This window comes from Pangasianodon hypophthalmus, chromosome 3 (genome assembly GCF_027358585.1).
Source record: "Pangasianodon hypophthalmus isolate fPanHyp1 chromosome 3, fPanHyp1.pri, whole genome shotgun sequence".
Classification (NCBI taxonomy): domain Eukaryota; kingdom Metazoa; phylum Chordata; class Actinopteri; order Siluriformes; family Pangasiidae; genus Pangasianodon; species Pangasianodon hypophthalmus.
Genome location: NC_069712.1, coordinates 14,458,384 through 14,702,249, shown reverse-complemented (window position 1 = coordinate 14,702,249; position 243,866 = coordinate 14,458,384). Strand labels below are relative to the sequence as shown.

The following is a 243,866-nucleotide window of genomic DNA, read 5'->3' as shown; positions in this document are numbered from 1 at the left end:
GCCTCTGACATGGCGGAATGAAACAGAGCTGAGTGCAGCAGGAAAACTGTATTCTCATTACATTTAAAAGCTGACAAAATATGGGTAGCTACTGAATTGTTTGTAGATGCATTCGCACATATTTTTCGTTATCATACACGTGTCTTCATGCCTTCCATTTAAGTAGCAGTTTAAAAAGATAACTATATGACGAGGCTGAAGCTGGATTCTTATTCAGCAGCCTCTTATCTGATTCTGTTTCCACTTTCTGCCAAATTCCTACACCATTATCTCTTCATTATGAAAATGTCTCAAAAATGTGACAATTCCGCATGAAACTAAATATTTGGAAAGTAATATACTTTCCAAATACTCTATATAAAGAAATTTACTGTAGCATTTTTTTTTTAAATAATGGCCCTGTGAACATGACATTTGAGACCATTTCATATGAAAATAAGTGTAATGTGTTATTATAATACTGAGATAAGAATTAGGCAGAAAGTGCATCCCATAGTCTCAAATGCCATGTTCACAGGCCCATTATTTAAAAATCCTACAGTTAATTTTCTTCATACTGAGCATTTCTAGAGTACATTACACTTACTTTCAAATGAAACTGTCAGAGTTTTGAGATGTTTTGAGAATGAGGAGATAATTGTATGATATTAGTGCACTTCATGGCGTCATCGACAGGCACGAGCTCGTAAGACCTGGACTTTTAAGGTGGACAGAAAATACTGGCATTTGCAAAATAGTGGCATTTGCAAAAAACAATTTTTTTTTCACATTTGATCATTCATATTTTGTTTGTGGATTTTATTATTTTACTTGGAACCTTTTGTTTTTTATTTCAAAGAAAAGAGACTCAGAAATATATGATTGCAGAACCTTTAATATGGCCTGATTGAGTTGAATAGTCTGAACAGTAAGGTGCAGAAGCTAAAACCAATTAAAGTTAATAATAAGTGCCTGTGCAAAACCAGCTTTAGGCCAAGTGCTTTAAGTGCTTGGAAAAGTGCCCACTATGGTCTGATTTGGAAAGGTTGATTATTTTCCAATTTCTTTAAAGCTTAAATAGTCAGAAAGACTAAGAAGTAACATAATTTAAGTTACTAAGAGCAGCAAAACCTAAAAACACACTAATGTGCAAACAAACACTAAAAGCAAGACAACAGTATAAGAACCAGAATAAAACTGCACTCCAGAGTAGGAGAGGTCATGATAACATTTCCTCTCAAGATTAGTAATTTCGCATAATAGTGTGAACGGTCTTAACCCAAATAAATAGACACTCCAAATAGTAACAAGCTAATATTACAAATAATTCTCATGGTACAGATTTAAGTCAATTTTTTTTCCTTCTGATACTTTTACGATGCATTGGAACGATTAACCAGTCTATGACTATGGAGTTTAAGCAGCCAATTGGATATAGTTGGGTGACCTCTGTTCTGTTGTATGCGACACTGGAGTTGGCAGTCAAACACAAAATTCATTTGGCCTTCTGGGCTTTCTGAGCAGACTTGGTGACCTTTCCACCAGTCAGAGCCTTCTTCTCGACTCCCTTGATCACTCCAACTGCCACAGTCTGACGCATGTCACGAACAGCAAAGCGTCCTGTAAAGTAAACACAGCACAGCCGAGAATTTTCTCTTATTAAACTGATCAGAATTCTTACCAGTTCAACAGCATCAATATGGCACAACAAACTCCAATCTTGTACACAAGATTCAGATGAAAAGGTCTGGAATTTTTCAAAGAGTATCATCTTGCTTTTGATTAGAATATATCACAACAGTGCAAATGGCCAGGCACTCACCAAGAGGTGGATACTCTGAGAAGCTCTCCACACACATGGGTTTCCCAGGGATCATGTCCACAATGGCAGCATCCCCAGACTTGAGGTTCTTGGGATTATCCTCAAGTTTCTTTCCAGAGCGGCGGTCAATCTTCTCCTTGAGCTCAGCAAACTTGCAGGCGATATGTGCAGTGTGGCAGTCAAGCACTGGAGCATAACCTGCACTGATCTGCCCTGGGTGGTTCAGGATGATCACCTGATGCAAAGAGTGACATCAGTCACTGTGACCAGCTGCAACTCAGTAATGGTGAACAGTACACCATTCTCAAAAACTGTATTAAATCTGCAAAAATGTTCACATTGTAGCAACCTTCTTATAGCTTTAAAGAAGATTATCAGCAGAAATTGAACGTACTTGAGCAGTGAAGCTGGCTGCCTCCTGGGGCGGATCATTCTTGCTGTCCCCAGCAACATTCCCACGGCGGATATCCTTCACTGAGACATTTTTGACATTGAAGCCCACGTTGTCCCCTGGCAGGGCTTCAGACAGAGCCTCGTGGTGCATCTCCACAGACTTTACCTCAGTAGTTACATTAACAGGTGCAAAGGTCACCACCATCCCTGGCTTCAGAATGCCAGTCTCCACACGACCAACAGGGACAGTTCCAATACCTAATCAAATTTTAAATATAACTCCATCACTTGTTTTTACTGAAAGATGATATGCAGAATTACACTGTAACACTGTAAATATTTTTTGCCTGGCAATATATGCTGTCTTGTACAAAGCATCACCTCCAATCTTGTAGACATCCTGCAGTGGCAGACGGAGTGGTTTATCAGTGGGACGAGTTGGGGGCTGGATGGCATCCAAAGCCTCCAGGAGAGTAGTTCCTGATACACTGCCATCCTTACGAGTGATCTTCCAGCCCTTAAACCAAGTCATCTACAGAAATAACAGACACCTAGCAATATTATTCTCATAATTACCATAAATATTAATGCATCATCAGAGAATTTGTCAAAATAATAGGGCAGTTTTCTTGTCCCACATACATTGGGGCTGGCCTCCAACATGTTATCACCGTTCCAACCAGAAATAGGTACAAATGCCACGGTTTCAGGGTTGTAGCCAATCTTCTTAATGTAAGTGCTGACTTCCTTGACAATTTCTTCATAGCGCTTCTGGCTGTAGTTGGGCTCAGTGGAGTCCATCTTATTAACACCTACAATGAGCTGTTTTACACCCAGCGTATAGGCCAGGAGAGCATGCTCTCTGGTTTGACCGTTCTTTGAGATACCAGCTTCAAACTCACCAACGCCAGCTGCCACTATCAGAACAGCACAGTCTGCCTGGAATACACAAACAGAAAACACATGAAGCGCTGTACAAATCCAAGAACATTTTAAGCTGCAACTTTTAAAGTCACCTAAATTCACTTTGATGGTCATATTTTTCTTAATTCCAGAGCAATGTTGGACTCTCAAACCTGAAACTGTGTGTACATATAACAGTGTGTGTTTTTCTATAACAGCTCTGACGGTAGTGCCAGCTATAATTCAAGGATAGCTCTATGGTATATTTAATAGTAATATCTAATAGATTATTTTTTCTATGGTAACAGCTCATTCACAGGTACTTGTATGATGGACACTCCAAATGATCTAAGACTTCGAATATGCAAATTTGAAAACCTGCTCTACACAAACACATGTCCTTCCTATTTATCTATAATCATCACATTTTGTAAAGCTACTTGTTGGTACAAAGCAAGTAACCCAGAAAGGAATGATTAATAATGTATTGCTCTGAAGGACTGACCTGGGAGGTGCCAGTAATCATGTTTTTGATGAAGTCCCTATGCCCAGGCGCATCAATAATTGTGACATAGTACTTGCTGGTCTCAAATTTCCACAGGGAAATGTCAATGGTGATACCACGCTCCCGCTCTGCCTTCAGCTTATCCAACACCCAGGCATACTTAAAGGATCCTTTACCCATCTAAAACAGTTTAGACCGTAATGTAAGAACATGTTAGGGGAAACAGTGCCGTCTTTGCATTTGAAACGGTTTTGTTTCAAGGTTTAAATGTCAAGGTTGCCATCTTACTTCTGTAACAGCCCTACCTCGGCAGCCTCTTTCTCAAACTTCTCGATGGTTCTCTTGTCGATGCCACCACACTTGTAGATGAGGTGGCCAGTCGTAGTGGACTTGCCAGAGTCAACATGGCCAATGACCACAATGTTGATGTGGAGCTTCTCCTTTCCCATGGCTGGTTATACTGAACCGTGAAAAAACACAAAACTAATAAACAGTTAGATGTTACAGTGAAAGGTTTCGAGCTCAGTAATTGTATTTGAGGATGCATACCATAAAATAGTTGTAACATGTTGGACAGTGAACAAAGCAATACTTGTGCTTTTTAGTTCTAGCCGAGCTCAAAGCACCCTCAACACTTTCACCTACAGCATAGTGTACAGCACCATGGACAAGGGCAGAAGCAGAACACACACCAGCTGCTTTTTCTGCAATCCATTTCAGCAACTTTATGAAACTGAATTCTGGACTGAGGTCAAAGAGTAGATGGCAAGCTAAAAACCTGAAGTTTCTGTTTTGTTCCCTTGTTTTTGCCCTAAAATGTCATGTTAGTTTTACATTTCATTAGCATAAGCACAAGCATGATATCTGACACCAAACCGACATGCAGCAAGGTGCACAAAGGCCCTTCCACTTCTAGTCTCTGCTCATTATGCTCTCACACACCCTGTTCTGCTCTGGCTATTTGCAAATTTTTTGGTGTTGTATAGCTCAGCTCAGCTCAGGAGCACCAGGCTGATGCAACAGCATGAGCTTTCTTTCTTCAGTACTTCCCATACCAACCATACAAGCAGACCTCCATTTTGTAAGCAGTACTCTGAGCAGCCATTTGAGATTAAAAAAAAGGAATTTACCAAAATGTAAAATCAGTTTATTCCAGCTCCCATCCTGTCTATCAAGACTGAATAAACTGTAATATTTCCCACTCACATCCCATTAGGTATTATATCATATTTAGTCACTGGGAACTGGTTATGCTATAGGGTTTGATGCAGAATATTATATTCAGGTAGCATTCACAATAAATAGTTCATGCTATATTCAATCCTAAACTTTAACAGAAGGGTTAATCTTATTCAGATTACCTAACATTGGTTTAACATGGTTACCCAATAACCTTGAGAGTTTATTCTAACAGGATGCACTTCAAACGTCAAATTCACATGACAAATAACTATAAATGACTAGAGAGCTGGAATGTTCTGGCACACACAGAGAGACAGAGAGAGAGAGAGAGAGAGAGAGAGAGGTCAGAGGCATGTCTGGGAGATTTAATAGCACAAGCTCCTCACTGCAGCCGCCGCCATGTTCCCTCATCCCACACACTGGCTCTAACGCGCCGTCTAATCCCCAGCATCACTCCCAGCGCTACATACGTACACAACATGGTCATTTGAATGATATAATGATACAGAGTTGAGTTTGAGTCTAGTGTCTATGTAATGGCCACGGCTGTGGTGTAATGGAGGAGATACAGTACCTGTGCTGCAGTGACACGGCGCTGAGGCTCACACACTGACACACTGACGCGCTCAGAGCTGCTTTATATTGCACCACAGTGCGACTGCGCACTTCCGCGCGACACTACTCACTGCTCACTGGCTTTTTAGGGGGGTTTGGTCGATTTAACTTTAGTTTTATTGGATATACAGGATAAATTATTACTCAATAAACAGTTCGCGTCGATATGAATAAATACAGATGTACCGCATGTGTGTCAGTTGGGTCAGAAGTATGGCATTTGCCTGTTCATGGTATAAAAGCGAACTTAAAAATAGTTCGTGGATTTCTCACGTGCACTCCAACTGTAATACTATATATATATATATATATATATATATATATATATATATATATATATACATACACACCTAATTTCAAAATTTCTTTATGCAAACACAAAGAAACTACACTCTGAAATAAAGGTCATTTTTCTTGTCGCTGGGGTGGATGTATGTTGGATGCATGTTTCCTACCTTTAGCGTGTTTTCCTAAGAAAGAGCATGTGGTGTACACTATATGGCCAAAAGTCTGAGGACACCTGACCATCACACCTATATGTGGTTCTTCCCCAAACTGCTGCCACAAAGTTGAAAGGACACAGCTGTGTAGAATGTCTTCTATGCTGTAGCATTACAATTTCGCTTCACTGGAACTAAAAGGCTCAAACATGTTCCAGCATGACAATGTCCCTGTGTACAAAGGGAAGTCCATGAAGACATGATTTGCCAAGGTTAGAGTGGAAGCGCTTGCATGGCCTGCACAGAGCCCTGATCTCAACCCACTGAACTCCTTTGGGATGAACTGGAACGCAGACTGTGTGCCTGACCTCACTAATGCTCTTGTGGCTGAATGAGCACAAATCCCCACAGCCATGCTCCAAAATCTAGTGAAAAACCTTCCCAAAAGAGTGGAGTTTGTTATAACAGCAAACAGGGACTAAATCTGGAATGGGATGTTCAACAAGGACATATGGGTGTGATATATATGTGGCCATATAGTGCACCTTTAATTAACTTTTAGAGTAGTATTTCTTAAGGCCCAATTATGTTGTTGTTGTTGTTCTTCCTCTTTCGGCTGCTCCCGTTAGAGGTCACCACAGCAGATCATCGGTCTACGTATTTTGATTTTGCACAGTTTTTACACCAAATGCCCTTCCTAAAGCAACCCTTCCCAATTTTATCTGGTCTTGGGACCAGCACTTGAGAGCACACTGTTGCACACAACTCCAGTGGCTGGCGTTGGTTACCTGGCCGGGAATCGAACCTTGGCTGCAGCAGTGCAAGTGCTGTGGCCTAACCACTAGTCCTGCAGGGACCCTGCTTAAAGCCCAATTATGTACCCTAAATTATTATTTTACTGTTAAATTATTATACACTAATGGTACAAAAGATGCCCCTTCTATGGTATCATCCCAGTCATAAAGAAAAGCACAGTTTAGTACCTTTATTTCTGATTGTAACTCATTGGAAACTGATTGTTTGATGACAGCTTGTTTTAAAGGCACAGTGGGTGTAACCCCCTTCATCAAACTAGTATCTATTAACCTACAATTTTAAACCATTTAAACAACATATGTACATACTCACCAGCCACTTTATTATGAACATCTGTACATATTTTCTTTCACGCAATTATCCAATCAGCTAATCATGCGGCAGCAGCGCAATGCATAAAATCATGCCAACAGCTTCAGTTAATGTTCACATCAAACAGAATGAGGAAAATGTGAGCTCAGTGACTTTGACCGTGGCATGGTTGCTGGTGCTAGACAGGCTGGTTTGAGTATTTCAGAAACTGCTGATCTCCTGGGATTTTCACATACGACAGTCTCTAGAGTTTACACAGAATGGTGTGGGGGGAAAAAAAACATCCACTGAGCAGCAGTTCAGTATGGAAATGCCTTGCTGATGAGAGAGGTAAGAGGAGATGGCTGGACTGGTTTGAGCTGAGAGGAAGTCTATAGCAAGTCAGAAAAGCATCTCAGAATCTCACAATATGTCGGAAATTGAAGCGGATGGGCTACAATAGCAGAAGACCACACTGGGTTCAACTCCTGTCAGGCAAGAACAGGAATCTAAGGCTAAAGTGGGCTTTTACGGATGCCACAGATAATGCATCCTACACTAATACAAAGTAATTAATTAATTTTAAAAAAGCTTGCTAGAAAGCTTCAGAATAGGTGTGTGCACTGGGATCCTGCAGCGTGAAAACAAAAAATTTGTGTAAGAACTTGTGGGGCGGGGTGCAGAGTTTCAGCAAAATTCCCACCTCAAGTATAAACACAGTGAGCTCCAAAATAAATCTATACTTCTACCATATTTCTGTACAAACAAAAAAAATACTGTATACTTTAATTTATAGAGCCATTGCTCCATATAGCTCAGGCAGACCATGCGCTGTGCACAGAGCTGCATATTTCTGCAGGGCTCTCCACAAAAATTATTTCATTCATTTAAAAGAAACTGTAAAACTTGTATGTTCCTTGCGAGTTTTTGTCATTCTTAAATGACCATTCTCTATCATTATTAAAGAAAATCTTCTCTGAAAATCATAAGGTTGTTTCCACTTAGCGAATCCCATTTTGACTTGCAGAAGCACTGCAAGTGTGTCCCAGCTTTATATTAGATTACGATAACGTGTTCAGCAAACTTTTCTGATCTTTCTGGAATGTAATATACCTAAAAACTTAAGTAAATCCGTTAAAATTATTAGACAGCTATTGTCAACCATAGCCTAAATAACAATTTCTCCATTTTAGGAAAGGCATCTGGTTGAGGAGATAAGGGTTAGGGTTAACTTGTATAGACCACACCCTTCAGTTTAAATCTGAATACAAAGACAGATTTTGAGTGCTACACAGATACAGATCTCTCTCTCTCTCTCTCTCTCTCTCTCTCTCTCTCTATATATATATATATATATATACATATATATATATATATATATATATATATACTATATGTGTGTGTGTGGATGGAAAGATTATTTATGTAAAAATAAATTAAGTTGTAGATATAAATGGTGCAAAATGTTCTCAGGCAAATTGCACTAGGTGTCTTTATAAAAGATATTGCCATTGGCTGGGAAGATTTCACACAAGAAGTAGCAATCATGGTGATGGAGAAATCAAGCTGATGGGGCTTCCTAAAGTTCTCAGGGACAACATTATTGAACAACACTCAAATGGGAAAGATACACAGCCATAGCAAAGCCCTTAAACATTGCTGTCAGTACAACTGGTTTGATAATATGCATGTGGAAAGTTTATGGAACCGCAACTAATCATCCCTAAACAGGTGTGCCTAATGATAAAAAGTTAAGAGAGAAGCCAGCAGTCACTGCAAGATGACCTGAAAGCAGTAGGAGCAACAGTTACACATAAGAAGCAGAGAGATGTGCAGGAGCCTGTAGAAAAAAAAATATAACTCTGGCAATAATTAAGCTCAGGGAAGAAGGGGTGCACTTATGATGCCAAGAACACCATACTCACAGTGAAGTATGAAGGTGGGAGCATCATGGTATGGAGCTGTTCTCTGCAAACGGTGCTGGGGCATTACACGTGTTCGAAGGAAACATTAATGGAGCGATGTACCGTGACATATTAGAAGAGTTTTGGCCTAAAAACTGAACCTGGGGACAAGATGGACATTTAAACAAGAAAACAACCTCAAACATACAGCCAAAAATAACTCAAGACTTGTTTCTAAAAAAAAAAAAAGGTCAAGGTCTTTGCATAGCCTAGACAATCTCCTAACTTTATTTATGGAGGATTTTGAAACTGTGAGTTCATCAATGGGACACTCATAACCTTGGGAAATTGAAGACAATATGCAAAGAGGAACTGGCCAAAATTGAACCACAATGCTGCGAAAAGCTAATTACTTCTTAGCGTAGACGCTGCAAAGTTGTAATTGCTATTAGAACTAATTAGTACTTATGTTAATTTGTGGTGTTTGAATACTTTTTTTCCCTATCAATTTCATTTTTCAAATATATCTTTGTTTATGCTTATGAATACATATTGTTTTTGTTGATAAGTACAAAGTCAAAAGACATTATGTGTTTTTATGTGTTTAAATTTGAAGTGGATCTATGCACTGGAAGTAGAATAAATAGCAATTACAAGAGTACCTGAATACTTATTTTCCCTCACCGTTAAATTCATGTACATGTTTTTATAATTTAATAATTTTTAAGATGCCCCAAATTACTAATTACATGGTCTGGCAATTTGGGAGAGCATGGTTCAGTTTTACTGGGACAATATTAAAATGCAAGAAGTAGAGAGGGAAGAAGGGAAGGGATATAATGAATGTGTGGATGGTTGCATGAAACACACCACAGCAATTATTAAATGATGCATTGCATTTTTTGTGCTCTCTTATGAAGCAGGCGTACAAGGTAGACTGATAAGCCCAGAATGTTACTTAAGCCTACTACTGAGTATGCAGAGATTTATTTAGTGTACTATGTTCATATAATTTTGGAGCTTGATATTGATGTTTACATTTTTTAAAATCCTATGTAATACTGCTACTGCGTGAAATAATATATAAATAATAATATAACAATTACAATAACATAACAGAACTTAATATATTACCTTATTATCTCACTTTTTACCTTTGGTGTTTTTATTGTGATTTTTCCTAAATCTGTTCATACTGAAAACAGTAGTACTATCTAAACCTTTTATTTTTATTGCTGTACAAAACGCACTTACTTAGGACAACATTTTAATATGTAGTAAATCTGAATTAGTCTACTGTGGTCATACAATATTGGAATATGTTGATAATGAATTTGGAGAGTTTTTAAAAGCCTGTTATTGAATTTTGATTTTCTGATGTCATGAATATGCCACAATTAAACAACTGAGGATGAAACTAAAGGCCTAACTCAATAAAAATATGTGTCCCAAATTAGCAAACATGTAATTAAAAATGGCCTTCAGTCAGTCTGGACAAAAGGGTAAGCCATGCTTCTTCTGATCTAAACATTTACCCTTCACATATAGAGAGTAAACACCTTCAGAATTTCAGAAATGTATTATGTGTTGTTATTGATTTTGTTGTATTAATGGCAAGAAAGCCTAGACAGTTTGGAAATTCAAAACCTACCAATATATCTGAATTCACATGTGCAAAATTAACACAGACATTAGGTTTAGGCATAGCATGATCCTCTAATCTAGGATGTGAGTGATCCACGACCGCCATATATTTTTATGAAAAATTTTAAGACAGTATGTTTAAAATAACATCATTGGATTGTTAAGTAATTTAACAAACATAGCATATAATCAAAACAAGCCTTTCAAGAAGAGTTAATGCTAATGCAATGTTAATTTAATGTTCTTGATATTAGACCAGTTGGAACCAATTCATTTTTATTTATTTAGGTTTTTTAAACTCTACACCATTAGCAAAATGAAAAATAACCAAACCATACAAGACTGATTTATGCATTTTAATTACTTTGAATGAACATGATTTTTTTTATGGTCAAGGGAGATTAAGCGAATGCAAGACTTTTCACTGGGGAATGTTGAATAGACATAGCTTACACAATACTTCAGCTATGTAGCAAACTGCATGGGGACAAATGTTCTTTTCACTTAAGGTGTCATTCTTACAATTCATTCATTCTTATTCATTTCTTTCCACTGTTTCCATTCCTGAGATCTGACTTCATGTCTTAAGTAAACAATAGATTACAACGAGCTAAAAAAACAAAACAAAACAATGTGACGTGTATAAAAAAAAAAGAACACAAAAACAAGCAACTATATACACCTCCTACATTTTATAGCTTCATATTACCCATATGTAAACAGACAGAAATAAAATCAAGTAAAATCTCAGAGATTGTAGGTCAAGTGTTTTATAATGAAACCGTTTTATGGGCTTAAAATAAAAGTAAGGCACAATACCAAGAAAAATAAAAATGAGATTTTTTTCAACAAAGAGAAAATGTGATTCAATTTGATTCAAATGATTTTCAGACAATTCCTTACTATTAACATAAAAGATTAAAAGCAACAAATTTCTCACTCTATCATATTTGTACTGTCTTCAAAATTATTATAACCAACAGTAATTCTAAACAGAACATAAAAGTATAAAAATCTAAACTAGCATGTAGAGTGCAATGAGCCAATTATCAGTCACTGCTGATATAAGACCTGTGTGGCTAGAGAGGAATTTCTGCAGACACTGAACATTACCACTCTTTACATTTACAGATGTGCCAACATTGATAACAAGTAAATCTTAGCAAGCAGAGAGACAAAACAGAATTTTACCCCCAAAGACCCTAGCTTATGTCTGTGGACAAGGCAGCTTTTTTTTTTTTTTTCCCCAGATGTGTGCAAAGAAACAGTAAGAAGTCATCTGGTGAGACCACTACTTAAAAAGTTTCCCCCCAGAGACTATAGTCCCACTCAATTGGTTTCTACTGGTTCAAAAGACCAGACTTGTAAATTTATAGGTCAAAATTCACCTAGATAAAGTCAGCAGAAAGTGTAAGTAACCGCTACCCGAAGCAAATGAGAGACTGTGATGTCCCACGTCCTTTCTCCCTCAGTAAAATAACTATTCTGACGGGTGGATTTTACTTGTGTATTATTATTTTAACTGAAAATGCAGAACAAGTGTAGTTTCAGGTGTCTCCTATATCACCACAGGGTCATAAATTGTAAATATTGCAGATAAAACGTAGATGTTGGCACCTCTGCATTTTAAACAAGTTTATTTAAGCTACAACTTAAATCTAGCTCAGTTCACTTCATGTTCCTAGATGGAAGAGTGAATAGGTATTTTAATGTACACTCTAAAAATGTAGACAAACTCATTACCATAGATTTTGGTGGGGCAGGACAACATGATTAACAATATAGTTTCAAACAAAATGAAGTTAAGGGGCTATCACACTTTACCAGTGCTATAGGCTACAATCTAGTGAATCCCTGTACTAGGCAGCTGAGAGTCGACAACATACTGTCATTCAGAATGCCATCTCACAGCATCTTTCCCCATAGTCTTTGCATGGGAAACAAGGTCACTTGTGTATGCACACATTTCTCATGTACAGATATTATCCAATCCATACTCCCCTTTTACTATTCCAATATTTGCAGTATATTTTACAGTAGAAATAGTTCAGTATATCATAGATGCCGTCTGTACTTTATTAGATTTAATTCTGATTATGTACTATAAAACAAGATCTTAGGGTTGCCAGATTGGGCTAGTCTCCTGGCCGTTCCTCCTCCTACATTGGAAATGTTCATAGAGCTAGCATGGCAGCATCATTCTTTCCCCAGTGCGGCTCTATTAGCACTTTTTCCCATTTTTGACCACTAGATGGAATCATAACTCTATGGAAGTTAAGTTGGGCAATGAGCGAGCTGCCCCCTGATTGTGCAACATCTAGAAAGGCGAGCAATCAATGGAACATGACTTCTGACAAATAGCAATATATATTTTTTAAATCGTTAGTAACACAAAAGAGGTAATTAGTAATGGAGTTGTGAACAAGGACTTTATGAAGATTAATATTTGTTGAACGGCTGACACATCAGCTCTGCCCCACCTGCCGTTATGGACACCCACCTCTGGTTTAAGACAATCCAAGCTTTGCTGAGCAGTTAAAATGAACTGAAAGCAAACTTTAGGCACTGAACTTAAATGTCTGCTATTTTAGATGTACACTGGCTGAAGACATGTGTCCTGTGAAAATACTGACTTCCTAAATTATACAAAATGCTTAAAAACAACAAGGAAGTGAAAACACTGAGAGAGCAACAAACACCAGAACATCCTTTTAAAACTTAAAATGTTATTAGAGAACATTCAGACATTTGTTTACCAAAAACAGCATCGAGCTGTGCTCGAATCTTCAAACAGAATCATCTGAATCCTTCCCCTGAATTCTTAATGCCATAGTGTCCTTTGAGTTCCTTAAAATACTTTTTATTCTGTGTTTACTCTCTGCACTGCCCAGGGCTGTACTGTACCTTTTCCAAACAATGTGTAGAAGGCAGCACCGAACAGATTTATCCCAGCTGAGATAAAGAAGACTGTTCGCCAGTCCGCAATAGTGTTCTGAAACCAGAACAACAGATTAATACATTAGCCAGTGTAAACATACTGGGTGTCTGAAAAGTCAGGGACCAATGGAAATATATTGAGCAAATATGTCAATTGAATACGTTAAGCAAAATCCACAAAAACATGACACAATAGCTGAGAAAATATGTAGAGTGTAAGGGTGAACATGTAGAGCATATGTTATAAATAATAACTACTAAATTAATTATATGTTGTTTTACTCTCATTGGTTCCTGACTTTCTGGACACCCTGCAGATACGAGTGTCACTGCTGCAAGCAGTTTGTTGCATGACAGAAAATGAGATTATTATTGAGTTCTTAAGAACATACAAAACAAGTTCTTGGCAGGACTCATTTCATATCTGCTGACAGGTAAAATCAACATGAGTCAACTCAAATTTAAATGATCATGTTTAATTACTTAATGTCACACCACTAGGACTTGACACCACCTGTACCTATCCCGAAATCACTTGTTCCTCAGAATCGCCTGACTACAATGGATTTTCTAGATGATAGGAATTTTAAAAAGAATTTTGATGGGCTAGGGCAGGGGTGTACAATTTTATAAAGAAACAGCCAGAGTGGCTGGAGGATGTGATTCCAACTAAATAGGAACGAACATGATATGATTAAACAAGTGGCATGTTCCATTTAAAACTAGATACCCTTGAACTCTCAAGAGAATTTCTATTTAGAGAGGGCTCTTGTCTCAAATCAAAAGACAATTGTGTTCTATAATGTATAATGACTTAGGCCGTTTGTTCTCAACTAGTCCTCAGTCCCCTCCAAAAAGGTCCACATGTTTTGTTATGTTCCTGTGTTCCGAGGTGGGATAGAGAAAAAATGTGGACATCTGGAGGGCCCTGAGGACTGGTTTGTGAACCACTCACTTATGTGTTTTAGTTCACAAAACTAGTGTTGGGTTATCTTTACAAGGCTATAAATATTTGGAATATACAATAATAAACAAACTTACAGATTTGGTCAGTGATCTCGCTATCACAGGACCCACCATGCCAGGTATAGTTGCAAATGTGTTTGTGATTCCTAGCAATATTCCAGCATACCTGAGAACAGAACATATGGAGTGCTGCAAATTTATCATATAAATTACTTTTTAATAGTTTGGAAACAAAGGTTTTAATAAAATAAAATCCAATTTGTTACAAATACATATACAGGCATTCACTGAGAATGCCAGCATGCGTTGTCCTTTGCTTTTCTCTGTGCCTCTGTAAGCTGTGATCAAATCATGAAGCAGACAGACACTTTTACTATAAACAGATCACTTCATTCAATATCATTTAATGACTTTTTTTTCTATAAAAACTAAAAAATATCTTTTGTTTTCAGATTTATATTATGTACACTTACTATATAAGTGTTAGGGAATAAAATAATGGCTGAATAAAACCTGATAACTGATTCCAAACCTTTGAATGGTACTCTATGTTCAGTAAATAATGATCTATTACCAATTCTTGTTTTAAAAAAAAGACCTAAAAACTATGGTGGTCTTACGATGGTGCGATGTCAAGATGATTGATATTAAAGCCAGATGCAGAAAAGCCTCCCAGAGTCGAGGAGACAGTGAGGAAAACAACAGCCAGAATGTAGTTGCAGTCAGTGTATCCTGCTGCTACCAGGAACACAGCTGGTCCCACCATACCTAAACAATCACACACACCCATGCACACACACACACACACACACACAAACACATATACCTGTGATCTGACAAGAACAACTAAAGGAATCACACACTGGCTTTAAACTCTCGTCAGCACTCCTGCAGTGCAAGTTAAATTAGACATTCCACGACACAGCAGTTTCCATGCCGATGATCAGTTACTCACCTGCTATAGTGAAGGCCTTGCGCACAGTCACAGTGCGGAAAAGGCAGGTCTCCCTCAGGTAGTCTGCTAACTGGCCTCCTCCCATGGCTAGCAGCCAGCAACCCAAGTATGGCAGGGCAGAGAGCATCCCATTCTAACGTCACACACAGCAAAAGCACAGCACTCTTCTTAATGAGAAGTACCCACCGTTCACGCTGAACAACATACAATACTTATCATGCTTGTGTGCAATTTTTTGAGAACATCCCAAACATAAATACAGATGTGAAGTCTTCCCCTTAGAAATGAACAAGTCAGTGCCTTACATATGAAGATGCACTAACCTCCTTAATGCTGAAGCCCAGAATGTCATTCATGTAGGTGGGTAAGAGAGTCAGCAGTGTGTAAAATGTCCAGTTGTAGGAGAAGTGTGCAACAACTATGGCCCATAGTGGAACAGATGTGAGAATGGAAGGCCAGGGGATGTAGGCTGAAGTGGGAGACAGCTATACCGGAAAGACAAATACATATAATGTGTGTTCACTATAAATCAACTGCTCCATTAATTTTAAAGCAATTGATTCATACTTATTCGACTTATAATAGAACACCACATAAAGTACTTTAATAATATGTTATATATGTTTACCTCTTTTTTTAATGAAGCTTTTATGTAGCTCTTCTCAATCTCTGATATCCTTCTGTGTGTGTCAGGACTGTTACTGACCAGAAAAGCCCACAGGAAAAACCAAAGTAGCCCAATAGCCCCTGCAACAACAAAGAAATGGTACAAATGATGATTTCTAGAACTAAAGGAAAAATCTTTTCACACACACACACACACAATATATATATATATATATATATATATATATATATATATATATATATATATATATATATATATATATATATATACACACATACACACATACATATATATACATTCTTGAAGAATAAGAATAAGACATTAACCTCACCAAATATATAGAAGACGTATGTCCAATCCAGGTAAAAACATATCTGACCAGACAGAGGAAGGGCTACTACAGTACCGAGCTGGGCACCTAAAAAAAAAACAGATTTTTTTTTTTTTTACACTTCTATCCTAGAAAACACTACTACATGCACGTGTATACATGTCCAGTTCTACCTGCATAAGAGATAGTAAGCAGTCGACTCCTCTCCAAGGGTGGAGCCCAGGATGCCCACATAGCATGCATAGCAGGAAATGTCACTCCCTGAAAGCCCATAAAATGTACAGCATTAGCATCAAACTTTACACAGCTAAGCTGCACATACACATGTCTGAACAAGGACGCTTACCTCCCCTATGCCCTCTAGCACCCTGACTGTGATGAGATAACCAGCTCCCAGGTCTGCAGCCACAGGCGTTAGCAGGGTGAAGATCACAGTTCCCAGGATGCCAAAGCCCAGCAGCCACTTGGCACCATACTTGCGTGCCATGTAGCCACCCGGTATCTGAGTGACGATGTAACCGTAAAAGAAAGAGCCCAGGATCCAGCCCTGAGTCTCTGAGTCCCAGTCATACACACTGGCCTGGAGAAAGCAAATATCATCTATGTGCCATATTTACACATTTGCTATTCCTGAGTGTTTATGAAACATGTCAATGATTTATCCCCTGAAAAGGTCTAATATTTTAATAAACTGCTGTAGAGTTACTTTCTCAGTTTTCACCTAGAAACTCCCACTATCCATGAATGATTATAAACATATAAGCCTGACTCATAAGCATTAAGCTTATCTGAAATGAAATATGGGTAACACCACAAAATTTTTTTATAACTGCAAAGGCTGCAAGGACTTTCAGCAATGTGACTTGATTGTAGGAGTCAGCCTGGTAACATTAGCTTAGCTCATAATATCATGTTCAACAAAGGAAAAAGCATTTAACACACAACCCAAACCAATGACATCTTTGAAATCTGTGTGTTGTTCTAAATTTCAGAAGGAATATATAATCCAGCTCAAAAACAGCTACTTGCATTCATTCTCACCTGGATTCTCAATGTATTCCTATGTACTGTGCACGGGATAACTAGTCGGAAAAACTGTTGCTTTAAGTACTGATTATGTAGAGTTTTATCTTTGGTGAACAAATGAAGTGAATTATGGTGAATTAGTGTTGAGTTTGCTATCTAGAATTAGGTCATTTCAAAGCTCTGTCTAACTTCACTTAAGTTGTATTCACTTGCACTGTATATTAAGTGCAACCAGGGGCAAATCAAAGTGATTACAGAAATGCATCTCTCATTTGACATAATTAAGTCTGTGTATATATATATATATATATATATATAAAAATACTTAAAATACATAAACATAATACATTAAATAAATACACACACACACATTATATATATGTATATATATATATATATATATATATATATATATATATATATATATATATATATATATATATATATATACACACACACACACACACACACACGTGTATTTATTTAATGTATTATGTTTATGTATTTTAAGTATTTATACATACACATGTACGTGTATGTATTTTAAGTATTTACACATGTGTTTATTTTATTTTCTGTAATTACTCAAATGCTATTTTCATGAATTGGGCCACTCCTTTTTAAAGCACTAAAACCATGTACTGCTAATGAGCTTCACAGAAAATTTACAATACAGGTGTTTTGGTAAACAGAACTGTTCTTACTGTGTGGTTGTGTCTGGGCCGTGTCGGACTGGTATGCCTCGGGCACACAGAGCCACTGGCATTGGTACTGCTGCTACTGTTTCGCAGCATATCCACCATGGCCACACTGAGATTCACCCGGAGCGCGTATGCCACAAAAAAGCCATAGCATGACAGTAAGGCAAGGCCATAGCGTGAAGAGCATAGCACAGGAGCTGTGAGAACAAAAAAAAGTCTTTCATGTACAAATATACACAAGGATACCCTTAAGAAACAATAATTACTACCTGTGGACAATGTGCATAAGTCAGTACTTGTGGGTTATATATGAACCAACAAAAAGTCTACAGCCAAGGCCACAGACACACCCTAGCTCATTTCCTAGTTATTCTTGTAAAATATTTCAACTGCAGTTTAGATGTTGGTATGCAAACATATGTCAGTGATGAGGTGTTTTCTCATGACAGCTGCTTCCCTGAGAGTTAATGGGAAAAAGGTTAACTTACAATAAGTAAGGTCTGAAACAAATATTACAGAAAATACATTTGTATTAAATCAGAAATGAGTTACAATTTGCATTTGTAGGTCAGCATAATTTATAAATAAATGTTTGGAATGAGATTTGTGTTAGCTATTCTGGTTTCATCACTGGATATTACTAATGCACATTACTGTCTAACAAACAAGACAGTGCAGATGTTTGTACATTTTGTACATTGTACATTTTCTGATGTGAATTTCAAGTCTCCAGGACTTTCATAGCAGATTATCAGACTTTCTCCAGCATAATGTAGCCAAATCTTTGTAGAACCACAATGTGCCCAAATCTTTAAGTTATAAATGGGAAAGCTATAAAGAAAAGGTGCTAACTACATTTCTAATGGGAAGGAGTTGAATAATGTGAGGTCCTGAACTCAATGAAATGATCTTTCGGTGTACTTATGGAAGGTGTATTTGGCTCTTACTCTAATCACCAGAGCCTACAACAATATTTATACCCAACTTAAGTTAAATTTAAGTGCTGTTTATTCAAATGTTTATTCAAAATTAAGCAGAATTGAAATCTTGAAAACAGAACATGAGAAATTTTGCATTTTTTAAGATTTTCAAGCATCTCTATGTGCCCTGTTTCTTCTAGACATGCACTGCTTTTTGATATTTGCTTAAAAAAATACAGCTATGAATATATATATATATACCATTCAGGATATATGCATTAATAACATAATATTACACAGACAGGAATTTAGATGAAGCTAAAATGATTCATGTCTGCTTCTTGTCTGAACCTACACTGTCAATATTACACCACATACAACTACTTGAGTCATCACCACACCCCTCATGTTTCATCTGCTACAGTAAATGTAACAGTAAGTGTACAGTTATTTTTAGCTGAGTTCAACCTAATAAATAAGACATCAGAAATCAGACATCATTAGTCATCATTATTAGTAGACATAATAAATATTATATTATTTTCTCTATGCATATATATAATAAATATTATATTCTCTATGCATCTGCAGTGCAGTCACGGGTTTCTAGTGCCTAAATACAGCATGAGGGCAAAATAAAGTGCAGCACTACAGCTTCCTGTCCCGTGATGTGCAGAGCAGTGGTGGATGCAGCTGGAGTTTCAACATCATTTCGATCTTAATTTGTTTACAAACCAGTTATCATGCGCTATTAAATGACGTCATTACGAGGTCAGCTGACTTCTCCGGGCTCGAGAGCAATGAAAACAGGCTAACTTTGCATTATATAAAAATCCTTCAGACTGACCAGGTATAGATGTTTTACAAATTAAACAGGGATTAAAATATTATAGCAAACACCAAGCACCTAATGATTTAGCCAATGACAGAATGTAGGCTATGTAACGTGAATGAAATGGCTAGCTTGTTTAATCATAAAGTGGTGCACAAGGGACTATGCGACTAATACAGCTAAAGCTAGCTAGCTAGCATTCCCGCAGTCCAATTAAAACTTGACGGCAGTCTCTAGAAACGTATTGGCAAATATTCACAACATTGGCATATATGAATGAGAATGCGACCACTCAGGTTCTTTAGCTTGCTAACGCCACATCACCGGGTATCTCTTGTTTTGATTTTGCTCCGGAAATCAATTAAGAAAAAATACACATGCACATATAGCAGTCGTTCACCTCTTTTTATGCCGTCGTCCCTTTTCCGATGAAGCAAAGGCTGCTCATAATCATCAGTTTCTGTGTCTGATGCTATGCGGTCCATGGCTCACACAGTCTATGTGAACTGTTTACTTCCCGGACATCGACGCATCCCAATTACGTGTAAACGCAACGGCACAATGTGGGCGTGGCTTCACTCACAGAATAGCTATCATTGGTTCGTACAGTGCCACGCACCGCCTCTTTACGATGCGTCAGATACGGATCCGCCACTAAACACAGGTGATGACTAAAGCGAAATATGATACTTTCAGGGCTGGGGTATGTATCTTAGTGTTTCTGCTTATATAAACAGAGGTGTCGTGAATAGGCTATATGGCCAAAAGTATGTGGGCACCTGACCATTACAATTATACGAGCTTTTTGGACATCTGAGTCCAAAACAATGGGCATTAATATGGAATTGCCCCCTTCCTTTGCTGCTATAACAGCCTCCACTCTTCTGGGAAGGATTTTGGATTGTGTTTGTGGGAATTTGTGCCCATTCAGTCAAAAGAACAATTGTGGGGTCAGGCACTGATGTTAGACAAGAAGGCCTGACTCGCAGTCAACCCTCCAATTCATGCCAAAGGTGTTCAGTGGGGTTGAAGTCAGGCCGCTGGAGTTTCTCCACACCAAACTCAACAAAGCATGTCTTTATGGACCTCACCTTGTGCACAGGGGCACAATCATGCTGGAACATGAAAGTGCCTTTCGAAAACTGTTGTTACAAAGTTGGAAGCATACAATTGTCTAAAATGTCATTGTATGCTGTAGCATTAACCTTATCCTTCACTGGAACTAAGGGGCCAAGCCCAAACCCTGAAAAACAGCCCAGTCTGTGTTTGCCGCGTAAAATTTTGTCTTGGTTGGAAATGGTTACTACAGTAGTGTTAGCAACATCATCAGCGGACATGGCAAACAATACTTTTCAGGAATATAACTTTTCACTTAAAATATGAAAGCTCATCAATTGAAGATGAAAAGGAAGAAGGGATGCCAATTTCACCAGAAGCACCTTTAACTGTAAAGTATTAATTAATATGAGCTAGCAAGTCTATAGGCTAGATACAACGTTATGTATATGTTGTACATATAGTATTTCATTATTCATGCACCATCATTAATTGCTTTCTCCTGGTCAGGATCATGGTGGATCTGAAATACTGGGCGTGAGGCATGAGTACACCCCAGACTGGACCTAGCAGGGCACTATGCACATACACATTCACATATGGCAACATGGGGGGCAACATATTGTAGCCAATACCTCTTCTAGCATGTTTTGGCATGTCCGTTGGAAGGAAACTACAGATAGAAGGAAACCACACACAGAAGCTCTACACAGACAGTAAATTGAGCTCAGGATTGAACTGGGGACCCTGGGATTGTATAGTATTGAAATGAAGTGGGCAAATGGGTGAGAAAATTGTGAGTAAATAGACACAGTGTGACTGTGACTGCTGTTGAGATAGTGACACATGAGAGAAATAACATAAAGGACAGCACAGAGTAAACACCTTCAGAGCAGGTTCTCAGTTGAAAATGAAAAAAAAAAAAAAAGTCCTGGAGATTTTTGATGGGTTAAAATGACAACGTAAACTGAAAACTTTTGACACGTGGGGTGTCAATTAATAAACCTCCTAAAATAACCTTCCAAACATACAATTGTTTCGGGCAGTGTTTCAACACGAGTGTGTCAGGTGTGTGTGTCAGGTGTGTGTGTCAGGTGTTTGTGCGCGTGTGTCAGGTGAACACTAATGCTGCGTTTGAGGCGAAATTGCAACTTGTAATTCTCTGCCTCCAACCAGTAAAACACCCCCTCAACTTCAAATTTCAACTCGTCAACTTAGGGTAGTCTTCTCAACTACCAGTTCCTTCCCCATTTCCAGAGTGTCGTCATATTGACACGGCCACACACACTGTGAACAGGATAAAGTAGCCCTTTTCTACTTTTAAATTAGTTTATAGCAGTATTGGCTTTAGATTAATTAATATACACACACAGTTCTTGGTAAATCTATAACATTGACCATACCGATTGCTGTTTTGAGAAGGTATTCACAGATAGCAAAGGTAAATTTCACGTGGTTCCTTGCTTCATTGCACAGGGTAGCAGTTTGCGCACCTACAAACATGTTGAGGGGAAAACTCAAATATGTCAAATCCTTCCCCATCTCTTATCATTTTTTTTGCATTGCAAAGTAAGCCATAAAAATAAACAATGCACAGGGACCTAAAGGCCACTGGATGGTGCTAAAAAAACGTTTCAAGAAAATCTGCAAAGCAGACAATCTTTTCTCAAGAACTTACTGATAAGACATTTGGACGTGGAGGTATGTTTGAGGCATCTGGCAGAAGTAAGTATAAACATGTTTATGTGGAATAAATGTGTGTGATTTAATCACTATTTCCCAGAATCTGACTTTTCCAGTCATTTATGTTCACATGTATGTGAAAGCATAACATCTTTGCTCTCTCTTATTCTACACATGTTGGAGAATTTACCCTTTTCCCCAAATAGAACCAGCAAACAGTTTTATAGATCAAAAGGAGAGAAGTTTATTATTCCTCTACAGAGGGAGGTCTGAGCTGTGTTTAGTAGCACTCCTTCTTCAGTATATTTAACTTATAAATTACTAACATTTAAATCAGTCACATGTTACAAGTTAAAGAGGTCCTTCAACATGATGGGGACTGTAGGACAGATTATGGCAAACAAACTTTGGGAAGTTGAAAAAACAACAACAACATGCAAGTCAGTGGATTGGCTGCACTAAATTGCCCATAGGTATGAAAAAAAGTTAGGTATGTCCAGATATGTGTGTTTTTGTTACCCTGATGAACTAGCAACCGATCCAAGGTGCATTCCTTCCTTTCAGCCAGTGTTCCTGGGATAGGCTTCAGATTCACCACGACCCTGACCAGGATAAAACGCTTACTGAGGATGAGTTAATGAATGAAAAAAAAAAAAGACATGAGTGTATATATTCTTATTTTATTGTGTGCAAAATAGTATTGTTCATGAATAAATGCCACATAAAAAACTTACACTTATGGGAGTGCTAGTAGTGAAACATTTGCAATATAATACATTTTAACACATTTGAATTCAGAGGTTTTCTTTTTTTTCCAAAAAAAAAAAAATCTGTGATAATCCCTGCACAGATCACGTATAAATATATACTTATCAACCTTAAAATATCTAGTTAAAAATCACATTTACATTATATATTTAGACTTAAAAGACAATTTAACATCACGTCTTATGTTTTTCCTGACTGCCATGACTTGTTTCTGTCAATGCTACAGGGGTTAGCGTATTGCATTGATCTGGTCTCATTTTACCAGACAGCCTACTTATCAATCTTTAACATTTCTACCATTGATGTCCAGACATAAAAATGCACAGCACTTTAACAGGAAATCACACACTTGGTAAATCTCATTCTTTGTAGTTAGGCATACACTTATGATAAACAAAAACAAACAAACAAACAAAAAAAAAAACACAATTTAGTCAACTGTTACCTGATCAGAATTTACAGTAAAACGTGTATAAAATCCACTGCTTGAGATGTTCTTCCATTAAATATAATTCCATTCTTTTATGACCTTTCAGCTAATCCTTCCTGCTTTCTCTGCTGAACATTACATTCTACTCCTGTAACCTGCTCACTTTCAAACCACCTTCCTGTTCCACTGCACACTTTCAGAAACTTGCCAGCAAGGACCATAAACCACTGAGATGCAGCTCAGAATTATTCACACACAAGCCTTTAGCTTGTCAGTAGTACAGTATTCTCTACAACTTGGATTCAAGATTTTACTTAGATATATCTTCATTCCAAAAATGTTTTATAAATTAACAGGGATGGGAGCATAAACAACATGTTTGTGGACTACGGATTGACTACCAGCGCTGACTCATACGATTTCATTCACACAAATACGCATATGGTAAAACATCACTGGCAACAATGCCTGGTTCATAGTTGATATTCTTAACCAACAAATGCATGCATTATTATACTAATGATTTTTCATACATAAAAAGAAAGCAGTTTACCAGCAACTGCATAAAAACTGTTTTAAAAAATGTTAAAAAATTAGGTTTTCAGTATATAAAAATGCAAAGTGTAAAGTCTGATATAGATATCAATTCCTCCATGTCCTTGGCAGTGGAGTTGCTCATATTACATGACATGTCAGACTATGGGCTAAGCAGCTTCCTGAAGCCAGCCACCATATGAGCATTAGCAGGCTATTTAAAACATATCCAGTACATTTTGCCCTTTAAAAAAAAGAGCAGTCATACAGAGCACTGCATTGTTTATACTGAAGCACTATGGAATATCCTCAGCATAGAAAAACTTGAAACAGCTATTAAACAGGCCTCGCTCCATTATGAACATGCACATTCATACTAAACCTTCCCATCAGCTCTCTTGCATAACTCTTTTTTTATTGTATACAACATAAAAGTAGCTTCCTCAAATGTGATGCTCACGTTCCAGTTCCCAAAAGATTAAAAAAAGACAAAGAAGAGCTGAAAATGCAGCATCTGTCAGACACATCCTTCCTTCCTTCTTTCCTCAGGGCCCAGCATCATTTTCCGTTTCCTTCAGATGCAAACATTTCCAAAACAGCATAGTTGGCTTTGTGGTGCTGTGAAAAAAACTTGCAGTAATTAGGTAAGAGAGGAAATGCATGATAAACAGGCTTCACAGGCTTCAGGCTCAGACAGGCACTGAGTTGCCATTGAATTCATCTGCTGGAGCAGTGAGGCTGAGGTTCTGTATCCGGCGATAGACGAAGTAAAACGGCTGAACCTGTGGGCGACTGTGCAGCTCTGCTTTGATCTTTTGTGGGTGTGTGTCTGGGGCGAGCTGCTGCGTGCTGTCCTCTGTCAGCAGGAACAGGGCATGGTTGTCAGGGTCATGCACCTTGAACTTTTCAGCACATAACTGACACACCTCCTCTGTGGTAGCGTATGGTCGCACCTGCAGAGTTTTAGCTGTACAACCACTGTCTGGTTCCTGGAGTGCCACTCTTAGGTAGTTCTACACACAAAGAGAAAGCTACATTAGGTTTCCAAACAGCAACAGAAAACAAGTGATTACTAATCTTATAAACCTAATCATAATAAATTATAATACATAAAAATACCTTTTTAAACTATATTGTTAATATTATTATATCTTTATTTTTTCTTGGAGGTGGGCAAATTGTCAAAAATACCATATCATGATACTTGAAGACAACTTTATGTTACATGATACATATCACAATATCAAGCCCTTGGAAGCATATATTCAGATTTTCTTGGCAAAAAAAAAATTTATAGACATGATTAGATTAGGGTTGGGCGATAAAAGGGTTGGGTGACAAATATATCACAATACCTAAAGACAAAACAACAAAACTACTGGCAAAACTGCAGTGTTACATAAAAAACTGAGCCAATTCTTTAATTTAATGTCTACGAAAATAAATTAACACTGAGGAAAAGTTAAAAGAAATCTGTAAAAAAAAAAAAAAAAAAAAAAAAAGATTCAAAACTTTACAAAAACCTTTTTAGAAGATTCAAACTCCAAATAGTACAAAACTTTACCATCTAATAATCTGCTTTCAGAGTTTTTAACTAAAACATTTAAAATCTTATAAAGAAATATTGTGATACCTGTGATATATCAGAAAAGTGTATTGTGGTATATAAATTTATCACAAAGTCATCATTATATCATCATGTTGCCCAGTCCTACTGTAAGTCATTTGTCTCACATAGACTTCAGACAGACTTCTATTTTGACTATTTCAATCTTCACCAGTTCAGTGAGACTGTGAAGTAAAAACACAACCCAGATCATCTTATATGCTGTTTAGTTACTAAACCTTTTTATAATCTAATCTTATTAATGTTTAAGGTCACTGTAATTGTAGTTATATAACTTTAGCTGTCCCCACCCATGTCTTGAATGCAAGGTCACTTATGTTTGCAGGCGTGTTTCGCTTAGATGTTGTTTCTGGTGCGCATTCTAGGGTAAATCATTGATCAAGGATAGTGACATGACATACTGACCACCCTTACTTTGTCAAACATCTCATACTTTCAATGCTTTTTCTGCATCCAAAGGTACTTTTTACAGGGAAGTGAGTCAGTGAGTGCTCTTCATAAAAACTAATCTCTCCCAAACACAAACGATAAAATTTGACCCTGACCTACAATAAGGACATGAGTCATGTGTAGTATGTGGTGAATGTGTCACCTGAAAGTCGTCCACGGATGGTGTGCTGCGCTGAGCTGTGCGTCTGCGGTGCCACTGGTGGAGTGTGTTACGGGTTTCTGAGCTCAGCACCCGTGCAGCCTGCTCTTCCTGGAAGTTTTTAATGAGAGACATGGCTCCATATGCACTAGTCAAGTAGTATCCACCTACAAAGAAGGGAAAATTCTATTTTTAACTTTTTTTTTAATGTTCAGCTTAGCTACAATGTCTAAATAGTGCTTTTTGGATGTGGCGTCTTGCTTATGGATCAATAGTGAATGAGTGAGGTACCTTCTCCATGCAACAGAGAGGGATCCAGTAGCTCCATCATGTACTGAATCTCTGTGTCCAGCTCAGGCATGTCACATTGAGCCAACACATATGTCAGCATGGGTAAGAAGTCATCCGCCCCATACATTCTCCCTAAAACCACATACCCTATTAAAACCATATTAAAACTCTAAATAAAAACACGGTTGTAGTTTATTTACACTATTTCTTACCTGAATTGTCTTCCATGATAGTATAAATGAGCTTGCAGACACGGAGCAGTAGTGACACTTTTTTCTCAGGTGAATACATCTTGCTCATATTGTGGAACTTATGACGAATCTTCTCTATGGCCACAGGGTCCGGTGGCATGGCTCCGTCTACACCCATCTCTTGCGGCTGCTTGGTTTTGGCCAGAGCCAGGTTCTCCTTCAGCTGCTGCCAGACTCCACTGCTCACCTGGAAATTGTGCAGAGCTGCCTCCACCACAGGTTTCAGAGGCTTCAGGATGCACTTGTGCATGGCCTTCTCCAGTACCTGATCTGAAAGGGGGATAGAGGAACTGGTCAGAAATGGTCAGCACACACACGTGCCAATTGAAAGAGAAAATAACCTGCTGCAGCTGTGCAAAGTTAAGTAAGAGGATGATTCAGACAACACACACATGAAAAGGGTTCTCCCACACACATGAAAAGGGTAGAATTAGTCAGTGGAATGATCACATATTATAAATGCTAAATATGTGTGCTAAATAATGAAACCACTTTAAAACCAAAAAGGTTTTTTTCCCCACTATATCGATATGACTCTAGGAGCTATATTTAGAAGTGTTACAAACAGAAATTGCTGTAGCTGATAATATTTCCTTTTCAGAAAAAGGGGGGATTCATTCACTCAATATTTCCATAGTTTATTCTCCAAAACATTTCACAGAACAGTTAAGCCATGCATTAAAATGACGCCAGTAGACATGTTTTACCTCTCTTTGATTGTGCAAAGCTGGTTCAAAGCTCATGACAATATTGCAAAAGGGACTAATCATGCACTGGAAGTTAAACCACAAGGCTCTAGTAGCAGAATTTAATGTGTAACTGCCTACTCAGGTGACCAAGACTGCTGACTGTGAAGCAAAATGTGCTCAAGTCAGCTTAAGTATTTACTTATTCACTAGGGAAGTAAATGTCTCTTGGTCAGTTTTCAGTCATGTGATGTTTCTTTTCTCCCTTTCTCCTTCCCCACTCTGCAGAGAACCAGGTGATGTCATGTCTGTGATGCCAATAACTATATGCTAGGATATAATAAAAATGCAACATTAAAAATATGACATTCCTCAAATTATTTCATGCATGTTTACAGTATGCATTGTTGGGCCATTAAAGCTTTCAAGAGCTCTACTTAAAGGTGCAGTAGTTATTTTTTTATTCCTTAGTTGTACAAATAACCTGGAAGATATGTAGAACATGAAAAAAAAACAAAAAAAACAGTGGATTAAGTTGTGGCCTGTATCTGTATGGAAAATCTGTATGGAAAATGGCTTCTGGTCTGGAATGCTTGTTTGTGTTTGGATGTGCCTACTGTTAGTCATTTCATAGACACTTTACAAGCCACTGCCATGTAAAGACCCCGCATAATAAGCATAATTTAAAATTCATTAGAAATGCCGCAGGCTGGGAAAAATGTATGCATTCAACAGCCATTCTAGTTGCAATGATAATCAGATAAATATGCTAATTAACAGAACAATCTTCCATGAGGCCACTTGAATTTTAATTCATTTAAATCATTAATCTCTGACATTTCTAACATTTACTCATTATTCATACCATGTTAAACAACTTTTGTTGATATTCTTGCACCATGCCTTGACCTTAACTCCAACACAGTGAAAATATTATAATAAATTTCCTAAATGTAACCTGCCATTTTATAGAGCTATGAAAGTGGTTGTGCAACTCCCTGTTGTCTGTGCCTGAGGCATGCACAGTAAATGCACTGTCTGTTAGTTATGAGGCGGAGAGAAACATACAGCTCCATATTCTCAGCCTGCTGCCTTGCTCATGCTTTTCACATGCAAAAAATGGTGGGTACTCATGAAGCCCAAAGCTTGGAGCAGCAAGCATTGTGGGAGCCACTCCATATGTATTCAATTTGCACCATACATCTCACAGAGCAGGAATTAAGTAAGCTCTTCACCCCACTAAAAACTGGACTTGTGTGTCTATGCAAAATGTCATCCAGTTCATTTTTAATGTTTACTAGTAATAATCAAAGTGACCATACTTGTATTATCATCCTGATAATACAAGGAACTGATAAACCCTGTAACACCACAAGAACAGTTGCTACAAATAGAAATAATGTGTCTGCTTACACAAATCCTCATACATACAAGAGGCATGCAGTCCATTTAATTAAATGATTTTTCTGTCTTTTCTGGGGATAATGGAAATTTATAAATTTCCATTGCAATTATTCATACATGAATAAAAATGTAATTTAGTTCCTAATTTTGGTGAATGAGAGCAGCCTTGTTGTGCAAGGACAGTGACAGGACTAGGACAAAGATGAGACAGAGCTCACAGGAAAAGAACACTAGGAGATTAGTGTTAAACTAGGAGAAGCAATCAGTCAAGGCCAGCCTGAAGAGGCTGTCTTCTACTGCGTGCAAACTTTCGCCACAACAACAACCCCCCCACCCCCTAACCTAGCTCCACAGTCCAAAGCAGGAAAACAAGACACAGGCTTAGAGAGAAGTGAATCCACTGACGCCTCCCACACAAAAAAACACAACAGTTCATCGTAGTGAAATATGGCCACAAGTTGCGTCATTCTTCAACACACTGAGACGCACAAACAGAGTAAAAAAATCCCCCATTGTTTGCGTGAATCTTCACTTCCCTGAGATACACCTTTAATTTTTTTTCCCGAAAGGAACCCCACATAATTCAATTTCTATTCTTGGTTCTACATTTTGGGAAGTTTTAAAAACATTGTCAGCATACAGGAAACAGGGTTTCCTGAGGCATCTCAAGAGCAAGATATATCTTCTCCTGCTATCAACAAGAAGTGGGTTAAATAAACAGATAAGAACACTATATCTCTCCCAACTTAAAATAGACCTTGAGGGGAGACAGCTTAATCTGTACAGTCAACTACCTGATATGAGTTCATCTTTTATCTGTGGAGCCTAGGTGAAGTGACTGCACTTGCGTACATGAAAACCACTCAGTGCACACACATGCATTTCTATGCTGTGTCCTAGGGAAAAAAACTCTAATGAGTACAAAGTCCCGAAACAGAAAACAACAGTCCTTTTGTCCCCTCTTACTACATTCTCGACTTACATCCACCTACCCATTTACTAATAGGTCACAGTCAACAAGTGAGAGGGGCTGCCTCAAAAGCGCTAGCAGGGATTGGTGGAGAGCACACTGCAGGGGCAGGAGACACTGGCCCACTTGGCTGGAGAGATGTGCACAAAACATCTGGAGTGAAACATTTACTGGAGCACAGAGCCGACTGTTTATGCGCTAAGAGAAACGGAACTGGATTACATAGTGTCCTGTGGAACTCAAAACAAGTTAGAACTCAAAGCAAAATAAGAAAAAATGGATTGTACCCCTACCCCTAGCCCATCTCTGCTGCAAAAATGATAATGACCAGCTTCCATAACTGGACCACATTTCAACAGATAAAGGCTTTTATATACAAAAGAAAAACTAATAGCTCATAGAAAAGAAAAATCTGCTTTCACATGAATATACCTGCCAGCCTCTTGCAACCGTCACCTACACAGCTCATATACTAAAGCCTACTATCCCAATAAAACACATGCAGTTCTGTTAGGACCTGCATTAGGAGCACACACGTTTACTGGAAAATGAGTAATATGAAACCAGTTAGCACAGACATTCCAAACAGATGAACACTTCACAGCAGGTGCATTTAATAGCACAATATGATTGGTACATGATTTGTTAGCACTATGTGATAGGTGCAATCCTAAGTCGATTTAAATGTATATAAATCATTTTCTTTTCTCCATAATAAACAAGTCAGTGTTAGAGCTGCTTCTGCTTTTTTTTTTTTTTTTTAAATCTTGATGTCAGTCAGAAGTTGCCACTCAATGAACAAAACCAGTCTGTAGATATAATGCAGGCAGTAATTTTTAAAGTTAAAAAGAGGGAAATAAATTTTATGAAATAAAAATGTATTCAGTATATCACTAACCAAAAACTCTTCACACTGGTCAAATTTTTACATTTTCTATTAGGTATAGTCCTGAAAACTACAGGCTTTCCTTTTAATCACTTTGAGTATTCGTGAAAGTGAAAATGAGAAAACTGCATTTAAAGACACCATTCCACTGAAAGACGCCTCGCCTACCTCTACACTTACAACTTGGAGAAACAACGTTACTGCCAAATTTTAAAGAATTATATGTTTTCATCATCCACATCAGCCTTTGTTCCAGTGGCTGATGTACAACCTTGTGGCAATTAAAATAAAAGCCTCATCGTCATCTCTTCTGTAACTGATCATTGTCTGTTAACATTGGTGGGAAATAATCACTGATTAATTCAGTGAGTTCTGTTCTGTTGACTAAAGTTGTTGTTATTTTAATATCTTTTTATTAGGACATTTAAACATTTTAAAACTTTGTCTATGGCCATCTTTATCCAACAACTAGATCAATTTTGCCCAAACAACTTGATCAAATCAAGATCCTTCTATTGTGTGAGAAAAGCACACTTGGCTAGCAAGGTTTTAGACATCTTTAGTGAGACTGACTGCATTTACCAACGCTGTTGTTAAACAGGCTCCTTACCCGATATCTTTGCAGGCAGAAAGCCAAGTCAAGGTTAAAAAGTAAACAAAATAATAAAAAAAAGTCAACAAGATTTTGTTAAATGAATTTATGTTTTCTTAACATACAGATATGTTAAGAAAAACAAAATTTTGGCCAAAATCCAACTTTGCATTTTTTTTGGCTGTTTCCCAGAATTCATCCACAGTGACATCCAACAGTTTTTCTCAGACCACCACACATACACCAGATGTTTATAATATCTACTAACTAATTAGTTGTTGACAACAAACCCTTACATTGGCCATTATTTACAAATGCCTGATTTAACATACCCTATTTAGTTAAACAAGTCTGGGAGCAGAAAAAGGAGACAGAGGAGACAGGAAGCTAACAGACTGTGACTGGCAGTAAGAGAGTGATATGACTGATGGGGAAAAACATTTATGTGTAGTTGGGTGAGGAAAATATTTTTCTTGTATTTTCAATTATCAGAATAATTCTATTTGCTTTGCACTGAATCATTATCTAGATCGCGCTGTTATGAGTATATAAAGTGTCCTTACCGATCTGGTCCTCTGGAATGAGGGACTCAATGGGAGGGTTGAGCTCGGAGCTCTGCAGCAGGTAGGATTTCATTTGAGTCATGAACTGCCGGACGGTCTGCAGCAGCTCAAGGCCTGATTCATGGCAGCTGCAATTCTCCTGCATGAAACTCATGTAGTCCTGCACCAGGCAGCCAAAGTAGGTGCCTTTATTCTGGGACTGCTCTACAATCCTTTTGACTGCTCTTTTTTCAGGTGTCATGAGCGAGTTAAAGACGTCGCTGACCTTACGCAGATGTCCTTTGAGTGCCCGCGGCAGCACAAACGTGCCAGCGCTGTGCCGCTTCTTGGGCTTGAAGGGTGGCTCCATGCTCAGGTCCTGATCACTCTCCACACCAACGCCATCATCTTCCTCCTCTTCTTCCTCCTCCTCCAGGCTGCTGTCAGCTCTGGCGGGGCTGGCTGCTGCTGGCAGTGTGAAGCTATGAGTGTAGTCCAGAGAGTCAGAGGAGGAGGTGGAGATGCTAATGTCACTGAGTCTCTCTCGCCCCATGGGGCTGCCCTCCTCTGCAGGGCTTCTGCTTTCCACGGCTGCGTTCCTCAGCGCCTGCTTGGCCAGGCTCTGAGACACTGCCTGCTCAATGAACTGGTCCTCCAGTGCCAGGTGGCAGAGCTGAGCCCCTGCATCAGGCATACTGGGAGCTCTTTTTCCGCGGCAAGACGGCATGGGAATGGGTGAGCTGATCTTCTTGGGTGGCGAGGACGAGGGTGAGAGGGAGCTGAACGAGGAACTCAGGCGCCCCAGCAGGCCAGTTTTCTCCTGGGGCATTTTGATCCAGCTGACGCCAGTCTCAGGCATGCTCTTCTGCTTGACTGGGACGGCTGGTCTATGCGGAATGGTGCGGGGTGGGGGTGGTCGGGGTGGAGGGGAGCGGGACAAACTTTTTTCTCTATTTACGCCCTTGTTTCTGGTGTGTTCTGCACTGATCGCTCGGCGAAGGATGCTCTGAGGCCTTGTATGGCTTTTGCCCTGAGTAGAGGAGCTGCTGCTCTGTGAAAGTGCACAGTTTTCTCCAGATGCTGCTGAGGTGTCAGTCTCTGTGGAAGCAGGTTCAGAGCAATGTGTCTGTAGGAAGAGAGGGTTAATGAAGCACAGAGCCCCGTTTGACTGACTGCATTCCAGCTGGGATGGCGTTCGAGTGCGAGGGACGGGTGTCAAATTGTCTCCAAGGGATGTCCTCTGCACCGCCTGCTTCACTCTCTGCTGGACAGCCGATCCATCAGTCACGGAGCTCTTCTTCTTTTGAAACAGTTTAGAGTCCCAGAACCCTAAAGGAAATGAAGAGAGCCAACAGCCAACAAATCCACAATGTCATATCATGTAAAAAAGTTTTAAAAAAGTATAAAAGATAACAGAATAAAAGATAAAAAGGTGCTCTTCTTATCTACTCATAAAGGCAATAAAAAGTTGGCCAAGTCATATTTAATTCCTTGATGAAAAAATGTTATTCAAGCTCAATTAATAATAATCATAATATCTGAGAAAAACTATTAAGTCAAAATTGAGTAAAAAAAAACCAAACAAAGTCATACAGTAAATCAACACACGCGCTCTTGTCACAAACTAACACAACTATCCCACAGTGTAAACATGAAAAGCCGAACCGGAGGATTGACCAAAGAAAAAGCATTAATTAAAAGAGAAGAAAGCATGTTAGTCATAGCAGAATCAAGGACTAAAACCCACACTTACAGGAATTAAGTAAAAATCTTCCTCTCTGTGTGTCTTTCGGAGGGCACGATTAAAAACATCTATAGCTCATAGCTCCAACTTAGCGTGTGGAAACAGGAGTGCGGTTCACACACATACTGAATGGTATGAGTCATGCATGCTGGAGAGTTGGTGGGAGGAGCGCAGACACTGCTCTCTCTTCCCACTTTTTCCTCACTCACACGTTCATTCTAAAGGCCGCCCCTTCAAATGCATTCCACACACCCTATATGCAAAACAGATTTTTTTTTCACCTTTGTCCAAATGGAGATATACTTCTACCAATATAATCATGTAGTATGGACACTACTTCCATCTTTACTGTTAATCTCATTTCCACTCATTGTTTATATAGCTATAGGTCAAACAGGTTGGAACTTATCAGTTCCTCACATGTGAAACACCTGGGTGGTATGTGTGGTTGTATCACACACGCAATCAGTCTGTATTTCTCCCAGTCTTTATTCCTCTCATTGTTTATGTCAATTAATTAATCTCTTTTCCTGTTTTTCTCACTTACTCTGCTCTATTTCTCCTCTTGGCTTTACCACCCAGTGTCCTCAGTTTCCCCTGAAATTTCCTACTTAGAATAGAAAGCCAGGCTGAAACCTGACCGGCACCACCTAAAGCCTGAATTTCATCACAGCCTCTAGGTGGGGCCCATTTTGGCAGTGATCCCAGTATGAAAATTTCCACATTGCTGCCTGCAGCAATCTGTGCTGTACTGGTCTGTATCCTACAGTACTCCATTACACGACACAGGCACACAATGTGTCTTAAGACTGAAAACCCTTTAACTCTGTATTCTGATTTCACAGATTCTATTTTCTGTATCAAGTGGCAACAGTCTTCCTCAAGTTTCACGTCTCTACAGCACAATATGCCTTGTCTTTCCTAACACTTGCCTTGTTTTTTTCTGTAATTTGAGCTCTTTCTTTTATGAACCACATTATGAAACCATCCGAGTTACAGAAACATTCATACCACAGAGTCTCTCAAGAAACACCACAGTTCAAACTGTAGTTTATTCAGGTAAGTAAATGTCATTTATTATCCTCTCCTGTATTGCCGTCAGTCAGGTGTAAGGTAATACGTCAAGTGAAGTGTACTATTACGCTTACTTTTACATTACACAATCTTTTTCTAGTGAACCATATACTTTATAACAGCCCAGAGCCACAAGAAACGAACTTCTCTTAGACGAGTTCCAGCAAGTGACGTCATCAAAATGTGTCACCCACATGAGAAGCATGTTCAGAAGTCTGTACATGGAAAGTTGAGCCATCTGCTGCTGTTTTCAGGATAAATTACCTGGCTTACGAACTTGAACAGAATATGAAATTAGAATAAATACAGCCATATAAAAGCTTTCTCTAAAAAAAAATCAGTAAAAAAAATTCATACTCTATCAAATCTATTATCACGAACAACCAGTGAGCTGATGAGCAATTATCAGATGATACTTTGTCAAATTAAAAGGAAAGGAAAACAGACTGGAAAAAGACCTACTAAGCTTAAAGTAAAACAAATAGAGCATAGGTCAGCAGGGGAAAAAAAGCAGAATTAAAAGAGTGTATTGAAACACTGGCAATAAGAACACACTCAAGAGCACAGTTCATAAGTTAACTGAACTGCCTCAAAGCAACAGAGCTCTAAAACAGCACCCATCCTCAACCAGTCACAGATGGCTCACTGTATTTATGACCTCAAACCTGATTCATCCCCCTCAGACAAACACTCCTGAGGTTTATCAGCTGAGTTTACATGTAACTGATGTCTTTTCTGGTTTATTTACACGCGTAATTGTTATGCAATCATCACAATCATAATAGTCACAGAACTATAACTTCTGAATGGGTCACAAGGCTTCATAAGAAGGCACACTCATTGATGCTTGAATAATAATAAAAAAAAAAAATAAGCAAAAGGTTGAAGATAAATGCTACTTACCTATTCCTAACTTGGCTACTTCTTCTAGATCAGTAGTAGTCTTTGCAGCAGAGATCGCCTCAGGAAGCTTCAGCGTAAATGGGAGAACATCCCTACAGAGAAAAAGCACAAGCAAAAGGCACTAAGGGCATAAAGTGTACTAACAGGGTCTAGAGGGTTCTTAAAACCTTATAGAAACTCTGCTTTTAAGGGGAAAATAAAGAGAGACAGAGGTTTGGTGCTCCGGCTGTGAATCTTAGTATGTGAAAAGGCTGATATACAGAGGCTTGTGTTTGGCTACTGTGTGGCACTGACAAAGAGACAGGCTCGGCAAGGCAGGGAGACCATGCAGAAATGCACCACAGGGTATAATAAGGGTTGCATGGTACAATAAACTTGCAAAGCAGGATAACACAAACAATTCAGCATTAAACAAGGACACATATTCAATGATTTATGTTTTTCGGGGCAGTTGAACCACCGACACAGTGTCATTCAATTACATTCTTTTGGTCTTGTAGTTTCATATGGCTGGCACAGACTGGGTGGGATAAAACAAATGGTTTTACTCTAACAATCCTTTTGTTCGTAACTGGGCAATCAAAGAGAAAGAAACTGACAAAAGCAGCAGCAGCTCACCAGGTTAAAGAGTTCGCAGTAGAAACCAGATTGGCACAAAGGCTTCAATCAAGTGAGAGGCAATGCTGTGTCAAATTTAGACCAGAGGGCTGGGAATCTGACATAATTTTGTAACACAATACCTATTTCAAACTAAGACACCCAGGGATGATGAGTTATTACAACATAAGCTTAGATAACTGAGTTCAAAACAAACCTGTTAGCTTACTATCCACATGATTTTAAGAGATAAAGGTAAATAATTATTCACTAGAACCTAAAAGACTCCACCTCAGGTACTGGTACTGTGAATGAATGTAATCATTAAATGTAACATAAAGCAAAACAACAAGAAATGAGCATGATAAACACATTAGTGCCAACATATGCATTAGTTGCCTGAAAATGTTTTTCCATAAAACACCATGTTATACTGTTCACTCGCTCTCAAAGAATTTGTAGCAAGGCTTTTTTGTGTCTATTGTTTAGTGATGTAGATCCTCTTACCTGCTTATACAGCAAAAAGCCACCAGTCGAAAGAGATCGGCGAAGCTGATCCCTGACCCCTCCAAGGAGAAGGCTGAAACACACACATAAAGACATACACACAAGAATTTAACACCACTAGCTGTAGTAATGCACAGCGAAGCTAGAAAAGTTTGTGTTTGCTCCACTGTGAAAGTCCACGTATGCGTAAGTACCTCCCTCTGTTAGAGAAATATGGGACAAATAGAGGGAGAGAACCAAATTTGGGTTAATGCAAAACAGATGTGCTAACTGGCAGCAAGTTATTGTGGAAATGTCATTATCCCTGTTGTTCAGCTTTAATAAAAAGTACCAATTGTCAAACAACAGTCTGAAATTTTCACACAAAAAGGGACATGATCATTTTTAGGAGTGACAAAGGCAAGCGTTAATCTTGCTTTAAATATCTTGTGAGAAGTGTAATTATGAATGCCTTAACAGCTGCTATGCAAAATTCTTTGGGTATTGCAGGAAAGAATATGTTACATTTAAGATTTTAAGCTCCTTTTAAAAAATATTTTACCTCTTTAAAACACACACACACACACACACACACACACACACAAAACAAAACAAACAGAAAAAAAACAACTAGGAATCTATAAAGCACTGACACCACACAGTCTGAGAACACTAAGCAACACAGCTAAATCTGGCTCACACACAGATTCATTGTAACGTCCAGTCAAACACAGTGGATCAATAAAAGGCAAAAATAGACAGGTAAAACCAGTCTGGGTGTTTTTTTTTGTAAGTGGTGGCAGAAGGAAGTGAAAAGAAGAAAAGAGATGTTCATAGTTCTCTGGCATGATGTGGAACTCACTGTACTGGCTCTCTATGACTGGGAAGTCCCTCACAGTCACTGGAACACTGTCTGCATCCATACGTAGGGAAATCACCTTCTTCTGGTGTTTAGACGACCTTCTCACCAGAAATGTCTACAGCACATATGCACAGAAATAGGACAAGAGTGAGAAGACAAACATACACTAATGTTCATCATTGTGCTGTGGTACTGTATGTGTGATTAAGATTTCAAACGTCATTCAGGTCAAGTTGAACAATGCAACGTCATGTGTTTAGATCTGGCTAGAAAGCATAATCAACAGTTAATTATGTTTTTTAAAACTCAAATGTGACATTAAAACTGACATGATATTTACTACATTTCAGATTACATTAGTCATTTTAAACCCTTGACCAGGAGCTGAAACGTCAGTAATTTCATTAGCCCAAGTGTAATATGCCAGTAGGGATGCTACTCCAACAATGTTCCGACAGTTTAGCGCAGATACATGACATGAAATCACAAGCTTCAAAAATTATCTCGCTCATAAACCATTGGAATAGCAAGGAGAAATCTCCAAAACCTAAATTTGGATGGCTAATAGACATGCAATTACAAGTTTTACCAACAATGCTAACTAAAGAGCAATCTTTTTTTGTAACGATTCACTAACAAATACAGAATATGTTACATTAATATCTCTACTTCTGACCCTCTATGCCTGTATAATAAACCAGTATTAACATATGTATAAAAACCAGTAGGGGAGTATACACTCTCATAATCTTGGAGCTAACACAACAATAACAATCCTAAATCAGTGCAAGAAGAAGTTAGCATTATAATAATGAGAATGATAACACAACCTCTTGTAAAGTGAATTAAATATTGCTGTACATGTTCAGTTTCAGATCATAAACAATATAGAGCAATACTAACGAGACTGAGCAGAACTAAACTGAACTGAAACATTATATCTCATAAACATTCTCCGTACATTAATGTAACTTGCAACCAAACAATGTGTATGTGTATATAGTGTGTGTGTGTGTGTGTGTGTGTGTATATATATATATATATATATATATATATATATATATATATATATATATATATATATATATATATATATATATATATTACACACACACACACACACACACACACACTATGTACTATTGTGTGTACAGCACGCTCACCCCTGGTGGCTGAGGCTGCAGGATGCGTTTTGCTTCTTCATCGTTGAGTTGCAGTAAAAGCCAGACCGAGTGTGTGTGTGTCAGTCTGTCCAGCACACTCATGCGCCGGCGTAGAGAGTCATAGCCAGAGTCTCGGACCCCTGCTGCACCAGTGCAGACTGACGACTGCAGGAACAGGCCACTCACCTCCCCCTCCAGCCTACAGAGAGAAAAATGTAAATGGCTTGCAATGTCTGTCAATGGAAATATCCAATTTTATTCAGAGCTAAACACTTTCCACGGTAAAATAATTTGGCCTGTCATATTTGATGTTCATAGAAGCATCTGGAACAGTACTTCCCAATCCTGGTCATGAAAACTACTGCATATTTTAACGTTTTCTCTACTCAGTTTGATAATTTATTAAAAATAGATGAGCTACAAAAGAGAAACACTAACATGTGTAGTGCAGATGTGCTGGAGTAGCACGACTGAAAACTGCTAGTTCAGACTAGCCTCCTGAATCAGACAGTCTTCCCGCTTGTGCATATGAAAACTTTGTTGTTGTTCTGCCATGAGACATGGTCTTTCACATATCATGAAATGAGCAGGCTATCAAATAAACATACAAACCAGGCCAAATACATTTTGAATACATTAGCATATTAGTGTAGTTTTTCTGACAAAATCCATGTTAGAATGTATATTATGAAACTCTCTTCTTTTTTCTCCAAAGTAAAAATCTAAAGATTCACTGCATATGGTAGAAAAATGTAAACATTTTTTGTTTTTTCACCAAGTATGCTGAGGAGCTAAAGAGAAAAATGCAACCCCTAGTGGACAACAAACAGCATTACCATAAAAACACAAAGGAAATAGCTTTGGTGATATTAACCATTACATTTAAACAAAATAATAACTCTCATATTAATAGAAGACATTTGCAACACACACACACACACACACACACACACACACACACGTTTATTTTATTATCTTTGTGAGGACTTACCACTGACATATTTATTAATACAGATAATTCATGCTACTAACCTTAACATCAATAACCAAAAGCAAACATTTTGGCTCTTTTATGTTTTTTCTTTCCCAATAAAATGACTTTTTTGTTTTAAAAAAAAAGTAGCTTTCCTCATGGGGATCAGACATGTCCCCACAAGGTCAAAACTGTCAGCTATTTATAAAAAATAAAAACACCCCCCACATACACTCCTCAGAGTTACAGCTAATTTAATAGGTATTCTTGTAATCCTTGGCCAAACATGCCACTGTTAATTAACTGGGCTCTGGTCTTGGATTAAACATTTAAGAATCATCCCCACTATCGCACAGATCACCAAAGGTGTTAACTACAATTTCTTTAAAAAAAAAAAAGCGAGTCTAAGTTAACCTAAAAATACAGCTAAGGACCTATAAATATATATGAGAAGTAAGGGAGTGAGTGTGAGAGAGTAAGACAGAGTGAACGATAAGGAGAGAGTGAGAGAAGGAGACTGAGAAAGAGATAGAATGAGAGAGTGAGAGTGAGACTTACCCTTGTAGGAGCTTTGTGTCTGGTTCTCTAACTGTTTGAACCATCTCCTGTTTCAGCTCTGAGATCTCAGTGGAAAATGTGTCTATCAGCTACAGACAGACACAAACACAGCAGTGTTAAAGACCTGTAACATGCTCTTGAGCACTTGTGCGTGCATGCAACAGAATTATTTTTGCAGATTCAGACATGAGTCACTGCTCCTCCAAACCCAGGCCGGAGCTGCTTCCCTTTTATGCACACTGACCCCAGATTAAGAGAAAACAGAACCTATGGGTGAATAGCAAAACTCACAGTATGCTAAATTATCGTAAATCCGGAAAATTTACATCATATATACAAGCATTTAGTACTATTGACGGAAGTCTGATTCAGTAAATCAAATATCACATATCGAAAGTCAGAGACGTAGTTTAATAGTCATGCCTTTGTGCTTTCTGATCACCCAAACAAGAAATGAAAGTTAGATTTACTCAAGACAACGTAAGTGTAGTGTAAACTAAGAAGATGAGTGGTTCAATTCAAAAGAATCAGTTGGTGTGATGTATGTTTTTACTGAACTGTGTGAGGGAAGTAAGGCTGCGGTTAACTTGCAAGTGGGAAGTCTAAACTCAGAATTAAATAATTTTCCAGCTAAGTGTATTCAAAGTACAAAGCGGGAAAAACATGGGAAGCGTGCGTTTTGTTAGCAACAAGGTAGCCATCCAACATCAGTAATCATGGGTATCGGATGTTTTCTACATTCTTAAAACAGAAGACTGTCTGTCAGCAGAGATATGAAACAATTAATTTTTCATTTTCGCTCATTCTGAACATAAATTATATATTTGCATTCCTGCTCTAGTGTTCCACGCCCCTGGTTAGAATTAACTAAAAAAAAAGTTAATTTACTTTACATATGATAGCATATTCTGCTTATAGGAAGACTAGGGTGTAAATAAAACCAAACACTGCATTTAACCAGAAGCTTGTTTATTTATTTTTAACATTTTCAGAGCATCCTTCCACTTTGCAGTGTGATTTGTTGCTTGCAAAATCATAGGAAAAAAACTTTCTGTATAGATTTTACTACCATTGCCCCATCATTGAAAACCCAGCTATAGTTTAGGTTAGTTGATTAATTGATCTTTCAGTAGCTAGACATGGTAAATTCTAGACAGGAATTTAGGCCTATTGGAAAATTGTTTAAGTTTAGGCTGTGCTTTCTTGTACTCTCAATGGAATGGGAAAATAAAGTTTTTAATCGGTTAAGAACTTTTTAAAATCACATTTTCATGTTGGAACAATTTAGAGTGACTTTGTAGGCATTTTCAATTGCATTAGAAGGGCACTTCTGTTCGATAACAACAGGGGGCAGTGTTTCATCACTCTCTCTACGTCCAGGTCTGGCAGTTCCAGAGTCCAGTCTCTGAGAACACAGGCTTAAGTAAAAACAGGCATTACTTTCATACTCCTAAATATTTTAGAACTGAATATTTAAATAATTTGTTAAACCTATGGAAAACTAACCACACTTTGCCTTGCGTTTCGGTTTTTCTGAGCCAGCAAATTTCGATTATGCTCTGTAGATATTTGTCTAACCCCACAGCCCTAGTCAGCAAACCACAATTACACCCCAGTCTCGTGTGCACTGAATGCAGCTCACAGCCAAAAAAACACAGCCTCTACACAGTCTTGTATAAAGACCTTAACTACAAAAAAAGAGATTGCTGTCAAAAGTATTTAAAAAATTCCCTTTTAAGAGAAGTTAAATATCTCATTTAATTTTTTAGACATGAATTAAAAACAATCTAATACTAAAATCAATGTTATTAAGCATGTCTTTTTATTAAACAAAAAAAAAGCTACTGAGCTGGCAGAAACATGTAATGTTAGGTAATCTATATATGTGGAATGGAAGCTAAGAATTAAAGAATTAAGAGGAAACTGAGAAAACTTTTATGACAGATTTAACATTGAATGCAGCACATTCCTCAGGACTAACATCAGTGAAAGAGAATAGTATCATTTACAAGTAATATAATAAACAGACTTTAGATAATGAAAAAGACAGGACATGGGATGAGAAGAAAACTACAAAAACATTAAATGAATAAAACATCCATATGAAAGCTGCTAGGCAGGGTCCATGGGTCCAGGATTTTGCACTTAACAAAGATTAACTAGGAAAAAAAAACCTCAGTATACATTTTTGCTTGCTCTAAGGAGATTTAGAAGGAAAGTATGATGCCTGTGAAGCTGGCAACCTGGTGACTGGCACTTCTGCCTTTTCAAAAGGTCAAAACACTCTTCTAAATGGCACTCAGTAACTCTCTCTCTAATGAGCTCCATGATTTAGTCATACACTGTGTGGGCATCCAAAATAGCAGCCCAGACCCTAGGAAACTACATATTCCTGGAGACATTGTAAACTTTGAGCAGACGCATGAGAAAATCTAAACAGAGCAAACTAATAACTGATGGTGGAAATCCTCCACAAAAAAAATGAAAGGAAAAAAATGTATAAAAACACCTGCTACTCGACACAGCTAAAAGCAACTCTCCGTCTTTTGGTAAATAGCATTCGTAAAAAGAGGTAATAAAAGCTGTTGTTCATTCATGTCCATAATCCTAAAAAATCCACTATAATCAGAGAAAATCTTCATAAATGCACACGGCTGATTTATTCAAGACTTTGGCTGCAGCAAAACTCTTCACTGAAACAAAGCCAGAGACTTAAGTCAGTGAGTAAAACTTCCTTCATAAAACAGAGATTACGTCACTGGTTTGGTACAAAATAAAAGAAGCATGAACTGAAGGCTTCAGTAAATCTGGCCTTGGAATATCCAGTGATGAAGGCACAGTCCTTACAGAGCATACACATTTTACTTCTAACCATTTGCTAAAAGAATTATTGAAAAGTGCTGTACATTTGTGGCTCAAGTACTCAAGCTGGGTAAAATAACATTCCAGAGGTTTACACCAAAATCTAAGTGAGCTGTGAGTAGTGTGTATTTCTGTCCAGCTCTAAAATCAGACAGCTTCAAAAACTATAGACCGTGTGGAATGGAGAGCAATAGAGCTATTAAACAAAGATACATGGGAATAATGGCATAAGCTGTCAGGGTTTAAATCCACCCTGCTGTAGACAAGCACTCACAAATATTATATTATTACATTTTTTCAACACAATTTATTAATGATCAGCTCTGATATGTGTAAATATATTAATGAAGTAAAAACTGACAGAGCATGTGGTTCTCAGAGTTTGAATATTCTCATTGGCTTTAGCTCCAGCATGGAGGCAGAGCACCAAAAGCAGACTAAACAGACTGCTTTAAACCAGGAGCGTTGTTCTTTGTAGATTCTGTTTATGTAATTACCAAAAGAAGATGACCAATTTAACTCCTAAAACATCCAAAAGCATTTTGCAGGTTGCAAGAAAACTGATGTCAATTACACTAGATACCGGTACCTTAAAGAAGCTGCCACTGCGGTCCATCTGGCAGGGCTTCACCGACGCGTCTGCGGCCATGCTGGCGTTCTGCCTGCTCCGCTGTGTGCTGCTGCCAGGGCTCTGTGGAGCATAAACACACCGTTTATCTGAGGAAATTCCAGCTCATTCCAAGAGGGCAGGTCAGAGATCTGAAGATCAGATGGAGCTCCAACAAAAGTCTGTGCTCTCTCTGCTCTCATATTCCTGAGCAAAAATGACTTCTGTAGAGTCCTCTCCACTGTCATCTTTATTTTTTTGCTGCATGGAATGTATGCCGAACTCTATCCTTCTCCAAACACAAACATACAAAACTCTTCTCCACACCTACGATCCACCCCTTCCTGTAAATAGTGCCTCAAGAGTTGGTGTTTGTTGTGATGCATTGTGAGTCATTTCTCCACAGGCAGTTTGTGTTCCGTCACTGTGGACCAAAAAATTCAGCAAAGCAAAACCAACATGCTATCAACTTTGTTCTCTTGTGCAGTTGTACTTGTGTAGTGCTTTTTAAAAAGCCTAAGATGGAAAAAAAGTCAAGAATGTTAGCCTGGGGGATGACTGCAGTCAATAGGTTAGTGGTCATACCATGTGAACAAACCGAGGGGGTGAAGATGGACAAATGGAGAAGTGCGTAAAACCAGTTTATTCTGAGACTAGTGAAATGAGACAGTGAGCAACCTATGAATGTACAACTTCATTACACCAGTTGGGAGCCTGGCATAGAGCAGTACAGACATGACATCATGAAGCACAAATGTCTAGATACCCAAATTAAGTTTTATGCCACTGCCTGTTCTTGTTGCACTGAAATGACTGTTTTTCTGATCTCCTGTCATTTGATAAACAAAAGAACATGTATTAGCAAGAATTCCTGTTGATATTTCCGGTCCAACATCATTACAAATGACCCAGAAATAGGAGTCCAAGAGTCTACAACTCATCTGCACATCCTAAATTCCAAATGCTGATTTTGTGGGCTTTGTTAATGATGAATGTGCCTCACTCACCCCCTGAATATGATTCTCACTATTTAGAAATAAAGCCACTTCTGACCAACTTCCATATGCCTAAAATCCTGACACTCAGAAGACTTTGATCCAGCACAGCTGTGCACAACCAACATATGCACAACAACCTTCTGCCTTCCTTCAGCATAAGTCACACCACCTCTATAACTATTACAGCATCGATTTTCAATGTTATTGTCAACAAAAGAAAGAGAACAATCTTGTTTGTCTGTACTCCTTTAACCGGCATGTGTCTTTTTATTGGGGTAGTACACTGTTATTGGAGTGGGGTGTCTGGGGATGTTGTTTTGGTCCTCACACTGGATAAAAAGTCATGTTCAATTTGTAAGACTCAGTTCACATTTGATGTAACTGTAAGCTCAAAACAACCCCAGGGTCTTCTCGACAAATCATTTCTACCATCTTCCAGGCGTTCTCCCTTGTTTTCTTTCCTCAAATTATCACATCTTTTGCTCCAAAATCCCCTGCATGTTTTCTCTTCCAGACTACAGATAATTATCCAGCATGACGCTGCAGTGAATCAAAGACACACCGTGCTGCCTGTTGTCTTATTTTATACAAAAGCCAGCAAAAACAGAGGCTTGCTTTTCAATATTGTGGCGCATGTCTCAGGAAATGACTGGGGCATGTAGGGGGGAAAGCAGAGGTCTGCCTGTCCTAGCGACATTTCCTGAAAAGCATTGACCCTCTGCTGATGGATACACTCTGAGCATAATACGTTAAATCTCTTTCTTATTACGCAGGTCTGCACCTCATGTGCACACACATGCGTATTTAAGTGAACAAAATCGAACCAGTAGAGGAAAGCCTTTGTTTATTCTGGGTTGAACCCACTTGTTCTCTGACACACACACGGACGCACACACACACACACACACACACACACACACACACGCGCACACACACACGCGCACACAAACCCGCACACAAACCCGCACACAAACCCGCACACAAACCCGCGCACACGCGAACACACACGCGAACACGCGCACACACACGCACACACACGCGCACACACGCACAAAACCCCTCCCTCAGTGTTAGGTAAATAGGAAAGCCGCTTAAGTGCCAGGCAGAATAAACATGGGGAAAGTCATTACTTGGGTCAAAACATATCCTTCATCTGAACAGACACACAGAAATACAGAGAAAAATCTCTAAAAGATATTAATCCTTACTAATAATGCCTAGGGAAAAAACAGGTAATACACAAGGAAAATAGGGAAATATTCAATGGCAGGGTGGTGTGATGTGGCCTATCACAAAGAGAAGTTTATTATTATTTTCCAGTAACAGCATATTCTGAAGTGTTCTAATTCCTCTTACACCACAGCAATATGTCAACAATTACAATTTTTTATTTATTAATGAATGACACATCCTATTTGTAACTGTTTATAGTTACATTTAATGTTGTGGACTGTCCATGAGAAGAGTTAGTTCCTATTATCAATTACTATATGGTAGCTATAAACAGTCACCCCCTCTGCAGCCTCTCTTTCCCCTCTTTCTTAAAGTTAATAAGACAAAAAAACACAACTTTTTTATGTTACTGAGAAGCTACATACTGCAACCTATATTGGAAAACCTGCTGTTATAAAGCACAGACACCCGAGCCTCCTTCCATAAACGTTAAATAAATATCTTCATACAGAAAGCTTCACTATATCAATGATTGTAAGTCTTTGTTAAATGATGTTTATATTCATTTATTATCAGGATTAAATTGTATGAAGCGTTTGTCCCTGTAAAACAGCTCTTACTATAGAAACAAGAATGTATTAGAATGATTTCAGCTAGTGCTGTACTGTTTACCCAACACCTTCTGGCCAATCGGATTCAAGAATTCAACAGCACTGTGGTATAAGTAACATTATTCTCAGCAAAGAAGACTGTCAGTCGCCCCTGTGCTGCCTTGGCCCATGGTACACTATGTGAACAATAGAGATAAAGACTGCATGCCATCCGTAAGTGTAAGAGTGTCTGAGGTTGTGTGCACGCCAAAGGAAGGCTCTGTTCAGAAACACAAAGACACATCTGAGCTGCAAATCACAGAGTAGCTCTGTCTTCAGAAACACTCTTCCAACACACACACATGGCAGGTGCAGAGGAATCACTGAGGGCCATGGCAGTTTCCCTGGCAGCACTAACAAGGTTTTGAGTGGAAATTGGGAGCGCAGACAATTAAAGGACGTGTTTTAAATCAACACACCAACTACATATAGAGATATGAGACCTTCTTTTTCACTCTTATACATAACGAAAATCACATTTTTGAGGGTGTGCCCTTGTGTGCATGTTTTTGCAGCTGCAGTTTTTCTGAAGAATGACACATCTGGGCCAAAAACACACTCAGTTTAGAAAAGATCCCTGTTTGTCATTATTGTTATTACTCGTCTAAAAGGGTAGCTGAGGGCTGGAAGGCAATTCAAAGCTGATTGGACTGGTATGCAATAAGCCAGAGAAAATATTCCCCACTGCTGGCACGCATGTTTGTGAGAGCACGCAAAATAAATAGGTGCGTTCTGCACCCTAGGCTAATAGATGAGTAGCTACATGAAAGGCACATGCCAAGCAAAATAAAAAATGTCCCCATCAGTAAATCTGTTGCAAAGTTGCCTTTAACAGGAATGTGACACAAGAGTCACATTTCCTGGTTTGATTAATGGGAAAACACCCTCCTGGTGACGCCCTTTAAAGGCGGAAATCAATTCTGAAGGAATATCTACCTTCCATCTGTCTGGTTCTACCTCATTAGACACAGAAATCAACAGGAAAGTATCCAGTAATAAGAATTTTTTGTTTTTGCAAAATTAAACTGTACTTGCCATTCAATTTGGATCTGAGATGTATCAAGGATGTACACTCAAGAAAACCCTGGGCAATTCAAGGAATTCAAGGCAGCTCCTTCCTTTTCTCATTCTTGCTCAAAGAATGCTTCAGGGAAATACGTGCATGTGTGGTGGCCGGGGAAAACAATACATATAGCAGAATTTTGACTACATTACTTCTTGGAACCTACAGGTTTTCCTGGACAGAAATATGTTTCTCTTTTGCACACGTCTCAGTCACAATAAAATTATAGCATTTTAAAATCTGGCTACCACCAAAAGAGAAAAGGGAGAAAATTGCATTTAAAATGGCTGTTCACAAACTCCACTGAAAGGCAGAACCACAGTGATTACTAAAAGCAACTGCTACTGACCAAATATTTCGTATTTAATATGTATGAATTAAAATATCTAAATAATAAATAATGTCCATGAAAACAATATTTATTTTTATAGCTGCCTTTACTCATAGCCTACAGACTTTTTGTAGATACACGTTTGTTAAACTGGCTCTTTGTCTACTTAATGTGAGCTTTGCAGAAAATTTAAAAAGTTAATAAAAATATGTTTACTTTGTTTTGGGGAAATATTTTTAAGTGTTCTTTGAGTAGATATGTCAAGTATGTTATAGACAGAAAATGTTTACTGAATTCCGCCTCAGTGACATCTGACACGTCTTCTTCCGCATGTATTAGATAGATTCAGACGTATTTGGTGCCAGACACTGAGCTCAAGTCTTTTATTTATTTATTTATTTTTTTTTTTTTTGCAAGGTGCATAGAGAAAATATATGAAAGGAAAACTATTCTATTCTATTCTATTCTTATTATGCCTCTACTTAACTGAAGGACAGGATAAAATTCAGTTCTACAGATGCTGCCTCTCTCTAAAGATACACCACTCAGAATCATATATATAAGTACTACTACAAATATACCTATACCTAACCTGAATCTTAATCTCAGTATCAGAAATGTGTGTGTGTGTGTGTGTGTGTGTGCCAAAAATCACCATCTTTCACAGGAAGTGCCAGGAAGACTAGCACTGTGTACAATGAGTAAAAGGTAAACGTATCTCAGATTATGTAAATCCAAATCTGAACCCTTGTCCTTACAGAACAGTCATATCCAGACGCAATACAGTCAGATTAAACTGCTCAACTAATCTCAGTCCATTTGATGAGGGAACTTTCTGTTTGTGCTCCAACTGGTTAAGAGAAAAATAGAAATTAAACTCATCGTCTATAGCTTTAGGAAGGAGTGGGCAGCGTGTGCTGAACAGACACACACGGAAGCAGAACTAAATACCTGAAGTGACGTAAGGGGTTTAATAATGGGTATACACCTGGTGTCGAGTTCTTCCAGTTCTGACACACTAACCTGAAAATCTCCATTAAATTATGGAGTTATTATATTTCACAATTCAACTAAATGATAACTATACAAGAGGACATTCACAGTGGCTGTGGTCAGTTCCTCAGTGCTCACTAAACAAAACCATCAGTATAGAAATCACCTGGTGATAGAAGTCATTAACCTAGTGTTAAATGCCTATTACTACAAACAAAGTCACTTTTCTTAAGCTTGGGTGTTCTTGCTTTTTATCTTCGAGGTTTAAGAAACATCCTCCCATCAAAGCTAATAACATCAGGGAGTTAATACTCATAGGAACCCACTGCAGGCCTGGGCAAGCACACATGTATAGTCTGAGAGATACACACAAAGCAGTACAAACACCCACATACATTCACAAACAATGAGAGAAATAGAGTCCACAGCGAGGAGGTACATCCTTCTGTAAATACACTGTTCTTATTCTGGTCAGGCCTTCAGGCGAATAATGTAGGTGCGGCATAGTGGAAAAGAAAAGTGGTTATAAGGCACAGATTTTGGCTAATGAAGTCTGACGCTGTGTGCGTTTTCTCATTAGGATCCTGCTGTTATACAGCCTTCTGTCCAATAGTAGCACCATAAAGTGAACTTGAGATGTGGTCTGCAGAGACAGAAGGGGGTTGGCTTCCTGGAGCAGCTAAAAATGGGGTTCCATCAGGAAGTGGCAGACATTGTCTTGTACAATCATGCTGCTGGCCCACAGAGAATAAATGTGAAACCTGGAAGTTCTTATATAATGTAAAATACTGTGGGTTTCACTTCATTTCCGATCCCTGTCTGTAAAAAGAGGAAAAAGGAATAGGAGGACTTTATGAATTACATTGACAGACAAACAAAAAGAATAAAAATCTTAAAATAGCCACAACCACATCTCGGAGCACAAAATCTTCTAAACGCTTATGGTTAGAGAGTTTCACATAAGCTTGCATTTAAGTATACTTTAAAAATTAGTCACAAATTTCCACCTACACAAAAACACCTCACGCAAAACACATACCTCATTCACCACATGAGTTGTCTATGGCTTATAATGGGAGCACCAAGCATTTCACATGTACTGGTAGAGTAAGAATGAAAGTGAGCGAGTGTGTATATAGTTCAGGCCAACACTCCACAGGATGTGGCCAGTTAAACCCTCCACCATTTCCCAGGCACAGCTCCAGCAATTCACAACCAAGTCAGGAAATAATTCTCATGTAGTGGCATAATCATACAGTAACCTATAACAGTTTAGTAGCAGTAATGTACCATGTATATTTCAATAATTCATCAAAGTTGGTTTACTCCCACTCTAAATCTCTTTCTCCCTGAGCTTTCGCTTCTTCAGACACCTGTTAACTGGTCAGCGATGGTTTTATTGTGATCCCTTTCCAGTGACGAATGGAAGTGGCGCAACAGAAAACCGTTTGCTCTATTGTCTGGAGATCACTAGTTGAAATTCCAATGAGTCAACAGCCATCTTTGGCTGGGAAAGTACAAAAATGGTCATGTCCTTTGTCAATCACAGCAACACTAGCCAATTACGGGTGTCTGCAAGCTCGTGTACAGTGCATGAGCAAAAGTTTGAAAGCATGTAACTGGCCTGCTTCACATGTCTCAGAGTAAGCATGTGTTTGCCTTCACCCACCCCAATCTGTAGCTGTCGTATGATAGCGGAGAGCTGGCTGGTGGGTGGGAATCGGTCAAGATAAAAAAAAAAAAAAAAAAGCAGAACATTTATTCAACAGGGTTCCTAGATTTCTAAGTGTGCTGTTCAGTTCTTTCTCCTTCTGCTAATCTGCTAATTTTGAATATTTTGAATACATGCACTTTGCTTGAACAGCTGACTTGACTTTTGTCTGAAATATCCCCTGTCTGTGTACGCCACTGTAAATTTTTACTACTGATTTGTTCATCATTGAAGTACATGGCGGTCACTCACTGGATTCTTTGTGTGCACGGATCAAATAGAATTGCTCTTCTTGGATCAATGATCTGGCAGGGGAACTGATCCCGCCTGCGTCAGGACAGATCTGTGTCAAGTCACTACAAACAATGGAACATGGATTGAAAAACCTTCACTCCAATTTAAAGCCATCTTCAAAGTGCTGCACACAGCACACATCCGTTGTTCTAAGCCCTGGTATCATGCATGTTCAACTCCAGGTGTTGGCTGTTGAGAAAATGGATTTGCTGCACTGTGCTGCCTTCTGCACCCAGAACCATTAACATGTTCACACAAGCTGAGAGCTACTGCAAGTAATGCAAAACCCTTTGTGGCAACAGGAAGTTTTCTTCCTGAACTGTTGACATTGCTACCGTAAATGCTGAACACATACAAGTGGTAAAACCACGGCGCTGTTAAGCAATCTAGGATATTTTAGATCAGAGATGGCATGTTTCCCCCCCCTCTCTATATTTTGAGATACACTGTAAGAATGTCATTAGGGTATATACATTCTGGAGTCCAATAATAATAATTTTTACACCCACAAATAACCCAAAGCTGTTACTTTTCTAGAAGTTGATACAGGGTTGGTATTTCTGTTGTGTTTGGTAAAAGATTTATATGAAATTAAAACAAAGAAAAATAAAGAATAATGTGTGGTTTCATCATAATTTCATGTCATACGCAGTCTGGCTTAAAGGAAAAGATACCAATTATGAATTTCACTGTCCCTCCCCTGCAACTAACCTTACTGAAGCCTGCAGTTTTATTAAGGTGTTACACTCTACTTTCCTTACAAATATAAGTACATATAAAGTATAATAAATAAACATAAACTGAGGCAAAAGCTTGTGGCTCATTAAAAATGACTGAATGTGTTATCCTTGCTTCCACTGTTCACTGTTCCACTGTTCACTCTTCACATATCTGTTGCAGTCACTAAAAATAATCATTCTTATTACATAGGAGGCATCTAATTTGGGCTGTTTCCTCTGGGTAGTGTCTTTCTCTGGATATCTGTGATATCTGGATATCTTTCTCCAGCTTTGCACTATGAGACAGAAGCAGATGACCCAAAATCTTTGTACTATGTGAAATATGCATTCACGCCAAAGTTAAGATAAGCACAGTGCAGATTGTAATCTAAAAAGTATTTTATTTTTATACAGTGTAATCTGTCAGTTGTGATCATGTACTTACACTAGAAGCAACCCCACTCAGGTAATTATTGTTCTCTAAGATACTTACAGCTGACGCTGAATCTGAGTCAGCAATGAGGAACTCAACATTAAAGACAATTATTTTAAAGGAATTAAAAGAAAGGCAGCAGCCTGAGTTTAGATTGGTTTATTGATACCAAGTGCATTCATACCAAACAGTATCAAACATATTAACACCACACCTTATATGACAACAGCCTTGGTGTCTTTTCTATTGACTGAAGTACTGTATTACAGTACTACACAACTGCAGCAGAAAATGAAATTCTTCTATAACTAGCCAAAGAATTTAAAAATGAAGTGGTGTATAACACACAACAACAACTAAGCAAGCAATTCCCAGTATGTAAATGTGTGGCTTATTACCAAATGCCGTGGTTCAGATTTTATTAGACGCTATGATGAGACACCCTGCATGGCAACTTCCCAGTTCTCTTACTAAGACAACCCTGGGAATCGTTTCTCAAGAAATCACCGCTCTGGGTTTCCTTACTAAAAAAAACAACTAGGAAAAGGAATGCAGGATTAACATAACACAACCAACTCAATTGACATAGAACAGAACATAAACACTGGTATGCTTCAGTGCAATATACTTAGCAATAGGCCAGTTTTAAACACCTGGCACAAACACCCTCACATGCCGTAACGTGGAATCACTACAAGCCAACTTGTCATACTTGTTTCAGCAGTCTCTAAATTTAAGTCTGACTAATGTCCATAATCCCTTAGGAATTTAAAAAATTATGACATTTCCAGTTCCTCATAACAGAAAACTTACACTATGTTGTCAACCAGCTGCATTAAATGCTGAGGGAAAAACAGTGATTTATCAACTGTAATTACTGTTACTGAGACACTAACAGTGAATAACAAACTTTTTATTATGTGCTTAGGGCATCCTGACCATCCTGATGTCAAATGCTGTATGAGTATTTATGTGTTTTGGTAATCACTATACAAAACATACAAATAATTTTAGTCAAAAGAACACAGGCCAATCTTTAACCACATCACATCAGGATTACAGCATTATGTTTTAATGTAGCCTAATACATAGTATTGTGCCCTAAGTTATACATGTGTCCATGTATAACTTAATCAGTGAAACCAAGGAACCATCACTTTTTTTTACTATAGTGATCTCGCTGGTCACTTTACACCACTGGAATGCTTACAGCTTGATGGTGGTTCTGCACAAAATTTCAGTTCTGCCTGCTCTCCACTGAGACCAAGTGTATTAACAGATTTTACAGGCATAGATGAGCCACAGACACACAGTTATAGCAGCATGTCTCTTTACTTAGGTACTCTACAGAAATAAAGCATCTGAGTTAGGCCTGGATGAAAACAAGCGCTGGTTTCCAGATTAGATTTTTGGTAATAGCAAGTAAGGGTTCAGGGTTCCGACTTAACTGTGATACAATATGATTTCAATTCTTAAGGCAATGATTTGATGTTTGACAATACCCCTCAATCTGCTATGATATGATATAATACGATTTTGATTCATAAGGTAACAATTCAATAAATTTGTTCAGAATCTGTGCATTAATTTGTGAATGATGATAATGGAAAAAAAAAACTATTTCTAGCCTAATAATTTTTTTACACATCACTTTAAAAATGTGAATTATTTTTCACACCAGAGAAAGTTTTTGATAATAAACAAAATGACATATAATCAATTATAACCAATAATAATGAAGTTATAATTGTTGCCTCGATTCATTTTAATCAGTCAATCGATACAAATATCTAATCCTTACACACTTAATAGTTAGGCTATGAAACAACCAATAAGGCTGACGCAATAAAGGGTATTAACTGTACCAGGCTTTGGTGCTGGAATGGTAACCTCAGGCGTACATCTTATGCACCTTTAGGATGTATCTTTTACCCAGAAAGGTGCACACTTGTGTAACTTTAAAACTTTTAGGTTTAGAAGGAAATTATGGTCCACTGCAGTGACAAGGAATGAAACACTTCAGTGTACTTTTTTAAAAGAGTGAGCTGTCCAGTGAATAGAGAATAATCTGAAAACCAAACCCTGAATGTGATTCTTCATAACCTGTGTTTTTTTTTTTAACTCCACCCAGACACTGTTTTTCATCAGACAGGCTGTATAAAAGCAGGGTTTTCTAAATGCTCAGCTGCAAAATGAAAAGTTTTTATTATTTTAATCATGATACAGGTCAGTGACCAAGACAGGTTTTCCTCTCATTCATGAAGTATTTGTACCGAGATAAGACAACTCAGCAAAGATTAAACAAACACCAAACTCATGCCAGATGCTCAACTAGGCAATCAACCTGTTTACAAATAACAGCATGGGTTTAGTAAGTGAAACAGGAAAGATTTAATCACAGGAATGTGTACAGTTAGTTACACAACGTTTCAGCTCTTTTCACACTGCTTCTTTGTGTCACTTTACCAATTGGCCAAATGAGCAGGGACTGGGAGGGTTTTTGGAAAGCTTAGTGCAACAACAGGTGCTGGTTCAGCATTTAAATCGCCTAAATATACAAGAAGCCAGCTGGGAAATTTGTGTAATAAACAGGTGTAAACTAATATTTTCCAGTAAATGTTAGAGTACAGGGTTTTAGTGATGGCTTGTCGAGCACACTCCACAACCACAACAACCTCCTGCAGCCATCCTTTCCCCAGGCTTGTGTTAGTCTACAGCGTGGGGCAAACTACCAAACAAACACAAGCAGCATCTAACTTTTTTTTTTTTTTTTTTTTAAAGCTTTCGGAAACACTGTACAGAAACGCATTTCTGCATTTCTCCCAAGACATGTATTAAAGGCTGAACGCTCACCTCAGCGATGGTCGGACACAAAACACCAGAACTCCGGAAAACAACTACACGCCGCTCACAGCACAGCTTTCCAACCCCAACACATACTTCTCTGTCACGCTGGGAGTTCGCTCCAGAACCAAGCTAGGAGGAGTTCCTCTTCTAGTCTACAGGAAAGAGCTCTTCCATAACCAGAGTGTTTTCACTTGGACAGCGCATGCGACCTCTCCCGGCAACAACAATCTCAGGAGAACAAAAGTAAACCGGCGTCGGGTTTCATGGTCACGTGATTTCTCGCCGGAATGTCCTGGACGGGAATGTGGTCTTTGTTTGAGTAACAACCAAAATCAGTTAAAAAACACAGTGTGGTCATGACTGACAACCTGCTGACCCTCCCACTCAAAGCTGAAGCAAATGGTTTACCACCAGAGCTCTAGCTTCAAAAACAAACAAACAAACAAACAAACAAAAAACTTCTACACATAGGCTAAGATTGTCAAACTTTACTTTTTCCACCCTGGGACCCCTTTAACCCGTTTAAATAAATAAATAAATAAACACACACACACACACACACACACACACACACACACACACACACACACACACACATATGTGTGTATATATATAAAAAACAAAGTCTGAAAACCTTAGCTTATGTGTAGAGGTTTATATATATATATATATATATATATATATATATATATATATATACATATATATATATCCATCCACAGGCCCCTCAGTAGCCCTACAGATTTAATCATTCTTGAACAGTAATCAATCCATTTAAATCAAATAACCATAAATCAAAATGACTATAAATGAATGTAAAAGTTAATAAAGATAATAACTGTGACAATGGTAAGTTGTAATTGCTATCACTGTAACATCCATCCATTCTCTGTACCGCTTATCCTACACAGGGTCACAGGGAGCCTGGGGTCTATCTCAGGGGACAAGGCGGGAGACACCACGGACAGGGTGCCAAGCCATCACAGGGCACAATCTCACACTACAGACAACTTGGAAATGCTTGGGGAAGCTTTGGAGTGGGGGAGGAAACTGGAGTACAGAGAGGAAACCCCCGAAGCATGGGGAGAGCATACAATCTCCCTGCACACACAATGAGGAGGCAGGATTTGACCCCCCGACCCCGGGGGTGTGAGGCAACAGTGCTAACCACTAAGCCACTATGCCCTCCACCACTGTAACAATCAATAAATAAATAGATTTTAATAAATTATTAAATTAATAAATTAATAAATCATATACCCCCTGCCTATGCTTCACGGACCCCATTTTGAGAAGCAGTGTCTTATGTGACAAGTAATTTAATGGCTATTTGTTCACACCCCCACTTGCTAGGCTATATGAGACATATGGCATGAAATAATGTTTTCTGCATTGTACAGTCCACCATATGTCACACTGAAAGCCGTTTGGGATGCAGCCACCAGAAATATGGGGTATATTCCCCATAACTTTCCCATAACACCCAGAGCAAATGGCCTCATGGGGGCGGTAGTTGCTCGAGTTTAAAGCATTTCATAATCCTAAATTCAATCATTTATACCACAGATAAATAAAGACAATATGAAGAGAACTGCAGCTGTATTTAAGACTAAGAAAAGTGATATGTCTAGTCAATGATACTTGAGACTAGGGAAATGATATGTCTATTAATCTCATATCAAATGAGTAATACAAGTATTTCAACATAAATGCGAGTTTCGGTTCTGTGGATGAAAAGTTTAGGAATCAAACTCTCCATGACTCCAATAAAGTGCTTAATAATTAACTTATAAAAGATTATAAAAATGAAGAACCCCTGATATAAAGTAGCGGATTATATTATATTAATGCCAGTAGTTTAGTTACTGTTTATACAGTAACAATGTCTTGCTTAATTCATTCATTTATTCGTTCAGGCTTAGACCTGTTTAAATCTCACCGCGGCTTGTTGACATTCTGCACTGCACATCATCATGAGATTTTAGGGAAATATCACCGTGCACACTTGAGCAATAAATCCCCGCGTGCTGCACAACACACGCGCAGGTTCGTGTCCTATATGCGTTGCTAGGATGCGAAATCTAACCACGTAACATGTTTCACTGGTTGTGTCCCAAATAACAGGCTGTTAAATAATGACCTCTATACGTATATGTCCAGTATGGAGCCATGTGGGATTCTGCCACAGTGAATCTTGTAGTAGGCCTACAAGAAACACTTCTAATTCTTCAAAGCAGCCAACCTGGCAACCGTTACAGTCCATGTAGTAGCTATAGGCTAAAGCTAGCCTTTACTGTCAAGTAGATTATGTCTACTTACTTACTAGTTTACTTCTTCTACAAGAGCACTTGTGGTTTTGTTAGTTTCCTTTTATTACTTCTACGAAACACTGGTATGAACGTAACATTGGTACAAGCAGTAGTGGTTTTCCTTCGAAGCTGTTTTTTTTTTTTTTTAAGGAAACATTAGAAGTTTGTAATTGAGGACACAGCAGCCCTCCTGTGGCTGAGCCCGTCATCGGCGTTCACGGACACGGGAGCGCGCACGCAGCACAGGACTACACCGAGCGCGTGTCACAGTAATAACAATGCTGACAAATCAACCATTTGCCTGATGTTACAGGTCTATAGTAGGTCATACAGTATATGTGTGCTCAGTATATGAGTAAATAAGAACATACTGCTCACACATATACTGTATGTGTGTGTGAGCAGTATATGAGTAAATAAGAATATTCCAGATTATTTTACACTACCATTCATTAGTTCATCTTCAGTAACCAGAGAGTAATCTGAGCTCAGGCTCCAACTGAGGAACCTGGAGCTATGAGGTGACAACACTCACTGCACCACCTATTTCACTAATATGAATAATAAAAAAAAAAATACTGTGTGGTCTATTTTTAGGTGATGGTGGGCTATGTAATTTACTTACCTTCATCTTAATTAGGTTTAAGGCTTAGTAGCCTACATTAGGTCTTCTATGGTAGGCCTATGGCTATAAGATGTGCAAATAAATAAATGTATAGGGCATAAATATTTCAAAAACTTCCCTTTGGGAATCGATAAAGTAGACCTATCTAAAACAAAATTAGCTATATTATTAATATTTAAAAAAAATAGGTTGTGTAACATGCAAGTCTATTTTAATACATCGTCACATGACAGCCTCAAATTCTTTGCTGATTTTTTTTAATCAAGTAAAATGCATAACCAAATGCGCAACCATCAAGTGCTTGCTTTAAAATAAAGTAGAAGAAAAGTATAAGTAACCATATAATACTTCTTTCCATACAGTGATGAAGTGTTCCATAAGTATCCTTAATCTAAAAATGATCAGATTATCATTCATACTGAATAACTTCTCAGCACATTTTAGGTTTATAATTTCCATTCTAGATATTGCTAGAAACATTCATTCAAGAGATCAGCCACTGCCTCAAATCTTCCTGAATGTGCATATATAATTGACTCAGATAGTTTTTAAGAAAATTCCAACGTGTCTTAAAAAACACATTTTGTACATGTTTTAAAAAGCCTACTTCTAAAGTAGAGTACAGAGCCAGATGACCTTCTGTATGGGTTTGCACAAATCAAATCAAGTCAGCGACTCAATCTCTGTTCCTTCTGATGTTTGAATTAGATAAATAACAGAATGTTTTACACTGTCTGGACTATTTTACTCTTCTGCACTCATTTCAGTATCATGTGGAATGATGAACTGGACAGACTCGGCTTTCTATTTTCAGAAAGGCACTTATAATCTGTAGACATCTGGACGAGCATATCATGATTTTACATCCCAACCTCATGAGTGACTCCTAAAAAACATTACATTACATTGTGTTACCTGTAGGAACACCTGCAACTAAATCTAGTAAAGCCAGAATACTAGTCTCAAACTAATATTTAAATAATGATACTTTTCATTTTCAGTGAACAGATTAAAATACTTCATAAATCATGATTCAGATAACCCAAACATGTACTGCTTTAGAACTGTTTTTTATGCTTTAAGACAATATTGAGGGAGGTCATTTTCCTGCTGTATCATACTTTAGAAGTCTCATTAAAATAATTCACAGAGAAACATAAAAATGTGTTTTTTAATTGGAATTTTACTTTGAACTGTGTTGAAACAGGATGGTGAACAATAAGACACTGTTGTCACCCTTCTGTATCAGTATGATACTTAGGGCACATGAATTCTACAGGAGGTTTGTAATGCTGTCTCCGACCGCTGCCTCCTTGTCTGAATGGAGCAAATCGCAGCCACTTCTTCACTACATCTGCAAATTGATGGTGTGTGGCCTCCTTTCCTACAGGGGTCTTCTTTAATGCACCTGTAAAACATAAAGCAGTCATTTTTCTACTTTATATGAGGAACCTTAGTAATACATCACGTATGATCAACTCCAATCCAACATCATAAACCTATATATACATTTTTTTTTACCTAGCCCTTCACATTTATGCATCTTCTCATGCATGAACAACATTTTCCAAGACCACCTACGGAATAAAACTCCTTGCAGTCTGGTATTTCTGAAGCTCCTTTTTTGTCCTCGACCAACCCAGTTCAGCTCAGAACCGACGCTGAAAGATAAAACTGCCTGCATCAGGCGTCTAACTGCATCATCCACTGTTGCACCACCCATCCGGGAGAGGTGAGACACCTGTAATTATAGACAATGCATGAATTTTTAAGGAAATGTGATACATAAATTTTGTAGCACCCAACAGTTACAAAGCTTTTTTTTTTTGTTACAGGAAAGATGTGAGAGGTTGATAAAGGATTGGTGTACAATTTATAACATAAAAAATCATACCAAACATTTTTAAATTATACAACTGCTATGGGTTCAAAATGCAATGCCACACAAAAGAACCAAATTCTCTGATTATATTTTTTTTATAGAGATTTACCATTCTCTTCTGCGCTCCATCATTCTCCAAGTATCTCTCTGTTTCATCAAGCTGTTCCATTGTCTGTAGTGGTAGATCTATATCCAGAGTTTCAACATCCTCCTCACACATGTGTCCTTGAATCATGGCTTGCAGGTCTTTTAGCACAGCCCACTGCCTCTGTTGTTCTTCTTTTATCTCCAGCAGGAGTGATATGATTTTTCTTTGAGCTGCAGTTTCTGGTGTTTTAAAAGATATGATTAGTATCAGTGGTTTACCAGTAGAATTTATATAACACCAACATGCTTTTTAGCCTCCTGTTGCCACGTGAATCTTTGTTTGGGAACACTGTAAGTGTACGCTGATGAGTGGCAGCTTGTCCCTCTGAGAGGGAGATGTTCTGACCCACTACATACCAACTTGGCTAACATGCCAAGCTTTCTTTAAACTGCATTTTCTCCTTAACATGTAAGGATAAAGTGGTGCGCCCAAATTAATTTTCAGTCATCCATTTAGATCTATATTTTACTGCCCTCATTCAACTGTTCAGGAAATTGCATGATTTATCAGATATGACAGCACACAGTTTCACACAGCCAGAGTTTTTAAAACATACCTAATATAATAAATAACAATTTTTTTATTTATATATTATTTTATTTATATAATATTTATTATTTTTGGCAATAAATACAACGTTGTTGAATTCTGGAATCTGATTGGTCAGAAGGTGTTGATTAATATTCTATAACAGCACAGCTCTGACAGTAGTGCCGGCTGTAATTCAAATCACAGGTTTATATTAATGCACTTGTTCTGATATGTTATAATTTCTATAGTTATACAGCAACTCATCTATAACAACTCATTCACAGGGTCTTTTATGGCAGATGCTCCATATAATCTAAGACTAATAATGAGCAAAATTAACGTGTTGTTATTTAACAAAGGAAAACATAGTTATTGAGACGATGAAGCGTTCTGTAAGGAGTCTCGAGTGTCAGCGCTTTGTAACGGTCAGCCAGTTTTCCAGCACAGCTAAGTCTTCAGGACAGGCCTTTCTGTTTCCAGTTTCTCAGTAACACAAGCTGACAAGCTGAGATTTTAACTTCAGGAGAGAGAAAATAGTGATGCTAGTGAGGGAGTGAATGTTTATTGCTGATATAATACAAGTGATAACAGGAGCTAACTTGTTTTGCAGATGTTCTGTAACGTTAAATGTAACTATAAACAGTTAAAAGTATGTGTCATTCTTTAATAAATTGAAAAAGCTGAATCATTGGGAAATCACTGTGGTATAAGGGGAATGAAACACTTTGGGACATGCTGTTATTGTAAAATAAATCATATCATCCTGTTGTTGATTATTTTACTGTAACAGCGCACGCTCAGTGCTTGTATAATTCTTGTAAAATTAGTATCCTGATCCTGAATGAAACTATAGCTTAATTCATCCACAACTGATTGTTTTAATTATATGATATTAAAGGTGCCACTATTGAATGGCATTTAAATGACATTTAACTGAGTAGACTAGTGCAGGTAGTAAGAGCAGGCTCCTGTTGTTTTGTAGAAGTAGTTGAGTTGGGTCATGTGTGAAGGTGTCAGTCAGAATAAAGCTCACAGCACCCCGCTACACGCCTACCTGCTGAGGAGGAGGAGGAGGAGGATGTTGATGTGGATGTTGATGTGGATGTGTTTGGCATTAACTTTTTTTCTTCCACTAGCTCTTCGTGATAAGACTCCGGGAGAGAGCCTGTGATGAAGTGAGGGTCACTCCTCCGCGGTAAATCCTCCACACGCTTCGAGTCCTCTCGTCTGGATATTTCAGCAGACAGATGGTTCATTTCCTGGGACACAGCAGAGAGTCGCTGCTGAAGTGTGTCCAGTGCCATGTCTGCCATGTGTTTGTTCACCAGCCCCTCCACCCGCCGCTCCATCGCCCACTTCGAGCTGGTGCCATTACTGCCTTCCATCGCTCTTATTCTAGCTGACTAGCCTACACAGCGCGACTTCACAACACCTCAACTCTTCTTTTTTACTAAGCACATAAGACAAAGACTTGCGAAGAAAACAGGCGGAAGTGGTTGTCAAACTGCCTCCAGCTCGCTAACGTTATGTCACGTTACCGCAACGTCACTGCAACGTTTCCAGAACCTTCAGGAACTACAATTCCCATAAAGCACCGGGGCGAACACAGGACACATCCAAACAGATTAGAGACCTCAAACCAATGTTAGGGCAAAAATGTTTCCAAAATTCAAGCTTTATTGAGCGTTGTAAGATTCCCCTCCTCACCCCCCTTTTTTTCCTCCATGCTTTCTAGGTAGTTATCTAGCTAGCTATCCTGTTACACACTGTATTCTGTCCAACCCTATAAAGATCCTGCATGTCTGCAGTTCTTCATGGGCAATGTGCACCCCCTATAAAGAACCATCAAGAAATACTTTTCACTCTGTCCAAACCTACAGTCCAGGCCATTATTGACAATCCAGAGCTGTGTTTATTACAGTGCAAATTTAATTTAAAATTATAATATAACTATAACTAGTACTACTGATGATTAGCCACCAAAAACATATTTAACTCTGTGATCATATTGTGTTACTTTTGAATGTCAAAGCTGCTGCTGTCATCTAAATATATTATTAAGTGAAGCATGTGTGTGTGTGTGTGTGTGTGTGTATAAGGTAAGTATACAAAGTTTCTAGAGAAACAGGACATTTCAAAAGTCCTATATCAGCTGTGCAGCACTTTGTGATGAATGATTTTTGTCCAAAATGTCCAAAATATTTCTTTAATTTTGTTTATATATGTATTATATTATATATTTATATTTTTAAATCCTGCATTCTTTAGGGATCACGTGGTGGCTTGAGAACATTCCTCAACAGCTTATATCATTTATAGCTAGAAACAACCCTGTATATAATAGCAGTAAAGGCTGTATTTGCTGCATTTTATTGTTGGGAAAGTTAAATACAAAATATCTATCATTAAAATCTTAATGTGATTTCAGAAGAGTTAAGAATTTATTTTTGGATATTGTACCTTAGTAACAAACTTAAATATTTCTAACACTAAAATATTAACAGTAAAGAATTGTAGCTCGTATTATTTGGGGCTGGAACAGAACATCCTATGCCATATTATAGTTTTCCTCCTTTTCGTGAACCTTCTCACCCATCAGATGAGTCAGAGTAACTAATTGAGCACACTGTCTGAGGCCAAAGATAGCATTCATTCTGCAGGATTACTGAAATAAAAATCCCAGTTGTTTCATCTGTGCTTGTGTTTGATGCATTCGACTGTAGGCTTTAATAACATGAAGTATCAGAATCAGTGAAACACGAATTTTGGCCTTAGCAAAGATCATTTTTATTTAAGTTTGAGTAGCAAAAATGTACTCTGATATACACTTGAATCACCTGAACAAAATACTTTAGTACATAAAGCAAACAATTCTTTCTCATATTGTCTCAAATGTATAGTAAACCATTGATTTGGACTTAACCTGTGACTAGAACCATCATTAAAGAATCGAAAAATCCAGCAGTACTCCCCTGAAAAACATGCAATGATCTAAGAGGTCTAATTCCACAGCTGCTTTTCTTCAGTGCCCACCATTATATAATAAACAGAAGTCAATTCTTATATTAAAATAATTTCATGCGAACTAGCAAACCAAAGGGCATTTTACTCAAAACACAAATGAGGACCCAAACATCATACAGTATCTATGAAAATATAGTTAACAGATATACAGTAACAACAAAAAATATAAATACATTTTCATATATGTATATATGTACATCAGCAATCCACCATGTAAGTATCACATTTGTGTGTTCAGAAATGCTCTCATCTTATTAAAAAACACCAGCAGATGAGCCTCTGGTTAGGATATAAGCGGGGGAAATGTTATTCATAAGTATGGTGTGAATAATAAGTTGTGCTTGTCCTTGCTTTGAATCAGTGTGATTATTGTGTATATAAAGGAACAGCAGCAAAGTACATTACTAAAAATGATTACTGTAACTGGCACTGGCCTTTTAGCACAGCTCATGAGAACTGTATCAGTGTAGTAGCCTGTCTCTGACAGAATAATAACTCTTAGAGAACGTAAGTAAAATGTGTAACTGGCATTTTGAAGGTTGTAACATGACAGAAATTCGGTGATAGTAGAGTGTTAATTTTGAATGCCAAAGCTACTGCTGTTGTGTAGATGTTAAATAAAGCAAAAAAAAAAAAAAGAAAAGAAAAGAAAGTAGAAACGCCACCTAAATCTTTTCCTTTATTGACTGAAATATGCAGCTAAGCTATAAAGTCGTGTAAAGTGTATTATTTTCAGGACAAATAAGAGAGAACACTGTACGTACATATTAATTATTATTATTGCATTATAAATTAACTGGATCTAACTTTAACCCTGTTTGCCTTCAAGTCTTAAGTAAACCTCTTCAACAAAACCACAAATTAACTAGCTAACTAATACTGAACGACACTTATAGTCCAAAAAAAAAAAAAAAAAACAATAACACAAAACGAAACAAAAAAAACCCAAAACAGTTCCATACTATACATTCTATCTGGAATAAGCCAAGGTTTTCATTAAGTACAAGTGACACACTGATCAGACCTATTGCTAATACTGCTGTTGCATTTGATTTGGGAATCACATTCCTACAAAGTAATACACCAACACATTTATCAATATGGCAAATCTAAAAATGATATTTTCTGTATTTTCTACCCAAGTAGCAAAAGGAAAAGGATATGGCAGAAATAGTAACTAGAAAGAAACACTCTTAGAAATTAACAGTGTTTGAAAATTATTGAAAATTAGCTTTATGAGCTACACTATGTACATATCAGATAAGTTGATGCACATCCTAAATCTGAAAGCAGATAATCTTTTGAAACATTTTGAATTATAAAGTACAAACAGTTTCCTTGTGATAAAAATACTTTGCTGATTTTACAGTTAGGTTTATATTAGCTAAATTCTACTGTTCAAATATGAACAGTAAGACCATGTAAATTGCTCAGTGCATAAATATATATATATATATATATATATATATATATATATATATATATATATATATATATATATATATATATATATATATGTATATATTCAGATAATGTGCCTTTTGACAGAGTGACTTGGGTTGTGTTAGTGTAGCTGGATTTGGACGGCTATCTAAAGTCTTTGAAGCCCTCTGATGAGATACAGCTCATAGGTTTACAGATGCTGTACCACTGTTCACAGTTCTCAGGCAGATCCATGGTAATGATATTTATCATTCACGTGATATCTCCAAACTAGACAATCCAAATAGGTTGCGTGAAACAGTCCAAACACACAAACTTTCATTTATTTATAGATGATATTTGGATTCATTCTCTGAACCCAATCTACTTTGAAATATCTACAAGACCAGAGTGTTATATCTGCATAAAATCATGTTTTTGCTGAAATCCTACTAGCTAAGACAATAGCTTCATTTTACCAGGATGCGTTCCTGCTAATCAGCTACTTGGGTTTGCATGGCCTTCATCTTTTGACTGACTAGAAACACTGAGTGAAACACACAGACTGTCTGTCAACCCCTCGCAGTGATCATGCCACTCTATTATGCTGAATCCGTTTCATAAAAAAAATATGTGAGACACAAAGCTTTCAGAGTTAAAGTGACAAAGCGTGGCTGAAACTGGTCTTTTCTTTGGGACAGCTGTGGATTCTTTTAGGACTACAATAAGAAATTAATAAATGCATAAATAGTTTTCAATAAATTATTAAATAGACAAATCTCTGCTTCCATATATACAGAGTAACTGACAAAACAAATAATTAGTAAACATCTTTTTACACATCTCTTATATCAGCATCAACATATTTTCATTTTCAATTTTACCTTAAATAGTTTACTTCTGGCAAGACGACTAGAACCCTGATTGAAATATTTCATTCTACCATGTGTACCAATGATACTTACATGTTCCCCATGACCGTCAAGGGGAAATATGTCCAGAGCTAGTTAACTGTAAATATCATTATCTGTTCATGTACAGCAATCTTTCAACCTTTCCTACTCTTGTCATCTAGTCAATAAGTAAACATACTCTTATTTAACATATTAAAAAAATCCACAATTTTGATAATCCCTGGCATCCAGACAGAGCTGGTAAGGGAGGTTTGAACTACGTAATCTGGGTTTAATGCCCATGATAATCTCCAGTCACATGATCAACCACATCAGTATTGTCCATAAGAATATATAACAGGTCACCAGTACCTTTTAGCTACTCCTAAAGTAATCTCTTAAGAAATCTTTCAAAATCATAAACTTTGTGTATCCATAAGTACTCAGTACATCATGGCCATGGTCTTCAGTCCGACCTTTTCTTAGCCAGTTTAGCAGCTAATAAATCAAATGTAATCAAAACACACAGACATAAAATTCTTAATATTTCAATAACAATTCAGTTATTAATATTCATATAAAATTTTCAAACCTTTTTGTTTTCACATCAAACCAGGCAGTAGTCATCTTTGTACATCTCCCGGTCCTGTCTAAGAAGTTTGCATCTTTGAACAGATCCACCACGCATATCTGCTCCTCTCCTTTTCTCTTTCCACTGGCCAAAGCCACTGACCAAATGCTCCATCACAAGTGGAAAAAAGGGAGGATTTACTGGATCAAGAAGAAACTTTTCATAAAGGACAGGTCAGATCTTCCTCAGACAAGGAATGACAAGTCCTCATGGAACCAACCAAGAGAGGGTAGTGATCAAGAAGAGTGGTGTCACTGGCAAGTGGGCAGATTGACAAAGATGAAGACATTGAATTCAATAAGGATGGAGAAACACAGGAAAACAGCATACATCAGGAGGCACGCAAAGCCCAGACGTTTGTCCAGGGTCCACTTATTCAGATGCACACCCAGAACCTGAAAGAGAGAATCATCGCTGTACCGTGAGTTCTTTTAACAGCGTTATAGTCTGAACTGAATGGAGATAATTACAAAAATATTCAGAAATACCACCACTTTGTAAGTAGACACAAGGAATAACACACATCCATCATGCTTCAGGCTTACCGTGATAAACACAGATGCTAAGAGCAGTCCAACAGAGAAAATGAGACCTTTGCTGTTGAGATGAATCTAAGTAAAAATATGAATATTTAAATATTATATACTATTACTGATTTTTTTGGTACAGACAAACAAAAAATAACATGCATATCTTACTGGTACAACTAATAGAATAGAATTTTTTTGCAGTACAAACACTATCTCCCTCTAGTGGTCCAAACTACAGACCATACTGCGCTGGACAACAGTCTGAAATATGTGCGTTGACCTGGGCAAACTCTTTACAGAGTGAAATTTTTACTATATATAGTTCTCCTGGCATTACTGACCTAAAGACTGTTTGGAAATCACACTTAGTTAGCAATGTTTTTAACAATTTAGGCAGACTGAGTGTTTTTATATAAAAAATAATAATAAAAATATATAGAAAAATATATAACAACACGCACACACACACACACACACACTTATATACATATGTATATAAGTGTGTGTATATACATATATACATATGTATATAAATGTGTGTGTGTTGTTTTATATATATATATATATATATATATATATATATATATATATATATATATATAGTTTGAGCTGTGTATGGTAATTTGATAAAGTGATATCAATCCCCGGTTTCTGTTTGCTGCCTATCACACAGTATATATGGCTATGAGGAGTGAACGCACGCCATCTGTTGAAGGTGTTTAGGAAGCCCACTGCAAAAAAAGCCAAATACTCAAAACAAATGGATGTTAAAAACAGACTTGTGGAGAGAAAAAGTTAAGAAGGTGTTGGATAAGTCAGCAAAATGTCACTTCCAAGTTTCATAGAAACCGACAGACTGACAAAACAGACCGGCTGCAGATCACTTCCAAAATAAGCTCTCTGTATTTGTCTTAGAGGAGCAGTGGAACATTCTCAAAATATGCATAGAGTCTGGAGTGGACAGGAACTTTTAAAGCCGTATAACAGGTGTACACAATGTTTCTCTTGGATAAATACAATTTCTTCCTTCTTCTAACTATGTTTCATTCTGTTCACTCTTTCTTCCTTTCTTTCTACACTAAGTGAAAGTTTTAGTGCATGAAAATTGGGTCATAGTTAAAAGTAAAATGTCCTCAGTTATTAGGAGTGATATATAGATGTAAGACAATCATCCATAAAGATTATAAAAGAAAGAGTCAAAAATTAGCATGAAATAGCCAATAAACCTACATTTAATGCTTTACAGTGGCTATATTGTGAGCACTACTGGAAAACTAACCATATACAGGATTTCATATATCCAACATTTTGTTTATATTACATAATTGTTGGTTACTTACTGTTGAGCCGTATTCAATAGCGAGAGTCTGGAGAGCCCAGGGCAGCCCCAGACCAACCAGTATATCGAAAACATTACTGCCAATGGAGTTAGACACGGCCATGTCACCTAGGCCTGGCAAACAGTATAAGGAAGAAGTATGAGAAATTTAAAATGACCAGCAGTTAACATTATGTACAGCTTACATACTTAAAGGAAAATTCCACCCAAAATGACTTGCATATTACACTTTATAAATAATGTGTGATCTTCAGTGGCATCCAAAATTTATTTCTGAAACAAAATCCTGGCTTTACTTTTTTTTTTTTAGTTTAAACAACTAGGGTTACATCTGTTTTCACTATGGTTAATGGTTTCCAACATTACCCACAATGCCATGTGATTACCTGGTGATTTAGCTCTTGCTTCATCTCTGAATGAAGAGACTGGTGCAGCAGCACTTTAATCCTTTACTCTGTCGAGCTCCCTCATCTGCACACTGTACATCTGTACACCATGCTCAAACTCATCATCTCACAGATAGCTAATTAGATGTCACTTCCTTGTCTCAGTGTCACTTCCTTTGTAAAGCTGCATTGCATTCTGGAATTTTGAGTCTAATATTTGCTGCCTCTACTACTGCTATGTTAGATTTCTCAGTAATAAGACATCGCTGGAAAATGGTAAGAAAAGAAGTTCTTGCTCTTTTGTTTTTAGGATCCAACAGCAAAACCTACCTGTTATCCATTATGTTTAAGATAACTGATTCTTTCCTCCTATTAAATGCCATTGTAACTGCAGCAGCATTGTAATTGTGCTAACAATGTCCCCCTGTGGTGTCACTGTGGCAAACGAACCACTTCTCACAGGAACAGTGAAAATACAGCATCAACCAAAAAAAATTAAAACCAGAATCACTAAGAATGTGACTAGTATTTCACTATAAATATAGTGCTTCAGGATGGAGATTTCCTTTAACTATTAACAAAGAACTATGAATGTTTAGTCCATATAACCAATAATAATTTGTTGACTATTTTTGGTTTCTCTTGTGCCCACCTTGCCGTGCCACTATAAGGCTTGCCATACAGTCAGGGACACTGGTGCCTGCAGCCAAAAATGTAATTCCCATGATGACATCTGGGATGCCCAGAGTGAAGCCGATGACTGTCACCTGGACAGAGCCGGAAGAATAGCATCAAGTGTTTTGAAGAAAAAGAAAAAAAAATCAAACAAAAATGAAGTAGGAAGTAGATGCTCTCACCATCCACACCATGATGTATGAGAAGCCAGCGATCCAGAGTGTGGAGGAGATGAAGGTGACCATGAACCAGCGCTCCCAGCGAGGCGAGGCACAGTTGGGCACCGTGAAGAAAAGCAGCAGACTCAGTGGCCATGCCAACAGCCACTTCACCTTATTGCACATGCCCCCTGAACACACACAGGCACACACACACACACACACACACACACAGAAGATCAATGAATAGAAGATGCCATTAGGTATGCTTCTGTGATTAATCAGGTTATCAGAAGCTACCTGGGCAGTGGAAAGGAACAAAGGGTCCTTCATTCTCATCTTCCTCCTCCTCTTCTTCATCATTCTCATTGTTCTCATTATCCTCGTTCTCATTCTCTGTATCAGTGCCAGGATCTGCCCCTCGTGTGTCATCATCACAGTGTCCATTCCTCCACGTGTTCAGGCCTCGCTCTACACCCACAATGCCGTTCTCCATTCCACGCCTTACAGGAAATCTGACAGTCACCTCAGAATCCCCGTTACTGAAATGACCATTGATGAGACGCTGCCTCTGTAAACATACACAAAACACACACTGATCTACTGCTGTTCTACCCATCACAACACATACAGTGCTACTTACTTTATACTGTAGGCTTAGAGAATTGATTAATTTTGAGACTTGTTTGATTCACATTCTCTTCTGATGTCTAGTTATATTTGCCATTTCCTCAGCACATGTCTGTTTCATTTCCATGCAAATACAAGTTTATGGGTCAAAGACCAGACATCTTTTTTGCGTCATTGACAGTTCACTTTAGAAAAAAATGGTTAATAAAGCTTATACGATATCATCCCATTCTGTTAAACATAAAGATGTTTACAGGAACAATACATATTCCAGGAAAAAAAAATGCAAACCTTTCCTTTAATTAATTTTGAGAGAATTTAGCTTTACAGAATTGGATAAAACATTCACACAGTACTGTAAATCTATAAAATTGTACAATTGATCATCTTTGAACGATATACACAGTAAACCAACTCAGATTTAGATTTTAATTGAATAAAAAAATAAAAAAATACTGAATAGTAAGCTGTAATATGAGTTTAAATGACATAAGGTACCTGATATACTTGACTTTTTTGAGTTGATATTAATTTAAGTCTGTATATATACAGTAGATTATGTATTCCTTAAATTATTTGAGTAAACACAATAACAATGTGAACTTTATTTATACATTTTCAAAAAAATTCAGATATGTTGAACCAATTGATTCATAATTGTGAAAATGAGTGTGTGTGTGAGTTTGTGTGTTTTAGATGTGTGTTCCTGACCTCCATGATGAGCATGCGGGAGGCCATGGTAAGTCGGGTGCGTGGAGAAAAGTGGCTAGTGATCATGATCCTCATGCCAGCTTCAGAAAAGGAGAGCTGGTGTGGGTACGCAGACAGCAACTCATCCACCATCAGTACTGATGGCTTCCTGTGGAAATTCGCTGCAAACAGAAGATTACCATATTATATACATCCACTCTCCTTAATCTTTACACAAGCATTACATTATATCTTTATTTAATGACATTATTCGAACTAATTTTTACTAATACATTAGAGGATTTTTTTTTACATTTGCCGTCCTTATTACCTTTTTTGAGTAGCACAGCTGTAGCATCACATCCATCATCAAGGTCTGTGCTGCTCGCTGTACCATTTCCCAGGTTTGTAGCTTTCTTCTTCCTCCGTTCAAAGTAGTGCACCACATAGGAGTTACATCTGATTGACACAGCAGTGATCAATGGCAAAAGATACATACGTTTCAGCAAAAAAATACTTATTACACCTTTTAATTAGACTTTGTTCAGAAAAGACCAATAAACTTACTTCATTATTAAAATGTAAACCACGTACATCAAAATCAGGACAAGAGATTCCCACCTTTAAAATGCAACACACAACCTTTGATTGACATATAAATATATCTTTGTAGCACTGATTAATTATAATATCATTCCAAGATATAAGTGAAAAACATAATGGGAAGAAATATGTGACACTGTGAAGCTGAGTTCAATCTGTTACATTATAATTTACAAAAGGGAATGTTCTCCTTAGGTTAATGAGGACATGAAGCTGACTTACCATGTAACCTTCTCATCATAGATAAACTGGAAAAAGAAAGAAAATGAAGTTTATTCTAGATTAAAGAAATAAAATGCATTGACCTAAATTTATCACCAGGGGGCAGTAATACACAACATTCTCATATACAACCTTCTGAAGATATAAACGTCAACTGGAACTTTCATTCTTTTTTATACAGATTTCATTTTTACACACACACACACACACACACACACACACACACACACACATATATATATATACATATATAATATTAAGAAGTTTTACAAAATCTAATCAAACTTGTGTTCAACTCATTTTCAATGCTAATTACTGTTTATACCACACAACACAAGTGTATAATAAGTAAAATGAACTCAGTAGTTCAGATACTTCAGAGTAACAATGCTATGTGTCTATAACGCGATATGTGTACATGTTTGCATTGTTCGGCTCTAGCTATCATGCTGGGTGTGTAAATAAGAGGCGTGTAGTAGAGGTTATGGACCCCCAGGGAAAGCTGCTTGCTTCTCTTCTCCTACTGTGTGAGAAGAGTCATGGGTGTCAGAGAAGCATGAGAAACCACTTAGAGCTTCTACTCACCACGATCAGCGTGGCCACTGAGACAGTGTAGTACATGGAGTCCCTCATTAGTGTCCAGCAGGAGAGACGCACGGCCTGCGCACCGGGGAAAGACGAGGAAGGAAGAGAGAGGGAGAATGGAGTGAGCATCAAAGTATCCAAATGAGTTGCAGAGAATTAATGACATAATGAATAATTTGATGTTTCTTTATGAGCTTCATGTTTATTTTCAATCTATATTCATTTTGACAAGTCCTTTTTTTCTTTTCATGTATTATGATTCTTATCTTTTATTCTTATATCTGTCTGTACAAAATGAGTGTGTGTGTTTGTTTGTGTGCGTGTGTATGCATAGTTAAACATCACACAGCACATATCACACTGCAGTTATGTTTGAAGGAAAACGGTGAGTGAGAAAAAAAGCCCTTGTTCTTTTGTTTTTATGAGCTGACAGCAAAACCTGACCACTATCCCTGTGAAATGTTAGATGTGAGACATGAGATTGTAGAATTTTTTTCTCCCATTAAACACAACTGTAACTGTGCCAAAAATGTCCCTCTCTGACATCAATGTGGCAGACAACTGCAAAATTCTCACGAGAACAAAAATATAGCCAGCAAATTAACACCTGGATGACTAAGCACATCCCACATGTTTCAGTAGTAAAAGATTTTTTTAAAAAAGATTTTTCTTTTATCCAACATGATTCAGACCGTATTAAACTAGATTGTGTGATTGCTTTGCTTTCACTAAAGGACCTTTCCTGAAACTGCAGAGAGAGTCTGTGGATCGGTAGTGAGAGAGTAAGTACCATACAAAGCCACACTTCCGGTCGGGATCTGGTGAGTGAAGGGAAGGAGCAGCTGTAAAAGTGTGTAATGCTGACGTGAGTAGTGTACTTGCTATATAAAGCAGCAAAGTCGACGTTTGAGTGGCGGAAGTGGTGCGCCACGGCAACCCAGGTACCTCGTGCCGCTGCCAGCATTGCCATGGCGACCACAGGTTGCACTGCAGTGGAAGGCTTTTAACACCACACATGATGCACACTTGCTCAGCACTTCATGCACCTTTGCTAGGCAGTCTAATCTCTGTGAGGTCAGTTCTTTGTGTGTGTGTGGGTGTGTGTTTTTATCTTACTGAGTGTGTGTGAATGAGAAGGAATGTGGCGAGGATGAGTAAGGACATGAGAAAGCAGGCATCAGCATTTTAAAATTGTGAAAAGTTTACCCAACATCCTGTTGTTTTCATGTAAAGGAGAGAAGGCATATAGATATGATCATGGGTACCAGGACAGAGCATGCGGAGTATCACAGAATATGAAAACTTTTCACACTCTACTCTATGTCGGACACTGCACAGAGAGTAGGGATATGAATATGAATATATTATTTGGAAGAAACATACAATATGTTATAAAAGAGATATAAATACAGATCCAAATGGGAGGCGCACTATTAATTTTTTTTCTTTCTTTTCTTTTTCTTTTTTTTTTTTTTTAGAAAGTTTGCCAGAAAGGTTTGCATGACATCTAGTTGAGACTAGAGTTGTGCATTGGGATGCAACAAAAAATGATTGCGATTGGCGTGTTTTCCTTTTATACGGGTGAGCAGTCAGATATGAAACTTGTGGGACAAGAAAGACCACATTTATAGCCATGCATTTACAGCCATGCATTTATAGCCATGCATTTACAGCCATGCATTTATAGCCATGCATTTACAGCACTCATTCACTCATCCTTCGTTTGGCTACTAGTTTGGTCAGGTCTATATTTTAGGAAATACAACCAGCTAAGTTTGTTAGAAAATGTCACAAGCAGGTATAAACAAAAATAATAACTGCACGAGAGGGATTAACAAACAGTCCCCAGTCCTCTAGTCTCTTTGGTTTAGGCCATGCCCACTTTATTTTTAAAAGCAAATACAGACACAGATATGAATATTTAGATCGCTAAACAGATACACGCACAGTTATGAATATTTAGATCGCTAAACAGATACAGACACACATAGTGGCATTGTGTTACATTCCTAATAGGCAGCCACAATGCCACAATGATCTGACTCCAGGAAACTACATAGTACCCTCTCCAATGCAGTATAAACAGAGATGTGGTAAACAATCATTTTACAGATGAATCACTGAGCAGGCTAATGTTGCTGCAGTGTAGGCTGGGTGATGTGACTTTTCCTCTCAATGCCTTACACACTTCTATACACTACTACATACTCGCAGGTACGAGAGCAGCACGCTATTTACACTGTGACTGTTTCAGTGACAGAGTGTTAATTAAAAGGGTCAGGAGAAATCCTTATTTCTTACTGATTAAGCTAAGAAGACTGCTCTTATGAAAGTAGCTTGCCATAGCTGCTCCTCACTGTCCCCTGCATACGAACACACAAATCCACTTAAAAACTGTAAACACCACAACTAAGCATATATGTGTAGCAATACAGAAGAGTATTACTCTCAGCAGCCCCTCTCGAAATAACACAATCAGCCCTTTGGAATTGCAACCGATCAAACTCTTGTGGAGTGAATGAGATTATTAAATTTGGTGGTAAAGTGTTTCTTGTTGCAAATGTACACGGTGGGGACAGATCTAGCAAGGATAACAGTGAAAAAAAAAGAATGAACAAACATGGCACCAGGAAATGAGGAGGATGCAGTAGACTGTTAAAATATAAAGGATAGGCATACAATCCAAGCAGTGTGAAATGCTAGCAGGGGTATGGTAATACTCCTGACATTTACAGCTTGGAACTTATCTAGCCTTGCTTTGCATGTTAACTGACATGATTATGTTAATATGTTTTCCCCTAGTTTTTAATGGTTAGTAGTAATAGCACTGTAGCAGATAAATGTGAAATGGGAAATTGCATTATGGTTGCTGTGTACCTACTAGTGTACATCACTAGTACTGCAGTGCACTGTAGAATCTTTGGAGTGTACTAGATATCCTCTATTATGCTTTCGGACATGGGTACAATATGCCAGAATATCCAAAATAATGCTCTATATAGTGAACAGGGTGCAATTTCAGATATACCACATGGAAAACCTAACACAGTTTAGCTTAATACCTGTCTGTTGACTTTCCTCCATCAACTTTCTGTGTAAACTGTGCAGTGAGTCTGGGTGTGCTCACTTTTGCTGTGCTGTTACCTTTTGACTTAAGTGCATAAGTTAAGTGTATCACTTGGCAAGTTAATCCTGTTCGTTTTGTAATACTGTATGATTCATTATTTACTACTTCATGACGAGTGTTCGTAGCACTCCACAGTACTATCACTTGCCAATCCTGTTACTCTCTGCTCTACATTCACTCTCTATCCTGCATTTTTCTGGTCAGGTGTTGTACACACAGCATTGCTGCTCATATATCACTATAACAGCTATATTGTAGGACTGGATTTATGCCTTCTTCTGATCTTACCTGCCCAGCGAAGATCCCACACACTCCAATGATGCACAGGATGTTGAAGACTGCAGAACCTACGATTGTTCCTACTCCTACATCTCCCTTGGTGATAAACACTCCTAGCCACACAGAGGAAAGTTTACAGCACAGTTAAAGTCACACACTGCATCCAGTTAGTCATGCTGCCATTAAGAGCAGAAGCTTCAACAGCGCAAAAGCGGAAAAGCAGTAGATTTTACCTATGACAGAGGTGAAGAGTTCAGGTGCTGAGCTGCCAGCTGCCATGAATGTTGCTCCAGCCACATCCTCACTGAGATGGAGGCGCTGAAACAAACACACAAAAAGAATGCAACAAAATTATTAGCATGGCTCTAATTAAGTAATGAGACACAATGTGGTTGTGGTTGTGGGTATGGGTGTGGCAGAAATATTCTTGGTATTTGTTTTATTCTTGGTATTTGTTGGCACAGTGAGTAATCCAGGACCAGTGGCATAATTGTAAAAATGGGTTACTACAAATACATGGGTTGGTTAAATGGGTTAGTACAAATACATTATCAAGAGGCGTGATTAGGTGTCAAATCAGCCTCTGTCATTTCTTTTAAAAACCAAATATGTACAGTGCAGCACAGTGGCACTGACATAATGCTATAAGATTATATTTCATTCACAGATGGCAATATGATATGCAGTTTTACAAATAATTGATGGCTGACAATGAATTCCAAAACATGCATTTTCTGGGGCCAGAAATGGTACCTTTTTTCTATCTTTTTGGGAGGGTTTGGTATTTAGAATGTTAATTATATGATGTGACTAATTATATGTCATTCTTCTGTTTCATTTTCAGAAGCTGCAACTGAGTTCATTCCAGTTTGTTGCAGATAAAATAATTCAGTCTGTTGTATGTAGTTAGTAGGCAAACTAGCCTATTGATATTAAAGTGGTTGTAGGATATGGGATATTTATGGCTTTGCTTGAAGACAAGAAGTACAGTTTTGGCATTGCATCTGGCAGAGAGAAGCTTGAGAGCTGGTAAGATAAGTACCATTTTGGACAAAAGTGGGTTGGAAAATCCCTCATATTTCATATGTGCCTCTCTGTACACTGTACCCCATTAATGACTGTATACCCTTTCTTGACCACAAACAATGACAATGGCTTATGCTTGAATGAAAACAAAACCCTAACTAGTCATTAGTTTTTTAACTGTAGAAATATGTTACCTCACAAATCTTCTCCAGCGATGGCACAAAGTAGTCATCACACACCAGGGCCAGGGCATAGAACATGTACATGGCCTTTAGAAAAAAGAGAACACAGTTAATTCATTCAAACTATTGTACAGAATTAACACCACATACACTGACATCAGAAATAATAAAGCAAAATTCTGGGCCCCTGCTGTTTTTTTTTCCCTTCAATTTTGTTGTGAAATTTTATGTATATTCTCACCTTATGTGCTCACCAAATACTGTAAATAAAAATTGTGACACAGTGCATCATAGTTTTGTTAGAATACTTTCATTCTTCATTTTTTTCTATAAAATGTATTTTTATAAATGCACTGCTGAGAACTGAATCTACTGAAAATTCCACATCAACATCAATTAGAATTTAGATCAAACAAATGGTGGACCTAAAACATGCAGAATCTGCTCCGTTGGCTTTATTTACAACCTACTGAGAGGTCTGTTATCCAACATGGAAAAGCAGCTTGATACACAGATGCACTCCACCAGACTGTTGCTCCTGATCAGACACAATTCATGGAAATATTACATAAGGAATTAGACTGGCTTTGGTGTCTTTCTGGTGTAGAAATGACTCCTTTTTTAAACCTCAGTTTATTATTTACATGTAAATGAATGATCTCATCATTGCAGTGCATAAGGTTTAATAAGGGTCTCATATGCTGAGAGCATACAGCCAAGAGCTTCATCCTCATATACATCGGTTTTCACACTCTTGCTGAGAACACTCTGTCCATTTCTGAGAATGTGTGGTTATATCAGAGCTGTGCCCACAGCAGGCTCATGTGTGTATGTGGGATTAGTTCAACATCTGCTTGTCCTAAAATACAATGGCATCAGCAGAGTGTGAATCTCTATGTGAGGCTGTACAGCATTTCTCTATACACATAGAAACATAAATATACATATTCATATGCCAGTGGTTCTTCTATATATTTGTGGTTGGAAGGTAATGAACATTACAAGGTGTGCGAGGGCAGAGAAAACGTAAAAAAAATTAAAAAAAAAAAAAAGTACCGCATGGGGTCTTTAGAACTAGGTTTAGAACCAATACAATGCTCCCTCATGCACATGCACACACACACACACGGATATTGCTTTAATATCCTTGTGAGGACTTTCCACTGACATAATGACTATTGCAGCTAATTAATGCTATGCCTACATCTAATTCTAATGCTTAACTTCAGTAACCACTAACATTTAGCCTCTTCTTTTTCAAAATGAAAGCTGCAGTTCTTGTGAAAAAGCAGTTTTCCTCCAGTCTTATGTTTACACTATTTCAGCTACTTATATTGTACTCTTTGCACTATTCTCACTGGATTCACTTTCAAACAGAGCTGTGTACTGGTCGGTGCTGCACTGGGACTTACTGTGCCCATTGTCTATCCCAGTAGTCATTGTACTGTCTTGTGCACTTTATGTATAAATTTATGTAGTCCCTTGTAGTTCTGTGTTGTTCTGTGTTTGTCATACGTAGCACCTTGGTCCTGGAGAAACGTTGTTTCGTTTCACTATGTACTAACTGGCTGCATATGGTTGAAATGATAATAAACTCCACTTGACTTGACTTAACTTGAAAAAGGGGGGACCACACATTTAGTCCCCACCAAGAGATAAAAACATGCTCCCCCCAACACACACATGCACGGACGCACATGCATGTGCATGCATACACACAAACACACCTTCCTGTTGTCACCACTAACTCTAACCATGTTGTGCAGGTGACCTAAATGTAAGGCACTGTGTTTCACAAACATTCTTCTACACTCCCACACCCAAACATTTACACAGGTAATGACATATGGCATTTGGTAAGACATTTTCCAATTTTATAGTGGCTCTTTGGACCTGCAGCTTTACGTAACACATGTGCTAACATACTGTATTGTAAGTATTCTGAAGAACTCTCAGCAGTACTGACCAAACCCAAGACTTCATCAATTAGTGTGTGTAACCTGACATACACACACACACACACACACACACACACACACAAAATATTGTTGTTATGTCATTCCCCTCACACTTATTCTGACAAAACAGAGCTTGGGGAACGTATACCCCGAAGATGTAGCAGCTGAAGGGAGTCTGAGAGGAACGCCTCACTAACCTTTCTCTGCTAGCACAAGCAGTTAATTAAACAGCACAACATAACAGCAGTGTCACATGAGCCCACAGAGGACTTCCGGAGGAACACGCAGTACCTTTAAGTCCCCATCTTTCAATTAAACACACTCATACATCAGGTCACACACAAGGCTTTAGACTTGTGTTCAGGGGTTTAGGTAGCAGAAAAAGATGCAAATCCCAAAAGCATCTTTATACACACACAAAAAATATTTTATGGTGTTTCTTCGATATTTAAAAATAACAATGTTTTTAACTACCCAAGAAAAGGAGAAAAAAATTATAAATCTGTAAAAATTTGAACATTTTAACATCAAATCAGCTGCTTCCAGTCTGTTTGTAATTATATAAAGAATAATAATAAAAAGCTAACACAATATTCATTATATACTGTATACATTGTGTCAGAACATCAATCTTATATCATCAGATTCTCAGATCAATAATTATGTCCTTTTAAAGATAATTTAGAAAATCTGTAATTCACAATAATAATGGATCTTGTTAGTATCTTAATTTCAGGCTTCTGTTTAAGTATTTCTCTGTCACTGGATGGATCAGAACTTCTTCTTGTTTTGACTGGCAAACAACAGAGCAACCACTCATTTTCTATGACAGATGAAAATGATGCTACATCAAGCCACACATGAATTTTATGCAAATGAGATATGAAGTGGTAAATCAACAAATCCAAATGACTGGCTCCAGTCAATTTGTCACACTAATCCAATAGTGTAAACACAGACCAGTCTAAACTCACTGGGTTTAGTTTCTTTTCAACCGCATGTGGCACTAAAAGAAAAGGCACTAAAATGGAAATAAATACATGGCTTCATATTTTCCTGGGTTTTACTAAATTATGAAAATATATTTAAAAACAAAATAAAGCAATGGCACATATAAATTAGATAAATAATACAGCATAATGTATATATTGTAGTGACTCCCATCATATAAGAACTTAAAAAAGCTGGACAGTGTATTACCAGAAGCAAATAAAGCTAGTGGTCATTATACACTTACAAGAAACACACTACAGTTTTGTTGCCTAATAGTATGAACATGGGGTAAAAGGCAATCCTTTGAGGTTGGGGTTGTTTTTGGGGGTGAATTGGAAGATTTGTCATTGTCTACATTTTCAATTACATTTCCCCTGCCAGCAGCAGAGAGCTCTTAAAATGACAAACTCTTTCAAATATTCTTCAGCAACCACCCTAACCTGATCAGGGTCATGGTGGATCTGGAGCCTATCACAGAAACTAGTCCACTGCAGGGCACCATGCACACGCGCATTCGACGCATTCACACCTAGACACAAGCTACTGGTATGGTTTAGGAGTTTTAGGAGAAGAACCCCACACAGACATGAGGAGAACATGCATGACTCTGTGCTAAAATTACAAACTTCTCCTTTAAAACACAATAATTGTCTATCAATTAAAACATGATGTGATGTTTATGCTCCTCTGCATAATTAACAGCAGCCACACAGTCTCACTGACTAAGCCACACCATTCACTCTGTTCATGTCTCTCTAAAGGCCAGTTGCCATCCTACACCCACAGCCTGCTTGGGTTTTAGAGCCATTTGTTAACATTTCTGAACTGCCAACAGTGTGACTGAGTGAATGTCAAAAAAAGGCTGCCAGATGGAAACAGAGAGAACAATGATGTTGGAGATGTAAACCATGGAAAAGCTGCACAGAACAGCCTACGATAAATCACACTAAGCTCTTTCTGCTCTGGACAACATTTTGCCTGCTCTGCAAATATGTATTGTTTAGCTGTTAAAGTGACCAAAATTGCAAAACCAAAAACAAACAACACAAGCAGCAGGCAGCGAGGCAGAAGTGAAGTGATTTCATTTTCTGTAAACTGATGTTAGTTATGTGTCATCAGGCCGGAGGATCTTGGGGTTTGGCAAAATGCACATGCAAATACACACACACAAATACACACACCCTAACTACTAAAGTCAGTCTTTTGAGAGGCCCCCACATGCAGAGCTGTAAATAGTATTTCTTGTTAAACACGGGAGAACATACCAACCATAAAAATGCTGAAAACAACAATCTATAGCTAAATCTTGAATAAAACATTTCAGAGAGCAGTAGGAGAGTGTATAAGATAGTTTTTTTCTCTGCAAACAAGTATTTACGAATAGCCATACAAGTAAGGCTATGATCTCCCCGAGCTAAATCTTTCCAACCCAATAAATTAATACAATTTCTTAGTAGCAGGGCCTTCAAATAAACCAATGACTCTCACCCCTTCAGATGTATATCAGAACACTATAGCAGTAATTTAGCCTTTTCGTCTTCCTGAATTGTTCCACTAAAGCTCCATATCCATTAAATGTTGCTGCTGCTTTAAATTTCCTTTCCTATAAACTTTGCTCCTTGGTGGAAACAACATTGACCTAGTTGTGTTTCCATAAACTTTACAGCATGTCCAAATCCTTCATCGTGGTTTTCAGGTCGGAAAATCAAAGGTATCCTGGTTATTTTCAACCTCTTTGAAAAGTAAATGTCTCAGTGTCTGAGTTTTTGCAAAAAAAAAAAAAAAAAGCCATACAATTCTCTTGGAGTCTGATTTGGAAACCAAAGTAAAGGTAAGTAGGACAAATATCCATCCTTCAAGAAAACAAATGAGAAACACTGGTGCTGGAGTGCAGTATGATGCTTAATTGGGGTACACAACATACTGTTTAAATAACTTATACTGTATATTATATATTAGTCTATGCTAGAGGTGAGTGTGAAACTGTTTTTTAATTTCACCCTGCAGAAAGTCTGTCCAATGCCTCCTGTTATTTCTTTTGTACCCACCCACAATTTTATAAACCACAGTGACCTTGTTGAAGATAAAGTGTTTACTAAAGATGAATTAATTGATTATTTACTATGAAAGTCACAAACTGAGATTCCTGATTTGTGTCCATTGCAATTTAGACTTAAACCTATTTATTATAGCTTAGATAATTGAATCAACATCCACTGAAAACACAGCTCAAATGCCCAGTTTACCTGTATTTTTATTGTAGTATACCAACCAATGCCAATAGCTTTTTTCCATATCTGCCTGATTCATGCACTCATTTTTAAAAGACTTACCAAAACAAAAAACACATAACAGGTAAATATTTAATTAGTTAAAAGTAAGACTTTTTATGAAGTTCTACGCTACGTTATTGGAAATCTCAAGCTTTATATCTGATCACCCGCTCCTGCCTGCATGAGAGTAAAAACGGGCCACTCCTGAATGTCTATGTGTCAAAGACAAACACACACCCACACACACTCACAAACACAAACAAAAACAAACAGAGAGACACTTACACCCATGATGTGCAGGGCCACAGCTCCCTCCATTCGCTCTTGGTTGGTGAAAAAGTCCGCAGGGAACTCATGTATACCTGAGAAAAAACAAACACAGATCATTACATATACATATAAACCACTCACATGCACACACGTGCCACAGGGGTCCCTCAGACGAGTAAAGGGGAACTGGTTTAGGTTCTATTTTAGTCAAAGGAATTTCAGTTAATATTCGAAATTAATTCCATCTGTTGCTATCACTGGCTACAAGGAGTCCCCCAAGGATCAACACTAGGTCTGGTACAACTTTCATTATATATGCTTAAACTGGGCAAAATCATTTTAAGCACAACCGCTGATTTCTCTGCTATACTGATGAGGCTTTATTATTTATATTTGCTAACACATATCAATGGGTGTCTTGAAGATATCAAAATATGGATATCAAAATCCCACCCAAGTCTAAAAACAGTCTATTAAACAACCCAAAATCACTGTCACAATGTGTTAAACCTGTCAAGAATTTGGCATAATTGGAGTAATCTGTCCTCACATTTGAACATCTAATCAACTGTTATCAAAAGCAGATTTTTTCCAACTTTGGCAAGTTGCTAAAATCAAATCATTTCTTTTTTTCTTGAACTTGATGGTTTTGATGTTTTGTATATAGGTAATAATAAGTCTTCTATAGCGCACTTGTGGTTAGTACAGACTGATAATACAAAAGCTCATTTTCCATTACAGTATCCACTATCCAGTTTCTTTTATTTGTGTTTAAAGTCCTTCATGCATTGCAACCCCCTACATAAATGATACGCTCAAACCACACTCTGTCCCTACGTCTCTGAGATCTTTGGATCATCTGCCACGTGTTTTCGGTTGCTGCCCCGAGGCTGTGAAACAACCGACCAATCAACATTAGGTGTGCTCCCTCTGTTACAGTTTTTTAAATCAAGAGATTTCTCTTTATTAAGAGATATTTTTATATGCTAGGTTTTTGATCTTTTAAAGAGCATGCCTACATCTATTTTTTTTTTTTCAGGTATATTTCAGTGTTATGTTTGTTTGTTCAATTATGTGCGCTCTATAAATATAGCTTACTGACTTTTTTTAATGATAGATTGTCTTTATCATATCATTAAAGTAAGTAAGTGCATTAACCTTTCCAACTTTCAGGAGACCTGAATGCACAGAAAAATGGAGACATTGGAGTTAGTTTTGATTTGACATTTTAAAGAAATTATGATGCTGCTGCCTTCACAATATACTGACTGGGTAAAAAAAAAAAAAAAACCTATGGACTGCTCTTCTAAAACGGCAGTCCATCTTCAGCCAGATGACCAATCACTGACTGAGTGGTAGTCATAGTTGTTGTCATTGTTGTTGCTATTGTATTGAACCCTCACATTGCTGCTCTTTTCTGTTGGCCTTCAACCTTGCCAAGAATAACTTATTTTGATGCTCCTTCCAGTACTCTTTCTCTTTGCATCATGTGTTAAAAGTATGAGTGCTGACCTTCCGTGGGTAGCTTAGGTTTGATACGGATTGATTTGTTTTCAAGGCAGTCCATGGTATATGCAGGCTCTGCCATTCTCATGTTTTGTTTCTTTACCGTTTAACTTTTACATCCATATGAGATAACTGAATATACTATGATTTGACCAAGTAACTTCCTGTCAATGTGATATCCTGTCAAGAGCAATTCATTGCCCATGACATTTCCTTGTTGATTATTGATCCAAGCAGGCTAGAATTGTCTACAATTCCTACTTTTTCTTTATCAAAAATGAAATGATGTGAGGACCTTCTTCATGTAAAGCTGCAAGCCCACTGTATGACTATGTTCTTTAAAGCACATATTTTAAGATCGTCACTGTCAGCAGATTGAAGGCTATTGTTGAGCCAATTTTCACACTTATTTCCTTCATATAATACTGTTTCTCTACACACTTTCCTGACACATTAAAAATAATGCATTAATGAGAAAATGGGCTCCAGTGTTAAGATCCTAAAATTAAGTGAAGCTCCTCCACCATGTTTAAGCAGAACTAACAACAATCAGACTGAGACAGGCTTGATTCTCACCTGCTGATTGCCCTGCAGTTACTAACCAGGCATCTCAGCTCTCTGAGCATAGCTACTGTTAACAAGCTATTCACAAACGCAGCATGCCACCTTGATGGCTACATTGATAAACTCCAGCCCACAGACTGAACTGGGTTTATGTGAGCAGCTGTCTGAGCTCCTAGAAGGCCAGGGCTGGATTCTATATGATTTAAAATGGTGGGAAGAGTGAAGTCGGTGGTGAGTTCTCTCAAGCACTATAATTGCGTTTGTTCCTGTACTGCCACTCATGATGTCAACTACAGAACTACTACAGATCTCTATGAAAAGCTCTGAGACATTGTGTCACAGTACAGAGACACATCCATTTTTTACGAATGTTCTCAGAATGGCTGTACTTTGGGCTTAGAAGCAATATTTTGCTTTTCTGTATTAACAGGCCTCTCCCATAGCAGGTATGACCAATCCTGGCCCCTCCCATAGCAATTTTGACCAATCCCAGCCATTCCACTAGCAAGTCTGACCAATCATGGCTGGATCCATAGCAGGTTTGACCACTCTCACCTGTGCCCGCAGAACATTTGAACAATCACCAATCCCTCCAACTCCTGCAGTTATTTTTGTTGGTATCTGTCCTCTACTTTTTGGCTGGTTCTATTTCTCAAAATTAAAACAAATTAGTAATTAAACCACCACGTCTCTGACCAGAATAAAGTAGTTACTGAATGTGAATTAAATATAAAATAAAATATAAAATAAAATATAAAATACAGAAGTAAACGCATCGCAGAAGCAGCAAATATGCTCTCATGTTAATGACTGTGGCCTTTCTTTGTCCTGCAAGCTTTGTATCTGGTAAAATTAATTGCCTGCTCCCGTGACTTTTCTGTTGGGTTCGGTGGGACTCCAGTCCCAATGCACACCTTGAGCCCCTTGTTAATGAACTCTCAAACCACAAAAGAATAAGACTGACACACTGCTTACATGTAATTGCAAATATAAGGAGGCTTACTGTACATAACAACATGATGATATTTCCATGACATATTTTTGTAATGGTCAGTGGTGTGACAACATTAAAATAACAGGTGGTTGACACACACTTTGTGAAAAGGATAACCGAGCCATTAGCAGGGAAAGATGAGTATGTCCAGTCACACATGTACGGTCATATTTTCTTAGTGAGCAGCTGAGTAATTTGTGTGCCAGCAGGCTTCACATGGCCCTCTTGACCCTGATCAGATCTGAGCCAACTTAAGCCACAGACCAGGACTGTCAACCCTCATTCACACTACTACAGGGAAGGAGGAGGGGGAGAAAGACAGAAGCAAAGATTAAATGTATGATTTGTTAACATAATATAGTGCAATTTTTAGTATTTCAGTCTTTTCTAGTTCCTTCTGTCACAAGTACTGTTAAAACATACAATTTTAGATTAAGAGTTCGTATTAATTTATTCATGCGTCCATTTTTTAGCTTTTATTTTACTGCTTATTATTTAGTGTCTTATTTCAGCTTTCCCTTTTGCTCCGTTTATGGTCATTTTTTGGCAGTTAATCTCTTTTACTCTTTATGCTGCATATGACAGATAATGTTGAGGATGAAGAGGAAGGATGACGTGAAGGAGAATGAGAAGGACGATGATCATAATTATTGATGAAGATGCTTATTGATGATTAAGCTTCTTCTTCTTCTTGACATTTCTTGACTAACCCTTGATGATCTTGCTGTTACTGACCCTGTCCACCATGCTTGGTCCATGATTTCCCCCACAATTCATTTCACAAAAACACCTCAACAGCAAAACCAACTATAACAGACTGATGAAAAGTAGACATATGAAAGAATAAAACAAAAGGAATCTGTCTGTTTTTCCTCTGAGAACATCAGGCACTCATTGATACTGTTGGCCAGCACTGGGACCAACTGATGACAGCACTATTCATTAGAGAGGCAGAAACACTGAGACTTGGTCCTCTTGCAGGGAACAGTGCATTGAAGCGTGACTGTAATGAGTGTATTCAAGAGCCCATGATGAATCTCAGTTCAATTGCATTACCAGAGCACACAACAACACTAACCATATGTCATTTACTGATGCCAGACCAATTAGAACATTTAAGAAGTACAGGTTAAAAGCAGGCTGGAAACATTACAGAATAGCATCAGAAGCATCTGCTTTTACTGTTATTGCAGAGTGCTTAAAATATTATGACAATACAATGACAATGTTCAAAGGTGGCTCATTCAAAATAAAATGTAATGGGTCATTCAAGGCCACTGGGACCTCTTTAGTGTTTATACACAAATACTTTCTGGCCTGGTTATAACAGGCTTCCTGACACTGACCTGGAGAACAGGAGGAGAGTTTATGAATAAAGGCTTGGCTTACATTTTTTTTTTTTTTTTTTGCAGAGATGCAGAAGAATAACATGCAGCAGATAGGACATGACCTTAAACCTCTCTGCAAAGAGTTGCTTCAAAAGTGCTATAACTTCAGACTCAATCCTCAGCTTTACAAAAATGATCAATGAGTTAACACTGAAACAGCTTGGTGTACACAAATCTAATGCTGCCTATTTAAAGGACCCATCAATCAAACATGCTGTCACACCCAAGTGATAGACAACAGGCCTCTGCTATACAATCCAAAAAGAAAGTAACGTCTGTTGTCAATTAAACTTCAGTGGTGCAATTTATGTGTTTATGTATCAAAGTAAGGTAGGCAGGTAAGTATGGAGCTGAAAAGCCTTATTTCATCTGCAGTAATTCCTGCTTCTTTATTTGTTCCATTTTAAGTGAAATAGTCTAGTCAATGACAGAGTACGGCTAGCCTGCTGCCGCTGATTGATTTTTGCTATATTATTCTCAACTTCCATAAACATACACTGACAACAATAGGTGATGCAAGAAAAGAAATCCAAGAGTCATCAGTTCATTGCCTGCAACCCTGAGCAGAAATCTCAGCCCACATCTGCACCTGCCAGCCAGGCATCCCATACAGCTCCAGAAAGGAATGCACAGAGCTATCTTAGGTTAGTTATAAATAACCTGCGACAGATGAAAGTTTGAGATAATAATTCCCCTTGATTAATTTAAGGCATTCTCCTTTCGTTCCTAAGGAACGAAACATGTATGTTGCTTGTATGAACTAGGGAGCTTCTGACTCCACCCATTTTACCTTTCTGATCTACAAAATGCATACCATTCTACACGTTTCCCCTGTCAAATTAGAGGCAAGAAAATTAGAGAGAGGTAAATGAATAATGAGTGCGATGTAGACTCTCTGTAGTGCTCCAACACAGTATGCAAAATGCAATCACTAACGACAGATGTTCTGAATGACTCAACAAGGACAGATCATAACTGATTGGCTTTAAATGAAGTAAACTTATTGGCTGTCTTAGTGTGGAAAATGTATTGCAATAGGCTACATATATAGTAAGGCTTGCAACATATTTAAACACACTAATGAAACCTTAATGTAACCTGGTTAAAGATCAGCCTGCATTATTTCGTCCCTTAAGTAGACAATGTGAATTCTTCGATTCATTAAAACACCCACTCATCTGAATCATCTGCGATTCTGTTAGTCAGGAGGGGCTTAAGCTGGTTTGCATACTGCAGCCCACTGCAATATCAGTATTGCAAAATCCCATATTGCAATAATGATTAACAAATAATAAAGCTACACCACAGTGCCCTTGTAATACACAGACAAAAGTAATAAGTAAGGCTGCACGATATAGTGTATTATTCTTTACACTTTGTAATGAATGCAGAAAATCCCTTGGGTATTTTATTTATTATCTCTTCAAATATGATGCTTTACTTTAAATCACTTAAAACCCTGTGATTTCCCATGACAATTACTAATATACAGCATATGGCCAAAAGTATGTGGACACCTGACCATCACATCCATATGTGGGTCTTCCCCAAACTGTTGCCACAAAGTTGGAAACACATAATTGTCTAGAATGTATTTGTATGTTCATGGATTAAGATTTTCCTTCTCTGGAACTAACGGGCCCAAACATGTTCCAGCATGACAATGCCTATGTGCACAAAGTGGACTGTACAGTGCCCTGTCCTGAACCCCACTGAACACCTTTGGGATGAATTAGAACTAGACTGTGTCCCAGACTTCCTCGCAAACCCTGTCGGAAGCAAACAATGCTCTTGTGGCTGTTCACAATCTAATATTGCTCCCATCAAGAATTCTTCTGCTCTTGTGGTTGAATGGGCACAATTTCGCACAGCCACGCTCCAAAATCTAATGCAAAACCTTCCCAGAAGAGCGGAGGTTATTATAATGGGACTAACTCTGGACTGGGATGTTCAAAAAGCACATAGGAGTGTGATGGTCATGTGTCCTCAAATTTTGGTCATATAGTATATATGTTTTGCCAAATTGCAGAACTCAAACTCTGACTGTCAATAGAATAATAGAGTAGAAGAAATTACAGTTTTTTTTCTACAATAGTCTCTTTTTCTTGTTTAGCTAATGATGAAATCCTTCCCACTAAATGCAGTATCTTCTGCCTGTGTCTTTACTTTCACAACTTCCATTGTTAGTTCCATGAATTAATTATCCACAATGCTAAGATGATTAGCTTAAAACACGAAAGTGTCACTGTATTTCACCACTGTCATCTTTGTTCTCTCAAACTCTTTTCAAAAACCTCTGATTCTATACACCATATTTTCCAGGTTGAAAACAAGACCATAATTAATGGTATGCAAATTCAGACACAGATAGCTTATAGTATATTGATGCAATTTAGGAAATTTTTATTGCCCACACACTATCACTACTACGTGACAGCTCCCCAACACTGGAGCACGATGACACTTTCTTCCTCTATGACATTTGAAGCCAGAGACTACATCTTTAGAGACTGACAGGCATGTCCTAAAGCTGAATGCATCTGGACGAGAGTGCTAACTGCCCTCTTAAATATACATAAGCTTCCAGACTCCCGCGAATGGCTAGCCTTGTTCTGATTTACTGGGGAAAGAGTAATGGCATTCATCCTACCTAGAAAGCATATCTAATTATGCTCTCTGGGACTCAATGCCATAGATGACTATGGCATCTTCAGGATTCAAACCGGCATTCTCCCAAAAGAGGAGACAAACACTTCTTAGACTATTTTTTTTTTTTTTTTGTAAATGTTTTTGTAAAAAAAAAAAAAAAAAAAAACAAAAACAAAAAAACCCACCTATTTCAAATTGCTCTTTGGCAGTGCCTTTTCTGGATATATTATGTTCATTACAATTATAGAACCATATCAGTGATGACAATATTGCAGTCAAATTACAGAATTCCAAAAATGTCATAGCAAAATATCAACACTGAGAAGGCATGCAATTTGATAAACGCTGTTAAATTATGTATGAAGAATGCATAAATATCACATATAAAAGGGTTATTAAGAAATATTTTAATGTACTACCTACCAAAATATGAGAGAGTAACAATAAATAAATCCACAAATTTTCTATTCATTTCAACTCTGCAATAAAAAAATAAAACAAAATGAAAAGTGCTCGATAATGTAACGCCCCTAACCATAGCAATGTGGGTCAAGCTGGGAAAATGCAGTCACTAGGATATTAGCTTTAAGACCTTGTCCTTAAAATTACTATCTTGTTACAAATGTCACAACAATGGCTTCAAACCAGCTTCAGTATCAGCATAGACTATGACTGCATCACCTCCTTTACAGCTTTAATGTTAAAACAAATGTCCTCATTAATCTACACTACAAACTGTATGGTTTTGTCCTTCTCAACTATGTGTCAGTTGGTGTGACTCATTCTTATTCACCTCTCTGACTTCTTGAGAATATGCTTTTGTGAATTGTAAGTACTGTTAGACATATGTATACAGTTCTAAAAATACCAGTGGCCACATATTGCCCATATGCAGATGTTCTACTTCTGACTTGAATGATACTGCAACTCCAGTAGTGAAAATTGGGAATGTTGCACAGGAGAATATTTGGGTGCTGGCTGGATGTCATTAGTAGTGTGTACGCACCCTGACACATCCAGTGGACATTTCTATCTGTAAAGAATGAAATTCTTATAACAGATGCCTCGCAGCAAGACGGGGGGACATGCGGAAAAATTTGAGAGCCAAAGAAAGTTGGAAAAGCAAGACAACATATCCATATCGTATTAATAAACCTATCAGTCCATCTTCTCTTACAGAGGAGAATGTGCCCAGGGCAGCCTTGTGCCCAGTGTGGGCACCCAAACACTATGAGGAAGTGACTGCCAGCTGCCACTAATCCTGAGTAAGGATTCTCACTTGTGGACAGTTGTGAAGCAGCTACATGGTGTGTACCGTCCCTCTTCACCAGACTGTACAGACTGAATGTTACTTCATCGCACCCCATGTGCTCTGTGATGGGTTTGATTGATTCTCATACCTCAGTACAGAACAATATCGAGCAATTCTTATTCTCGATGGGAACAATATCAGATTTTGAACAATTTTATTCCCAATAGAGCATGGTAAAACTATTCTGAGTGATTCTCACCATCAACAGAAAGTAGCATATGTAGTCTGAATGATCATCACCCTCAGTAAAGTTATAAGCACTTTCATGGGTAGGCATTATCATGTTACAAACACTTCTGATGACTTCTGATATAGTTCTTTCACTAGTTCCAACGATTGTAGAAAGCATGTGGAACGTGTAAAGTAGAATGAAAGGGTGGTACATTTGGTGGTACAGTGGTACATGTGGTGGTACAGTGGTTCCATGACTGGGTGGAGGACCCAGGCCACCTGAGTCACTCTGGCATGAGAACAACTAGAGGATGTAGCAGGGACTTTTTATTTTCACTGCCTAAGCGGGGTTAAGTTCACGGTCATAATGTGACAACGTTTCTGCTGCTTACTTGGCAAGGAAATCTCATGGAAATCTCCGCTAGTTAAAAATAAATCACCCTGGCGCTCATCCACTCAGGTGTAGAACTATGGTTACATACATAACCTCAAATTAAACATGCACCGATTTAGACCAAAGAGTCTCTTCTTTTAAAATCTGGAACCCATTCCTTCATCTTTATTAGATAACAACATGTCACTGAGTCTTTAACAAGGGTACAGATTTTAGTAAAAATCTGGAGGCTTGTAGAAAACAAATAAACACATTTTGAAGACCAATTTAAATCACAGATGGCTAATATAACATTCTTCACTGACAATACTGGCCCTATACTGTATAGTGATATGAAGTGCTTGTGTCATATCAGAATGTTGGAATGACACAGGCTAAATTCCTGTAACAAGCATTTTTTCTCAATTCATTTGAAGAAACATTTAGAGACAAAAATCCAGTGAAAGAGCCAAAATCTGTATCTAATGAACAATACTTAAGAGTCATTTCCTTAAGGCCAAGACAGAAATCCAGTCAAATACTTGCCAACATCTGGCACCAAAGTCAACACTATGACTGTGAGGAAAAAGTCATATGAGAAATAATCTTGTACATGTGTGTGAAAGATTGATATTTTTCTGGAAAGGCAAAGAAGAAGAGATTGCAGCATATGAAAGCTAAGAGTTCATGTTGTAAATATTATATCATAAAACTTGAAGAAGCCTTCATGATATGGTTAAAAAAAATCTAAAATGAGGACATTTTATGAAATAGATATGAAAATACCTATGCTTATTAAAACATTTACAAAGACAAGTTTTAGTTCAGTCAGTTTAGTTCAGTTGCTTATTTCAGTGACTAACTATTGTTTTATAAAAGCACAGACACGTGGCAAAACTCCGATATTCAGGAAAGTGTATAACATATTAATATCGGATCAGCATATTACACAGCCCTGATAAACAATATACAACATGGCATGGCAACTAGTGGAGAGATAAATCCAAGATTCTAGCTTGCCAAAGGCACAATCATGTCAGATCGTCAGTGTCATGTCAGTTTCTTTGAATACACAAGTGACTAGTAACATCTTTCAGCATCCCAAACACAAGTTCAGTGAAGAAAAGGACATATAAATACTCTGAACATTGTATGAGCATTACTTAAAGGTAATTTCCCTAAGTACCAGTCAAATATTTGTTCCACATCTGGGACCAACAAGGACTTATGTTTTTCCTTTTCTCGCACATAAATTCAGTCCATGAAGGCCTTGGCTCAGAAGTATTAGCCGAGAAGTTGAATCAGCTGTATTTAATGCTGTACAGTGTTGTGAATGCTGTGGCTCTCCAGGACACCACTGATATATTAATTTACAGGAATGAGCTCATAAGAATAAGCTGAATCTTTTTACAGCTTATATGTTAAATTAGTTCCACAACCAACATAACAGAAATTTAGAAACCCTGAAATAAGCAAATGTTACACAGCTGAGAAGTTTATCCAACCATTTACAGATGTTAGAAATGTAGACACATACTGTAAATGAGATAACTGCAGTAACAACGCAACACATTATTATTATTATTATTACTATTATTATTATAAAAATGCACTGCCACTGTGATCACCAGGTTTGTGCCACTGTGATCACCAGATTTCTACCACATGTACCTTCCTGAAGCTTCCATTTTAACTGTCACTAGAGTGTGATTTACTACAGTAGAGCTAGGGAGAGACATTCAGTAAAGCTATTACTGTACATTTAGTATTTCTACTCATTATTACTATTTATAACACAGCATTGTTGAATTCTTGAATCTGATTGGTCAAAAGGTATACAGCATAGCTCTGACAGTAGTTCCGGCTGTAATTTATAATAATGTGCTTGCTTTAATACATTGTTCCTATAGCAACAAATCATTCGCAGGCACTTGTATGGCAGACACTCCACAGAATCTAAGGCTGATAAACAGATTGTAAAAAAAAAAAAAAAAAAAGAAAGTGCTGTTATATAACATGGTGAAGCTTCCTATAAGGACACATTTACTTAAAATTTATGGTAAGAGTTTCGGGTGTCAGTGCTTTGTTATTTAAGTTTCCACCATGGGAAAATCTTCAGGACCAAGGACTTTGTACATTTAATTTTTTTCAGTTAAAAAAGAGAGGCTGGTGAAGGAACCACTGTTTATATCTGCAGTGTTCTAAGTGACAACAGGAATTAACTTTTCTCACAGATGTTCCATAACCCCTAAAAGTTACTAATAATAGTTAAAAAAGCATGACGTGAAGTTCAGTAGCAAATTATAAGTTAAAATCTTTGGCAAATCGCTGTGGTGTAAGAGGAATAACACACTATGGGAAATACTGTTATTCCTTATTATTACGTCTCTCTAACCCAAACACGTGCCAGCAACAGGTGGAAATCTTAATTCCAGTGGGAAAATAATACTTCATTCCACCACACTGATAACATTTTCCCCCTCTCCTAGCATTTAAGGAACATACATCCCTCTAACATATAAATATCATATAAAAATTAATATTCAAATCATGAAATTTCAGTCACTTTAGGGACTTTCTTTTTATTTCTTTCTATATTTTTCCTCTCTTCCTGTACTCAAGATAGCTAGCAGTTGTTGAGATGATTGAGGGATTGATGGTAAAAAAAAAACAAACAAAAAAAAAATCTTGCTCAAGTGGCCATGGTACATACACAGGGACATTAAAGACTGCTAATTAATGATATGATCTACACTCTCAACATGCTACTCTTCCCGGCAATCTGTCTCCTCAGCTTCGGCTCCGACACTGTACCCAATTAAGCCTGGATTCAATTAATCCTGTTCACAAGTCACTGACTGTTTCAGTCACATCACAGTTCAACCCCCTCCAAGTGCCAACTTATTCGCAAATGATCTGTTGCACAGTTTGCAAATGATAACATTGTAAAAGATATGCCATGCATGTTAGGGGTTTCTAATAATGTGCAGAGAAAACAGCATGGCACAGTTGGAGAAGCAGAAAGAGAAGCTAACACTAAAATATAGTAACAATGCTGTATCGTTGACTTTAAACTACATTTCATAGTCATAAATTAAAATTGCTCCTATTGAAAGGCATAAGATATCTGATGGCACACAAAATCCTCTTAAAATCCCTGACTTTTAAATCTATGCTGGATCAAGCTGGATTTTCCAGCATGGCTCCTGCCGCTGGGACTCTGCTGGAAAATTTTCATGCCAGTCCATGTTGATTACATAATCATCCAAATGTTATATAATTCAAACTTTTATACATAATTCATCTGTATGTCATTAAAATATCTCAGGCGATAAAGGTTTTTAAGAACAGTACATAACAGAAGTGCTTTAATCTAGATGTCACTGAATGGTGAACAGATGCCAGTCTGTGTTTGTCTGTAGCAGGAATAGAGGACATGGATGTTAAAGGGGCAGGATGTGAGATTAAACGAGTGCTGTGGCTTTTGCTTCCTGAGCCTGCAATTGGTGCTAATGATAAGCTACAATGTAGTGTTAGGCAGTAGTAACGCTACAACTAATGAAGCCATTAGTGTGTTTAGTTTATGGTATTAATGTACGCAGAATATGTTTTTACCATTAAATTATGTATTCGTTTGTCAGCTGGTTGAGAATATTGACTCAACTTTACTGGCTGCTATTGAGTCTACTCTCTCTCAGTGACCCAGTAATTAGTGTAATTATTATTTTCCCCTAAATCAGTGTAAATGAATGAATGCCTTTATTCCTCTTTAATGAATATACAGTGTGTTTAGTCAGTTTTTAAAAATCCCTGCGTTATGTGTTGAGTAACTCTTCATTTTTCTGAAGTAACCATTCATTTTTCTCATTAAAACCACCCACAGATGCATGTAGACCATTTAATGACCGTTTGAGTCTCACCACTTTTGTCTTTCAAGGCCAAGTCCATCCAATGGTATTGTTTCTTATCACGGCTATACAGGCAGCACCACAGTGCTGATGCTGTGGGTGTCCTCAAGGACCCCTGGTTTTTGTTACTCATGTGTATGTTGTACAATATGAATGAATGTTTGCACCTTTCAAGAGAAGTGGCATCATCAAAGAAGACATGAATAACATCAATGATGGTGTCTATTCTCTTGAAAGGTGCAATGACTGTTTACTGTAAGTTCATAAATACTCTTATAAATAAAACATGAAAATCAATCAATAAAAGACATGCAACTAAAAGTAAAATTAGGATTTTGCTATGCATTTATTTTCTTATTTATTTTTATTGTACTAATAATAAAAATAATATTACCAGTTCTTGAATTTATGTAGGCCTATTCGCTTTTATTTCCTTATTTTTTTCTATTTGCTTCAAAGATGTATTTATTTCCTTAATCATTAATCACTGCATGTTTGTATGCCTATTTATTTATGTATTTATGTATTTATTTATTTTATGTTCCTGTATTTACTTGAGGGCACTGTGAATTAAATATATCAAGATGCCCTTGTCATAGGGACAAAGAGATACAAACATGAATAAATAAAGGAATATAAATGTTGAAAGTACATATATTGAGTAATACATAAATACACAATATTTATATATATATAATATTAAACACACAACATTGTTAGGGGATCTTTAACATTTCATTGTGGGCTTATTTTCCTTGAATTAGATAAATATTAGGAAAATTCAGATAATATTCAAAAAGTAAAATTCGTTATAACAGTGATAGTCTCTGTAGTTCACAACAAATCCTGCCTTAATATACAGGATGATGTGTGCGGAATCTCACAAAACATTTCTTCACATTCAAACATGACAAATTTTGTGGTCTGTGTTCCATACACATTTAATAAAGAATTGTGCATCTGAACAGAAAACATGATACTCAAGTATAGGTGTATGATACTTAATATTCCTACATGTTAATAGCAACATCAATCAGATGTTCTGGAAAGAGAGTTCATATAAGGAAATACAAGGACTGGGTATTTAAGTAGACTGCGTGCGCTCCTGGCCCTTTAAATGTCCACCTTTTCCTGCTTCTGACAACACTTACCAACATGCACATATGGTTGCAGTTAGGTTTTTTTGCCACAAATGTTTAAAAACAACTGGGTGGCACATTATCTAATGCAGAAGTCATTTGTCTTATGGGAGAGAAGGAAACTGAGGGAAAGTGTAATCTGTAGGCAGAGTCGTGAATTTGTTACATTATTCTTTTATTTATTGATAAAACTATTATATTCCTGATGTACTGACAATATGTAAATATAAGATATGTAAATATGGCAAATTCCTGTAAAGGAAGAAGGTATAATCAAATGCTTTCTCTTACTCTAAAATAGAGGAAGTCTCATAACTCTTTCCAGCAATGTCTGTAATACAGAGACATACCAGACTGTATCTGCAGAATGAAAGCAAAGGCTACAGGCTTATTATCCTTTGTGCACATGTCTGGGTGCGTGTGTGTAAGAAATGACTCTCGGTGAACTGTGTAACCTGGGGTAAATGAGTCCAGTAGATGCCAGTGGGATCCCAACACACACCCCAACACCAGCCAACCTCTCACACTCCACAGATCAGGCCTGTAGAACAAGGCCAAACAGTGAAGAAGGGACTGGAGAGGGAGTAATACAGAGGGGAGTATGAAAGAGGGATCAGGTGAGGAAAAATAAGCCAACATGTTACTTAACTTTTGTTCTTACAGCAGCAATCATCCACAAATTTCCGTGTGTGTGTGTGTGTGTGTGTGTGTGTGTGTGCAGCACTGCGTCATTAGAGAAACATTGTTCAGTCAGTGTAAAATGCAGTGGCAGGAAAATGAGACCTCCTCATGTGGGAGTAAAGCACTTAATTAAATCTTCCCAACATTCCATTTGTGGGTGAGTGCCAAATCTTTTATTTCATGCAGGAATGATGTCAACTAACAGCCTGTTTACTGAACAATAATCTAATAACATTTATCTCCTACATTCAGTTCAAATGAATCATCCAAAAATATCACATAAATTAAAGGTGTTTTAATTTACAAAAAACGTGTTGTCTATCTCACAGCATAGCAGTCAATTTTGAATATAAATCAGAAATTTGGGTAATGACTTCCACATTCACTGATCAAATGCTCAAATACACTCCGCTCTCACACACACACACACACACACACATACACACACAATGACTGTGTATCTCTTGTCAAGCCTAAAATAAAACTCTGTTTTGGAGACGTCTCTCTGCTCTCTGAGGACTAAGCCCTGCTCTCTGAAGATGTCATATTCCTGGAAACATGACTATTTCCGCCAGCGTGTGCGGCAGTGAATAATAAATCATGTAGTGAAGAGATCAGGTCAGGTCCAGATGGAGAGTAAGAACCAGAGAAAGGGACGAGAGAGAGAAAGAGAGAGAGGGAAAGAGAGACACTTGTAGAGAGGAGGAAGAAGAGGAGTTAGTGGGACAGGACTGTCATGTTAAAGGCTGCAATCGGCCAGTGGGACTGCAGAAAGGGCACATGGTAATACTGGCATTTAATCAGGCTGCCGCTGGACGTGGTGAGAAAGAGCAGCGGCACCAGCCTAAGCCTCCAGAAACCAGATTTCTGGGGCAGTGAGAGAGTGAGAGCACTCCGTAATCACCCCATCATTACAGTCCTTTTGATCCAGCAAGGAGACTCTTTGGTTAAACCATTGCATTGCATTTAACTGGAAACGGGAATACACACTCTCAAACTTGTTAAAAACCATTAAGTCGTCACCTCCCAATGCACAGAACAGTTAAGCATGCTGACGTGAAGTCATATGCCTCGGGAACTCAAGCTTTTCAAGCACAGGTAAGCTTTTCCATTGGAACTACACAAATACAAACAGCTTCACAATGGGAGCCATGTGCTGCATGCTCTTGTGCTTTTTATCCCATCTTTTCCCATTCCATTCCCATTTACTGGGTTATACATTGTGGGAACATTTAACTTCATAGCCTCTATCTCTCTCTCTCTCTCTCTCTCTCTCTCTCACACACACACACAAACTGAAAGATTAGAGGAATTCTAAATGTGGACATCTGAATAATTCATTGGTTACACTCTGTACTAAGGGCCCTTTGCTAAGCTAAAGCTTTTTCTGCCTTGCATACAGGGAACTTCATACAGCACCCTTCAGCCTGAGTGTATACACACACACACAGGAACACACAGGAACACACAGCTGGGCTCTGCGGCACTACCCTACAGGTATGGCCTACTCATTGTTCCACCTTGTCCATTCAGTCTGCCCTACAGTATATTGTGAGGTTGGGGCCTGTCAGGTGACTGAGGCTGTGTTTAATTGCAAACACATTTATTGAGGTGGAATGCTCGTAAAGAGGAGGGTCTGTGCCAGCACACTAAAGAAAGTGAGGGAATGGGAACGGAAAAACGAGCCGTTGCGTGAGGTGTTGTTTTGAGTTGTGACCAGCCTGGAGAGACACTGATGGATCTAATCTGACATGAGTGAGTGCAGCAGCGTGAGGATAGACTCCACAGAATCACGGCATAAATAAAAGAAGCACAACAGACAGGTCAAATGGGATACAGAAACCTCCTTATGGCGTCACTTTTCTTTCCTTTCTCTCTCTCTCTCTCTCTCTTGCTCTCTCTTTATCTCTGTCTCTCTCTCGATCTGCGCTCGTTGTGTGTTCCACATGACTCATCAGAGGTGTTTTATTGACTTTTCTAGCTCTTTGGACCTCAGGGACTCACGAGAGGAAAGAAGAAAGCAAACACAGAGAGACAGACAAGGACAGGTGGAGTGAAACAGTGTATGTGTATGGCATGAATGAATGAATGAGTAATGTAACTTACTAAAAATATGTTACTAAAAATACATAAACATATGTAAACATAAATAAAATCATACAGCCATTTGTCTTTTACAGTATCGCAGGTCTGGAGGACTGTAGATTTCCCTGTCCCTTATAACTCATCAGCAGCATCAGCAATTAAAGAGACGCTTAATACTCAGATCTGGCTCAATGAAGTTTTGAAACGAGATTTAGATGATTTAAAATTTTTATTTTAAAATAGGTACATGGGTATCGGTTAGAGGTGAGCAATATGGCAAAAATATCATGATACCTGAATACACTTTCAGGATCCATGGCCACAAGTGAACTTTCCGTTGTAGTTTCCGTTGTAGTTAAAATGAGAAAAAGTTTGAGCAATGGTTCACCCAAGGACTCTTTCGCTACAGGTTTCATACCATCTACAAACAAGTGACCCCTGTCACTATGCATACCAAATATTAGGGGTAGAATACCATTATCTGTATTTGTTTAGTGGTCAAAATATTCATATCTATATCTGTATTCAGATTTAAACAGGATGTGGGTGTAGTCTAAACCACAAGGTTTTTACTGTTTCTTTTTTCTGTAATGCAAACCCTACCACTATGACCCCGAAAACACTGAAAAAAACCCCAGGGCTGCTAGGAATAGGAGGCCATTTTTGTGCTATGGGATTCCAAGCCCGATGTACATGTCTAGTTTTAACCAGAAGCCCTGTGAAACTTTCTGGCTAGGCTTCTTAAGAAAGAAAAATCGAGTACTGCACCTCATTATCTGTTTTTGTAATGAGTTTGAACTTATTATCTGATCAATCTGATATAATGTATTCATATTCATTTGCATGCCTACCATGTATAATAGCTTTAGATTCACGTTATTAGTTTTATTTATTGTCAGCTAGGTTTTGCAGCGTAACATCCTAATGAAAGGATTAGCTTGTTAATAACAAAGTGATTTTTAGTAGTTTTCAATTAAGCATTAATAAATGATTGAGGGAGGCATAGTGGTACAATGGGTGCTTTTTTTTCTTCAATTTTTTATAAAATAAAAAACCCACATAAATTATTACAATTTATGAAACAGAAAAAAAAGCTAACTATTTATAATTTAAAAAATCAACATGGCTTTCAATCTACAGTTTCAGTTTTCAGTCCAGAATGGATCAGAAATGAATACAAAATGTGGTGTATCACTACTATTTAACAACGAGAAAGAGGTCAAATAAAACGATTGTTAGAAATATTTTAATGTCCAATCAGCTACTTGTTATTGTAGTGACAATGGATTCAGCATTATAGAAGCACTGATATTCATGATGCTTTCAGGAAAGCATAGGGTGATGTTATTTATCACAATATCAATAACATGATATTGCCAAAACCTAGATGGATTACTTTTTCCAAAACCACCAGCCTCGTTAAAGTTAAAAAGCAGAAGCAGACTGAGAGATATATATCAACACTTCCCACACAGACCCAGCAGCAGCTACGGAGACTATACAACTGCAATCTCTGCTGCTTTAATATGACATTTATCACTTGTTCTGACTCACATAGTCATAATCACTCAGTCTGCTGTCTCAGTGCACACATCACAATCTTTGCACAGTTTGCTGCACATGATCTTTTTGTACATATTCCATTGCACATATTCCTTTGTACATTTTTCATACTGCACATGTACACACTGTATTCATCACTAGTATATACCCATCTATCTCACTGTACATATCTTGTGATTTTTCGATTGCACCTTTTTTCATACTGTGCATATTTACACTGTACATATTCATCTTTGGATCTGATCAGCCATAACATTAAAAACACTGACAGGTGAAGTGAACAATGATTATTTCACTTCCATTACAATATCATGTGTCAAGGGATGGGATATATTAGGTAGCAAGTAAACAGTCAAGTTCTCAAAGCTGAGGTGTTGGAAGCAGGAAAAGTGGGCAAGAGTAAGGATATGAGCAACTTTGACAAGGGCCAAATTGTGATGGCTAGATGACTGGGTCAGAGCATCTCCAAAATGGCAGGACTTGTGGGGTGTTCCCAGTATGCAGTGGTTAGTATCTCGTGCAGTTCTGATGCTCACATGCCATTTGTAGGTGCTTTTGGTGGTGGACAGGGGTCAGCATGGGCATTCTGACCGGTCTGCAGCTACACAGGCACATATGCAGCAAGCTGCGATGCAATGTGTGTTCTGACAGCTTTCTATCATAGCCAGCATTAACTTTTTCAGCAATTTGCGCTCTTCTGTGGGATCGGACGGGCTAGCCTTCGCTCCCCACAATGAGCCTTGGGCGCCCATAACCCTGTCACCGGTTCACCAGTTGTGCTTCCTTGGACCACTTTTGTTAGGTACTAACCACTGCATACTTGGAATACCCCACAAGACCTGCCGTTTTGGAGATGCTCTGACCCAGTTGTCCATCTCAATTTGGCCGATACCTTACGCTTGCCCATTTATGTGTATATATATATATATATATATATATATATATATATATATATATATATATATATATATATATATATATATATATCTGCTTACACTATCTGGTGTGATGTGAAACTGTATTTCATTATGTGTGTGTGTGTGTGTGTATATATATATATATATATATATATATATATATATATATATATATATATATATATATATACTATTCAGTGTAGTGATCTCCCATTTTGTGCGTCAAAACATGGAAGAAAGGAACAAATGGGAAAAAAAAAAGAATTTCCAGTGAAAGAATTTCCAAGGAAATCATCAATGTTCAGGAATATTTCTGCTTTCTCATTTTTATCATGATGAACTATGCAAGGTAAAAGTATACTATCTTGAATTGAACAGTTACACTTTAATACTAACATTATACAAATAATAATTCACCAAACTGAGTTTCTTTGTTACTTCTGAGGCCCTTAAAGCCATTAAGCACCATGGAGTATTAACAGCATGGTGTTTATTTATAAACTGTATGAAGTAAAGCACATTGTAAGCTACAAAGGGAAAATGAGAGGCCCTCACGGGATACACACAACTGTGTAATGACAGGAACAGCAAGAACACGGAGGAGACACAGACATACACATACACACACACCCACCCCCACAAACAGACACACGCAATATGGACACTAATCGCTCCATGACGGAAACCACTACCAGTGTAAAAGCAGCCAAATACACTGTCCACAGGGGCCTGACTGCATTATGCAGAGAGTGTTAATAACTGACCAGTGTACTCATACTCGAATCATGCATATACAGTCCAACTTGCTGCTACAGCTATGGTGGCTCAATATTTGAAAACAACTGTGACGTAAAGAGAGTACAATGCTCCACAGCCTGCTACCTCTGAAGCATGCTCTGCAGAGCAAAGAACAAAACACTCGGTAGGACTCGTCCCGCATTGCTGGATGCCAGCTGACACTATTTAACTTACAGCTCTGTTTGCAGCAACATTTAAGCTGTTATTAAACCAGATTCAAGACACAACAAAATGTTTGATGCATTCCTAAAAAAAAAACAAACTGAAATAGAACCAATGTGGTGAAAAATGTGAAAACTTGAAATATGCAAGAAATACTAGTGTAAGGTTGTCAAATTACTTTTCCGCTATGTTCAGTCAAGATATGATGTAGTTTTCAACCAAACATGCAGCCATTTAGCCAGGCACATGCTCAGTAGGAGAGATATACACACATCCAACCAGAGCACGCCATCTTACACAATCAGATCAGTTGCACAGAGAAGAAAACAAACAGATGCATAAACACCACTAATCAGCATACATTAATTCTCGATTTAGTAGCAGGCAGCTCAGATTTTCTGATCCTTTACTGATGTCATGGCTTTCTCCTGGCTGAAAGCATCAGTTTACATAATCTCAGTCAACTCAAGTGTCCCAGAAGCACTGACGATGACATCACACACTAAAGCATTGCAGTCCATCAAGCACTTGGGGGGGGGGGGGGGGGGGCACATGTGCATCAATGCAGCAGTGGAGCATAAACTATCCAACAGCAGAGCTAAAAATAAACACAGAAAACAAGGCAGAAGAATAAAGCAGCTGTAGAGACAAGCCCTCCATCAAGCGTTGCATTAGTTATGAGTGAGTGCTCTTCTGCAAGCCATTACTGCCTTACTTCATTAACACACAAGGGACTAGACTGGCTATCTTTGGCCAAATGAAGAGTATGGTATGAAGAGAAGGCAGTGTATGAAAATATAGATATATATAGAACAACTCAACCGTGAAATGTATAAAATAAGATTTGTACAAATCTGAAGCTTTTTCAAGCTGGGTGGAAGACAGTGAAGGGCTTTTCCGTGGTGAAGAGGAAGAAGCAGGTCAGGCCTTAAAAGGAATGGCTAGCTGCTGGACCTGACTTCTTTTCACGGAAACTGAGACTAGAGCAGATTATTATCATCAGCAGATTAAAAACATGCAACTATCAGCCAGTTGTTTAGAAATAGTGGAGAGTGCTTCATGTCAGTCTAATGGGGGAAAAAACAATGCAAAAGATTTTATACCAGGGGTTTCAGAACAAATTTCAGTTTGAATACTATACAATATTTATAATATTTACATATTCAGAGGAAAATGAATTTGGAATTATGCACTGAACAAGAAAAGTATATATAAAATATGAAATTATTTAAAATTCTTAACAGGATTCTTGATGAAGCCTTTCAGTCTCTTGGCATCTTCTCATCCAGCTTCATGAGGGAGCTTCACTCAGGAAGCTTTTCCTAAAGTTCACAAACAAGCTGAGTATTTGCTGGCTGATTCTCCTAAATGACAAATTAAAACTACTTGTTTTGAAAACTATGTAAATATATATTCTGATTCAGAAAGAAATGTACACAGAGGGGCATTGCCCTGCTGTAACATCTTTGGACCCCTTAGTTCCAGTGAAGGGAAACTGTAAGACATCCTATACAACTGTGTGCTTCCAACTTTGTGGCAACAGTTTTGGGAAGAACCACACATGGCTGTGATGGTCAGGTGTCCACAAACCTTTTGCTATACAGTGTATCTATAAAAAAAACAGCAGAAGATAGTGGGCAAGAAATCTAGCCATCGGCTACACAACATATGTCAAAAACAAACGTATGTCAAATTATAGTACTGACTTCTCGTGTTTTTCTCGTGTTAGTTTGAGAAAGCAACAATTTCCACCTTTTGTGGTTTATATGATAGAACAGCAAAGTGCAGAACTAATGCTATATTCATTTTGTCTGTGGCAATATCATCAATAATATCGCATTGCTAAATGAGACCTCAACCTAACTATGTGAGACAATCCTATGAAATTGTGTGAAAGGCACAGTGAAGTAAAAAGTGGGTGTTGTATTATAGGTGAGGGTCCTCTGAGGAAAGGCCAGCTGTGTGTTCTGGCTCTGCATGTTTCAGCTACAGCAATGATGAATGTGGGCTCCAGAGGACAGAACCAGATGAATCTCTCTCTTTCTCTCTCTCTCACACGCACACACACATGCAAAGACTGTAGTCCTGTACCCTGTGTAATTATACACAGAGGGATAACGTTTTTGAACTGAGTAGTGGGTAGCATAGAGAACTCCATGTTCGAGGCTTCCCTCCACCCCCGCATACTTTTAATTAGTTTGAACTATTCCCCTCTCTTCAGCCAAACTTTGCTAGTGTTATAAGTTAGGACTGGCTTAAAAATGGCCAAGGTCACAGAGGGTTCGATTTCTGAAGAGAAAAATAGAAGCTGTTGGGTGATTTGAATATCTTCCACAAAAGGAAATTTCAGAGTTCATGAAATTCAATATCTTGAGCGTTGTGATGTTTTTCTAGGTGACCTGAAGGTGAATTCAATTTCCCTGAATAAGTGCCTCCCTTGAAGCACTGCCCTTGAGTATCCATCTTCTGTTCCCAGAGAGACAGCTCAAATATGTTCATAGTCAATTAATACCCGCTTCATTATTGCTGAAAATCTGCAGTAATGAGATGCTCTGTCCGCTTTGATTTATTGCCATAGTTTAATAGCAAATCAATCCCAATTTGCAGATGAGACGTCAGGCTTTTTGAGACAACTATGAGACCGTGTGAGGTGTGAGAAAGTGCAGTCATTATGATGAAAGTACACAGCCAGAGTATCCGTCCTCAGATATTTAACACATTCTAGGAGTCCCAGTTAACATAATACATGAAGTCCACTTGTGAATTACAGGGGTAAACAGACACAGTGAATCAACAGAATTTTACCACAAAATCCCTAGTGTACAGTAACTAATTAAATAACTAATAATAACTAAAAGACAACTAATTTTATTCCCCAGATACATGCCAAGCAACAGTGAGGCAAAAGTCTGGTGTGACCTTATCTAATAATAAGCAAAGTGAAAGTAGCTGCTACCAGAAACAAACGTCTTTTTCATCTCCCACATCCTTTCCCCTTCTTTTCTGCCAGGAGAATTTTATTCATCTTTGGTCTAACCGCCGTTTAAAAAAAAAAAAAGCTGGTGTCTCCTCCATCAGGTCAAAATTCGTAAACGGTATGGCTAAGCCGTAGATGTTAGTACCTCTGCGATATTCTCACAGACACAACCACGATCTCCATTACTGTTTTTATTGCTTGAAGCATGTGTCTTGTGTGTAGATATGTGTGTACCTATTTAACACTGGAGCTGTGGGCTTGCAAACCCTTCCAGGAGCCATGACACCAGGCACTGCTGTCTGAACACCAGTGAAATATTTCTGCATGTGGCTCCTGTTAAGTGTAACAATGGCATGTTCTACAAGCACTTCACACTTACATAGTATACATTTACCTTGGTGCACAAATCTCCCTATTCTAACTCACACAATCTCCCCATGGCAACAGCAATACTATGTAAGCAATATTATCACATGAATATTTTCATTTAAGCTTCTAACACACAAATTATCAACTGTATCAAATCCTAAATGACTTCCTCTTCACTACATGTTCACCATATAGGGTATACATTGTACCATTGTAGAACATATAGACCATTACACGCAAAATAGAACACCATTTGAGATTCAGACACAGAAACTGTAATATCACATTCAGAACACATGCCTTGTTCACATTTTGTATTCTATTAGAAAAGTAATACATAATTAGAAAAAAGTAAAAATAAGTTATGCCATAAATCACATGCATTTACTCAGAACCCCTTTCCTATATCAAGTGAGAAGTGCCATTTGGCAAAACATTAATGTGTGGTTTAACAGACTTTTGCTGAATTGACTAAAAGTCATAACTTATCATTTTCAACCTCCAATTTGGAAAAAACAAAGAAACTGCCCCCCTCAACTCGGAATTCCTACTCGGGAACTCGGGAAGGTCTTGTCAATCTTGAGGTCACCAAGTGATGTCAAATCAACATAGCATCAGTAATAGACAAAGAAGCACCTCTTACCTTTATGAGTTATGCTGTATATAATAGTATTTGCTTAAGATCAGTCAACATAAAGCCATATTTGCTTGTGAAATTTATAACACTAACTGTACAGTTCACAGGTTTGAGGAGGTTAATATGCATCATTCATCACAATTGGCTGGCTAGCTTGTTGCTAACAAAAGATGGACATGGAGGCGTCCATGTTTTTTTTCCCACTTTGCAGTTCGAATGCAAGGAGGTAGAAAATGATGTAATTCTGAGTACAGTCTTCCAACTTCCAAGGTAAGATAAATGCAGCCTTACGTTCAGTGGCTAAAAGCAGAACATGAGAACCGAAACATTCAAATACTTTTTGCCACTGAAAATGTGAATCCACAATTTTAAGAAAATAGTATTCAGCGAAATTCAGACGGATCTAATATTGACTGTGCACAGTCCACTGGACAGCCCTAATGCATATCTCAAACCAAAGCAATTTTTTGTATTCTGCGTAGCTGTGAAGTGGAAAAGTTGCAACTATATGCAAAAAATACCTGTGTGTGAATAATGACGGTCTCCCCCACCCAAAAACAGGTACACAGACACCCACACACATCGATAGAAAAAGAGAGATGCTGATACACAGAGACACACCGTGTATTGTGGAGTTTAGTTACTCATCACTGTGATGAGTAATGTGACATTAAGCCCTGCTTCACTATGTCCCTTCTCTCACTTCCCCTTACTCTCCAACACATGGTTTCCTCTCTTTTCCTTCCACACTGACACTTGAGTTGATCTGTTTTGTCATTATAGCGCAGAAACACACTGAGGCAGCAGAGGCATCACTCGAGATTTATGAAAGTGGGCCCACTTTTTTGTCTTTACTAGAGGGGATTTTTTTTTTTTAATTAAATGATCCCAAAATCATGAATATTAACATAGAAATAGTCATAAAAAATGGTTATTTGGTAAGGTTATATATACATGTATAGCCTTAAGTATATTCTCACTAATGAGGATATATGAAAGGAATAGCATTTCTACAAACAGGAAAAAAATCTAGTCCACTCCATCCCCAACTAGAGGACAACGGGGCTGTTAGTCAAAAACAACCAACTAAAACTAAAAATATCATAAAATCATTTAGTTTAGCCTTGTAATAATATTAGACCTACGTCATCAAATTCATTATTGTCACTGAAAGCTTAATGTCCCACTCAGTTTCTTCTTGATCACTAACCTCTATCAGACATGCCTCTTGAGCATTTTTTTTCTCTCCCTCTCCTTGGCTGTATTAAGTAACACATTTTAAAAAAAGAATTAAACTCAGATTTGCTAGAACTTGCAATTATACTTACAATTTATCTACAATATTTACCAATTACAATGATAAAATAACAAGCTATATTAGCTTGTCAGACTGGTGCTGATATATTTAAGTTTGGCAGGTCAGTCATTTTCATTACCGTTTCAGTGTTTGGCAGTTAGTTTCAAGGTTCCACCCATTTGAGAGGTCTCCCAGTCATATGAAGAAGCTGAGCGTCCGGGCGGGAAAAGCGAAGAGTTCAGTTATTTGTTTCTATACAAAACCTGTTACATGAACAGTGTAATATTCCAGTGAGATATTTGACATTAATTTGATTTGCTAAAATATTGAATTTCACCAAGAGTGATGAATAATATGGACATATTTCTATATTTAAAATAGAAACATTTCATTGCTCATTTAAATGAAATTTTAGGGGTGGCCAGGCTTCTGACGTAGTCTTAAAGCAATCACCTGTGGTAGGATGAAATATTCTGTAACACTATGCGACTTGTTCACTGACATTAACTTATTGTAAACATTAATATATGGGCACTGCTGTAATTGTTTCAAAATACTGAAAAGACATATGAAAGTAAAGAATATAAAGAGCTGTCACAATATATGGAGTTTCTGCTGTTTAGGCTAAAATGGCTAGCTCGTCAGCTATCTAATGCCAGTGGTATGTAGTCTAAACCTAAATTTAGCTAGTTAACAAGCAGGTAACAAGCAAAAAACTTAAATAGTTTTTAGTTATTTTAGCCAAAACTTAGATAGCTAGTAGATAGCTAGTTATAGTGACCATAATTTGCCACAGATTTTTACTCTATATTATATTTACTTATATGAAGTATTTGAATAAGACCTAATGTTTATCTGTGGGCTTTTAGCCAATATCCTGTCACAATGTCACTGGGTGCCCTTACAGAGAGAGTATCATAGCCAAGGCAAAGCTGGATTAGATGAGTAGCAGCCTCCCCCAAGTCCTAGCATCAGGCTATCACACTTTTTGTGAATATCAAGGAGAAAAGACACTACTGAATAATTAAGAATGTAAATGAAAATCTGTTGATTTAAATTTATCATGTACTAAAGAACATATTTTTGGGTGGAGGGGGGTGGGGGATGGAGCTAAATCCCGCTTAAACTGGCTGATCGACATCCCAGAAATGTAGGCTATTAACACATGCTTGGATCAAAAGGCTCTGAATCTGACTTAGGGAATAGAACAAAGTACTTTTCCGTAGAGCTTTCCAGCCCAAACTTGCCAAAGTATATGAAACATGTCCAAACAAAACAGATGACCCAAACCAGGCCAAACAGTGAGACAATTAAAAATGGCCAGGAATAAAAGATATATCACTCATTCAGAAAAAGGAATCATATCGACAAATGTCTATTCAAAATGGTTATCTTGCATATCTTGGAGCATATTATCTCCAGTAAGAGATTATAATTTATCACATCCCAGTTGTCTGAACCTGCGCTGTCAATACTTGCCAAAGTGTATCCAAGCCGGTATCTCACAGAGACCTTACTGCTTACACTGGATGCTTATCTAATAGTTGTTCTGTTCAGTGAAAGCATGAGGAGAGCTGACTTTACCCAGAATCCAAAGAATAAGAGTTCTGCTGATCTGGAACTTGTTACTGTTGCAGTAGCTTAGGTAATGAATAGAGATATCTCCCATTGCAATGATCAGCAGCACTGTCAGTAATTTACAGTTAATGTGGAATTGCAAACGTCTTACTGTGCCTGTAAAGGAATTATAATAAAGATAAACTCCCTGGAGGCACGATGTGTCACGAATATCTCAATTTTCACTCTCAGATACACAGAGAGAAAAGTGCACACACACACACACACACACACACACACACACACACAGTGTTTCTGATCATTAAAGGTATCATTATTGAGAGGAGAAGGTGCCAGTAATAGTGCTCACAGCAGCCTCCTCCCATCATGCTCTGTTATCCTGTTAGCCTGGAACAACAGGCAGGATATCCTAGAAATGAGAGTTTAAGTGCCTCTCTCTCTACAAATGCCAGATTTCTACCTCACCTCTCTTATCAAATTTCTCCTCAACAGGGACAGCCAGTATCTACTGAACACGCCCGATTTCTACATACACTCTGCCTTTTTCCTCTTTCTGTCTTATTCGTTTCTCATGGAAGAGAGAAAAGGGAACATACTTCTCAAAGAGAGAGACAGAAGTTGTATACAAGTTTCTTTGTTGTCCTAAGGCTGGTCATTAGTGAGCTTCCTTGGTTCCTCGTGCGGTGTACACTGTTGGAAAAATATTCGATAAGTTGATAAGTGAGGATTCTTATAAGCTCACTGACAAAGTTTTAAGTGGCCTCTGGGGAGGTGGTCTTGTGTTCAATTTAAACATAAAAAGGTGGTTCAAGCTTCAAGCAAGTGAGGATATATTTGTAGAGCCTAAAGTAGGATGGAAAAACAGAAACTCTAAACTGTAGATCATTGGGCTCCTTCACTGGGCTCTTAAATCCCTGGCGGGAAGTAATTGGGATTAGAGATCCCTGGGTGGCAAAATGTGAAGGAGACAGAAAAAGAGAGAGAGAGAGAAACAAAGATGGAGAAAGAAAGAGGCAGAGAGAAAGAACAGGAGGAGATTTAGAATTAAGGGGCAGTGAGAATCTCCTGGCTACCTTTTTACATGCATGCCGAGATCTTTCAATCACATGACATAAAATTTTATATGAATACTTTTGTCATATGGATGTCTTCCCATTTTTTTCTTCTTGCCTCGTATATATGAATCTTGGAGCTACAGTATCTGTTTAACAGGTACAGGTATCCTGTCTGGCAAAGCTGGCAAAAGATGCCTAACATCTCCTTTCATCTCTACACAGCTTCCAAGAGTGAATTTTATACTTTTTGAAACCATTCTTAGTGCTTGTGTAGCAGGTCTTGTGGGGGGTTCCTGGTATGCAGTGGTTAGTACCTACCAAAAGTGGTCCAAAGAAGGACTACTGGTGAAGTGGCAACAAGGTCATGGGCGCCAAAGGTTCATTTGTGTGTGGGGAGGCTAGCCTGTCTAGTCTGGTCCCACAGAAGAGCTACTGTAGCACTAACTGCTGAAAAAGTTAATGGAGGCTATGATAGAAAGGTGTCGGAACACACAGTGCATCGCAGCTTGCTGCACATGGGGCTGCGTAGCTGCAGACCCGACAGAGTGCCCATGCTGACACCTGTCCACCGCCGAATGCACGTACAATGGGCACGTGAGCATCGGAACTGGACCATGGAGCAATGGAAGATGGCTGCCTGGACTGATGAATCACATTTTCTTTTACATTATGTGGATGGCCAGGTGCGTTGCTTACCTGGGGAAGAGATGGCATCAGGATGCACTATGAGAAGAAGGCAAGCCGGTGGAGGCAGTGTGATGCTCTCGGCAATGTTCTGCTGGGAAACCTTGGGTCCTTAGGCATTAATGCGGATGCTACTTTGACACATACCACCTACCTAAACACTGTTGCAGACCCAGTTCATGGCAACGGTATACCCTAATGGCAGTGGCTTCTTTCAGTAGGGTAATGCACCCTGTCACACTGCAAAACTGTTCAGGAATGGTTTGAGGAATATGACAAAAAGATCAAGGTGTTGACTTGGACTCCAAATTTCCCACATCTGTGGGATGGACTGGACAAACAAGTGCGATCCATGGAGGCCCCACCTTGCAACTTACAGGACTGCTGCCAACGTCTTGGTGCTAGATACCACAGCACATCTTCAGAGGTCTTGTGGAGTCCATGCCTTGATGGGTCAGAGCTGTTCACAATATTAGGCAGGTGGTTTGATATTTATTCTAACTATGGAGAGCTACATGTGAGACAGAACATTGAGGAGTGCTTAACTGACGAGACCACTGTGACATCAGATAGCAATGAACATCCCAAAACTATTTTCTTTAGTTAAATTGAATGTCAATTAAAATATGGGCATTAAAATATCTCCAATTGAATATATCATTAAGCATCTCATTTATTTTCTGTTGGCACTGCCCTCCATGTTGGTTTTACTCACTTGCCCCTCACTTGCTGCGACCTTATTAGTTTGGAATTAAAAAAACGCTTGACGTCACTCAGTCACTTTTGGAACCTTTGGAAGCACTTACATTGGCATCCCTTTTTAAAAGCACCCACATTGTGCCCACTTCACACAGCATTGCATGCAACATGCACACCACTTAGGAAAATTTGGCTAGTGTGAAAGCAGCCAAAACTGCTAAAAAGTTTGTAAATAAGGCAAATTTTTTAAAATGTCTTTATAACCTTCAACCAAAGTTGTGCCTAGGTGCAACCCATCATACCTGTGCGTGTTAAACAGATTATCACAGAAATGATGTAAAATGCGATTTTACACCTGGGCCTTAGTGCAATTTGATTTATGACCAGTTAGTACAAGAGTCACAACCAACCCCCAACCCCCCCAAAAAAACAAACAAACAAACAAAAAAAAACAAATGCACACTCAGCATGTTACAAGTGATTTAGTTCACAACTAGGAGTTAGTCTTGCTAGTCCTGCTAGCCTTTAAGACAGGTGAAAGGTTTTTAAACAATAGCTTGACTAGTCTATAGGTAACCTCAAGATAATATGCAAATAAAAGAAAATTTGACGTAGTAATGATAAGCACATCCACCTAAGGGATTTTAAAGGAAGGAAATCCAACTCCTCTTTTTATACCACTAGCCTTTAAACAGGAAATAATTCTAACAGAACATATAATAATCCTAATAGAATATAGTCAGAGCACAATAATAAACCAGCCTCACAGTCAGCGTTCTACTTATAATTTTAAACCAGTCTTCAGCAAATTTGGACTCCATTTTACAGTTTCCTTCCCAGCCCATAACAGTACAATTTCAGTAGTGCTAGAGAACCTAAGGACGCTGTACTGGGAATGGATCAGACTGTAAATAACATTAAGATGCTAACAATCATGTCTGAATCAATTTGAAGAAAAGAAAAACATAATTCATCATGACTCCAGAAATGATATATAAGAAATAACCAAACAGGTCAATTATCTTTGCAAGAAGCATGACTGGAAAATAATTTCACACTGGTCACAGCATAGAACAGGCTTTTATTATTATTAATAGGCTTTCATTATTATTAAGTCAAAATAGGTATATTAGAATATCAACAATCAGCTTCATGATGTCAAAGAAGCAAAAATAACAATTTCCTCTAACACATAAATGATGACTGCTATGCATATTGTGATGCCAGTGTGTTCTTTTATCATTTATATGAGTGCTGCGGATGTGTTTGCATGCACAGAGCTTGACAGGCCACTCTCACACTCACATTTTCCAACAGCCATGAGCGTCCCGCTGTGTAATCACTCCATCTCACTCACAAACTTCCCTCCTCTGCTCCTCACCTGCTGCTTCTCCAGTTCCAGCTGCTGCTCTCACTAGTACTCATTTTGTTTTCTTAAAAACAGAAATAAAGATTTCAGGGAAGTGATTAAAATCATTACACTGACTGCAGAGCACACCCCGCTGTATGAATTGCTTTGTTGGAGAGCTGAACACTAATTTCATGTACAATTAGAACCTCAGGGAAGCCCCTCAGACAAAGACAGCAGGACGGAGTGACGAGTTACACTTCAGAGTCTGATTTCTACAGAGCATCACACTCTCCTGCTGCTATGTGAACACTGTTGCATACTTTTCATATGCATAATGCACTGTTGCATTCTTTTCACATAACTCAGGTCACCTGAAGTTGAACAACTGTCCAACAGGCCAAATAAGAGATCAAAGGCAACAGCCATGGACAGACTAGATACACAAAAGTTAGGACAGCTAGTGCCAAATGTGAACAGTCAGATGACAGACACCAGCTTAATAAAGCTGAGGAATGGGTAAAGGACATTAGACACTAGATGCTTATTAAGTTCCTTCTACTTAATTCTGACAAGACAGAAGTACTTGTACTAGGACCACATGCAGCTAGACATAAGCTTTCTGATTACACAGTAACTCTGGATGGCCTTTCTGTTTCATCATGTGCAGCAGTAAATGACCTTAGTGTGATTATTGATTCCAGTCTTTCATTTGAAGCTCATGTACATGATATTACTAGGATAGACTTCTTTTATCTCAGAAATATTGCTAAGATAAGAAATATAATGTCTTATAATGTCTTATAATGTCTTATAAATATAAAGTTCATGCTTTTATTACCTCTAGGTTGGATTATTGTAATGCCTTACTGTCTGGGGGTTCCAGTAGGTGCATAAACAAGCTCAAGTTAGTCCAGAATGCAGCAGCTAGAGTCCTTACTAGAACCAGAAGATATGACCACATCACCCCTATCTTATCCACACTTATCACAATCAAATTTCGCATTGATTATAAAATAATACTATTGACCTATAAAGCACTGAGTAGTCAGTACAGCAGCACCGCAGTACCTGAGAAAACCTCTGGTCTTTTATGATCCGCCACACATTTTTGATAAAAAGGTGCAGGCTCTTTGTTGGTACCTTGAATAGAGAAGGCTATAAAATAAAATAAAATTAAAACTGAATTGAACTGAACTGAATTGAATAGAAGTGTTAGCAGACTAGACTGCTGGAGTAGGCTTATGCAATATTAGACTGAAAAAGACAGGAATATTAGGATGCATTTCAGATTTAAGGAGAGTATGGGAGGGCATAATAATTTTCAGCTCTGCGGATACTTCTAGTCCACTCTGATGATAAATTGCAGAGCTTCTAAAGAAAATACGTAAAGCTTGGCAGGTCTGGTACTACAATATAATTGGAGAAAACGTCACTGGATATTGTGGCAATGAAATATCATGTACGGATGATAAAATTGTTATATCGCGCAAGCTTATGCTGAAGTGAATGAGTACACTTCTATTCCTGGATCAGCCCTGTTCCATCTAACATCCTAAATGGTTATTCAGTTTGTTCCTCTGAGGGATCCATTAAAGCATCTCAAAGAACCATAAAACAGAGGGTTTCTCTTTCAGAAAAGGTCCTCTTGAGGAACTGTTTTTTTTCCTAAGTGTAGATGGTACAATGCAGCTTCAGTGGAACGTATGCACAGAATGACCACAGAATTAAACTGAAGTCTTGACGGTGTTGATTATTTTTTTTTTATAACAGCATAGCTCTGAAGGTAGACAAAGCATAGATTTATATCAATGCACTCAACTGAATATGCCTCTGTAGTAACAGCTTACACAGGCACTTGTATGGCAGACAAACTAACTTGTTTCAAAGAGGTTCCACAACATTAAATAAAACTATATATGGATGAAAATTATGACAGTTGCTAGCACTGGACAATTTCTGTTGTATATATAAAAAACACTTCAGGATGTGCTGGTATCAAAAAATAGTCTTTGAGCTGGTAACCCTTTACGCCAGGCTATATCACACCAACTACTCATTGATTATTTTCCTATGACAGTATGCTACATCTTGTTTTACTCCTTACTTGTCCTCATGGAGCCAGTACTGCTAATCAGTCTTTTTTTGTTTTGTAAGCCTTTCATTGTATTACTTTTTTCGGTATATTGTTTAATAAAACAAGCATATCAACATGCATGCTGTAGAGAAAACTTGCTCTGGTAAGAATATGACAGGCATGCATAACTATTGCCTTTAATAAGCAGTTTTAATGAAAGCATTTTTACTCAACATTCTCTACAATTTCAGTAAGATAAAAAAAAATATCTGGTGTGTTACTAATGATGCTATCCAAATATGACATCCAAAAAGACTTAAGTTTCTCACAAGCAAATTTTATCTGCTCAGTTGTACCACTGAGCATTTAGGTACCTCAGTTTAATGGCTTTTAATGCGGAATTAAAAGGCATCTTATCCACAGACAAACATCTGAAAAAGAGAAGCAGATTCTCCTTGAACCATTTCCCAGAAAAACTCTGAGGTGATTATAAGAGGGAATGTGATTCAGAAAAGCTACAATAATTACATTTAAAATAATTACAGCATTTCAGGAGTCAAGGCTAATTAAGGAGAAACAAGCTATCATGATTCTTTGTCTAAATACAGATTATTTACAGTAGGCCTGATTGAGAGAACAATACATCATGAGATGGATAAAAACAAGCAAACACTCTAATACCATCTGTTTAAAGCCAACACTGTGGGGGTGTCATGGTAACAAAGAGCAGAGTAAGGAAACCCTCGCCGTGTGCTAAGGCGCCAGGCTGATGGGGTGGGTGTTTCTGGATTCCCAGCACGGGTAAATGCTTCAGAATTTAACTCCCTCTTTAATGGCAAGATCAAGGAAATACTTGGCAAGTAGAACAGCCTCCTAAAACACCAGGACCCCACTTGGAAACATTCACCAAATCTGCCCATGAGCAAACACGGACTGGCCATGTGAAACTATGGACAATAAGCTACTCTTTCCACATCAGAGCAATCAAAGCGGCTGTAAGGGACAGAGATCACTGGGCTTAGAAACCATGGCCTAACAACCTTCTGCCATTGCTATAATAATAATAATAATAATAATAATAATAATAATGTGAGTGAGTGAGTGAGTGACTCAGTGAGTGAATGAGTGACTGAGTGAATGAGTGACTGAATGGGTGACTGAGTGAATGTGAGTGACTGAATGAGTGAGTGAGTGAATGTGAGTGAGTGAGTGAATGTGAGTGACTGAATGAGTGAGTGAGTGAATGTGAGTGAGTGAGTGAATGGGTGAGTGAGTGAATGTGAGTGACTGAATGAGTGAGTGAGTGAATGTGAGTGAGTGAATGACTCAGTGAGTGAATGAGTGAGTGAGTGAGTGAATGTGAGTGAGTGAATGACTCAGTGAGTGAATGTGAGTGAGTGAGTGAATGAGTGACTGAATGGGTGAGCGAGTTAGTGAATGATGGAGTTAAATGACTGAGTGTCTGACTGAGTTAGTAAGTGACTGAATGACTGAGTGAGGTAGTAAGTGATTGAGTGACCAGCTGAGTTAGTGAGTGACTGAATGACTGAGTGAGTTTGTAAGTGACTGATTGAATGAATGAGTGAATGATTGATTGAGTGAGTGAATGAGTGACTGAGTAAGCGTGTGACTGACTGAGTAAATGAGTGACTTTGCACCTAAACATTTCCATAACATTCTAACAGCACATGCATTTTTCTAAAAATATAAAAGTTACTGCAAACTGTTATAACTTACAGATCGTTAGAGCTCTGCTGTAGCAAACACACTGCTGAGAGTAGATGGTTAATCAATAGACCTACGGTATTGATGGTTTCTTTGTTCAGCCACTTCACCTCCTCTCTCACTAAGACCTGCTCTAATTAGCCACAATGGCTAAAGCAAGCAATTATCCCATTCAGAAAGCAGCACTATACAATTAAACTATAACCATGAATAAGTGAGGATGAATAGACTAGAAAAGTCATTTCACTGAGTGGTTTAAATGGGCAAACACAAACCTATGTAGTGCAAAAGTCTCTCACTCACAGCTGAGAGAAAAGACTACAGAGACGGACCAGTAGGCTTTTCAGAATCAGCAAAAAAAGCTCATCCACAGACATACCAATACCATAGCACACATTTTAGCTTTACCTGTAGCTCTACGATAGTGAAGACTCATTCAGTATATAAAGTGTCATGGTAATGGTTATGAAATTATTATTACTTTGCTCACTATTGAAATAACAATTTTTGAAATTTTGTTTTCACAGTTATTCAGCCAGTTAAGGAAACCAAAATTAAACAAAATTGTTTAATTATTTTGTTCCTTGGTCACATTGATTGTGCAGATCATTTGAATGGTAAGATATGTGTATGCTAAAATTAGACTATAACTAAATAAGGGCAATATTTGAAGTTGAGTGAAGAGCGTGCAGTGAAGATTTAAGAACAAAATCACACATCATTTTTCAGACCTTAGACATTCAGAAGCTATGTGAGAGTTGAGCATATGGGATGGAGGTCGCCTAAACTACAGGTGTGTCTAAATTACGCGTGATTCTGAATTTGAAATTATGTGAAGTGCATGTTTTCAGTCCAGCAACACTGGCTGACAATTTCAAGTAACCATAAAATGTCACACTGAAATTCATGTGTTGTAATTAAACTGAAAAACTATGGAATGCCATTTGTGGCCAACATTAAAAATATGACAGTATTAATTCATTAAAATTATCATCCCTTTAAAGTCTGTGAAAAGTTTGGAGGACATTGGCTGAGACAGCATCTTAAATCACTCCTTATCTCAAGGACCAATTTTTTATGGGTAAAGTTATGAATTAAATTAAAGTGAGCTGTAGGTGTAGCAGATTGCAGATGCTCATTCAGATTATCCTTCAAGCCATTGCCATGTTTTCTTTAGAGGTGAATTAACAAAATCACTGTCATTATTTTAATAGCCAATGCAAAATACCAAATTAAAATGCCTGACAAAATTGCCTAAGCACACATTATGATTTCATGATCTCGATTAACTGCTGGTGCACAATATAAAAAATATAATGCAATAATAGGATGTGCTGGATCAAGTGCTATTTTATAAGCTGCCGTATAATTAGGGTAGAAGCGATAATGTTAAATTAGACTACATTTGCTGTGATTAATGATTAATAGGATCATTCATGCAGCAATATACTGGCAACATACTGGACTAGAGTTTTATTTCAATGTTTGACATCTCAATCATATATCACTGTATTAGTCTTTTTTTTCATTTTCATTCATTTGTCTCTGAAATACTGAATTATCTTTTGGACTTAAGGGGCCAACTCTGAATCCAGACCTAAATAACTAATTAAATCTGTCACGACTATCACGGCTATCTTAAGTCTTTCTTGACTACTGGTCACTACGTTTGTGAAGCAGAGAGGAAATTGTTCATTCAAGTTCGTTAAAACCTCAATGTGGAGCATTAGCCAATATCATAGCTGGTTATATTAATTAACTGAGAAGACTGAAAATCATGCTTACAATTAAAATATGATTCATTGTGCAGCTGTACTGTGCTATCATTTGCTTCCGCACTCCCACAGGCAACCGTGAGCTTCCTGATCAACAATAGTGTTGTCTGTGTCAGCTGGATTACGCACTCAGAAGGCAACAAAAGAGGCAGTCAGATCAGGCACTGCCCTTCTGTAGTCTAAAGCCAGAGCAAACCGACCATCAGCACCCCCCAAAGTGCATGACACAGTGACCTTTCCACACCAACATTGTAAAACTGAGTGCTTGCCCCACATTAATACTGCATAGTCAGACTGATTTCACACTACAGACTCCTTTCACAGCACACACAACTAACATACATAGATACATGGCTATGCAAAACACATTTGCAGAACTAAAACATAAACTGGCTTCTTCCTTAATCAGTTCCAGAGAGGTTACACTTTTGGTTTTGCATGTGACCTATTTAAACAAAAACACACATAGCTGATATTATCTACAAATGTACTCCTATTCAGTGTGAGATGTGCTACGTGCTGACTGTTTTTTTTTTACCAGGTGGAGTGCAGTTCCTCACAGACTTCAGCTCCTCAGTCTCATTGGTGAAGTGCTGCAGAAGCCTGCGACTCTCCCATGTCTCACTGACCTCAGAGGACACGCTAGACATGACGTAACCTGCAAAACAGAGATTTCACTCATCAGATCAGATAGTAGCAGAATGTCGCAGAGCAGTGGTACACTGTATGGCCAAATGATTGTGGATAACTGACCAAAACACTCATATGTTCATATATAGAACAGGATATAAGATGTCTTTGTATGCTGTAGCATTTCCCTTCACTGCAACTAAGAGGCCCCAACATGTTCCAGCATGACACTGCCCATGTGCAAAAAGTGAGGTCCGTGAAGACATGGTTTGTCAAGGCTGCTGGGGAAGACCTTGAGTGGCCTGCACAGAGCCCTGACCTCAACCCACTGAACACCTTTGGGATGAACTGGAACACTGACTGCAGCCCAGGCCTCCTCGCCCCAACATCAGTGTCTGACCTCACTACTGCACTTGTGGCTGAATGAGCAAATCCCTACAGGTATTCCAAAATCTAGTGGAAACCCTTCCCATTAGAGTGGAGGTTATTATATCAGCAAAGGGGAATACATCTGGAATAAGATATTCAAAAAGCACATATGAGTGTGATAGTCAGGTGTCCACAAACCTTTGGCCATATAGTGTAGCTCAGTGGTTAAGGCATTGGGCTAGTGGGCTACTTGGAAGGTTGTGAGTTCAAAGCTCTTAATTCAGCCTCATGAAAGCTTCTCTTCTGAACCTTCTGTAATAGAGAAACTCAAGCTCATGATCAAACTAGGCATCCTGGAGCTTTGACGCAGCAACAGTACCTGGTGTGCCTCCGTGCCACTCCAGCTGTTAAACCTTTTTATATATGGTAAAGTGATATGCTCCTGCAAACCACAAAGGTGTGAGTAAACAATGAGCTATCCTGAAATGGTAAAGCTTAGAGAATTTTTAAAATCACCCATAGCAGCCATTTGTAGGATTATTCCAAATCTGAAGTGAGCATTTACCTCAAAAGGCCCTTCTAAACAGCCACTACCAAAAGATCAGCTGATGGACTTGCTGTGAAAAATGCCAGTGGCATCTGGAGAGTTTACCTATAAATGTAGTTCAAGTTATAAAACATATTAACATAACATTTAGAAATACTGAATTGTATCTAAGAATAAAACAACAAAACTGCTGCGAGTCAGCACTGTGACAGTGGTTCCTGGTTTTTACTGATGCCTTAGGTAACAAATCAAGGTAAGCGAGCTGTATTTGGTAAATGAAATTGGTGGCAGTATGGGGAAGTTTTTGCTGCTTAGTTCCTCTGTTCATTATTAAATGATACTTTTATAAGAGAAAGTGAAGTACAACTCAAACATTCATTCTGCTCAGAAAAGTTGTCGTTATATCTCTTCACAGATGCTGACGATCCATCTGGTACTTCATGTGTCACCGGTCACCTAGAGATCCTAGAATGTGTAGTCACGCACAGCGCGAGCTGCAAAATGTTACACCATCTCACAGGCGTAGGAGCTCCATGCGTTACTCGGGGAGAGTGCAGCGCGCCTCCTTAACAGCCAACATGCTGCTGTGGAATATTCATGAACCCCGTCTGTTCCACCGAGCAGGGAGCTTTCCTGCAGTAGGGCCAGAATCTAGCACTATACTGAGAGGAAGACGTATAATTCTGCATGTACTCTCAAAAATTCTTCAATCCAGCCCTCGGAAGTGAATCGCTCAGACAAACTGCTGACTTACAGCTCCTTGGGCTAAAGATAAAAAATCTATAACACATGAGTCGAGATAAACAAAGTGCTGTTCTAAACATTAAACAGCATCGCTGCATCACAAGCACAGTGAACTAACACAATCATCTAAAAGCCCTGACTGCTATTATTTAGTTTTCTTTGCAGATTTGATTGCAGGGTCAGAGACCCTGATATCCACACAAGTACCTGCTAACAAAAAGCTGTGTGCTGCACATCCGGCAAGCTGGGGCAATCCTGACACAGGCTGTTCATTAATTCATGGCACCCAGAAGATTTCCAATATCAAGAGAATCATATGAAGTGAGGACAATTGTGACAGCTATAGTAAATTTGATATGTCATTTTCCTTCAGACAGGAACAAGACAGCAGGAGAAGTACACTGAAGTGGAGCTGAGGGAATGGGAGAGTCCTGCAACGTCCCTTCATTCTCTCTCCTCTCTATATCAGTCCACTTTTCTGTCTTACTATCACTCCCAGGCCATCAGCACAACTTCCTGGTTAAACAGTGTGAAGAGCACTGCACTGCGACCTCCATGTGTAAAATCATGTTTAAAGGTTTTTGAATCATTGTAGTGAACATGGCTCAGCCGGGGCTGTTGTGTAGCTCTCTCAGACACTGTGCTGCATTACACTATGTAGTGGTCTTGTACATTTATTGCGTGTTACACTGTATGAGATGACGAAATAAATAAAATCTTGGTCAAGTAGCAGACTGTGTGATAACACTCACGTTCATAAATGTTGCAAGTCAGATTATATTATAAGATTCGCTCACAATAGTCATATGATGCACTAACATGATGAAATTCTGCTATCAGTGACTTTTTAGACATGTGACGTAGCAGCACTCATATTTTAGTTTTGTCAAAACTTTTGCCAGCCAGCAAAAAATATGTGTAATCATAATTTTAAATGCAATTATAGACCATTTTATCTTTTAGCTCTTTTTTTATTATTTATTTTTGATTATTTTCTATTCTTAAATGATATGTCAATGATCATGTAATTCAGTTTTGTTAAACTGGCATGTGAGTGTGGAATAAGCAGCTGATTTTCTGTTAAAATTTTGTACTAAATATTTAAAATTGTAAAATATTAATTTTTACACATTTTTATTTTTTCAGTGTTTCAATGTTACATTTTTTAATTTTTATTTTTAAAAAAATGCATGTAATTTTTTAGACATTATGTAATGTATTTTTGTCATATCACCCACCCCTACTCGCAACCAAGGAATTTTCATGATTTGGCTGTGAAAGCATTATTGTGCCAAAAGCAAACGGTATAAGCAGCCTTTTAAAAGCCATTACCTTCACTTTAATGCATAATCCACTCAGGACACACACACACACGATGTTGAGTAACCAAAGGGGGCAGACAGAAGCAGTGATGATATAACACTAAGATGAGCACAGCACACATTCACAGGCACACTGTGCGTGCACACACACACACACACACACAAGGATGCATCTCAGATCACATGCAATCCCAAAGGAAAGAGTGAGCAACAAGGCAGGGGTTCAGAAAGGTATTTTTGCATGTATGGTAAAGAGTTACCTAGTCACACCAGGAAAGGGAAAAAAAATTCTTAGACATATGCAACTGTCTCTTAAAACACATTTAATTGTTGATGCACAAAGCATCTTAGTCAGACTTCTACATACGCTTTTATATATATATATTTTGAAAGACTGGATAGTAGGTATACCAAACATTTCTAAAGAAGAATAAGCAGTGCATTAAGCCTCATGTTTTTTTGTGTATTTATTATATTATGTTTAAAAAACAGAAGTGGGAAAAAATTGCCCCTATGCGAAAATGAATGTGTCAATAAGTGTGTGTATGTGTGTTTGTGCGTGTGTGTGTGTGTGTGGTGCCCTGGTGTGATGGATTGGCGTCCCATAAAGGGTGCATTCCCGTCTAACGCTCATTTCTGCCCCAGTATGTACAGTACTGTGCAAAAGTCTTAGGCACATTCAAAGAAATACTGTAGAGCAAAGAAGCCTTCAAAAATAATGAAACTAAATGTTTCTACATTAAAAAAATACTATAAAGAGCAGTAAACAGTAATAAATGAAACAAAGTCAATATTTGGTGTGATGATCCTTTGCTTTAAAAAAAATAGTAGTCTCAGGTACAATGTGTGCAGTTTTATAAGGAAATTTGCTGTAAGTGTTACTGAGCATCTTGCAGAACCAGACACAGCTCTTCTGGAGACTTTGACTGTCGCAGTTGCTTCTTATTTTTGCAGCAAAACCCAGCAGCCTTCATTATGTTTTTGTCTGAAAAGTGTCTCTTATGTAATATACTGCTTTCTTTACTGCCATACAAACATTTTTCTGTAACATTTAATGTTTGGAAATTTAAAATGTTGTTGTACTGAATCAGTACTGTAGAAGTCATAAAATAAAAATCTATAACAAAGTTTGTACTAAAAAAAATAGGGTGCCTAAGACTTTTGCACAGTACTGTACATTCACCATCCACTTTATTAGGAACACCTGTACGTCTGCACATTCATGCAGTTATCTAATCAGCCAATCATGTGGCAGCAGCACAATGCATAAAATCATGTAGATACAGGTCAAGAGCTTCAGTTAATGTTCACATCAAACATCAGACTAGGGAAACAAATGTGACTTTAACTATAACATGGTTGTCAGTGTCAGATGGGCTGGTTTGAGTATTTCAGAAACTGCTAATCTCCTGGGAATTTCACACACAACACAAGAGTTTACACAGAATGGGGCAAAAAACAAAAAACATCCTGTGTGCAGGGGTCTGCAGGCTGAAACACCTTGTTGATGAGAGAGATCAGAGGAGAATGACCAGACTGGTCTGAGATGTCAGGAAGACTACAGTAACTCAAATACATACTCTTTACAACCATGGTGAGCAGAAAAGCATCTCATAACACACAACACATCAAACCTTGAGGTGGATGGGCTACAACAGCAGATAACCACATCAGGTTCCACCCAAACTAGAACGAAGACTGGAAAAACACCATTTTTTAAAATCTTCAACTGCCCTGTTTCTGTGAGCCTGTGCCCACTGTAGACTCAGGTTCCTGTTCCTGGCTGACAGTAGTGGAAGCCAATGTAGGGTTCTGCTGTTGTAGTCCATCCACCTCAAGGTTCGATCCTCTGTGCATGCTGAGATGCTTTTCTGCTCACCACTGTTGTAAAGAGTGATTATTTGAGTTACTATATCCTTCCTGGCAGCTTGAACAAATCTGGCCATTTTCTTCTGAGCTCTCTCATCAACAAGGCATTTCCACCCACAGAACTGTCGCTCACTCAATGTTTTTTGTTTTTCGCACCATTCTGTGTAAACTCTAGAGATTGCTGTGTTTGAAAATCCCAGGAGATCAGCAGTTTCTGAAATACTCAAACCAGCACATCTGGCACCAACAACCATGCCATGGTTAAAGTCACAGAAATCACACTTTTTCCCCATTCTGATGGTTGATGTGAACATTACCAGAAGCTCTTGACCTGAAGCTCTTGATGCTCTGGATCCACTGTAACCCTGAGCAGGATAAAGCAGCCAGCATCATGAATGAATGATGAATAAAGAAGAATTAAAATTAAATCAAGACAGCCCTAGGGCTTCCCACCTATTGCACATCTACTTGGTCACAACTTAACTAAAATGCAGTTTTGTCTTTCAAACTACTCGTCAACAGATATTGATCTGTCTATTGCGTTATGACTGTTGGTGTAGTTATGCCTAACTACCTAACAGCATTCCCTTAGGACTTATCTGGTTGAAAGATTAAGATTAGGCAAATCTTTCTGGTGACAAACATTACAACTAAACAGATCCCAATATATTCAATTCCAAAGTGAAACTTTTCCATTAAAACATTAATTCCAATAGCTTAAAAACAGTTTTCAGTGTATGCTGCTTAAAGTCTAATTCATCTCTGTTGCGTAATGTAAATGAAAGCTCTACTGCATCGCTGTAATGGACGTACGTATTTCCCTCTTTTTGAGCAGGCATGGTTTAGTTCCTCTGTCATCATCACAGATTAGAATATTTTTCTCTCATGGCCAAAACAACAGAGGACTGATGAAAACCCCCACATGTTACATAAAACACAATTATATAAAATGTTTATTTTCCCATCTTTTTTACATTTGTGTTTTATGACATTTGTTTTATCCTCAGAGATGTTTGTTTTATGACGTACAACGAACACATGGTGTGTGTCATTATACAAGCAGGCATAACCAAACATTTTTTGAATGGATCAACCCTCAGCATAAGAGCTACATACTGTAAATACTCAGAGGGAAAATATCAAAAAGCATACAAGATTACACAGGATGACTGGTGAGATATAACAGAAAAATAGCCTAGTCCTGAGAAAAGCCCCGTATGCCCATCTGTATGTTCAAATAATTTTTGTAAAGAACAGACATGACTAAGACAGGTTATGTAACTTTGCACTAGTCACACAACAGCAGGTCTTCTTGTGTGGAGGCAGTTGCTTTGTCTAAACTGTCTTTGCTGTCTCCATCCAAAACATTTCTGGGGAAAAATATGATTGCAGCAAGATGTTTTCTCTAAATTATTTACACCACAGCGCTGTTGAATTCTCAAATCCGATTGGTCAGAAGGTGCTGATTAATTTTCAGCACAGCTCTGACATTACTGCCCGCTGTAATTCAAATGACAGGTTTATAATAATGCACTTGTATTAATACTTTATCGTTTCTCTGGTACATAAACATTCGCAGAGACTTGGATGGTGGACACTCACATAACAGACATTGCTTTCTCTGAGGAGATGCTTAACATTTATTAAAGACGACTTCGGTCACTGTTAATGCTTTAAGGTAGAGTTATTCCTTTAAGTTAATAGCTCTTTTAAGTGTCTCCACAGGGAAAGTCTTCAGTTACGTGACGCGCCACCAAAATGAGAGGCTAGTGAAAGAATAACCGTCTATATCTGTTACAGTATAAGTGATTACAAAATTGTAATCATTGTCAGTATAAGAAGCATAAAACACATTAGAGCATGCTGTTCTAGTAAAAATACCAACCTCAGGTTGGTAACGCAAAACACCACTCCATCGTTGATTATTTCCTATAACAGCACACCCCAAAGCATTTTATTCCTTACTTAGTCCATTTATTTTCATATTACAGTTCTTATCAGTAAGGCCTTTTGAAGCCCACTGGCTGTTTAGCATGCCGCATATATATATCTTTGTTTTAGCCAAATCATCAAACCATCTTAAAAATGGTTAAGGCTACACTCTGTTACATTCCCATAACAATGCTCATTTGTGTGCTGGATCTTGGTGTCCACTTGTATTTCCTATAATGGCAATGTAACCAATTTATCAAGCTTTTGATATGTATTTGTGGACATCATGTGACTGTGTTGTGCATATCATGTGACATTATGTTCAGTACATGATCTGAACAGCAAGGCTGCCCCAAATACCAGCTGCAGTGGGAAGAACTCGATCCCATGCACTCAGCTGGCCACGCACACCCGACCCCATACTGTCAATGTGGAGATAAATTTATCCCCACAGCCGTCCACCCTGCCAAACTGTAATTACCTAGTTTATCTTCATTAGCTATGCAGGTGAGATGCTCAATGTGGGACAGAACTAGTTGGAACTAGGAAAAGTTGTTAAATGGACCTGTAGCTAAGAATTCAAAAGGTCTAGCTTACCCCGTCCTCAATTATTCATTAATTTCTTTTCCTTATAAACCAGATGAAACAAAGTAACAAAGAATTAAGTATCTACCTCAGTCATAATGCATGCCAGCTAATAATACTCCTGTCTGGTCAATCCCTAGATAACACACCAGAAAAGAAAAAATCAATACTGTTATATTTACAGGCAGTGACTGGGTATCAGTAATGGGTCGTTTAAGGATGTGACAGGCCATTAGCAGGCTCATTAGAGACTGGTGTCACTGACACTCCTGCTGTGTGTGTCTGCTAGCATCCAGATCAAGCAGGAGGAGTGCTTCATCTTCACCATAATGCCGCTCCTTCAAAAGCCTGGAGGAGAAGGCTTTGAGGTTGGGGGTTGCCCAGCAGGAGTGGAGGTTTCTGGGACGTCACTCTGTGGAGCGCAGCCCCTCCTTCCAGCTGGAGATTCCACTGTGCATGCAGAAGTGCACAATGTACAATGAGCTGGAGTGGGAGTTGGGAGTCAGTTCGGTTCTGACACACAGAGAGAAATAATGATGAATTCTCCACCACTATAAATACTTGAACACAGATTTCCAAAAATATACGCTGCTGCACTTACACAGCTGGAGGCTTGATACAGACTGAATCAAACTTTCTTTAATATGTCAGAACGACAGATTTCAGTGCAAGTTGTCTGCTCTGAAACGGATCATCTGGAAAATGCTGAGGATGGAGTATAACATGCTTAGCTTATTATGTGTTAAGGTTATCTATGCGTATTCACTTCTTCTTCATTTGTTGTTTTACTTCAACTCCATGGGTTCAGTGTTTTCTCAGCTTACATCAGGTCCATTTCTATTTGTGTAGCCTTCAGTCAGTGCCCAGCATTGTTGCTGTTTATCCTGCCAACACATTTGAGGAATTTTGCAAGACGTGACTGCTGAGAGAACGGGAGATAGACAGATAGTGAAAGGGAGCAGTGATACATCATTAACATTTCTTAATAACCTTTCAAAGGAAAGGCTCTATTCCAAACTGATATAAATTTAACACATGTAACCAAAGTGAAAGTATCATCTTCTTTTGTTCTACTGTAAAATGTGACCAAATATTTCAGCTTCACCCAGATGTTTTCCATTGAGTGAGTGCTGGTTGTTGTGTGGCATTGAAACATGATTACTTCTGGCTTCCTCTGTGTTGATTCCTGTTTGTGCTATATCACTTGCACATTTTTGAACCTCGCTTTGCATGTTTAATGTTGTGTAGTACAAACTGTCTTCAAGGAACTAAATATACATTTACAAAGAAAGATGCCAGAAATGGTTCTTCAGAGTGACAGCCTAGAAGAAATATGTTTGGCTTGCACAAGAACACTTTTAGGTTTCCTAAAGAATGTTTCAGTCCATTCTTTAACTACTTTTTTGTTGTGGCCAAAATAAACTGAGAAATCATTCTCCACCACAAATACCCTTCCATACAGCGGTAACATTTATGGAGGGAAAAGTCTTTTTTTCTGTAACAAAATAGTTAAAGAGCAATTCTCTTTAAAGGGAATCAAAACTAGTTTTTTTTAAGGCACTACTCTAAAGATGGCATCACCTCTAACACTTTTGTTTTTCCAGACTTCCATAATTTTTTCACAACTGTTTGAAAATTGGATTTATTCTAGTGATGAAAGAATGCTGTCAAATTAAACACAAATAATAACTGTAGAAAGAATCAACAAACTGATTTATATTCTATAACATGTTAATTTATATTCTATCACGGGGCATTCAAATACAAAAAGGTCCCGTTACATAAAATTCTTTGTTTATGATTATCCTGATAAGTAACTAACATGACTGAATGGTGACAACAGTTACCTTTTAAATGCTTAACCATCAATGATTAGACAATAAGACAATTTGAAGTGTCAATGTCAAATTTATTTATATAGCACCCTTAAAAACAACCGAAGTGCTTTACAATACAAAATACAAAAACAAGAAAAAAAATACTAATCATATAACAAATCTAATACTATCTCTACGGCTGGTCAAATGCCAAGGAAAAGAAATAAGCTTTTAATTTGGATTTGAAAATAGGTAGGGTAGGAGCAGTTCTAATGTTTAAAGCTAGGCTATTTCAAAGTTTAGGGCCGGCTACTGCAAAAGCACGACCACCTCTAAGCTTCAGTCTAGATCTGGGAACTGTTAGTGGCACTTGATCACATGACCTGACAGTTCTAGAGGGATTCTGAGCAGATAGAAGCTCCTTAAGGTATGATGGAGCTAAATTGTTCAGAGTTTTGTAAACCAGTAAGAGGGTATTAAAATCAATGCTGTAGCGCACCGGTAGCCAATGTAGTGCAGCAAGAATAAGGGTAATGTGCTCACGCCTCTGTGTACCCTGTGTATCCTGTGTACAAGAGTCTGGCGGCAACATTCTGGACTAATTGTAGTCAGGCCACAGATGATTATTTCCAGTATTGAGAGACTTGCACTAATTCATATGAGAAGAGATAAAAGCATGAGTCACTTTCTGAAGATCATTAAAAGTTAGAAAGGACTTGACCTTAGCTAAAAGCCTAAGTTGAAAAGTGCTTGATCTAACAACCGCATTAGTCAAGTTTGAGATCACTATCCAATAAAGTGGTTATGTTTAATCTCACAGTGGCACTCCATGTTACCACTTTTGACAAGCGACATGGACTCTGAACAGACAAGACACATCTATTTTGAATTGGAAGTGGGGAATAAATGCTTACTTCTCTTTTCATTATTATTCATTGTTAAACATTCTGTTTTTATTATTTTTTCAATGCTGTTTTTTTTGTCAGGTCGTCGGTTCTCAAATCAGACAAGTGTGGTAAATAAAAATTTTTAGTCCCATGAGCTGCCTTCAGCTAAATAATTTACATAAATGCATGTAAATGGATAAGCACCACATACTGGATAAGCATTTGGGCCACAGTCCACCATTTCAAATCCTTAAAACACACCACAGAGGGCTATTATTTACGTTCTTACCTTGTTGGCATATTTGCAGCAATAACGAGAAACATGAGCTGTGATTATTGGAGAACCGCAGCCTCAAGCCAGGAGCATCAAATGTGTCTCTCATCAAGTGGGCATGCAAACATACATTACAAAACACGTCTCACTATTAACTTAGCTGACGACAGCCTTTCATAATCAGAGGAATATTCAAACAACTGCACTTAAAATCAAAGCAGTATATGGTTTAAAGCTCATTATTCTTTACCTGTGGATTACAAGCATACACCACAAGTCTCTTCACAGAAGAAAAAATACAAACACATCTGAAAGAATGATTTTTAAGCATGTGTGCACTTCCTCTGGAATATTTAATTCCTACAGCCTTGCTCGCAATTTCCTTTCCACCCCACAGCTAACTCTCAATTAATCCCAACTAAGCAATTTAGAGGCTAATCAGTTACTTACTGCAGGTGAAATGCTTTTCAATTGTGTCAGCTTTGTGAATGTGAGTAAAGGTGCCAGGATAATTACTCAGCCGGGAATACGTGATGATGTGCTGTGTTCGCACTCGCATGTTTGATAACAGGCTCTGGGATGTCTTTTTCTCGCAATATTGAATCAAAGCTTTCTCTTTGTGCACGTCCTGCCTCAGGTATCAGTATTTTGAAAAGCTCAACCACATGAATAGAAAAGTATATATTTCTGTTTTAGAAATGAACGGTTTCCAGCAAAAGGACTTAGAGGTTGCATTAAGAATAATGCCATCAGAGAAATAAAGAATGCTGCATTTTAGTCTCTCGCAGATCCTCAAACAGATAAGCACTCCAAACTAAAATCACATTTTCTCCTTATACTAGTACTCAAAAAAACTGAACAACGTCTTGAATCAATCTTCTCAACTGGCTCATCCAGTCAGTGCCAAAGAGGATTGGCACTGGTACTTCCTTCAGCACAGTGTTTGTCTATTGTATAAATCCCACTGCTGGTCCTTGAAAACTTCACTTACTTTTGCAACAGAGGGCTGAGTCTGCTTTTGTCTCTGTACCAACTTAAAGCAGCCGGGAAGGCAGGACATCGTAAATCATGGCTCTAATAAGCACATTTAGGGTGCCCTAAATATAGCAGGTAGAAAAGGTATGTAGGACGCCACCTTTCTCCTCAATTAATGAACCTGCGCAACTACAGAGAGTCACTGAGGGAAGGACACATGGAGCCTGCAGATAGGAAAACCCTTTCTTCTTTTTCCTCTCCATCACTATCTGCCATATTTTCACCTGATCACATGCTTCAGAGCCATAGCACTTCTCGTCTGGACTAACGCATCCAGAGGAGTGGCTAAAATAAGACTGCTCTTAATAGGCCATTTGAAAATATATGGGCAACTTTAATTACCAAGAAGATTTTCCTCTAATATTGACATACTAACCAACTGAACTCTCAGAAATTTTGGTCATCTGTGGTGGCATGGAAAGCAAATGAAATGCAAATGTAATGTAGAAGAATTGTTATACAAACATTTATACTGCATCTAAAAACAGAAAGAAGCTCAAATAAAAGCAAAGCTGTGCATAATAGTACTGATTACAATCATACAGCACAGGAAGCAGCTTCTAATGAGCAGTGCAAAGAGACAGAAGCTGACCAAACATAGTGGGGCTAAGCTGAAACACTGCCATAAAACTCTCAATTAGCTTTACAAACAGAGCTCGCACAATAATAGTACTGTGTTTGCAATGAAGATAACCCTGTCGCATGTACAGCACAGAAAGCAGTAAAGTGTTGTTCCACTTGACATCAACGAAATGTCCCAGCAGATACAAAATCACCGAGTTCAGCTTGTACAGAAATAATGCAGCTGATTTTTGCAATCAGCATCTGGATGAGGCGTGTAACTGGCAACATTCTGACAGCAAGATCATTATTTGCACTTCATCCCGGAATCAAATAACATGATTACCTTCAGTCACTGTGAACACGTTCGAGAATGCGTCAGTAATATGGCTCATCAGCAGTAAAGATGAATGCAGTATTTGACAGGCCGAGGTTTCAAAGAGAATCATTGATTATTAGACATCTGAGGCACAGAGAAGAGGATCATTTCATCTGCACAAACGTAGTGGCTGGTTTACAAAATGGTATTTTATATACCAAAGGACCACTGGATCTTTACAAAAAAAATTACATCAATGACTCAAAGCACTGAGCTAACGGTTTTTGGGCTGATGGTAAATTCTACACACGACAGCAGCAATGTAGACATTTATAGAGCTAATCACAGGAGAAAAAAATCAAGTTTTCCTGTTGTCTTCTTGGTCTATGGTCAACACAGTATTTCCACTGAGATTATATAACAAGATATTAACATGAAAACAACATAAAGTAATAATGAATGAATAATATCTGTCAAAATAAATGAGGCTCCATAAATATAGGTATAGGAGAAAAATTAGAACAGTGATGTTAACCTTGAGGGTTTCAGACCTTGATACCGAGGGAATTCTTTAACAGTAGTCCTTGCAAAGTATGTAAAAAAACAAAACAGAAAAATGGTCAAGAGTATTCTAGAGACCACTTTCCTAATATAATAGAAAGATTTTTCTCTGAGAATGATGATACTTCAAGCTTTTCATTTTTCTGTGCCATCTGAAATCATTCATCCGGGACTGTCTGGCTGTCAGCTAGCACTGCAGCATGGTGTCAAACTAGCTAAAATAATAAAGCAGAGATTGGGTAAAGAGACGGCCGGTGCAGATGATGAATGGGGTGATCAGGAGGGAATGGGAGTGAGAAAGAGGTACAGGTAACCAAGCAAATAGCTGTCAAGCTTGCCTGCCTCTCTCTCAGGGGGGACAAAAGGTATTTCTTTGATATATTTCAAAAGAGCCTCATTTCCACTTTTAGCTATATATATATATAGTGTAAGGAATGTGCAAGAGCTGCTGTAATGGAATTTTAAGAACACTTCAGTAACGCTTATGTGACCTGTCTACCAGTTATTGTGTATGCACATAGGAAGCAAGCGTAATATATATATTAAACAAGGGTAATATATATATTAAAAAAAACACCAAGCAAAGTGATAAATTGAGCTGGAGATAAGCCTAGGATTACTGGACAGTTATAGATATTTTGATGGAAAACAACCACAGGCTGATGTTCAACCAAATGTTATGGTTCCACCATTGCCAACAGCATCATACCGTACAAAAGGAAAATGAAAGTAGGAATGGAACAGAGAAAGCAGACAAGCGTGAACATAAATGTCACCTTGAAGTGTTGGAGAGACTTGAGAGAGCCGAGCGGCGTGAAAACCAGTACCAAGCTTGATATAGTTCATCACTGTCCTTAAACTGTATCATAACATAACAATAACAATATTTTAATAGGGCTGGCCGATGTGATGATATAGTATTGATATTGTGATAAATTATGTCACAATACACTTTTCTGAGATTTCGTGAAATCTTTATATTACATTCTTGCTCTTTTGTAGATAATTCTTTTGTAGATAATTGACTGGAGGCAGCTGGGGTGATGTTCATATTTTGTACTTAAAATTAAAATTGTTCAATGAAAAAAAAATTCAGCATTTATTTTTAAAACGTTTGCCTTATTATTTTTTTTTTAACAATAAAAATGTTTTTTAATAAAAATTATAATTTTGTGTATTAATGATAAACAAATGTATAATTTTTTAAAAATGCAACACTATTGTGTTGCTGGCAGTTTGTGAGCAAACATATATACTGTGATACATATCGTCTACTGCAGAAATGGCACCGAGACTCAGGACATGACATATTTGTCATATCACCCACCCCTTATTGTTAACCAGACAGACTACATTTTTTTAAACTGCTGCTCATACTGCATCACAGGAGCATAACGCACTAGGGAGAAAGAACTACTGTGCTCTTTTATTTATATGAGCTCACAGACATCCATGACTGGTTAGCGTCACTGTGATTGACAGGAGAGAGAGTATACCATCCCTGTCACCCAGAGAGCATGGCCAATTCTGCTCCCTTGGCTCTCGGCCACAGGAGCCTGTGGCATCATTTGGATTCAGACTCACAATCTCCTGATGACAGAACTCAGTTTCTGTTGCGCCACTCAATACCACATAGTTGCATGACTAGGTAATGTGTGACATTTCATTAGTTCAGACATTGCGTACATTTATTCATTGGAATTTGCTAAATTTCTTGATCTGGAATCTTTTCATTAGAGTTCTGCTAAGTTTTCACACCTGAGCTGTGATACTACAGTATTATACACTATACTGTGTATGTGCATGCCTTAGGAAGAAGAGGCTTTGAGAATTGGTTGGATGGAATCCACTGGGACTTTTTTAATGGTTGAGGCAAGTGACCAAGATTGCCAATACTGAATACACCAACTTCACTCTCAGAAGGTCTTCATTTGATGTTTTCAAATGATATTTTAAGGAATAAATGAACCATGCTGTAGCAGTACACATTGAAAAAGACAAATAAAATTCTTATTCTCATAAAAGAGCTCATGCTCACTGCTCATCAATGGTGTGCCAAAAACACTCACAAGTAGGTGCTTCTACAGAGTCTGCACGAGGCTGCTCTTCCACCTGCTTCCCTCCTCTTTTATACTGTTATCCAGCACCAATCAAATTAGCCAAACAATAGCATTTAGTGTGAAAATTCACAGCAGAAAGAAGCACTGCACTCAAAGTTCAAGCACTGCTTCGCAGAGAGAGTGCTAGCAAGAGTGGAAAAAAATCAAGGAGGGAAGGAATGACAAAAAGTAGAGCAAAGTAGATAAAAACCAGCAACCTCAAAGACAGTCAGGAAAATGGTCCTTCCATTAATACTACACAGACAAATCATGCAAAGTAGAAAAATCCAGTGCAGAGATGCACAGCCGCAGTCTAATACACTGAATTAAACAAATGAGACAAAAGCTGTCTGTGGAATGCAAGGTGCTCTTAGAGTGAGTGAGTGAGTGAGTGAGTGCTGAGGTGCAACCGACAGCCCAGTCACTTCTCATCCATCTCTCTGTAGCCTGGTAGGCTGTCCACAACAGCATTCACACGGTCAACCGCTTTCTGCAAGCTACTATAATGCACTATACATTCTGTATCGCATACACAGCAAAAGCCAGGGGGTTGTGGTAGCCCTCAAATTACTGTGTAACAATGCAGGCGTTAATTCAGCACGGCATTCAGACAGTTCTAGGTAAAGTGGTTTTACTGTGTGTGCTGTCATTTTCACCCAGAGTCTTTATTATGACAAGAAATGATACTGCTCACTTAGTCTGCAAACAGATAATCTGTATTTCATGAAATACCCATAAGTGGACAGGAACTAATTTTTATTGTGGGGATAAGCATTTTGTCTTTAACAACACATAGCACTTGTAAGCCTCTGGAATAGCAAAGGCTGCATAATGGCAAAAGGGTTAAGAACATCAAAGACAGGATGTTTTCGTGCCTTACACGAGAACCAGATAACATTCAGAAGTGTAGTTATCTTTTTTTTTTTTACTTATTGTAAAACACTTTATATTGATCGCAGGCGATGAAAATACAAGGCTGATAATAGTTAAGTATTAGGTTATACCTCTTCTGTATTACAGTCTATGTTTTCGCAATGTTCTGTAATGTGTAACATTTTAAGAAATTTTTATCGACCCAAGACACATCTCAAAGCTGTGCCAGAGTTATCCGGAGAGAGAAAAGTGCCGCCTCTAATGTAATAGCCTACCCAGGTGTATAACCTTAAACCACTCAAGCGGCACTATAAGGAATAAGGTCAAAAGGTTCAAGAGAGGTGCCCAAAATGCTCCACAAACCTGTGGTGCGTCCTGATTGGGAAATGACAAAGAGGAACACCTGGAAAATTAGTAGGAAAAACGTGTGTGTGTTACAATTACAGATGCTAATGGAGAGTTTTAAGAATGTACAGTTCCTCATATAGACACAAATACATTATATGGCCAAATGTTGTGGCCAGCTGACCATCACCCCATATGTACTTTTTAAACATCCCATTCCAGATTTAGTCTCCTTTGCTGTTATAATAACCTCCACTCTTCTGGGAATGCTTTCCACTAGATTTTGGAGCATGGCTGTAGGGATTTGTGCTCATTCAGCCACAAGAGCAGTAGTGAGGTCAGACACTGATGTTGAGCGAGGAGGTCTGGGGTGCAGTCAGCGTTCCAGCTCATCCCAAAGGTGTTTAGTGGGGTTGAGATCAGGCTCTGCGCAGGCCACTCAAGTTCTTCCACACCAACCTTGGCAAACCATGCCTTCATGGACCTCACTTTGTGTACAGCTGGCACTGTCATGCTGGAACATGTTTGGGCTAGGCCTCTTCCAGTGAAGGGAACCTGTAACGCTACAGCATACAAACACATCCTATACAATTGTGTGCTTCCAACTTTGTGGCAACAGTTTATGGGAAAACCACATATAGGTGTGATGGTCAGGTGTCCACAAACTTTTGACTGTATAACGTATGTATAGGTGTGATAAGTTTTAAGTCCCAAATATTTACAGGTATGATCATGTTTTTTTTTCTTTCAAACTAAACCTGGTTGATCTTCATTATCTATAATTTAAAAAGCTAGATGTACAAGCAGTGTCATCAGCAGTATGAGCGAAGTGCTTCTAAAGCTTCAGGAGGTGAAACCAGTAGATATTTCAAATAGTTGTTGATGTAATAGTTGTTGTCAAAACATGACAATTTTTCCATGGGGTTCCGCTGATGATGCGGATGATCTCTTTATCCTTTACGTTTCCTCACACATAACAACAACCAGCAATGCAAACCATTCATATCATATGTCTGTCTCTGCTGAAGTGTCTCACCACTGGAAAGGAGAAATCCTGCATTGTGCTGGTATGAAAATGCTTGAGCTGTCTTTTATATATTTTGGGCTTTAGCAAAATTAAAACAAGATCCCTGACAGATGGTGAGGACTATTCATCATATTGTTCTGGGTCAGTCCCTGTTTCAGCGTCTTCCTTTTCACACACATTCACTGCTGGCTGTAAAACATGTAGCAAGTTGTGCATGTCTTAGAATTTACACGGATGTGATTACATTACTGTATCTTTCATAATGTTATTCCTATGGGAAGTGCAGTACTCCTAATGTTTAAAATAAAGTCTATTAGAAATTGATATAAAAAAATTAATGGATTAAATGGATAAACGACTGATTAGTGCCTGTACCTATAATTATAACTGTCATTGTCACTGAAAAAATAGTCGCCTGGGGATGGAAAATTAAGCCTCATTTGATTTCACAGTAAACAAACTATTATGTTACCGACTTTCATGTTTACTTCCGTGATGTAAAATATGAACATAAAGATGGAAGTCGAGGCAGAATAGCAAACTCGCAGTGAGTCCACGCTGAGGCGAACCGCGCCGTTATTAAACCCACATGTGGACTTGTAACATTCTCCACATTTCACATTTATACTAGTGTTTTAATGAAAGCGCTCATGTTTTACTTCTCACAACCAAAACTCCTCAAAATAAATGAATGCCGCTCCGGTTTGTGGAGCTCGGTTTAGCTTCCGGCACAGCGCGCAGCAAACATTCGGAAGCGCGAGCAGCCTACACGCTGCAGCCCAGAAACAAACGCAGCCGACATTCTCCATCGCTCTCGCGAGCATGTGCTCACAGCGTGAACAGCTCAACAACTTACTCGAATTGCCAGTCCAGTTGGCCAGTCCCGACAGCACGGCGAGCAGCAGCCCCATCACACACATCTTCACTCCGAGCAGCTCTGCTCTTCTTCTCCTCCGCGCGCTGCTTTTCCTCCGCTGCGGCCGTGTAGATCCGCTCCGGAGCCGGACGCACACATCCCCGTCCATCAGGAAGCTGGTGGGTTCAGAGCAACGCGGTGTTCGACGGAAGAACAAGCAAAAGTTTGGGAGCGGTAGAGATGGGGATATCGAAGAAGGCGCAGCTCGATATTGATAAGTTTTAGCCAGAGACGCTGTCTCCTATATTATGTCCAAGTCTAACGGGACGAAATCGAGATGCTGCGAGCGGAAGGGGCGCGCCATGGATGCGACAGATTTACAGCCACTTTTCACAAGACGCGGAGAAACTGAGGCGGATGGAGAGAGAAGGAAAGCAAACGAGTGAGGGAGGAGTGATAGGAGGAGTATGTGTGGTAGGGGGTGACAGAATGAGAGAGAGAGAGAGAGAGAGAGAGAGCTGTAGAGATGTGGAGGAAGTGCAGCTGTGAAGTAGCCTACCTGAAGCTCGTGAAGTTCACACCGAGGGGCGGGGCTAGGGCGAGGGGCGGGGCTGAAGGAGGGGCCGGCAGGAAGCTGTCATTTAATTGCCTAGGGTCGTCTAGCGTGAATTGACTTTCTGCAGCGGTTCACAATGATTTCATTACAAACCTTCCAAACTGTACCTTAAAACGCATGGGAAAGCTAGCAAATTTACAATATATACATTACATCTCCAATAGGATTTTGGGCTCCATTTGAATCTTTTAAGGTACTGGATTGTTATACCTAGAACTAGTCCAGATGAGATAAAAGGGCTTATTGTCCACTGCAGAATCATGTTGGTGGGAATGAACAATAAAATATGAACAATAGAACAATAAAAATGTAGCCAACACAAAATCTTTTTTTCCCCCTCTTTTCTCACTAATTTGGTCTTGGCCAATTCCCATGCACCAGCCAGCTCTTCCTCACCATATGACAGCTACCAGCCAGGGAGGGTGAGTGCTAACACATGCTTCCTCCAAGACACGTGAAGCTATCACATGGCACAGGGCAGCGGATCAGACCTGGAGGAAAGTGTCATCTGCCCTCTTCCGCATACATGAGCTCACAGACACCCATGATTGGCTGGTGTCGCTGTGATTGATCACGTCTCCCACCCAGAGAGCATGGCCAATTTACTGTCTTGGACTCCCGGCCACAGATAGCTGCAGCATCATCTGGAATCAAACTCACGATCTCCAGGCAATAGCTGAACGCACCTACACAAAAAGCATAACTACTTTACCATGATGCAGTAACTTCATTTTTTCACGTTTAATAGCAAAAGTCTAATACCTAAAGCCTAATCACTATTAGTAATTGAGCATTCATTTTAGTCCCTTAATTGTCTTAAATTATACTTTACAGTAAAAGGAACTTTTTTTTTACAGTGTTGATCAATGGTTTATACTGTTATTATGTCTATAGGAAAACTTCTTAGCTAAGAAAGACAGAACCTTTCAGAAAGAATGAACCATTCACATTGATACATTTGATTATAGTAGTGCCAAAGCTCAGCTAAAAGAGCATGTGAGTATTAAAAATGAATAAAATCAGGGACTTTCCATTTTCAGGTTTTCATAACTGTAGAAAACAGAAAAAGACAAAAATTCATCAACAACATTAACAATAGGAATTTGCAAAGATACTGAGTGCTAATTCTTTGTCTTGTTGCACGACTGATATATTCTCTGCCCTACAAGCATGTCATATATGATAAGGAAACATATCCCTGTGTTTTTCATATAGAAACACTGTAGTCTAGACTCACTATGTACTTTTCCATCCTGACCCCACTCAGCAAGAGCTGCATCAATCCTATACCCTGTTCACATTGTTCTGCTGGCTAAGGTGCTTAATGCCTGGGCCGTGTGGGGACAATAATGCACTTTGCCGGAGGAAAAAGAGAGGAGTGAGTGGTGAGCTCATCAGATTAAACCATGGTACAGTGCTGCAGGACAGATTGTGTATAATCTCAGAGGTCCAGCATTTTCGAGGGTCCTAGATTGACCACGAAAAATGGAATCAGTTGGATTATCAAGTGAAGCTTCTGGGCCTTATGTAATGCTTCTGGTGACTATTCACGATATGTACTGATCCAGAGCATCAAAATAGATGATGTCATGCTTAAAACACATGGTTTCTGTTTGATTTTGTTACTACATTTGTCATAACATTTAGCACTCTGTAACTCTTATAAGCAACCATTGTATCTAGTCCATGAGGCATCTCTCTTGTCTTCAACACCTTTCATCTGATGCTTGTGATCTGTGCTCTACCCTGTGTGTGTTTGTGTGTGTGTGTGTGATTCTGCCTGTGTTTTGATGTGCTATTAGTGATGCATTGTCCAGATCGTACAGGTGCATCTGTGTTATAATTTTGTGCCAGTAAGCCAATATTTATTCCCTGCAAGCCTTTGATCAGGCTCCACAGAGCGTGAGCTCAGGGTTTTGGTTTGTTTATTTAGATATATGGTCTAATGCGTATTTTATTATTGAAATAAATGCCTAGAGTGAATTTTCACAAAATGAGTTCTATCAGTAGATTCTTTACTTATCTCATGTACTGGATAGTTAGTGCTTCTGTTATGTCAAGCCATCTGGAAGAATTTACTTATTTTAATAAGTAAGGGGAAAATGAACTGCTTTAACATCTTTAAAAGTAAAAAGAAAAGTGTATGGAACACTAACTTGCAGAAAGTTAATTACTTGCCTTGTAAGTATTCATATAAATAGCTCTGGAAAATTTCAGCATGAATGGAAAAAGTGGTTAAGCTCTAGGCAACTAGCTTTCCCCTTTAACCCCCATTAGGTTCTGACTCTTGGGAGGGAAGGAAGAAATTGTAGGCTAGGAAGAAATGGTGTTAGAGAAGGACATTCATTCATTCATTCATTCATCTTCAGTGACTGCTTTATCCTGGTCAGAGTCACAGTGGATCCAGAGTCTATCCTGGGAACATTGGACACTAAATACACGCTTGTCTGAATACACACTGGATGTCAATCATAAGACACCATGCACACACACCTTCACGCCCTTATTCACGCCTAGTGGCAATTTAGAGTCACCAGTCCATCTCCCGGCATTTTTGGGAGGTGGGAGGAAATCAGGGAGACAGGGAGAACATGTGAAACTCCACACTGACAATAACCTGAGCTCAGGATCAGACTGGAACTGTGAGGTGGTAACGCTACCTTCTGCTCCACCATACATCCCTGAATGTGCTTTGAATGCTTGTAGGTGTGCTTTACTGTAAATGTATAAACACTAGACACTAGACTATCCATTGTTATGTACAACAAATACACAGTACTATAAGGTTCTATCTGAGTTAAGAATGAATGGGAGATAGAACCTAATCCTAAAGTCACTGTAGGTTACTCTTAGTATTCCTACATGTATTCAGACAGTGGTTGTCTGGCTCATCTTAGTTTTTGTGTACAGCACATATGTGGTGGTAACTGTATTTAGGTCATGTTTCCTGTGAATTCAGCCCAAAGCCTGACAGAAATGCATGGTCTCTTAAATTCGCTTGTGGTAAAGATGTGTATTAATGCGAAAAATAAATCTTTTTTTTTTTTTTTCACAGAAAGGCTAAAATGAAAGTGGAGGGCTGTAGCCTGCTTACAACAAAGCAGCCTTTACACAAATGCCACAGAGAGAGAGAGAGAGAGAGAGAGAAAGGACTGAGGTAACAGGGCTGAGGACTATGCATGCATTCTCTCTTTGGCTTTCTCACACTGTTGTTTTGTTTGATTAGGTTGATGGTGTCCTCTAAATAGTATCACGTTTTACTATGTGGTCATTGTCATTCACATTTGTGCACTTTATCTTACAGATCAGGTATTCAAAAGGTAATTAGTGTGTATTCACCAGGTCACCAGGTGCTAGCAAAACTACCATGAAGACAGACCATAACTCCTTGTTCTTCACACCTTCACATCAGACTCAGCTTACAGTGAGATCTCTGCCACTCCTTACATACAACTGCACTTGCATAGAATCAGGCTCTTGCAGGTTTCAAAAAGGGAGCTTTAGATCTTTGTTCTAGCTACTTGAACCACACAATCTATGAAAAAGAACCTGATCCCCAAAACCTACTGGATACTATTTATGATCCTCCATTTCATCAGTAAAGGATGCCAGTCAATAGCTCTAACCCCCGAGCTAACTACCTCTCATCTTCCTGATGTGAAGCTCCTTTTGGATTTGTGGATGTGATATATTAGAGGAGATGTTTAAGCATACATCAGAGCACAGGTAATTTAGGACACAAGGCATCGAGGCATGGACTCCACCAAGGAATGAAGAATGACCTACTTACACACACCTGGGTTCATGTTGTCCACCTCCCCCTAACATTTTCTTTCTCATATAATAGGGAACTGAATGTTTGTATCTGGTGATGTTTTTCTCAGCAGGAAATGATGGCTGTATATCAAGTGAGTGGATTAAGAGAGTTAAGGGTGCTTGGGGTTGGTGGGTGCATTTACTGCTGAAAAAAACTAAAAAAAGCTAGATCTAAGACTGATACTGATATAAGTGATATCAGGACTAGCACAATATATATTAACGGTGTAATAAATAAAGAGTAATTAATGTATGTTTGGTTGAGGGCTGGAAGGTATGAGTTTCTGTATGTCATTAGAATGGTTTTACCAATGTGTTTGGGGAACTACTGATGGGTGAGAAATTAAAAGAAACATCTGACCTCGATTTTGGATCAAGGTGTCAAGAGGAAAAGATCTAGGTGACTTTGAAAGAGAGTTTATTACTGCTGTGAGGATTGCAAGAGATTCAGTCACAAGGCTGCTCATTTGGCTGTGTTGCAATAGGAACAGTGACTAAAGTGACATCTGCATTTAGGTCTGTGGAAAAATATCAGTAAATAGAGAAATTGACGACAAAACTGCACATTCAGTGATTGTCATGCTCTTGCATTAGTATAATTAGTATAAGGAAAAACAGAAGTGCAACTGTTCTTCATGTGAATGAGAATGTCAGTGCAGGATGTGATACATTTTTGTAATTATTAAACATTTCTATCCTGATGAGAATGGTCTCTTCCAGAATGACAATACCCTTATCTACGGTGAATGAGGGCTCAATGAATGGTTTGAGTATGAAAATTATGTAAATCATTTGCTATGGTCTTTACAGTCACCAGATTGTGGAGCAATGTATATATAATGAGTAGCTATCAGTGTTAGAGCTATTGCTATACCTACACTCTTTGTAATGTATTAATAAGAATGATACCACTGTCCATAACAGTATGTTACGTTCTGACTCAACACATGACCACAGGCCTTACTAAAATATAAGACTTTTCTAGAATGCACTAATTCATGTTATTGAAAGTTATTAACCATATATTCTATAAATGTTCTGCCTTTCTAAGCCATGTACTCTTTCTCCTTGATGTGTGCCCTTGAGCATCATGCTTTTTCTATTCTCTGTCGCAATCAGATTGGATTCATCCATATTCATGAAATAAGGCAAAAATAATTTTGCAATTTCGTCACTTACTCAATGTCAGCCAAAGAGCAGAGTTATGGATAAAATACCCCCTCTGCAATGTAAAGTGATACACGCTGGGTGCTTAATCCTCCTGTCCTTTGAGGGAATATTTTGTTCTTTTTCTATTTCAGTTCACTCTCCTTTATAGCAGTGCTGCCTGCACGTATAGCATCCTAGTTCTACCTTCTCTAATCTCTGGAGAATTGGGCTAGGTGAAGAGAACAACTCATGCTGTCCTGTTACTCATTACTGTTACCAAATCAACTCACTCCATTTCATTAAGACACATTCCTAAAATAATTTTACAAGAATTTTAACTGAGCTTCTTCTTCTATTTCTTTCTTCTCTTTCTTCTTCCTGTATGATAGTAATATCTTATTATATTACTAGATAACCAACAGAAAGTATATGGAAATTTTAGGAAAGCTTATTCAAGCAAATATTATGTTTTTGGACCACATATGAAGATGAACATTCCAACTTTCCTTGAAGGACAAAAATTGTTAATTTTTCTGCACCCATAGTATTATTCTACCTCCTTTTATCTTTTATTTGATCACCTTGCAGTAGAAGTCATGGTTCGTCTAAATTAGTGTGAGAAGCTGGCATTAACACAACATGCTGTGTTACTTTAAACAAGCTCAGAAAAAAAACACAATATGATAAGAGATTTGTGATATTTCAGGCTTATATGGTGGTCTTTATATACTATTAACTTACAAACTTGACTTACTTAATGTTGGTAAAATACTTATACTGTCTTTTAACTTATCTAACTAGTTGTCTTTCTAAATAAATAGTATAAAGTTTTACTCTCATGGCCAATGTCAAGTGGGTCAGTGTGTAACACAACAACAACAACAACAACAACAACAACAACAACAACAAACCCACTTCTATTTCCACAGTGTTAAAACCAGAACGATGTACACATTTTATATTGATGTTTAAGCTTAAGTGAACTCCTCTAGCAATGTCACAGTTGTGAGGATGAACCTTGGCAGAGAATACACGGAATAGTGGGGTTTTACAGACTAGTGGACATCTATGGCACTGTATGTCCTTGCTTTTGTATTAATTTAGTGCTACTTAAAATATAACTTTGTCTTATTTAAATTCTCACACTGAATCAATGCTCTTTTACAGCTTTGCCCATCCACTCTCCCTCACCCTGACCCTACTGGGGTTAAACAAAGTTCTCATCTAAAATTCTCATCTAGCTTCCCTATTTTCCTTAAACAATCATGATTATGGACTCTGCCTCTCTCCCTGTCAAAGGGAAAGAGAAATACCCATATCTCTATCCAAGCTTAGAACACACAACACTCCTACAGTCAATATTGATGCCAATCACTGCAAAAGAGCCCTGTTATTACTGATCCTCTAAGCAGAGAGAGAGAGAGAGAGAGAGAGAGAGAAAGAGAGAGAGAGAGAGAGAGAGAGAAAGAAAGAAAGAAAGAAAGAAAGAAAGAACAGTGGAGCTTCCCTATCTGTCAGACAATCTCACTTGGTGAAAAGAAATGAGATTTCAGGCCAAACTATGAACGAAATCTCACTACTGCAGAGAACAAGAAGAGACATGAAATGGTATCTTTTTCTGTTATTATCTCCCATGTTCAGGGGTTTCTTTTTCATTCTTGCAATGCTGTTGAGCTTTCTTTGTCGGCCTTTACTTGAAACTTTTCCTTCTGACCGTAGAATGATAATATTATCTTAAAAAAGAGCCAAATAGCAATGGACCTTTTCTGAGCACAGCACATTTCAGTTTTAGTGAAGGAGGCAAAAGCAGAGACAGATAATATTGATTTGGTGAAAACTAATACTGGTGCTGCTGCATCACCACACCAACACTGCCTGATTTTGCCACTGAGACCACAGAAGGCGTGTCTATTCTAAGAGTCCCTCATTGTCTTTGGTTTCTCTATATTAGGCAAGGATACATTAGCCAATGACCAAAGTCAGGCCAAGGGCAGGCGAGCGGTATTAGAAAGGAAAGTGCTCCTGCTCGGGAGGAACAGGAGGGGTCCTGTGATGGAACACATTTAGGAATCTTACCTGGAGGAAGGACAAAAAGGATGAACAGATGTAATGAAAGGCATGGAAAAAGATTTGCTGTGAATCATGTCATCTCTCTGAGATGACCTGCTTTTGTTGATTTGCCTGGGCTTTGACCTACTATATTCAGTAATGACATGAGGCTATTCAGAAAATAAACTATGACACTTTCCAAGCTTGACAATAACAATATTTTTGCAGCTGATTCTGTATACTTACCAAATATCAAGCCAACCAGACCTGATATTTACTCAGAAACCTTAATGTGAGTCAGTGTGTTAAACTATGCAATGTACAGTGCACAGGTTCTCTAGAACCATGATAAACTATAGTTTTAAACTGCTAAACATTGAACACTGAGGCTAAGCATTAAATGATTTGCTGTAGCCGGTGTAACTACTATGTAGGTGGCGTGTACCACTAAAATGCTTTTATAAATATTTGGTCAGTGGCTGGCTAAGATGACATGACAGTTCTTCACGTTCTGGAAGAACATCAGTAGATATTTTCTATCTAAACCCCTAGTTTCCTAGCTAATTATTCAGTTTTGCATATTTTAGATTATACTGAAATTGAAATCTTGCTCATCTTATCATGTGATATTTATATTTTATACTAAATACTAAGTATGAAATATAAGTATAAAACCAATATTCACTAGGCAATAATAGGTCGGTCATATCAAGGCTGTTACTAATTTAGTCACTGACCACTATGTTTTGTATTTGTTTTTTTCACTGAAGGTCTTAACGCTGGTTTTGCCTAGAAAAGCATTAGATACATTTTCCATGTGTATACAGGATCTAGAAAGTTCTATGGCATTAGTACTATAGGCATCCGATCTCTTTATTTACCATTATCATTATAAAGTACAAATGCAAATCTGAATATATGACATTATGTCCTTTATGTAGCATATGAGGGTCAGTTTGAGGTATTACATGATTGTGCCCAAATGATAGAGGCAGATGGCAGTTGTAGGGGAAAGAGAAACTCTCACTACATTATCAGCTGATACTTTGGGAAAGCTTATCATTTAAAAGCCACACTGCAGAACACACAGCTCAAACTCATCAGTGGATGGAATACACTCTGCTGTGTTGTAATTCATATTCTATGTAACTGCTGTTTTGGAATTAGACATGCTTTCTGGTAGCTCATCTGTTGCCATGACTGAAACAGAGCTAGTGAAAAAGACAGATAGAATGGGTGTAGGTCTCAGTAGAAAATGTCTTAGATTACACTGGTTAATGAATGCTTTCTCCAGCCTTTCATGCTTTCTTGTGCTGATTATTTATTAATTATTTATTATTTATGTATTCATAGAGGCATTCTTACATTTAGGAAGCTAATGGTAAAGTTTTACACTGAGATTGCCTTAACTAACATTATGTACTGAATCGATGCTAGTCTAACCTGGCATTAGCAAATAAAACAGGCTAGCATAGTTAAATATAGCCAGTTAATGTTTGCAAATAAGTTAAACTTAGCTCAACATACTTTTTCAAGTTAGATAGAGTTCATGCCTTCTAGGGGGGCAAAGCAGACACCTCATTTTTGTACGAGTCTTTGCTTACTTCAGCATATTGAAACATTTTACTGAGGTAAGGCCAGGCATCAAGGTTGACACTGCAGTCTTGTGGCTTATCCACACACGGGCAGCTATAAATTGTGATTATAGATAGTATGAGCATATTGCGTAGAATGCGAAGGTCATGGCTGGCGATGAATTGGCATAATGCTTGATAGGTTTTTTCTACATAGATGAACTTGGATGGATGATAATATAAAATTATTGGATGCTAAACTAAGTCCATTTGATTGATGTATTGTGTGCAATCATTGGCTGTATTTGGCTGAGATTTGTACTTTGAAGGTCGAAATAAAAATATAAGGAGTAAATGTTTTTTTTTCTGGGAAATGTAATTAAGTAAGAGTACAAGTAATCAATTTCAATAATGCTCAGCTAAAGTATAAAAATGCCAAAATAATACTTAAGTGCACTGACAAAATACAGTTAGTCAAGTATTTTCCACCCTTGCACACTGGCTGTTCTGAAAATAATATTAAAGTTAGTGCTAAATGCATCACCAAATAATAAAATATAAAACTGTTTTGAATTTTAAGTTGGAGGTCTAGTTAAAGTGAAAGCCATCAGAAAGGGAAGACAGCTGACCAGACAACACCTCTGAGATTTGCCTGCACTTTACCCAAACACCACACTGGATTGGAGGAGCTGAGGCCCTGCAGGCAGACCATGACTTTTTATGTGTTTGGACAGTGCTCTGTCCTCTGAGGAAATCACTGCACCCTGCTGTCACATTGAAGAGAAGGAGAAAGAGATAAACTGAGAGGTGCTGAACAGAGTTTGTTTGTGGCATTGGACAAAGATGTAGTGTGCTGTAGCCGTACTGGCAGAAGAAATATCATTAGCTTGATAATGATGAGCCCTGTGAGACGTTATTGGGCATAATTCTATACATAAAAGTTCAAATTACAGTCCTACATGTACTTAAAATGGACTTACATTTCACCCCAGAGCTTCTCAAGACTGATTACAACTACCCTTATGGACAGTTACTTTGAATTACCTAGACATTACTAGTCCTTTACATACTCTAACTCTAACTACTCTATGCAACGAAAATATGAAGAATGTTAATGAGGTTGCACTGGCCTTTTTTCAGTGTGCAGGCTGTCCCTATCATTTATTGTCTTTGAGCCAGAACACATCCACAAATATATTTGTGGGAAGGATCTCGGCTTGACCAAGGCACGCTCAGCCAAGTGAAGATTCTTGGAATATTTGGGTAAGGTCTGTTTAAGAAGAGCGCTGAGAGATGGAAGTCAACTCCACATTATTCTTCTAACCACAGACCTAGCACATAACTTAATGTCTATGTACGAACCAGTACACTTAAGGTCTAGATTATTGTCATGATTGGAATGTTCTTACAAAAATGAAATTGTCTTGTTGTGATATACAGATTTGAATTATTCAATTATTCATCCAGGAACTTAATTTTCTCTCCAATCTCAGTGTGTCAGGAGATGGAAAACCTAGGCAATTTCTATAAAAAGTATTTGTACTTCACTTTAACATAGTGTAGAATCTATCAGTTTCTTTCTTGAAATGACATGCAACATGTTAATCTTATGACTTCATCCTGTGTTGTTCTGTGATGTACTAATTAGAGGCACAGACAGTCAGGCCAGGTCTTCAGATGTCTGGATTCTGATTAGATGTTTCCAGAAGCTTATTTGAGCACAACGTGCTCCATACAACATCACCACACAACCACATCACAAGTAATGTGCCTTGTTTTAGTGTATGCTTTGCTTCTATGCTTATATTTAAGGATTAAACCTAGTGTGGCATGATGTTATAGGAAACTAATCAGTGATGGAGTGGTGAAGTTGACTATTTTCCTATAACCACGCATCCTTAAGTGTTTTATTCCACTGCAATTTCCCAAAAATTAATTTTTTTTAATTAATTAAAGAATGTCATACTTTTTTTTAATCAGTTTATAGTTAGATTTAACATTGTCTGCAAAGAAGTTAATTCATGTTATCACTTGCATTATATCAGCTATTACCTTACAAACAGTTATTACCTTATCAGTCTCTCTTTTTAATTTAACTTGAAGTTAATCAGACAGAAAATGCAGCTTGTCATGTTACAGAGAAACCAGAAAGTCCTCTGTCCAGAAGCCTATTCTGTTACAGAAAATGTACCTACCATTACAAAGTACAGACACCCAAGGCTCACATAAATTTTAAATACACATATCTTTATAGAAAACTTCACCATATCATGCTTATGTATATTTTGTTGTTAAATAACAGCCAGATTTAATCATTTTAATTAGTCTTAGATTATGTGGCATGTCTGCCAATGAAGTCCCTGTTAATGAGCTGTTACTATAGAAACAATAATATATTAGAAAGAGCGCAGCTGGTGCTAATGTCAGAGCCATGCTGTTATAGAAAATTAATCAATTCATTCTGACCGGTCAGATTAAAAAATTTACAGCACTGTGCTACAAATCTACTTAATGTATTCTTCATTTAGACATGTGATGTAATGATAGCCTTTTGGTTTTGTGAACTGATTGCAGTCTTGTTTTCTGCTTATGAATGCATGAGGACTTGATTCAGAACATTCATAGAAATAATTCTTAAACTTTAATAGGTGCTAGGAAATTCACAACATAAAAGTGTCAATAAATAAAATGCTCCAAAATCTCCTTTCCATAATTCATAAAACTGTTCTGAGGTCTGGAAAAAAGAAAACACTCTAAGACATGCTGTGAGTTCGAGGTAAACAGAAGAGACAGAAGAAATGCTGAGGTCCCCAAGGGTTTGCCATGAGCTCTCCTGACCCACAAGTTGTTATCCATTAAACATAGCATCTGTTTGAATGCAGCCAAAACAGTCTATGCCCATGAAAAACAAGTAATTCCAGTGCTAACAGCATGAATGGAGTTTCTTTGTAAGAGGGCTATGGGAGAATATAGGCCTCCTTGCTCTTGAAATATTGCTTATTACTGCAATAATATTGCAGTTTTCATGTGGGATGAACTGAGTTGTTAATTCATAAACGCGAATCTAACAGAACTTGTGGTTGCAACGCTCAGCATTTTACAATGGTATTCATGTGGAACTCTGTGTTTTTATTTATTCTCAAGTCTTTTTTTATGAAGAACTTTTGGCAGGGTATCGTCACACGTATAAATAAATGGCAGCCTCATCAATAATAGAGCAAGGTATTTATGGAAGGCTTTTTTCCTATGAGAAATTTCATTATAGGTTGAGATGTCTGCAAAAACTTTGCACAGCAAACAGCTGCCCTACTTTTAGTGTGTAGTTTCTGTGAGTCACCTTCATTTAGGTACAGCAAGGTGACAAATCCTGAACACAACACAGAGGAGGACATTGCTGTGGGATACTTAGTTCACAAGGGAATCTGGCACTTTAGGGCAGAGGGTCTCAAACGTTTTGCACCTTTAACTGTATAAGAAATTCCACAGACTTCCTCAGCCATGATTTATTTAATGAACATAATCCAACTATTCAATTATCAGGTTCATTATTTATTTATGTATAACAAGTTATATATATATGTTGTTTGGAGCCAAAGAGCGGCTTCCTCTAACAGAGCACATTAGGTCCAAGTTGACATCGTTTATATAGGCCTACTTGTTTTTATGTTATTGAGGCTAGAATTAAATGCATTCAATTCCAGTGATGTCAAATAGATCAAGCTAATAACTACAAAAACTTAATAATCAATATAAATATAAATATAACTATTTATAATAACTTATGGTAACAATGGTGGGGTGTGATTTCCACCACCGTCACATAATTTAAAAAAAATCATGGACCCCCAGACAAATTTGAGCCATTGCTTAGGGAATGTGGAGAGAGAGAGAGAGAGAGAGAGAGAGAGAGAAAGAGAGAGGGCAGAACAAGATGAAAAGGCAGTCAGGTGGATAAACACCAACATGGAGATGGAAATGTTTTGATAGAACAGAGAGTAAACATGGAGAAGGCAGAGTGCTTTGAGTGCTTTTTTTTTTTTTAGCTCTTACTTTACCTTATCAGTCAGAATGCCATATGAGTACATTTCCCAAGAAACTAGCCCGTCACTGATAAGATTAATTCCCATGACTTCTACCAAACAACTCTTGGCTCAGGCTTGAAATCAGTCCAAAAAAGTCCAAAATTAAGTTCTTAGCCTTTCAGAGCACACGTCTGTGACAACACTGAAAACTGTGGCAACTTTAATAAATCCTACCAAACAGTGCTTATAAAGATATGAGTTACATAAACTATGCGAACTATACCATAAATCCCTGCTCACCAGAGACCAGACGCCAAACACAGGCCGAGCAAACCAAACTGGTAGACCATCTTTGGCACTTTGGCACATAAATTGCCGTACTGGTCTGTTATTGCCGTACTGGTCTGTTATTGCCGTACTGGTCTGTTATTTTCTTATAACAATAACTGGACTTAGTTGCGATAATTCAGAAATCGTTTTATTTTTTCCATCTGCCGAAGACGGTCTACCAGTTTGACGAGCTCAGCCTTCATTTTGGCAACTAGTAGCTGGGAAGCTTAAAGTGGATTTTTCAGCAAGGATGGATTCATTCTCAGGTCTTGCAGCTTATTCTTGGTTCAAATGCAAAGTGATTTAAATATGACTGTGTTCACCAGCTTTGCAGCCAGGCAACGAAAAGCCTCCTTTCAGAGCAGGTTAGAAATATAACTGATAACCACGATCCTGATTGAAACAAACGATATGTGAACGGTAAGTTCTGTGTGAGTCATAAGAACATATCTTGGGGCTATTACAGATACATGATCATAAAGGTATAATTATATTTCTGACGAACATGGCCAGCTTCTTGCTATAGAGGTGTAACCATGGAGACCATGAGTCAGTATGTGAGGAGGCCACTGAGTGGCCAGCTCCCCATTGTGAGAAGGAAAGAGGCACGCTGCATAGTGTTGTTCCCGTACATGAGTGAAGTGAGCTACTGCCCACATGCTTGGGTAACCAGATACAGTGTGCACTGTCAGAGATCTGTCAGAGTCAGAGAATATTCTAATCCAGCACAACCTGGTCAGTGTTTAAATTAGGAATTTACCTAAATTCCAACTAAATGGGAATGCAAAGTTTTGACACTGCCCTCCAAACTAGACAATAATAGCAGCGACCTTGAAATGTAAAATGAAATGAACTTCAAAACACCTTTAAGGAGAAATAGTTTTATAGGCTAATTTAGAAGAACAGCGAAAGGCAACAACACCATCTAGTGTACAGGAGCATATAGTACTTGTGTGTATATTTACTTATATAAATACCCATTTATAAAGAATAATGAATATGCAGTAGTAAGTAATATAAAATTAAAGATTTTTAATTATCAAATATTCTGTTGCTTTTAGATATGACAGATTTTTATTAGAAGTATCAAGAAAAAAAGCACAGAATGCTCTTGCTATATTTTTTAGGTTGTTATAGTTTTATTGGATAATGTTACAAATCTGTGGTAGGATGTTTTAAAAGCTATAGTATGAACCTTTAATATTCTACAATCTCAGAAGACAAGGTACTAAACTCTACCTTTCCTTGTGTCTGAGGTGGTACCCTTAAGGGCATGTCTTTTGTGTCTTTACAGGAAGGTGAATGTAGTGTACGTTTAACGCATTACTCTAAAAGGTAAGGGTAAACAGTGGGCCTTCATGCCCAATTATGTCCATTAAATTATTTTTAAAGGTACACTATACTCCCTTTTCAGGTGAAAGTTACATAATAAAGGTACACATTTGAAAGTGCCATCCCAGGAACAAGGAAAGGTTCAATATGGTATATTTTCTTCTATGGGAGCAGGATTTGGACTCATCTGACAAAAACTCTGCCTTCCCTACATCTTATCCAGTTTAAAATAGCCTCACTTGCCCGGTCAAAGTGCTCAAGTCCAGAATAAATGACTAGATAAATAAAGCTAGGTGGTAGATGGCCCTAGAATGTTCTATCCAGATGAGCCAGTGTCCCATTTTGCAGTTCTAAGAGCAAAAAGAGGAGATGTGGAGCTGCAGCAGAGGCAAACTGCAGGCTCATCACATTCCCCTGCTTTGCCAGAGGGAGAGGAGCGAGGACTAATTAGGCTGACTGCAGATCAGTCATGGTGACACACAGTCTCTAGTGGCCTGACCCATTTTCCCTCTCAGCAAGGAGTATACATATGAACATAGAGAGAAACACGCTTATTCATATACATAGTTAGATACCTATCACTGGCCACTCAGCTTCAGCTAGTTCTACACCTGAGATGACAGCTGACAGCTGATTTTCAAAAACCGACAAGTCTTTACATTTGTAACTTAATGTTCAATGTAGATTCCATGATTTAACACTGACTCTTTATGATATTACATAAGCAAATGAAGTCTTATCAAGTTATACAAGGTGTTTACCCTTTTGATGAATCTCTTGCTAGTGAAAGATATTCAATAGGCAGTTTACTTTAGAAACTGCATTTCAGGTTAGACTTCATGCAGACTGACCTGTCTGCATTATCTTCATACCTATCATTCTGAAATACTTTCACTTTTGTTAAGGTACTTTTCAAGAAAGACCAGCAGGACAGTTTCATTGGTAACTAAAGTTAAATACCCTGTAAAACTCAATAATATATTTCCATCCACCCATCCATTTTCTGTACCGCTGATCCTACACAGGGTCGAATGGAGCCTGGAGCCTATCCCAGGGGACTCGGGGAACAAGGCAGGAGACACACTGGACGAGGTGCCAACCCATTGCAGGGCACAATCACGCACACGCATTCACACACCCATACACACACTATGTAAACTTCGCACTTTAATACACTTTAGAGATGCAAATCAGCCTACAACGCATGTCTTTGAACTGGGGGAGGAAACCAGAATACTTGGAGGAAACCCCCGAAGCATGGGGAGAACATGAAAACTCCACGCCCACAGGGCGGAGACAGGAAACGAACCCCTGGACATGGAGGTGCGAGGCAAACGTGCTTAATAATTTATGTGTCTATATTTTCTGCCCGTTTCATAAAATATGTCCACTTCAAAATAGATAGTAAAACGAAAAACAAGAGGGGTAGCTTTAAAAAAAACTCAGATATTGTGATTCAATAAATTGGTCTTTACTGTAAAAATATTTATTTATATAATTCTTAAGTGGTCAGAGAATATATTTGATAGGATACAGTCCAAATCATATGTAAATGCAGCACATTTCAAAAATGTCAAGCAGCATAGCTAGTATAGCCTCATGATTGAAGTGAAGTGAAGTGAAGTGTGGCCAAGTATGGTGACCCATACTAGGAATTTGTGCTCTGCATTTAACCCATCCAAGTGCACACACACAGTAGTGATCACACACACACACACACACACACACCGTGAACACACACCCGGAGCAGTGGGCAGCCTTTTTTTTGCTGCGGCGCCAGGGGAGCAGTTGGGGGTTCGGTGCCTTGCTCAAGGGTCTCACCTCAGTCTTGGTATTGAGGGTGGAAGAGAGCGCTGGTCATTCACTCCCCCCACCTACAATCCCTGCCGGACCCGAGACTCGAACCCACAACCTTCAGGTTCACCTTCGGGTTGCAAGTCCGACTCTCTGTCCATTAGGCATATTGATTGATTATACAGCTTTAAATACAACAGAAAATTCAACTGCTTATTTTACCCTTCAGTGTATCAACATACATCCTCAAAAATAATAATAATAATAATAATACTAAGGGTTTTAAAAGGTTTTCTTTAGGACAAGCTTAAAATCTTTAATGACTGGGCCACTGTAGGAACAGACTTTTGACTGTCAAGCTGAACAGGCCCTACAGGATCTGCTGGTCCCATGCAGAAACCTCTGGCACTAATTAATCCTAAGTGAGGAATTATCACTTCATAAGAACTTTCATAAGAGTTTTAGTCAGTATAGGCTATAACACATAACCCTCTGATTTTATGACTGATGTGAAGTACCTGAAGTGAAATAACTTATTGTTTATACAGCTCAATATATACATAATTTATATAAATAATGTATATAAATGACTTAGTAGTTAAACAACTGTGTGCACATTAGTTAAAAAACATATGGCTCATTATGTAAGTTAATGTGTGCTATTTAAAAAAAGAGTACAAACACCTTTGTTTACATCTTAACTTTAAGGAAACACTTTGGCAGCAGTGATTAAAAAAAAATCATCCACAAATATTACTTATACAAGTCTTTGCCTAAATGATTTTTAAGTATTTTTAAGTATTTTTAAGTTAAAGAAGCTATTGCACATAGGAATAAAAGCTACATTCAGAAAGAGAGATTGTTTAGTTGTAACAGTGATGTGATATCTGTGATTCATAGCTGTTACTCTGTAGTAACATCTGTAGCTAGTACTCAGACCGCATAGATCCACACTTCATTGTGTCTGTTGATTAGGTCCCATGGAGCATCATATCCAGCTGCCTCAAACCTTGTGCTATCAAATGGTTTCCCCGCAGCCTGCAAGTACTCCTTCAGCTTCTCCACATTCTCAATAGCATCAGCCTCAGACGCAATTCCGTCAAATACCCTGCCGGACGTAAGGCAAGAGTGTGAAAGCAAAAGACTGAGTCATTTAAACAATTATTTGTATATAGTCAGAGAAAGAAGACCTTTATTATGATAATGGGTTCAGTAAAGGGTCTAGCCTGAAAAGGTGTTTGCAGGATGTTATTATGAAGCAGTTGTGGGATATAACAGTGTGCAAATGCAGAGGTCAGATACACGAAAGAACATTTAGAAAGAATCCTGGAAATGTTAAACACTGCCAATGTATGGTTTAGTGTATGAAGTCTTTAAACATGCTAAAAATGCTTTAAACCATACGCAGCACTTTTAAATACTAAATATCTCTTTAAATGTGCAAAGAATAGCTTTTCATTTTTTTTACATTTTATTTTAGGAGAATTAAAGTTTACTTTGCCTTGGAATAACATTTTCCAATATAGCTATATGTACTATTTTTTAAAAAAATATACAGTTCTGTCTTAGGCACCCTATTTTTTAGTACAAACTTTGTTATAGATTTTTATTTTATGACTTCTACATTATTGATTCAGTAAAAAAACATTTTAGATTTCCAAACATTAGTTTTCCAGCACAAAATTAAATGTTACAGAAAAATGTTTGTATGTCAGTAAAAAAAAGCATATTACATAAGAGACCACTTTTCAGACAAAAAACATAATGAAGGCTGCTGGGTTTTGCTGCAGAAATAAGAAGCAAGTTCTGGTTCTGCAAGATTCTCAGTAAAACTTCCATATAATCCTTATAAAACTGCAGAGTTTGTACCGAAGACTACTATTTTTTTTTTAAAGCGAAGGATCGTCACATCAAATATTGACTTTGTTTCATTTATTACAGTTTACTGCTCTTTATGGTATTTTTTTAATGTAGAAACATTTAGTTTAATTATTTTTGAAGGCATCTTTGCTCTACAGCATTTCTTTTCATGTGCCTAAGACTTTTGCACAGTACTGTATGTGTCACTTTATGAAACATAATAAAAGAACCTGTAGCCCTCTGATTCTGTCTGGAATTCACAAATAGACTAAACAGTCCTCTAAACCTTATCTGTAATCTGTAACCTTCACACAAACATGCTAATATTAGTGCTGCTGGTATCACTGCAGCAAACAGCTTGTGTTCTGAAGTACAACAGAAACAAGTCAAAGTATATATATTGTAGCTTATATAGTATACTGGATATACTTGGTCTTACCTAACGTACACTGTTGCAGCAGGTAGGTCTTTATTTTTGATGGTCTCATCATTAGGTTTAGGGAGGACAATGTCTGCGTTGATGAAGAAGGAGATCGACACTTGCCTACCCCCGTTCTCAACTGCCTCACTAACTGACACCACTACTGGCCTGGTCATGGCAATCTCCTTTCCTACAAAACAAACATTACAAGCTTTTAAACTGTACTTTGTCACAAGCATCTCTCGTGTTTATATTTCATAATTGTGCTTACCTTCCTTATTTTTCCCTTGCATGAAGTAATAGAGTTTCCAAAAGCCATCTTGGATGTCTTTCTCTCTGGTGCTTGGAATATCTGTAGTAATCCACTGACTGGCATTATACCGACGCTCCTCAAAACCCTGATCATCCAGCGGAGTCAGAAGTAAATGGGTGGTTATAGATTAAAGACAGTACTGATTATTATAAGTTACATAAATTGAGACATCAGTGGACAACAATCAGGGGCATACCCTACCTCATATGTATTTACAACAGTGTAAACTGGACATTCATGACCATGACAAAACCAAGGTGCTTCCCAACATCCTCCAAGAGAGAGAGAAGCCATAAAAAGAAGGCAAAACTGTAAATTCATTGTGATCTTCATTCCCCCAGATGGCCAGAAGTTTGACAATGCTGACAGCTTCTGTTTGAGAAAACAGGCAGGTATACAAGCTGCATTACACACTTCCTCATACTTCAGCAACTTTATCAGGTTAGTGTTTTACATGGTTATACTGCATGTGTTTTCCTGGCAGCACATTATACTATCCGCCTTATTAATACACTTCACACTCTTCACACTCTCAAGATGAATACTATTCCCTAAAAATAATGTTTTGCATTAAGCAATTCGGTTCATCTGAAGACGATTATATATACCTAATAATAAGAGAAATATTGCTAATATGATAGCCTACTCACCTGTGGTCTAACCTGCGACTGCCAATAACACACCTCCTCGCCCAGAGGGAAGAAAAGCTGACGAGAGAAGAGAAGGCGGAGACAAGCTGCGTCCCAAACCAATCATTACTCACTTACTCACTTACTGCAGCCTGTAAAAGCCTTATGTAAATAACATCCAGAGACTCCACTGCATTTATTTAGGCACTGAACTCACACTGGCTTTATATTGAGATCAATCCACAGTGAATTAGAAGTGTATTTAGACAATGTCGTATCCGGGTTTACTAATTATAGAAAAAAACTGGAAAATGAATGTTTTATTTGTGTATAAATTATATTTAAAAAGTTTAAATGTAAAAGAATTTAAAAGAGCCCTTTACTGGCTTAGCTAATGTTGATTCTACCTACATTGCCACATCATTTTCCTTAAACAAACAAACAAACAAACAAACAAACAAACAAACGAATGAATAAGTAAGCATGCATACATTCAGAACAGGAGCATGGGTGGCTTAGTGGTTAGCGCTGTTACCTCACATGTTTGTGGTTTGGGGTTTGACTCTCACCTCCACCCTGTGTGCATGCTCTCCTGGTCTCCTCCCTCAGTCTGAAGACATGCTGGTTAGTATCTCTAAATTGCCCAGTGAGTGTGCCCTGTGATGGGTTGGCACTCATCCAGAGTGCCCCCCACATTAGGCCCTGGGATAGGCTCCCTGTGACCCTGTGTAGGATAGTTGAGGATTAAAACTTCAATCTTAATTCACCATTTTTTTCAACAGTACATAACACATTCTTAATGCCCCAGGTGTTTTCAAAAGTTACTACATTATTTATCACATATTACTTATATTTTTTTATTATAGGCAAATTCTATACTGACTTGTGCACTAACCACCCTTTTGAACATTCCTACCGCGTCTACCCTACCCTTGCCTCTGTATGAAGTTAGAAGAACCATGAAGAACCACTACATGTCTTCTGCTTATAGGAGATATAATATGAACAGTTTTAGGCTTAAGGTCTCTCCATAAGCCTGCTCGTAGATTAAAAAGACCAGGTGGCCCGAGGACACTAAACAAAGCGGTGGAAAAGACACTCTGGTAAATGACAGAATGAGCATCCCACTACACTAGGATCTACATCCCACTACACTAGGACCAAGATGTGCCAGATGTGCCAGAGAGAGAGAGAGAGAGAGAGAGAGAGAGAGAGAGGGAAAGAGAAACCTTTGACCTTCAAAACCTTTTATTTTAAAATATTACATAACAAACATCAGAGAGAGAGAGAGAGAGAGAGAGAGAGAGAGAGAGAGAGAGGTATGGATGTAAGGTGCTAAATGTTTTTTTTTTTTACGCTATGCACAAATTAACTACTTCATAAACATGGAATTTGTGCTCCAATTTTTGTGTTTTTGTGTAAAATCTTTCATTTATATTATGTTATGTGCTCTGGTTTTATTTATTTATTTAATATAATTTTTTACAGTGTTGTCTATCTGTATGTGATATCCTCATCTTCTTGGTCTTTGCATTATAAAAAATAAATAAATTCACTTTTTTGCGCAATGCAAACAGCAGATGGAGCTCGACAACAAAAAGTCCTGGCCATCTCTATTAGGATGAAGTGGGCGTGTAAAACTGGTGCGTGTCCGTGTGTGTGTGTGTGTGTGTGTGTGTGTGTGTGTGAGAGAGAGAGAGAGAGAGAGAGAGAGACTGGGCTTGTGCACCGGTTTGTGTGATGCTGATGCTTGGATGTGTGATGCTGTAGTGGTCAGTATCGGTCCTCCATGGCGGGTTTAGCTCTCATACTCACTGCTGAGATGGAGACATGACCGGAGAAACAAGAGGAAAGCACCACGATCTCTTCCTTAGAGAAGGGCTTTAGCCAGCTTGAGGAGGAGCAGACGGAGGACGAGTTCTTCCCGGCACTCTCAGGTTGCAGCTGCAGGTTTAAACGGAGCGCGTGCACAGCGCTGCTAGTCTCACTATGAGAGTCTCCTGATTCGGATCCAAGCAAATTTCTGCAGAGCGTCTGCGCCGGGCGGCTTGCGTCTTGTATCCACAGTTCGGCGGTAGCGGGGCGCTTTCTGTGCGCCACTGAGTTGGTGAAGGTGATGGAGAAGCCGGCACAAGCCCAGCTGCAGTCAGGTGCAGCCAAGAGCACGGAGAGCTGCACCGAGGATTTGTCCAAAGTCACGGATCAGGAGCTCATGAAGTGGAGTAAAGACGAGCTGGTGCGGCGGCTGCGCAGAGCCGAGGCCGAAAAGATGAGCGCCATAGTGGAGCACGGAAACCTGATCCGAGAGGTGAACCGCAGGCTCCAGCAGCACCTGAACGAGATCCGGGGACTGAAGGTAAAACGCTGCGACTGGGGGGTGCACACCTTTAAGCTTCCCGGTTCTACCGTGTCGCAAAGTACCATGTACAATTAAAAAAAAAAAAAAAGAAAAAAACTTTTTCATATTTGCTGAAAAGCAGTATGGTGACGGCATAGGTGCACAGAAAAACCCCACTGTTAACGCCTACAGTGTTATAATGAACTATTACTATGCTAAATTAACACCTGATTCATTGAATTAACAAATATAGTGTTCGATTTACATGTAAATGGTTCCTCATAAACACTGCATTTGTTTATTTCATCTTGCTTTGTTCATGCCTTAAATAATATGTTGGATAAGATGCTATCTTCATTCATTTTCTATGAACAAGTTTTGGGACCACAAAAGATGCAGAGCCTAGCAGAGATGAGTCAATGCCTGGATCTCAGATTACTTAACATTCCAGAGATGCAGGACATAGATGTTTGAAAGGCAGCAGCCCAGTGGTTACGCCAGGGACAACACTGATCTTGGATGATGGCCTAACCTAGAGGTCAAATGTTCTTTCATTGCCATTATGTGCTGGGGCAATGCATTTCAGAGCTGGTTTGTGGATGTTGCAGTATAGTGTCTCTATACCCCCCCCCCCCCCCCACCCCCCCCCCCCCAAAACACACACACACACACACACACACACACACACACACACACACAACATTTACCACTGGGGCAAGAAAAGAAGAAGTGAAGAAATGATCCTATTGTGAAGAAATAAGAATTAAGCAGTATTTGGATCAAATGATACCAGCTGGACAGGTTCTGGCATAACACCACGAAGTGACTTGCATTTTAAAGATCTAACAGTGACCTAACAGTGACTCTCACTGGCAATTTAAATTTTGGGATTTAATTTCTCCACCTTCTGGTCACAAGCATATCCTTAAACACTGAGCTACCAATGGCACAAGGATTGCAGGAATTCATGCAGTTCCTCTTCTTGTCCTTGTAGTATTAATGTTGACTTTGGTTTTAAAGTCACAATGAGCCATGCAGTTTTTTGTACTCATCACAATGTACTTATGTTACTCAATGCTGTTTTATGGACGAAAGGTCTGGAAAACAGCAGAATATTAATTTCTCTGTTCAGTATGCAGTGCATGTATCACTCCTCCTTTTTGTTGCAGTGTAGTTATGATGCTCACAATGGCTTTGGTATCACACAGGGATTGCCCTTTACTTTATATAGATGATTAGTCATTCTATTTCTTTTTCATGCAGGAGGTGAATCAGAAACTGCAAGAGGATAACCAGGAGTTGCGTGACCTTTGCTGCTTCTTGGACGATGATCGGCAGAAGGGGAAGAAAGTGTCAAGGGAGTGGCAGCGCCTCGGCCGCTACAGTGCAGGCATTATGCGTAAGGAGGTGACCCTGTACCTGCAGAAACTGAAGGAGCTGGAGCAGAGGCAGGAGGAGGTGCTGAAAGAAAACTTAGAGCTGAGGGAGCTGTGTCTCATGCTGGATGAGGAAAAAGGCTCTGGAGGCACAGGAGGCTTGCTGAGCACTGGAGGTCCAGCAGGCTGTAGGAACTCTATCGACAGCCAGAGCAGCCTGTCACATGCCAGTGTGCCCGGGCCAGGGCTGCTGAGGGACGTTGGGGATGGGAGTAGTACTTCCAGTGCAGGCAGCACTGACAGTCCTGATCATCTGACACACAAGCAACAGCTGCTGGCTGGTCCAGCTGGAGGCAGTCTTGAGCATGTCCACAAACCCCGGGCAGGGGAGGAGATGCCAGTTCCAGAGCAACTCAACCGCAGAAGGAGCACAAGTCCAGAGTATGCTGCCCACACCTTTCCTCAAGTGTGCCGGCCTCGCTGCGGGTCCTTCTCTAGCCCCGATCACAAGGGCTTGCGAGGTCTCAGCCCCGAAAAGCTTGGCAAAAGAGGCAGTCCAGAGCAGTTTCCAAAGCACTTGCCAGTGTCTTCTCAGCCTCCTGGTAGCCCTGACCTCTTTCAGAAGCACAGGACAAGCATCGGGAGCCTTTGTGGCAGTCCAGAGCCTAAGCAGATAATGTCAGGGACTCCCGAACATCTGCAGAAGGGTCGTGTGATTGCAGGAAGCCCTGAGATGCTAAGGCACCAGTACAGTGGCAGTCCAGATCATGGCAAGTTTGGCAGCCCTGGGCGGGATGTGGCACAAAGGAGGTCAGGAGCAGAAGAGCTGTCCCCACATCACCGGAGCATCTACAGTGGTATGAATGGTGGGTCTGACTGGAGCCTGCTGTAGCACCCACACATGGAGGCCCGTTTCAGTACACTACATGGTCACCATGGAGGGAATCAGTTTCAAAATATAATGCCCTATAGCCAGGCGCTATGTCATCTTATACATTATGCAATGGTCTGCATTTAGTTTTTGCATTTAGGTTTTGCTCACTCAGCTCACACGGGGGCCTTGAGGAGGTAGAGCAGGGCTGGTAAAGGCCGGTGGTGTCCAGTCATGGTTCTCAAGGGCCGTGATTTGAACAGGCTTTAGCTGCTACCTGTGCTATTATTTCTTGGAAGCCTTTTATGCACTGGAGCTCAACAGAGGGAACTGTAAGCAATTACACACCATAAAGTACAGAGGCACAACAAAAACCTGAGGACAATACAACCCAGCAGGACCAGGAGTGGACACCACTGTTTTTGCCATATGTTTCCAGGTGAGTGGCGTGGCAAATTGAAGACTGTAGCAGAAATAGTGCTTCAGCAGCTGCAGTGATGAGAAACAGGGTCATCTCTCCACTCTCTTTTCTTTTTTCCAGTCCTGCTCTTTATTTTCATACAACACCACCCTCATTCAGGCATACCTCAAGAGACTCAAGCTCCCATTATGGGAATGTCTGTAGTTAATAATGAATACTTTCAAACTGAATTTGAGGCACACACGTTAAATCTTCACAGATTTAGCTTTGCTACACAAACCTATATCCATTAATATGTGAATCTCAAAAACAGATACATACTAAAGGGGTAAAACAAAAGCAGAGTCCACTCATTTTCATTCATCATTATTATTATGGCCAACCCCTGCTGCAGGCTACTTTAGGTGTCCAATGCTATGTTTATCCATGTTTTTGATTAGTCCAGAAGCTGTTGCAGAAAAAAGTCATAAGCAAATAAAGAACAAATGTTTCCTTACGCTCTCATACTTAAGAACACATAGGGCTGAATAATATCGACAAAACTTGATACTAGTGGAATGCAAAAAATGCAATAAATAATTTGAAACATCATCGGAACAGTTAGCAGTTCTACATGACTGAAATGTAATTCATACCACTTTATACCATATGCATGGTAATGTGACTACACATTGCTGACAAAATCATATTAAGGTATAAAGCAGCTTCCTGTCTGGTGCCATTGAATGATCTAGAGCCTCTGCCTTTATCTTGATTTACCTTTGTCTCTTAGTAAATGGGATAATGAATGTGTGCAAAGAAAAAATATCAGCTGCTTCTGTTGGTGTGTGACAGGCATTCTCTCCAGCAGGAGGCTGCTAATGATTTTCTGAGCAGGGAAAGTGCTGATTTGTGGAGCTAGCCAAGGCCATGGGACACTTCCTGAAGCAGTGTTGTTTACCTTACCTTGCATTTCAGAGACAAATAACAGCAGTTAATTAACACCTGATTGCATTTAGCTGGAAGGCATTCCCAGATGCTCTGCAGTGACAGATATGTCTAACAAAAGGGTTCTCACTATGGTGGAAGTTTGTTTTGACTGTGTCCAGTGGGATCTGAATATAAATGTTAAAATCTGACATGTTGAACAAAGAAACTGAGACTTCTAATGCCTTGTCCAGACTAGTAGGAATACACTGAATACACTGTTGTAAAAACCTTTCCTGCCCTAACTGCAACTCAGGGATGATAGGAAAATGTCTAATCCGAGCATGTGCAGATGTGTGGTACCTTAGAAAGGAAGTTTATGTAAACCTTGTGCTTTGATGTGTTGCTAACAAAATGGGGCTAAGTGAAAAATGACTCTTTCTATGGTCACTAAGGGCACTAAGTATGCAGAGGTCAGTCGTACAGTAGTGAATACAAAGTACTATGTTTGAATGTAGGGATACGGCCTTTATGTTGTATCTGTAGCTATCGTAAGACCAAAGACAGAATATCTGACTATCTGAATACAGTATAACTCCAGTTTCCCTGTCCACACTACAATGACTCTGTTTCAGGCCAAACTGAAGAAAAACTTTTACCTTTAAAACGTATTTGTATTAGCGTTAGTTTTCTTTCTGTGTTATTTGGAGTTTCATCCTTCCATTTTCCCCTTCTAAATTTTAAATTTACAGATTCTATTAAACTGTTCCCCAGGCACTGAGTGACTTTCTTAAGTCCCAGCCACTATCCCCACCCAACACTCTCTCACTTCTTTAATCTTGAGCTTTCTTAGACGTGCATTTCCACAAGACGCTCCCCAGTGAGGCCAGTCAGTCACGCATAAACAGTTTCTGAGCTGGCTCCTCCAAAGATAGCATAGTAATCTACAATAGCAATTTTGTACCTATGTTTGCTCTAATGGAGGTTGAGACAAGAGTGAACAGTAAATTACCATGGGTCCATGGCTAGTCCAGATGGATTATTAAAACAAAAAGAATTGGAGAAATTTCTTTTCTTCCTGCTGTATTGAGCATGTAAATTTTTCAGCTGGGCTTTTGTTTTGCACCACCAACATTTTGCTGCAATTAATACAATTAAGTAATTACGCACAAGCAAGAGTGTTGTTATACTGAATATCAGCAGTGCTGTGGTTTGCTGCAGGGCGAGTGCTGTAGGTAATCACAGCCGTAGTGATATTCAGTTCAACTGCACTATTGCGAGTGTGATGTTGCTTTTATACAATAGCTGTATAAACAAGAAATTAATAGTGACATATTGGACACAATATGACCAAATATTCTGTTTATTTTTGCTCCGCTAGCAGAATTAGACCCTGAAGGTGCCATGCTCACTTTATAGCATGCCGGCTAGCTCGCTAGCTATCTCACATTGATTTGTACATTCCCTTTAAAAGTGCTTTTGGTGAATTTGGCATTCTTTCCTTCTTTCTTTTTATCTTCAACTAACTAGCTTTTATATTTTAAGCCAAAAATTATATTTCTGAAAAAGTATTATTTGCCATGCCCGCTGATGATGTCAGTATAACACTACTATAGCAACCGTTTTGAACTAGGAAGTGGAATTTTATGTGGCGATCACAGACAAACGGATTGATACATACAGTAAAACGTTCCAGTGCGGTTATAGGAAATATAGGCACTTTTGGAATGCCGCTCAACCAATCAAATTAGTGGACCCGAACTAACTGTTGTATAATATTCAATATACACTATATGGCCTAAGGTTTATGGACACCTGACCATCGCACATTACTTCGCACATCTTTATTTCAGCACTAGTTCATATAATACGCATTATGCAGCAGAAGAATGAAGCCAAAGCAGGCAATCATGACTTATTATTTAATTCAGAATTTATCATGATCCCAGTTGTAGGCCTTACTCTAGACTCAGTGCTGTTGCAGCTTTCTGGGAATGTCAGGCCTAGTGTTTATGATTGTGTTAGAATTTTAGTTACATACTGATATTGGTTATGCAGGTGATTTTGAAATCACATTTGCCATATTTGCCATCTATGCAAAGGTATTTGCCAGCACATCATTTTGTCATTATTTTAGTGTTTAATCACTGTAAGCTCTTGGTCAGAGTCAGGGCTAGGTCTGCCTAGATCATCTCTCCACTCAATCTCCCTTACACTGTTCTCTGAGCCCCTGGGAGAGCCAGAGACTCAGCCGCATCTTTCTCGCTCACAGAGGACACTACTGTGACCTTGACCACACTCCAGCTAAATATAACTGTATAAACCAGAACTGGCTTCAAATGGGCCTCGGTATGTGTTCCTTAGGGTCTTCTTCTGGCAAATCTTAAACTGTCTATCAATCAAATGGCCTGACAGTGCCTGGTGTAAATAATAAGTCACGCTGTAGATATGCAGCATTTGCATTGCTAATGTGACATGTAATAAGCCCTGTTTGCAGTTTGCTGACATGACTGTACATTTCACTAGGAAATGTGAAGTAGGATTTGTTCCTGCGTTTTTGCTTTAAAGTTTAACCAGAATTTAATTAAATTACTTCCTTTCACTTCTCATCAGATCAGACTGGTCTCTGTTGTTGTCAGTCCCTTTAATTCAGACGGTGAAATCCATTTGCGAGAAGGAGGCCTTGCTGGTTGCATTGTATAACAGTTATGGATCAGTTACCAAAAGAATTGTTCTCTTCTGCTAAATTAAATTTAGCAAGCTCTTGTGGCCCAGACCACTGACTGATATTGAATGTATTTTCAGAGTTAGATTTTAAGATTTTTCCTTTTGTTCATCATTTAATTAAAATTCAAAACGATTTATGGTGTTGTGCGCTGTTACCTGCTTCCAGGTTTGCAGCGTGTATGCTGGGTGTAGTGCATAAAAAAAGGTCTGCATGCGGTGTGGAGAATGAGCCTTATAAAAGAAACTCATAAAGAATGGATACGTGCTTCAGTGGTCATTGATTATTCATTAGCTCAGGAGAAAGCATTTGAATCAAGGCCTTACTTGCCTCATCATAAGAAACAGTTATCTTGAATACTATGGGTTTAATTTTTATGACATAACACTTTATATAAAGGCTGTCTATCTAACACCCTCATGCCTTCAAGATGCCTTGAGTCCCATCACCTTACTTGTGCATGGTTGTATTCATTAAAGCGAGTGATTACTATATGGACAGTAAATATGCTGTTATCAGAGTGACATATAAAGAAACATTTATTTGCAGATGTGTTTAAATACCATATTGTGAAATGACTAAAAATTATAATTCTACAAAAAAATTTCCCAAATAACCATTGCCAGTGGGTCTGAACATATGCATGTCATTAATGAGATGCTTTATTTGCAAAATTTTGTACTATTTTCTAATTAAATTTAAAACTAACAAAGAAAATATGTTCTATTTGAATACAAAACAAACAAACAAACAAATGGGTCCTAAATGTGATATTTCATGTAAGTACATTATCTAACAATTTCCAGCAAGCACTAATTGGAATCGAACATTTTTTATGGATGAATCTCAAATGCTATATTTTTGGGAATATAGTGCACTATGTAGGCTCTACAACACCATTATATTACCATATATAGTGAGGATGTAGGGCTTTTGCCTAATTGTATATTGGAAGGGCCCTCAATAGAAAATATAATTATATTCCTGCATAAAATGTTGATGGCAAATTTTTTATCCATTTAGTCAAATATCATAGATACAAATGTTACTATAAGTAAACATTATTAAAATTATATATATATATATATATATATATATATATATATATATATATATATATATATATATATATATATATATATATATATATGTATGTATTAAAACAGTTTTCTTATTGCCTCCTTGTGATTTTCACCTTTAGCCCATGCAAATGTGTAGAATTACTTCGAATGTTTGTTCAGTTTGTAGCAGTGTGAGTGAAATTATAGGCTAATTAACATTCAAATGCATATGAATAATAAATCTTTTAAGTAATTTAAATGTAAATGTAATTAAGGGATTTGACAGCCCTACAATATGAATGTAGTTCTGCATGTCACTTTACTCTATGAACAGTAAATATCACTGAAAGATGCTAATAACAATCATCAGGATTTAATGAAGTGTGAATGTTGTACAATTAATATTCACACTGTTAGAACTGTATGTTTCTTCACTGGTATTGTATCAAATCTGTATATTTTGAATTAATTTCCAATGAATGTGGTATTTAATGTCACTTTATTATATGAGAAGTGAATCATTTGGCTTTAATGAAGAGAACTAATACTTGACAAGTCTCCTCCCCTGTAGATACTGTGTTTAACATACAGCCAGAGTGTGGCCATAGCCGAAACCATGGAGCTTTTATGGGAGATATAAAAGTTCGTATTTAAGATTTGACTAAATGGATAAAAAATTTGCCATCAACATTTTATGCAGGAATATAATTATATTTTCTATTGAGGGCCCTTCCAATATACAATTAGGCAAAAGCCCTACATCCTCACTATATATGGTAATATAATGGTGTTGTAGATACTGAAAAAGCACGAGTGGAAGGAGATGTTTATATGTTTTACATTTCATATAAGAGATCTACACAACACATTTCAGTCAATGTAAAGGCAATGGTTAGATAAAGACACAGAGCCAGGTCACTTTTTGTCTGTTCATAAATTAAGACTTGAATTAGTAAATGAATTAGAAATACATATCAGTGTTGAGTAAAACAACACTGAAATCCCTAATGAAACATTCATGAATACCTTATAAAGTGTTTATGCTATATGTTATGAATATGTTATGTTGATTCCTTTCGTATGTTACCGTTTGGGCCAGGTTTTAATTTACTCAGTTTCACAAATATGGCAGATAATATCCAGGCGATATTTACACCATATTTTCATATGATGACAAAAAGCATCCTTCCCTTATAAAATTGAGAATTAAGTATGCTAAATTATTTGCATAAATGCATCCAATCTATGAATATCACATAATCATGTAGTGTAGTGTAGTCAGTGTCTACTATTGACACAGGCCTGTATTATTGTGCTTATGGTATGTTACTTTGTTTAACTGCTAATATTGGTCAACTCTTAGTCTTTTCCTTGTCTCTTAATGGTCTATTTAAATAATCCACATCATCTGTTTTGATTACTGCTTATAGAATACGTCTTGCACTTTCCCTGGAAGATATCCCAGTGTGTCAGTGGAAGGCCTGTGTTTAACATACAGCCAGAGTGTGGCCATAGCCAAGACCATGGAGCTTTTATGGGAGATATAAGAGTTCGTATTGAGAGGATCACAGGATGAGTAAGGGAGAGAGGAGTTGTTGGTCAGATCTTTACCCATAACCCCTGAGTACCTGCTGGGTGTGGGCATGGATTGTGATCAGTCAGTGTAGCAACACTACAAGAAGGACCATGGTAAAACCAGCTGCTGGTCTCTTACTTAATCTGTTCTTACATCCTCTTACGCTAGGGGCTACATTAAATAATATACCATGTTGGCATAAAAGTACAAAAATGTCTCATGTGGCTGAATCAAACTCTGCTCACAATTTTAAACTTTTTTAACACGCATTCTTTAATGTTTTCATCTATTAAGGCCAGTTATTCTACATGACCTGGCATTAAATATGTACACTATTATTTGTCTCTCCTACATTAAAAAAAAATTCTATACACAAGGCAGTTTATGAGGTAGCTTACATTATCTGTGTGTGGGAGATGGTACTGCATCAATGTGAAAAAAAAAAGGCCAGACTTCCAGCGTATTCAGCTCTTTTACTGCTGCAAAAACTCATTCACCCACTGAAAATCACTAGCAATGAGACACCTCGGATATATTGTACATTGCCTCGCTCAGGTCAGAAAACCAGCAAGACAGAACCTAGAAAGCCAAGTAATTACTTAAAAAAGCAACACATGCTTAAAGTGTACAGTATATGCATGGGTGGACAGATGAAATGAGCGAAGCAGCTTGTGCAAAGAAAGCTATCATGTCTGACAAGGATAGCAAGCATGTGGGGATCGTCCAGTGCAAGTCTGGAGTAATGCAGTCTGCATGGGAGACATAAATAGAGAATACTGTATTCAATTCAATTCATTTTTATTTGTATAGCGCTTTTTACAAAGGTCATTGTCTCAAAGCAGCTTTACACAAACAAAAGTAAAGTGAAGTGTGTGTGTGTGCCGTCTCTGATGAGCAAGCAGGGCGACGGTGGCAAGGAAAAACTCCCTGAGATGGTGATAGGAAGAAACCTTGAGAGGAACCAGACTCAACAGAGAACCCATCCTCATATGGGTTTACACTGTAGTGTGCGTGTGTGTGAGCACAATGTGTGTTGGTGTAGTCCATGGAAAACAGCTGAAGCGTTTTCGTGGCAGTATGAAGCATTGCCGGTGGACAGGTCCAGAGTGAAGGGGGGGAGGTCTGGATCACCGGCAGCTCAGGAGTGTAGCTCGGCAGTATATTCACACTGGGTCATGTCCTTGTCAATTTAAACCAGCTATACATATGATGGCTAGCACACTGATGAGTTAACAATCATACATTAGTGTTTTCTGCTGTGCCATGTGCACTGTATGCATTACTATGTGCAGTTGTAGCTGTACCCAATGGCATTCTGTTTCCTGCCTTGAAGGGATGTTGCTGAGATATGGTAAATGTGGCTAGTCTGTAATGCCTAATGATACACTATATGGCCAAATGTTTGTGGACACCTGACCATCACACCCATATATGCTTGTTGAACATTCCATTCCAGATTTAGTCCCCCTTTGCAGTTATAATTACTTCCCCTTTTCTGGGAAGGCTAGATTTTGGAACGTGGCCATGGGAATTTGTGCTCATTCATCTACAAGAGCTTAAGTGAGGTTGTGCACTGATGTCGAGTGAGGAGGCCTGGGGTTCAGTCAGCATTCCAATTCATCCCAAAGGCGTTCCACTCCAACGTTGGCAGACCTTGTCTTTATGGACCTCACTTTGTGCACAGGGGCATTGTCATGTTGGAACAGGTCTGGCCCCTTGGTTCCAGTGAAGGGAAGTTGTAATGCTACAGCATACAAAGACATTCAAGACAATTGTGTGCTTCCAATTTTGTGGCAACAGTTTGGGGAAGAACCACATATGGGTGTGATGGTCACGTGTCCACATACCTTTAACCATATAGTGTATACCTTGTCTAGACTTAATAAGACAAAAATTTGTTCCTTGTTACTATATAAAGTCAAAATCTTATTAGCTTACATGTACATTAGCAAGCTTGTTTGTGAACCTTGCTAGCTACTAAAGCTAAATAGTTATGGCTAAAGAGTTATTATCAACATATTGAGACCTCTAGTACATTTAATCATTAAATGCAGCCAAGAATCGCCTGCGTTCACAGAAATAGGCCTTGTGGAATGACATGACCAACCACAGACAGTTTCTTAAATATCTTACTTGAAAATGCTCACTGTAATGGTGTTCATAATTTCTTTTCCTCGTAGAAGTTCATGTACATGGAAGTGTGGACAGCCAATCAGATTGCAGCCTTCTGAACATTCTGAAAGTTATGGCCAGACAAGAGTGCAAAAGTCATATGTTCTGGGTGCCAGGGGTCTGAGGCTAAGACTAACATTAGCAGGTGGAAACAGTTATGCAGCGCTTTTAGGCATGCACACTCCTCTTTTTGTGTAATTGCAGATTTTTGTGTTTAGGTGAATATATTGTGGCTATCCTTTGACAAAAGAGTCACGGAGAGATTTGGAGTAATGCAGAAAAGGACAGAGACTGGTGCTGTTTTTGCCACAAAAAAGTGCCGTATTTTTGCTCTTGTTTTGCCTATGGTAGTGAGGCACACATTTCTGGACATAGGCAGAAAAGACAGAAGGCTACTCATGTCTCAGCTCTGTGCTGTTTTGGGCTCAGTATGTGTGCAATGAATGATACATGTACTGTACATGTACACACTGAAGGAGGAACTGAACATTACACAGCCCCTAGAAATGGACCACAGACATGTACAGCTAAAAGTTGTGACTGCACCATATGCTATACGTGTACAAGGAAAGAAATGAAAGACTAATGATTGGCATTTGTCACTTGAGCTTCATTCTAAAGCCATTAAAATGTAACTGGTGCATCTATAATACAATAAAGGACTTCACTGCTATCTCACATTCACTAAGGTGTCTGCAGTGAATGGAGAACGATGTGCAGAAAAAGAAGTCCAGGATACCTTGGACATAAGAGATAAGATGTTAAGACTAATATTCATGTTAATTAAAGTAAGGTAAATAAAGTAAGGTTAAGTAAAGTAAGACTGATATATACTGCTGTATATTGGACATATTTTAATAAGCATTTTGCAGCAGCAAAGCTTAGTGGTGCATAAAAGCATAATGCATACACTGTATATCTGCAATATATGTGCAAGCTGAAGGTTTTTCAAATGCTCTGTTTCAGCTCAAACTCACCCACACACAACTCTCTACAAACCCGCAGTATAGGACTCACACTTCTGTGTGTGTGTGTGTGTGTGTGTGTGTATGTACTGTACATATATATATATATATATATATATATATATATATATATATATATATATATATATATATACACACACACACACACACTCACCGTACATTAATGCAGCCAGTCATGCAGCAGCTATATATATATATATATATATATGTATGTATGCACACAACACATTGTGAGTCCTTTATTTGTTTCTGAAACTGATATTCTTTAATATCTTACAAACAGACCACATCCATGGATGCACAACAAACAACAGCCATTCTTATTAAACTCAGGTGTGGTTTATAGGAACCTTTGCAAAATCTGCCCAGAGGCCCAGAGGTCCTGAGGCACAGTGCATAGCTCAGCTGGATGGACGAGTCAGCACCTCCATCCACCACACTCTCTGCTGAGGAAGGAAGCATTTGGCTGAAGGAAATTGAGGAGCAGAGCCAGGTTATTGCCAAAGCAATTAAAATAAATGAAATTTGTATGCAGATGAGAGCTGCATTGGACAGAGGGAACAAGCACAAGATAGAGCAGTTGTCACTGTGGCAGGACGAAGTACACAGGAGGCTATTTGCATTTCTTTATGAATTCCCATCAGCATAAACAGTTTATCTACCACACAGTTTATCCTATATCATCATCTGTGTGCTTGACTTTGACTTTATCATATGGAGACTGAATTTCAAATACAGTAGTCTCCCAAATGATCCCCTTTCACTTTATGGTCATCATCAGAAATATGCAACAATTACAGTGTATTTAAGGTGGTTACAGGAGCACAAAAATCTCTCTAAGAAGCACTGAGATCGACCGACTGTGAAAGTCTATATTATATCCTTTACTGTCCCAGTGCTTGGAGTTTCTTTCATTCCGTGTGGCTGCATCTGCAATGCGTCGTGTTTTTTATAGGGTTGTTAGGGCTGTGTGTACATAGTAAAGGTAGGAAGATATTAATAAGTTATAAGTAGTGGTGCCAACAGTTAACACAAAAATCCTTGTAAGCAGATGGAACAGCTCCATCCTAACAGCATTACTGATAACACACGTATTGATTAAACTGATGATTTACTGCAGTCTGCTGAAATGTGGGTATTTAAGCAACCAGCTGAGTCTTCAAGCTTAAGCTTCATATAATTATCAAATTAGCATAAATGCATATCTGCTCTCTAGTCTGGCCCACGTCCATATTATACTGCACACAACAAAACACTGTCTAGACCGGTAGTGAAAGACATTTACCTTTTATCAGCTAATTTGAAGAAAAAGAAAAATTATATTTGAGTGAAAAATTGTACTCAAGTGAAAGTATGAATAATGAGTCAAAATCTTACTTAGTTAAAAGTGGAGGTACTAGCCAAAGCTGTATTCAAGTGAAAGTAAAAAAGTTGCTACTTTTAAATGTGCTTGAGTATTAAAAATGTAAAACTTGAGAACTTGTATTACTTATATTTCTACGTGCTTGTATTTCTAGAGCTGTTACAAGCAACTACACAATTTTGCCTGAAAACATCATTCAATCTCTGTAGGTTTGCTGGTCATATGCATGACTAATGCTATATAGTTTTCCAATGAAATAATTAGAAGTATAATATCCTAACTAATATTATCCTAACATAACTAATATTTACCAACTCATGTTGACCAACTAGAATTTGACTTGCTGCCTAGCCAGTTATGCTAGCTACTGGAAGCTACTACTAGCTACTTTTCCAACCCTGCTTATTTTTTAGAGATTTGTACATCTGAACATCAGTACACTATAAAAATAGTTTATTTCACAAATAGATCTGCACAAACTCTACTGGCTTTTAACTCTACTGGGTTTTCTCTGTGGGGGTTGAAATTAACGGATATTTGGAACTCACTTGAACGTCATTTTACCAAACCGGGGCTGAAGTAAATAACAGCTTTCTACCCAGATCAGGGTAGAGCACATATTCCTTGTATTTTTGTCTCACATTCACTGTGATTTGGTGAATGTAGCGGTAACATTGTTGTTTTTTCCGGGTATACAGTGGGGTCCAAAAATCAGTGACCACTAGTGAAAATGCTTCTATTTTGCATTTGTTTCTAATTTAATACAGCAGTTTTCATTAGAAATTATATTATTGACAACAACTTAAGTGAAAAGTAGAATCTTTTAAATATTTACATGAATTTCAGAGTTTCGTAGGATTTGGGATGTCTCCTTTTTGCTTTAACTTGAGTGGAGCTGGCATGGACTACACAAGTTTATGCAAAACCTTATGATCCATTTTAGATCAGATCCATCAGTGTCTCATCTGAACGCATGCCTCAATAGAAGAGATTAGGCATGAGGAAAATCTGATCTTTTATACAAAGCAGTTAACATGGTCAATATCACAAATTTGCTTACATTTAAAAAGGGACCTAGAAGTAGTGCAATATCTTGCATATTAAATATTCAAGATATTGAACATTTACTTTCTTTGTTTTTAATATGTCAGTGTTTTAAAACCTTCTGTTTATCTCCAATTTTAAATGGAAAAAAACCCCAGATTTTCAATGAGCAACCCAAAGTCCAGTGTGACCGCTACTTATTAAATAACAGCGCCATTACTTTAACTGGCCAAAGAGACCACAGTCTTGACTTTTTGTTTTCAGTTGGCTACCATTAGCTTTCTGCTAGGTGACTTTTTTTCAGGTTTGGTCTGATCGTTTCTTTAGCTGAAAAAGCAGAAACGCTTGGTTTTAGTGTCTGCTGTAAGAGCATGTTGTGTAACATGAACTTATATGTCCTCTATTTCCCATTTTCTTTCTCTGTAACTTGTGTGCACCTCTTCCCCAACACCATATCACACAGTACTGCTACTTACTATGACTACACACACACACACACACACACTTCGCACTTACACTTCACAATTATCTGCAGAGTGTAGTACCATTCCATATTGATGAACACATTTGTAACCCAGCTTTTCTCAGCAGGTTAGATCAGCTGAGAGTCCTCAAGAGTCAATTTTCCCTTCACAAAAGCCCTCAGCATCTGTTGTAAAGTGGCATCCACTTCAGTTAGAGTAGCCATGTCATTTGAGCAGTAACAGCAAATGACTTTTATTGTACATCCCATTGCTTATGTGGTTCAGGGCTGCTCATGTGTTTGCTTTAGGAATGTATGCTTTGCACTGACTGAGGTAAAGAATTATTATTTACTTTTTAATGACATTCTTTTTGTTATGAAATCTCATCTTTGAAATGGGGTTGACTATTTCAGAAAAAAACCATGGGTTTCTTCAGATGGAGTAGCTGTGATGGACTGTAAAAAAAGACTGTAGGTGCTGGTACTGGAAGCTGGGTCAGTCCTCCCTCTAACGGTGTATGTGTGTGTTTCTTGATCCTGTTTTTAGGACTAGCTGAGAGTAATAACACTCTCTCCACAGCAAAACATCTCCCATCCCTCACACTACTCCGTTTTGACAGTTAAAGCTCTTTATGAGAAAGTCTACGTCTCTGAGCACTCAACCATGAACTACAAATCATTAGAGTTTACAGAAAATACTCTCAGTTTGATTGTCCTATTTTGGATTTGGCATTTTAAATCCCTTAATTGCAGTGACTTATTTGTGTACTGTGAGTTCCACTGAAATGCCTCAAACAGAAATCCAAAAATAAAAAAAACCTATGATGCTGCAATATTAAAGAGAAATAAATAGATATTCTTTCACTTTTATTGCTTGGAGAAAGTCGTGGAAGGAAACTCATTAAGTGAGGCTTCATGGGATAGCCAGAGGAGCCAGGGAGGATGTTGGTACAGACAGGTTATGGGGAGAGCTTAAGCTTTTCAGTTTTCTCCTCCATAGGCAGGGTGCTAAGTACTCTACAGAGAGCAGTCAGGCATTTCTTCTAGTGTTGGCCTGTAAAGTAGGCCAACAGCTGCTTCTCCTCCCCATTAGCATTTTTACTTTGAAGCCAAATGCCCCCTGTTATTTTGCTGAAGATATTTAATACATTAATATGCATGCACACATTTAACCTGTTGTTGCAGGCTTGACTGTTGCTGCTGGAGTGCTTGTTAACGAGAAAAACAACAAAACAAGAAAAATTTAAGAAATGTATCATGTTTGGAGCTATACTGCAGGGTGGTTTTATGTAATTATTTCTCATAAAAGCTTTCAATGTCAGCAGGAGGCGTGCAAAAGCATGTGTGAGATAACAGATGTGTCCATCTTTTCTTTGTTCTTTGCCCCCAAAAAGCCCTGTGAACTCTTCTGAGCAGACCTTACTGTGTTGTATAATGATATGTGCGATATGCTTCTGATTATCAGTCTGTATGTGTGTTTGCTCTTTGATGTACTAGATATATTGTGTTTTCATTGAAAGTGGATCTGCTTTTCTTTTTTTCTTTGCTCCAGTAAAAAAAAAAGGAAATCTGTTTAAAGACAACAAGCTATAAAACTAAGCTACAAAACTGGCCAGAGAATTGGTCTAAGCTAAACAGGCTTTATGCATGCATGCATTCTACACATTTTTTCCTTTTCTCTGGCTTGCCTCTACGCCTTAAACTGTGTTCATTTCATGTTGGGTAGGACAGGAAACTTTCTGTTATTCTGACTTGAAAGCATGCATGCATTGCCTATTCGATTACTAGATAAAAATGGCACTTGTAGTATTTATCTAACATTAGCTAGCAGTAGTATATCATTACCATGATGTCTTCCTAAATTTTAATAGAATTGAAGCCAGTTGGGCAATTTATCAGTTCCAAGTGCCAGATGTTTACTAAGCCTTGCTAACTAACATCTGCTGAAATAATGGGTGGGTGTTAGCTGATAGCATGGCTTTCTTGAAGGAAGAAAGATCTACCCCACAGGAATCCATGGGAATAAATAACAATGTTTTGTGTTTCTGCTTGGTTACTTACTCTCCCACAAGAATATTCATGCTTTTTCAGTCACCTCACCCTGTGGGAAGGCCCAAGATAGAGTTCCACACAGCTAGAAGAGCTTATGTGTTTGTTTATTGAGTGACCCAGTGGATGTCCTTGTGAAGGTCAGCAGGGAAGCCCTGTACTGTCTCTGATGAGAACAGGAGGAGTCTGGAGCACCTGGAGAGAACAGGACAGATCATAGTAGCAGATACAACAGAGGAAAAGAAGGAGTCTTCTCATTATAGAGATGGTAGACAGCAAGGCGGAATAAAAAAGTGAAGATTTGGACTCTAACAATGTAATACACTCAGCTCATAGACACACACACACACACACACACACACACACACACAAACACACACACAAAGTTGATTAAAGACTACTAGTGTTCAGTTTCCATCTGGCAAAACAGGCTTACTCTATCTCAATCTTACATGCTAATGAATAATCTATTGCTCTACTCCGCGAAATCTGACAGAACATGCTGCTACATATGTCAGTACCCCGGTGTGCGTGTGGGTGGGTGTGCAGTTTTCTGAGAAACTTCGGAATAAGTTGGGAATAAGGCACACACAGTGTGAGAGCAGGGGTGTTTCATTAGAGCTAACAACACATGTAGCACCTACTGCAGGCAGGCCCAAGCCTAAACACCATTATTTTTCTCCACATAACTCGACCTCTGTTATCTCTCACATTTTGCTGCTGGATTATCACTTTAAAGTGATGTTCTTAAGCAGGGATGGGCAATATTTCTGATAAATTGAAAATACTTACTTAAAAAAATACTTCTTTGTCATTTTTATATTTTGTATTTTTATTTTGTAATTTTAATATACAGAAAATTATTTGTATGATTGCATTGTTTAAACTGAAGCTCATTCTGATTATAAGGGATAGAGCATCACGTACCATCAGATTCTACATCTCTGATAGAATTAAAGACTAACACCTTGTGTAACAGATCAGACTCAGATAGAGAGTGAGTGCTTTAATACAGAGTTTGAGCATACATGCTGAAATCACAAACCAATGTAATGTCAGTAGTCAGAGCAAGTAGTAACAGTACAATCCGGCCAAAGGACTGCCCAGAAGAGTAAAATAATAGAACAGGCAAAGGTTTGTATACAGCATAAATGGTCAGTAGGATACCACAATGTTTGGCAAGACTTCGCAATGAGTGAGTGAATTGGGAGACAGTAAGTGAATTGGGAGGGTTCAGCAGAGGTTGCATTAGAACTTTAGGTACAACGACCTCTGCTGATGTGGAGGAGTAATGGTGAAGTATTTCATTAACCCCTTAAAGTCCCAATTATTATTCAGTTATTCACATTAAAACGTATTAGTCAGCAACTGCTGTAAATTTTTCAATAACTACAGTGGAACTCACAGGAAAGGTATGAAGTTATAGGAGTGAGGAGTCTAAGTTTAAACTTTTTCAACAGGTCCTGGGAGTTTAAGGTAGAAAGACATAGACATAGAAAGGTCATTCTTATTAACATGGGAACGTACTGGACAGATTTATTGCGTCTGGTGTAAACTGGGCTTTATTCATTCATTCTTTTATTCATTCGTCTTCGGTAAATGCTTTATCTTGGTCAGGGTTATTTATTTGTGGTTACTTATTTCTTTATATATTGGAAAATAGACCCAACTAAGTTCATTAGAAAACATCACAGGTGGATACAAACAAAAGTAAATGAGTAGGTGAAGAGAAAATGTAAACAGATTGAAAACCATTGCTAGCTGGTGCTTAAACTGATGCTACATACATACCTGTCTGTTTCCTGGGAACTCAGATCTTGGGATGCTGGTCTGTCATCATTGTTTTGTCTGAGAGAAGAGGTACATCTGTCATTTGTCTACAAAAACATACAGACTAAATATGTATATTGTTTTTAGCTCTATATGAAGCCAGGGTCAGATTATCATACAATAACAGGGCACAACACACCTTTTAATGAATGTCAGAGTAGTTTGTTTCCACCCCACATGCTTCACTTTGCATTTTACTCCTCAGGCAGCTAATAACAGCAAAAAATTCGTTCACAAAGTTAGATAGCACTAATTCTAAAATATGTTTTAAAAATTGAAGACATGTTCATGTTCTGCAGTAGGATGTTTGTCACTGTAGTAACTGTCTGTTTCGCTAAACCTTTTTCCAGCAATGGAATTTCCTGTAATCGATTCAGAATACAGGATATGTGCATATGTCACTTAAATGCATTTAAATGTTAGCAATACTGATTCATCACATGATTATTAAGTGCCAGTGAGCACCAAAGACTGGTTAACCCTTTACTTCTCATAGGAGTTCCCTTTGAGGAGAAATGTCCCACCCCCAGCTGAACTGGAGGTTTTGATTGGTTTATAAACCGAGTCAGACCTGTCTGTTACTGCCTGAAGTGCTGGGTCACTGCCCCAGTAGTTTGAAAAGTCCTGGGTCAAATGCCAGTCATTTGGTAAAGAACGGTAATCTGCATTGTATGTTGAAGAGGCCTCTTCAAAATAGAACAACAGAACATACTGTAATATTTAATTTATTCATATTGCATGGGATTTTAAGTTCTGTTAGATTTAAATTACCATGTAAAAACACGTAAAACAATAAAAATGAGACGAACATGCGCATGGGCTCACAGAAACTGTGATTGTTCATAGTTTGAGCCTCTAACCCATGCATTTTTCAGAGACATATCATTGCAGAATTGTTTTCTTGTGTAATTAGAAACTGCAGAACAAGGTTTCTCATATCACATTCAGGGGACCTACTACCCTGCACAGTTTCAAGATATCCCTGCTCCCAACACACCTGTCCTAATTTATGAAGGACTTAATAATACTTAGTTGATGACCTGAATCAGGTGTGGTGGGAGTTAAGAAACCTTGAAGCTGCAGGGCAGTGGAACTTGAGAAACCCTGCTATATAAGCCTTAATAAAGACAGATACTGCACATATTGTCTCCCAGCCTGGCTTTACATCAGACATAGACACAGTGAAAGGACCAGCGGGAATATGAAAGGCCATTTTCACCATGGCCCTGTGGACGCACAAAGAAAATGTATGACTGCGCAAAGAAAAAAGTCGTTTTATGCTAACTCATTGCCATTTGTGGGTGCAGGCTTTGACTGCATCAATACTAAAAGTACAGTACTCTATATAATTCTAATAAGTCTGGATGAGGAAGAGGACTGTGACATTACTGGCAGTGTGTGATGTGTGGGTGGCTGCCCTTGTTCAAAAAGAGGCGCTTTCTTTACGAAAGCAGGTTCTTGAGATGCTCATGAATCATTAATAACTCTTATGCAGAATAACTGTATCTGTAAAAAAAAATTAAAAAAGCAGCTTCTTGTTTTTTTTTTCTCAGAAGTGGCTCTTAGGCTCTTAAGTTATGATTAGGAAGAACATATTTTGAATATGTATCGTAGGTTGAACAGTATGTGTGGGGAAAGAGAGAGAGAGACATAATCTTGACATCATCAGTGTGCAGAAGTGTCACTTGAAGTAAACAGGAGGTACTTTTCATCACCATATACTCCAGGTCACACTGGAAGATTGCGTGAGTGTGTGTGTGTGTGTATGTGTGTATACCAAGTAGTATATGTGTGAAGAATGTGAGATACATATATAGTGGGGTCCAAAGGTCTGAGACCACATTGAAAATCTGGGATTTTTATTTATTTATTTAAAATTGGAAATCAACAGAAGGCTTAAGAATTTAGATATATTTAAAACAAAGAAGTTAAATGTTTAATATTTTAAATATTTATTTTTGAAGATTATGCACTATTTCTAGGTCCCTATTTAAATGTAGGCAAATTTATGATATTGACCACAACTGCTTAACTACTTTGTATAAAAGGTCAGATTTTCCTCCTGCCTAATCTCTTCTATTGAAACATGTATTCAGACGACACTCTGATGGATTTGACCTAAAATGGATCATAAGGTTTTGCACAAACTTGTGGAGTCCATGCCAGCTCGAGTACACACTGTCATTAAAGCAAAAAGGGGATATACCAAATACTGAGAACCTCTGAAATTCATGTAAATATTTCAAAGATTCTACTTTTTACTCAAGTTGTCAATAATGTAATTTGTAATGAAAATTGTTGTATTATATTAGAAACATTTTCACTAGTGGTCTCAGACATTTGGACCTGACTGTAGCTTTACAGCTCTGCAGGGATAAAGTTGGGATGGGAGAGAAAGAGAGAAAGAAGGAGAGAAAGTAGTCAGACAGTACATGCTGCCATGTTTGCCGATTTTCCCTGCATGCATTCTGTGTAAAACACTGCAGTGCACAGTCCTCACCTGCCAAGTAATCCTCAGCAAATGCGAAAAGATATAACTGTTGTAGTGTAGGCAGTAATAGCTGGTCACTGGAGTGCTAAAAATTCTACTACCTATCAGTAACTTCGGCATTATTATTATGAGGCCTTTATGACTGAGTCTTGCAGTGTGGGGTATAATACGTTACAAACATACAACTGTTACACATATACATAAGAACACTCTTTGAAAGATAGGCACAGCAGTTAACGATTGCTACTTGAGTGTGCAAGTGTATAATAATGCCGAGTCTTGTTGAGTCTTTTTTTTTAATGAATAGCAAGCATGAATAGCAAACACACTGTGCTTCTGCTTTTATGTTTGCAGGATTTATATGGAGTTATCATTGTAATGAGTAGGTGAACTGATTAGATTTTGGAATCGAGGCAAACAGGGTCAAGGTCACAGCAGGGTCAAGGTCAAATGTCTGAAATACATTTTCTTCAATAGCTTTCTCCCTGTTGGAAGTATATTTTAAGTGTATTTCTGGCCTGTATTGTATTTCTGGTAACAAAAAGGGCTACACTTTGTGGTGGTACAGGCATCCCTGTCAGGTTCTACTTGTTACTATTGTTCTTGCTTCTACAAAAGTAAAAAATAGTCCATGTTAAGCAATTTATTAAGAGCCAATAATATGACATAGATGCCAAAAATGAAGCCTGATTTTTTTTATGCATTTCCTTCAAAGAGAGGGTGGGCTTAACCCTGCTAGCCCATTTATACCAGCTGGCCCTGAGTGTATATACACTTAATCAGTAATCTATTTACCTTCTTAGTGAATATATAAAATGATATGTAAATTGAAATAACCCTCGTGTTAATTTTATGTTAATAAAGAATGTTTATGGCTATCATGGCTAATTGTTTTATGCACAATTTTGCTACTGCCACCGCCACTACTACTACTACTACTACTACTACTACTACTGCTATGTACTGTTGCTTTTTCAGTATTGTACTGCTGACTTATTTTTTCATACACAGCTCTGCTATCTGCTGGCTGCTGCACCACCTCCTGTAGAAGTGTCAAGCTTTGGGACAGGTAAGACTCAGTCATAAATCTGATAAATGATGTTCCTCTTCTCATTTCTGCACACACACACGCACACACACACACACACACACACACACACTGAGAAGGATTCCTGTCATGTTAAACAGTGCACTGATTTCTCTCTGCAGCTTTGATGCCTCCTGACCGTTGCCTTGACTGGATCCAGTGCTGGGTTCCTGGCTTTGTAGGAGCCCAGATCTCTGCTGTCTTTTGCACTGGGAGAGAGAGTGCACACTGTTGTGCAGCAGCCAGTGTCTTGTGTCTTTTCCACCCCATGCTGGTTTCAGGTGTCCTGTTCCCCTGTTAGAGCTCTGCACAACAACAACAAAAGTAAAAAAAAAAAAAAAAAAAGAAAAAAAAATTGAAAAGGGGTTTCATAGGAGGGAGAAGGCTAGAACCCCCTAACAAGAATTCTGTAATGGGAGATGAAAGATGCTCCCTACGTTGCCAACAAAGTAGACCTACCTCCTTGAAATGAAAGCAGTTAACAATGAGCATAAACGTGTGAAATGGGATTCAGAGGCTAACACCCTTCCTGTTTACAGATGCCATACACAACTTCATATGACCAATAAAGAAGTATTTCTATTTGGATCCACTAGTAAATTTAATTGGACTTGCTGTGTATCACAGGAAATTAAAAAAAAGTATTATCATAGCGATCACTGCCTTGCTTCTGTTAAGAGCTTTGTGGCAACCATAAGTTCATTATTATAACAATATAAATCACATTATTAAACGTGGAGATGGTACAAACAAAACATTGCTCTTATCTGTCATCAACCAGTGACTGCTGATGAACCGTGTGTTAGATGAAGTGCGGAATAAATACGATTAATTTCTGGAAGCACAAAGCCAACCTTAAAATGCTCCCTCCCCTCTCAGTCAACATAAGTGGACCATTCTAGAGGGGTAAATATTTGACATGGCAAACATTCTCAAAAAAAAAAAAAAAAAAAAGAAAACAAAAAGCAAAAAAGAACAAAAGAAAGAAATTAAAAAAAAAACAGTCTCCCACTCTTCCCATACTAAGTACCATCATGCCTTGCTTCTGCCCAGTTGTTTCTGTGAACTTCTGCTCTGATAGACAATAGAACAAATGCACACACATAAACACACATATAAACACACACAAAACATATGCACATTATATTTTATATGGGAATAATGCTTCATGTGGGAGAACTGGACAGCACACAGTTGTATACTTGCGTAAGTGATTTTTGGTAGCCCTTTATTTATTAGGCCTAGATCACAAGTCCTGTGTGCCAACCATTGATCCTCCAGTATAAATCAGTATTACATACAGTACAAGCTACTTTGTAACCTCTTTGACCTGTGATCTTTTTTATTTTTGTTGAGAAATTATATGAGAAAGAACCAATATTAATATATAAAACTTTTATGTTTTTAAAAAGTAAAGAGTAGTTTATCTGCTTAGTTTTTTAAATATGATGATTATTATTTTTGACGTACTGGTATTATATAAATATATATGGTTATTATACTGAGAGATCTGTATGTATATAATAAAAAGTGTCTTCTTTATGTAAATCACTTTTACTTGGGTGACTCTCATTTGTTATTTATTATTATATTATGCAGTGCCGTAGGTAGCGCTGCCGCCCCCCGCTCCAGGATCTCACTTTGATCGTGAGCTCGGGTTACTGTCTGTGTGGAGTTCCACATGTTCTCTCTGTGGGTTTCTTCCAGGGTCTCCGGTTTCCTCCCACCTTTGGAAAACATGCCGGTAGGCGGATTGGCACTGCTAAATTGCCCCTAGGTGTGAATGTGTGTGTGTAGTGCCCTGCAATGGATTGGATTTCCATCCAGTGTGTGTTCCGGCTTCATGCCCAACCAAATCAGGATAAAGTAGTTACTAAAGATTATAGACATTATAGACATTATTTGTTGTGTGGGGATTGTCCTTATTATCATTTTATCAGTTTCATGTGGTAAGCCAATGGAGTAGCCTAATGGAGATTTTACAATGGGTTTGTGGTGAGTTCACATAAATAGTATTGATGGAGGAAGAAAATATAAAGTACCATATTTTCCAATGATCTCTAAGGACTAAATAAATAAGGCAATAGATTTTAGAAATTAGTTAATAAAAATTCTTAAATATTTTAGCAGGGAATTCAACAAACTGTGGTGGACTGGAACTGGGTTAGGTGAATAAGCCCGTTGATATCCAAACCATAAGATGTTTAAAGCATAACATTAATTCTGCAGAGTTCTAAAATTCTAAGTTATAAGTGAGTCCTTTCTGTTTAAAATTTCCAACTATATTTCTGCAACAATTTAAAATGCTAAGAGCGAAAGTAAGTGATGTAATGGCTGTTTATTGTCCTTTCTTATGATATGTTCATCAAAACTATCTGATCTTGTTTTTGTTAATATCAGTATAGGATTTACTGAATCTTTTACAGGAGATACAATGACTCGATAGTTGATAAATAAAGCAAAATCATAGTTTTTTCAAACAATTAATATAAACCTATTAAACCCAAATTTAAAATTTAAGAAATTTTCCAAATCCAAACCATTCTGTACGCATCAAAAGTTGATATACAATTGCTAATGAAGATAACTGAAAGTTTTTAAATATTTTTATGCGTATCAGATAAGATAAGAGGTTTAATATGGGCCCTGAAATGCGGGCCTTCTCATGATTTTTTTAGTTAGACTGACAAAAAGTTTTAAAACAGTTTACTAGACATGTACACTGTTTCAAGATTTTTGGCATTGCTACATGAACACTTGAAGAGTTCCAACTGTTTATTTTCTCTTTATAAAAATGTAATAAAATCCTGGCATATTCATAGGTAATTAAAAATCCTGGCTTAAGCCTAAAATTTTTTGGACACAACAGTTAAATAAGTTAAATATCATCATCCATTATAAACCTCTCATTCTAACTGTATTTGCAGAAAAACTCTTCACATCCAAAGCAAATATTTAATTCCTTACTGACAGCTACCAGGACTTGAACTCGTTAGCAGTGAAAACAATGTTCTCCAGAAAATTCAGGGCGTGTGCACATATTTTTTTATAAATAGATTTCTTAAAGAGGTTATAGATAATGGAATGATATGTGTGTTACCCTTATTAAAGGAACAGTTTTGTTGGTAAGAGTATTCCTATGCTGACATATCATCCAACTAATACAATAAACTTCAAACTGTCAAACTGTTGTTTTAAAAGACACATGCAATAATTTCCTGTAGGCCGAACAAAAATGCCAAAGACAACATTGTCAGGAGCGAAATAAATGATCTGTCAGATAAGAACTATCATTCTGTAGCATGCAACTATTCAGGATGTGGAGCATGTAAATTTATTAACATAGCCACTAAAGCATTGTTTTTATCACTTATTCACTACTCCTTTTGTATCACTGCAGGGGTTGTTTATTATTTGTATCCGTGATAAGCTGTACATTGGAGAAGCCTAAAGAAAACTTGTTTTCTCAAACAACTCTATACTATTAGAATGAATGATTTATTATTTCCAGAGGTGGGACACCAACAGGAATGGATGGATTAGATTAGATTAGATTAGATTAGATTAGATTAGATTAGATCAGATCAGATCATGTGTACTGCTTACTGGTCTGCGCAAAGTGTCTGATCAAATCTACATTTTGTCCGGAACAGGAAGTATCCCAGTAGGTATCGACTCCACAAGGTAGCAATCAATTTCCCACTGTAGCATTGACCCTGTTATGTATGATATTAAGAGAGAAAATATATTGATCACATTTTGGCCAATTGCCTCTAAGAATGGATCTGTATTATGTATTAATTCAGAGTGTAGCAGCTCAGAGGAGGAAGGTTGTAGTACATTTCTTATAAACACCACCTTCAACTGGGTGAATGTATTAGTAGAGTCAGTCATGGTCTGAGATGCTTGTAGGGCATGGATCAGGTGTTTATTCAAACGGAATAGAGAGCATGTGTGAGTGTGTGTGTATGTGTGTATGTGTGTGTGTGTGTGCGCATGTGGGCTATAAATTTGCTAAAAATGTGTGTTCTGTTCTGTAAGTAGGTAAGTATATCAGCCAGAAGGTCCTGGGCAAAGAGCAGCAGCATGTGCACACTGATTAAGATGCATGATCTTAGAGGAACCAGGACCACACACACACACACACAAAACTAGGTATGTGAACATTTAGGCACACATGCAGTCTCCTAATGTCTGAATTTCTCTTTTCCACTGCAATGCAGCACACAATGAAGTCTTGCTGTGAGCTGGCCTGTGTGTCAGCCTGCCCAAAACATCCAATCCATCAACACAACCATCAGACCAAGGGAAACCTAGAGGCCTATAAATCTCTCTCTCTCTCTCTCTCTCTCTCTCTCACACACACACACACACACACACTACACATTGAACCTCAAGATCTGTACCAATCACTGGGATAATGTTTCATACTGGATGTGGATATAACCTGGTATTTACAGCCCAGATTGTGGGAGAACCTGAGAGCCTGAGTGAGTGTGAGCTGGGAAAAGTATCAAAAAATGCAGAGTTGTACAAAGACAAATAAATAGGAAATGCTGAGCTGGAGGAATATGGCATACTGTGTTTGCATTCTGCTGGGGTGTGAGCCAGTACTGCAAGAAAGACTGGCCATGGAATAAGTCACTTGTTATAAATATATTATACTGTAGCTATTTTTTATGAGAACAAGTGAATGATTACAAAATAACTTTAAGGAGGCATTCATTTATTCTGATGTCTAACTTCATGCACAAAAATATCCTCAAATCTCATCAGAATATGGTAAAAGATATGAGCCTGTCTGTGTAAGAATATCCACTCCCTAACTAGGTAGCGGGTTTCTGACTAGGTAGATTATAATCTATCATACTGCAGAGCAGTTGAATTCTTGATTCTGATTGGTCAGGAGGTGTTGATTAATTTTCTATAACAGCACAGCTCAGACAATAGTGCCGGCTACAAGATAAATCACAGCACACCCCATCATGTTTTATTTCTTCCTTCCTGACTGGGTTGAGTGATTAAAAAAACAAAGATGGTTTAGTTTAAGTACGCTGCTTGCCAACTGTGCAGTTTTGTAAACAATTATTTAACCCCACACACTCCTGTTTTATTGTTGTATTATCCATATTAAGGCATATGATTTTGTATCTTCTGTTCAACTATTGGGAAAATATTAGGAAAAGTCTGTAGTTGTAAGAGGCAGCACAGTGGTGCAGTGGGAAACGTTCCTGCCTCAGAGCTACAGGGTCCCCAGTTCTGAGCTCTGGTTGCTGCCTGTGTGGAGTTTCACATGTTCTCCCTGTGTTTGTGTGGGTTTCCTTTGGGATTCTCTGGTTTCCTACCACCTCGCAAAAACATGGCAGTAGGTGGACTGGCTACTCTAACGTACCCTAGGTGTGAATGAGTGTGGGACTGTATGTGTGCATGGTGTCCTGCAATAGACTGGTGTCCCATCTGGGGTGTATTCCTGTCTCATGCCTAGTGTTCCCACAATAGGCTACGGATCCACCATGACCCTGACCAGGATAAAGATTACTGAAGATGAATGAATGTAGTTACAAGAGTGAGGAGTGTACGTCTGGAACCACCACTGGGTCCTGGGGTTTACAAAGTGTTCCTCCAAGATCAATCCAAGCTTCTGCAGCTCTGAAAAGAAGCTAAGCCTTAATCTAAATCCAGACATGTTTCTCATTTATCACAGAGCTTCTTTGGCTGATCTAATCAATTGCTGCATATTATTTCATGTCACTACTTCATGTCACTAGCCAGTGATTCATACACATCAGTACTTGTATTCAAACTGAAATTAGCTGAATTTGATTATTTCAATCTGCAAATCAGAGGAAAACTAAGTAATCTATCAGTCTAAAAACCCAAATAAATAGAGTAAAGAAAATAAAATATAATGGTACGAAAATTCTTGGAAACTGCTTGCATCAATGTGAGGATTAATAAGTTTGGATTTATTATTTAAGTCTTCTCACTACTAATATGATGACTGATTAATGTAAGAGTACAGATGGAAATTGCTTGCATCAATGTGAGGATTAATAAGTTTGGATTTATTATTCAAGTCTTCTCAGTACTAATATGATGACTGATTAATGTAAGAGTACAGATGGCTTTACCATCTCAGAGACTGGAAAGTCTTATAAGCAGTTTTTTTAATGTTCAGGGATCAGAGTCAGTGAAAATTCTTCCGTGATTTTATGAAGAAAGTAATTAAGGCTGCATCAAGATATTTCATGACATGACAGAATGTTGGGTGGCATTACATCTCTTTCTCCCAGACAGTATGTTGTGTTATTACACAGCACATAATCCTTACTCTGGGCTGAGTCATCTTTCTGCTACTTATGCCTTTTCCAGACCTTTATCAGAGAGCATTCTGGGAGTTAATGAGAGCCAGAGGCAATGCAGCCTCTAGCGAGGTAGCATTGCACTGCTCAAAATACTGAGTGGTCATGTGGGGAAAATACAGCTCATGGTTTTCTAGTGCATTACACTGTTTCATCAATAATGTATCCGCTTCATCTCTTCCATTCCACGTCTCCTCCTGGTCATTATACGATTTGATGACCAGATGCCACTGGGTATTTCAGGCCTAATGTTAAAGTGCCCATCCCCCTCGGATAGGTAGTAATGTGTGTATATATATATATGTGTGTGTGTGTGTGTGTGTGCACTAGCAAGTGGGAGGGTTACACTGGAGGGTACACTGTCACTGTTCCTTGGACACTCGTCTCCATGGTGACACATGCAGACTTTCACTTCTGCTTTTAACTCACACCCATCACTCTGCATATTCTGCAGATGTCTTAACCTCTCCAGCTTCCAAAAGAACAAAGATTTCCGTTAGATCTCTCTTCCATGTTAATCTGTCTCGTTAGGGCTAATTTATTTTGCAGATTATTGTTTTTTCTTGATTAATAGGCATTATTAATCTGCATATATCTTAATTTAGCATATTACACTTAAAAAACAGGGTGTGTACTGAAAAAAGATGATGATGGGAAAGTTATTTGATCCCATAAGCTCAATTTACACATCAGTGTAGCTTTACTCGGAAGGTTGGATTCTTTTCATTGTGATGTTAAGTTTTGTAATGTTACAAAACCACAAAGGGAAATTAGCCATGAATATTCACACACCTTTAATGGAAACTCGTCTTCAGCAGGACTCATATATCAGCCAGCTAGTTGTCTCTGATTCAGCAGACAAAGCATTTACACAGCACCACCTCTCCAGCATTAAACTAATTGTCCTCTTATATTTATATGTGAGTGTTTTCAGTATTTGCCAGCAGCCCAGGGGCACTTTGTGCCGGTGATTGGGACGATCCTCTGGAGGCAGGCAGCTGCTTTTGCTATTGATTTGCTTTCTTAACATCTATTCCTGTCACCCAGTCTCTCAGCTCCAGTAGTCCTGTCAATTTGCACCTTTACGCCCCCCCCAAAGTGGCACATTACATTTGCCTGTCATATTAAGAGAAATGCTGACACCATGCCTGCCCTTAATTTCTCTGCTCTTCACATACAAAACTCCTTGTGTCTTTAATTTCTCCGTACATATTACTTTCAATATTTCTTCACCAATTGTTTTCATCATCTCAGTTTATTATGCCATGGCATGTGTATTTTGCCAGACCTTGACAGAGCATTGCACCCCCCCTCTAATTAACAGAGTCAGTTATAAAGTATCTAAGTGCCACACTCCTTATTAACTCCTCATTTACAAATTACTCCTCGCCTGCAATAGAGCTATCAACTTATACTGCACTGCAATTACTGTAGCACTGAAACAATAGGATCAAGTTATGTCATGTCTCTTATCTAAACTTAACTCATGAGTCAAGCATCTCTCACACACATAGTTCAGTTTTCTGACTAATGACTGTGAAGCATTATTTTCTACTGTCAGGGGATTACATTCACTAGGTTCACAGCATCACTGCTGTAAACAACATGAAGCACAAATACAGTATGTGACTGCATTTGAACTTTACCTAGAAAGAAACAATAACAATATGCACACACTAAAGACACCTAGAGTCTATGGCTTAACACTCACCTTAACAGATGGAACTGGATAACTTAGAACATTAGAGTTATTAAAAATGCAAAATAAAACATTACCTTTAGCTGAGCAGAATGTGTTGATTGTGTATTGATTTGCAAATCCACAGAACACAATCCTTCCACTCATTTCCATTTAAAATAAATTCATTTGCATTAATAAATCCAAATTTTCAACACTGCTGCAATGCTGCACTGCATGATTAATTCCATTATTTAAAAAAAAGAAAAGAATATGAAAAGAATATATACTGTGGTTCTGCTTAAAACCGGCATAAGTCAGTAACTGGGTAAGGAGGACATTAGTCAGAGAAACAACTGAGAAGTCATGGGTAACTCTGAAGGCACTGGAGAGATCTACAACTCAACCATATTGCAGGCTTTAGGGAAGAACAGTCAGCCATTTAAAATTCCATTTTGAGTTCACCAAAAGGCATGTTGGATACTCAACAAATGTGGTAAAAGGATTTCTGGTCTCAAAATTGAACTTTCTGGCCTTGGTACAAAGTGCTACATTTGGCACAAACACTACACTCTACAGCACTCTGAAAACACCATCCCCACAGTGAAGCATGGTGGTGGTAGCATTATATTAAGGGGATGCTTTTCATTGGCAGGGTTTGGGAACTGGTCAGGGTTGAGGGCAAAATGAATGGAGCCAAATACAATCCTAGAAGAAAAATTGTTTCAGTTTGCAAGACACTTGAGATTAAGGTGGAGGTTCAACTTCCAACAGAAAAATGACCCAATGCATACTGCCAAATCTACACTGGAGTGGTTCAAAGCCAAGAACCTGAATATGTTACAATGGTCCAGTCAAAGCCTAGACATCAATCTGTTTGAGAATCTGTGATAAGATTGCTGTTCACCAATGGCCTCTATGTAATCTGACAAAACTTGAGCAAGTTTGCTAAGAAGATTTGGACAAATTATCATGATCCATATCTGCAGCTGTAAATTTCAGCCAAACTTAGTTCTATTAAGTATTGACTCATGAGTTGAAACCTACTTATGCATCCAACAAACGCCTAATTTTTGGTTTATTAATATGTCACAATTAAAAAAAAATTTCACCTTCAAATGTTAGACATATTGTGTAAATCAAATAATAAAACCTACAAAATGTGGAAAACTTCAAGGGGAAAATACTGCACTGTATATGTAAAATCCCCCCAGCCAAGGAAGAAAAATTCTTTATAATAGGATTTTTTTAAACTCATGTAAGCCACCATGACAATCCTGTAATAATAATTCACAGTCAGCACTGTGCTCAGATACCTCAAAGGCTATTTTGTCCCAACTTTGGGCACAAAAGAGGTTCGACTACACAGTGACAGACAGGACATGGCAGCCAATCGACAGAGAAAGAATAAAAGTGTAAGCGAGTAAACAAAGGAGAGTAAAAGATTTCAGGACTGATGGAGTTTTAGCTTTTTTCTTGTTGAACAGGTAAGACTTTTTTCTGTTCTCTAATCTGGTAGGAGTTTAGCAGAAGATAGTCAGCTGATTTATCCTCTTTGTGGAATTTGCGTTGTTACCCAGTTGTGAAGTTGTTTAGTTAAATAACTAATGATTGATTAACTGTGTGTGAAACATGTATGTGTTTCTCAGTATAACTGCATTTCAAACTTGGCTATATCAGGTAAGAGCGAGTAATAGTAATGTCTATTATAAACAAAGCTCTATCCAGACAAAAAAGTTTACATGATGTTTACTGTCTTGTTCTGCACCTTACTCAGCATCACATAAAAATGTAAGTGAGCACAATCACCATCCAGCTGAGCTCTGCCTGAAATAAACTGCAAGGGTTTGTGTGTGTTTGTGTGTGTACATGTGCACATTCACTACACTTATGTGTACTCAGAGCGCCTTCTCGTGATTCAGTTCGGAGCACCTCCGGCTTTGCCTTTTGGAGGAGGATCAGAGCACAGAGCATCCAGCTGGGCAGCATGGGTCAATGCACAGGCCTGGGCTGGAGGCCAGTAAGATACAGAGAATATGAACTCCTGTGGGGAGTAAACAAAACACCACTCATCCTCCAATCATAATATGACATCATCTCCGACTCATAGAAACTCTGACTGGAGGCGAGAGCAGTTCAGAGCTTAGGCCTTGGCTTGTGTGAGTACGGGAAGGTGAAAGCACGCGTCATCGCTGGCTCACATGCTGCAGCTGGTGCCAAAAGCATGAGGTGACCTGAACCAGGCATGGAGCCATCCCGTCACAATTACCACAATATCCAGATGTGAAAGAAGTTAACAACCTGGAAGGTGTGGGAGGAAGGGATGCGAGTATATTGGATGAGGACTGAGGACTGAAGACTCCTTCAATATATTTGTTACTGGCCAAAATAGAACATTTGAAAGGATTTCTGGAAGATCAGTTTTTCTATTAGTGTTACTTCATTCACACTATAATCAACATTGTCCCAATCACAAAACAGCACGTCAAACATGGAAGGCTACACTCCATGCAGCTCACAAAGAGGCTTCATTTCTGTGGAAAGCATGGATAATCTGTCCCCTTTCACCATCTGTTGGTCCATCAGTGCTGCAGCTGGATTAAACACATTAATATATGCTAGAGCTCATGATCACAGAGGAATACCAGTGTGTTCCTCTAACTCCTTAAGTATTATATACTATATTGCACTACCAGTAAAGAGCACACTATTCACATGTGCCTAATCACTCACTTTCTCTCTCTCTCTCTCTCTCTCTCTCTCTCTCTGTTGTGAAATCACTTGGTTGTCATTCTGAGACCCCTTACTACAGAACCAAATGAATGGGTTTCTATGGACAAAATATCCATAAAAAGTTAATTTTACATTCTGTGCCAAGACATTCCATGTATAAATACCAGTGCAAAAGATATTTCAAAGTTTTAAAAGTTAATAAGTGAACATTGGCTAACTAAGCTAGTCAACTTTCTATGCAGACATTAGCTAGCTAAATTAGCTTGCTAAAATTAAGTTAGGCATGTAGGGCAACACAGTCATTTTGGGGAAAAAGAAGTCAATATACAGCTCTTTGAATGTGTTAGTGTACTTTCTTGTCCAAGTAGAACCGTTTTCTGGAAGCTTAGAACCCTTAATTAAGAGTAGAGTAGGCAGACCTAATTAAAAAAACAAAGGTCACAGAACATTATGGACTCTATATGGTAAGACTTACATTTATGTTCTCGAGTCACAAATGTATAAGCAATGCATTAAACAATAGAATTCCCATAGACCAGTTATCCAGTAATAATAATAAAACCACAAGTTATACAATATCACTGACACATTGATATATGCAGATCAAGAACACTGGTGTGTAGATTAATACTATATAACCATATAATACATTATGAAGATTATTCACTGGTCATTCACCATCTCTCAGAAGAAACATAAACATCTGTATTTTTCAAAAGAAGTAATGTACAACGTGTGAATGTTTTTTTATTAAAAATACTGGCAGATGGAAACAAATCCAAATCACAAAACAAAGGTCAGAGTTGAGAAACAGGCACAAGGTCAGGCGATGTACAAACAGGTTATCAAAGAGCAAGGCAAGAATCACAAAACGAGAAAACGAACAGAGCTGAACAAATCCGTTGTAAAATCCTTGTGAGTGAGTGTGCTTATAGAGTGAGTGGTGGTGATTGAGTTTGACGGCGTTGACATGACATATAAAACATGAGAGTTTTATCTGCAGCAATAATGTGCAACTATTTTTTTTTTGTTGTTATTGCATTTTGCATTTGAAATATAGTTTTATTGCAATCCAGTGCATACACCTGATTGTCTTATTCTGATACCCCTAAAGGTTCAATTAACTGAATCAGGTATTAAATTAAGAGTTTATAAATAATTAAGAACTGGTTAATGAAATGGTATGTTATGAACAATGCCAGTGTATATTACAATATAGAAAGTGAGCAATGGACTATTTCTGACTTCTTTGGTTAATCATGTTGTGCAGTTTCAGTTGTTAGGAAATTGACTTGAGTGCAATATATATATATATATATATATATATATATATATATATATATATATATATATATATATATATATATATGAAAATTGCTTGCTTCCACAGTATTTGGCCTGTAATGTTATAGCACATGCACATTCGTGCACCACACAGGTAATGGAATGCTGAAGGTCAACAGGTAACCATGGGGAGCAAGCAGTGGCACTACATCATTCTGATGGATGTGAAACTAGGAGATGGATGCTGTTCTCTTTAGCATATTCTTTCAGGTGAGTCCTGTAAGGCTGCAGAGAGACAGAGGGAGGGGGGATAGACAGAAAGAAGAGAAAGGGAGAGTGAGCGAAAGAGAAAGAGAGTGAGAGAGACAGTATAACCTATTCAGCTCCAATTCTTGCTCCATGTGATTGCGTCAGGTAAATGGATTCCTGCCTAAACAGGGCTGGCTTGTTAATCTGGCTGGCAGAGGATGAGCAGCAGCAGCACTTTATTGCTTTCTCATCCTTCAGTGCTTGCAGTGTTACTGTCCGGCACCAGTAATCTCATTTATCTCACACATAGGCAAACAGAATGATAGAGAGAGGCAGGTAGCACAGAGTGTAGTTTGCAATAAAGAATTCCAAGAGAATTCTCCATAAAGGCTGAGAGAACTTTACAGATAAAATAAGATGAAATAAAATAACATTAATATGCCATTTTGATTTGTGGTTCTGCTCGAGCAGTGTCAAACAGTCAACACACATTCGAGATAAGTCCAGTGGAGTGAAGATAGAGATAAACTGTATAGCATATGCCCCTGATTGCATCCAACTGTGTCTTTTATACAAATATTTTTATTTTTTGTTTGTTTTATTTAGGCTCCTATACATGAACACAAAACTGATGATAGAATAGCTGTATCTTTGATCAGATTACACATTTTCACAAAGGGCTTATGATGCCATATAGAGATGGCAGCTATGTAGTGCAATATAATCATTATATAGCTATACAATGCAGTATAATCCAACAGCAACTTATAAGCATGACGCATCTCAGTGTCCTAACCCTTTAAATATCCCATCTGCAGCTAAGGTGAATAATTAATGCAATGCAAATGTAACTGGATTTAAATACTGAAAAAGATGACACTTCCCCTCACGTTTCGGGGTAAACTGAGATATCAATAGGCATGCAGCTGCTTCTCTGGAAGCCTCTCTCCAGATTGAAGAACACTGGAGTGGAGCCACAAATAGTATCGCACAGAAGAGCTCAAAGCGTTTCTTTGTTAAATCTAGATTTCAGATTCCATGTACCTCATATGCTGATTGGATTTGATCTCTCACATTTCTTGCTTGGATAAAGACATTTAAGTGTACTAATAAGTGTACTAAGGTATACTAGATTACGGACAAATATTTATTTTGAAACCATTTAAACAGCAATTTTTTTTGCCTCATGACAGAAAATGAACTAAAAGCAGAAACAGTTCTAGTGGAGCAACGAGTGATGGGCTGAGATCAAGCTTTGAGGTAATAGGTGTGGAATGCTTAACTGTGTTAAAATGTATTGTATTTGCAGAGGTTCACTTTTTCATATGTTCATATGTTGGGTTGTGTAATGCAATAATACACTGATTTAATTAAACATCCAAAATTGTCTTTAACAGATGTAGACATCACTAAGCTCCAATATTTGGAAACTAATGTGATAATGTAAAAATTGTGTCTGAGTAGTGCAGGACAAATCAATCCTAATGTTTGTTTTATTATATCATCAAGAATGAGATTTCCAGTTAGGCATTTTGAGTATGCAGTGAATGGATGACAAATGTTTGGGTATGATTTCAATTTGTGCCTTCGTCCACTGTATGAGCCAGGCTGAAGGGCAGAAAATGACTGAGCATCCATTTGCATTGGAAGACAAAGAGGAAATGAGATTTTACTGCTGACAAATGAGTTAAGTTATAGTGCAATTGAGTATGAGTAAATAAAGAGAAAAAGGCGTGAAAGAGAATGAAAGAGCTATAGATTTGCCATCTCCTGGTTTGTTCTTGGTCCAGGTTTGTTTATATATCTTTAAGCCATAAGCCATTTAAACACTTTACTAAAATAATTTTTCTAAAACAAAACTTTATGTCCTTGTACAGCTCTGATATCACAAACCACACATGAAAAATCACATTCATATCACACACCACTACACATGGTAGAAGTCTGTCAGGCTGTACAGGTTGCACTCCATTTAACATTTCCATTTAATCGCTGAGCAGAGCTCTTATCATGAGTGACTTGCAAAACGTGCAATTAGTTGAATGCATAGTGATAGAAAGCATCCAGCAAATCTGCATTGGCTCATAACATAAAGACTAGAGACTAATGCTGGTTTGTACTAGTACTAGAGTTGTCTTGTCTGGCTGGTAACAAAAAGACAATTTCAAACCAAAGTGCATCAATACTAGTAATACAAATAAGTAAGTTGGTTTTTGTGTTTTGATATATACAGCTGTAATAAGCTGAAACACACTCTGGTTCATTTAGTGTTGCAATCTGATGACTTTCCTCTTACACATTTCAGTTTCATGATTTTAAATAATATGATCACTAGCAACACTTCATTTAGAGGAGCATACTGTATATGAGACACTGATTCAGTGCTAATGAGTGTGCATATACTGTACAGTAAGCAGTGAGTACAATGGTTAATTGGTACAATAGTTAATTGGCTTCTTATTAGTTCTTAATTTTGTAGTTTCATATTCATACCTTATATTCTACAATCACTAAAATGATTGTAACACCCTAACTGTACTCCCAAGCCTGTCTCAACACAATGTACTATATATAAAGAGATAATAAAACATAAATGACTGCTCTTAATTGCACGAGTCCAGTACATAACTCTATTTTTTAAAGTATTTACTCTATGTAAGGTAAAAAAAAAAAAAAAAAGAAAGAAAAGGCTAACTCAGTTACACTGAAGTAATTATTGCTAAAGAGTAAACAGGATATGATGACAGTTAAGTGCTCAGAGACGACATTCTAGTCACTGCAATGCTCAGTTCAAAGCATCCAATATGTGGAAAGTTTGGGACGTTTGCCTTCATCTTTTAATAATTATGAAGATATGTAAAGATCATCCAACTACAAATCTAACCAAACCACTGTATATTTCATTCAGCGCCCAGGAAAGATTTACTCAAGAAAATGTGACAGTCTAACTCTTCAAAAGTGTGCAGTAAACATTCTTAAGTGCTCTTGAGAACTCTCTGCTCTTGCCATCAGCAATGCACTGTTTTGGGAACAACATGTCTTCCGGAAAATTCATTTCTCCCTTATTACCTCTCTGATCTGTCATGGGGAAAGAACACACTTTCCGTTCAGTTATGGAGTGAGTAAGCTCCTAAAGCCTGAGCCTGACGTGGGTGGACAGGTGGGATTGGCTCTGTGCATAGTCAGTGAAGCTGAAGGACAAATATAAGAATGTGGATTCTGTAGATTCCCCCATTTAAATTCCTTGCTGCTTCTCTTCACTTTCTTTCTAAAGCAGAGCTTCTCCACACTGCAGAGCTCATGATGCGCAGTGCAGCAGGACAGATAAATTTTTTGTTTTGTTTTTTCATAGTAGGAGATGTAATGACAAATATTATGAATATTGCTGTATTATCCTTAAGATTACAGACAACTATGTTTCATGATGTCAGAATATAAGTGTAGGTGGTACAGGCATAGAAATAGAAATATTTGATTTTGCTATATTGTTGGCATTGCTCGAACCTTCATTTGCATAAGTGGAAATTTCATTTGCAATGTATCAATTAGTCCATAATTTGATAGATGCAAAATAATAGGTAGGAGCCCATGGCTTTACAGCAGATTTTTGTGACTGCACTCATTTATTAGGTTCCTGGCTAGACAAAATTCATTTAGTAATTTTATAATTCAATAAAAAAATGTCATTATGTATAAAATCTGATAGTGATTTTGTCTCATAGGGCTGAATAAAGTGCGCTTCTGTGATTTTAGTGATGCCATTAATCTCTGGTCTTGTCAGCATGAGGTTTTTACTGTACTCAATGAAATAATTGTGATTATTTATTAATAGACACCTTGGGATATATTTCATCTTTAATGGCTAGGTCTGCAATGGTCACCCATTTTCATCAATTGATGGGCAACAATGATGCAATAATAACTTCAAATCCCGATCAATACAGCCTGGCCAGTTTAAATGGGAAACAATCAAAATTGTGGCTATTGGCAATAAATATTACAAATTGGATATTAGATCTCTGAAATGTACTGCATTGCATTCTTACATATTTCATTTAAGGATCTGTGTAACCTTTGTAATCCTGCACCATATCTTGAGCCCTTCGAACCAGACCACCATCACAACCAAATAAGGCAAGTGTTAATCCCTTGTCTGTACCAGTGCCTGGTAGAATAACCGATTTATTGATGTCTTCAAACACAGACCAAAGACCCTTTTTAATAAACATTTAAATGAACACTAATTGGGCATAAAACAGCAACAGAAAACAGCACTCATAACCAATGTGTTAATTTATGTAACATGTATCAGCATTCACTGGCAGTGCTTTAGCTAGTAGGTGTCTTTAGACTCTTCTTGCACTAGCCCGAGGAATTGTTGTCCAAGTAGACAACAAAGCATTTCTGTAAGTCTTTCCATAGTGTCTGCCAAAATGCAGTGTAAGTGAATGTAAATGAGAGAGAGGGAGAGAGAGAGAGAGAGAGAGATATTAGATACAACTAGATTGGTATAATGATAGTGATCTAGGGTAATTACTTTGGAAGAATTAGTGAAACTATTAGTAAGGGTATTTTATGGGGATTAATGAAGTGTGTGTGTGTGTGTGCACACAATAAAGGCAGCTGTTTTCTGGAACTAATCTCCTCCTGTGGAACACTACATGGATAGAAAACCTCCGGATAAAAATGACAATCTGACAATCATAAGTGACACATCCCATCTATCCGTCTGTCTGTCTGTCTCTCTCTCTGTGCAGATACATATTCATCTAAATATTATTCATGAAAATTAGGAAGAGGCACCAGAACCTTGTTATGGCAACATTGCATAAAATCGACATAAACAATTAAAAACAAAAACTTCAAAAGCAGCATGTAAATACATAGTGATCAAATGCTGACGTCCTGATATGATATTACAAAGCCAGGCATTTGCTTGAAAGTGTTCCTCTACAGCTTTCAATGTTGAAAGGGCAGTGAATAGAGCTGTGTGTCAACTTTAATTATGGAAGCAACGTGATACAATACAGAGCACATTCGATTGAAAGCTTTCTTTGATGTCTCTATACTAGCCGCTGTTTCATGTGCAAAGCAGAGGTTGTGTGTCCTCACTTTATATTCTCATTCAACAAGCTGGTTCTTTGTAACACAGTCACTCACATACACACGCAAACGCAAAGGGACACAGGTGCACACAGATTTGATGATTATGACAAAAACTTTGTGTATTTAAGCAGATGTCAGGCAGTTCACCCTACAGAATCCTGATTTTGTTGTCCTTGATGTTGCACATTGAAATTCACAACTGACACTGGATCAGAATGAATATAACTACAGTGGACATGCAATGTAATGCCCTAATTTCAGATTCAAGGTGAACAGCTAACTGTGGACCTTCCACTATAATACGTTTCTATCCAATATACATTTTAATAATAAAATTGCAGTAATGTTAATCATGTGTATTAATCACTTGACATGTCTAATAATTTGTCAGGTACAAGGCTAAAGATTAGCAGCTCTATCAGGAGACAGCAATCAAACATATCCTCTAATCAAAGCCTGGCAAGACTTGTCATTGCTTAAGAAAAATTGTGAAAAAAAAAAAAGATCTTATTGGATCTTGTAAAGGTCCCTGGTCCTGCAATCTGATCAGAGGAAGATACAAAGATAATATATTTGTCTAATGTATAAGATATATGGTAACTCTACTATATAGATGATAATGAGATAAAGAGATGATGATGTGAAGAGTAGTAATTTGGACAGCCTTTCTTCATCACAAAGAATTTCTTTCTTTTTAATCTCTGAAAATTCTGCTGCAGTTGTTGAGCCAGGAAGAGTGACTCCAAACACTGTACACACCAATCCATGCACATACACTGTTTAATGATGGCTTACTGAGAAACCCTTGGTGAGTGCCAGACAGAATGCTCACTGAAGGCGCATTAAGGAGCATTTGGGCTCTAGTGGTTACAAGGTGAACTACAAAAACATTGAAACATTGACCAGAATCTACAGTGACTGGCAGACTTTATCATCTTAGATCTGTAGCTAGGTAACTCTCAATGATCTCAGTATACTCAGTATGATAGCAAGTCAAGTACAAATCAAGTGCAAGTCAGTTAGAAATAAAAAAAAGTTACATACCAAATAACTTACTGATTTTTTGCTGGTTTATAATGCTTAAAAAAGTGTGAGTTTGGTTGTTTTTTTTTTCTTTTTTGTTAGCCAGTTTGACCAACCAATTTACAAGCACCATTTGTCATAAAAGTAAAATAAAGTAAAAGGTAAAAACACACAGAATGAGTTTTGTTGCTGTGCTATTGATCCAAATAGTTTAAACTTTAACTTCACATGTCTTGGAGAAAGATACATGCCGAGAAAAGCAGCTAACTTTATCCCCTTCAAAGACAGCAGGTTTCTCTATCTTGAAAAATCAGCTCACAGGCTTGCCCTTTATTTCTTTTAGCATCTTTATGCTTTTTACAGTAGATGATTTTTTCCTCCACAACTATAGTATATAGCAACACTAGACATTTAGCACTGTTTGTGTTCTTGAGCAGCAATCACAACCAGCTAGTCTGGCATGGAACTGTGTTTTCTCAAGATTTTTTTTTCTCAGGCACCTGATAACTCTAATAAGTGAACCCCCTATCCATGCACGCTCTAGCCTGGTGCAGCAGTGGAACAGCACTCAAAAAATACACAGCCTGAAAGATAGGGACTTCTATGTGTATGTGGGCATGTAGGTGTGAGCCTTCAAACTCCCAGGTGGCTGGATGATGGAGTGTTATGACAGGCACTAAATAATAGCTTGCGTGGTAAAGAAGAAGAAGGACTTATCTGTTGCAGTAAACAGTGTAATCTTCACACCCTGGTATTTCTCTTGTCTGAATGTGTGATGGATCTTCCACTTAAAGTGATGTCTCTGCTCAAACTCCTGATGAATCTGGATGTGGATGTAGAGCATACCTAAACACAAGGGAACACTGGAAACGAGATATGAGAATTATGGCCTTATAGCCAAGTAACCAACAGATAAAAGACATGCATGAACTGAATAAACTGGGCAGTATTTTATTTTAGGCGTGGAGTATTGATCCAAATACAAATCATTGCTAATGTATTGATCCAAACCTTTACATAGGTAACATAAAAAGGAGAATTGCCAATTTCGAACACCCAGAACAATTAAAAAGGAGACCTGCAGGAATCTTTCTTCATCTGTGCACAAAATGGCACGCACACGTGTATGTTGTGATAAGCAATCAAAAGTAACAAAGTCTGGGAACACAGCAGTGTAGCAGAGTATGTGCTGATGTAACGGTAGAACTAGGGCTGGCTGGATGTGTGTTTACTGTGGTGGAAGCAGTGGAATATCCTCTCTTGATTTTTTTCATCCCCCCTGTGCAAAGCATCACTAACAAAGGGAAGCATTTTTATATATATTTACAGCAATCTAGAGGGAAACAATGATGCATTTATCCATGCTGACTATTAACAGCCTTTGTTACAAGTCAGAAATGTAGATGCGAGAATAACTGAATTCAGATGTTCTGGCTAAGTAGTTTTACTTATGAAGTTTGTTTTAGATGATAATTCCTTCAATTCCTAGATGATGAAAGCCTTCAGTGAGATCACCAAGGGACATATTTTAATTATGTGCATATACGTACATATAGATATGGTATACGTATACAGTCCCTTCTGAAGTATTGGAATTTTGGAAGCTATTCTTTTCACTGAAGACATTTGAGTTTGAGTTCAAAAGATGAATATGAGGTGAGAGATCAGAATTTCAGCTTTCATTTCCTGATATTTGCATCTAGATGTGTTAAACAACTTAGAAAGTGGGTAGTGAACCACCCAATTTCTAGGTGAGCAAAAGTATTGAAACAGATAGTCCTAAAGTAAATAACACTGAATATTTGGATGCATATCCCTTCCTTGCAATAATTACATCAAGCCGGCAAACCACTGACATCACCAAACTGTTGCATTCTTCTTTTGTGAGACTTTTCCAGGCTTCTACCACAGCTTCTTTCAGTTGTTGCTTGTTTGGGGGTGGTTTCTCCCTTCATGCATGAAACGCATGCTCATTTGGGTTAAGGTCTGGTGATTGACTTCGCCAGTCTAAAACTTTCCACTTGTTTTCCCCTGATGAAGTCCTTTGTTGTGTTGGCAGTGTGTTTTTAGGTTCATTGTCTTACTGCATGATGACATTCCTCACAATTAGATTGGATGCCTTTCTCTGTAAATTGGCAGACAGAATGTTTCTGCAGACTTCTGAATTTTATTCTGCTGCTACCATCGTGAGTTACATCATCAATAAAGATTAGTGAGCCTGTTCCAGAAAGCAACCATGCAAGCCAAAGCCATGACACTACCTCCACCATGCTTGACTGATGAGCTAGTATGTTTTGGATCATGAGCAGATCCTTTCTTTGTCCAGACTTTGACCTTTCCATTATTTTGGTAGAGGTTAACCCTGGTTCCAGATCTTCTGTGGCTGATCTCTGTATTTCTTTTTGAATTCCAATCTGGCCTTCCGAGTCTTACTGCTGATGAGTGGTTTGCATCTTGTGGTATGGCCTCTACATTTCTGCTCTTCGAAATGTGTATTGTGATACCTTCACCCCTGCCCAGTGGAGTTTGGTGATGCCATTTACTGTTGTTTTTGTTTGTTAGTACACCAGTGGTTTCTTTCTTTTTCAGGACATTCCAAGTTGTTGTATCAGCTATGCCCAATGCTTGTGCGATGGCTGTGATCGATTTCCCTCTTTTCTCAGCTTCAAAATGGTTTGCGTTTCTCCTATAGACAGCTCTCTGGTCTGAATTTTGGTTTATCCTTTATAACAATAAATGCAGACTTCACAGGGGAAACTTACTGCTCAAGAACAAGAAACACCTGTCAGTCACATATTCCAATATTTTTGATCAGTTGAAAAATGGGTGGGTTCAAACAAAATGTGCCATGTGTATAGCAAAAACAGTAGAATTGGCCTTGCTGTTCCAATACTTTCAGAGGGGACTGTACACACACATAGACAATGAATACAATAGACAATAGACTTTGAATTTGTAGGTATGCATGGGAGGAAGGCAAATGGGTCAAACTTGGACTATATCAGTGCACTAACTGATTGGTATAGTGACAGGGTTATTAATCAAATTCTAACATAATTGGGGCAAAAGCAGGCAAGCATAATTTTTTAAAAAGTGTTGTGCTCATTATAATGTAGTAAAATTAAGTCTAAAGCAGGGTTTAATATGGTGGCCATGAAGGATTAAACACTGGTAGTGTGTGTGTGACCTTGGATTTTTTTAGTGGAGGTGAAAAGAATTAAAATGAAGACATAATAGCCAAATTTTTAATGACAATGATGACATTTTGGAGTGTATATTATCTATCTTAAGATATACTAATTCACCATTAGCATCATAGTTATGACCTAAAACATCTCATCTAAAACAGTCTACCATATTCTGGGACCTACGAGATACTGGGAATGTGTGTCTTGGTCCCTGTGTACATGTGCATTATGTGTAGGCTTGGAGCAAATGGGAGCTCCATGGCAATGAAGGTGCACATGGCGCAAACAAACACATGCTGCACATGCAACAGTCCCATGGGGTCACGGAATAATATCCTCAAAATACACCATGCCAGTAGATAATTTCTAACAAGTGGAGACGTGTGTCATTTGTGAACCTGAGTCTGCAGGCTATATTTGCACGGTATTGAAGTCTGACACATACGCAAATATAAAAATAAACAAATAAAACACAAACTCAAAACACAAAAGATAGATAGATGTGATTTTATATATATATATATATATATATATATATATATATATATATATATATATATATATATATATATAAAAACACATCGATCAGCCATAACATTAAAACCACTGTCAGGTAAAGTGAATAACATTGATTATCTTGTTACGAAGGCACCTGTTATGGGGTGGCATATATTAGGCAGCAGGTGAACAGTCAGTTCTCAAAGTGGATGTGTTTGAAGCAGGAAAAATGGAATTTAAATGAATTGAATTTAAATATTCAAAGCTACATGTAAAAACAAGGATTTAAGCTTTAAGCTACACCTGGTACAGTGTAAAATTACAACCGCATCTGTGATTCAGGTCACCATCAACCATTTATTGACCAAAGATTAGATACCTATTACTATTTGAATACAAAGTAAATGTTCTGTATTTAGGAATTCAATAATAGTGGTTTATTTCTTATCATTACACTAGTAGTGAGGGTGCAGTGGGGAAGATGTAAATGTATGCCTGGGGGAGGTATCCAAATAACCACTTGTTACTTTATGAGGTGTAAAAAACTAATGACACTCAATTCAAATGAATAATGTATGTGGCTTAACTTAGTAAATGGAATGACACAAAAAGCAAAAATGGTGGCAGTGTATAGTATGGTGGCTAGTATTTGTGACCATACTGTGTCATGTTTTATGCCATGTCCTTAGATCATGGACCTTTGCTTACCTGGACTAACTGAGATGCTAGTCTTGGCTACCCAGCCTCCATTTTTTGCGTCCTTTCCATTATACCATGAAAATCTCTTGATGTGTTGCAGAATGACACAGTGTCTGACTGCCAGACACAGAACCAGCTATACGAGGGTGAAACATACACTGAAACATTGATGTGTCAGAAATGATCCAGTCATTAATTTATTTTGGGCACCACTGTTCATTTTTTGACATCAGCACAAATAACTTTCAAGAGAACAGTTTCCGACTGAAATCGATAAAGCTATGAAATTAAATTCAGCATTCAGTCCCCTGACAACACTCTGAAACTGAAATGGAGGACAGCCAATGTAAATTAAATGATGCAGTATGAATCTGCAGAATGTTTTGGCTTTCTTCGTTGAAAATATCTGTATGGATATTATCAAATATACTTTCAGTCATTCATTCAAATAAAGTGTTAACAGCGTAGTTGCCTTGTGGTAATTTAATACTTAACAGGGATTTAAAAATATCTACCTGCTTATTAGTATTTACATATTTCTGAAAAAATGGACAATTATCCAGTGTAGTTCTTTAAGGGCCCCTATATGGCAGCCAAATTGATTGAAATAGTACACTAGTCTCAAGAGGAACATCATGGCTTTACTCTGATTGACTGTGCCACAGGGGGGAAACCCAGCATGGGAGAGATTCGGTGGCAGGCAGCTGTGTACATGGCTGTCAGCAGTGTGTCAGCAGAGCTCAGGAAGAGGAATAAACCAGGATTCAAGGCTGAGTATGATGGTGAAGTAACCATTTTCCTCAAGCAGAAATCGTCTTCAATTTTAAATTTTCAGCACTTCATTTAGCACTCCAATAATGAAATCTCAGTTTTAGAAAAGAATTTGTGATTGCTAGAAGGGCAGATGGCTCATAAAACTATATAAGTAAAGACTAGGAAGCCGCTGTGGTGCTGTGCTGATAACAGTTTAAAGAGCAGACTGTATGACTGGGTGCTAAAGAAATTAAAGCGAAGTGTCTGCCTGCACCCATGCCCCCCACTGGTCTTATGTTAGCAGCACAGCTCCAACATTTGACATCATGCGGAGTGGCACAGGAGCAGAGACACAACAGGAGTGCAGAGCGTGTTTTGTCCTGATCAGAGAGAATTCAGAACCACATGCCACCCACAGCCACACTGATTTATTCTTAAACACGTCTAGGACATGCAGAGATTCACTTCCAGTATTTGTGACACATTTTTATCTTAAACAACCTGATTTATTAGCCCCACAGTTTTTGGATTTAAAGATAAAGCCTGTCTGTTTCATGCTTTATATTGTGCTCTAGATATATGGCACTTATTTATGTAGATGTTGTCATATTTTCAAAAGTAGGTTTATACTTTTTCCTGATGAAGAGCTTCAGAACAAATTTCCTATTCAGTCAATATAAAAATCACTTCCCCATTACTCACTTAATGAGAGTCCTTATGTCAAGTAATGGTTTATCACCCCGCAGTCAGACAAATTCTAAAGTAACAAAGTATCTGCCATTACTGAAATATATGCATTAGAGAAAAAAATAAATATGATAATTGAGTAAAGTTTTCCTTATTTGTACTGTATGCCTCCCACTGTTAGTAACGAGCTCTGAGATTTATACTTCAATAAGCCCTAAGATGATTTATACACTGGACACTTCAGCTGGTTGCCCTCGTAATGATCCCTTTTACACACTTCGCTTGGAAGATTAATCAGCATGCTAAGCTTTGGATTTCCCATGTGGGACATTATTACTTGGTACCCCTATGTCAGGAGCTAGACTTCCCCTCCTAATGACATGTCTCATTAAGTCCATTTAGCTGAAATTCTGTTGATGAGAACACAAAAATAACATATGAGGACAAAAATAGCCTTAGTCATAATGAAAGAACAGCTACAGCAAATGTAAAGCCTCCATTGTGAGAGATGTATAAGTATGAGTGGGTGGATTCAGGTGCATTTTGTGTGTGCGTGCGTGTGTGCGTGTGTGTGTGTGTTGATGCTGTTCTGACATATCTGTAACAAGCTGGACCTTCACTGCAGAACAGTCAGATCCAGGTTGTCCACTCAGGCTGAACCTTTTCTGCTACAGTGTGTGTGTTTGTGCGTGTGTGTGTGTGTGTGTGTGTGTGTGTGTGAGAGAGAGAGAGAGAGAGAGAGAGATTCATAAAGGAGAGAGAGAGAGAGAGAGAGAGCGAGAGAGAGAGACGAATTCCAGATAGGGAAATAATGAGAGAGCAATAGCTTGGAGAAAATTGTGCACTGATTGCTTCAGCTTAAACAGAACGATGCTTTATTTTAGAGCCATCTCTAAATAAAATTTTCTTGTTGGGAAAATATTGCTTAGGAGCACTAAGCAGCCATGGGGTGAAAATAAACAAGCAAGACAATCCTGCCATTTCAACAGTATTGATTATTCTAATTAAAGCATACGGGGTCCTGAAACGTGCAGCTTAATGAGTGGCTGGTGAAAGCCTTTATTTAAACTGGAGCCTCCTCCTCTGTCTCCCTCTCACACACTCTCAGCAAGAACTGATCACCAGCTTTTCTCTACTGTATCTCTAAATACCCAGAATACATAAGCACAGTTACGTATGCATTTGAGTAATGTTTATATTAATTATCATGCGAGGCCAATTATCAATCATTACTGTTTCCTTAAATGTTTAGTTTAAATCATAATTAAATGAGTACAGCACTCAAATACTTAATAAATAGAGTTATGGTCGGCATTATAGTGCTTTCTGTAACTTGGGATGCATTGAACTACGAGACAAACAATTTGTTTGACAGACAGGGCACTACTGACATGTTGAGACATCCTCATTGTGAACATATTTCACTCTGCAGAAATGCAAGGCTACAGATCTCAAGGCTGGATAAATCTTGAGAAGACTATTTGAGAAGAATATTTCTAGAAAGTGGTCAGTACGGAGTGCAGTACATGGAGGAAAAAGAGGAAGAAATAAAGGAACAGAATTTAGAGAACGTCAGGAAAACATGATAGAAAGGGCTTGACAAACACATAAAATCCTCATACATGAATGAGGTTTTCTTGTTGACATACATGCTCTATCTAACCCTCTCTGACCCACTAAATCCCTGTAATCATGGATGTGGCATTGTGGCTGTAGGGAGGCTGTTGTCGGGATAATCAGAAAACCCATGTCTCATATGTAGCTGCAAGTCAATATGGCACGTCCCTCCATTAATCTGGATCAGTTCAGAGACACTCAGATTTACAGATATGTATATCTACACTCAACGTCCACATGAAACTGGGTTGTCAATCAATATACTCAGCTTTTAAGTCTTCCTTTGATGCCTGAGATATATTCCAACCCAGAGTTTCACAGATGGATCTTTAAAAGTCAGAGAGAAGTCACTGCTTTACAGAAAGGGGTTTTTCCCGTGAGTAATCCTCACATCTCAGCTCTCTCTTTTTTATGTGCTTCAAAGGCAATGAAAAATGGTAGCAACCTTACAAAAGTGTATAGGCTTACAGAAACAAATTGTGCTTTTCTGCCAGACAGTGCAGTACTTCCATATCCATACCCTGGTCAGGTGTCCATTTCTTATCACATAACGGTATCTGTGAAAGTAGGAGGAGTTCTGTAAAGCTTGCTAGGCTGGGAACTAGAGAAGAGCATGAACAATTTCACATAGTGCACCAATCAGCCATAACATTAAAACCACCTGTCTAATATTGTGTAGGTCCCCCTTCTGCCTCCTAATCAGCTCTGACCTGTCGACGCATGGACTCCACAAGACCTCTGGAGATACTTTAAGTCCTGTAAGTTGCGAAGTGGGGCCTCCATGGATAGGAGTTGTTTGTCCAGCACATCCTACAGACGCTTAATTGGATTGAGATCTCGGGAATTTGGAGGCCAAGTCAACACCTTGAACTCTTTTTCATGTCCCTCAAACCATTCCTGAACAATTTCTGCAGTGTGGCAGGGCACATTATCCTGCTGAAAGAGGCCACTGCCATTAGGGAATATTGCTGCCATGAAGGGGTGTGCTTTTTCTACAACAATGTTTAGGTAGGTGATACGTGTCAAAGTAACATCCACATGAACGCCAGGACCCAAAGTTTCCCAGCAAAACATTGCCCAGAGCATTGGACTGCCCCCACCGGCTTGCCTTCTTCCCATAGTGCATCTTGGTGCCATCTCTTCCCCAGGTAAGCGATGCACCATCCACATGTGGCCATCCACATGAAAACGTGAGTCATCAGACCAGGCCACCTTCTTCCATTGCTCCGTCATCCAGTTCTGATTCTCACATGCCCACTGTAGGTGCTTTCGGCGGTGGGCAGGGCTCAGCATGAGCACTCTGACTGGACTGTGTTTACGCAACCCCATATGCAGCAAACTGCAATACACTGTGTGTTCTGACACCTTTCTATAATAGCCAGCATTAACTTTTGCTAGCAGCATTAACTTGCAGTTTGTGCTATAGTAGCTCTTCTGTGGGATCGGACCAGACGGTCTAGCCTTCGCTCCCATCAGTGAGGCTTGGGTGCCCATGACCCTGTCAACCCTGTTTTATATTAAAATGCGGAGACGTCACAGAGCTCTTATACAAGCAGAGTCATACTAAGTTTGTTGGCTTGCAGTGATAGCAGTGAGTGATCCAAACATACTCAAGTGTGGCAATACTATAATAGTACTGAAAATAAAGAAAATTTTGATGGTAAAATTTGTCAGACAAATTGGATTCTATCAGGCATATGAAACATTCTACATCACTGTTACTTTATTACATGACTTAGTAGGAATAGGTAATGAATAATATGTCACAAAGATTTCATAGGGATCATGAATAAGAAATTTTGCTTGATATCAGTCACTTGTAACATAACATTTCTTAATAAATCTAATATTACTTCTATTACTACTATTACTGATATAAAGCCATCAGAACAAAAAACATTTGCTAAGAAAGACAACTTTGTCTATCGATCACTACTAAGTGAATCGTGCTATTTAGATAAAAAAAAATAGATATCCAAAACAGTAGTCTCCAGGATTAATAGCTCCACCTATAGGTGCCTGTCTGGTCCTTTTAGTACCCTGGCACGAGGGGTAACCAAATTCAGCATGGGTACTTATTTATGGTACAGGTCTCTTGACAATGGAAATAATGCCAAAATGTGTGATCAGTGATTTATTCCCATATCTTACAGTATTGTCTTGTGGAAAAGCAATAAAACACTCCCGGAACCACACAGGATTTCACAGACGAGTTGTGTGCTGGATGAACAGTATGTATATCTCTCTGGGACATGTTCTTAAATGTTTGCATTCATACAGGTTTGAGGTCCTCATTTCATATAAAAAAAATTATTATCCTTGGGACGTAGGGCACATTTTGCATGTACAGCATTTGAAAGCAAATGTTTTTCTAGGTTTCTCCTTTAGTTAAATACTTGTTGGGTGTCTCCTGCTCTGATAGGTTTTCTAATAGTTTCCTGTGGTGGGTCTGCTTTTCTTTCTTATTTTTTCCCCTGCTGCTGTAACAACAGTAATGCAAAAGAAACCTATTAAAATTACTGTTTTTCTTTTAGCTTGGTTTTTAACCTCCTGTTTTTTTTCTCATTTACTTTTGGGAATTTCTGAAGAGAAAAATATTTCTGTGACCTGTTTGATAAACATGGTCCCTGTAGAGATATTGGAGTTACATTACTGACCAAATATTTCCACTAAGATAAATATTACATGGAGCTGAATTCCAGTGTATTCAGTAGTAATGACTAGAGAGCTTGTTTGAAATGGAGCATTTGTTTGATATCTAGCATATGCCTGTTTTCTTATTGTTTTCACACTGCTTCTCCTTCAAATGCATGATCTTTCTGTCAGGTTCTTGGTTTTCTCAGTTCTTTTGGTGGAATAGGAAGTGACATGGCTGATGTGCTGGGCATCCATCTCCTACAGCACACACTGGCTTGACTGATGAGGGGAAGGCAAATGCTCTACAAAGCATGTCCTCCATTTTCCTTACAGAAGCACACTGCTTTCTCAGAGAGACATTCACACTTTGCATTGTCAAATGAGACTGCTGCTTAATGAACAATAAAACAAATGAAATGGAAAAATGGTGAATAGTGTCTATCTAAATTTTCCCATCCATAATATATTATTCAGATTGCATTTACACAATTGTTTGAGTCAATATGTGCGATGATGTAAAGCAAATTTGGAGGATTGCAATGCAGAAATCTAAAATTTAATATGATACATAGACATTTTCCAGATTGAACAGATAATGTGTTCTAAACTGATACATATACAGATAAGAATAGGAGTCACACTACTCCTTTTTTTAGAGAGCTTGTCAGAGATGTTGACATGGCATCTGGTTGAGACTAGAGGTGTGCACTGGGATCCTGCGGGACACAACACAAAACTTGCACAAGCGAGATGTTTTTACTTTCATATGGGTGCATGTGAGTGGTCAGATATGAAGCTCAGCAGGACAAAGAAAGTCCATTTATTAACATGAATGTGAGTCTCTCCATGCTTTAAAGCATCCTTAATAACTGAGCTGTCATGGGCATGGTGATTTGAATTAGGCTACTAGGTTGTTTATATTTTAATAAATATAGAACTAGAAATAAAAATAGAACCAAATAAATTTGTTAGAAGATATTGTGGGCTTGTACAAACCAAAATAATAGCTGTACTAGTGGAATTAAAAACAAAAAAAAAACAACAGTCCCCACACACATCACTAGTTGAGACCAGTTCTGAACTCGAGTGATGTAGTTGAGGTTGAGGAACTGTCCCAGCCAGAATTCACACACCATGATGACAGTGCTGGCATTTCTACCTCTGAGTTTCCCCCCAGTGTTTACATGTGTTTCCTGAGGCATAGAGGAAGGGTTAATGTTTAAAGAAAAAAGATTAGTACACACCTACTTTAGGTGTAAATCTGAATACAGATGCAGATATGGATATTTGTATCTGTATTACACCCCTTGTATACATACTGTATATGCATATGTGATTGTCTAATAGATGATTATTGTATGTTAAGAGAAGGGTGATTAATATAAGTGCACAGAGGGTGTTTAATAAGTGCAAAGACAGAACTAATCTCTGATGCTTTCACTTGGCAAAGTGCTCCTTTTAAAGAATATGATTCTCTGATTAATTATGACAGCTGTGGCAACTGCTGTCTTATCCTGGTTAAGCTAATTATCAGCAAGCACACAACTGAGAGACGAATGGAAATAAACCACTTCTGAACCATTGGCATAAAAAATTCCTAACAACTAGATATTAATTACATGAAGCTGAACTTAATCTTGATTTCTGGGACAATGATCTTTTATATTCAGTTGCAAGGTATACCAGTAATTGAGCTGAGACAGACATTTAGGAGGTATCGCAAACAAGATCGATTGCTGATGAGGAAAGATAATAGTGAAGAGGACTCTGTTAGCACATCTGCTAGCTGTGGGATTATGTATAATGGTGACAATGCAGTGTCTGGGAGTAGGCTTTGTTTTTTCCTATCATTCACCTTAGAACCAGCTCCACTGGCAGTTCACAACAGAATTGTGCCAAATGCTGTGAAAACTAATCCATCCAGGACAGGCTCAGTCTCAGACTCAGACAGAGTCAATGTTAGCTTCTCTGTGTGGTGCCAGTCATGGACCAAACTATTGTCTTCTTCCTCTGTCTTAATCCATTTCTACTTTATTGTGGTTAACAAAAAAAGAGTTGATTTGTCCAGGGCCCATGTTTTTAAAGGAGGACTGATCCAGGATCCTATTCCTTCAAATTTATACTGCCTCTTTACCCTAAGAGTGGAATTTTTTTTTTATTATTACTGCATTTTTTATTATTCTATCCCATGAATGAGGCTTGGCAAGCCATGGACATAGACTAAATACATGCAGGAGACTATGAGGGAACAGATTCCAGAAAAAAATTGATAAATACTCTCTTTGTCCAAATAATTCACCACACCACAGAAACAGCTCAATAACAGTGTGTGCATGTTTGTGTGTGCTTTGTGGGGATTGTACAACCTGGGTGGTACCAAGATACCATTACTCTACTAAAGCAGAATCGTACAGGCATGTCTGACTTCCAGGAGGTACTTGCATCGACAACTAAGCACATTCTCACATGGATGTTTTATCAGTAATCCTATAACAAGGGATGTGTTGCCTATTCGATATTTAGCCAAGGTTAACTTTTATTGAGAATGTCAGTGACGTATAAGAAAAGCCATTGTATTACCCCTACACTTTAATGGTGATTTCTCTTACATTCACTTTTCTTTTGACCTTGTCATTGAACGAGCTTGCGCTTCAGCAAATGTGATAGCCAGATCAATCTGGCATGAGAATACATTTCTGTTCTAAAGGTGGTGTTAGTGCTAACAGAGGTGTTAGTGCAGTAGACTGGCTGGTTGGGGGTGGAAGAATAAACCTGATAGCCTGACAAATTTGCTTAAAGAGTAATTTCATACAGCATAATATTTACTATATAATTAATGGAAAACAGAGCTCATCCTTTTATGTGCTGTGATTTTTCTACTCTCTGTGAGCACTATGATTAATTCTTTGTGCTGAAGAAAAGAAACTACACAATACTGAAGAGAAAATATTTTTCTAAAAGCCTTTTTTCAACCCAGTTGACGTACATTACACTGCTAGAGAAATTAAAAAAAAACACTGTACTGAATTTGACTTGTTTTGTGAGGATACACATCAATAGATCATTAGCTGACTACAAGTCCATCCATGTATCCAAGGAGATCTTTGAAGACTTTGAAGAGTTCATGCTCATGTAACTATTTTTTTGAGCATGCTGTCTGAGAAGAGCCATTTTAGCTTATTGTTGAAGCTTTACAGTACGATAGATCGTGATAGACAACTTAAACGTGGCCGAACAATCCTTCAATAAACTCAGAGAGGAATGCTGCTTTTACAAGGACATTTTGGGATCTTCCAGAAGATTTCACATTGACATTCATTGCTGTTTTTTTTTCTGGTTGTTTGTCTGTTTCCTACATGATTAGGAAACTCCCTCAAACAAGGATGCTTTTGCTGTTTTCTTGACAAAAGTTTTCCTGCATTCACAATAAGATGACTGGAAAAGAACACCTTGTTAAAGTTGGTAAAACATGCACATAAATTTCCAGGGAAGTGCTTATTCATCCTCTATCCACTAATATTCTTTTGGTCTGAGATTGCTGGGGTGTGCAGCCATTGGCGCTGCTGTCTGTGCTAGTCTGCTAAGTTAACCTAATATCATTACAGTTAAATGTGTAAATGGTTACTTACAAGCAAATGCCAAATTGCAGCATATAGCTAATGGATCTGAAGGAAAACATTTCTATAATATACAGTTGGGCATCATTTCAGCAAGATAATTTTTTTTAGCATTTCATCATACTTAGCAATACTTAGATCATTCCATCCTTAAGGTCAGTGTGCATATTTCTGTGCAGACTCGCCTGAGCAGACTGTAATTTTCACTCATTGCCATTGCTGTTATTGAAATCAGTTGGAATAGGTAAACTTTTGACTTCCTACCAAAAAGTCCTTGAATGTGAGTACTAACCTGTGAAATGTAAATGGTTGTGAAGGTAACTAATCATAGCTCAGGAGACAGGATTTGGCAGAATATGGGCAGGAAAACATATGAAAAAAAAATACAAAAAAAAATCTACGTCTACAAGGTCAGAGGTAAGAGGTCAGTTAACTTTCATGTATGAGTTAGTCCTTGTCTGGAGTATTATTAACAATGAATAAGTCATTATTAATTATTAGTAATTCATTTGAAGATGCATGGATTACCAATCTGTCCAAGATTTCTTAAATCTCAGTCTTAGTATTACTGAGGAAAGGCTGCACACCAAGTTTCATTACTTTTGACAGATCTTACTTTTTTATTACTTCTGTGAAGAGTAGTCACAGAGCTTTTCAATCTCTTTACGCCTTTCTTTTAGACTGGTCTCTGCTATTCTCTTTCTCTCTTTCATCACACTGATTTAATCTGAGACATGGTAGATCATTACTCAAACGCCACATGCTCCTTGTGTCACGCTGTCTGTGGGACAAGCAGGTCTCAAGCAATATTCCCCCCCATCCAGTTTCTTCAGTTGAAAGGATTATAAATCAGTATATAAACCACACTGAAAAAAACACTGGCATGTGATCTAAACAAGAAACGCATGGTAATGATTTCCACACATAATATCTTAGCAAATTTAACTAAGCATATTTTAAGTAAGGTTTACATGGCACCAAGGATTATTCTTCTAAAAAAATGTAGATAAGTTTAACTAGTTTTAAGTAAATTTTACTCAACTTGAGATAAATTGCACAAATAAAACAAGTAAATCATTTGTATAAAGGATATTTTGCTTATATTTTATATTATTTTTATATTTTATATTATTTGCCCCAACTGCAAAAAAAGGCTGCCCACCGCTCCGAGTGTGTCTTCATGGTGTGTGTGTGTGTGTGTTCACTACTGCGTGTGTGCACTTGGATGGGTTAAATGCAGAGCACAAATTCCGAGTATGGGTCACCAAACCTGGCCACTTCACTTCACTTCAATTACTTATTTCATGGAAGAGAGCTCAAATGAAGTACATAAATCTCAACATTGTAAAGAGTACACATCATCTAAAAGTTATCTTTACTACTTAATGGCTGTGAACGCCTTAAATGGTTCCAAGCAGCACTCCAATGGTTCCAAGGCAGCACACCAGCCTTAATAAGGCCTGTACACACACACACACACACACACACACACACACACACACACAAACCATACACCTGACTGAGAAACACAAAGAGGGTGAACCAAGAAAACTTCATCCAAACACTTGATCTTTCAAAACATTTCATAATACAGTAGCCTTAGACCTTAAAGCCAACGCAAAACTAAATCAGTAAATCACTCAAAATCACTAAATCACTCAAAATTAAATCAGTTTAAAGTTCTGCAAATGCATATGCAAATCAATTTAAAAAAACATGTCCCCAGTTTAGTAAGTAAAATATACACTTTGGGTTTTAGCTGCATATTTACATGAATTATTTTAGTATAGAACTTCAAGGAATTAAGCAATTCGAATCATTTTCTTTTTCGCGTAAAAATCAGATATGTTTTTGTCATATTTACTGAACCACTGAGTCATTTTTTTTCAGTGTAGTACTGTGGTGATGGTGAACATCTAAATAAAAAGGTTCATATCTAAAATGACTGATGACTGAGAATTAATTCAAGTCACTCACAAAAATATTTCCTGATTAAGTGCCCTTGAGTATTTGTAATGATTCTAGTGAATGCTTCTAATTACATACAGTATAATAGAGCGGATTGTGGAATTACTGGCGTCCTTGACAAACAACTTCTGCAAAGTGAATTTTTGTCTTGGTTCAATCCATTAAATCATTAATTAAAGGTGACAGATTGCTTATGTATATTGCAGACATATTTCAATGCTTTAGTATTTTTATGTTTCTTTTTTAAATAATTCTGTAGCCTAAAGTAGATAATTTAATATGGGGAACATAGCAAGCACAGCGGACATGAGGGACCCTACCACTTTCATGTAATTCTGAAATGTGATTCTGTACATTGCAGGTTTTCCAAGTTCATTATTTGGATAGTATTAGGAAAATGTGACTTTCAGGCAGGAAACAATAATATAAACAGGCCTTAAATGTTGTCATTTAGAGAGAAATGTAGTTGCCCTTTAAACCCTTATTATTCACTTGAAACATACTATTCAGTAATTATTATGAAATATTGAATAACTGCAGTTGGATAGATGTTCTAGATAGAGTGTTCTGATGGATTTCAGGATTTTAACAAAAAAATGTAATTTAGTTTTAAGGGGGAATTAGTATATTGTTAATATCTGTTGTTTAGTATGTTTCAGCATCTCAAACATTTCATAACAAATATATGTGGAAGAGTCACATAGGTAATAAAACAAGGCTGAAACCTCCAAAGGTGAAAAGCTTGTCCAGATGCTGATGTGTTAAATCTTTATTGATTTTTTGTGCTTAATACTTAAGGCTGCATTCATGGCAGCAGGCCTGAGAAATGAGAGATTTATGAAGGTTGCAGAACTGTGCTTGGTTAAATTGTCCTAGTCACTGAAGGTAATTGAGACCATGGTTGTAAAAGCAGGATTAATCTGTTAAAGAAGGATACACTGTCCTTTTAAATTACACATTAATCTAGCATCCTGATACATAAAATTGCCCCACTAAGGGCACAGTCACCTACTTTGCTTTATATCCCAAGAGCACAAAGACCTGTATTCGATTATGTTTAAATCAATCAATTAAATCAATACACTTTACTCTTGAAGCCACATTTCCCAACTACCCAGTAGAGGGAATGAAAAGATTTGATCACATGACAGTTCACATTGCGCAGCTGGAATGCTTTGCGCACCAGCTATATATATATATATATATATATATATATATATATATATATATATATATATATATATATATATATATATATATATATATATACACATACACACACACACACACGCTGAACTGCAGATATCAACTGTTTACAAAGCAGTAAAAAGTCTAAAACCCTCTTCTTCTCATTCATTCCTCTTCTCAATATATCCTCCAGGCATCAGTGTTTTTTGCCAGATGCTATGACTGTGGACATCCTCGGAGTTATTTCAATCAATCTTGACATCACCTCCCTTGCTCTCTCATTCATAATCTTAATTAAATTAAGCTTTAACTGTCACTGAATTTCACTTCATATCAAGTATCATTTACAAAAAAGGGTGCATAAGAAATGGACACTTGAGTAAAGCAACAGTTAAATTATATGGGGAAATATTACCAGTGATAGTGGTAAAAATTATGTGCTAAAACTTCACACGTCCCAACAAGAATAAGAAACAAGCGCTTCCACATTTATATATGATAATGTAAATGGATAATAACTATAATAATAATAATACTAAACTTTATTTTATATAGTGCCTTTAAAAAAGCCTCTTAAGGCTTTACATAATATATAGATGTATCAAGAAACAGTTAATAATAAAATACAATTCAATTATTAATAACAATAATAGTAATAATAATAATTAAATAACAAAAACAAACAAAAAATTCAAAACAAAATAATCAAGTAAAAGCAATCCTAGAGAAATAAGTTTTAGGAGAAGATAATGTGTTAATTCGCAGTTTAATTAACCTGACAGTTGCATAGGCATCTCAGTGTTTTTATTTTTATGCAGCACAATTCTCATCTTAATAATAATAATAATAATAAGAAGAAGAAGAACGTAATACCCAGCTCTGGTAGAAGGTGTAAATCTGAGATGGACCCCAGCTTCAGGATAAGATATTATAAATGACAAACAAGCTCAGCCTGCATCAAGGCTGGAGGCTTCCACTGGCTGACAGGCTGTAAAGTATCCATGGTGTTTAGTCTGCTGTCCCAAGCATCTCACTCTATATCTTCAAATATAAGACATGTGCTCCATCAAAGCCCATAACTGATTTGACCCATTTACTGTCTAGCATAAAATAAGTAAATTCAACAACAAGTTTAATCAGTCTTCTGTATATACTGTTTGTTGGCTTGTTTGTTCACGCACTAGAAATAAAGTTAACAATAATTAAAATCCAGTTTCATTTAAAAAGCAAATATAAATGCTAAAAGACTTGGCTTCAACGGCTACAACTACAACTTGATTATTTTGTTTTTCAAATATTCTGCCAAATACTGTGTTAAGTATGCAAATATTCTAAAAGGATAAGAAAAGCTCACGACTTAATTCATTGTAATAATAAAAGGTGCTAGATCTAAAACTGTCACCGTCTCTGAAAAACTCTACTGCAAGCTAGTCATGGAAGAACAGTCCGTAATGTGAGTTGTGCGGCATGGTGCAGATTAATCTCATGGCTATGAGTGCCAAGTCAATACACGATGAAAATTCAAGGCTGTGTTCCAAGCAGCATACTGCACACTAAGTAATATAAGTAAATAAATAATCTGCTGTCATTATGCTATTACAGAGGTGTTATGAGAATACAAGTTTTATTGTGCTCACCAGTGTGGTTCACCAAACATATATTAGGTGAAAAAGCAAAGCTTTCTTTCTTTGAATTTCAACAAGAAATTGTCTTTCAGCTGCCATTACAGCTGGTTAGCTCTCACTGTGACTAACTAAAGCAGTGTGAATCAGTGTGAATCAGAGATCTGCCACGAAGTTACCGTGTTCTGTGGTATCATAAACAGCACATAACCAACAGAATGAACTATTCATCTAACATTATATTGGACTCTTTCACCCCGTCCCTCCCCTGCTTGGCTGCCTGTCACTGTGTAGATGGACTTCTTTTGTGCCTACAATATAGGAGGAAGGGATTACATTTGACATATCTGAGCTGGCATATATATATATATATATATATATTTACACAAATTTCCTGCAATTCTGACCCAAAACCCCTGACATAGCACTGACTTAGAAATACTCTTACAGGATTAGCAGGATGACTTACAGAAGCTCAGGAACAGCATAACTGTACTTTGATTGTAGACATCATTCACAATTATTTAATCTTTCTCCCCTCTTCATTTATTTATTTATTTTTCTGACTTAATAATTAAAGTTTGAAGTTTATCTAAATTAAAGTTTATCATTCATTTTTTAACAAAAAATCCTACACGCTGTAGTTTTAATAAATCAAAACCCAGAGTAGAATACAAATCATATAAAAGACTATTCTGTGTGACATAACCCCATTAAATCTAGAAAAGAGCTTAAAACTTTAAATTTATGTCTTATCAACTTGCTCAAACAATGAAGGTGTTCACAGCTGACTGTTTATTATTTTAAGTCTTTGCTCGCATCCTTCTTTAAGATCTGTCTGCCAACATTCGTGCCCCAGTTCCTCATACAATTTGAAATAGCTGACAGAGTAGGAGTGAGACCAAAGTAACGAAAAGTACCCATGCCAAATTCTAAACAAGGCAGACCAAAATGCTTGACTAGATGATATAAAGACACAGAGGTAACACAAATGATTATCAAATTGCATTTCTAATGACAACTGTTTTTATTTTTCATCCTCATTATCAGAGAATATTTGTTATTTCTTCCCTTATGTGACCTTGCATGTTAATGGATATTTTGTAGTATGAATGATAAATGATGAACAACAGAACTTGGGATAAATGATAAATGAGGCTCTGTGCCAGAGCACGCACTAAACTCCATGGTCTCAGTAAACAACGCCACCAGGGTTTCTACTGTTCCAGAGGTGAGCTAGTGCTCTCTTTACTAGAATTCAATTTCAGCCTCTCAGCAATATACAGGCTAGCAGACTGGAGCATTACAGGAAACTCACATTGCACCTGGCTTTAAGAGTGTTATTGTGGTCTTTAATATCGTAAACATGTTTTGAAAAGAGCATAACATAATTAATACATGGGGGCTGCTGTAATCATACCAGCAGTTTTGTCTCATACAATATGGAAAAATTTATTAAGCCAGTGGCTATGTTATCACTAGTGAACTTGCCTCAGGGAAGGCTGACTGTCTTGATTTTGTTCCATGTTTTCAGTTGGATGTAGCCATGGGCAGAGCTAAGGGGTGAGTGCCACCCTAGCTTGAAGCATAGCCATCCCTTTGTCCATTATTTCTTCTTGTTCTTCTTCTTAATGTTGACCAATGTCATATGATGCAAAACTGAAAGCCTAGGTAAATCTCACTGTGATAGGATAGTTTGAATAAGAACGAAACAATGACTAATATCTCTGTAAAACTTGAAAGTTAATTTCATCATTGTCCAATGGCAACTGCTGTAAGTTTAGTTACAGTAGCTACCTCAGGAATGAATAATTCTCTGGCCCTACCACAAAAAACAAAACAAAAACAAGCAAAAAAAAAAATAATAATAATAACAGGCGAGCAAACTGTTGTTTTTCTTTCTTTCTTTCTTTTTTTTTTTTTAACATTTATGATATTCATTATTTGGAGGCAAAACGTTGGATTGCTTCAGTTTATTATTAGCTCCTGTTAGCTAATGATGCTAATAATCTAGAGCATAGTATTATTATTAGTAGTAGTAGTAGTAGCAGTAGTAGTAGTAGTAGTAGTAGTAGTAGTACCGCCTCACTTTCTTGCACACTTGCACATATCTAAGTGCCTTGTTCACACTTATTTGTATAGAGACAAGCTCTCTCCCCTTCCTAATAGATTTGCATTAGATTCTGTTTTGTTTTGCACTGTGCTATCTTACTCTATCTATCTATCTAGATATTTCTGTGGAATGGTTGCATACTTCATAGCCTAATGTTATGCTAGCTATGACTTTTTTGTAACCTGCTAGATGACAAAAAATTGTTGTTTAGGTGTATGCCTTTAAATCCTTTTCTAAGGCTGTTGGTTAGTATTTACCCCAATTTTAGATTTCCACCCCGATTAATTAATTTGGTCTAACCTGGCTACCCATTCTAAAAGGTCTGGCTATACCCATGGATGTAGCTACTTTTAGTAACAGTATCTGCCAATAGGGTAATATAAAAATTTGAATGACATGAAAAATGCACCACCCTGCATTAAGAAGCTAAAACATTGAATTTGTTGAATTTATTGAATATTCACTGCAGCCCTAGTCAGTTAGTCAGTGTAAGTTAATTTAGTAGTTAGTAGATGTATAAAATCATAAATCACATTTTTTTGCACAGATGGGTTGATACCCTTATCTCTTGTGGAATGAACTTACACATCAAGCCTGGCAACTTCCGTCTAACTGATGATCATGGCTCAATCAGCAGCAATGGCTGGCATGAAAGCCCTACCCGTCCATTTATTACTTACTCTAAATGGAGTTTCAGGCCAAGTGTGGCACATCAATCATCATAACCACTCACACTAAAACTGCTCTCACGACTGAACCAGGTTCTTAAACATAACGCATGAACCGGTACTACACACATGGTGGCATACCTCTGAGAGAAAACAGCAATCAAACTAACAAAAACTACAGCAAAATAATGTTCACATTTATGATTAAGCAATTGAAGAAAAATCATGATGTATCTTTGAGGAGGCGTTACACATCAAGGATGTTTCAGGGTAAAACAAACAAACAAACAAACAAACAAAACGCTGTTACCAGAAAGATCAGTTGCATAGTCTAGGTGATGAAAGTGCACTTATGGACAGAGCTTAAAATAGATCCATGTACAACTACCCCCTTGAGCTCTAGAGGCTAAATTATATCTAACAGCCTCATAGACACAATATTTCAGTCTGCATTTTAGCAAACCAATGTGTCAGACACAGAAAGCCACAAAGAGCCATAACTGAAGTGTGGAAATAGTTATAATGAGTCATCAAGTCATCATTTATATATCAGCAGATGAATGGTAGATAATAAGGAGGTCTATTTCACATTGAAGTTGCTATTCATTTATGCCTTGCAAACCTCATGTTTAATCTAAGATCTTGGAAAATCTATGATCTTGAAATGTTAATATTAACCAAATTACTTGGCTGTTGGATGCTCAGTATACACTGTGGTGCCTTGGCTTAATAGAGTCCTTCTGAAATGCAGGTATTATGCTGGGCACCATATATGCAAGCTAAATAAACATCAAAGAAACATTATCATTTCTAATAAGCAGCATCAATTTTGTATATCTGATGACAAACATTATCCAAGCAACTATAAACTGGGCTTGGATTGCTCAGGGAGGCTCAGCTGTTATGATGCCACCTGAAATTAGATCACTTCTCTCTGTCATTAGGGAACCATCTGGGGAAGGAAAAGAATGAAATTTCAAATCAGATTCTTCATCCCTAAAGAGAAGAAGGGATAAGTTTCCATAATGAGCTATGTGCATGGGAATTTAAGTTCTACTGAGATTTCTTTTGGTATTCTAAGGGAAAAAAGAACTTCATTCTAATAACAGTGGTTACAATGCACATACCAAAAGAATCTCTGACTCAGACTTAGTCCAGTGCATCTAAAATATATACAGCTTAAGCAGAAATTAACACCCATATATGACACATTTGGTATCCTTGTGGAAGAGACGGTCATTCACCTGTTCCCATAATATGACTTGCATAGCTTCTTGGTCTGTGAGTGTAAATTTGAGGATGTTTCTTTGTTGCTTTTATGATTGGGGCATTTGGTGTAATAATTCATCAGCCTTATGGTGTGGCAGAGAGGAACTCAAAGTGTTCTGATTCAGATCTCATCAGATCAAAACCCACCTTACCGGCAGACATTGAAATTCCTGTTCCATCACACAAATATCTGTAATCATTATACCTGTAAATGTTCTGGCAACAGAAGGGAAAGGGTTTTGTGTAAACATGGGCCAAAATCAGAATCCAGGGAAATGTGGTCTGACAATTTGCCAAAACAAGAATTAGATGAATTACATGAGAAACAAAAAAGTGGGAACATGAACATGTAGCACTTCCTGATTTTGCCAAGTGACAGCCATCACTGAAGCAACTGTAGAATGATACTGTTGTGATTTTTCTCTGTCTGAGGAGGTAAATCAATATCAGCTGGATACAGTGGATATAAAAAGTCTACACATCCCTGTTAATATTGCAGGTTTTTGTGATAAAAAAATGAAATCAAGATAAATCCAATCTATTTCCACCTTTAATCTGATATAGCAACTAACAACATTCAGTGGTAAAATAAACAGAAATGTTTAGGAAAAAAGAAAAAAGGAAAAGAAAAACTTACAATAACTTGATTGCACACATATGCACGCCTCTTAACTAATACTTTGTTAAAGCACCTATTGCTTGTAATAAAACATACGATCTTTTTGGGTAAGAGTCTGCCAACTTAGCACATCTTGATTTGGCAATTTTATTCTACTCTTCCTTGCAAAAAAGCTCCAGATCTATAAAATTCCTTTGCTGACTTGGATTTGTGCTTTGTGTCGTTATCATGCTGAAAAGTGAAGAAATTTTTTTCTTCATCTTTCATCAAGAGAGACCTGCAGGCTTTATGCTAATCTATCTTGACTAGAGGTCCAGTCCCAGCTGAAGAGAAACAGCCCCATAGAATGATGCTGCCACCACCATGCTTCAACATGGGTATGGTGTTCTTTGGGTGATAAGCTGTCTTACACCACATAATCTTTTAGAATTATGCCCAAAAAGTTCTACCTTGGTCTTATCAGATCAGAACACATTTTGCCACATAGTTTAGGGGTGATTTCGGCAGCTTGTTTTTTTTTTTCTTTCAGAAAAGGCTTCCCTCTAGCCACCCTACCCCATAGAGAGATTGCTGGCACATGCAGAAAGTAACCAATACTTGCCAGATATTCCTGCAGCTCTTTTAATGTTGCTGTAGGTCTATTGGCAGCCTCCCTGATAAGTTTTTGTCTTGTACTTTCGTCAATTTTCGAGGGACGTCCTGTTCTTGGTAATGTCGCTGTGGTGCCCCATTTTCTCCACTTGTTGATGATGGCCTTCACAGTGTTCCATGGTACATCTAATGTTTTGGAAATTCTTTTGTACCCTTCTCCTGATCGATACCTTTCAACAATGAGATCCTTTGTAAGCTCTTTGGGGACCATGGCTTCAGTCAGATGAAACCAAGAAGATGTCACAAAAATTCTACAGGAACAGCTGATCTTTATTTGGGGTTAATCAGAATCACTTAACTGATGACAGGTGTATGATAATTACATTTGAACATGAGTTCAGATGTACTGATTGGGTAATTCTGAACACAGTTACCTGCCCCATTACAAAAGGGTGTGCACACTGCAACCAGGTTATTGTAAGTTTTTTTGTTTTTCTTTTTCCCCTAAAAAACCTTCTATTGGTTTGACTTATTCACATCTCAGACGACCACAAGATTGAACACATATGGTTTATTGTTTTGAATAAATAGTACAAATCAATCTATGCTAATTAGTTTTATATGTTAAGTGACTTCGGCAATGGTCAAACACACTGTATCATGCAGTGACTTTGTAGCAGTGTGACCTTTAGTAGTGAAAGGTTGTGTCTCTGAGGAAAGGCCTGCTGAAATAGCATTCCCCAGAGGAGCTGCTCCAACTCCCCTGATGGCTGCCCATGGTTAATAAGGCATGAGGAGGAGGATGGTCATCTTTATTTAATGGCCATGGTGTTCTTTCATTTGCCTGTCACTAAAAGCAGATCTGTCCTGATCTACAGCTCGGTGAGCTACAGTAATGAAGACATTAGCATAAACGGAAAAAGTGTCTTTAGACTTGCTGAAATTCTGTCATCAGCTGCCATATCCTTTTCATGACTGCAGTCCTCAGCATGGGAACATTGCATAATGCTGCTAATTTACTTAAAATTATTATCCACATTAGAAAGTCAATGCTGTGTTCTATCTGTTAGTTAAAAGATTAAACTTTGTAGGTTCTTTCTTGCAAATATTAATGAACAGTTACTTCGTATTTGACAAATTAAAAAAAATAGAAAAAATAAAATATTAACTATGGCATGTGCAAAACTTTGGTGAAGTAAGTAAGTAAGTAAGTAAGTCGGTACTTAGTAATACCCTCTTTGGCAGATATCACAGCTTGCACATGCTTTTTGTAGCCAGCTAGGAGTCTTTCTATTCTTGTTTAATGAATTTTCACACACTTTTCCTTGTAGAATATTTATTTCCCGAGATTTTCTTGGGCCATCGTGCATGCACAGCACACTTGCATTTCTTGTGTTTCATAAAGTAATTCATGGTGGATTCTGAGGTATATTTTAATTCATTGTAGTGCTGTAGAAGCCAATCTCTGTTCAGCTTCATTTTCTTGACTAACTGTGTAACATTTGCTTCCAGAATTTGCTGATTTTTTACTGGAATCCATTCTTATATCTACCTGTGAAATGCTTCCTGTACCCCTGGCAGTCACACAATCCCAAAGCATAATAGATCTCCCCCAGTGCTTAACAGTTGGCAAGGTGTTCTAACACCCCCCCTCCCCTCCAACATACCAATGGTGATTGTGGACAAAGTTCTCAATTTTCACTTCATCAGTCAACAGCACTTATTTTCCAAAATGCCTTTGGCTTACCTAGATATTGTTTTGCATACATCAGATGTTCACTTTTGTGATGCGGTCACCTTCTGATGACTCTTCCATGCAGATCATGTTTGTGTAAGCAATGCACCACCACTCCTGTGTCAGCTAAACCTTCCTGCAGGTCCTTAGTGTCTTATGGGGATTTTGCTTTGCATTTCTGTCCACCACACAGGCAGAACATTTTTCTTGGTCGTCTAGATCTTGCCTTGACTTCCACAGTTCCCCTTAACTGCCATTTCTTAATGACATTTTGGACAGTGGAGATTGTGAAGCACTTTGTTGTCACTATGTAGGCATGAATTAGCTTCAGCTGCTTCATAGTTTTTGGGTGTTAGCACAGAATTTTTTATGCTCTGGAATTGTTATTCCCAATGACAATTCTTGACCTGTATAAGTCAATTTTAATAAGTCTTAATAAGTCAGTTAAGGCCTACTGAGTTAATCGAGTTCTGAGAGGGTAAGGGTGTCCAAACTTTTGCACTTGCCACAATTAATATTTTAATTAAAAAAAAAAAAGTTAATCAACTATAAAGTAACTGTGCATTAACATTTTCAGAAAATGCCATGTTTACTTCTTTTCACTTCAAAAATTGACAAAATATGTTATTTAGATGCGGTGCCCAGACGTTTGCATACCACTGTTTAGTTCTGCTTAAGGCAATGTGTACTGAGCCCTTTTTCTCTCATTTCAAACCTCTGGAACATTCAAATGATTTAGGATACTACAAACAGAAACAGTAATGTTGTTCTGAGACCACTCTCACATTGGTACAATGTCACTGCTTTTCCACTTAAATTATGAAATGTTCTCTTCTCAGACGAGAGCTCTCTTGAGACTTTAGAAAAGCCAAGCTTGAAATCAAGAGGACTTCACACTTTGCAAAATCAAATCCCTTGAGATAAACAAATAAGAAACATGTTAGTGAACAGACTGTTCATTCATTATGCCTAATACTCATTTAGTGTGATGAAGCATCTCTCTCCAGTGCTATTTCATCAAGACTGATCTTGTTTTTGAGGCTGGATGCTGTGTTCGGCTGTTTAACACGTCAGCATCCCCCAGGAACAATTTACCATGTGCAGCAGACTGTTCTGATTTCTACATGCATAATGTCCATGGTGTTTAGGCTGCGACAGTTTTAGGCTCCTGCCTCACTGTAAAACAGAGCTGCTGACTCAGGTTTAAGGCAGTCTGATAACCAGTGTCTGATTAGGCCTGTCCACAAATTAGCATTAATTACCAGTGACAATATGACAGACAACCACAGTAACCCGTTCTTAGACTGCTATTAGACTGTTATGTTACCTATTTAGGCACTTGTTTATCTTGTTGTTTGCCTCTACTTTTGTGAAGAAGTTAAGCAAGGGTTCGAACTCTACTTTTGTTTCACATGTACTATGTTTCTTCCAATAAATATAAGCTTAAAAAAAAAGAAAAGTTTTGAAAAAATTGCATATCTATTCTGCCTCTTCCTCCAAATAACTAAACCTTACCTCTATTACGGTTCGAACTCAAACCTTTTGGTTATGTGAAAAATAAAACGAAATGAATGGTACTGTTCTTACATTTTGACACTCATTGAAAGAGTAGTATTCCCCCACCTTTTAACCCCTTGTTATGGTTTAATATTGTTTAATATTGATAGTTGCCCATCTTAACACAACAGACACAGCACAATGTGAGGTGGTTTTAATACTGCTAAACAAAGAATAGTCCTAGAGAATTAAGAGTAAAAAAAGGATTATCTTCCTAAAATACAGCTCTCTCTTCAACACTGGTTCATAAATGTTTTAAATTAAACAAAATTTGCTTGTTATAAAAGTAGACTATATGAGCATAGTTTCCCATAGTTTTCTAATCAAAAAAGGCATGACCTTCAATTTTCTGCTTTGTGACTTTTTAGAAATGAAAGAAGATCCCCATACAAAAGGGTTTATAAGTGGAAAAGAGATTATACTGAGCATCAGATATCTCACAAAACTAACTTTTCTGCTATGAAAGACTGTGGCCCTCAGGGAGTTCTCACAAGGACACCTTCTTAAGTCTCTTATTCTCTTCTTTTGACATCCTCTCTCTATCCACCAAGGCCATTTTAAAAAATCATTGCTTTTCTGTTCATGTAAAATGTACTTCAAGTTCTATTGCCATGAGACGAGTTTACACTTGATTTAACAAGCTTGTCATACTGAAGCTTGTCACACTGACACTGAAAACACCATTCCCTTGTTTCTTCTCTGTTAAATAATCATAGCTCAATGTAACCCAGGCTCAAAAACATTTGTAGTTTGAGTCAGTTTATGAATGCAGTTAGACTAAAGAAAAAATATAAGGCATGTAAAGAAAATGTTCAGATAAAAGATGAAATATAAAATATCTCATGTTAAATATGCTTTATTTACATATATAAAACTGCAGTCAAACTATTTCATACCGAGCTCTTGGTCTGCTGTGCAGGTGAGCAGCCAATTGAGTGTAATTAGAAAAAGCTGACTCCGCCCCCTAGGGAAGCGCGCGAAGGCGAAAGATGGAGAGAGCACGAGAAGAGAAGCGTGAGCTAAGAGCTGCGCAGAACTCTTGATTTATTTGATTTTATCAGGAAATACACTTGCGAGGAACAAGCAGTGTAAGTTATTTTGTTGAGAAAACAAAATTTCTTAGTAGTTTTCAAAAGAACTTACCTTTATCCTGTTGATCCGTGTCGCATCGCGCTGGAATCCAGTGGAGTAGGCCATCATTGCATCATCTGCTGAAACTTGAAAGGGATTAAGAAATAGCATTAATACACAAGGGAATCGGTGAGTTAAAATGTCTATTTCAGTATGTATGTTGAAATATGGTGATTCAAATGGGGTATTGATGTATTTTTGAGAGGAAAGTGTTTCGTTTTGTATGGAGTAAGTGTACACATTGTTGTAAGAAATATGTATAGAGTTGTAAAGATGTTTGCAAGTTGGGCAAAACATATGTAAAGTGTGGATTGATTGAGAATGTTGTCCTGTGTGTGTGCAGGCCAGTTTTGTCATTCTAGAAATCTAGATTTCGGACCTCCCTATTCGTAGACTGTATTGATGTGAACGCTTCACATGTGCATCGTGTAAAGATGGCGAGCCACCCGTGAGACGACGAGAGACACTTACCCCTCTTTGTTTTTTCCCCGTGGACTTCTGCATTTTTTGCATCACCTCTAGCAAGGTTTCGCCGGACTTCTTGGAGGTTTGAAGTATCCATTATATTTTTGAGTACTGGGCTATTCATTATAAGGAACCAAGGAAAGAAATATCATTTGTTATTATTTGGACTGACACTGGATTGTGCATTTCAAGAGTTGCTGATACACATTCAATTTGTGTATAATTCTTTAGGGTGCCAATTTGTGTATGCGATTCCATTTAACCGCTGATGTTTGGGTCTATTGCTTTGCATTTGTTGGACTTGAGTATATGTATATTTGGTTGTGTATAAAAATTGGACTCTAGGGTGCTAAAATTTAGTTAATATTGATATAAGATCAAATATAAAAGAAATTGGGATCGAGCCTAGCATAACATTCGAGACATAAATTTTAAGTTCATTTCGGAGGAAGGAATTTCTGGTATTTAAAGATTTCATTTTAATTCATTTGTGTAATTTAATTGGGCATATGACAATTTGGGGTTGATTTTTATGGTTTCCAGTTATATTTTCTTTTGCTCTGTTTACTTTCCTATCCATACAGTGTTATTGACACAATTTTTCTGTTAAAATTCAAATACCTTTCTTACCTATAAATTATAAAGTATAAATAAGTGCACTGAAACCGTATCTGTGTGTGTGTCTCCTTGCCTCCTACGAATCCTTGCGTCTTCTGATTGAGGTAAATTGGGTCTATGGTATTCCCATAAATAATCATTTAAATTTTTGCGTGTAAGCTCCTAATTTGCACTGACGGGGGTTACATCAACATTACAAACTACACTATACGATCTGCCTTATACAATGAGAATATACATGAAAACACAATGGCACAATTTTAAGAGGGGAAGGAATAAAAGGAAGTGTAATGTAGTAAAGCTTCCAAATTATTTATTTTTGAAAGACTAGCTATAAATTCATAAAAATGCTACAAGAACAGAATCAAGCAACAGTCAATATTGCTTAACAAAAGCATAATAGGGTATAACATGCTGCTAGCAATTCATAATCAGATACTGGGTTTAAATAAGAAATTAATTTAATGCCAACCTTTTGAACTGCTGCTGTCAGAGTCTTAATGTTTTGATCGAAACGGTATCTCTTCTTCACAGTTAAAGGTAGAAATGTATACATTATGGAAATCACAGCCATTCCACTGAGAATAACTAAGGTAGCTCTCACCGATTTATTTTAAGCATTACAAGTACACCTATAAATGGTACAGCTGGTATGATGCAAAACATTATTACCACTATAAACACAGCTAGTACCCCTAAATTCAAATATTATCTGCTGTACATGTTCATTTTCTCTGTAAGCACTGTTTAATCTACGTATGAGTACTATTTATCTATAAGCACTATTTAAGCTAGTTTTATTATTGACAGTGGTTTTAAGTAGTGACAAAATTTGTACTTAATTTAATTTTTTATGTTTTTAAAGTTTTGTCTATCTATCTATCTATCTATCTATCTATCTATTTATTTATTTATTAGTAACAGCTGCAATGCCCTGATTGCAGCCCTGAAAAATGTAACAACCAGGACGATCGTACCAAAGAGATCTGCTAAACCAGTCAATAATGTTCACGTAAGAAGGCAATTAAAAGTAATTAAAAGGTGATCTTGATATGATCAACCAACACAACATAAATAATGCCATTTTTCTCACTCCTAATTGCTTAGCATGGACAAGACAAACCTGAGGCCAGTTTGGAATTGAGCTTTGTAGAATCTAGGAAAGGGTAGAGGAGAGAAACACATGTCCAAGGAAACGGCTTATAGCAAATCAGCTTTTGGATTGGAGCAGATCACAGTGAACCTGTTACTGACCCGGAAATAGCTGATGAAACATCTGATCCACCATAACTGGTCCAAATGCTTGACTACCATCAAGAAATTGACTTCTTTGGCTATTTTAAAGACAGGAAGCAGAAACAGAAGCATGGCATTCACACAGACCTTCTCATATTCTTACACATATTACCTCCCATCTGTTTATATTTGCATACGAATAGAGAGGCATCATGAAGCCCTTAAACTTGAACTATAAGTCATGTCTCTTGTACACTGTACAGAGCTCCACTGAACACAGAACCCATATTTATGTAAAGCAGAAGATGAAAAATGCCTGTAGAGCATGGTGATTGAGTTTTATATGCAGGCATACAGCATAAAAGCTTTACTCTTCTAGCAATTTTATGATGTTTATGTGGTCAGTGGCTTGTGCTTGTGTCTGCCTTGATATGTTGCTGTTATTAAGTTTTCATTTATAATTGGAGTGGCTACATAGAAAGCGTAGTGACCCAAGTACCTAATAAACAATCTCTCGCCTGGAGATTGGCCTTTATGTTACACATCCAATCAAATATTCCTATGGTCCTAGCCATAAAGCAACAACAGTTATAAGTTACGATCCATTACAAATGTGTTATAACAGCCAAGCAAACTGTGCACTGGAGCAGACTTAACAAATGTTCATAGACTTCTCTTGTGCAAGACTCATATGATTTAATATAATAGTTAAAACATATGAATACTGTACTTTCTATCAATATTAATAAAATTTTGACTATCATCAAAAGAATGTATGTGTGTGGGTGTGTGTGTGAGAGAGAGAGAGAGAGAGAGAAAGGATGAGTTAAATACAAAACTTAAGATACAAGTGCATGATTTAGGTTTCGAACACAAAATATGAACAATTAAGATGAAAGTGCCCGTCTTTTTTTCGTAAATGGAATCTCACTATAGTTTGTGTGGTGGCCGCTTTTTTAACTGTATCTTAATCTATTTTTAGACTATGTGATTTCAGTAGTCTTTTAAGATTATTACTTGTCACACTGTAAGGGATGACCCCAAGAAAATATTGGTCGAATTCTATAATAGACAAAAATCGCACATTGTAAAAGATTTCTTTGGAACATGAGTTGAGATTGGTGGTCTTAAAACACATAATGTGACATTCACCAAAGGCCAGTTTAGTGCCATTGTGATTAAAGACAGCCAACAACAAAATTCTGCCAGTATCAGAAATTGTTTTAATTAAAATCTCAGTGTGCCTGCTGCTATGAGCTCATCTAAAATACACCAGTAGGAGCATGGCATAGGATTACATGAAATGTACAAATGCAGTTACAAATGCAGTAGTGGCAATGGCAAAACATAAACTAAACGTGCTAATGGACATAAAAATCCTTATTACCTGAAGAATGTTTCTGTTTCTGTCCTGTACAATCCAAGCTTGTGCAGACTGTTGATCTAAGCAGAATGTAGTGATTTAATTTAATCGCAAGTCTATAGTTTGAGGATCTTCATCATATAATCTGACATGGAGAATACATTATCAGACAGTCTGTTATAGAATTTGGCTGAGATTTTACTAGGATCATCTCTTACAGTGTGAAGAGGAATACCCTTAAAAGACCACTGTACTAGCACAGTATTTAGTAGACAGGATCGTGGCATCCTATGCACAAGTTAGTTGACCAAATGTGGAAACTACAACAATAATAATAATAATAATAATAATAATAACAATAATAGTAATACATTATATTCTCCTAATTTAGTTTAGTCTCACACTTAGCCACAGAGGGTGAAGAATAAAAAAAAAAAAAAAACAAATGCGCTTGGAGGATAGCTATAACTACCTTATTCCATATACGTGAGTTGACTAACAATACAAATGGGGTAGATTCGATCTGACTGAAGAGGGATCAGACAGCAGGGATAGTTATGCGCCAGCCATAAATAGCTATGACAAACTCATGATCTCTCAAAAAATTTTAATATTTAAATATACCTATAGCATTGTCTGAACTACCACTGGACCACTGTCCAACTTCACCAAAGCTGCTAATGGGCAATAATTCATTTGTTGCTGTTGCATACCAATATGTGGAACAGATTCACCTCTTTGGTGCAATCCTGTGAGTCACAAAATTTATCACACACGTGATAATCGTGACATAACCAGCTAGCAGTATCCTGCTATAAGCCTGCTAGAAAAATGCCACAAGTAAGCCTTCAAAATGAGACTGAGACTAGACATTGTATATAGAGAGAGTAAGCTTAGGTAAATGAGAAACAGGTGATTAGTATTCTGGAGCTGAAGAGAGGACAAGAGCAGCTGGTGTGTGGTCATTGCACTGTGTCAGAGATAAATAGATAGATAGAGAGAGAGAGAGAGAGAGAGAGAGAGAGAGAGACAGAGAGACAGAGAGAGAGAGAGAGAGACAGAGAGACAGAGACAGAGAGAGAGAGGAACTATAGGTGCTCTGCCTAACTCACCTAAATCATCTGTGCAAACTGAAATAAAACTGCATCAGCAAAAAGAACTTGGTAAATTTTCACTAACACTTAATGAACATACACTGGACATATTTACATTGCTTACAGTGCTTGTTCTCCTTAAGTACCTTCGGCAGCCTTTTTATGTCTTGCTTCTGCCAATCTGTCTCATTAGAATAATGATAAATTGTAGTGTTTACTCACTGTCTCAGAAGGAAAGAAACACACTGGAGTGTGACTACTGATCCCTGTACTCCACAGCCATTCTACACTGTTTCTTCTCTACTGATCATTATGTTGCTCTCCAGCTTCCCTGACTCACAATGTTACACTCATTACTATCACAATGCATCTGTTCACAGGTATGGAGGGAATTTATGGTCCCAAAAAACAGTTGCAGCTGACAAGATCTGAGATATTTAATGGATATATGTCCAAAGACTAGTTTCAGATAAAAAACTATGCACTATGCTGTTTAATAAGAACAGGTTCTATATTACAAGTCCAGGTAACTGTCATCAACCAGCTTATCAATGAATTCTATATATCAACATTTTATGGTTGCTTATTTCTTCATTCATATAAATAACTACTTTTTTCCTGTTCAGGGTTGCAGTAAATCACTGGCCATGAGGCAAGAATACACCCTGGATTGGATGCCAGTTCATTGCAGGGCGCCGTGCACACACACATTCACACACTCATTCACACCCAGGGGTAATTTAGAGTAGCCAGTCCACCTACTGGGATGTTTTTTGGGAGGTGGGAGGAAACCAGAGAACCCTGAAGAAGGCTATGTGAACATAGGGAAAACATGAAACTCCACATTCAGACAGTAACCTGAGCTAAAGATCACCAGGGACCTTGTGAGGTGGCAGTGCTACCTGCTGCATCACCGTACCAACCATGGTTGTTTATGTTTAGTGGGTAATCTATACCCACTCTATAGACTATTATCTTGTCCCTGTTTGGATGGTACACATTATGGTTGTTAATAGGTAGATTAGTAGATGGTTTGTAGCATGGTCTTGTCAGTGTTACACAGGATCTGTCATTAAGAGAGTGTGTGTGTGTGTGTGTGTGTGTGAGAGAGAAAGAGGAAAAACACAATGTCTTAATAAGATGTTGTAACAAGCATATGCTTTACATCATTTTGATATCACTTCAAATGATTCATGCCCTGTAGATGGGGGTGGGGGTCATCACAGAAGAAACCACACCCATCAGGACAGAAAGGTTTCGTCATATGATACAGAATAACTTTGAATTGATTTGCAGTGACTCTTCTCTCTAAGGGCACAAGGGGACCCAAACCATCCCAGCAAAATGCCTCCTAAAGCAGACCAGAGCCGCTGTTTGAAGCTGTTCTGGCTACTATAAGTTGCCGTTAAATGTGATTGTCTAAGTGTTTGTGTGTGGTTCCTCTGATGGACAGGTGTCCTATCCATAGTGTATTCTTGCCTTGCACCTAGTGTTCCCAGGATAGGTTCCAGATCCTCGACAACCCTGACCAAGATGCAGTTAATGAGAAAACGATTTTATTAACACATAGATATTGTTCCATGTTTATCCCCTCGTGCTACAAATGTCACGTCAGCTCTAGCGAAAGGACATACACGATCACACAGCAGCTTTATTTGTGACCTTTTACGAGTCCCATCTCCCTCCCTCTTCACACAAGCTCTCGCCAATATTCATCACATCTAAGAAATTTGCAGCACTCTAATGCCACTTTCACATGCAGAGTTCAAGCCTGTTCCCAATTACCTGTGATTGACATGCTCCTAATTAACAAATAAATGAAGTACATTACTTCATTAGTGATTCTTCTACACCAGGTCAGAAACAAAGCCCGCTCTTCATGAAGCAACTGAATGAAGGGATAGCACACTAATTAATCTGGTAATGATACAGGTTACTCTGACCCAGAGACATGGGGATTAGTACTTATTGCTTACTTTTTTTCAGATAAATACAGTGAGAGGAAATAATGTTTTGTTATTTAATATACACTATATGACCAAAAGTATGTGGACACCTAACCATCACAATCATATGTGCTTGTTGAACATCCCATTGCAGAGTTTGTGCCCCCTTTTGCTGCTATAACAGCCTCCACTCTTCTGGGAAGTCTTTCCACTAGATTTTGGAACATTGCTGTGGGGATTTGTGCTCATTCAGCCACAAAGTCATTAGTGAAGTCCTACACTGATGGCCTAGCGTGCAGTTCGGTTCAGCATTCCAGTTCATTCCAATGGTGTTCAGTGGGCTTGACGTCAGGGCTCTGCGCAGGCCACTCGAGTTCTTCCACTCCATCCTTGGCAAATCATGTCTTCATGGAGCTTTCTTTATGCATGGGGCACTGTCCTGCTGGAAAATGTTTGGACTAGGCAACTTAGTTCTAGTGGAGGGAAATCTTAATGCTACATTCTAAGACATTCTAGACAACTGAGTGCTTCCTTATTCGTGGCACTAGTTTGGGGAAGACCCACGCATGGGTGTGATAGTAAGGTGTCCACATACTTTTGGCCATATAGTGTACTTCTAGTGCATATATCCACTTCAAATTTAAACATAATATCTTTTGAATTTGTATGTATAAATATGAACAAATGTATGTATACACAAGCATAAACAATGATATGTTTTAAAAAACCAAAATTAATAGGGGAAAAATATGTGGATATTATATTAAAAATATGTAAAGGTTGCATAAAATAAATCAAGTTCTGGATATGAATACTGCAAAAAAATGTTCTCATGCAATTTGAACTTGGTGACATTATAAAAGACATTGGGTGGTAAAAGCAAAGAAGCTGCCCACAGTTCTATACGGACAACATTCTTAAACAACACTCGAATGGAAAAAAGGATACAGAGCCATAGCAAAGAGCAAAGACCTTAAACATCACTGTCAGGACAACTAGTTTGATAATATGCAGGTGGAAATTTCATGGAACCACAACTAATCATCCCTAGACATATGTGCTATGCAAGATTTCACAACATGCTCTTAGACTGATGATAAGGAAGGTAAGAAAGAAGCCAGCAGTCATGAAAAGACTTGCAGGATGACCTGAAAGTAGCAGGAGCAACAGTAACACAAGAGCACAATAAGCAATGAACTGAGCCGCAAGAATCTGTGTTTTCTGCAAACATTTAACAAATCATAACTGTTTTAGAACAATATACTTTGGTTAGAAGAACCAAAAATAGAAATCTCTGGTAATAATTGAGCTCATCATGTTTGGAGAAAGAAAGGTTGCATGTGTAATCCCAATAACACCATACCAACAGTGAAGTAGAGTACTGTGCAAAGGTCTTAGGCAAATGCAAAGAAATGCTGTAAAGAAAAGATGCCTTCAAAAATAATGAAATTAAATGTTTCTACATAAAAATATACTATAAAGAGCACCCTAGTGAAAAAAAAAATATGCTAAGTATACTTGCAGCCAGACTAATTGTCAGTATACTTTAAGTGTGTTAATGATTAGTTAACTTGAAGCGTGCTATTTTGGAACAACTAATTTTGTGCTAAGTATATTTTAGTTGTGATTAAATTGTAGTAAAGCATAACTTTAAATGTATTTAGTGTACTTTTATGTGCTAAATTGGAACAACTTCAAGTATACTTAGTACACTTTAAGTATATGCCTGTGTAAGATAATTGCATGCTTGATTAGTGATATTAAAGTATACTTTTTTGTATTACAAGTACATTACAAATTAATTAAGAGTGTCTTCAAAACACACAAGCAATATACCATAAATATATTATTTTTGAGTAAAAATATGCAAATTTTTTTTGGTGCTCCCGATTAGCCAACCCGGGCCTGCTACCACCCGTCACTTACCGTGTTCCTCATCACTGACCAAGAATTGTTACTGTTGCCGTTGGCAGTAAAACTTTTTGTCGGGTTGTTCACCGAGTTTCTGCCTCTTCTTTTCCCTGAAATCTCCGTCGTACCCTTTTCCAACATCGCGGGCATCTCGAGGCTCAGCACCGAATTTTAGCAATGTCTCTCTCTCTCTCACTCACACGACTAGCTAGCTAGCTCACAGGCTAAGCTAACTGGAGACTGAGATGATGGCTACTTCGCGGCCTCGCTGTCAAAAACAAGAAGTGTGAATAGCAACTTTAAAAAATGCACAAATCCCCTCAGACAAGAGCACAAACAGTTAAACATCAACTACCAAGTGTGTAAACTGCAACGCTGCCTTTATAAATAGCTAGCCCTACGAAGTTAGCAATACCAAGCCAACTAAGTTCCCCGAACAATATTAAGTCTATCGGATTAGCTAGTAGGCTAACTGTTAGCACTCTGTAAGCTTCAGCCACAGCACTGATAGCGAGCTAAGCAAAATAGCATCGGCTAATGCTAATTTAATTGCTCATTTCGCCCAAAATTCATCTGAAACATTTCAAAAACACATTCGATAAATGTTACTTTCCTGTAGAACACATTTTCTTGTGTTCGTATGGTGTGCTGTTGGTATAAAATTAGTCATGGATTAATGTTTATACATTGGACCTCTCTGTGACATTGTATAAATTTATTAAAATACTTTAATCACAATTACAAGAGTAGCCTTTTGTGCAGTGCATACCCTTTATTTAAAAATGTTTTAAATGGGCTTTCAACGCATTTATCATAGGTTTTATTACTTTCTGAAAGCAGTAATGAAGTGAATTGCAAGCATGAAGAAGTCCACTTAAAAATTACTCCAAAATTGAACTTAATGTATACTACAACTTCAGGTTATTTAATAATGTACTTTGAAAGTAAACTTTCAATGCGTTGTTACAATGGTCATTTTCAGCACACAGTTAAAAATAATACTAAAATATATTTACATAATGTAATAAATAAATACACTTTTTAAAAAAATAAACAAAACTTTCAATTCAAGTATATTTTTGTAAAATATATTTTTTGAAAATATACTAAATTACAATTATTTTAAAGTGTGTTAAAAGTTGTATGGTAAAAATAGGTAAAAGCATGGTGGTAATACACTTTTTATATATTTAAAGTTAGTACAGTTTTTTGTTAGTATATTTGCAATGTACTGTTGAAACAGGAAATATATTACAAATACAATAAAGTATACTTTTTTTCACTAGGGCAGTAAACAGTAATAAATGAAATTTGTCGATATATCAGTCGATATTTGATGTGATGACCCTTTGCTTAAAAAAAAAATAGTAGTCTCAGGTACAATTTGAGCAGCTGTATAAGGAAATTAGCTGGTAAGTTTTCTCTCGCACAACCATCCACAGTTCTTCTGGAGACTTTTACTGTCACACTTGCTTCTTATTTTTGCAGGAAAACCCAGCAGCCTTCATTATGTTTTTTGTCTGAAAAGTGGTATCTTACATAACATTCTGTAACATTCAATGTTTTTGTACTGACTCAATAATGTAGAAGTCATAAAATAAAAATCTATAACAAAGTCTTTACTAAAAAAATAGGGTGCCTAAGACTTTTGCACAGTACTGTACGGAGGTGGGAGTATCACGACATGGGGCTGATTCTCTGCAACCAGTACTGGGGCATTGCATCTCATCAAAGGAAACATGAATGGAGTGATGTTCTGGGACATATTGGAGCATATATCTAATATAGATATATCTAATCTCATTGGCCTAAAAAAGAATCTGGGGAGAAGATGGACATTTCAACAAGACAACGACCCCTAACGTACAGTTTTCTGTAACCTTGGAGAGCTGAGATCTTACAATAGCTGTCTCAAAGTTGTAATTGCCAAAAGCAGCTGTGCAACAAGTCCTGATACATACATACATTTGTACTAAAATGGATACTTTTTTTCCCTGATCAATTCTGAATACATTCTTAATTGTTTTCTTTCATATTAAATAACAAAAATAAAAGTGTCTGAATACTTATTTCCCCACAATATACATCAGATAGGAAAAGAATGGCGTGTAAGGTTAACTTTGTTTTTTAGCAGTTCTTAGTGAGAACTGAATTCGTTACTAGCTATTTCTAATTCAGTGTAAGATGTAAATTAAATGTGTTAGCTGAGATCTGGAATTTCCCTATTAGGTGCAGAAAGATGTTATGTCATGGGTGGAACTCAATGCCTGTTTTCACACTACTCTGTGTTCTCTCAACACCTCTCTCCTCTCTCACACATATCTCATTTACACTGCATACAGAAACAAAGAAAATTAGAGCTAAATTTAATAGAGGTACTATACACCACTAAATCAGACTAATTCATCGTGGGTGGGTTTGCCGAATTTCTGAGAAAACATTCCTGAAAGAAAATTCTTCTTATTCTTATTTGTACTCTTATTCTTAGTGTTTTTATTGAAGGGTAAAAGGTGTACTAAATTCACAAAATAATTGGGGATTTGTGTGGTTCAAAGGCAGGCCATATTTGTGTTACCTGCATTTGATTTTGGGTGGATTGTCCTGGGAGTGGATTGTGACACTACTCAAATAAAAATGAGCCCTTTGAGCCCTTTAGATCTTAGGCACAGGCAGCATTTGCCAAAGACTGGATGGCATACTCTGCCCTATCACATCTGCCAGGCACAATCGCACCATCCACCTGCCCCACTGGCTCTCCTTTATTGCCCTGAATGGCAGACTCTATTTGGAGCACCACAAATGAATGCTATTACTTGAATGTTAATACATCTTTAGAGTGCTGCACAAAAACAAAAGGATTATTGGAATGTGACTAATGATATAGTAGACTAGAATGTGATTTGGCTAATTAGTGTTGGAAACAAGCTTAAGGGTTTCATTTTGGTTGGCTAAAACACTGTTCTTTTCTAAACAAAACTGAGGTAGGTATAAATAACATTAGGTGACCAAGAATGCCTTCTGTAATACATTATTTGTAGAGAAAGCCTTTGTCCCTATACAATTCATATAATCTGAAAATAACTGAAAATGTTTAGAGCAAGTAGCAATATAGTCCATGGAGAAGGAGACTACAAATTTATATGTAAAGTATGTTGAAATAGTTATTGTCCTTTAATTAGGACTTGACATATTGTTTACCTATGCTAACACAGTTTTGTGTTAATGTCACAGTTTTTCTCCAGGGCATTTCCATTGCTGTCTCTCCTTCCCTACCAAGGCAACACACCTCCGACTGGGTTTTTCCCCATAGGACAGCAATGGGAGGAGGGAGGGCAGAAGAAGAAGATGCTGTGACATTTCACCCATGATGCTTTCCTGGAATGGATCACTGGAGTGCTGCCACAAACATGACAGCTACTGTCATGCTTGGTCTCTGTGACTTGTACAAGCCAGTAACTGAGCTGCACCTTTCTTTTCCCTGCTGTCTTTGTGGACTGTCTGAGCAAGGTCTAGTCTCATAATCACTTCTCCTCCTTCTTGTCCTCTGAAACACACTGTGCACTCAGATAGAAGGGAAGAAAATGCAAAACATCTGCTTTTGTAAAAAGGTATTATACACTGTAGGTTTCTGCTATAGAGAATGGAGTGAAGTGTACAGGAAATATAATCATATATTTGCAGTAAGTTCTGTTATCCAGCTGGTAATTCCTGGCAGTAAAATTGATGTGAAATCTGTAAGTGAAATCTTATTGTATGTATGTCTTCATGAAAATGTCACTATGCTGCTCTGAGCACACTTGGTTCTTAAAGGGAATGAGAGAAGCTGATCTGATTGGATATCACTGCATCACACCTAACCACACCTCTTGACAATGCGATCATTCAAACCCAACATTACAACTTGCAGCAATGATCATGAACATGCCGAGAATATACAGAAAATATGGTTGACTTCATGCCTTTTTTTTTTCATTTGATATGAACACAAAAATAGAGTCCAATGTGATATTCACTATTCAAGACATCGTCACAGCTTTGTTTCTGGCGTCACATCCTCTGTTCTCCACCTCCACCTCCAGTCACCTGAGGCTTATTTCACAGATTTTCAGGACCTTATATTAGCCCAACTCTTAGTGTCTCCATTTTGTGAAGCCTTGCACCTTTCCATGTTCTCTTTACTACTGCCTTGTTATTGTCTTGCACTGTATAGCATGTTAACTCTTATTTGTTGTGTCTTCTGTTGTGCATTTTGCTTCTATTTTTCTACCTTACTTGTAGCCGTGTTATCTGTCTCTCATTATACTTGATGTTAGCCTAGCTGCTTGCTTACCTATATTCTACTTCTTGTTTTGCTCTCTCTTGCCTTGTTATATATCTTTGGACTTGTTATTAGCTTAGCTTAGCCTAGACTATCTTAGACTTATGTTTGTTTACTAGACCTATTTTGCTGTTATTTGGATGTTTACCTGTATTTAGCATCATCCCTGTGTTCATTAAAACCCCAGCTTTAGTGTTTATTTCTGGTCTTGACTGATTCATTACAGACGATTTTGTCCACAAAACACTGATACTGCAGAGGGAGCATTTTTACTCCAGCTACTAGGGAAGCCAGTTTGAAGCAGATCTTACTCAACAGATTACTACCACTATTACACCAAGCCAACAACTGTCTGCAATACATCCCTCTAAATAACAGCCAGCCTCTGGGGAGGCCTCCCTGTTGTTCCCAATGATTCTAAGATTGCTTAACCTGAGAAGTATGATGGCAGTCCAGCAGCCTGTCAAGGTTTCTTGGTACAATGTTCTCTGTACATCACCCCACCCCCCTCAAGATTTCCCAATGACTTTTCTAAAACTGCATTTTTGTCTTTTTCACTCACAGAACAAGCTCAAAAAAGGGGCAAAGACATATGCGAATGACAGGAAGTGGAGGTATGGTCTTACCAGCAGTTCACTACACTCTTTTGGGCCATGTCTGATCGCCCCATGGAGGGAAGAGAAATTCTATAGACATACCGAGGGCAAAACCACAGTGGCAGACTATGCTGTAACATTCCACACATTAGCAGCTGAGAGTGTATTGAAGTCATAACAGCCTTTCATTGTGGGGTCACAAACTAGCCTGCCATGATTATTCCCTATCGTTTGACCAGCTCATCTCTCTTGCCTTCCGGCTTCACAATCTGCTATGGGAATGCCATCAGCATGAAAGCCATAAGGCTACCAGTACCCCTATATCTGGAGTCCATGGAAACCAGTAGGATGCATCTGACCCTGGAAAAAAAGAGAAATGTCAGAATACTGGCTTCTGCTTGTACTGTGGTGGTTCAGGTCATATACATGCTGACAGTGAAATTCAGCTCGACATGCAAAAAGAACGCTGGTGCCTTGGTTGTGGTGAAAGAATCACTAAATAGTAACGATACCAAATTATTTAAAATCACAGTAGTTTTTATTGGGTTGTTAACTCAATTATACCAATGTTACAGTCATAATTGACTCAGGAGCTGCAGGCAGCTTTATCAGTCAGCACCTGGTCCAATCACTTCACATCCCCACTCAGCTCTGCCACATGCTTCTCCAAGTACAAGCAATAGATGGATGTCCTCTGGGCTCATGGAGGTTCCAATAATAATAATAAAAAAAACAGACACTGTTGGTACAAGTAGGACATGATCATTATGAAACCATGACTACCACATGATTAATGCAACCCGATGGAGGTCTTTAGCAAGACCAAATCCACAGAACCTCCTCACTGTCCCTGATACTCTGCCATAGACCTCTTGCCAGGTACATCAGCCCCTTGCACTTATGCTTACCTGTCTATTAAAGAAACATCTGTTATGGAGGAATACATCACGATGCCCTATGGTTCATCTATCCATCAACTTCTACTGCATCTTCGAGCTTCTTGTTTGTGGAGAAGAAGGTGGTTTTGGACAATGAATAGACTTGGAAACTCAGTGAACTCACAGTAAAGTTCTGTTACTTGCTTTATGCTTTAGCTTCCAGCTACACTGGATCAACTGCATAGAGGACACTTGTTCACCAGACTGGACCTGCATAGTGCATACAACCTCATTTGGTTTCACGAGGGAAAGAAACAAGTGGAAAACTGCCTTCTTTTACATAAGCCTGTCCTTTGTGAATGACGTCCTCTATGGCATGCTTCATAAGCTGATAATTGTGTATTATTTTTTGGAGTAGTCATCAAGTCTAGAAGAACATATCTGTTACATGACAGCCATTTTGAGGAGGTTACTAGAATATGTGAAGGCAGAGAAGTAGGAGTTACATCTAACCATTTTCTCCTTTTTAGGGTATATCATTTCCCCTGAAGATATGTGCATTGAGGAGTGC

The 243,866-nt window shown here is 38.0% G+C and overlaps 7 protein-coding genes across 9 annotated transcripts; 1 reads left to right on the top strand and 6 right to left on the bottom strand.

Moving 5' to 3' along the window:
- Positions 1–856: 856 nt before the first annotated feature.
- On the bottom strand, positions 857–5,494 carry eef1a1a (eukaryotic translation elongation factor 1 alpha 1a). 2 transcript variants are annotated; one of them, XM_026941730.3, is made up of 8 exons: positions 5,359–5,494; positions 3,908–4,062; positions 3,603–3,782; positions 2,837–3,133; positions 2,576–2,726; positions 2,196–2,452; positions 1,802–2,036; positions 857–1,599 (listed from the first exon to the last, which is right to left on the bottom strand). In XM_026941730.3, the coding sequence occupies exons 2-8, from the start codon at positions 4,049–4,051 to the stop codon at positions 1,475–1,477; spliced, it is 1,389 nt and encodes a 462-aa protein (XP_026797531.3). In that variant the 5' UTR covers positions 4,052–4,062; positions 5,359–5,494; the 3' UTR covers positions 857–1,474. The 2 variants fall into 2 exon arrangements, with proteins under 2 accessions (XP_026797531.3, XP_034158994.2); XM_034303103.2 differs by lacking the exon at positions 5,359–5,494 and having other exon boundaries at positions 3,908–4,085.
- A 5,341-nt stretch (positions 5,495–10,835) lies between these two features.
- On the bottom strand, positions 10,836–20,340 carry slc17a5 (solute carrier family 17 member 5). Its single transcript, XM_026944267.3, has 11 exons — positions 20,191–20,340; positions 18,042–18,235; positions 16,658–16,891; positions 16,485–16,572; positions 16,312–16,398; positions 15,981–16,099; positions 15,676–15,837; positions 15,353–15,485; positions 15,018–15,165; positions 14,473–14,563; positions 10,836–13,486 (listed from the first exon to the last, which is right to left on the bottom strand). Exons 1-11 carry the CDS (start codon positions 20,273–20,275, stop codon positions 13,355–13,357), a joined length of 1,473 nt encoding a protein of 490 aa, XP_026800068.1. The 5' UTR covers positions 20,276–20,340; the 3' UTR covers positions 10,836–13,354.
- A 2,855-nt stretch (positions 20,341–23,195) lies between these two features.
- rin2a (Ras and Rab interactor 2a) lies at positions 23,196–55,375 on the bottom strand. The gene is made up of 12 exons (XM_026937917.3): positions 55,147–55,375; positions 43,911–44,012; positions 40,460–40,548; positions 38,929–39,127; positions 37,766–37,880; positions 36,925–36,997; positions 35,821–35,912; positions 32,121–33,428; positions 26,981–27,289; positions 26,769–26,900; positions 26,481–26,644; positions 23,196–25,274 (listed from the first exon to the last, which is right to left on the bottom strand). The coding sequence occupies exons 2-12, from the start codon at positions 43,968–43,970 to the stop codon at positions 24,951–24,953; spliced, it is 2,865 nt and encodes a 954-aa protein (XP_026793718.1). The 5' UTR covers positions 43,971–44,012; positions 55,147–55,375; the 3' UTR covers positions 23,196–24,950.
- Positions 55,376–58,314: 2,939 nt separating this feature from the next.
- si:dkey-187a12.4 (uncharacterized) lies at positions 58,315–62,297 on the bottom strand. The gene is made up of 4 exons (XM_026941983.3): positions 61,690–62,297; positions 60,066–60,283; positions 59,656–59,815; positions 58,315–59,482 (listed from the first exon to the last, which is right to left on the bottom strand). Exons 1-4 carry the CDS (start codon positions 62,018–62,020, stop codon positions 59,307–59,309), a joined length of 885 nt encoding a protein of 294 aa, XP_026797784.3. The 5' UTR covers positions 62,021–62,297; the 3' UTR covers positions 58,315–59,306.
- A 2,849-nt stretch (positions 62,298–65,146) lies between these two features.
- On the bottom strand, positions 65,147–138,169 carry slc24a3 (solute carrier family 24 member 3). Its single transcript, XM_026944022.3, has 17 exons — positions 137,615–138,169; positions 119,501–119,620; positions 82,547–82,623; positions 77,050–77,124; positions 76,063–76,147; positions 75,839–75,942; positions 72,424–72,498; positions 71,839–71,864; positions 71,581–71,634; positions 71,345–71,472; positions 71,035–71,195; positions 69,994–70,264; positions 69,718–69,884; positions 69,513–69,627; positions 68,476–68,588; positions 67,151–67,216; positions 65,147–67,000 (listed from the first exon to the last, which is right to left on the bottom strand). The coding sequence occupies exons 1-17, from the start codon at positions 137,781–137,783 to the stop codon at positions 66,857–66,859; spliced, it is 1,950 nt and encodes a 649-aa protein (XP_026799823.1). The 5' UTR covers positions 137,784–138,169; the 3' UTR covers positions 65,147–66,856.
- Positions 138,170–153,826: 15,657 nt separating this feature from the next.
- On the bottom strand, positions 153,827–157,640 carry soul2 (heme-binding protein soul2). Its single transcript, XM_026943791.3, has 5 exons — positions 157,541–157,640; positions 157,092–157,262; positions 156,849–156,975; positions 156,596–156,767; positions 153,827–155,404 (listed from the first exon to the last, which is right to left on the bottom strand). The coding sequence occupies exons 2-5, from the start codon at positions 157,221–157,223 to the stop codon at positions 155,230–155,232; spliced, it is 606 nt and encodes a 201-aa protein (XP_026799592.1). The 5' UTR covers positions 157,224–157,262; positions 157,541–157,640; the 3' UTR covers positions 153,827–155,229.
- A 1,574-nt stretch (positions 157,641–159,214) lies between these two features.
- Positions 159,215–189,169, top strand: ccdc85a (coiled-coil domain containing 85A). 2 transcript variants are annotated; one of them, XR_004577668.2, is made up of 4 exons: positions 159,215–159,875; positions 161,121–162,543; positions 182,203–182,260; positions 182,401–182,429. XR_004577668.2 is itself a non-coding variant. In XM_034302135.2 (4 exons), the coding sequence occupies exons 1-4, from the start codon at positions 159,636–159,638 to the stop codon at positions 182,414–182,416; spliced, it is 1,293 nt and encodes a 430-aa protein (XP_034158026.2). In that variant the 5' UTR covers positions 159,215–159,635; the 3' UTR covers positions 182,417–189,169. The 2 variants fall into 2 exon arrangements, 1 of the variants encoding a protein (XP_034158026.2); XM_034302135.2 differs by having other exon boundaries at positions 161,121–162,099; positions 182,401–189,169.
- The last annotated feature ends 54,697 nt before the right edge of the window (positions 189,170–243,866 follow it).

Coding starts and splice junctions, on each gene's coding strand:
- eef1a1a (XM_026941730.3), bottom strand. CDS start 4,051: ATGGGAAAGGAGAAGCTCCACATCAACATTGTGGTCATTGGCCATGTT. Junction 3,783..3,907: donor TTGAGAAAGAGGCTGCCGAG/GTAGGGCTGTTA, acceptor AAACTGTTTTAG/ATGGGTAAAGGATCCTTTAA. Junction 1,600..1,801: donor CTCAGAGTATCCACCTCTTG/GTGAGTGCCTGG, acceptor TTTACTTTACAG/GACGCTTTGCTGTTCGTGAC.
- ccdc85a (XM_034302135.2), top strand. CDS start 159,636: ATGGAGAAGCCGGCACAAGCCCAGCTGCAGTCAGGTGCAGCCAAGAGC. Junction 159,876..161,120: donor ACGAGATCCGGGGACTGAAG/GTAAAACGCTGC, acceptor TTTTTCATGCAG/GAGGTGAATCAGAAACTGCA. Junction 162,100..182,202: donor CATCTACAGTGGTATGAATG/GTGGGTCTGACT, acceptor TTTCATACACAG/CTCTGCTATCTGCTGGCTGC.
- slc24a3 (XM_026944022.3), bottom strand. CDS start 137,783: ATGGACGGGGATGTGTGCGTCCGGCTCCGGAGCGGATCTACACGGCCG. Junction 76,148..77,049: donor CGCTGGAGAAGATTTGTGAG/GTAACATATTTC, acceptor TGTTTGTTTCAG/CGCCTCCATCTCAGTGAGGA. Junction 71,196..71,344: donor AGCTGTGCTACTCAAAAAAG/GTAATAAGGACG, acceptor TTCTGTTTGCAG/CGAATTTCCACAGGAAGCCA.
- soul2 (XM_026943791.3), bottom strand. CDS start 157,223: ATGAAGATCACAATGAATTTACAGTTTTGCCTTCTTTTTATGGCTTCT. Junction 156,976..157,091: donor CTGTTGTAAATACATATGAG/GTAGGGTATGCC, acceptor CTGGATGATCAG/GGTTTTGAGGAGCGTCGGTA. Junction 155,405..156,595: donor GCTGCAACAGTGTACGTTAG/GTAAGACCAAGT, acceptor TACGTCCGGCAG/GGTATTTGACGGAATTGCGT.
- slc17a5 (XM_026944267.3), bottom strand. CDS start 20,275: ATGGACCGCATAGCATCAGACACAGAAACTGATGATTATGAGCAGCCT. Junction 16,573..16,657: donor TGCTAGAGGGCATAGGGGAG/GTAAGCGTCCTT, acceptor ATGGGCTTTCAG/GGAGTGACATTTCCTGCTAT. Junction 16,100..16,311: donor ATACGTCTTCTATATATTTG/GTGAGGTTAATG, acceptor TTGTTGTTGCAG/GGGCTATTGGGCTACTTTGG.
- si:dkey-187a12.4 (XM_026941983.3), bottom strand. CDS start 62,020: ATGGAAGGCAGTAATGGCACCAGCTCGAAGTGGGCGATGGAGCGGCGG. Junction 59,816..60,065: donor ATGGAGCGCAGAAGAGAATG/GTAAATCTCTAT, acceptor CTATAATTACAG/GTGTCTCACCTCTCCCGGAT. Junction 59,483..59,655: donor ACTGCAAGGAGTTTTATTCC/GTAGGTGGTCTT, acceptor TATGTTTTACAG/GTGCATTAAAGAAGACCCCT.
- rin2a (XM_026937917.3), bottom strand. CDS start 43,970: ATGGCCGCAGACGCGTCGGTGAAGCCCTGCCAGATGGACCGCAGTGGC. Junction 40,549..43,910: donor GCAGTGGCAGCTTCTTTAAG/GTACCGGTATCT, acceptor GTCTGTCTGTAG/CTGATAGACACATTTTCCAC. Junction 37,881..38,928: donor TGCAGCCTCAGCCACCAGGG/GTGAGCGTGCTG, acceptor TATGTGCTGTAG/ACATTTCTGGTGAGAAGGTC.